General features: G+C 39.5%; 5 protein-coding genes across 6 annotated transcripts in view; 3 read left to right on the top strand and 2 right to left on the bottom strand.

Annotated features, from left to right (window-relative positions):
* The first annotated feature begins 12,288 nt into the window (after positions 1-12,288).
* ccdc150 (coiled-coil domain containing 150) lies at positions 12,289-84,423 on the top strand. Its single transcript, XM_052018618.1, has 26 exons — positions 12,289-12,648; positions 18,142-18,150; positions 19,885-20,054; positions 24,113-24,181; positions 27,666-27,782; positions 29,849-29,978; positions 34,331-34,374; positions 34,451-34,543; positions 34,693-34,800; positions 36,682-36,806; positions 39,875-40,052; positions 41,389-41,457; positions 48,001-48,093; positions 50,398-50,481; positions 51,715-51,822; positions 58,173-58,301; positions 59,057-59,226; positions 61,198-61,291; positions 62,198-62,367; positions 65,975-66,101; positions 68,373-68,567; positions 72,241-72,309; positions 75,946-76,107; positions 77,240-77,326; positions 82,542-82,708; positions 84,298-84,423. The coding sequence occupies exons 1-26, from the start codon at positions 12,291-12,293 to the stop codon at positions 84,305-84,307; spliced, it is 3,135 nt and encodes a 1,044-aa protein (XP_051874578.1). The 5' UTR covers positions 12,289-12,290; the 3' UTR covers positions 84,308-84,423.
* A 19,422-nt stretch (positions 84,424-103,845) lies between these two features.
* Positions 103,846-120,829, bottom strand: LOC127571783 (neutral cholesterol ester hydrolase 1-like). The gene is made up of 5 exons (XM_052018488.1): positions 120,638-120,829; positions 110,034-110,262; positions 108,451-108,520; positions 106,947-107,118; positions 103,846-105,550 (listed from the first exon to the last, which is right to left on the bottom strand). Exons 1-5 carry the CDS (start codon positions 120,773-120,775, stop codon positions 104,933-104,935), a joined length of 1,227 nt encoding a protein of 408 aa, XP_051874448.1. The 5' UTR covers positions 120,776-120,829; the 3' UTR covers positions 103,846-104,932.
* A 280-nt stretch (positions 120,830-121,109) lies between these two features.
* Positions 121,110-132,505, top strand: LOC127571785 (THAP domain-containing protein 1-like). Its single transcript, XM_052018491.1, has 3 exons — positions 121,110-121,452; positions 131,516-131,705; positions 132,364-132,505. The coding sequence occupies exons 1-3, from the start codon at positions 121,382-121,384 to the stop codon at positions 132,502-132,504; spliced, it is 402 nt and encodes a 133-aa protein (XP_051874451.1). The 5' UTR covers positions 121,110-121,381; the 3' UTR covers position 132,505.
* Positions 132,506-152,897: 20,392 nt separating this feature from the next.
* Positions 152,898-202,860, top strand: ect2 (epithelial cell transforming 2). 2 transcript variants are annotated; one of them, XM_052018485.1, is made up of 25 exons: positions 152,898-153,324; positions 155,868-155,944; positions 156,829-156,924; positions 157,674-157,853; positions 160,370-160,456; positions 161,396-161,503; positions 162,095-162,168; positions 165,242-165,372; positions 165,705-165,817; positions 166,305-166,367; positions 166,457-166,673; positions 169,247-169,383; positions 171,370-171,489; positions 171,972-172,040; positions 173,255-173,365; positions 176,221-176,317; positions 177,056-177,137; positions 181,270-181,348; positions 181,787-181,906; positions 184,124-184,262; positions 186,756-186,910; positions 187,435-187,542; positions 195,387-195,536; positions 197,045-197,210; positions 200,691-202,822. In XM_052018485.1, exons 1-25 carry the CDS (start codon positions 153,195-153,197, stop codon positions 200,732-200,734), a joined length of 2,853 nt encoding a protein of 950 aa, XP_051874445.1. In that variant the 5' UTR covers positions 152,898-153,194; the 3' UTR covers positions 200,735-202,822. The 2 variants fall into 2 exon arrangements, with proteins under 2 accessions (XP_051874445.1, XP_051874447.1); XM_052018487.1 differs by lacking the exon at positions 197,045-197,210 and having other exon boundaries at positions 200,691-202,860.
* Positions 202,861-202,977: 117 nt separating this feature from the next.
* Positions 202,978-288,358, bottom strand: part of LOC127571873 (spermatogenesis-associated protein 16-like) — an 89,609-nt gene continuing 4,228 nt past the window's right edge. The window contains exons 2-11 of the mRNA XM_052018619.1: positions 284,498-285,131; positions 271,548-271,693; positions 265,555-265,644; positions 252,879-252,963; positions 244,410-244,557; positions 236,771-236,917; positions 229,817-229,929; positions 211,634-211,798; positions 209,891-209,974; positions 202,978-203,166 (exon numbers count right to left, since the gene is read on the bottom strand). Of these exons, the coding sequence (XP_051874579.1) occupies positions 202,978-203,166; positions 209,891-209,974; positions 211,634-211,798; positions 229,817-229,929; positions 236,771-236,917; positions 244,410-244,557; positions 252,879-252,963; positions 265,555-265,644; positions 271,548-271,693; positions 284,498-285,131 (1,801 nt within the window). The remainder of the gene's footprint in view (positions 203,167-209,890; positions 209,975-211,633; positions 211,799-229,816; positions 229,930-236,770; positions 236,918-244,409; positions 244,558-252,878; positions 252,964-265,554; positions 265,645-271,547; positions 271,694-284,497; positions 285,132-288,358) is intronic.

Genomic DNA, 288,358 nt, shown 5'->3' on the forward strand with positions numbered 1-288,358 from the left:
GCACAACCCTCCCCACCGAGGACATCTTCAGGAGGTGGTGCCTCAAGAAGGCGGCATCCACCATTAGGAACCCTCAGTGATGGACCCTCACCATCCGGGACATGCCCTCTGGGGAAGAGGCACAGGAGCCTGAAGACCCACACAACGTTTTAGGAACAGCTTCTTCCCCTCCACCATCAGATTTCTGAATGGTCCATTAGCCTATAAACACTACCTCATTATTCCTCTTTTGCACTATTTATTTAATTTTGTAACTTATAATAACTTCTATGTCTTGCACTGTACTGCTGCCGCAAAACAACAAATTTCACGACATATGTCAGTGATAATAAACCTGCTTCTGATTCTGAGGTTAGACATTTGTGGAAAGAGAAACCGTGTTAATGTGTCAGATTGAAGACGCATGGTCAGAAGTGGGGAACAGAGAAAATAAGTTAGTTTGAAGTTGCAGAGAGGGTGGGAGAGGACTGGATAGGAAAATAAGGATCTCTCTCCTCAGGTGAGGCCAGGGTTTCCAGAGTTGCTGTGGAGATAAGTTGTACAGGTCACCTGTTGATGGATTAAATGGAGCAGTTAGAAAGAAAGAAAATGAAAAAAAATGATGAAACGAGGGCAGTTCAAGATTGAGAACACAAAGGAATGTAGAAGTTGCAAAATGTAGGGCCGTGGGACATAACTAGCAGGTCCAGCTGTGCTAATGGAGAGAGGAAAACTGAGCCAACATCACAGATGGATGACTTACAGCAGAAAATGGTCAGTTCTGATACAGACTAAGAAAGCAAGTTGTGGAGTTTGATATTGAGTCCAGTCCTGATGACTGCAATATACCTAAAGAGAAGATGACATGCTGTCCCACAGCTTACATTGAGCCTCACAATAAGGTTACATAAATAGGAACCTATTTCCTATGTAGTATTTGTGTCACACATGGTAGTGTAGCGGTTAGCGTAACGCTATTACAGCACCAGCAACCTGGGTACAATTCTGGCTGCTGTCTGTAAGGAGTTTGTACATTCTCCCAGTGTTTGTGTGGGTTTCCTCCAGGTGCTCTGGTTTCCTCCCACATTCCAAAAAACGTACAGGTTAGGAAGTTGTGGGCATGCTACGTTGGTGCCGGAAGTGTGGCGACACTTGCGGGCTGCCCCCAGAACACTCTACGCAAAAGATTTATTTCACTGTGTGTTTCAATGTACATGTAACTAATAAAAATACCTTAAATCACAGATATTGTTGCAGAAGTATCTTTGATTCATGAAAATACTCACATTGTTAGGCTAAGTTGTACTCAGCTCTATGGGACTGGATGATCCCAGATCTGCAGAAAGTGTACAGTGATAATGCTTCTGGCTGACAGCATATCAGAATCCATGAGGAAGGGCATCATCACCCTCATCTACAAGCTGAAGGGGGAGAGGACGTCAGGAATTGGTGACCCATCTTGGTGTTGAATGTGGATTACAAAATCCTGTCTAAGGTCATCGCCAAGCCTATCCTGGGACTAAGGATCCACCCTGATCAAATGTGTGTTGTACCTGGCAGGAAAATGTCTGACAGCCTTGTGCTGTTCAGGGATACCATTGCCTATATGTGGGATAGAGGGGCGACATTTGTTCCAAGGTGACAATACATCACACAGTGCTTTTCATACTGTGCAAATTCAGCCTGAATTGGGAGAAGGCCTTTGACAAGATATCGCACATGCACTGAATATAGAACAGTACAGCACAGGTTGTGCCAAATTAATTAAACTAGTAATTAAGTGCCTACACAATGTCCCTATCCCTCCATTCTTTGCACATTCATTTGCCCATCTATGAGAAAGACAAAATGATCTATGTGTTCTCCAAAATGGGCCTTGGGGAAGGAATCAGGAATTGGATCTTACTGCTCCACAGACTGTCAGTAATGCAGTCCATATTAACAGGTGGGAAACAGATATCTTCCCCATCAAGTCTGGAGTCACGCAAGGCTGCCCACTTTCCTCTGCCTTGTTTGTGTGTTGCATAAAACCCTTTGCCAAATCCATCAGGAAGGACATAGGCTTAAGCGGGGTGATGATGCCAGGGATTGGGGGAACTCAGATCAAAGCAACGCCGTACATGGACAATATCATTGTCTTTGCTTGAATCCATGAATGGTCTGTAGATTGATTGGCATCTGCAACCAGTTTGAGCTGGCCTCAGGGGCCAAAGTCAACTGCAGGAGGAGCAAGGCTATGTTCTCTGGCAACTGGCCCAACCGATCATTCATTCCCTTCACCATCAAGTCAGACTACTTGAAGGTGCTGAACATCTGGTTCAGAGGAGGTGGGTATGCAGCAAGAATTGGCTGGAATGGATAGGCAAGGTCCAACAGAAAATGGGATTATGGGACCAGTGCTCCCTCTTGATGGCAGGCAAGAACCAGGTCACCAGGTACGAAGTGCTCTTGATGTTACTGTGTGTGGCGCAAGTGTGGCCCATACCCTGCTCCTGCCCTGTGACAGTTACCTAAGCCATCTTCTATTTTACCTGAACAATTTTACCACACGCCTCCAAAGAACTGGGAGAAACATTACCCTCATCCCGATGGCCATTTTTACGTATGGCTGCATCAAGCTATGCCTAGGATGCAAGTATGCAAACGCCAAATGTCACCATGTGCTGAGGTTCTACCTGCCTCAGTCTTGTGAAAGATGTGTGAAAGTCGACCCACGCTGTAATAAATCAGAGAACAGCAGAACCAAGGAACGTACAACTAGTGCTTTATTATTTTAATGCTAGTGGGAGTGAGGGATACAGAGAAAGAGTAAACAGTGTAAACCGAGCTCTGTACTGATCCCCACTCAGAGATTTACTGGTTAGTGTCCCTACTTTTATACTTAATCCGTGGGAAGTTGCACATACTAAGGCAGTTGCTTACAACAAGTTTTCAGCAAAACAAGATATGTCTTAAGAACTTCTTTGTTTCTCACCAGCACCTGTACATTTTACAGTCAAAACTATAGTCACCCCATGGTTGAGGTAATATCACGCCATAGGAAGAATAGCTGCACACCATTAATCTTTACATTTCCAGGTTAACTCTTACATTTCCAGTTACCTTTTACAGACGGACCTGACTTACTTGCTGTAAAATATTCCATTCAGTTGGACTTTGTCATGTTACCTGTCCTTCATAGAGAGGTTTCTCCAGAAAAACACCCTTTACAAGTTCATCAGGCAGTAGTCAGCACAAAATGTCCTGTAAGTCCTGCAGGTGAAGGACATGATGGACCCTGTGGGATGGTTCCCTGAGAAGAGTGTCAAAATCAAATGGCAGAATGGCTCATTGCCAGGACTCACCAAGAAGCACCAAGACCTTGCTTGGCTGGCAGTGAGAGGGCTCCTCCTGCCAGATTCTTCCTGTGTGGTCAGAGTCTCACTCACAATGCATTCTGCCCTTGAGACAGCTGCAATGAGGATCAATCAATCATCCACCTCTTTGCGGAGTGTGCATTTGCAAAGAAGGTTTGGAAGAGGATGAAAGTGTTCTTGTCAAAATTCCTTCCAAGCAGCCACATAATGGAGGATTATCTGATCTACAGGGATGCATATCAAGATAAACATTAAGTGCTGTGAGAAGATCATCAATTCGGTAAAAGAAATCTATTGGTCATCCAATACAACAAGCTGTCCGTAAATGAATGCTGCCACCTGGCACATTCCAGGGTGAAGAGTACATGCTAAGGGACCTGTTGAAGCTTAGTGTAACCAACACAATGTCTTTGTGGGGAAGAAATGCAATCTAAGGTCCTGCCGCCACTGGACTCTGAGGGGTTGGGTCCTGTGTAACAGCCTCGCAAGCACTTGAAGGATATATTGTTCAAAGAGGCCACATGAGTGTATTGGTGCTTTGTACTTAGACACATAACTTGATGACACTACAAATGTATTTACTTTACAATACTATGAATGTATAGATTGGACAACAGTGGAAATGTAAAGAAAGCCATGTATTGTTTTGTATTTCTTATAGATGTTTTTTATGAATAAAGATTATTTTTGAAATTAAAAAAAAGACATTCTGGGACACCTTATCAGAACATCACCAAAACTCTAGTCACAAGAATTCAATAAAATTCTGAGGATTTCAGATAAAAAAGATAGGCAAAGTGCATTTCAACTTCACAAAAGTTATAAAAATTAGAAGTGTGCTTGGTTGCAGACAAAGAATGAAAGGGGAAATGCTGGTTAGACCAGCATATTTTGAGAAAGGGGAACAGGAAGGCAAGTTGGCACCCTACCTCAGGAGAGTACAGTCTTCTGGACTTCTACCAGGACCTCTGACTTTATCAATGAAATTGTATAGCCTTTCACTCAATTTCTCAACCATCTGTGAGTGTCAACTATTGTTCAGGTGATCAGAGTCAGAAGTTTTCAGACTCATTTTCCATCCCAGAGATCTGAGCATAAAAATCTCAGCTGGTACTCCAGTCTGGAGGTAAGGTGCACTGACTTTTGGATGGGATGTTAAAACAGGAAAGCGTCTGCTTTCTCAAGTGATGTAAAAGACACCGTGGCACTTATTCAAAGAATGGCTGAAGAATATAATCAGATACCTGAGCTAATATTTATATCTCAATCAACAACACAAGAAAATTATCTCATCATTGTTACATTTATGTTTGTGGGTCTTGCTATGTGCAAATTGGTTCCCTTATCATACCAGTGACAATTCAAAAAATACCTTGTCAGCTGCAAAGATCTTTGGGAAGTCCTAACTAATGAATTACGTCATACAAGTGCAAGTTTTTTTGTATCATGTCACTAGATGGAGCACTCCAGGTCGCTAAAGGAACTAGGCACGTGAAACCAACAAAGAAACTCCATTAAAAAAATGCATATAAATAGCGTTTGATTGCAAATCTCCAGCCAAATTCAAATGATGATAATCAGCAAATAAGGCCAAAATTATGTGCTAAATATAGACTTGCAACCAGAAGCCAACATAGTTATCGAGCCTAGATTCAGAAGAACACAATGTTCACTCAACACAATTTAGAGATCATTATTCTAAAAGAGTTCTCTGAGGTATCTTTGCTAATCAGGGCACAATATTACTATAACTTGGTTACCTTATATTTTATCTACAAATTATGCCTGTGGCATAAAAGTATTTAATAAGATGTTAGTTAATTCACAATTTTATTGTTCAATTACTTAATGACACTAAAATTAATTATTAATCTTTTTGTTATAATTAATACACAATGTTAACAAGCATGCTGAATGATAAAATAATATGTAAGTTAATGAAGATTAATTTGCTAATGCGTGTTCATCAGTTAAAGTAATATTTCTTGACTCATGGGACCAACTAAATTTCTCCAGGTCCCGTGTGGCAGACTAGTCAAAATAGTAAAGACCCTAGGGACAAAAGCAAAGTTAGATCAGAGATAGAAAGGAGAGGACGATGATTAAGAGGAGATTTTGTGACAAGGATGTGTGCTTCGCCCACTGGTCTACTCTCTCTACACTCATGACTGTGTGGCTAGGCACAAACGCCATCAATAAATTTGCCAATGACACCACTGTTGTTGGCAGAATCTCAGATGGCAACAAGGAGGCATACAGGAGTGAGGTAGATCAGCTGGTTGAGTGGCGTCACAACAACAACCTCACACTCGATGTCAGCAAGACCAAGCAATTGATAGTGGACTTCAGGAAGGGGAAGTCAGGAGAACATGCACCAGTCCTCACTGAGGGGTCAGCAGTGGAAAGGGTGAGCAGCTTCACGTTCTTGGGCATCAACATCTCAGAGGATCTATCCTGGGCCCAACAATTGATGCAATCACGAAGAAGGTGTGCCAGCAGCTCTATTTCATTAGGAGTTTGACGAGATTTGGTATGTCACCAAAGACTCTTGCAAGTTTCTATAGATGTACAGTGGAGAGCATTCTAACTGGTTGCATCACCACCTGGTGTAGAGGCTCCAATGTGCAGGATCACAAGAGGCTGCAGAGGCTGTAGACTCAACCAGCTCCATCACGGGCACAACCTTCCCCACCATCAAGGACATCTTCAAGAGGCAGTGCCTCAAGAAGGTGGCATCCGTCATTAAGGACCCTCTCCATTCAGGACATGCCCTCTTCTCATTGCTAATATTTGGGAGGAGGAACAGGAGTCTGAAGTCCCACACTCAATATTTTAGGAATAGGTTCTTCCCCTCCGCCATCAGATTTCTGAATGGTCCATGAACCCATGAATTCTACCTCGTTATTCCTCTTTTGCATTTTTTTATTTACATTTTGGTAACATAGTAATTTTTATGTCTTGTAATGTACTGCTGCCACAAAACAACAAATTTCACAACATATGTTGGTGATAATAAACCTGATTCTGATTTAGATAGTGGAGTTCCACAAGGCTCATCGCTCAGTTGACTAATTTTTGTTATATATTTTAATGACTTAGACATAAATGTAGAGGGCATTATTAAAAAGAAGTTTGATGATCTATAAATTGCTGTGTGGCTGGCATGAAGGAGAAAAGCTTTTAACTTCAGGAGGACTTCGATGTTTGATAAGTTGGGCAGAAAAATGGCAAATGGAATTTAATCCAGAGAAGTGTGAGGTAATGCATTTGGGGAGGTTTACCAAGGCAAAGGAATACATAATAAATGGTAAATTGAGTAAAGGAAGAGAGGGTCTTTGGAGTGTATGCCTATAGATGGTTAAAGGTGGGGGAACAAGTCAACCAGGTAGTGTACTAAAGGACAGACAGGTTGCTTTCCTTTTTAGCTGATGCATAAAATATAAGGGCAGTGATGTATTCCAGAACTGTATACAATGCTTGCAGGACACAGCTTGTTTATTGTGTACAGTTCTGGTCACCACGATAGAGGAAAGATGTGATTGCACTGGAAAGTGTGCAGAGATTTGAGGATGTTGCCAATAATAAAAAAATTAGCTGATAACCTAGTGATATTGATATCAAGGAAGAGGAGGTGTTGGGGCTCTTGAAAAACATTAAGCTGGGTAAGTCCCAAGGGCCTGATGGGATCTATCCCAGGTTATTGAGAGAGGCAAGAGAGGAGATTGCTGGGGTCTTGACAGAGATCTTTGTACCCTCTTTAGCCTCAGGCAAAATCCTGGAGGATTGGAGAATTGCCAATATGTTCCTCTGCTTAAGAGACAAACCGGGAAATTATAGGCTGGGAGCCTTACATCAGTGGTAGGGAAATTATTTCTCAACCCATTTTCCTTTTGCCACATGTTAAAAACAAGGTGTTAAACCCATTTTCCTTCAGCTGTGTAATAAAAAACAGGTGTTAAACCCATTTTCCTTCAGCTGTGTGATAAAAAACAGGTGTTAAACCCATTTTCCTTCAGCTGTGTGTTAAAAACCAGGTGTTAAACCCATTTTCCTTCAGCTGTGTGTTAAAAACCAGGTGTTAAACCCATTTTCCTTTCGCTGTGTGATAAAAACCAGGTGTTAAACCCATTTTCCTTTAACTGTGTGATAAAAACCAGGTGTTAAACCCGTTTTCCTTTAGCTGTGTGATAAAAACCAGGTGTTAAACCCGTTTTCCTTTAGCTGTGTGATAAAAACCAGGTGTTAAACCCATTTTCCTTTAGCTGTGTGATAAAAACCAGGTGTTAAACCCATTTTCCTTTAGCTGTGTGATAAAAACCAGGTGTTAAACCCGTTTTCCTTTAGCTGTGTGTGTTAAAACCCAGGTGGTGTTAAACTGTTGATGAAGCTAAGTGGTTGATAGATTAATAAGGGAGGTTAGACAGAGAAAAAACTAACTCAGGAACATGTAAAAAGCTTTGAACTGAAGATCAGACATGCAGGAAATACCTAGCAGGTCAGGCAGTGTTAGTGGAGACAGGAAAACTGATTTAATACTGCAAATGGACCATCTACAGCAGATCTTGCCAGTTTTGTAATAGAATAAAAGCAAATTACCTGAAATTCTTGAATTTGATATTGAATCTGGAAGGCTGCAACATGCCCAGAAGGAAGATGAGGTGCTGTTCCTCAAATTTACTTTAGGCATCATGGGAACAGTACAAAAAGCTTCAGAAAGAAAGTCAGAATGGAAGTGGGATGCAGAATTAAATGAATAGACCGATCCACTCCAATATTCTTGATGAATTTCTTCCTAGGTCTTGATATCTTACACCTGTTCTGCAAGAAGGAGAACAGCTGTTAAATGCAGAGCTATCATTCACAATTTAGGTAACTTGCATACTGAGCTTTACATGAGCATAAAAATGTTACATTCTTTCATTGCTCAGGGTCACTTTGCAACAAATGATCACAAGTCCAAGGAGTCTAAGTTTATATCTAACTCAAGGAATGAAAACCTAGTTTTTCTGGTTGAGATCTTGATCCTCCACTCAAATTTACAATGAGAACTTTCCCATAATTCAAGCACCAAGCTTTTATGTCACTGATGTGTGAAATTAGAAGTCAGACCTGTGTAGATGAACCTCCTATGAGATTTAGGTTATAACATATTGTTACTACAGAAAAGAGGGAATTGAGGCTACAATCACAAGCCATTCTAAAATCTCTCCAGTTCCAATTTTGCTTTAAATCTACAGAATCTGATGTCGTTCGTAACAATATAGTAGTTATCCTTGCTTACATTTCATCAGTGTTCAAAACATTTATTCGTTTTCTAGTTTTATTCATTCTTTTTATTATCCAATGCAACAATATAGGTAGACTGCCTTTGATAGGGACTTTCAAAAACGACTTATTTCCTTTCTGGTTTCAAGAAGACCTTTTCCCATCTCTCCAAAAACAGTGCAGTGTTCTTTCTCAAATATGGCTTACAAGCTCAGTGTCATCTCTATGGGAATTGTACAATTAATACTCAGTGATATTCTTTATGCAGCCAAAGCCCCAGCTGAACACTGTGGAAAGAAAATTCTAAAGTAGGGATTTATTTTTGCTACACCTTCTGTTAAGTCTACTGTTGTTGGTAAAATCCTAGATGGTGACAAGGAGGTGTGAAGGAGTGAGATAGGATCAGCTGGTTGAGTGGTGTTGCAACAACAACCTCACACTCAACATCAGCAAGACCAAGGAATTGATTGTGGACTCCAGGAAGGGGAAGTCGGGAGAACATGCACCAGTCTTCACTGAGGGGTCAGCAGTGGAAAGGGTGAACAGCTTCAAGTTCCTGGGTATCAACGTCTCAGAGGATCTATCCTGGGCCCAACAATTGATGCAATCACAAAGAAGGCCCACCAGCAGCTCTATTTCATTAGGAGTTTGAGGAGATTTGGTATTTCACCAAAAACTCTTGCGAATTTCTATAACTGTACAGTGGAGAGCATTCTGACTGGTTCTAGCACAGCCTGGTATGGAGGTTCCAATGCACAGGATCGAAAGAGACTGCAGAGGGTTGGAGACTCAGCCAGGTCCATCATCGGCACAACCCTCCCCACCATGGAGGACATTTTCAAGAGGTGATGCCTCAAGAAGGCAGCATCCGTCATTAAGAACCCTCACCATCCAAGATATGCCCTCTTCTCGTTACTGCTGTCAGGGAGAAGGTACAGGAGCCTGAAGACCCCCACTCAATGATTCAGGAACAGCTTCTTCCCCTCCACCATCAGCTTTCTGAACAGTCCATGAAAACCACCTTGCTATTCCTTTTTTTTGCACTATTTATTTATTTTGTAATTTATTGCAATTTTTTGTCTTTGCACTGTACTACTGCCGCAAAACAACAAATTTCACGTCATATAAGTCAGTGATAATAAACCTGATTCTGATACTTCACTGCTGTATCAATGAATTAGAGACTTCTCTTCAAGAGGTGGCTCAACCACAATTTTGATTTGGCCAGGGCATCTACCTGCACATGCAACTGCTTGAAAAACCACAGTAGCTCAACTGTCCACATGCTGCCTGACTTGCTAAGTGTTCCCAGCAGTTGCAGTTTTAATTCCAAATTTCTCTTTTGATTTTCACCACTCACATCTTCCTTCCCCTTTCTCGCCTTGTCACTGAGATTTCACGATGATTTGCTCAGTCGCTTGATTCCATTGATAAAAGCCACGCCCAGCTCCTCACTGCTGCTGAGGACGATGGTTGGAACAAGTTTGAAAATACATTATCCCAGCATGCTTCGGAGCCGGCTGTGTCTGCGCATGCGCGTGATGGACAGCTTTGGCTGCGGCGAGCGGCGAGCGGCAGTTTGCGTCTCCATGGTAACGGGTGGCTGGGCCCAGCCGCTGATGGTCGTGTGCTGCCGTCTCCCACCAGGCAAGTTACTACGCTGATATAAAATAAAAAAAAGGAATTGCTTCTTTATTGATCTGCCATTCGCTAAGAAGTAGAAACTGCTCTGTCTGGGTCAGCGATCACAGGTGCTGAAATTTGAGGTCCGTTCAACGTTTCCAAATCTAAAGGCAGTGTCTCCAAGGGAGAAGGTCTTAAATTTCGGAGTGCGGATGGTTGCATCGTGTCACTTTGTCCGGTCAAAGCTAATTTAGATGCAGTCCAGCTCAATCTCTTTCTGTAATGAGGTCGGGCAGTACTAAGGTGCTAAGGCACCTTGTCTCTCGTTATCTGCACCTGGATACGCTCCACCATCTCTTTAGCAGCCTTCAGCTGCAAAGCATGAACTCTGCATATTCGACGTGCACATGTGCCGTCAAATGTTTTTAGTGGGAAGATCCAAAAAGATATTGTAGATGTCCGAGGCGCGAATTGAATAGGTTGTTTCACACTCCTGTTAACTGTGAACTTTAACAGTGGGTATCAACCAGTGTTTTACCTCTTTGTGTGGCTTTTTTTTTGTACTCAATGGATTGGAGTTTTGTGTCACAACTAAAATTGGCGTATTGCAAAACTGGGTACTGGACACAGTCTAAGGAGAGGTCGCAGGAGTTGGTCATCTCCCCCTCGTGCCTAGTCTGCCATTCAGTAAGATGTTGGCCGATCTTTTAACTCGGGGACATTTTCCCTGCACTAACTCCATATCCCTTGATCCCCTTACTATCTGAACATATATCGTTTTCTGCATTGAATGTGCTCAGCGACTGAGCCTCCACAGTCTTCATGGGTAGTGAATTCCAAAGCTTTAGCTTAACCGTGATGAAATTTCTTCTCCGCTGTAGTGAATGGCTGACCCCTTATTTTGAGACTTTAACCGCTCATTCTAGACATCTTGGTCAGAGGAAACATCAACTTAGCACTTTCCCTGACAAACCCAAACATTTGAGAATACAATGGGAATTTTAATTGGGAAACTGGGTGGAATAAACTGGGTTTTCGAGGAACAAGTCAATTTCCTGACATTTAACTACAAGGTTTCATCACTACTATTTTCTCTAGTACCATATATAGCCACAAAGGGCATCTTATATTTGAAAGAATCTTATCCTGGTTATGTGGTTCTTTTGAAAACCTTTGATTTAAGCAAACAAAGTGAGGTCTTAACCCTCAGATGGGTCACAGAATGTTTAAAAAAAAGTCAGCAAAATGGATCATGCCATGGTCAGTAGTGTCGTGGGAGAGGCCATATGCAAATTGGAAGAACGGCATATCATTTTCTGCTTGGTAGCTTGAAACCCAATGGTATGAATATTGAATTTTCCATACCTTGGGCAGCATACAACCCAACACTATGAATATTGAACCTCACCTGTCCACCTAGTTTTCCTCTCCCTTTGTTTATCCCTCCCATCTGCCCATCACTTCCATCTGCCCATCATCCCCTTCCCATCTGGTTCCACCTATCACCTACCAGCCCCTGTTCCATCCCCATATGTACTGCTATATACTGGATTCCTGATCCCCATCACTCCTGATGCAGGGTCTTATCCCAAACTGTTGACGTACAACATTTACATGTACAGATACTGCTTGACCCACTGAGTTCTTCCAACATTATGTTTTTGTCAGTAGTGTAGTCCCAAGGAGTCTAGGTAACAACAATTGGGAGGAGTGCAGGGGAGAGAGTGATGGAAACTTGGGGGAGCTTTGGAGAGAGAAAGAGAGTGCTTGGGGTGAGGGCAGAAGAGAGAATACTAGGGGAGCCCAGGGTAATGAGTGCTAGGGAACTTGGCAGGAGAGAGGGAAAGCTTGGGAGAAGTAGGGAAGAGAGAGGGCAGGGCAGTGCAGGTTCAGACCAATGATGCTAACATATGCTAACAGGGAACTATACATAAAATATCATTTTCTTATGTCATTGCCATTAAGGGCTTAACCAAAATGGTTTGATTGCACCTAATTCTAATTAGGTGGACAGAATTGTTTTAATTATGTGTTTTATTTTTACAGATGGCTACTGATGTTTTAAATATGTCACATGCACCAATACCTCCAATACATGTCGGTGCTACAGTACCTGAGTCATATACTGTGCTTCAGCATCGAATCGTTGCAGCTGAGGAGCAAACAGATGCTTTAATTCAAGAATTAGAGAACCTGGGATTTGGTATTGAGGACTCTGGAGCACCTAAAATTGGTGATTATGACAGCTGTAGGCCTGTCAGTCCTCTCCATGCCAGAAAAGCATTTGGCAGTGAAAGTGATGTACTGTGGAAAAACTATGAATTTCTAGTGAGCCGTGTATGCCGGCTGGAAAGTGTTATACAAACAATGAAATTGAACGTATTTCGAATACAGACAGCAAAGGAGCTCAACCCTGAGTATTCAGGTAATGAATAATTATACCCTTAAGTAATTAATTGCTCTTCTTTCTTGGGGTTCATAGATATTTAAATAATAAAGTAATGAACAATGCAGATAGATCTTGGAATGAGATTCTGTTGAGAGCGTTTGAGGAGCTAACGGCCAAATTGATACACAATGATCATATTTTTTTTCCTGAAACGTGCAAATTGACATTGATTTGAATAAATCACAGAATTGTATATATAAAAATAGAAGAAGGAAGAAACCATTCAGTCCTTCGGGCCTGCTCCACTATTCAACATGATAATGGCCGATTGTCCACAGCAGTACCCTTTTCCTGCCTTCTCTGCATATCTCTTGATCCTTTTAGCATGAAGAAATATATCTGCCTCCTTGAACATATTTAGTGACTTGGTTCTCACTGTCAAGTGGTGAAGAATTCCCCAGGTTCACCAACCTCTGGGTGAAAACATTTCTTCTAAACTCAGTTCTAAATGGTTTATCTCATATACGGAGGCTGTGATCCTTGATTCTGGACTCTCCAGTCATCAGGAACATCCTCCCTGCTGCATCTGATCTGTTTAGTCCTGTTGAAATTTTATAGGTTTTTGTGATCCACCTCATTCTTCTATCCTGCATAGAATATAGATCTAACCGACCCAATCTCTCCTCATACATCAGTCCTGCTATCCCAGGAATCAGTCCAGTGCAGAACATCCTTTCTCAGATAAAGAGACCAAAACTACATACAATATATAGAAGAAAGTCTGGAATTAGTACTGGACAAGTTATGCTTAAAAGAAAGATAGAAAATAGGAGCAAGGGTAGGTCATTTAGCCCATTGACCCTGCTTCACCATTCAACCTGATCTTGACCACTCAAGTAAGCTTTTCCTACCTTCTCCCATATTCCTTTATCACTTTGACATTAAGAAATACTTCTACCTCCTTCTTGAATATATTTAATGACATGCCTCTGCTGCCTTCTGTGGTAGAGAATTCCACATTCACAACCCTCTCGGTGAAGATTTTTCCTGATCTTGGTTCTAAGTGGCATACCATGTATCCTGAGGCTGTGACCTCTGTTTCTTGTTTGCTCCAGATATTGGGAATGTCCTCCCTGAACTGAGAAAAGGACTCCGAATCTACAAAGGGATATAAGCAAGTTAATTAAATGGATATAAAATTGATGGAGTGTGAGGTTATGCTTTTTCACAGCAATGATAGAAAAAAAATACTTAAATGATAAGAACTAGTAAATGTTGGTGCTCAGAAGGATTTTGGTATGCTGGTTCATCAATCTTACAGGTACAATAAGCATTTGAAAAGGTAACTGGTATGTTGGCCTTTTTTGGAAGGTAGTTGGGGTCCAAAGATAGAAGAATTTTGCAGACTTGGTTCAGGGCTTTGGTGATACCTTGTTTGGAATATTGTGTGCAGTTTTGTTTATCATTCCTGGAATCACTGGAGTTGGTGCAGCAAAGATTCCTGTGAAGGAGGTTGATTAAGTTTGGTCTATACTCAATGAGAGGTGGCAACCGAGATTCTGAGAGGGACTGATAAGATTGAAACTAAGAGGCTAATTCATCTAGCTAGAGATTCTAGGACCATGTCTGAGTAAGGGAATAATCATTTATGACTAAGCTAAGGACACATCTTTACTCAGAGAGCTGTAAATTTTTGTAATTCTGTGCCTCGGAGGACTGTGGATACTCAGTCATTGAGTACGTTCAAAGCTAAGATAGGTTTTTGGATATTGTGGGAACTAGGGATATGGGAATTGGACAGGAGAGTGGACTTGAGACATAGGATCAGCAATGATCTTAAATGGAAAACAGGTTTGAAAGGGTTGCTTCTGGATCGGGAGCAAGAGGCGAGCGAGCGGAATCAGCCAAGGAGTTCCAAACAGATACGTTTTTTCTCCTAACGGTTCGGGGATAGCAGGGAGTAACTGCGCAGGTGCGTGACGTCAGTTGGTAGCGCGAACAGTTTAAAAAGAAGACTGCCATATCCAGCGGGCAGCGTCGGAGCGGGCAGCTGAGTGAGAGGGAGCAGAGACGCCTCAGTGAGGGAGCAGAGTGATTGGGCTTTGGCTCAAGGGGCTTAGGCGTAAAGGAGCGAGGCGGGTGAGTAGCGGGTAGGTAAAGGTACCTGTTACTGTTATAAATTTTAAGTAGGATAGAACTAGGTAGGGAAAGAATTAGTTCAGATGGAGGACATGGTGGTGTGCTGCAGCTGCTTGATGTGGGAGCTAGTGGACCCTGCTGTGGTGCACGGTGACCGTATCTGCAGTAAGTGCTTGAGGCTGGAGGAACTTCGGCTCAGAATTGATGAGCTGGAGTCGCAGCTTCAAACACTGTGAAGCATCAGGGAGGGAGAGAGTTATGTGGATGCTGTGCATCGGGAGACAGTCACCCCCCTTAGAGCAGGTACTTCTAGGGTCCAGGAAGTAGATAGAAGGGTGACTGTCAGGGGAGAGAAAAAGAAAGGGAACAGGCCGATAGTGCAGAGGACCCTAGAGGCTGTTGCCATCAATAACAGGTTTTCCGCTTTGGAAGCTGTTGAGGGGGATGACCTGCAGGGATCAAGCAGCAGTAGCCAGTTCTCTGGCACTGGGACCAGTCCTGCTGCTCAGAAGGGAAGGGAGGAGAAGAGGAGGGCAGTAGTGTTAGGGGACTTGATAGTCAGGGAAACAGATAGGAGGTTCTGTGGATGTGAGCGAGAATCCCGGATGGTATGTTGCCTCCCAGGTGCCAGGGTCCGGGATGTCTCTGATTCGGTCCACAGTATTCTTGAGCGGGAGGGCGAACAGCCAGAAGTCGTGGTACATGTTGGTACCAACAACATACGTAGGAAGAGGGATGAGGTCCTGAAAAGTGAGTTTAGGGAGCTAGGCAGAAGGCTGAAGAACAGGACCTCAAGGGTAGCAATCTCAGGATTGCTGCCAGTGCCACGTGATAGTGAAGGTAGGACTAGGAGGAGATGGCAGATGAATGCGTGGCTGAGGAGTTGGTGCAGGAGGGAAGGTTTTAGATTTTTGGAACCTTGGGATCTCTTCTGGGGAAGGTGGGACCTGTACAGAGAGGACGGGTTACACCTGAACCCAAGGGGGGCCAATATCCTTGCAGGCAGGTTTGCTAGGGTGGTTTGGGAGGGTTTAAACTAGTTTGTGAGGGGGATGGGAACCAGGGGGGTAGGTCAGAGGAAGAAGTGAATATGGAAAAGTCAGATCTAACATGTAGAGAGGCTTTGAGGAAGGAGAAGCAGAGTACAGGGTATAAAAGTAGAAAGGTGGATGGGCTAAAGTGCATTTACTTAAATGCAAGAAGTATCAGGAATAAGGGTGCTGAGAGCTTGGATAAGTACATGGGACTATGATATTGTGGCTCTTGCAGAGACTTGGCTGTCACCAGGGCAGGAATGGATATTGAATATTCCTGGATTTCAGTGTTTTAAAAGGGATAGGGAGGGGGGGAAGAGAGAAGGAGGGGTGGCGATACTGGTCAGGGATACTATTACAGCTGCAGAAAGGGTGGATAATGTAGAAGGATCCTCTCTAGAGTCAGTATGGGTGAAAGTTAGGAACAAGAAAGGAGCAGTTACTCTATTGGGAGTATTCTATAGGCTCCCCGGTAGCAGCAGGGATACTGAGGAGCAGATTGGGAGGCAGATTTTGGAAAGGTGCAAGAATAACAGGGTTGTTATCATGGGAGACTTCAACTTCCTAAATATTGATTGGCACCTGCTTAGTGCCAAAGGTTTAGACGGGGCAGAGTTTGTTAAGTGTGTCCAGGACGGATTCCTGTCACAGTATGTTGACAGGCTGACTAGAGGGAATGCCATATTAGATCTAGTAATAGGTAATGAACCAGGTCAGGTGACAGATCTCTCAGTGGGTGAGCATTTGGGGGACAGTGGCCACCGCTCCATAACCTTTAGCATTGTCATGGACAAGGATAGCAAAGAGGATGGGAAGATGTTTAATTGGGGAAGGGCAAATTATGAGGCTATTAGGCTAGAACTTGCGAGTGTAAATTGGGATGACATTTTTGAAGGGAAATGTACTATGGATATGTGGTCAATGTTCAGGGATCTCTTGCAGGATGTTAGGGATAAATTTGTCCCAGTGAGGCAGAGAAAGAATGGCAGGGTGAAGGAACCATGGGTGACGAGAGGTGGAACAACTAGTTAGGAAGAAGGCGGCAGCATACATAAGGTGTAAGCAGCAAAGATCAGACAGGGCTCATGAGGAATATAGAGTAGCAAGGAAGGAACTTAAGAAGGGGCTGAGGAGAGCAAGAAGGGGACATGAAAAGGCTTTGGTGAGTAGGGTTAAGGAGAATCCCAAGGCTTTTTTTTGGACATGAAGAGCAGAAGGATGACGAGAGTAAAGGTAGGACCAATTAGATGTGCTTGGAAGCTGTGCAAGTGGGTGAGGTTCTCAATGAATACTTCTCTTCAATATTCACCGAAGAGAGGGGCCTTGATGACAATGAGGACAGTGTTGGTAAGGTATTGTAGATATCAAGAGAGAGGATGTGTTGGAGCTGTTAGAAAATATTAGGACAGATAAGTCCCCAGGGCCTGACAGAATATTCCCCAGGCTGCTTGGCGAGGCGAGGGAGGAGATTGCTGAACCGTTGGCTAGGATCTTTGAGTCCTCGTTGGCCATGGGAATGGTACCGGAGGATTGGAGGGTGGCAGATGTTGTCCCCTTATTCAAAAAAGGTAGTAGGAATAGTCCAAGAAATTACAGACCAGTGATCCTTATTTCTGTATTGGGCAAGCGGTTGGAAAGGATTCTAAGAGATAGGATCTATGAGCATTTAGAGAATCATTGACTGATTAGGGACATCCAGCATGGCTTTGTGAAGGGGAGATCATGTCTCACAAGCCTGATAGGGTTCTTTGAGGAGGTGACCAGGCAGATTGATGAGGGTAATGCAGTAGATGTGGTCTACATGGATTTTAGTAAGGCATTTGACAAGGTTCCACATGGTAGGCTTCTTCAGAAGGTCAGAGGGCATGGGATCCAGGGAGGCTTGGCCGTGTGGATTCAGAATTGGCTTGCCTGTAGAAAGCAGAGGGTTGTGGTGGAGGAGTGCATTCAGATTGGAGGGCTGTGACTAGTGGTGTCCCACAAGGATCGGTTCTGGGACTTCTACTTTTCATGATATTTATTAATGACTTGGATGAGGGGGTAGAAGGGTGGGTTAGCAAGTTTGCAGACAACACAAAGGTTGGTGGTGTTGTGGATAGTGTGGAAGACTGTCGAAGCTTGCAGAGGGATATTGATAGGATGCAGATCTGGGCTGAAAAATGGCAGATGGAGTTGAATCCGGAGAAGTGTGAGGTGGTACACTTTGGAAGGACAAACTCCAAGACGGAGTACAAGGTTAATGGCAGGATACTGGGTAGCGTGGAGGAGCAGAGGGATCTGGGGGTTCATATGCACAGATCACTGAAAGTTGCCTCACAGGTGGATAGGGTAGTTAAGAAAGCTTATGGGATGTTAGCTTTCATAAGTCGTGGGATCGATTTTAAGAGCCGCGAGGTAATGTTGCAGCTCTACAAAACTCTGGTTAGACCACACTTGGAGTACTGTGTCCGGTTCTAGTCGCCTCATTATAGGAAGGATGTGGAAGCGTTGGAAAGGGTGCAGAGGAGATTTACCAGGATGCTGCCTGCATTGGAGAGTATGGATTATGAGGAGAGACTAAAGGAGCTAGGGCTTTACTCATTGGAGAGAAGGCAGATGAGGGGAGACATGATATGTATACAAAATATTAAGCGGAATAGATAGAGTAAACAGCCAGCACCTCTTTCCCAGGGCACCAATGCTCAATACAAAAGGGCATGGCTTTAAAGTAATAGGTGGGAAGTTCAAGGGAGATATCAGAGGGAGGTTTTTCACCCAGAGGGTGGTTGATGCATGGAATGCGCTGCCTGGTATGGTGGTGGAGGCAGATACATTGGTCAAGTTCAAGAGATTGTTAGATAAGCATATGGAGGAATTTAAAATAGAGGGATATGTGGGAGGAAGGGGTTAGATAGTCTTAAGCGTGGTTTAATGGTCGGCACAACATGGTGGGCCGAAGGGCCTGTATTGTGCTGTATTGTTCTATGGTTCTATCTCTTATATTTTTGTTAAATCTTAATAATTTGTAACAGCATTTAGAATCTCAGTGAGGAGTATTTGTTTTCTCTGATCTATTTTCCTCATACATCCCCTAGAGATTACATAAATTAAGATTGTTTTCATTGGAGTACTGAAGTTACTGGGTGATATTATTGAAATTTTCAAGATACTCTAAGTAAATGAAATCATTGATAAAGGGAAACTGTTTCTGATAGCTGAGGTGTCGGACTAGGGATTTAAAATTTAGAGATCTTTCACAAATGAAGTTAAGAAACACTTCTATAAGCAGAGGATGGTAAAAGTTTTGAACTCTGCTCTGCAAGTGGCAATTGACCACTAGATCAATTATTTACTTTAAATTTTGTTAACAGTTTATTTTGTCAGAGATCAGGGAAAAATGTGAATGTGTGGAATTAAGTCACAGATAATCCATGATCTCATTGAATGGCAAAACAAGTTTGAGGGGCTACATGGCCTACTCCTGTTCTTATTTTTCTATAGTATTTTTCCCAAAACCTAAATATTGTTGAAAAAGTGTAATTATTTTTGATACAATATGATGGCTACATTCAAATTGCCATCTAAATATTTGAGCTCTGACAGTTACTATGTTCAGTTTGTTGATTTGTTTTCTATGGATATAGCTTCTAACATCTTATTTTGAGTTCTGAAGGCCATTGCACAGCATCTGGTGATATTCCATGGATTCCTATAGTGTCCCATGTACAAGAGTCCTTGGGATGATTTTGATGAATTGAATGAATGCCTTTGCATTTAGGGCTGTTCTTCATCTTTCATTTATGCAGGCCAAATGAACAAAATAAATGTTCTGCACTAAGTTCAATCATTCAGTAGATGTTTTATAATTCAGAAGACAAATCTTCCTACTCTATTAATCTGTTGGAACCAATGAAAACAATATTATTCCTAATACTATATTCCTAATGAACCACAATGGTTGTGAGTCTGCAGATAATGAAGTCTGAGCTACTCTGCATCAGTAAAAATTGGCTGATGAACTTTTATCTAGAATATCTATTAACAGGATAGCAATTTTAAAATGAATACAAAAATTCTAAGTACAAAGTTAACTGCTATCTTCATTTCATCATTGTTGTAGTGGACCACTTGGCTGTAATGCAGGAAGAACATGTTCAGGAAATAAAGAAAATACAGCGGGAGATCATGCGTTTCAGACAGCAGCTGAATGAAGTTAGTGAAGAAAAAGAGGCAGCTCAAGAAGAAATAGAAAGGCTGAGTGCTGCTCTGGAAATAACCACAACAACTAAGGTACACAGCAGATGTATACAATCTGTAAAAAAAAACATTACAACCTTAGAGGGCTGTTATGAAGAATCTTTATTTAATTGTTTGCATTATATTCAACTATAGATAAAAAAAATAATGCAATTATACATATAGGTATAGAATTAGATTGCTAGAATATCTCTTGTAACAGTATTTTAAAAAAATGTTAGTTTGGCACCACAAGTCTCACAGAGCCCTTGACCAGCAATTTATTGCAACGGCCACTTTGAGATTTTTCACTAAAGTGGACTGAAATGGGGAAATACTGCAGTACTTCACATATAGTTCAAATAAAATTGAAGTTAAATTTCCACAGGAATTGACTCCATCATTCACACCAACTTTAGGAAAATATCTGTGAAAAATTTAGAAACATGGCACAGATGCCATTTGTTTTCTTATCCTTGGCATTTTCTACTCCTGGGCATACATCTGTGCAGCAGTTTTGTCCATAAAGCTGGCTCTTTGGCTGTAATAACTAAGTCATATCCCAAGCTTGCCAACTGTCAAAATTGTCGAACAGTCAAAATGTCTCATAAACATCCAAACACTCGCAAAATTGTCCATACTAGTTGTTGAATTCCAAAGATTTACTGCCCTCTATGTGAAGACATTTTTTTTTCTCATCTCATTCTTTAATAGTGTCCCCCATTTTGTCAAAATGTACACCTAGTCTTAGATTCCTCACTCAGGGGAAACATCCTTCCTGCATGTAGTCTGTTAAGAATTTTGTCAGTTTCAATGAGATTGCCTCTCATTCTTCTGAACTCTTTAAAAAAAAAAGTATATAGCCCTTGTCCATTCAGTCTCTTCTCATGGCAAACCTGCCACAACTTGAACCAATCTAATGAATCTTCTGTTCTCCCTCTATGACTAGTACATTGTTTCTTAGGTAAAGAGGACAAATAAGCCCCAATACAGACTAATTTACTGTTTGCCCTCCTGATGGCTTATTGCACTTGCACGTTGGCCTTCAGTGATAGTGTGCAAATATACCTTTGTCCCTTTGAACATCAATGCTACCTAAAGTTTCACCAGTTAGCAAATACTCTGCTTTTCTATACTGTGCACCAAAGTGGATGACCTCACATTTTTCTACATTATAATTCATTTGCCAAATTCTCACCCGCTAATTCAATACCCCTATTCCCTTGAAGTCTCTTTACTAACTAGAATTGTGAGTAAAGTATTGCCAGAAAACTTAGAAATATAATATTTTGTATCCTCAGCCAAATGGTTAACATAGAGCATGAATAGCTAGGGCCTAAGCACCAATTGCTGCAGTACCCCACTATTCACCTGAGAAGGGTTCATTTGTTCCTAATCTTTGCTTTCTGTCCAATATCCAATTCTTTATCCATCCATGTGTTCTGACATATTAACCAATGTCCTGTGCAGGACCTTACAAAAGCTTTCCAGAAATCAAATACATTGCATCTATTGGTTCTCCCTCATCTTTTCCACTAGTCTCATCCTCAAAGAACTCCATCAGATTAGACAAACATGACTTTCTTTTCATAAATCCATTAAGCCTCTGCTCAATCAATCCTATTATTCTTTTGAATGTGCACAACTATATTACATCCTTCATTATATATTCCAGCATTTTCCCTAGCTCTGATGTTAGGATAACAGGTTGGTAGTTACCTGTTTTCTCTCTCCCTCTTCTTAAATAGTAGAGACACATTTTACTATACTCTAATCCATAGAGACAAGTCAACAATCTGTGGGATCTTGGAAGATGATTACCAGACCATCCATTACCTCTAAAACTACCTATTTCAAAACTCTGGGATACAGATCATCAGATCCTTGGGATTTGTCAGTCTTCAAGTTCACTAACTTCTCTAGTAGAGTTTTTCTCTAATATTTAGTTTCTTCAGTTCCTTGTTCTTGCTAGATTCTCTAATACATCTGGCAGGTTTCTTTCATGCAGACAGATGAACGGTAATTCCTCTGCTATTTTCCTATTCCCTATTATAATTTTTTTCTGAACTATCTGTGAAAAATCTACATTTGCCTTTACAGGAAAAGTTTGTTTTGTTTTGTGTACCTATAAATGCTCACAGGACACTTTTTATGTTTCATGTCAGTCTACACACAAGAACCCCAAAAACAATGCTAAAGCCAGAAGTGCTAAGTGGGGTGATCTATCTTGGCTACCTTCTGATATCCCAACCATTCCAACCACTCTCCATTTGAGGTCAATCAGCTCAGCACCTGGATGTGTGGCAGAAGTCTGTCAGGGCAAGGCCCAAGGCCCAACCACCTTCAGATGATTTATCAATGATCTTCCTCCTATGGTAGAGTCAGGACAGGGAATGTTTTGCTAATAATTGCATACTGTTCAATTCTCTTCACAGTTACTCAAAAAATGAAACAGTCAATGCTGACATTTAGCAAGCCTGCTGATATTTAGGCATGGGTTAATAGGTAGCAAGTAACATTCACAACTGCCAGCTCCAACAAAAAGGAGTTTAATCACACACCTTGTCATTCAACACCTTTACCATCATTGAGTCCCCACTCTGGGGGCCACATTTGACTACAAACTTGACTGGACCAACTACGTACATCTCAGAAGAGCAGTTCAAAGCCACCTGACTAATTTCCTGACTTACCAGATCCTTTCTACCATTTAAAAGCCACAAATCAGCTGTGTAATTGAAAACTGTTCAATTTTGTTTTGGAGTACAGACTCAACACAATCAAGGCAAAACAGTCCACTTGATTGACACACTGTTCATACTCTAAATATTCACTCACTCCACTACTGATGCATGAGGCCTAAGTAAAAAGTGCACCTCAGTTACTCACTAATGTTATTTCAACAACACCTCTCAATCTGGCAATCTCTTGCCATGTATAAGGACAGGGGTAGGAGGTAATAATAGGAATACATTTAAATATGCTGTGTTTAATGTAGGAAAATACTGGGCAGGCATGGTAGTGTAGCGGTTAGCATTATGCTATTACAGCACCAGCGATCCGGGTTCAATTCTGGCCACTGACTGTAAGGAGTTTGTATGTTCTCCCTGTGTCTGAGTGGATTTCCTCCAGGTGCTCTGGTTTCCTCCCACTTTCCAAAGACGTACAGGTCAGGAAGTTGTGGACATGCTATGTTGGCGCTGGAAACGTGGCGACACTTGCGGGCTGCCCCCAGCACATTCTATGCAAAGAGGCATTTCACTGTGTGTTTCGATGTACGTGTGACTAATAAAGATATCTGAAAATCTTAAATCTTAAATCTTAAATTCAATCCAAAGGAGATTCCTCAGCTGAGTGGGTTGTCCTATCATAAGCAGGTAAAAAAATAAGATTAATATATTTTGGAGTTTCGAAGAGATGGGTGGTCTTATTGAAACATATAAGATTATGAGGTGGCATGACAGGGTAGATGTTGGGAGGTTTCCACTGTTTGGAGAATCTTGAATAAGGGGACGTAGTTACAAGATTAGGGGGCAGTCATTTAAAACTGAAGTATGTAGGAACTTCCTATGCCAAATCAGCCATGATCATATTTAATGCTGGAACAGGTTTTTTGGGGAGGGTGTTGAGTGAACTACCAGTGCACCTATTTTCCTGTGTTCTTATTTGATCTATTGTTTCTAATCTTTAAAATTAGCTCAGAAGATAGACAAACAAGGTGAACATACTGTTTCAGGTCCTTGAATTGTAAAGGTACTTTAATTATGCTTAGAAATAAAACATATTTTAAATGTTCGTAAAAAATGTTCATAAGTCTGTTTCAAGTCATGTCCAAAGATGAATTAGCTGAAGGAGAAACCAAAACTAAATATAATTATTTTGATATAACATTATGTTCTGCAGCCTTTTATCAAGTTCATGGTTGTAAAAAATTTTAATGTACATTTAAAAACTTGACCAGGTCTCATCTGTCCATCCCCTGTAAACAAGGTTTATTTAATGCATACACTGATCTGATCATTCATTGGCTTCCAAGAGATTTTAGCATTGATGCCTCTTCAAACAGCATGTCTGATTTAATATTTGCTCATGGTAGGTTTTCTTTATTCTAGACAAATGTGGCAATGGCAGCAGAGGAACTGAAAGCAACAAACACCAGAATGAGCCGAAAAATGCAAGAGGTTAGGACACAAAATTCATCGAAGTGGTGGAATTCTTTGTCTGTTCCATAAGTTATGATGGTATAATAAAACTATAAAGTAACAAGGATACATTTTGCAACTTAAGTAAATTCTGCATTGTATAGTAATTGAAGCAAAAAACTGCAGACGCTGCGCCTCCAAAATAAAAACAGAAAATGCTGGAAATACTCAGCAGGTCAAGAAAAGGCCCTTAAACATAAACTTCAACTCTGTTTCTCTCACCATGAGTGCTGTGTGACCTGCTGAGTTTCCCTCTGAGCATTTTGTTTATATTAATTACAATTAAAATTGCTAGGAACTTTACATACAGAAGGTATTTTAGTGTCCCCTTCAGCCTTATAATACAACTGAATGCAAAATGATGGCCTTCTACAATAAAAATAAGAGTCAATTTTTAACTTCATTTAAAATGGATACAAAGCTAGTGGTGTGCCTGTGGTAATCCATTGGCTTCGGCTGCACTGGCTTAAGCAGCACGTCAAAGCTATTTTTTTAAGTCTACTGCACTTTAGAATACAGTGCTCTGTGCTACCAGTTTGAACACACCAAGTTTGAAATTCTCAGTAAAGGAGGATGGGAACACCACTGGATTGGATTGGCCGTTGGTCACAGTATTTTTTGGGGCCAAGAGGAGCATTCTACTTAGCTGAGTGTAAGTACAGGAAGGAGATAGAGAGTTTAGTGGAATGATGTCATGACAACAACCTTTCCCTCAATGTTAACAAAACAAAAGAGCTGGTCATTGACTTCAGGAAAGGGGGCAGTGTACATGCACCTGTCTACATCAATGGTGCTGAGGTCGAGAGGGTTGAGAGCTTCAAGTTCCTGGGAATGAACATCACCAACATCCTGTCCTGGTCAAATCACGTAGATGCCACGGCCGAGAAAGCTCACCAGCGCCTCTACTTCCTCAGGAGGCTAAAGAAATTCGGTTTGTCCTCTTTGACTTTCACCAACTTTTACTGATGCACCATAGAAAGCATCCTATCTGGATGTATCACGGCTTGGTATGGCAACTGCTCTGCCCAGGACCGCAAGAAACTGCAGAGAGTTGTGGACACAGCCCAGTGCATCACGGCCACCAGCCTCCCCTCCTTGGACTCTGCCTTTACCTCTCGTTGTCTTGGTGAAGCAGCCAGAATAATCAAAGGCCCCACCCACCCGCGTCATTCTCTCTTCTCTCCTCTCCCATCGGGTAGAAGATACAGGTGCCTGAGGGCACGTACTGCCAGACTTAAGGACAGCTTCTACCCCACTGTGATAAGACTATTGAATGGTTCCCTTATACAATGAGACGGATTATGACATCATGATCTACCTTGTTGTGACCTTGCACCTTATTGCACTGCACTTTCTCTGTAGCTGTGACACCTTACTCTGTACTGTTATTGTTTTACCTGTACTACGTCAATGGACTCTGTACTAACTCAATGTAACTGCACTGTGTAATGAATTGACCTGTACGACTGGTATGCAAGGCAAGTTTTTCATTGTACCTTGGTGCAAGTGACAATAATAAACCAATACCAATAAAGGTGTTATGTCTCTTCACTGCATGCACTACTTTTCTTTCTTTCTTTTTCAATCTTTTTATTAATTTTCAAGTTAGTACAAAATAATATATATAACATCAGTAATTATACATATGGTGCAAAGAGATCAGGATAGCAATCATAACAGTTAATATATATAATCACAAGCAGTTAAAAAAAAGTAATCTAGACCTTCTGTTCTCTTACTAAGTGAACAAGTACAACAGGAAAGATTGAGAAGAAATGAAATTTAATTATATGAAAGAAGAACCCCCAAATCAAAAAAAATATTGATAATAAACAAAAAAAACCAAGAACTTCAAAAAAAACTGGACTGATATTTCTTCAACTAAAAAGCAAAAAAACATCATTATGTCGTCAACTCCGCTCCTCTGTATTCAAGGGTTATTGAAAGGGATCTGAAAAAGGTCAGCTTATATCATATGGAAATAGTGAATAAATGGACTCTAAACTTCCTCAAATTTAAGCAAAGGATCAACAGTACCACTCCTAATTTTTTCTAAGTTTCAACATGCTATAGTTTGAGGAAACCACTGAAAAGTGGTGGGAGGTATTGGATCCTTCCATTTGAACAAAATGGATCGCTTGGCCATTAATGTGACAAAGGCGATCATACGACAAGCAGAAGCAGATAAATGGCGAGATTCCATCATTCGCAACCCAAAAATTGCAGTAATAGGATGAGGTTGTAAATCAAAGGGCCTGATAGCAATAATTTATGATCGGATTATGAAAATACATTCAGAGGAACTTGATAAAATTAAGAATGAATGGGAAAGAGAACTCCAGATACTTTTACCTGCAGAGACATGGAAGAAAATTCTTCAATTAGTTAATACATCTATGTGTGCTAGACACTCTTTGATATAGTTTAAGGTGGTTCAAAGGACCCCTATGTCGAAGGACAGGTTAGCCCATTTTTATAAATCCTATATGTGACAGACGTAATTCGAAGGTGGCTTCCCTGACACATATGTTTTGGTCCTGTCCCCTTTTGGAAAAATATTGGAAAGACATTTTTAACATTATTTCATCTGTATTGAACACTACTTTTATTAGAATAATGCAAACTGAATCCTATAACAACATTGCAGACAGAAGTGCTGAGTATCCACTTTTAAACTTCCTTGAAAGTCTTATTGATGCTTGGCCTTGCTTACTAATGCTAGATTTCATTAATGCTAATCCTTACTTGGTCAGGGCTGGTTGCTGATAGTTTCATAGAGGAATATAGCACATAAATGAGCTCTTTGGCTCACTGAATCCACATCAACCATCAAGCACTCATTCACATTAATCCTACGTTAATCCCATTATTTATTCTTAACAACTCCCCCAGATTCTACTACTTACTGTGGGGCAATTTACAATGGCCAATTAACCTACCAACTGCATGTCTTTGGGATGTGAGAGGAAAGCAGACCACTCGGAGGAAACCCACACTGGCACAGGGAGCATGTGTAAACTCCACACAGATAGTATCTAGGTTGCAGCTCTACTAGCTGTGACACTATGCCATCCCTGACATTTTTACCAGGCCTAGTAAGAGATGCAGCATTCTAGTTCCTGATAGGGAACTCGCGAAATTTTTTTTTAGGGATTATTGAAGATGATGCTAGATTGCTTCAGAGTAAAAGATACCCAAGTATGTCTTGTACACTTTAGTTATGCTATGCTTACTCTTGCACTTTTGAATAACACTTTGACAATATTTATAATGAAAAAAATACTTTCTCAGTATTTATAATGGAATATTATAATATTTCAATATTTTATCAATTATGGTGTAAAGGTAACCCTTCTGCCACTGGATAATGTTGCAGATGTTCTCTTGCTTTTTCTATCAACCCTCAGATGCACACCAAGGATATAAATTGTGTTGTCCATTAATAATATGTACTGTTTTTCAGGTGATGCAAGAGCTGGTCCAGGAAATAAGTCTCCGAAAGGCTTTGGAAGAATCTCATGTTCATCTGTTACAACGAGTGCAGGAATTGGATAAAGTAGTGGAGGTTGAAAGAAAACAGGTGCAGAACTTGCTGCTAGTTTAAAGACCTGTTGATAAAATTGAATTTTGTTTCATTCAATTCTCGTTTTTTTTTATTTCTTTAATTATTGTGTTATTTAAACTTTGGGACTTAAGTAACAAAGGATTTATTCAAAGTTCTGTGTCAAATCTTAAGGGTAAAGCTTCTTTCTCATTCAGAAGTATGGTATTTACTAAAACTGATCCCTAACACCCCTCCCCACCCCTTGCTTTTTCAAAACCCACATATACCTGTCGGCATACTACCCATTGTGTTATATTGCGTTGACTACATAACTCAGCATCTGTGCTTCAATACAGACATTCACAATGAAATTTACCACCTACTTCAGCCACAAGTGCCACTTTATAGCATGGCAAAGATTGGATTGACAATGCTGTCAAGTCAACAATGGCAATTTATTCTTATGTCTGTGGTTCCATCCAGGCTAGAACTGGGGATGTTTCCAAATCTCGTTCTTTCCAATTCACTGTTGCTTAAGGTAGGCCACAGAACTTTTTATTATATGAGAGCTCACTATGTTTCCCCCTCTTATGATAAAGCAGCTGGGAGAATGGGTGCAGTTTCACAAGGATTGTGCACTTCTCCATGCCATTGACTGCATATATATCATTTTGCAGTTCCACATTATCAATTCTAAAATTTACTGTAATGGAAAGGCATACTACTCCCTCATTGCCCAGCTGGTATCTGACCATACATAGTATTCATGGTATCCAGACAGCAACCCCAGTTGCGACCCAGTAGTTTAACCACTAGGATAGTATACAGCTTCCTGGATGAACCAGGGACGAAGTTCAAATCCCACCATGGTGGATGTGGAATTTAAATTCAGTTAATAATCAGGGAATTGGAAAAACAACAACTAATCTTCGTAAAGATGACCACAAAAGCTCCCAATTGTTGTTAAAAACCCATATGTGTCACTAAAGATGCAAAAACCTGCCATCCTTACCCAATCTGACCAATACGTCATGTAAAATACACAATCCATTTGGTTGACTATTAAATGTCCCTGAATGGCCTAACAAGCCAGTTCCATTGTACCATTATGGAAACTGCAGGTGCTGGAATCTGGAGCAAAAAACAAATTGCTGGAGGACCTCAGCGGACCAAGCAGCATCTGTAGGGGAGAAGGAATTGTTGAGACCCTGCGTCAGGACTGAGAATGGGGAGGGAAGATTTTCGCTATAAGGAGGAGAGGGGGAGGGGTAAGATGGGCTGGTAGGTGATAGGTGCACTGAGGAGGAGTGAGGGTAGGGGTGGAGTGGGGAGGCAGAGGCAGGTGGGTGATAGGTGGAAGCAAACAAGGGAAAAAACAAGAAAGGGGCAGATGAAATTGATGGTACATTATGCAGTGACTGAGGCTAGTTGTGCAGTTGGTGGGATCTGGTATTAAGATGCATTTAATGACCTTGAAAATGCATGTGAAGTCATTGAACTTATTTCTGCACCACATCCAGTTGGTTAGACCTTGATTCCTGACATTGACTGTGATTTCCATCTGCTCACAGTCTTTATATTCTTTTTTTCTGTCAGACTTTCTGGCCCCTAGTGGATACTGAGCTCCTGTTTTTATTTTGCACCTCCTTAAATAAGATCTCCTGTCCAGAGATGGAAAACTGTAAAGCCATTCTTTCCTGTGTTTTGTCATTCTTCAGTGTCTTCCAGGTTATACGTTGTAGAATATCCAACAGTGCCTGATGCAGCTGTTGCACTCTCTGTGCCTGTTCTCAGGAGCTATCCAATTTTGCACACCTATTTTTCTTTGAGTCACTCTACTTTATATTCACAGGGCCTTCTACAGGTGCTAATGCCTTCAGAATGGCCATTCAAATTTTCTGCCTGTGCAGTAAACTGAAGTAGGGGATCAATTGCCTATCGTAGCACTCATTTGATTTTTATTGTATTTGTTACAAAGATTGAATGGGTTCTACAAGTGACTGCTCCAGATTACTACCCAGCCAGGCAAGATAAAGCTTTTCTTCATTGTTTGTAATACGTGCAAGATGTATGGTTGCTGATTTTAGTGTGTCCTCACTTAGGTCAAGGTGCTACAACAGGATAGCCTTGCACTCAGAAAGAATGAGCAGTTGACTCAGGAGAGATTGCAACAAGAGCAGCAGAAAACAAGTGATTTGGAGAAAATTCAAAAACAGCTAAAAATAGAATCAGGTATTGAGAACCAATGTTACACTTTTAGAGTCATAGTTTATGATATTGTTGTGTTATGTAAATTGACTGCCATGTCTGACTAAATAACAGTAACTGGAATTTAAAAAAATTCTCCATTGGTTGTAGCATATTTTAGAATGACCTGAAAATGCACAAAGGTGTTTTATTTCTTTTAAGTAGCATGGTACTAGCAATATGTTTTTGAGAAAATGAGCCTTGGATCAATCCTGCTACTGAGAAAATTACAATTTTAAATCCCATTCCAGACAGATTCATCAAGTGGAGATGAGGATTCTAGTTTCTGAATCTTAGGTTTGCACAGAACCAGCCATTCATATCCATTCTCTCGGTAGAGTACTTTTGACTTGCCCATATAAAGAACGTTGTTATGTGAAAAATCCAAATCACAATCATTTGGATGTTATAAAACAGAAAAATTGTGTTGCCAACTGTGTTTAAACAAGAAAGACTGAAAACAAATTCACTTTTTAGTAAACCTGACCTTTGTTTTACAGCATGCAAGGTGAATAATGCTTCTGTCTTGATTGCCACTTATAAGTGTTTATGTTTCAAAGATCATCTTCATAGAACATAGAACATAGAACATTACAGCACAGTACAGGCCCTTTGGCCTACGATGTTGTGCCAACCTTTTAACCTACTCTAAGATCAATCTAACCATTCCGTCCAACATAGCCCTCCATTTTTCTATCATCCATGTGCCTATCTAAGAGTCTCTTAAATGTCCCTAATGTATCTGCCTCTACCAACACCCCTGGCAGCGCGTTCCACGCACCCACCACTCTGTGTGTAAAAAAAAATTTACCTCTGATATCCCCCCATAGTTTCCCCCAATCACCTTAAAATTATACCCCCTTGTGTTAGCCACTTTGGCCCTGGGAAGAAGTCTCTGACTGTCCACTCGATCTATGCTTCTTATCATCATGTACACCTCTATCGGGTCATCTCTCATTCTCCCTTACTCCAAAGTGAAAAGCCCCAGCTCGCTCAATCCATCCTCATAAGACATGCTCTTCAATCCAAGTAGCACCCGGTAAATCTCTGCACTCTTTCTAAAGCTTCCACATATTTCATCTAGTGAGGCGACCAGAACTGAACACAATATTCTAAGTGTGGTCTAACCAGGGTTTTATAGAGCTGCAACATTACCTCGTGGCTCATGAACTCAATCTCTGACTAATGAAGGCCAACACACTATATGCCTCCTTAACAACCCTATCAACTTACGCAGCAACTTTGAGGGATCTATGAACTTGGACCCGAAGGTCCCTCTGTTTCTCCACACTGCTAAGAATCCTGCCATTAACCCTGTATTTTGCCTTCAAATTCGACCTTCCAAAATGAATCACTTCATACTTTCCCAGGTTGAACTCCATCTGCCACTTCTCAGTTCAGCATTGCATCCTATCAATGTCCCATTGTAACCCTCGACAGCCTTCTACACTATCCACAACACCACCAACTTTTGTGTCATCTGCAAACTTACTAACCCACCCTTGCACTTCCTCACCCAAGTCATTTATAAAAATCACAAAGAGCAGGGTCCCAGGGCAGATCCCTGTGGAACACTGGTCACTGACCTCCAGGCAGAATATGCTCCATCTACAACCACCCTTTGCCTTCTATTCTGAATCCACACAGCCAAATTTTCCCTGGATCCCATACCTCCCGACCTTCTGAATGAGCCTATCATGGGGAACCTTATCAAATGCTTTATTAAAGTCCATGTACACCACATCCACTGCTCTGCTCTCATAAATGCGTTTTGTCACATCCTCAAAGAATTCAATCAGGCTCATGAGGCACGACCTGCCCCTCACAAAGCTATGCTGATTATCCCTAATCAGCCTATGCTTCTCCAAATGCTCATAAATCTTGTCCTTAAGAATCTTTTCCAATAATTTGCTCACCACTGAAGTCTATAATTCCCAGGGTTATTCCTACTCCCTTCCTTGAATAAAGGAATAACATTTGCCTCCCTTGAATCATCTGGTACTACTCCTGTGGCCAGTGAGGATGCAAAGATCATCGCCAAGGTTTCAGAAATCTCTTCCTTTGTTTCCTGTAGTATCCTGGGATATATCCCCTCTGGTACCGGGGACTTATCTATCCTAATGTTTTTCAAAAGTTCAAGCACATCCTCCTTCTTAACATCAACATGTTCTAGCTTATTGGCCTGTTTTACGCTGTCCTCGCAAACGTCAATGTCTCTCTCACAGGTGAATACTGAAGCAAAGTATTCATTTCCCCTACCTCCTCCGACCCCAGGCACATGTTTCCTCCTCTATCCTTAATCGGTCCTAGTCATCCTCCTGTTCTTCATATACAAGTAGAATGCCTTGGGGTTTTCCTTAATCCTGCAAGTGATCTCTAGACAACCTTCATATTTCCATTGTGCATTTCCCTGAGTACATCTGCTCCCAATTTACACTCCCAAGTACCTGCCTAGAAGCATCATAATTCCCCCTCCCCCAATTAAATACTTGCCCATACCGTCTGCTTCTATCCGTCTCCAAAGCAAGGGTAAAGGTCGGGGAGTTGTGGTCACTGTCTCGAAATGCTCACCCACTGAAAGATCTGACACCTGACCAGGTTCATTGCCTAGTACCAGATCCAGAATGGCCTCTACTCCAGTCGGCCTGTCTACATATTGTGTCAGGAATCCTTCCTGGACACACCTAATAAATTCCGCCCCATCCAAACATTTTGCACTAAGGAGGTGCCAATCGATATTAGGGAAGTTGAAATCATTCATGATAACAACCCTGTTATTTCTGCACCATTCCAAAATGTGCCTCCTAATTTGTTCCTCAGTGTCTCTGTTGCTATTGGGGGGTCTATAGAATGTTTTCAATGGAGTGATTGCTCCCTTCCTGTTTCTGACCTCCACCCACACTGACTTAGTAGATGATCCCTCCAGGACATCTTCCCTTTCTGCAGCTGTGATATTATCCCTGATCAGCAATGCCACTGTCCCACCTCTTTTACCTCGCTCCCTGTCCCTTTTGAAAAATCTAAACCTCGGAACATCCAGCAGCCATTCCTGCCCTTGTGACAGCCAAGTCTTTGTAAAGGCCACAACGTCATAGTTCCATGTACTGACCCATGCTCTAAGTTCGTCACCCACGTTCCTGATACTTCTTGCATTAAAATAGGAACACTTCAACCCATCCAACTAACTCCAGTTTTGCCCTATCAACTGCCTATCATTCCACACTGTCTCTCTACACACTGCATCAACCTGTACACCAATTGCCCCATCCTCTGACCTATCACTTGGGTTCCCATTCCCCTGCCAAATTAGTTTAAACCCTCCCCAACAGCTCTAGCGGAGGGTTCATATTTATTTTTAATGAGCAAAGCACACTCAAACTTGGTTGTAACTGAAGAGTGTTGAATGTGCACATGAAGTAATTGTCATTTTGTGATTCTGTAGGAAGAAAAATGGTTAATGTTTCAGGTCAGGGACCCTTCATCAGAACTGAGGAAAAGAGAAACAAGTTAGCCTAGATAGCAGAGAAAGTGGATGCGGGCCACTGCACTTTTATTCCTTTAATTTTTGTAAATTATTGGCAAACAATCTCTCTCTAATCTATCCAGGAGACATTGATTTCCTTTTTCCCTAATGTTGGTGATAATGATTTACCTCTGTGCCTTCAATATTCATGCCTCATAGCTGGAGTGTCTTTCTGCAAACCATCTTAGGAGACATTGGTACATTTAATGCATTATTTAAATAAAGTTGTATTATAACTTATTTAAATCCTACTACTTCCCTTTCCTCCTCAAAACTCAGTTGATTAACGGGAATATAAATTCTAATGATATCCATTAAACCTAACACATTTCTTCTTCACCAAATAACTTAATCTTTAAAACATCTTCTGAAAATTTATGTATACTGCGCTTAAATTCCATTTATGTTTACCGTGGATATTATGGACAACAGTAATGACAATAAGCAGTATGGTACTATAGAGAAGAACACCATGTTGAAGATCCAATTCTTAGCTGATGCCAATTAGGAGCGTTTGCAGGTCTAAGTAACATTCAAGAGGAGAGTTTTGGATGTCTTACCCATCCTCAGACAGAGCTATCAGAATGGCTTTGGTTAAATTCTTCCTTTTAAAACAAAGCACAGTAGATTATATTGTCAACAATCTTATGCAAATCTTTCTAGATTGTTTCCCAAATGCTGTGCTATTTCAAATAAGCAGTGTCATAGTGTGTGAATTTTTAGAAAAGGCCAGTGATGGTGGTGTTGCTTTTAAAATGCTTAGTCAAAATGTCAATCTTTTAGCATTTAATAGTCTTTCTCTGACAATTTCTAGATGCTAAAGAGTCCATTATTTCCCAGTTGGCTGATGAAGGCAAGGTAAGTTTTCAAAAAAACATCTTGTGCATTTGTTTGTCTCAGTCATAGCTATTCTGATTTGTGTGTATTCCTTCAGAAAACACAACTGATGTTAAAGAACCAACAGGAAGAAAATGCCAACCTTCAAAGTGAGATTGCATTACTGAAGGATGTAGTAGAAAAATTGCAGGTTAGGATGTCTTTCATAATGGAAATTCTTACTTTTTTTCCACATCTCCCTGTATTTTTCTACTTGGATCATTCAAACACATCTCAACTTTCATTAAGTATATGTGACATGAACTAGTGTGCAATAGGATTTTATGTTTCTTATCACAGGCTTTGAATGACCAGCTAGATGCACAGTGTACTGAACTGAGTGGCACACTGCGCTCTTTATCTGTGGAGAATGCCAAGCTTTTAACAGAACATCAAGCATCTTTAAAGGTTAGAAATTTTAGAATTAGAGGTTGTTTCAACTCTAAGTCTACTGTTGTATCACTACTGTGCTGTGCTGACTTTGTTTTCTAAATTTGTTCATATATTACAATAAATATTTTTATCTGAAATTTGAAAAATGCAATAGAATAGAAATTCTTGAAGAGATGAACAGTTAGATAGGTAACACACACAAAGTGCTGGAGGAACTCAGCAGGTCAGGCAGCATCTATGGAGGGAAATAAACAGTCGACATTTCGGGTCCAGACCCTTCATCAGGACAGTTACATAGATAAATATATTTTTAATAAATGTAGTGAACACAAGTTTTCATAAAGTGTTTGGTGAGTCACCACAAAGACTTCTTACAATAATTTAGGCACATAAGATAAAACTTAACAGCAATATATATAACGTGGATTAGGTTTAATGAATATTATTTAGGTTTCTTTTGTTCTTATATTCTTTTTAGTCATCTGAGTTTTGAGGAAAGGGAAGAAGTAGAGGGGTTTAAGAGTATATATGTACAATAACATAGCAACTTGCGCATCTGATGGAACATTTGAAGTGTTTTAAGACATCTTGAAGGAGGATGCTCCAGATGTGGGGCATAAGTGCTGAAAGCGCAGTTATCAGTTTTGCCAAGAGGCCAGAATTGGAGGAGTAAGCAACTTGTAGAGGGGTTATAGAACTGTTCAAAAATAGGGACCTTCTTGGCCAGGGTAGGACTTAAACAATAAGAGAGAGACAGCCAAATGGGACAGTATGAGATAGAATGTGGGTAGCACTGTTTGGAAGCACCCAGGGAATAAGAAACCACATCAGGAGTGTATTAGAGTAATCATGTTTGGTGATGACATTGTTATCAATGGAGCCAAGTAATTATTATATAGGTGGAAGTAGGCAGTCTTGGCAAAGGTGTGGAGCTGGGTTTCAAATCAGTTTCGTTCAGCTTACAATGAAGAAAGAAAGGTTTAACATTATGGAGAGGCTATACGGTTGTTTATAGGACAGAAAGATGTTGCTTCAGTCTTTTTAATATTTAGCCAGAGGAATTGTAGCTCATCTAATAATGTTGGACAAGCAGGCATCCAATCTTGTAGCGGTGTACAGGTCAATTAAAATAGAATCAGTTATCAACATATGTGAAATCTAAGGATAATATTGCAAGGGGGCAGCACTTTGATGCTTAACAGGTGGCGTCCTGTGGTCCCTCACAGGACTTCAGAAGTGATGAAGCAAAAGTAGCAAAAGTCGTAGGTTCATTTGTAGAATTGCTTTCCCTATAATCAGACCGTAAGGGCAGAATGAAACGATGTGGTTCTGTCAACCTGCTCTGTGATATATGGAAGATTATGGTGTGTTGACCTATTGAAAACTGCAGAGGGCTCTTAAAGGACTAAAATAGTTTCAGTTTGATCTGTGTTTAGATTTACAAGAATTTCTATATTACTAAACTTGGCTCTACTTTTGTAATTTATTTGTAAAATAAAAACTATTTGTAGGTAGAAGGTGTTGCAGAATGGTCAGTCACAAAAATTGTGTATTCTGTTTTCTCTATATTATGATATTTAAAGATTTTTAAAAAATTTACAGCAAGGTAACAGGCCCTTCCGGCCCAACGAGTCCGCGCTGCCTATTTTAAACCCAAATTAACCTACCCATACATTTTTTTGCAATGTGGGAGGAAACCGGAGCACCCGGAGGAAACCCACGCAGACACGGGAGAATGTACAAACTCCTTACAGACAGTGACGGGAATCAAACCCCGATCGCTGGCGCTGTAATAGCGTCACTCTAACCGCTGTTATTGTTTAATGTTATGACTCAACAAATTTAAATTGATAATGTTGCCAATCGGTAAATTTTCTTTGTTTCTTCCAATAAAAGGGTGAACAGGAAAAAATGAAAGAAAAGTTGTATGAACAGGAACTATTACTGGATGCAGCTAGAGCAAGTTTTTCAGCAGAGCTACAGTGTGCAGTAAATGAAAAGCAACAGTTAAAAAAAGAGTTGTGAGTAGTAGATCTTTGATCTATCGTCATGATCTCAATCTGAACCACTGTATCCAGAAGACTTACAAAGCTCTACTTACAAACTATCCATATCAGGCAAAGAAGATGAGAAAGAACAAAATTAAATGAAATAATTTAAAAGTGCAAAAAAAAGTTGCAAATTCAGGGAATTAAGAAAGATACAAAACAACAAAAGAATACAAAAGAAACATGAAATTAAACTTACAAGTGATATCAAGTTTAATACAATGTTTTTACAGTTATTTTGAAAGAAAGGGATAGTTTTGCATAACATGCTCTTTAAAACTAGACATGGGATATAGGCAGATAACGATAAAGAAATAGCATATATGATTTTGATCTTCATAGTAGGTGATGAAGATAATATATTTGACTTTCTTGGAAAATGAAACAACAACAACTTAAATTTGTATAATGTGTTCACTGATATATTATGTCCCAAGGCTCTTTACAGGATGATTATTGAACAAAATTTCTTACTAAGTCATGTAAGATGATATTAGGACCAATGATCAAATACTTTGTCAAAGGAATGGGTGTTAAGGAGTCTGCATAGAAAGAAAGCAAAGAGATGGAGAAATTTAGAGGGCTCAGAGCCTTGGTAGCTGAAGGCTGTGCTGACAAAGGTGGAGGGATTAAGTTCTGGGATTATCAAGAGGACAGACACTGGAGAACCTCCGATATATTGAAGAGCTATGGGGTTGGATGAAAGTAAGATACTGTATAAAGAGGTGGGGGTCATGAGAGGAGTTTTAAAATAGAAGCATTGAATATATAGGACCTATTGTAGTTTAGTAAGCATGGGTTATGGGTAAGAGGGATGGTGGTATGTATGAGGGCAGACCCACTAAAGTTAACATAAGCAAGGACACAGCAATAGCATAATGCTAAAAACTTCTGAAGAATCTGATTCTTTTAACCCCAGGGTTTAAAAAAACAGTGCTTGAAAGGAGTTTTGCAAAAATTCTCAGTGCTGTTCCTGAGCTCCCAAGGATTAGATTATGAGGAAGAATTACATAAACACTTTTTCCAGTAGTGGGGAGTGAGAACAAGGGGACATGACTTGCCAACCAGATCCAGAGCATTCAGGAGAGAGGGTGGAAACAATTTTGACAAAAGGTGATGTAAGTGTGGAGCAACAATCTGCTGGAGGAAGTCAGTTGGTTGACCAGCATCTGTGGGAGGAAAAGAATTGTCAACGTTTCTGTAGAATTTCACTAAACTTAAAGTATATTGAGGTTTTATACTTCTTAAGCTCAAAGATAACAGCAGATGATTAAATGCAATTTCAATGGTCATAATTACATCGTTTACCTCAACATTTTGGCTGTAGACAAGCAACTTTATAGAATTACATATTTGTATTAAGAGCACGCCTCAGCTGATAAGACACCTTTGAATATTCAAACACCTGTGGATGGTTGGAAGCGTTCTGAGCATAAAACCACAGACACTCAAAACATAGTTCTTTTATCACAGCATTATAGATGGCTCCCTGGATATACAAACACCCCAGATAATGATTGACAGAATTTTGTTTTATTTAATGATGCTTTAAGTGACAGGAAAATGCCTTATATTATGTATTAAGTGACACAACTTAATATCTTCCCTGATCTTATCCTGAGAGTTTCAATTTGAGCTAATTAACATAAATATTCATCTCCCGTGCAAAACCAGCATTAACCCTGAGACATGGCAAAACCAGCATGTCTCACGGTCAATGCTGGCTTCAGTATCAAAGTATCAATGGATGTAACATTGTGAACAGTTTTGTTTTGAAGGCTGGTTCTCATTTGTGTTAATGGCTGCTTTCCACATAATTCTTGATGGATGTCCTATGTCAAACAATCCCTTTAACACTTCCAGGAATACTGGAGAGGATGATTTGAGAATACCAATGCAGTCTGATGCTGGAGGAACTCAGCAGGCCAGTCAGCATCCATGGAGAAAAGCAGGCGGTCAACGCTTCGGGTCAGAGGCCTTCCTCAGGACTAAAGATAGGAAAAGGGGAAGCCCAATATATAGGAGGGAAAAGCAGAGCAGTGATAGGTGGACAAAAGAGGGGAGACGGGGTGGGCACAAGGTGGTGATAGGTAGATGCAGGTAAGAGATATTGATAGGCAGGTATGGGGTAGGAGGTGAGAGCAGATCTACTGGGGAATGGGTCAAAGGTAAAGAGAGAAAGGAAAAAGAGGGGAGGAAAAAAGAGAGAGGCTAGGAAAGGGAATTCTCCCACTTTAAGTAATCCCCCCCCTTCCTCAAACATCCCCCCCCACCATGCTTCTTCTCTTCTTCCCTTTCCTAGCCTAACTCTTTTTTTTCTCCCCTTTTTTTCCTTTCTCTCTTTACCTTTGACCCATCCCCCAGTGGATCTGCTCTCTCCTCCTCCCCCGCACCTGCCCATCACTATCTCTTACCTGCATCACCACCTTGTGCCCACCCCACCTCCCCTCTTTTGTCCACCTGTCACTGCTCTGCTTTTCTCTCCTATGTATTGGGCTTCCCCTTTTCCTATCTTCAGTCCTGAGGAAGGGTCCTGACCCGAAGCATTGACCGCCTGCTTTTCTCCACGGATGCTGCCTGGCCTGCTGAGTTCCTTCAGCATCATAGTGTTTTTCAGTCTTCTAATTTCGTGGTTTTAGAAGATGGATCTCTAAAGTTTTGGAGTGGCATTAGAAACATCAACATTGGGCATATTGGGTATACTTCCTATGCATATTAGAGCATTGAGGAATCCCTGTCATTTGGGTAGGAGGGGGATTGATTGGAAGAATCCAAAAAACCTTGGCTGGAGGTGTTTGAATATTGAGAGAGGTAACTTGGCAATAATGGGATATGACATTTTGTGTGGAAAGCTTCGTATTTAATTGTGCCAAGAAGCATAGATTTATTTGTTGATCTAGTGGCTGTAGGTGAGGGATACCTTTACTTTATCTGTAAGCATGTTACAATAGATCCACTAGTGTAATTTAAAGAAATACAGTTTTACTATTTATCTGTATCTTATAAGATGTTTTTGTTTTTTCTTTTTTATTGCAATATAGAGAAGCTCTAAGAGTAGAGTATATGGAGGCACAGCAGAAATTTGAAACAGTGGAAAAAAAGACAATAACACAACAGAAGCTTCTTGAGTCTGAAATTACCAATCTGAAAGAGAATTTAAAGACTTCTGTTAATGAATGTGAACACATTAAACAGGAAAAAGAAACCCAAATAGACCAGGTATGCTATAAGACAGGAGTCAACAGCAGAGTGGAGATAAATCCTTCTAGTGGTAGATATTGTTAATACTGATGCTGTAATTTGCCAAGATTGTGAAATTTATTTTAATGTTAAAAATATTTATATTATTCCCAAGGAAGTTAACTAACTGAAAAGAATTTTTTTTGAGTTCTAGATGGAACAGGTTTCTCCATTCAAAATTATGGCATCACTCTGCTCTTCAATAAGATCAAACTCCATAGCTTTTTGAATACTCATAGGATTTCAGCCTTGACCATATCCTGTGACTGAGCATCCATAACTTAGAGGTGGAGGGTTCCAAAGATTTACAACCCTTTGAGTAAAGAAATTTCTCTTCATCTCAGTTCTAAGTGGCCAATCTTTGTCTCCTGAGACAATTATCCACAAATTAGATCTAACAGAATGTACTCAGATAATCCCTCTCAAAATTATGTGTATCCAATGAGATCACCTCTTATTGTTCTAAATTCTAGTTACTTTAGGCCAATATTACTAAATCTTTCCTCAACCTCTTCATCTGAGAAATTAATTTAGTGACTCCAAGAACTATTTCCTTCCTTATAAACAATTTCAACAGGGAAACATTGTACTCCATATGAGGTCTCAACAAAGCTTTGAGCGATTTCAGCAATTCTTCGTTTTGTACTCTAACCCCTTTGCAGTGAAGACTAATATACTATTTGCTTTCTTAATTGTTTACTGTTGTGCCATGTGCACGTTCTGTGTCTCATGAAGCATCATATCAGGGTCCCTCCATATCCTAAACTTAAGTTTCTCTCTGTTTGAAATCTGTTTTATTTTTACAGTTTTCCTCCCATAGTGTATAATTTCACACTTTATACTTAATTTCTACCTTCTTGTACATTCAACCAATCATCTGAAACCCTTTTGCATCTTGCTCATTGCTGACTTTCCAATGTAGCTTTGTATTATCAGAAAACATGGATATGCTACACTCTTGCTTTTCATTTAAGCCATTAATATACATTGTAAATAGCTGAGGGACCAGAACTAGTCCATGTGGCACCCAGCTAGTAACAGTCTGCCAACCTAAACATGACCAGTAATATTGTGGTTTTGTTGAAGTATAAACAGCTGAGATTTTACCCCTCAAAATAGATGAGTTTTGGTTTGCTGACAAATTAAAAGTTACAAATCTGAAATATAAACCTGGCTTGTCTTGAACTCAACCATTTTGATTTTAATGAATGTATAAACGTGACTATTCCTTTGTGGAACCTGTTATCTTCATTTAAATATTGCATATCCTCTGCTGTGGTATGCCAAAATTAATCTTTGTTTGGTTTCCCACCAGGCAAATAACATAATTGATAATATTACAAAGGAGAAGAAGATACTTCAGAAACAAGTGACTGAGAACCAGGTACAGTATTGATAGATTACTTGGTATCAATCTTGTACATCTTGAAATACACTGGCCTGGAAACTGGTGTTTTGCAGAGGCCATTGCAAATTTTCTGCATCAGACCTAGGAGGACGATTGAGAAAGGGAATGTGCAGGGAAGGTTGCAGTCATTGCTGGTGAAGCAGTCAAGGGCAGAATCAGGTGGATGAATGGTTGTCAAAACTGATGTGCTGGTGGACATATTTAGGGTTGCGATCAAGCTGTGATACAGTGGCGGGAGGCTTGACAGAGGGCTGTGGTGTGGGGCATGTCCTTTATTTTTATGGCATCCACTTGTTGCCGTTTCAGAATGCTGACAGGCTGGTACCCAATCCTGTAGGTTTCCTATAAGTATTGTCAAAGCAGTGTTTGTATTTATTGTGAAGGCCAAAATATGTACAAGTAGCCCACTACATACATGATGGAATTTTTCGGGAGCATTGCATGATATTGGTTGGCAGTGTGGTTGTCTAGGTGCCTCTGTCCTTTGGCATGTTATATGACAGGAGGATCCAGAAATAGTTTTGCTACCCTTGAGAACTATGGAGCAAGTTGATATGCCGCAATAAAATTCTATTAGGTAGCACACAAGGCATTGAAATTACCTATTAGGTTAGTGCTGAGAGTTTGTGGGAAATTGGACAAAGTTATGGTAAAAAATTTACTATAATAGTAAGGAATTACTGGAATTTGTCAAGGTATCCATTCATTTGGCATCAGCAGCAATTTACAATTTATATTATTGGTAAATTGGTTTATTATTGTCAGATGTACCAAGATACAGTGAACAACTTGACTTGCTTACCATCCATAACAGATCATTTCATTACAACAATGGATTGAGGTAGTACAAGGTAAAACAATAACAGAATGCAGAATAAAGTGTTACAGTCACAGAGAAAGTATAGTGTGGGTCAACAATAAGGTGCAAGGCCATAACGATGTAGATTGTGAGGTCAAGGGACCATCTTATCATACGAGGGAGCCATTCAATAGTCCTATAACAGCAGGATAGAAGCTGATCTTGAGCCTGGTGGTATGTGCTTTCAGGCTTTTGTATCTTCTGCCCGATGGGAGGGGGGAGAAGAGGGAATGTCTGGGGTGGGTGGGGTATTATCTTCCTGAGAACTTGAAATTTGCTGCTTCAAATTTTCAAGAGACATTCAGAAAATATGATTTGAACTTTGTAGTGGTGCTTTACTCAGTAAAAATGAAATTCATGATTTTTAATATTCATTTTTGGGACCTGGGCATTACTGGCAAGGCCAGCATTTATTACCATCCCTAGTTGCTCTTCAGAGCATGGTTTAGATCTGGATTTAGATCCAGCAACAGTAGAGGAACTGTGATATATTCCAAGTTAGGATTGTGTGTGACTGGGAGTAGAACCTACATGGACCCATGCACTTCCTGTCTAGTCCTTCTTCATGGTAGAGACTGCAGATTTGGGAGGTTGTGTCAGAGTAGCCTGGGTGAGTAACTGCAGTGTATTTTGCAGATGGTACACACTGTAGCCACTGTGTACTGCATTTAGACTAGTTGATAGGGTGCCTATCAAGCAGGCAGCTTTGTCTGGATACTGTCAAGAATGCAGTTATTGGCACTGCATTTATCCAGGTAAATGGACAGTGTTTCATCATCCTCCATACTTGTGCCCTGTAGAAAGCCTTTCAGTATCAGGTGCGAGTCACTCACCAGAGGGTACCCAGCTTCTGACCTGATCTTGTGGCCGTGGTAGTTATGTGGCTGGTCCACTTGTGTTTCTGGTTAATGCTGTCCCTGAGGATATTGATGATGAGGAACTCGGCAATGCTAATGACATTGAATCCCAGAGTAGATGATAAGATTCTGTCTGGCACTTTTCTGGTATGAATGTTACTTGCCACCTATCAACTCATGCCTGAATGTAATCTAGATCTTGCTGTATGCAAGCATGGGCTGTTTCTGAGGAGTGGCAAATGGAATTCAACTTTATGCAGTCACCAACAAACATCCTATTTCTGATCTTATCATGGTAGGGAGATAATTGATGAAACAACTGAAGATGGTTGGGTTTAGGACCCTGTGCTGAGGAATGCCTGCAGTGGTATCCTAGAGCTGGGCTGAATGATTTCCAACAACCACAACTATCTTCTTTTGTGAGAGGTTTAACTCCAACCATTGGAGAGTTTTCCCTTTGATGCCCATTTTTATCAGGCTACCTTGATGCTGCACTCAGTCAAATACTGCCTTGATATTAAGGGCAGTCTCTCTCACCACTTCCCTAGAATTCACTTCTTTGGTCCATGTTTGGTTTGGTCTAAGTGGTCCAAAGCTCAGTGAGCAGGTTATTGGTGAGTAGGTGCTTCTGGATGGTACTGTTGACAATAGCTTCTATCACTTTGATGATTGAGAGTAGACTGGTTGAGTGGCAGTTAGCCAGATTGGATTTGTCCTGCTTTTAGTGAATGGGCCATACATAACTGGAGAATTCTCCACATTGTCGGGTAGATGCCAAAACTAACTTACAACTACTGGAACACTTGGCTGTAGATGTAGGTAGTTCAGGAATGCAGGTCTTCACACACTCGCCAGGATGTTGTTTAGCTCCACAGTTTTTACTACATCCAGTGCTCCCAGCCTTTTCTTGATATCTCATAGAGTAAGTCAAATTAGCTAGAAGTTGAGTGCTATGATGGGGGAAATCTCAGGAGCAAGCCGAGATAAATCATCTCTTCGGCACTTCTCACTGAATATGGTACAGCCTTTTCTTTCATACTCACACATATGGTCCAGCCTCTGATGAGGATGTGGATATTCTTTGAATTTCCTTTTCCCATTAGTTGTTTATTTGTCCACCACCACACATAGAACATAGAAAAGGACACCACAGGAACAGGCCCTTTGGTCCACCATGTCTGTGCCAACCATGATGCCAAATTAAACTGATCCCATTTGCCTGCATATAGTCCATATCCCTCTATTCCCTGCCTGTTCATGTGTCTGTCTAAATGCCTCTTAAACATTGCTATCATATCTGCTTTTACCACCTCCCCTGACAGCGTGTTCTAGGAACCTACCACTCACTGTGTAAAAAGCTTGCCTCGCAAATCTCTTCTAAACTTTCCCCCCCTCAACTTAAACCTATCCCTCTGGTATTTGACATTTCCACCCTGAGAAAAAGGCTTTGACTTTACATACCCTATCTATGCCTTTCATAATTTTATATACTATTAAGTCATGTCTCAGCTTCTGAAGTTCTAGAGAAAACAATCCAAATTTGTCCAACCTCTCCTTAAAGCCAATACACTCCAATCCAGCCAACATACTGGTGAATACTTCTGCACCCTCTTTATGACTAAATGTGGTAGGTTTGCAGAAGATTTAATCCATTGGTTGTGAGATCACTTATCTCTGTGTATTACATGCTGTTTAGCACACAAGTAGTCCTGTACTACAGTTTCACTAGGCTGGCACCTCACCATTTTTAGGTACGCATCATGTTGCTTGCAGCAAGACCCTTTGCACTCCTCATGGAACCTAGGTTGATCACTTGTCTTTATAGTAATGGTAGAAAGGAATATGCTGGGTCATGAGGTTGTACGTTGTGGCAGCACATATTTCTGCTGCTGTCCACAATGCCTCACGGATGTTCAGTTTGTTGAGTTTATTTATATAGCAAGTAACAGCACATCTTACTTGTAAGAACTAAGATTAAGATTTAAGATATCTTTATTAGTCACATGTACATCAAAACACACAGTGAAATGCATCTTTTGTGTAGAGTGTTCTGGGGGCAACCCGCAAGTGTCGGCATGCTTCCGGTGCCAACATAGCATGCCCACAACTTCCTAACCCGTATGCACACTAAAACTCTAAAGTAGTTACACAGGGCACAAAAGAAAACCATCATTTTTAGTATTCCCATTGAGGAAATCTTACTTTTTGTCAGTCAATGTTGATGGCTTCAAGTCTTATTCCAAACCCAAAGCATAAATTAGAAGCTGTATTTCTGATGAAGAGCTGTATTTTGGGAGTTGCCATCTTTTAGATGAAAAAAGACCCAATCACTGAATCATACAGGATAGAAGGAACCATTCAGCCTGTTGAGCTTTGGCCTACTGTTGCTTGTTTAAGTTGTTAAAGATCCATTGGCAGCATTTCTCTCAACATTTCTCTTTCAACAATATCACCAAACTAAAGATTTATTGGTCATTCAACTCACTAAGGTCAGTGAATTGTCTCAAATGCTATTTTCCTATATAATTCCAATCATTAAATTCAAAAGTGATTCAATGGGCTTGAAGCTTTCTTATAAAGATATTTCCTTGCTCCATACTCATGCTGAATTAGCAAATAAAAAATATGTATTCTGTTGAAGGAAAAATAAATTTACTGAGGCACATCGGGAGTGTGAAATTGTACAGAATGTATTCTGTATCATTTGTGGTAAAACTACTTGAGGCAACCAGAGGCAGATATTTCATATTCATATTTCCTGAAAGCATAGGCAGTTGCCGTTAGGCCTGTCAAGTCTATGTCAGTTCTCAGAAAATCCCATTCCTCAACTATTGCTTTGTACCCTTTCAGAGTCATAGAAGCCATACAACACAGAATCAGGCCTTTTGGCTTACCATCTCCTTGCTTACCATCAAATATATATCTGCACTAATCCCATTTACTAGCACATGGTTATACCTATTATGCCTTGACGATGCAAATGCTGGTCCAGGTGTTTTTTTAAAATGTTGTGAGAGTACCTGTCTCCACCACCTTCTCATACATTGTGTTCCAGATTGCAACTATCTTCTGAATGAAAATATTCTTCTTCAGATCCCTTTTAAACTACTTACTCCTCACCCAACACCTGTGCCCTCCAGTCTTAGATACCTCTGCCATGGGAAAAGTGTCTTCCTATCTATCCTAACTTTGTCTCTCAAAATTTTGTATACCTCTATCAGATACCTCATCAGCCTCTGTTTCATCAAAAACAAATCCAGACTTTCCAGTCTCTCCTCGTAACAGAAACATTCTATTGTAGGCATCATCCAGCAATCTCCTCTGCATCCTTTTCTTTCACATGCCCTTCAACTCCACCCTGCTTCTGTTACTATCCACCTATACTGGGGGTAATTTACCGTATCCAATTAACTCATGAACCAACACATCTTTTGGGATGCAAGAAGAAACTGGAGCACCTGGGAGAAACCCATACAGTCACAGGGAAAAAGTGCAAACTCCACACAGACGGCACCTAAGGTCAGGATTGAATGTGGTTGCTGGAGCTGAGACAACAGAACTAACTGCAGTAACACTGTCCACCCGTCGCTGTTGACCTTAAAATTCACCTTGCATATATCAAGGAGTAAAGGAGGAAGTATGGAAAATTGGTGGAGCACAAACACAATGCTAAGGTATTCTTAAGCAATCCTTGTTCAGCAAAAGATGGCTGACTTTAAGCATGCTACATTGGGCTTACTAAATGTTGGAATGCAGCAGCAATAGAAGCAGCAATTGATGCCCATAGAAACAACAAAAAAGTCTGCTTTAAATGCTGTTCCATGGTGCTACTTAAGTTTTAGGAGGATCACTAGCTCAATAAGGGAGCAATGGTTAATCCATCCTCATCAGTTCCAACTGGTTCCATGGCTTAGAATATCATACAAGTTCTTTGTTTGCTGTCAATGTTTCAAAAAAGGGTTACAACATCTCTGAAAGGATTTAGACCAAATAGAACATTGAAATAGCTAACACAGATATGTACCACACAGCATGCTTGAGATTGCCACTGTTCCAATTTTTCTTTTGTTTATCTTACTGAAGAAGACTGTTAGATTTTGCTGTCTGGACATTAAGTTTGCATCGTTACAAAAGCTACATGATTATTCATTGCCATTAACATTTGAAAAACTTATGTGACAAGCATTTGAATGATTGTCACAGAAGTAAACTTGCAAACTTTGTAGAGAGCTATTTCATTGTCTTTTAAACAGTGCGGCTAGTTTGCCATTTGCTGATTATCTATCTTTAAAAATATGTTAAAAACTTAAACTAGTCATTCACATGGTGTTCCCTATTTTCACTAATGAGCTGACGGTGGAATAGCAGTTATTAATCACCAGTTTATTTCAGGTGTTTGTTTTCTCTCTTGAGGTTCAGGGCTACCCTCCAAGGTGCTATCCCATCAGCATTCCAAGTATGTCATCCTCACAGACTCCTCAGCCTACCTCTTCCCACCCTACCAAGTGGCCATCACTTTCTACCCTGAACTGCAACTGGCTGTGGGGTTACCATCTGACATCTGTGATCCAGAAAATATTCAACCACCTTGATGGCCTGCATTGAACCTAAAAACTCCATGCAGCTGGACTCTCATGTTTTCAACTAATTATGATGATCTTAAAGGTGTAAAATACAGTTCAGTTGAGAGATTTGAGTTTTGCTGGATGCAGAATTAGGAATAAGAAATCAGTTATTTAATAAGGTCAACATTTGCATGTTAATTATTTTGGTATTATGGAAAGAGAAACCATTTTTATCCAGTTTAAGGTGGATGCATTGACTGCTGCATTGAAGAAACAAGAGACAGAAAATGGGCATCTCGTTGAGTGTCTAGCAGCTCTGGAACATCAGCAGGTAGGCAGTAAAATTTGCAAAATAAATTGTATATTGTGGATGTTCTGCCTAAACATTAATTTCTTCTCATCTACTGGTTTTCCAACATAATATTAAAGTTAAATATTTACTGATAAGTGGGTCGCAATACTTTCAAGGAAGGAGTGGAGTGATGAGGTGCAGTTTGGAATTGGGAAACATGAAGGAGAAGCAGGACTTGATTAATAATATTTTTCTTTCCCGGCTATAGGCGGCCAATTTGAGAGGCTAGCAGAATGTCAGGTGGAAAAGCCTTCACCAGATTGTAACCAGGAAGCGGAAAACAGAAGGAAATTGGAGGAGATCGGAGGCCAATGTCAAAGGCACAGGGGTGGTGGTGGAGTAAGATATGGGGAGATAGGAAAGGTCAATGGATACAAAATCAGAAGGTAGATTTGAAGAGTTAATAGCAGAGATATCTTATATTTCTTACTGTTGCAGTTGTGTACACTTTCTGCAATATTTTACCCATTTGTACTGAATGCTTGGGCACCTTCTTACTATATGTGACACCAACCTTCACTGACTTAGTTTCACCTCTGACTGATGGTAGATTGGAAGTATCTGATGAAAATCTGAAGAGTTGAGAGGACAGGGAGAAAAGACTTGGTGAGATTGGAGGCCACATCTGGGAACCACATTAGCAGGAGGGAAGATAAGAAAAAATGGAGCATTTAGAAGTGGAGATCATGAAGGCAAAGTCTGCTGGAATTGGGGCTCAGGGAAAATACCCTACTGCTCTCAAGATTGTTAACAGCCCCTTATGAAATGATTTACCCCATGTCTAAATGGGAAATTGACTGCCCATTTTTAAGGATGCCCTATTTCTTGTATGATTTTAGCAGCCTAGAGACCTGCATTTTAAAGATTTGAGTCCCAACCAGTCCTGAATCAAAGAACTCCGACACAGTATTTGTCCTGGAGTTACTGAAAGACAATTGTTAGTACTTTGTGGTTAGAGGTGAGCCTACATCAGAGTAATCCTGGCAAGCTTGAACAAGTCAGTAGACAACTTTGACAGCTGGCTAAGCCATACCTTGACCTAATCAAATTCCGCTTGTTAGCTGCTGCTGCTGCAGCACAAGGAGGAGGTAGGGAAGATGTGAAGGTGGAGATAGTAGGGTGGAGAGTGTGAGGGGGAGAGAGAAGAGAGTGAGGAGGCAAGACAGAATGGAGGGCATGGGACAGGAGGGGAAGAGAGGGAGGAGAGCGAAAAAGAGGAGGGACCAGAGGGAAAGAGAGGAACACGAAAGGGAGTTTGATAGAGTGGAGTGGGGGGGGGGGAAGAGGAAGATAGAGGGGAGGACAGGATAGGAGGGAGCAGCAGGAGGGCAATGACAATGTGGGACAGCAAGAGGGCGACAGGGTCAGATGAGAGTGTGAGAGAGAGAGAGAAAGAGAAAGAGCGGGCCCTGTTGTGACCTAACCGCAGCTACCTCCTTCACGCAGTACCCAATTGCACTTCTCTTTGGTCAATGGAAAGTGAAATTAGTAGGTAATAAGTTGCTCTACAGAGGTCAGTTTCCCATCAGTATAAACTTATCCCCAAATAATTAAAAAATGAGAATTAGGTTGTTTACATTGTGAGTGAAGCCTTTAGATTTCACTTCTCGTGAGCTGATCAAATAGTAAATATACGCAACCCCTGCAATACAGCTGTTGAGGTTACTGAAATTTGTTCTCACAGAATTCACAAAAATCCAAGATATGGAATAAAATTCGCTCTTACAGAAATGGAATCTATGTGGGGGGTGAGAGAGAGAGAGACAGAGGGGGGGAATAATTAAATAAACAGAAAATGTGAAAGAAACAAAAGGTTTTGTCTATATTTATGCTTTTCAACTTGCATTTCCTGATGCATGCACAGATAATGTGGCTCTGTTTGGTGCATTAGATTCATTTTGCTATCAGTTTTTTTAAAGAGTTTTCTGTATTACTTCTAAAGAAAATTTCTTAAGTAACCCCCCCACCCCAGCCATGAACTACCAGCTGTAGTACTCATCATTACTGTTGAGAGAAGAACATCACATAGGAACACTTCTCCACTTACAGAGGGATTCAACGGGAAATAGGGTTTCACGTTATGGAAAATCGCTGTTTGGCCAGTTTTCTAGGAATGCAACCCCTGTGTAACATGGAGGTCACCTGTAGTGTTGTTATGTATTGAATTGTGAGAATATTATGCATAAAAAAACTGGTTTGGGGAATAATAGCTTACTTTGTTTGCTTATTGTTTTTAAAATAACACCAGTATTTTTTAAAAGAATGTCATATCCTTTTCCCCAGCAAACGCAGCAGCAGCTCAAGCAAGTCCTTGATGAAATGTCAGAGAGTAAAAACAAATTAGCATATGATAAGGGAAGGCTACAGGTAATGTACATTATCAACATAGTTTTTCAAACTACTGTGGAAACTGGGGTGATTAAAATGATATAATCAGTGGAGTCAGTATAAGTAGTGCTAACTTTCTGTCTTCACAGCTTTGGTCACAATTTGGTACAATGGATCAGTCATGAGTTGTTGAATCTGACTTTTTTGTTAAATTGAAATCAATGAAATGAAAATTGGTGGACTTGACAGTAGTTGGGTGGTCCCTGTCAGGCTATTGTTGAAGTGGTGATGGTTAAAATTTATCCCTAGGTTTCTGATGAAACTTGATGCTACTTTTGAGCTATAGTTTATAATAACTGTATTTTTTATCAACAAAACTCATGTTAATCAGTAGAAATCTCATGGAAGCATAAAGGTAACTACTGGGCCACTTTTGAAATAATTTTTGAACATTATTTTTCTTTTCATTTGTTCTTTCTTACAGTGACCAATTGGGGGTTTTCACTCCATAGAATACTTGTAATGCAGATCTGGCATGCCCAATTTTATTTTTCTAAACAATGACTAATTTTATAATGCAGAACTGCCAACATCAGACGTATTAGCTATCTTAACTGATATTAATAAGGGAAATAGAGAGACTATTGTATGAGGTAAATAATGACTAGCCAGTTAAAAGTAAGCAATGTTGTACATTTAGGGTATTGTTAAAACAGTTTTAATTAGGCACTTAATTAGATGTATATTTGACTTGCAGATTCAACTGCAACATGGAAAATTGCAAATACATGATTTGATACTTGTACACCTCAATTGACTCTTATCATTTTCTGTGTAACTGGTACATCTTTTAATTATTTGAGATTGCTAGGTATCTACTAATATACTGAAAGCTGTATGATGAATTAACTCCCTTGTTAGAATTTGCAGAGTTCCAGTTTATGAATTATATGTGAATTGTTAAAATGACCTCAAAGAAATATTATGGGATATCCAGTAAAGGAATGAAATTACATTGATGGCAGAAGTGTATCTCAATGTAAAGTTAGGTCTTCTTTCATTTATCGTGAATGGATCAGTACATTAGATACCATTTTTTCTACAAAGGAACTAAAGTTTCTAAAATTCATTTATGTGCATTCTTCATAGTCCTGTGACATTTTAACAGATTTCCTCAAACTACAGTTTCATATAGTATTTTTGCAAATGATATCTCAACTTTATGGGAATAGACCATTGTTATAGACTTCACTATTTTGTTGCTGTTTGTAGTCCAGAGTGCAACAGTTACAGGAAGAACTGCAGCACCGATCTGATGCCAGCTCTGAAAATGTTCAGTTACGGAAAGTTAACGCATTGCTTGAGACTAAATATTCTCAGGTGAGACACTTTGGAATAGTTGTGAAGCAAGTACACAAGATAAGCAATGATTTTTTTGTAATTTATACATACAAAATGTTGGTAGTGTTTCACAGATCCTGCGCCTGTTTAGCAGAACTCTTGCCCTATTACATTGTGGCAAATTTCTTAGTTACCTCTGATTTATTTTCAATAATACAACCCACAATTAGTGAAACTTTTGAAGGTTTGCCCCTTCTGGTATAGAAGTTCAAACTGCAACCTTGAAGTAATCATTCAGAATGCATGTTCCTTGGTTTACCAGTTTACTTGAGCATATGCAAGGAAGCCACCCAGATAGAGAGTTCCAGAATGATTTTAGAATCATAACTCATACACTGATTAATATCCTCTAAGCATAATTAAATGTCATCTGTTTCAGCTAATTTTCAGATTACAAATCATAGATGAGCATTTTCTTGACTAATGACCAACCAAAGATGAGACCCCTGGCCCTGGTCAATAACCAATAAATAATGTCACATCCCTTCAAAGGTTATTTGTACACACCAGGCTTGTTACTAGTAGCCACATTTCCTGAGCTGACTATTTATATTCCCAAAGCTGTCACCACTGCCTGCAATCCCTCAGAAATTAATTACTTTGGGAACAAACATGTGGCTCTGTTATACCTTTATACCCCCGCTGTTGTCCCATAGCTTGCCCATTTGGAGCTAATTTATATAGCTTGTATATCTCAATCTGTTTTTATTTGTATAAAGCCTGCTAGCTCAATTACAAAGAATTGGTCTGATCAGTTTAATAGGACAGGTACATTTGTTCTGTTACAATATGTTTTATCAGCTGCATCAGCTAACTCAGAGCACAAACTCAAGTGTGCTACTGCCCATGATATTCATGAATTTCTCTCACTTCTTTGCTGTTTCATTCATTTATATGCAAATTCTTTATCGCTTGCACATAAGGTTTATGATCATGAATTATTCTTTCTTTGATAACTGGACCCCTAAGCTCCTTCCTTGTGGGCAGTTCTTTCTTCTTGCTTCTCACGATATTCTCCCTTTTCCCGCCTGAACACTTATTACTTCCTAGTACTCAGTGAACCACTTGAGCTGGTTATTTGGGCAGATACATTTCTACAGTAAGTTAGTGAAGATGTGCCATGAATGAGACTTATGATGAGATGAACTATGCATTTGGCCTCTTGCTCCAAGTCATCCTTGGAATTTCAACAGCAAAGAATCTTCTTCATTTTGTAAACACATGTATAACTGCTTGAATAAATGCCAGCTAAGTGTATGACCAATGCTGAACTTAAAAAATCATCAGAAATTTGCACTTAGCCTGCCTTTACCAAAGTGATCTTGGCTCTACCACACTCCATCTTACTCATCTGTTTATCTTACTCCAACCCAAAAAGCTACCAGCACATGCAGAATTAACATTTTTAATATTATTGTTTTCTCTGTGGCAAAGTTACATTGACACTAATATTTTTTATTTACTCATATATGCATTGTGGCCAGTGCTGGTAAGGTCACATTTATTACTCGCTCTTTATTACTTCTGAGAAGATGGTAGTGAGTATTTTCCTTCCTACAATCTTTTCCTTTGAAAGATCATTGCAGAATTAATTGAAAATAACAAAAAAAAGAAATAAAGGCACAGCGTTGGAAATACTCAGCAAGTCAGGCAGTTTTGCACAGAGATAGAAACTTCTGAGCATTTCCAGCACTTTGTTTTCTATATAGGATTATTGTTAGACATTATATCCATATTTATGCCATAAAATACCCTTTAAAAGACCTTTAAGATTTGCACTTCTTCTTAAACAGTTCCTTGGGATCGAGAATTGCTTGCTCCCACTCTGGTTGTATGGTTCTGAGATGGCGAATGAGGCCAATGTAGGAAACACAAACTCTTCCACTAATGGGGCAAGAGGTGGCTGATGAAGCAGCAGGAGAGTAATTTTGGAGGTGGTGTGCTCCTTCTGCCATTTACATAGTGCTTCTGTGTGCTCCCAATGTATGGCCTTGAGCTTGTCCACGCCATTCCAAATACTCTATTTTGAGTGATCATGAGCCAGGAATCTGTGTGGACTTTGCGCTATGAACACCTCCTTGGATCTTTTACTTTGCTTGGTAATCTCCTCTCATGATAGGGCAGGTGATAGAGTGTCAGTTTCAGAAATTCCTTGAGATGCTTCTAGGAATCCATATTTCAGGAGAATTATAGGAGGGCATGGATCACTGCTGCTGGTAGGTCATGAGTAATGTGCTGGTCTGAGGGCTTGATCTTCAAATACCCTTTTTCTCAATAAACCAAAGACTGTACTGGCATTTTGATGACAGTGGTGAGTTTTATCACCAATGTCTGCCTTCACTATGAAGTAGCTCTGAAACATGAGAAGGGGTCCACATTTTCTGGGGTCTCACTTATTGTTGGTGAGTACTGTGGTGTTGTGGGGAGAGATTGGTAGATGATTTTGATTTTGCTGATATTGAGTTCAAGGCCCATTCTCTCTCTCGTAAACGAGTGAACTATGTCTTAGAGGTCAGCCTCCAATCATGCACAAACACAAATGTCATCGACATCCTGCAGCTCACTGGTTAGGTTCAGGTAACCTTGGTTCTAGAATGTTATTGCCGTAGGTTGAATAGTTTCCCACTAGCTCTAAAGAACTGAACAGCTCCACTCCTACAGGAAGTTTGTTGGAGGTGAGGTGCAATGCTGTGGTGAGAAAGACTGCAAAAAGTGTTGGGACAATGATGTGGATTTGTTTGACACCAGTCTTCCCTGAGATTTGTTTTGTTCTAGACCATTAGCATAAGTGTAATAGGGAGATGAATTTCTGAGGGTAGCCGAATTTGAGAGGGTGTTTGACAATCCTTCCCAATTGATAGACATAAGATTTTAACAAAGTTGAAGAAGGCCACATATAGTAGCTGCTGCTGCTTTCTGCATTTTCTTGGACTAGAAGCATGGCGAAGATCTTGTCCACTGTGCTTCTAGATGGACAGAACCTGCATTGTGATTTGGGGAACAGCTCCTCGGCCACAAGGAGGAGGATGACCCTAACTATGATGTTTCCTGTGGCAAACAGCAGGAAGACACCTCTGTGGTTATTGTAGCTAAATTTGTTTCCGATCTTGAAGACAGTCAAGATTACAGATCTCTGAGGTCCCCTGGTGTATCATATCTTTCCAAGCTTCAGCAGAACTGACGAACGCATTCAGGTCATGGCTGTCAGCAGGTTATAGAGTCATAGAATCATACAGCATGAAAACAGGCCCTTTGGCCCAATTGGTCCATGCCGACCAAGATGCCTATCCAAGTTAGTCCCATTTGCCGCATTTAGCCCATAACCTTCAAAGCCTTTCCTATTCATGTACCTGTCCAACTTTCTTTTTAAAGTTGTTATTGTACCTGCCTCAACCGCTTCCATTGGCAGCTCATTCCACATAATTATCACCCTCTGTGAAAGAAAAAAGAATTGCCCCACAACTGCACTATAACCTTTCAACTTCTATACTCAATGCCCTGACTAATGAAGGGCAGCATGCCAACAACCTTCTTCACCACCCTGTCTGCCTGTGACTCCACTTTCAGGGAACCACGTACCTGAACTCCAAGGTCCATCCATTCTACAACACTCCCCAGGGCCCTACTGTTCACTGTGAAAGCGCTACCTTGATTTGGCTTTCCAAAATGTAACACCTCACACTTATCTGAGTTAAACTCCATTTGCCATTCCTCGGCCCACTTACCCAGCTGATCCACCTGTAATTTTTGATAATCTTACTGTCGACAATACCAACTATTTTAGTGTCATCTGCAACCTTACTAACAATGCCTTGTACATTCTCATTCAAGTTGTTGATACAGATGACAAGCAACAATGGGCCCAGCAATGACCCTTAAGGCTCACCACTAGTCACAGGCCTCCAGTCTGAGAAACAACCTTCCACCGTCACCCTCTGCTTCCTACCATCAAGCCCATTTAGCCAGCTCTCCCTGGATTCCATGCGATCTAACCTTGCAGAGCAGCCTCCCGTCTGGGACCTTTTCAAAGGCCTTACTGAAGTCCATATAGACCATGTCTACCGGCCTGCCCTTATCATCAAAAAACTCAATCAAGTTCGTAAGACATGATCTCCCACACACAAAGCCATGCTGACTACCTCTAATCAACCCCTGTCTTTCCAGATGTATGTGCTTCTTATCCCTCAGAATCCCCTCCAGTAACTTACCTGCCACAGATGTTAGGCTTACTGGTCTATAGTTCCCAGGTTTTTCTTTGCAGCCTTTCTTACATAAAGACCTAACATTCGCTACTCTCCAATCTACCGGCATCTCATCTGTGGCTAATGATGATCTAACTATCTCAGCCAGGGCTCCAGCAATTTCTTCTCTAGCTTCCCAGAGTGTTCTTGGATATACCTGATTAGGCCCTGGAGATTTGTCTACCTTCGTACATTTTAAGATATCCAGCACCTCTACTGTACTGTGGACTATCCCCAAGACCTCCCCATTAACTTTCTCGAGTTCCAAAGTCTTCATATCTTTCTCCATGGTAAAAACAGAGGAGAAATATTCATTGAGGACCTTGCCCATCTCCTGAGGCTCCACACATAGATGACCACTTTGGTCTTTGAGGGGCCCTATTCGCTCTCTAGTTACTCTTTTTCCCTTAATATACCTAAAATCTCTTTGTATTCTCCATAATCTTCTCTGCTAAAGCTATTTAATGCTGCCTTTTTGCCCTCCTGATTTCCTTCTTGAGTACACCCCTGCATCCCCTATACTCCTCCAGGGATTCACTTGATCCTGGCTGTCTGTACCTACCTGATCCATGCCTACTTTTTCTTGGCCACTGCCTCAACTTCTCTTGTCATCCAGGGTTCCCTACTCCTACCAGCCTTGCCCTTCACTCTAACAGGAACATGCAGATTTTGAGCTCTTACTATCTCACTTTTAAAAGCCTCCCACTTGCCAGAGGTCCCTTTGCCCACAAGTAATCTGCTCCAATCAACCTTTGCAAGCTCCTGTCTCATACCATCAAAATTTGCCTTGTCTCAACTTAGAACTTGAACCTGTAGACCAGTTCCGTCTTTTTTCATAACTATTTTAAAACTAATGGAATTATGGTCACTGGTTCCAAAGTGCTTCCCCACTGTCACCTCAGTCACTTGCCTTGCCCTGTTACCTCAGTAAGTTGAGTTTTGCCCTCTCCCTAGTAGGACTCTCTATATATTGCCTGAAAAAACTGTCCTGAACACACTTAACGAATTCTACCCCATCTAAGCCCTTAACAGTATGGCAGTCCCAGTCTATGTTAGGGAAGTTAAAATCCCCTACTATGACAACCCTATTATTCTTGCAGCTCTGCACAATCTCCCTGCATATTCTTCTAATTCCTGTTGACTATTTGGGGGCCTATAGTATAGTTCTAACAAGGTGATCATTCCCTTCTTATTTCTCAGCTACATCCATGAGGCTTCGCTGGATGATCCTTCTGACTACTGCTGTGATGTTCCCTTGATCAAAAATGCAACTCCTCCTCCTCCTCTCTTTCATCCACCTCTATCCTGCCTAAGGCACCTGTATCCTGGAACATTAATCTGCCAGATTTGTTGAGCCTCCTGCACTCTCTCCATCCACCTGTTCTTTAAATCACCATTGTTAGAGGCCACAGTTCTTGCAGTAGATTGGTGTTTTATTATTGCATAAACTGTGTGTGTCAGGAAGGTCATGAAAATCATAGAATGTGAGAAGTAAAGGTTTAGAATGCTTCTATCATTCAAGCAAGGTACACAAGAGAAATATTGTTATTTCTCACCATGACTAATTTTATGAGGTCAGAACTTCTCCAAGTGTCATGTTTCATGAGCTTTTACTGCTTTCTTCCTTAGAGTCTGGATGACTATCTTATGGACGTTTTTAACTTCACACTTCAGGAGCCATTCTCTTCTTAAGCTATGTGCTGGAAGATCATCTACAGGAATATCACTAAATCTGAGAGTATTTTCACTCATGGCACCACTATTTTGATTCCAGTGACACTTACTGCTGCACTGTTTTGCTGATTCCTGCCAAAATAATTGTGTGCCTCTTTAATCAGCTACAGTATTTTAATTGCTGAGGGATGATTGCACTTTATTCCTTCCCAGTGGAAATAAATGAATTAGACCGGTTTCTCTGCTCCATTCTACCCTATATAACCAAGATTTGTTGGAAGATACATTAGGTTAGCAGCAAGAATAGACTAAATGTGGCTCACACTAAGAACCTAGCCCTGTGTTATTATTATTACCATGCTTGCATTTTGAATGTTCTTATTGTTAGTATATGTTAACTTCTGTACTGACTAGGTACAGTTGGTATTGGAACAAAAGGAGAAAGACTTTGCCTTGACCATAAAATCTCGTGATGAAGCCCTTTGTGAAGCACAAAAACTGAAGGAACATATCGAGGTGATGGAAAAAAAAGAAACAAAGAAGGTGAAAACAACAGTAAAATGGTTAACGCCTTTGCTGGAGTACTAACTTTTTAAATGTAAATAGTAGTTCCATGGTTTTCGTTTCATCCAGTACTTTGGTAGTTTATAAAAAGATTTGCTATTAGTCAAGATGGAACCGGAGGCCATTTTGTGAACTAAAGGATGCTACTTCCATAAATCTCAATACTAGAGCAAGGTACAGCACTTGTTTTCTTTTAAACATGCTGAGAGAAAATGGGTATGTGACTTCAATAGTTAAATCCCAAGTGTTTAAGGTGGTGTTTCAAATGATTCTCAATTTTTCACCCAGAATCAGCTCAGAACTGCTGCTGCAGATTCATCTTCTGAAACTATAATTTTGCTGTGATTTATGAAACCCACTTAAGATGTTACTGAAGAAATCTAAATAAAATGTATGACGATTTTTAAAAAAACACTAATTACTGCTTCTTGTACTAATGCACTTCAAGTTTGCTTGAGAAGAGATTTTTGTATGGTTGATAAGCTAAATTATCACTATCAGTTTCCTATAGTTTACATCTTTGGCTTGTGATTGAGAAACAAGTTGCAAGACGCACTGGATACAAAACTGTCAGCATAAGTTTGGAATTGGTTTAAGTGCTAAGATTGTCACTTGAACTTGAAAATGTCTGAGGTAACTGTCCAAACCTGTACCATCAAGGACTATTTGGTTCAATGGTTTTTAGTAATTCACAGCTCTGCCTGAACTGAATGAGAATTCCAATCATTTTTCAGATTGCAAGTCTTCAACAACATGTAACATACTCTAAGCAAGATAATGGTCAAATGGCAGCAACTCTAGAGAATGTGTTAATGTCACACAGAAAACTCCAGCAAATAACAGAGAAACTACAAATAGAACTTGGACAAAGAATCGTGGAAATACATAGCTTGCAACAGGACAAGTATGGGGTTGCCATTTTACATGTATATTGGTTTTACATATTTTTAGAATGTGTAATTTTCCATTTTTTATTATTTATGCAGCAAAATAACTATCCATCATATGTAGATTTTCTTATGTAACAAATATCACAATACTTTAAAAGATGTATGAAGTACAACTGTCAGTTAGTGTTAAGGGATATGATTAATATCGTAAATTAACACATTAATTATAGCCCTCAATTTTTGAGTGGAAACCAGTAGGTAGACCAGCAGGCATTGCATGCATATAGATTGGTAGGATTGTGGGTTTTATGGAGTTTCAGGGAGTGATAAACTGCACATAAGTGACAATCCAGGCTCTTTGTGTGAACCATCATTTCTCATTGAATTTCAAAGACTAATGCTTCCTGACTACAGCTACATTCTGAACAGAAATTCCTCACAATGAATCCAGACATATGAATCTTTCATCTTCAGGCAATATTTGATGCCCACCATATTTCAGTTCAGTATAGCGAAGGGTTGGCTCTTGATGAGGAATTTTCCCCTTTTTTGGCTGCTCAACCAACCTGGGCTCCAAGTTATGTTCCAATCAAGAGATCATCAAGAGCTGATTTACAATCTTGCCATTCTGAGAGAATAGCCCAACTCTGCTATGTGGCAGCAGAAGCAACAATGATAGGAGAAACAGCAGTAAAAGCAGGAGAAAGAGGAGGATAATGGCTTCAAAGCGAAGCCTGGATATGCTATCTGGGTGCATATACCATCAGACCTTCCAATTTTATGGATTTGGAATTCAAAATAACAACTTAAATGGTGACACAGCAGTATTTGGCTTTGATAATCAACATCAAGTGGACACTACACCAATTCCACTTAATATTCAAAGACATCACCTTGCCACTCTACATCCCTTGCTCCAAGACTGAAGTGTTCAATGCAGGAGAAATCTTTTTCAATATTCAAGAATGCTGAGGAGAGCTTTGTGAGTATGAGAATGGGAATTGGTTTCTTAGAGCCAGGGTGGGAGCTATTCAAGCAGGTCTCCTAATAGTTATTCTGAAGCGGTTTTCATAAGTGCTTGTACGAATAAACCACAGATGATGCAAATGTCAATTGTATGTGAAGATGAATGTTATGGAAGTGCCTTCCACAGCTGCATTACATGTTGTTGGTTTGGTTCCTCCCTGTACTAGTATATCATAGGCATGGATAACTCAGTGGAAAAATCATGAATCACAATTCATGCAGTAGATCACTAATTTTTCAACTCCGTTATTTTTTTCATAGAAACTGAATTGAACAGTGCATGGACTGTGTGGAACCAGACAGTCTAATTTTTAGGCATCTTTTTGTTTCAAATTTGATATATAGGTCATGATTGATTTCCATTTTCTGTTGACATTTTTTCTCTGGTGTCTACCAATTTGGTTGTTTCTGGCAATTTTTTTCCATTGTAAGATTATTTTTCTTGCTGTCATTTTGCAAGTTGTAGCTGAAAGAATAGGAAAATAAGCCCTCAGAATTTATTTAATGCTCTGAGTTTTATGAAGGCTTTCCATCTATAAAAAATCCATGAAAAATAACTGTTTTAACTGTCTTAAATCGTGCTGTTGCTGTTTGTTATTCTGATGAAGATCCTTTCAGCCATAAGAAAAAACTTGAGTCTGCTGCAAGGTGATTCCCTCAAAGCTCAGCACAACTTTAGCGCAAAATGTAATTAATCACTAATTGTATATTAAAAAAATATGCAAAAATAACAGGGTGGCCATCTGAGTAAGAGGTCCCATTTGGTTTTTTTTCTGGAGATTCTTCTCCAATGGACTCCTTGCAGTTGATCAATCACCATCTGTCCAAAGAACACTCAGTTATATTTCACTTTAGTATTCCAAGACTTCAGCAAAGAACCATGCCAGAATGTGTTAACTTTGGATGCACACTGAATAATAACATTAATTACATGTGTTAAGTGTTCTATTTTTGTCCAGATCTCATGCCCAAATAGTTCTACAGAGGCTGCATTCTGAGCTGGAAGATTTACAGGGTAAGCTGGCTAACATGGAAGCACAGCACAGTATTCAAGTAAGCATTATATTTTAATAGTTAACTTTTCAGAAACAGTTTATTCTGAACCATATATCTTGCATAAACTGCAGAACAAATGTACTCCAGGCTCCTGGTAGGGAGATTGATCTGTTATCATTGGTAAATTGTTGGTGATATCCTGTGTAACAACTTTTTCATATCCTAAGCTACAATACCTGGCTGATGGTTTTTGATATGTTCAATTCACTTGACAGATCAATTGATTAAACCTTTTCCATTCCATCTCAGGCTGCACATCAAACACTGGATTTAGTGTGTCTAAGTTTCTGAAACAATTGTGTACATAACATATATTTGTAAGTGCCTGGTTGCATTCCACTGTCACCCTTTATGTCCATTTAAACAATACCTAATCAGGTACATCTACTATAGAAGTAAAGCTCCTTGGATGATCACCTGATTAACTATGTCTTATACCCTCAAAACCAATGTTCATATGTTTTACCAACTTCTTTATTCCAAACAATCAGTACAGCAATAACCCTTTGAAATGTTTGCTCTGAGAAAATTCTCCCCCACTCAAGTATTGCAGAGTTTGCTCAGTTGTTTCAAGCTGAGCATTCTTCTGCTCAGAGAGTACAACTTTTGTATACTACATGCAGATATATTTACTATTTTCTGTTATTTTATTATTTGTCCCATAGTATTTTTAAAAACTTTGGATGCTTTATGCTCTTCATGTTTTACGATATGATCCATGTGATAACCAGTTAATTAAAAAATTAGCTGAGGTAGGAAATTTCTTCTCCATGGAATAATTTTTTTTTTGGTAAGGCTGGAATTTAAACACAAACCTCTCATTCAGTAGCATATAAAATAGCTATTTAGTAAATAACTTAATTGTTAAAATAATTACAAAATTATTTTTTATTGTTGATATAGGAGATGCCTCTCCATAAAGGACTAGAGGTTGCTAGACAAGATAATAAGAAACTAGCACACAACTTGGAACAGACTTTGCAGGCAAGCAATGATTTACAGATCAAATTAAATCGTCTCCAAGATGATTTGGACAATAAAGAGAATCAACAACGGCAACTTCTTCACAACAGGTCAGGATCACATGGTTAAAAGTAGATAATTACAGTAAAACTCTGACAAATCACTCTCCCAGGCCCTGGTTTGCACGTTCCCTTTCCACTCACCTGGGCCCTGATGACCTCTCTCCCTGTCCACTTGTCAGGGCCCAGTTCTCACACTGCCCTTCAATTCGTTGGGGCCCTGGTTCTCTTGTTCTCTTTCAATTTACCACAGTCCTGCTTCCCACAGTCCCTTTCAACTTACTAGACCATTTATTATCATAGCGTGCAACATTTTTTAAAAAGTGTATTGAGAAAGCATTGAGGTATTGCTGCTGAACCAGCACCATCAAAGTCCTGAGCATGCTGGATTATAGGACCTTTACTGTGCACAAAAATATTCTTCAATTAAAAACTTGTAAAGTACAAAGGAACTTAAATTCAGTATTAAGAGACATTCGGTTGTTCCGGTTTCATTATTGATTCCCATCTTAGTTTGTACAAAACGAAGATAACAAAGTCTTTGTTTTCTGTTATGCCATGAACAGGACTTCATGATGTGTTAAACTGAAGGTAAGATTTCTAGTTAAGAATGAGAGAAAAATACAAGGGGAAGACCATTACATCAAAAGGTGTTCTTGTATTTCCAAATAGAGTGGATATAACCCGATGTAAATGTAATTTCTGCCTTGAGCACATAACTTCCCTTTTCTGTCAGCCTCCTGAGCATCTGGATATTTCTAGTCTGGAAGAACTGTGTGGGTTCTCCAAGAAACTTGTGGATTAAAAATAGTACTTTGCTACAGCTATTTTCTGTCTTTATTGCCTTCAAATAGTTAATGGCTTGTTTCAGAAAACCCCTGTGCCATCACTAAGGAGTGTGACTGCAGGATTCTTATACCCGAACAATTCCTGGACAAAGTGAAATGCCCAATCAAATATAAGGAAATTTGTTCACACAGTTCCAAAATAAACAGTGCTGTGCTATTGAAAATTGGGTTAACTTGGAATTGAGCAAACGGTAGTTTGCAGGCTTTTCCAAAGCATAAGCATTCAAAGGCTACGCTTATATCCTAACAAAGACCTCCCTGGCAGCTTACTTCCAGAAGCATCTGGCTGTAGCCCTGTAGGGTCTCTGTGGCCCCCTTGTAAAAGAATATGCCCCTTACAAACACTGTTCTTCCCCAGCCTGTCCAGTTACCCCTGACTGCTACCTCCATCCCGGGGAGCTCTCTCCTGTTCCCCTCCTCCCATTATTGCAGCATCAATTCAATGTCAGTTTCAGCACCTTGTTAGATAAGGAAACCCAACAAAATGATCTGATACTGTCACAATTTAAGATCTTGCTCTTTGTGCAATTTTCAGTCTTGGGGTGACTGTTTTTATGCCAAAAAAGTGGTACTGAGCACTTTCTAAACCACAGTATTTTGGCTGCTCAGCAGGAACTCTGAGAAACTAATAGTTAAATAAATAAAGACTTTAACCAAAAACTCTGTTTTGAATAACATAATACCTACCTCTTTTTTGAAAATATTAGAATTCTGATCAATAAATATTAACTATTTAAAATCCTCATTTTCATTATTACATCTGTCCTTGCCCTCCTCCTACCTTAATCCTAATTTTGTCCGGCCTTTTGATGTCAATATCTTTCAATTGTCTGACTTGACTCCAGCATTTTGTGAAACACTATGGAGTTGGGCACTGCTGATGATCGAGCTTTCAGTCATTTTGGTCTTCATCTCTGAAATTCAAAGATTCTACCTCTTTCCATACCATTTAATGTTGTCTTCAAAACCCAGTACAGGTCTTCAGCAGGTTACAGCAGGGTTCCATTCCTGTGAACTATTCATAACTCGAACAGTTCACAAGTTGGAAATGCGGCTGTGAACCGAGTTCCCGCACGGCAGAAATTACCTGCAGCTCCGCAGCAGCCGGCAAATCCATCCCGCCGGTCTCCCAAATACTTGTTTGTATGTACGGGCTATACATGTTGGGCGTTTGTAATTTGGGAAGGATTTATATTGAGCATGCTTTTGTTCACTGGCTCATCTCTTATGTCATGACTGAATTCCTGATTTTTATCCCTTTTAATTTTCCCTCCTCTTCCCACATTGTAAAAAGATGTGAGATATCTTCTGTTACAATTGCTATATTTGTTGATCTGGTTGCTGTTCTTTAACTGTTCTCATTCACTACAGGTAACCAAACTATTCACCATTACGCAATGCTCAGGAGATTTTTTTAAGGAAAAGTTTCATTTCCCTGATCATCTTCATAATTCTTAAATAGAAATAATTATTAAATTACAGCCTCTTACTGTTTTTGTTGATCTTCTACCAGTGATAATTCCCAGGATATTTTTGCAGGGGATTAGTGATAGTATTGCCTTTGGATGGACCTGTACTTTTTTGGAAATGTTTGTTGTGTGGAATTTATGTAGCATGTTATCTATCTGCCATTCTTCAGCTGAAGTCTGGAAGCCATCCATCTCCTGCTGTAAATTGGCTGTGGACTACCTCATTGATCATGAATGGGATCATCAGAAAAGAACCTAACACCTGACTTAATGACAGAGGTTCAAACAGCTGAAAGTGTTTTACATGATAATACTGCCCTGAGAAACACCTGCTGTAATGTTTTGCAGCAACACACAAAATGCTGGAGAAACTCAGCGGGTCAGGCAGCATCAGTGGAGGGAAATGGACAGTCAACGTTTTGGGTCGAGACCCTTCATCAGGACTGGAAAGAAAGAGAGGAGAAGCCCCCTTTGTCTCCCCTTTGTTTTCCTTCATTTCATCGGCTCCCTTCTCCTTTCCCCTCCCTCACCTTCTCGATCTCCCCATCACCCACACATTCCTCCCTCCGGTTCCCCTCCTCACCTCTTTCTCTTTATTCCATGGTCCACAGTGCTCTCCTATTAGATTCCATCTTCTTCAGACCTTTGTTACTTCCACCTATCACCTCCGAGGTTCTTACATCATCTGTATCTCCCCCTCCTCCACCTGCCTATCTTCCCCCTCTCACCAATCACCCATTGGCTCTTGCTCCACCCCTTCCCCCCACCCTTTTGTACTGGCTTCTTCCCTCTTTCCAGTCCTGATGAAGGGTCTCAACGCGAAGCATCGGCTGTCCATTTCCCTCCATAGATGCTGCCCGACCAGCTGAGTTCCTCCAGCACTTTGTTGTTGCTCCAGATTTCCAGCATCTGCAGTCATTTGTGTCTGCAGTAATATTTTGGAGTTATGCAAATTGGCATCCACTCTATTGAACTATGAATCCAGTCATTAGAGGGATATCCGTCCTTGAGCTTCATTGATCTTGGTTTTGCTTGACCACTTTCGTACAATCAAATGGCATTGAAGATAGGTTTGGTAAGACCAGTTGTTTCACTGAGACCTGCTGAGTTCCTCCAGCATTTTGTGTGTGTTGCTCCAGATTCCAGCATCTGCAGAATCTCTTGTGTCTCTGTGTGTCAGTTGTTTAACCTGACCTCTACCAGCTGTCTGGGCCTAGATGAAGGCATATGTTGGTTATAGCTGCTACAATTTTGAACTGTATGGTGATGATAACTATACATTACACCCAACAATATTTTAATCTTTTATTGCTCCTTCTTCCTAACATAAAAATTCTGCAGAGAACAAGAAGTTGAGAGTGCAAAAATGGAGTCCAAAATTTTCAATGAACGAATTGAAACTTTGAAAAAACAATTCCAAAGTGAGAGAGAGGTTGCACGGAAAGCCAGTCAGAAAGAAATAATAGAAGTAAGATAATCACCATTCTATCTTTCTTAAAAAAAAAGCTAAAGATACTGGAACTGAGTAAATGAGTGCATAAAGTCTTCAGAAACAAAGTAATAGTAATAAGGTACTTTTTGGTTTCCTTCAAATATATTTATAATTGTCTGATTCAAAACTTCTGGTGGAAAATAGTACTCACGTTCAAGTATCCAATAAGTTACACAGCTGTGGGTAAGACATGTTTGAGTTACGTCATAAACTAGACTTTAAGGGAAAGAAAATTTAAGAACTATGTAAATGTATATTACTTAATTGTCTGAGTAATTATTATTCTGACAGAATATTTTACAAAACGAGACAACTTTTGAAAATTGATCTCTAAGCAGTAGGTTTTTGGAAGGCAAAATTCCGTGAATGTTTTGCTGAGGTTGAGAATCCATCAGAATCTAGGGCAAAACCTCAAAGTGGATAAATTTCCACTCCAATTAAGCTAAACCCAAGCTTAAATTTCTTGAGTGCTTAGAAATGTGCATTAAGCATGTGGTGTGAAATGGGCCAACAGATGTTTTCATCAAATTGGTAAATTGATAAATCCATCTTATTGTACTCGGGAGCTGTTCAATAGTCTTATAACAAAGGTCTGCTGCTGCAGAATTCTCTTGTACCTGAGACCCCAGGCAAGTTAGGAGAAAGGCTGATACATATGCACAATGAAAAGCTCAATCCTTTGTGAAACCTGCCAAAAATCCTCTATTCAGAAACAAAGAGCATGGAGAAATCTGAAACCAACTTGGCTGATCGCTTTGCTCAGAACTTTTCTTATCCAGAATCTGATCAGAATCTTATCCATCATAGATCTGTTGCCAATTTCTTCTGTACACTTTTAGGTTCAGCCATGATGTAACACTTAATTACTGAAGTTGCAGCACAAGAATATCAGGCTCCTTTAGTTTGTACCCTTTACCAGTAAGATATTGAGGGAGTGGAATCTCTTTTGTTTGTGGTAAATGACTGATCTGATATCTAGTATTAGCAAGGAAATATGTATGTTTTTGCTGGGATCCTGCACTGTTGCATACCTTTCAATCCCAGAAATATGGATACTCTCATCAGCTGGTCTCTCACAGGAGGAAATGCAATGTAATTAGCTACTTCTGGAAGGAAGCCTCACCAACCTTGCTCAAAGGGAGAATATTTGATTTAACCATTTGGAATTCAGGTATCAAGGCTGTTAATTTATATTCTTCCACCTATCACCTCCCAGCTTCTCACATCATTCCCACTCCCCCCCCCCCCCTTCCCCACCTGCCTACCTTTCCCCCTCACCTGGATTCACCTATCACCTGCCAGCTCATGCTCCTTCCTCTCACTCCACCCTTTTATTCTGGCTTCGGCCCTCTTTCTTCCCAGCCCTGATGAAGGGTCTCAGCCCAAAATGTCGACTGTTCATTTCTCTCTGTAGATGCTGCCTGACCTGCTGAGTTTCTCCAGCATTTTGTGAGTGTTGCTCCAGATTTCCAGCATCTGCACTCTCTCTTGTGTTACTTTATATTGCACTCCTTCAAAATGAAATATATTCTTTCTAACTTGTAGTGGCCAGAAATGTTCTCAGTACTCCAGCTTTGGTCTAACTAGAGCTTGCTATAACTGTGGCACAGCTGCTATTTGCTTGTCCCAGTCTCTCCAATATAAAAGCAGTCTTCATGATTATTTTCTAAAACATCCACAACGCTTCAGTGATCCATGTATGTGCATTGCCCCTTCCACCTCTCATCACCAGCCCACCTTTCCCCACCTCTACTTTCCTTCCATGCACCCTCCTCCCTTTCCCTCTCCCTCTCCCCCTTTTAGGTGATCCAGCTGAAGGAGTTTAAATAGAGAGAGATGAATAGTACAGTTAGAGAAATAAACACAAACAACATGCAGGAATTGTGAGCCGCAGAACACCGTAGTTGCTGGAAATCTGAAATAAAAGAAAATGCTAGAACTCAAAATGCTTGATTAAGATTAGGACCCACCAGCTGCATGTAATTCTGGAATACATATACCCTCAGTAAAATATCAAATGGCATGGTTATCCCAGAAACAAGTACTCTCACAACACCCTTTTGGAATTTGAAGGAGCCCATGTTATTCTGAGTGCCCATGTGATTTTAATCCACCTTGAGCAGGAAAGTTAAATAGTACCTTTGGGTGTAACACAACCCCAGACACAATTAAAATATGAATCTATTGAATAAATGTAACTGCAAAATCTATCAGTCACATTAACTTGTAAATATTTTTTAACTTCAGCTTAGAAAAGCCCTTGATGAAACCACATCCAAATCTGCAGAACTGTCACGAGCTAATAGAGAATTACGACTGAAAGTTACTGAATCTGAGAAGAACATAAAATGTTTGAAGGCAAAGATCAAAGATCAGAAAACACAGCTGAAACACCATCTGGAGACCAAAAAAGCTGCTGTTCAAAATACAGAAAGAATCAAGGTATGTCTCATAATATTTGTTACCTATGTGCAAATGTATTAAAAAAAGATTAGGTTATTCAAATTTGGCCTCTCTCCAAAATATTCATGTTTCTAACAATGAAAATGCTAGTTCCATAAACTCACTCCTTTATTATCTGAAACGTATCATATTTTTAATGTATTCATTTTTCAGGGTTTGCAATTGCTGGCAAGTACAGGCTTTATTGCCCTTCCCTCATTGCCCTTGAGAAGGTGGTGGTGAACCACGTTGAACCACTGCAATTCTTTTGGTGAAGAAGCTCTCACACTGCTATTGAAATTCCTCTCCCCTTCTCTCAACATCTTCCCATGCAACCACAGGAAATGCAGCACATGTCCTATTACCCCTTCTCACCATCCAGGGACACAAACATACTTTTCAATTGAAGCAAGTTTTAGTGTAGATGGGCTAAAAGTTCAGCATGAACGTGGTGGGCTGAAGAGCCCATTTCTGTACCATACGGCTCTATGACTCCATGAAGCACTGTACTTTTTCCAATTTAGTGTATTGAATTTGGTGATTACAATATGTTCTATTCTACATTGGAGAAACCAAACGCAAATGAGGTCACTGCAGAACACCTCCATTCAGTTTGTCAGGGTGACTCTGTAAGCTTCCAGTTGCCTGGCACTTTAATTCTCTATCCCACTTTCACTTTGGCCTCTCTGGCTTTGTCTTCTTACACTGTTCCAACAAAGCCCAGCATTAGCTCAAGCAACTGGATTTCAACCTCTGATTAGGCATGTTACAGCATCAAAACCTGGCATGGAAATCGACAATTTCAGGTAAACAGCCTTCCAAATTTGCAATAGTTAGTTCCGATAACATGTGATTAACTTGTTTTTGTCTGTCCTCAAATACCCCCTAGCTTGCTGGGTATTTCCAGCATTCTGTTTCATTTCAGATTTCCAGCATTGTTTTTTCCTCTCTCTCCTCATTTATCTTCTTTACATCTCTTCTGGACAGATCAGTTGTGACTAAGCAAGTCTTCATGCCTCTATCTGGACCTGCGCTGCCACCATTTGTGTCATTCAGTGTCCTTTGGTCTTCAACCTGTTTTAAACATTGAGGTGTGATGAACAGTAGTGCTTTGGAAAGGTTGCCGAATCTAGGACCAGAGTGCATAGACTCACATTCAGGAGTAATGTCAGGAAAAATTTCCATGAAGCAGAAGACTGGCAGGCCTGAAAACAATATGGTTTCTGGAAAGTACGTTAAATGTACAGAGCATGAGAAGCCAACTATTGTATTGTTTACAACCTACTGCTGTAACATTACATACCTCACAAGCCTCGAGTCAACTACACTTTTCTGTTCAAATTGCTTTCCTAAGTTTCAAGTCCCGGGAAGAGAGGTTCTGTGGAGGGTAGTGGAAAAGTTTAAGGAAGGAGTTGAAATATTGGGACCTTAAGGAAAAGATCATTAGGGTTGGAGGGCAGACACTATGAACTTTGAGCAGGAGATAGAGATAGGGGAGGATGACAAGAATCAAACTGGAGGTTGGCATGGAGGGATCAGGCTGGAGATCATTGTGCTGGGTGTTGGGCTTGCATTCTTAGAGTGGGTTAAGGGTGACAACAAGTGAAGAATGGTGGACCCAAGGAAGAGCCATTCTGTTGGGTTAGTATTTACCTAAAGAGAACCTTCCTGAGTGCGTTCTCAGCTGAACTCCAGGGCCAGGGACCTTCCTTTAAGTAATAGTGAAGAAAGTCTCCCAAGTTTTGTGAAGGCTGGCTTCTGCATGAAAGGTCTGCACAGTCCACAAGCTACATATACATGGGTCAAAATCACAGGGTGCGCATTGTGTTGTGTGTGTGACAAATAGAGGACCCAAAGGTAAATCACAGACTTTGTGAAAGAATTGTTTTTGTTCTAAAAATACTTGAATCACAACAATGAAATGCAATTCCTGATCCAATTTCTCTTTGTAAAAGTTAATGGTGCTGGATCAGTTGTAAATTTTAAAAGTGGGAATTTTAACCAATATTAATGAGAGATACGTGGCAGAGGCAAAAAAATATGGGTGTATGGTGCTAGGTCATTTACCAGCCTTGATTTCACTGCACACCGCAATAGGTTTGAGGGCATAAATATCCTATTATTGTTTCTACATTTTGGATGAGCTGAAATTTAAGGCCAGGAGAGCATTGGAATAGCCAATTCTAAAGATGACAGAGGCAAAAGTGGAGTCTTGGCAGCAGATGGGTTCAGTGGAGGGTGTATATAATCCTCCCCATTATAGGAAGGATGTGGAGGCTTTGGAGAGGTTGCAGAAGAGGTTTACCAGGATGTTGCCTGGATTGGAGGGTGTGGCTATTAGGAAAGGTTCAACAAACTTGGGTTGTTTTCTCTGGAGTGGCAGAGGCTGAAGGGAGACCTGATAGAAGTTGGAGAGGCAGAGATAGAGTAGACAGCTGGTATCTTTTTTCCCAGGGTCGAAATGTCTAATACTAGAGGGCATGCATTTGAAGTGAGAGAGGGTAAATTCAAAGATGTGCAGGGCAAATTTTTTTATACAGAGAGTTGTGGGTGCCTGTATTGCACTTCCAGGTGTGGTAGTGGAGGCAAAGATAATAGAGGTGTTTAAGACACTCTTAGATCGCCACATGAATGTGTAGAGAATGGAAGGATATGGACCTTGTGCAGGCAGAAGGGATTAGTTTAGTTAGGTGTTTAATTAATTTGGCACAACATCATGGGCCGAGGGGCCTGTTCCTTTACTGTACTGTTTTATGTTCTATGAATGTGGGTGATATTGCAGTGGTGGAAATAGAGTGGTTATTGGATTGGAACCTAAGTTTAGGTTCATATGGGACACTTGGCTTTGACCAAAGATAGTGGGCAAGGAAAGAAGGATCAGTGAGATCTTGTAGTGGGTGAAAGATAAGACTTTTCCTCAATATTTAATGTAGTTCTGAGAAGGCAGACATAGCTTTGTTTTGACATTTTATCTGAAAGACAGCATCTTAATCAAAACAGGTCAAAACATCCTGTTTCTCTTCCTCAACCCACGCTGCCACACCACAAACCAACTCCTGTAACTTATAATAGCACCATCTTGCTTTTCCACCAAGCAATAAACGCAGTGACCATTCCATAAAATATCATTACAGTTGCTGCTGCACACAAATTGGCTACTGTGTTCCTATATTACCACACACCAAAACACCCACACAGGATTGAGGGTAGATTCCCCAGTGTGAAAACTGCAGGATTCTCACCAAATCCAACTCTACCACTGGATTCCATTGGCTGACAGTTTGGTTAATGCAAAAAGGACTATAATGGATAATTTTTCCAAAAATTACTGCTAATAAATTATTGTTTGGCAATTTACTGTTTTTTTTTTAATTCCCTGAATCCTGAGGTAAGTAATATTTCGACTGTGAATGTGTTGCAATGTCACACACTTCAAATTAGTTGTTCTATAGATTATGTATTTTGTTTGTGTAAATAAGGTAATGTTTCTCTGAATTATTATAAGATACAGTCAACCTGGAGTGCACAGTGTTTGGATTTGATTGAAGGGTTAAGGTGAAATGAATGTGTTTGATTATAAAGTTATTAAATAATAATTTATCAATAGTCCCTAAACAGCAAAAAAAAACTAATTGTCATTTGCTTCTACTAATAAGTTGTATTTTTTGCTCAGGAATTTGAAGCTGACTTGAAGCAGATGGAGATAATAAAAGACCAATATCAGAAAAAGAACAATGAGCAGGTTTGTACATAGACATCAGGGGCCTTATTTATCTGCATTGTTACCTTTAATGTCTCGTAATTTACTAAATTGTTCAGAATAGAAGTTTTTTTTATGTCTGTGTGGGCATAAACAAAGGATCCAGAAATACTTAAAGGGACCTTTAAAGAATCAGAATCAGGTTTATCATCACTGACATATGTCATGAAATTTGTTGTTTTGCGGCAGCAATACAGTGCAAGACATAAAAATTACTATAAGTTACCAAAAAACAAATAAAGAAAATAGTGCAAATGAGGAATAACGAGGTAGAGTTCGTGGGTTCATGGACCGTTCAGAAACCTGATAACGGAGGGGAAGAACTTGTTCCTGAAACGTTGAGTGTGGGTCTTCAGGCTCCTGTACCTCCTCCCTGAAGGTTGTAACGAGAAGAGGGCATGTCTAGCTTCTAGATCTAGCTTCTTAACCTCTTTCCTAACCCTTAAATCTACCTATAGGATCTCATCTGTTTTTCTGCTCATGCCTTTTGTACCATGGACCAGGATTTCTAGCTGTTTATCTTCCCCTCCAGAACTTTCTGCAGTCGATCAGTGATATCCTTGACCCTGGTACCAGGAAGGCAACATGAATCCTGGAATCATTTCACTGCTAAGTGATGAACTATAAATGGACTTCCAAAAGATATTTGATAAAATGCACTTAATAAGTTTGTCATCGAGACTGAAGGCCATGGAATAAAAGGGGATGTAGCAGAATGAGTAGACAATTGACTAAGTTACAGGAAACAGAGTAGTGGTGGAAGGTTGTTTATTGGACTGGAGGGATGTACGTAGTGGACTTTCCAAGGGCTACTGCTATTTTAATATCAGAATTATATCAGAACTGCTGCTATTTTAATTATATATTTTAATGATGTGGACTTTGGTGTACAGGACACAAAATTTACAAATTTCTGATGGCACAAAACTTGGAGGAAACAAAGAAATGGTGAAATGGACAGATGGAATTTAATGCTGACAATTATGAAATGTTACATTTCTGAAGGAAGAATGAGAAGAGATAATGTAAACTAGAAGATGCAATTCCAAAAAAAATGCAGAAACAGATATCTGGGGTATATGTACATTGTTTGTTGAAAGTGCCAAGGCAGATTGAAAAAATGCTTTAAACAAAAGATCCTGGGCCTTATAAAAGGGTGCACAGTGCAAGGAAGTCATGAATAATCTTAATAAAACATTTATGGGCACCACATTCTAAATGAGATGTAAAGTTTCTCGAGAGGTTGTGGAAGATGTATGCTAAAATGATTACTAGGATTAGGGACTTTAATTACGTGGATAGACTTGAGAAGCTGAGGTTATTCTTCATGGAACAGAGAAACTTGCAAAGAGAACTCAAAGAAGTATTTAAAATTATGAAGGGTGTAGACAGAGTGGATGGGTAAAAGCTGTCTCTATTGGCAGTAGGGTCAAGAGCCAGGGGACACAGAATGAAGCTAATTGGCAAAATAATTAAAAGTCACATGATGGAAACCTTTATTTATGGTCTGAAATGCAGTGTCTGGCTAGTTGGAAAGGCAGATTCAATCATAGGGTTCGAAAGGGAGCTGGATAAGTATCTGAAATAAAGGGCTGTGGGGAGAGAACAGGGGAGTTGTACTACCTAGATTTCTCTTTCATAGAGCTTGGCAAGACTTGATCGGCCAAATGGCTGCCTGTGGTAACCATCCCACTGCAGTATGTGGAATCAGGTGTAGTTTCATCACTACAGTGTCAGTAGTGGGTGCTCAACCTGCTAAAAGTACAAATGATACATGTCATAAAGTAGGCTAATAATTCTTAATAAGGGAGATTACTCTTTGATGATGGTGGCAGGGAAGCACCAGAGGGCTTACATAAACAGTGGAAGGAGTCAACCATCTCACAAACTACTTTCCCACCCATCCCATTAACTATTACCTGTCCCATCTTTGGAAGTGTCTGCAGTTCCCATATTGGCTTTGTTAGTCACCTTAGAACCCGCAGAAATGGCATGGAAGTAAGTCATCCTCAGTTCCAAGAGACTGCCTAGGAAGAAGTAGATTCAAGTTTAAGTAGTGTGTGAGGACTTGGGGTGGGATTTCCAGACATTGCTACACTTGACCTTCTCAGAAGAGAGAAGTGTCATCAAAATGAGTTAAAGGCCCAAGGTATTGGAGGAAGTGTGTTAACATGAATTGAAAATTGGCTGTCACATAGAAAACAAAGAGTTGGAGTAAATGGGTCCTTTTCAGGCTGGAGGGATGTATCTAATGAGTACCCCAGGGATTGGTTGTTGGCCCTCACTTGTCTACAATTTACATTAATGACCTGGAGGAAAGAACGAAAGTAAGCCTTCTAAATTTGCTGATAATACCAAATATGTGGAAGGGCATTGTAATTCTGCAATGGGATATGGATAGATTGAGTGATTAGGCAAAAACCTGGCAAATAGATTTTAATGTGAGGTTGTGTGAGGTTATGCACTTCAGTAAAAGGAATCAAAAGACAGGTTATTACCCTAGTGGAGAGAGACTGCAGTGAGTGAAGTTCAGAGAGATCTAAGTGCTCTATTACATGAATCCTAAAAGTTAGCAGGCAGATCCAACAAGTAGTAAAGAAGGCAAATGCCATGTTGGCCATCATTGCAAAAGGGTTGGGATTTAAGAATAGGGAGGTTTTGTCACAGTTGTACAGGTGTTAGTGAGGTCACACCTAGAATACTGTTCACAATTTTGGTCCCCTAACCTAAAAAAGGATATAGTAACATTGGAGCAGTCCAAAGCAGACTTACCAAGCTATTTCCTGAGATGAGAGAGTTGCCCTATCAAGAGAAGCTAGATAGTTTGGGTCTGTATTCCTTGGAGTTTAGAGGAACATAAAATGTATTTATTTATATAAACATAAAATCTAAAGGGGGCTTGGCAGGGTAGATGTTGAGATGTTTTCTCTAGTAGGAGAGTCATGAACAAGATGATATGGTTACAAAATAAGGGGTCAGTCATTTAAAACTAAGGTGCATAGAAATTTCTTCCCTTAGAGGGTGGTGAATCTCTGGAATGCTCTGATATTAAGTGTGCTGGAGGCCAGACTATTAGATATATTTTCAGGTGGAGGTAGATAAATATTTGAAAGATCGAGGAACTGAGGGTTATGGAGAACTGGCACAAAAGAGGAATTGAGGCCAGCCTAATCAGTCATGATCATATTGAATGGCAGGGCAGGTTTGAGGGGCCTGCTAGCCTACTTCTGCTCCTATTTTCTTGTGCTCTTGTGAGTTGCTGCAGTGCACACTGAAGGCTATACAGACTAAAGCCACAGATGGCGATGTAGAATAGAAAGTAAAAATTGTAGGAATGTTTAATAAGTCAGGCAGCATCTATTTGTGATGTGGCTATTAGATTCAAAAGCAGAAATGTTGTCCATGCGTACTGCTCTGTTCAAGATATTATCAAGCTTCTTTGGTTCTTTTGGTTGTACCCAAGCAGGAAAGTGTTGATTGTTCTATCACAACTCTTCATTTCAGTCTTGTCTTTGACAGGTAATATTTAAGTATTTTCAGTTTTCCTGATGGAAATTTTTTATTATTCTGTTCATCATTTATATTCTACTTTATTGTTGGTGTTTTTTTCTCCCGCAGTCTCAAATGATTTTAAAGTTTAAGGCAGAGATGCAGATTTTACAAGAGGAACTTCAGAATGTGGCAAAAAGTCAAAATGAGGCAGTGTCTCTCCACCGACAACAAGAAATACAGCTAAAGAAAGAACGTGAGCTTAGTCAAGAGCTGAGGAGAAAATGTCAGGTGGGATATCTCCTTTTTCCATATTTTTATTTACAAAATTTACAAGTGTTAAATGTTTTTGTCAAATTCAGTATTTGGATTGATAAAGAACAACATTTATACAGCGGATGACTTGAAGATGAAATGAAATTGGGTGGAATGAGTTTCGGAACATTCAGTTCAGTATCGTTCAGAGTAAATTTCAGCAGTGCCCAGTCTCATTTGCAGACTATTTGGCAATTGAATTTTGGAAGAAAGGAGTGGCCACCTGTTGGTGCCCGGACCAGTTTGACAATTTCCATGTAGGCCTTTGATCGAAGTCTCAACACATTCACACAGTCAAGGGGAAGCTAGTACAAATGGGGAACCTTGGACCAATAATACAACTCCAATTGTAATTTGTACAGAATGAGTGAACCTTGCACATTCAGACTCCATCTATTTGTACCAACTGGTGAGCTGCCTTGCTAGGGATTGTTATCATGAGGCTAGAAAGAGCAGGAATACTTTTTCTGACCCTACAAAAATTATGATAACTCACTATCAGTGACTGAATTGACCTTCTTATTAGTGCTGACCTCCATTAGAGGTAATTGTGAAACTACCAGTTTTTCTGTCTTCAGGTTCAGTGAGATACCCAGTTGGCATTAATTAAGTTGTAACCTAATGACTTCTAAAACTGAAAACTGTTTGGTTAAGATTGTGTAGTTTATGCTTTGAGCTCAGAGTTAGATTGAGTACTTTCTGCCTTTTCTTTCTGAGTTAGTAGTGACCATTATGAGTTAGTTAAGAAAAGTATCTTAACAGGTTTCTGAAATTATTTTTTTGCATATGGCTCTGGTTATTAATCTCATAATTAGATGAATAACCAGTTCCTTTAGTTTTGATGGTACAATTTGATAGCAAGATATTGCCAAATACATCAAAAGATCATCCTGGTCTCTAATGCCTAAATGGCTGGAACAGTGAGATTAGGCCTCAGTTTAATGTATGATCCAGTTCTGTTCTACCTTTAAATTCTTTCGCCATTAATTATCTTATAGAATTTGATTCAAGAGATTGGCATTGCCATGCTTTTGTTAAGTTAGTTTGCATAGAACAATCATAAACTTCTGAATTTTAAAGAACCCCAAATATTTACTTTTGTTTCTAGGGTCTTGAGGAGAAGGTAAGAAATCTACAAAATTACAGAGAAGAAACTGAGCACAAACTGAAGGAAGCCAGTTTGGAATCACAGCAGGTGGGAGGATGCTTTACAGTTTTGCAGATGAATAAGGCCTGGAATCATTATATGATTCTGTACTACAATAACGCTGCATACCAATAGTATGAGTCACATAGGATTATAGGAAAATGTTAAATAATTGATGTAAAGATAATTGAACTAAAGAATCAAATAATATTTCAGTAAAGCTCCGTTAATCCAGCATGCTCAGGACATTTGTGGTTACAGACGTGTAGATTTTCCAGGCTAATGGATGTTATTCGTATTAATACTCCAATAGACTTTTAATTCACTTTTTTTTAGATGCTGCAGAGTAGAGTAATAAATTTTCCATTCAAACTGGTAAGTTAAAGGGAACATGGAAAACAAGGACTGGGTAAGTTTCAAGGGAGGGTGAGAAACAGAACAAGGTAAGTTTCAAGGCAGAGTGGGAACCAGGACCACAGTGAATGAAAGGGAGCATGGGAACTGGGGCCCTGATGTTTGAAAGGAAGCATGGGAGCTGTTGCCCCACTGTGCGAAAGGGAGTGCAGCAACTAGGGCTGGGAGATGCGAAACTGGGCTCCGGTAAATGAAAGAGAGCATAGGAACTGTGGGACATCAGTGAGTGAAAGAGAGAGCGGGAACTTGGGGCCCTGGTGTGTGAAAAGGAGTGCGGCAGCTATGTCACTAGTGTGTGAAAGCAAGCATGAAACCAGAGCCCCGGCATGTGAAAGGGAACGCAGGAAATAAGGCTCCATTGTGTGAAAGGGAGTGCAGAATCAGCCCTGGTATGTGAAAGGGAGCATAGTAATGGGGCCCTGGTGTGTGAAAGGGAGTGGGGAGTGGGAACTGGGACCCCTGATATGTAAAAGGGCAGGTGGGAACTGCTGCCACAGTGCGTGAGAGGGAACATGGGAACTGGGGCCCTGATGTGTGAAAGGGAGTGCAGAACTGGGACCCTGGTATGTCAATCAAATAATGGATTATCAAAGTTTTGTTGTAAATCCATGGCATTGACAATTAAAACACTGCAAATTACTATAAATAGCAATCTAATTATGGCTTTAATATTTGTTTGATCAGAGCTTTTAATCATAAAATACTGCGAATGCTGGAAATTTGAAATAAAATTGAAGATGCTTTAAATGTTCAGTTGGTTGGGCATTGTTGGTGGAAATGAAAAGTTAAATATTTTAGTTTAATTAATTTTCTTCAGTACTCTACTTCTTTCTCTGGCCCTGTTGCCTGACCAGCTGAGTATTTCTAGCATTTTTCTGTTTTATTTCAGATTTTTTCAGTTCATTATACAAATGTCTGTAAATATCATGACTTAATTGAGTTACTCCTTAAGTCAGTGTTATCACACAGACCTTGATTTGAGTAGAAACCCAAAATGATGGCTATTCAAGGGTGAGAAAGTAACAATGATTGAAGCTTTGTACTTCAAAATACATCTATGTTAACACTACAGTAGAATAATACCGAGGAACTGCTGTAATCTGAGTTGATATCGTTCAGATGAGATGCTAAACCAAATGTGTCTATTCTCTGAGGTAGGCATAAAAGATCCTGTTGTACTGTTTTGAAGATGATGAGGAGCGTTTACTGCCTCAGGCAAAATTACTATTTAAAACCAGATTGGCCCAGAATTTCTGAATCCAAACCAACATTAATGCCATGATTTATCTGCTTAAAGTCCCAGTTTCCAGCAGTGGTGTGGGCCTAAGCTGACAGCAGTTACTTCCACCCACCAGTACAACACAAACTTTCACAGGCTTAGCAGCTCTCAGGAATCTTGCCAGCTGAATAACTATAGAAATCCCCTTTGAAATAAATGATAGTCATCAATTAAAAACATAGAAAATAGGAAAACAAGTAGGTTATATGCCCCTTCAAGCTTACTGCACCATTCAATTGAACCATGGCTGATTCGCTATCTCAATAGTTTTGTTGTATTTCTCCTTAATAGTTGCCAGGAGAAATACAGCTATAAGTATTTTCTATTATTTAACTCAGGTTAGTTTCAATATTTTAAATTGTTTTTATAGAGTTTTAAAAGTAAAAACAACATAAATATACATGTTTTAACAATATTTTTAGTTTATAATAGGTCCTAAGTGATAAGATAAGATAAGATAAGATATCTTCATTGAGTGTTTGAATGTCAAAGACATCACAAACATTTTGTATCCCGACTACAGTGACAGATTTATCAGGCCCTGAGTTTGGTGCCAGTAATTCATTGGCTGTCAAAGCCACTGACTCTGTATAATGTATTTCAAGATCAAAAATCTGTCACCTAATTATCTTATAATGGCCCAGAATTGGCTGACATTGATGAAACAACAGTGTTCACCACTGACTTTGAGATAGTTCCCATAAAGATGTAATGATCTCTATGGTGATGGTATCAGATGTTAGCCCTCACTTCCAGCAACTGTGATCTCATCAAGGTGGCTGAATGCAAGTCATAAAAACTCTCACAAATGGCATACAAGAAGCAAAGCATAATTTTTAATTGATGTTTTAAACATTACACTGAGCTCTAAATAAAGGTTTATATATTCACGTATGATTAAGGCAACTGCAATAAATAACTTTAAAATATGAATAATATTTAAAGATCATGTATGTTTTAAAATATTCATGGGAAGAAATTGTAAGGTACAAAAAATTATATTAGTAGATCCAGAAAACTTGGTAAGCAGTGATTATGGCTTATTAAAAACATGTTTAAAACCAATGTAACAAAGTATAAAACTTTTATGTTATTCTATAATGAGAGTAAGCTTTGTAACAGCCCAAATTCACATCATTTCAAGTGATTTCCCTTGATTGAGCTGGTGGAGGTTGCCAACAATGCACTCTGCAGAGGAGTGCAGAATAACTGACAAATGCTAAATGATTTCCATGTTACATTACATATGTATGCGATTCCCAAGATTGCTGACAGGTTCACAGAGTAATCCTGTTGAATGCTAATGGTTTCACCATTACTATTTCTTCAAAATTTTAGCCATAGTTTATTTCTTTCTTTTATCAATTGTATTCAAAAATAAGAGTGTGCAATGTTAAACCCTGTTTTTTTTTGTGTTACAATGAAAATTTAGAGTGTTGTTACAGGGTTGCTGAAACTCCACCTTTTTAGCTGAATTTAATACGTTAAAATGTTTTATACTGCATTAATTGGAATTCTTCTCCAGTAAACATTTAATCAATATTTCCTCAAACTCAAGAGATTTGTTTTTAAGTACTGGTGGAAGTCTTAATAACTGGAGCCAGCAAAATTGAATTTTTATTAGAAACATTAAAACCTGTTCAACACTTTGAAGGCCTATTTAGTCTTGATTCCATCAAAGGTTATTTTTGCATTTAGTTTCCCTATTTTTCAGAAGCTCTTTTTATTCAAAAGAAATTTTAATATTTCCGAATAATGAACACAAACATTTAAGAAAAATATATAGCTCAACCATCTTGATTGCTGAACAAAATTGATTATGGGCTGCAGTACTGAAGACATATCTTAAATCAAGCTTTAATATATGGCATATTTTACCAAATATGTTTATATTCATTTATGGGATGTAGGCATCCTGGTAAGGCTGCTGTATATTGCCCATCTCTAATTGCCACTGAGAAGGCATTGATGAGTTGCTTTCATGAACCATTGAACTCTTTCTGTTAGTCTCCCGCAGTTGTTTGATTATGGATTTCCAGGATTTAGCAACAATGAAGTAATGGTGGTTTACTTCCAGTTTAAGGTGGTGCATGACTTAGTGATATTCCCATCCATCAGCTACCCTTCTCTTGGTGATTAGGTCATGGGTTTGAAAGGTGTTAAGATAAGCTTAGGTGACTACAGTGCACAATGTAGATGATACAAAGCAAACAGGGTACATTTGGTGCGGGAAGTGAATGTTTAGGGTCACGAATTTGATGCTAATCAGTTAGATTGTTTTTTCATGGATGGTGTTAAATTGTTTTGAGTCTTGGAGCCGTGCCCATGCAGTGCAGCTCCAACACTCAACAAGTAACTCTCCTGACTTGGAAAGGGTTTGGGTAACCAGAAGGTGAGTCACTGTCTACAGGTTATCAAGCCTCTGACTTGCTCTTGTGGCTGGGCAGTTCAGTTTCTGATCAATAGTGTCCCCTCAAGATGTTAGTGTAGGGGACCACTATCCTTGACATTCAATGACATTATTAAGGGTAATGCAATTGAACGTCAAAGTAGGTGGTTAGACTTTCATTTGATGATAGTCATTGCCTGTGTGGCACAGATTGAATGCATGGCACAAATATCACTTGTCACGTCACCCTATGCCTCCACATAATCTCAGTCTTGCTGCAAGCAGGCACAGATTTCTTGAATTTTTGAGGAGTTGCAATTGTATAATCAACAGTTAGCATTTCACTTCTGGCTATATTATAGAAGGAAGACCATTAATGATGCAGTTGAAGATGGATGGTCCTGTGAAACTCTGGCAGAAATGTTTTAGGGCTGGGATGATTTAATTCACCAGAAACCATAAATCTTACTCCTTTGTGCAAGATGTGATGCCAACTGAAGAAGCCCATTGACTTCAGTTTTTTCCCAGGGCTTCTTTATCTCACACTTGATTAAATGCTGCCTTGATGTCAAGGGCAGCCACGCTTGCCTCATTTCTAGAATGCAGTTCTTTGATCAACAAACTGAATATTGGAAAGCAGATTACTGGTGAGTAAGTAACATTTGATAGCACCATTGATAATACCTTCCATCATTTTGATTTACAGTGGACTGATGGAGTGGTAATAGAATGGTTTGGATGTGCTCTCCTTTTCGTGTCAGAGTGTTTTCCTTATTCAAATATACTGAAATTGATTGAGAAATAATCCTGGTATTGCCAATGGTTCTTCAAACGTTTGAACAAGTGACCATTATTAATATGCCCAGTTAGATGGTGAGTATTGAGAAGCTATTTTGACTGTGTCAGGTTTCATCTCTTATCCAAAATCTTTGTTCACCACTTCTTGACATGCAACTTTGAGTATTTTGATACTGATCTGAAGGAGGAGGTGTGGCAAGCCCTCACCGTCCACAGCATGGGAACAGTCACAAAAGTTGCAGGGAGCAGTCACAGAAGTTGCAGGGAGCTCTACACATATAGAGTACTGAATGAAGTTACCTGGAAAAATGTACCCCACATTAAGGCATGTCTTTAATGTGAAGTAATATTTGAGATAATGTTGTCACTTGTGATGTTTTCAGATCAGTGCCAACCTGGAGGAAGCACGTCAGTGGTTTAAGTCCAAGTTTGACAGTCTGCAAGCAGAACTGATAAAGACCCATGGAATGGATACATCAAAAAAACAATTGTCCAATGGAGAAAATCTCATGAAGACTGGTGGAGATTTAAATTTGAGATCAGGTCAAAGGTTAGTCTCATCTTTTTAAACATTTTTCCATAAGTTTTGAATTGAGCATTGGAGATAAGAGAATCATCTCTAATTTGTGGATAAACATCAATTACACTTTCTAATAACATAAAATGGGCTTCCCATGCAACAAGTAGTACAATATTTTGCTCTTAATTATTTGCCAATGAAAGGTGCCTTCCCCATAAACCAGATCTAAATACCGCTGAAATGTTTTGTAAACTTAAATTTGGATTCAAGTGATGTCAGATAAAGACCACAGAGTTATCAGTTACCCAGATTACTATAATGCATAGTGCCCATTAATAATTCCCAGATTATTTGTCAATTTATATAACTTGGACCAAGTAATTTAAAAAAAAGGTGCATTTGCAAGATTGCATTACAGAAAATTGTGATACAGTTTCTAGGAATGCAACCCCTCTATGTGGGGGCTGCCTGTATTCATTTTTACAGTAACAAGTATGGAGAATACTTGATTTATATGACAAGATTGTTAATGGAATTTACAGAAAAATGAAACTAAATTGCAGTGAGCCTGATGTAATAATAGGGCAACATTGACCCCATGTGTTAAAGGCATGATGCATCTTGAATTTCAGAACTCACTTTTGCATGTTAAATGTAAACAGATAGTAAGCTTTGAAGGATATTATCCATGCCTTAATTTCAGAAAATCATCACAAATCATTCAATTTGATATCTTGATGATTCCCCTCACAAAGTTAAGTTACTGATTTGCACTTAATGTGAATGTATACCCACACATGATGGAAACCTAGAATGATATAGCACGGGAAAATGCTTGCAATTATTCCCATTCCTGCTCTTGACCCCTAGCCCAGCAATTTGTTTCGTTTTCAAGTACTTAATTAATTTCTTTTTGAAAACAATGATTAAGCTTAATCTCCTATCCTTTCATGCATAACATTCCAATATCGTGCATTATATTTTTCTTTATACTCCAGCTCAGGCAAAACCAGTGCCATCTATAGGTATAGTATAACTTCTTCATTATGGATCTCATAAGTCTTTTCAATAAACATCTGATTCTTCCTGCTGCTTTCAAAGGAAGAAAGATTTGCATTCATCAAGTATCTTTCATGGTATTCCAAAGTACTTTTATCAGTCAAGTACTTTTTGAAATGTAATCACAGTTTGAAGAACTGCAGCCAATTTACACTTCGTAATGTTCTACAAATTACAATGTGATAATGTTTTGGGGTCATTTCAGTTGTGAGTTACATATTATCCAGGATATTGGAAGCAATCCCCTGTCCTGCTTCAGAAAAGTTTCACAATTATTGACATATGAAAGGTCATGATGCCTATGAACTATTTTTAAAAATAGTTAGTACTTGAGCTGTGCATTATGATAGAAGAAAGATATTCTTATATTTAAATTTCCATTTTTTAAATGTTATACAAGATGTGTACCTTTGTTCACTTTATTTTCTTTATCTAAGGTTAACCTTGTAATAGGTATACCATGATAAAGCCATCTTTATTAATATGTTCAGTATCATCCTTTAGGGAAAATTTAGCACTGCACTTCAAAAGGAAAATAAACACTACACTGTATTTTGCAGCTTGTGGTAAATTCAAGCTATTTTTGGAAAGGGCATGAAGATTTCAACAATTGAAATTCCAAGCCAATCCAGCCTCAGTTGTTGGGAAACTAATCAGAAATTTAAATTTATCTTCATAAAATATCAGTCTGATTTGCCTAAGTGATCAAACAAAAGAAAAGAAGCAAATCTGAAGCCGAATGGAATGCAGACATTGAGCCATTTCCATCTTCATGAAAAATTAGCCACTGGCATGTCATAAGGTCTGTTTTTCTGGAGATGCATTGGATGAAGAAAGCCAGCTGGAATGGGTCACTGAAGAAAAGAGATTTTGAACTTGTTATATGTGTATAAATAAGTGTCAAATGTCAGCTGCTGAATTATGCTAAATTCACACATGATGTTGTAATACATTTCTTTCCTTAATTCACCATTGATGCAACCAGAAATGAAAATTTATTGTTCCACATAACATAACATTTCCAGTAATCTTTCTAAGCAGAAGATCCCAAATGCTGTAACTCTGGTGGGGGGAAACTGAAAATGTTTAAATGCACACCTGTCAGTCAAAATCTAAGTGAAAGGCATGATCACACTTCTGACAGAACCTTTCATTAAAAGTCACATGGCAAAGAGGGAACTGTATTTTGCTCTAACATAGCATCATGATTGATCAACATACAGCACAATTTATTTCAAAAAACAAAAAACTACAGATGCTGGACATCTGAAATAAACATAGAATATGCTGGAAATACTTGGCCGGTCAGGAAGTGTAGAGAGAATTTTTCAGGTCAATTGTCTTTCATCAGAACTTTTCATATACTGTTTATTTCCATTTTCCAAACGATATATTAACAACTAAATTGGCAGAAGCTTACTTCATTTATACATTCTGCAGTAGATATTAATTTTTCTGGCAAAGTGATTTGTCTGCCTGATTTTGAATTGTTATTTCAGCATAATGTTGCTTGTGACCATGGTTTTGCACTGCAAGCAAAGTGGAAACTTCCTTTATTAATGATAAACTGGCTTTTTCAAAGTGACACTCTAAATTACTTCTTTCTATCTCCTGCCAAATGTTGATTACAAAAATAAGTTTCTAATCTAGAATCTCTCTTTTAGTTCTGATTAAGCTTAATCATTGGATGGGAAAAATACATTAGTTGCAAAACACTTGGTTCGACCCTGTAGAGAAAATTATTTATCCATGAGTTCTGATATTGAATTAGAACATATTTTAAACACTTGCACTACTGTTTTTCATATACTTATGTAAATATTATTCGATGAAAATGTGCTACTTAGATTAAAAATGAAAACTCTAATGATTGCCTTGTAAAGGCAAAGAGTTAACTTTAATTAAAATTCTTAAACAGCCTTGAGCAATTTTGAGGCTGGAGTAGATGTTTACAATTATCCTGCATTTGAGCAATCTAAGATGTCTTTTGTATGGATGTTTAAATAAATTTCTTGTGAAATTCTTTAAGGACCATAATGAAAAAGGCTTGAGCACTGCCTTCAAGAGGATTACTTCAAGAGTGTACAGATGTACCGTTAACCTTTTCTTAATTTTGTATTCCATAATTATCCATTCCTGAATAATGAATTTCCATGGATAATTAAGAATGCAGAGGAAACAGAATTTTATTGAGATTTTAAAACCATAACTGAAAGGTCTTTTCAGCTCTCAGATTTACCTTCCTGAAGTTAAAGAAAAGCAAGGGCTCATTTGCTGGCTATCCTTCTTACAGCAACTAATGTAAGCTGAGTTATTTAATTAAATACAAGTTACAGGTCCTCCCACATTACAAATGCCTGACTAACATAGGAGAAAATGTTTGGGAGATCTGCGGGATGGATGGGGATGGATTTGCTGGGTGCTGTGGGGTTGCAGGCATCTTCTGCTGGGTAGGAACGGGGCATTTCTGTGTACCTTCTCTGCCCCCACCCCTCAAGCTGTAACAATCAGGGGCTGGGTCAAGTTGAGCAGAACTGGGAATGCCGAGCAGACTCACTCACTCGCTGAGTTAGTGAGGCCAGCTGGTGGTCTCTCTTCCTGTGCCTGTTTCCTCTCCCATCACTGCTTTTTCTGTGACTGTCTTCCCAACACTATTATTGTTCATTTCCAACTAATGAACAGTTTGGGTTATGAACAGTTCCCAGGAACAGAACCCAGTCGTAACCTGGGTACTGCCTGTAAAAGGAAACATTGTTTACATTTTAGTAATTATTAAACTATGCAGTTTTTTTTTTACTAAAATAGGTTCAGACTATTAGATTAAACATGGTCCAACATATGACCGCCAGAAATGTGGTAAAAACGCATATAAAAGAAGTTAGTTTCACTTTTGGTCACTTCACAGATATCATCTGTCACTTCTATGCTCGATTACTCTAATATTCTTCTGGCTGACCTTCCATCCTCCATTAATTCATACAAATTCAGCTGCCCATCTCTTACCCTGTATCAAGACACAGAAATTTCTCTTCTAATCTGGATTATCCTCAGATTTTAAATTCTTATCCATTGTGTTTAATTTCCTTTACTGCTTCATCTTTCAATAACTCTATGAATTCCACTGTTCTTACAATCCTTCCTGCTACTCCCCAAATTTTATGTTATACTGACTCTCACTTATTTTGCAGCTTTTCTGTTTTACTCAACCAGTCAGGTCCTGTTCTCTGATATCTCTTGCATCGATCCTTGTACTCCATAACTGTGAAACAACTGGAATTTCTAAGCTGCTGGTGTTTCTCTTTGCCTATATGTTCCCTTGAACATTTACGCTATTTAATGTGAATAATTTTACTCCAGTTTCACTGCTGGTGTGATAAGGCTTCCCACCAAGGCAGCAAACTACTAGGGTACAGATGTATTGGTTATAAGCCCAGCAGATCGATTAAGTAAGTTTCATCCAATACAAAGAAGCAATGCTTCATAAAAAAGATAATTATAGAATGTTCCTCAAAACCCTAGAGGCTTGCCATTGGTGGGGAGAGTGGCACGGGTCTCTTTTCCTTCTGCTTTGGCCTGTTGACCGCAGATTCTCTTCCTTCTGGTTGCTTCTCTCTCTCTAACAGCATACTTTATACATTTTTTCTCTTACATCTTAATTGCTATCAATTTCTAAAGCTCTCTTACCATTGTTCCTTTCAAAAATATTTTTGACTTAACCGCCTGCCATGTTTTGCTTTGCAATATTTTAATACAGACTTGATATATTTTGCATTTGTAATAACAACCTTTACAGCATTGTCCATTGTGGCAACAATATTAAAACACCAAGGCACAGCAGGAATAATTTAAAGTAAACTTATACATTTAAAATATTTTTTGTTTATTTAAGCTGCCTCATATGCAGGAGATGCCAAGCAGGTCATGCTGCACAGGAATTTGACCTAACTTTATGAAGTACTATGCTGGGAAAGTCATCCTTTTCCTAGTGGGAGATGAACAGCAGATCTGCAAAATTAGCATGAAAAAATGTTGCCCATAATATTGGATAACTTTTCAGTATGTCTTATCTTTATTAGCATAGCATCAAAGAGTGCATACCAGGATAATCAACAATTTATTAAGCATGATTGGTCATACTGACCAAGATGTCACCAATCATCATTTGTTAACCCTGACACATTGATAGCCTGTGGCATCCAGAAGGGATCATTGTGCTGTTTTCTATAACCATGCAGTTGGCAACAGGAGCCAGAGTTTACTGCGCGAAGAGCGAGGCCATGCTCTTCGGCAACTGGCCCGACCGATCCAATGTCCCCTTCACCGTCAGGCTTGACTATCTGAAGGTGCTGGGGATCTGGTTTGGAGGAGCTGGGGCGTGCAAAAAAATTGGTGGGAGCGGATTGGGAAGGTGGAGCAGAAACTGGGACTTTGGGAACGGTGCTCCCTATTGATAACTGGGAAGAACTTGGTCATCAGGTGTGAGGTGCTCTCAGGGCTGTTGTACTTGGCGCAGGTGTGGCCTGTTCCTCGCCCCTCTGGCTTGGAAATCACCCGTGCCATCTTCCGGTTCATCTGGGGATCCAAGATGGAGCAGGTCCAACGGGTCACCATGCACAAGTCCCTTGTCAATGGGGTAAAGGTGTCTCCAATGTCACCCTCCTCCTGATGACCACCTTCGTCTGTGGCTGCATCAGGTTCTGCATGGAACCCAAGTACGTGGGCACCAAATGTCACTACGTTCTGAGGTTCTACCTGTCCCAGCTGTTGCGAAGGATAGGCCTGGCCCCGTGGCCACACAACGTCCCAGTCAGCTGGACGCTGCCGCACTACCTGTCCTTCGTGGAAAAATTCTTCCAGACCAACACCTTTGACCACAAGTCCATCAGGCAGTGGTCAGCACGGAACATCCTGCAGACACTGCAGGAGAAGGACTCAATGGATACTGTGGGGTGGTTCCCTGAGCAGACTGTCCAGACCATCTGGTAGGATGCCTCATCGCCAGAACTCACCAACAAGCACCAAGACCTCGCTTGGCTGGAGGTGAGAGGGGCCCTCCCAGTCAGATCCTTCCTACATGGTCAGAACCTCACTCCCAGCGCGTGCTGTCCCCAGGAGGACTGCGCTGGGGATGAGATGGTCGCCCACCTCTTTGCGGGCTGTGGGTTTGTGAGGAGGGTGTGGCGAAAGATGCAAGGGTCCTTGTCACGGTTCACCCCCAGCAATTGTGTAACAGAGGATTCTCTGATCTACGAGCTGTTCTCGGGGACACACACAGAGATGGACATCAACTGCTGCTGGAAGGTCATCACCTCGGTGAAAGACGCCCTTTGGTCTGCCCGAAACTTGTTGGTCTCCCAGCACTGCGAGATGTCCGTAGGGGAATGCTGCCGACTGGCACATTCCAGGCTGCAGGAGTACGTGCTGAGGGACACACTGAAGCTGCGTACAGCCAACGCAAAGGCTCGGTGGGGAAGGACTACAGTTTAGGATTCTTCTGCCACTGGAGAGGGAGGGGTGGGGTCAGGTGAGAAAGCCCCTAAATATTGTAAATGTGGAACTGGGTATCCCCCAGGGAGCCACACATGTGGCGTTGGTGCTGTTTTTTTATATAAAAAGGTAACACTAAGGAATGATCTGTACAAGAATGTAAAGGCTTGCACTGTTTTATAATTGTATATAGTTTGTCTTTTATTATGAATATAGTTTATTTTGGAATTAAAAAATGCAGTGTAAGCCTGGCACATTAGGTGATAGTGGTCAGCTGTGGTCTCAAACTGATTGCACCTCTGCAGGCATGAAGCAATGCTGACTTTATAAGATGGTGCTCTTTTTACAAGATTCACATAAACTTCAAATTCAGCAGCCACAATGAAGAATTCTGTGTAAGTTTGAAGTGCTACATCTCTTCCAAGTTTTTGCCAGCATTTAAGATTTCTCTTTCCCTTCATTTTTAATGTACTGTTCCTTTTATTTTGGAAAAAAAATTGTTAATGGGTCAAGATGCCTTCTGAGGCCCTTAAAAGTTTACTACAATTTCATTTTTGTGTAGCCACTTTGCCTTTATTTGCCTCTGTTACTTTAAATGTGACTTAATGCAGTTTCACCAGTCATTAGTCTACTATTTAGCCATGCCCATTATCACAGTTGAAGTTGTACTAACTTGCTGACCGAGGAAAAATGAGTATAAGTTGCCCACTTCCATATCAGGTTGTCTAAGAAATGTAAATTGCTGTTCAGGTAGTAATGACACCAAAAGTGGAAAATTTAACTTTTGATGATGATAGAATGCTTCATCCCAAATTTTTGAAGAACTGTTGTGAGTTCTGCAAACACACAATTTCAATCAATATTGTACATGAGCAATGTAAATGCTGCAGGTTTGACTTTTTTATTTACATAATACTTCATATTAAGTTTGTTGGTGAGAATACATTTGGAATAAATTTATTTTGAAATCATTAAATTATTTTGTTAAATCAAAAATGTGTAAAATACATAATCTTTGCTAATTACTTAAAGCTCAAACCCTTTTCAGTCAGTTGAAAAGATATTAAGGACTTAGCTGAATTCATAGGGCAGTGTACTTTTTTCCAATTTTGCAGAAGTGTTTGAATTTCTAGCAGATGGTTATGCAAATATGTAATGTGCTACTAATGGTGTTCATGTGTCAGTCTAGTACATTAACATAAAATGTTGTTCCAGTTTGTATGTTAGCTTCTCTAAAGTCTTGTTTGTTAAAGCATAAATGTTACCTAATCAATATGTTTTAAAAATGTAAGTTCAATGTAGGGTAAACCATGACATTATATGCATTTTATGGAACACTGTGAATTCATTCAAATTTAATTGTCTTAATTTGATAAGTAAGATTTCTGTGATATTGTTTTGTTAACTTGCATTGAAACAAATTGCAATAATTTATTGAACTAAATTTACCTTTAAGCATCTTTACAATATCAATGTGAAATGGATAATGTAAAAAAAGTTCAATAAATAGTTATGTGTAAATAATATATTTTCAATTATTATTTGTGGTGTGAACTACCCTACTCCTACAGGATTGTTTCTAGGAATACCTATACAAGCAATCTTAAAATGTGAACTGTGGAAATTCCAAATAAAGAACCCATTTTTTGATCTGTTTTTGATGTTGATCGAGGAAACTTACAGTATTTACTAAAGGTATGTTTTATCATGATCTGGATAAACTACGCTTACAACCACCACATTTTTCTTAAATTGTTAATTTCTGCTTTCATATCTAGCAGTTATTTTGGAAAAAAGCTTTTCCCCCAATTTTTTTTTCATGAATGCTTTATCAGAACAAAGCTATACACAATCACACCAGCAAAAATGCAACTACCCAGATTGTTCTGCATTATCCCTGTACACTACTTGTTTGCTAAAGATTGGGTTCAAACTCAGCTCAGTTTTGACCTGCAGGAGCAGAATTCCTCCCCATGGGTAATTCCAACCCAGTTTCCTACAGATGATTTGCACAAATTAATGTAAATTACAAATTGACAGTTTCTGGGAGAGAGATTATATTGTGTTTAAGAACTGGCAATTCTCATTGGTGAAATGACCATTGTCCTTTTGAGCTTAGACTTTTTTTTTGACTAGAGGATAGAAAAGACACTGCACTATTCTTGATCAAAAAACTTTTTATTTATATTTAGAACAGAAAAATAAGCTATTACAGGGCCAGTGACCCGGGTTCAATTCCAGCCACTGTCTGTAAGGAGTATATATGTTCTCTGTGACTGCGTGGGTTTTGTCCGGGTGCTCCAGTTTCCTCCCACATTTCAAAAATGCACAGGTTAGGAGTTGTAGGCATGCTGTGTTGGTGCCGGAAGCATGATGACACTTGCAGGCTGCCCCCAGAACACTCTACGCAAAGATGCATTTCACATGTAACTAATAAAGAAATCTTATCTTAAACAATTAAAAACATTTAAACAATTTAATTCAAAAAAAGTGTAAATCACCTGAAACTTACCTTTCTCTCTGCAGCTGTACCACTCCTTTCAAATGAATGGAGTTGCTGAAACTCTACCAGGTCTACTCTGGCATGGTTTAAGCAGGCAGATTCACCAGTGCAGGAAATGAGAAACTGTTGGAAGTTGATTCTCTGCCTCTGGCACACAAGTCTGAAGCATCTTGATACTTGGGAAATGCTGGCAAGTACTCTTGTCATTTCTCAGGGATATCTGGTCTGATGTAGTTAATGACAGGATATTAGCAAAAGATGGAACAATACCAGAAAAGTGCAAAGGGAGATAATGTATATTTTAAGTGACTTGCTTGTGTATAATTGTTTCTGTAAAATTAGTACATTGTACAATTTTGATCCAAATCTGTTGCCTCTGGGTTCAATCCTGAGCTCTGGTGACATCTGTGGAGTTTGCATATTCTCTTGTGACTGTGTAAGTTTCTTCTTGCTGCTCTGGTTTCCTCCCATATCTCATGGTATGTGTATTGGTAGGTTAATTATCAACTGTAAATTGCCATTAAGGTGAATGGTAGTATCTGGGGTGGTGGGGTGGGGGGTGTGTGTAGGGGAAGGAGTGAAGTTGATGGGAATGTGGGGAGAAGAAAATGAGATAATCATAGGATTAGTGTAAGTGGCAGCCTGTTGGTTGACATGGATCTTATGTAACCATTAAGGAACTACTTTTGAGATTTAGTGCAGTCAATTTTTAAAAATTATTTGACAAGTAACCCCTGAGCTTTGCTAAAACCCAGCTTACTGTAGTTTCTCAGAATGAGTTTATCTTTATTCCCTTTATTGGTATTGGTATTGGTTTATTATTGTCACTTGTACCGAGGTACAGTGAAAAGATTGTCCTACAAACCGATCATACAGGTCAATTCATTATACGGTGCAGTTACATTGAGTTAGTACAGGTAAAAACAGTAACAGTACAGAGTAAAGTGTCACAGCTACAGTGAAAGTGCAGTGCAATAAGGTGCAAGGTCACAACAAGTGACGTGACGTCCATCTCATTGTATAAGGGAACCGTTCAATAGTCTTATTACAGTGGGGTAGAAGCTGTCCTGAAGTCTGGTGGTACGTGCCCTCAGGCACCTGTATCTTCTACCCGATGGAAGAGGAGAGAAGAGAGAAGGTCCCGGGTGGGGGGGGGGGGGGGTCTTTGATTATGCTGGCTGCTACACCAAGACAACGAGAGGTAAAGACAGAGTCCAAGGAGGGGAGGCTGGTGTCCGTGATGCGCTGGGCTGTGTCCACAACTCTCTGCAGCTTCTTGCGGTCCTGGGCAAAGCAGTTGCCGTACCAAGGCGTGGTACATCCAGATAGTATGCTTTCTATGGTGCATCAGTAAAAGTTGGTGAGAGTCAAAGGGGACAAACCAAATTTCTTTAGCCTCCTGAAGAAGTAGAGGCACTGGTGAGCTTTCTTGGCTGTGGCATCTACGTCTTGGCTGTGGCATCACTCCCAGGAACTTGAAGCTCTCAACCCTCTCGACCTCAGCACCATTGATGTAGACAGGTGCATGTACACTGCCCCCTTTCCTGAAGTCAATGACCAGCTATTTTGTTTTGTTGACATTGAGGGAAAGGTTGTTGTCATGACACCATTCCACTAAGCTCTCTATCTCCTCCCTGTACTCCGACTCATCGCTGTTTGAGATATGGCCTACAACGGTGGTATTATCTGCAAACTTGTAGATGGAGTTAGAGCAGAATCTGGCCACACAGTCGTGAGTGTATAGGGAGTAGAGGGCTGAGGACGCAGCCTTGTGGGGCACCAGTGTTGAGAATAATCGTGCCGGAGGTATTGCCTGCCTATCTCACTGATTGCAGTCTGTTTGTTAGAAAATCAAGGATCCAGTTACAGAGGGAGGTGTTGAGTCCTAGGTCTCGGAGTTTGGTGACAAGCTTGCTTGGAATTATTGTGTTGAAGGCAGAGCTGTAGTCAATAAACAATAGTCTAACGTATGTGTCTTTACTGTCCAGATGCTCCAGAGCTGAGTGTAGGGCCAGGGAGATGGCATCCGCTGTAGACCTGTTTCAATGGGTCCAGGTTGTCTGGTAGGCTGGAGTTGATGCGTGCCATGACCAACCTCTCAAAGCACTTCGTGATGGTGGATATCAGAGCCACTGGTCGGTAGTCATTGAGGCATGTTACCTTGCTTTTCTTTGGTACCAGGATGATATTGAACATGTGTTGATTATTTGTAGTTCTCCATCCATTTTTTTCCTAAGGATTATGGCCAGTAATTCCGCAATTTCCTTCCTTGCCTCGCAACAATGACCTTTACTAGTTTCAAAATTGGAAGACCTAACTTCAAACACCAAGATCTTGGCATGGACTGGCTGGCTCTCAGGTACTGGTAAGGGTAAAGTCACAAAAATGCAGATTAGTTGTGTCATCCTGAGATGGGACATCAGGTTTGTGTTCCACAGGGCTAATGCTACTTTCTAAGCAGACCTAGTAATCTGTTGAAGAACACTTTGCTATAACATCATGTGAGTTTGCTTGACCATTGGTATTGACAGGCATGAGGACTTAGATTGCAAGGCAATAAACTGATGATGGATAGGAGATCTAAGTTTCACTGCAGCACCCAGATGCTTATGCTGCAATGATATATTTATTGTCTACAAATGCTCCATCAACCATTGCATCAGCAAGTGTGAATAGCTGTTCTGATGAAGAATTGTTAACTCTGTTCCTCTTCATACAACTGCTGCCTGACCTGCTGCATTTTCTGCATTTTACATTTTTATTTCAGATTTCCAGCATTTGCAGTTGTTTTGCATTTTGATTTCAATGCAAGAACGGTTGAGTTCCAAGCTCTAAGTAAGGTTGGAGCTAAATTCCCCTATGATCTTTAACAATGGATGCAGGCTGTCTGTACTGTCAGTGCACTAAGCATTATCTTTGTGCATAACCATCAAGTTTCTTCTGCAGCCTTCTGATTACTCACCAGGGTACTCTAATGTACAGCGTGCTTTCTGGGATGCTCACACCCTCTTTTAATTGTGCTACCCTGGCTTGAAGCTATTTTTACTTTCTATCTCATCACAATAGGTAATGGGTTTATTATTGTCACATTTACCAAGATACAGTGAAAAACTTTGTTTTGCATGCCAGCCATACAGATAATTTCAAAACATATACATTGAGGTAGTACAAAGGGAAAAGCAATAACAGAATGTAGAATATAGTGTTACAGTTACAGAGAAAGTTCAGTGCAGATAGACAATATGGTGCAAGAGCCACAGTGAGGTAGATTGAGAGATCAAGAGTTCAACTATATCATACAAGAGGTCCATTCAAGAGTCTTACAACAGCATGATAGCAATAGTCTGTGATGAGACTATTGAACAGTTCCCTTATACAATGAGATGGACTATGACCTCATGATCTACCTTGTTTTGACCTTGCACCTTATCACACTGCACTTTCTTTGTAGCTGAGACACTTTACTGTTATTGTTTTTACCTGTACTACATCAATGGACTCTGTACTAACTCAATGTAACTGCACTGTGTAATGAATTGACCTGTACGATCGGTATGCAAGACAAGTTTTTCACTGTACCTCGGTACAAGTGACAATAATAAACCAATACCAATACAGCGGGATAGAAGGTGTCCTTGAGCCCAATGATGCGTGTTTTCAAGCTTTTGTATCTTCTACCCGATGGAAAGAAGGAGATGAGAGAATGACCGGGGTGGGAGAGTTCTTTGATTATGTTGGCTGCTTTCCTGAGGGAAGTGTAGACAGAGTAGTCAATAGAGGGAAGTGTAGACAGAGTAGTCAGTAGAGGGGAGGTTGGTTTTCATGATGGACTGAGCTGTGTCCACAGCTCTCTGCAAGTCCACTTTTAAGGCCACGTGTCAATTTAAAAAACAACAGCCCTCAGAAGCAGATGTATCCCTGCTGAAGTTCTAAACCTCAGGGTGGGGATCACATATGTTGGTGGGGATGTTAATTTTTTTTCAAGGAGACTTGGATAGGTTTCTGTCCTAGCAGATCTTGCCTCAGTAGAACTCAGAGTGGAGTGCCTGTTTTAGGAGTCTTTTATCAGGCATGCAAACAATGTGGCCTGCTCATTGGAGACAGCTGAGTATAATTAGATCCTTGAAGTTGGGGATATTGGCATGGGAGGGAATGTTGATGTTAGTTCATTTATCTTTCCTGTAGATTTGGAGGAAAGTGTGAGAGATGAGCTAGAGTGCCCCAGATGCCATAATCGTGACTTTTATAATAGAAGTAAAAATGATAGTTATGGTAAGGGTCCTTCTCAAGCACCTCTTCTCAATGGATAAAGAGTTGCGCCCCGATTTGCAGTGAGGATTCCATAAATCCAGATGCACAATGAACGTGAACTTCACTGTGCAACACCAAGAGAAATTAACCACCATGCATGGCTTTTGACCTCTCAAAGCCTTTGACTCTATCATTCAAGAGGGTCTGTGGTCAATCCTTCTCAAATTTGGCTACCCTTAAAAATTAGTCTCCAGCCTACATCTGTGGCATCATGACATGCAAGCTGTGTTTCTCATCAATGGGTGCAAAACAGACGCAATCACAGTGCACACTGGAATCTAGCAAAGCTGTGCCATCTTTTCAATGTTTCTTGCTAGAATATTGCACTTCCCCTCCAAAATGGTTCCTGGTGGAGTCAAACTAATCCTTTCTACTGTGAGCTGTGCAGTCTTAAAATTTTGGAGATCAATTTCTCACATGTTCTGCCATTCTTCAATATTTCCCAGGTCAGAATATATTCTGGAATGACTCCAAGTATCATACACTTCTCCTTTAAGACATAAGGAACAGTTGGCTCTGTCTTTAAAGGCACTGTGACTCCATATGCTGGGTTAGTGCTGCTGCATATTGCAATCACAGTACATAGAAAGCATGAAGTTGGTCTGCAAAATGCGTCAGAAACATCCCGTTATCTTCAGGGTGCTATATAGATGAGGCCCACTTTATCTACAGTGGATCTGGATCATTAGACCATGATGGTGAGAAAACAAATACGTCAAATCTAATAGCAAAAGTAATAAAGTGAGACAAGAGAGACTGCAGATCCTGGAAATCTGGAGCAACACACACAAAATGCTGGAGGAACTGAGTAGGTCAAGCAGCATCAATGGAGGGAAATGAACAGTCGACATTTCGGGCTGAGACCCTTCATCAGGACTGGAAAAGAAGAGGGCAGAAGCTAGAATAAAAGGGTGGGGGGGCAGGTGATAGGTGAATTTAGGTGAGAGGAGTAAGGTAGGAAGGTGGAGGAGGGAGGGGAAGTGGGAATGATGTGAGAAGCTGGGAGTGATAGGTGAAAGAGGCAAAGGGCTGAAGATGATGGAATCTGATAGGAGAGGACAGTAGACCATGGAATAAAGGGAAGGAGGTGGGGAAACAGAGGGAGGAAGGTGTGGGTGATGGGCAGGTTGTGAGCATGGGGGAAGAGAAGGTGTAAAGGGGCCAGAGGGATAAGGGAAAACCAAAGGTGGGGGAGGGTGGAAATAGGGGGAAACATGGGGAGTGTTTACCAGAAGTTAGAGAAATCATAGAACGTAGAAAAATTACAGCACAATTCAGGCCCTTCAGCCCACAAAGCTGTGCTGAACATGTCCCTACCCTAGAAATTACTAGGCTTACCCATAGCCCTCTATTTTACTCAGCTCCATGTACCTATTTAACAGTCTCTTGAAAGACCCTATCGTATCAGCCTCCACCACCGTTTCCGGCAGCCCATTCCACACACTCACCACTCTGAGTAAAAAACTTACCCCTGACATCTCCTCTATATCTACTCCCCAGCACCTTAAGCCTATGTCCTCTTGTGGCCACCAATTCAGCCCTGGGGAAAAGCCTCTGACTATCTACCCTATCAATACCTCTCATCATCTTATACACCTCAATCAGGTCCCCCCTCATCCTCCGTCTCTCCAAGGAGAAAAGGCCAAGTTCCCTCAACCTGCTTTCATAAGGCATGCTCCGCATTCCAGGCAGCATCCTTGTAAATCTCCTCTGTACCCTCTCTATGGCGTCCACATCTTTCCTGTAGTGAGGCGACCAGAACTGAGCATAATACTCCAAGTGGGGTCTGACCAGGGACCTATATAGCTGCAACAATACCTCACGGCTCCCAAATTCAATTCCCCAATTGATGAAGGACAATACACCATATGCCTTCTTAACCACAGAGTCAACCTGCACAGCCGCTTTGAGTGTCCTATGGACTTGGACCCCAAGATCCCTCTGATCCTCCACACTGCCAAGAATCCTACCATTAATACTATATTCCGCCAACATATTTGACCTACCAAAATGAACCACTTCACACTTATCTGGGTTGAACTGCATCTGCCACTTCTCAGCCCAACTCTGCATCCTATCTATGTCCCTATGTAACCTCTGACAGTCCTCCAAACTATCCACAACACCCCCTTCGTGTCATCCGCAAACTTACTAACCCACCCCTCCACTTCCTCATCCATGTCGTTTATAAAAATCACAAAGAGTAAGGGTCCCAGAACAGATCCCTGAGGTACACCACTGGTCACCGACGTCCACTCAGAATACGACCTTTCAACGGCCACTCTTTGCCTTCTGTGGGCCAGCCAGTTCTGGATCCACACTGCAATGTCCCCTTGGATCCCATGTCTCCTCACCTTCTCCATAAGCCTCGCATGGGCTACCTTATCAAATGCCTTGCTGAAATCCATATACACTACACCTACTGCTCTCCCTTCATCGATGTGCTTAGTCACAACCTCAAAAAATTCAATCAGGCTCATAAGGCAGGACCTGCCCTTAACAAAGCCATGCTGACTATTCCTAATCATATTATACCTCTCCAAATGTTCATAAATCTTGCCTCTCAGGATCTTCTCCATCAGCTTACCAAGCACTGAGGTAAGACTCACTGGTCTATAATTTCCTGGGCTATCCCTACTCCCCTTCTTGAATAAGGGAACAATATCCTCAACCCTCCAATCTTCCGGAACCTCTCCCATCTCCATGGACGACACAAGGATTATCATCAGAGGCTCCGCAATCTCCTCCCTCACCTCCCACAGCAACCTGGGGTACATCTCATCCAGTCCTGGTGACTTATCTAACTTGATGCTTTCCAAAAGTTTCAGCACCACCTCTTTTCTAATATCTACATGCTCAAGCTTTTCAGGCCGCTGCAAGTCCCCACTACAATCCCCCAGATCTTTTTACGTGGTGAATACTGACGTAAAGTATTCATTAAGTACCTCCGCTATTTCTTCTGGATCCATACACACTTTCCCACTGCTGCACTTGATAGGCCCTATCCTTTCGCATTTCATCCTCTTACTCTTCACATACTTGTCGACCGCCTTGGGGTTTTCCTTGATCCCGCCCGCCAAGGCCTTCTCATGTCCCCTTCTGGCTCTCCTAATCTCTTTCTTAAGTTCCTTCCTTTTAGCCTTGTACTCCTCCAGATCTCTAACATTACCTAGCTCTCTGTACCTTTTGTATGCTTTTCTTTTCCTTTTGACTAGATTTATTATAGCCTTTGTACACCACGGTTCCTGTATCCTATCATGACTTCCCTGTCTCATCGTAACGTGTCTATGCAGAGGTCCACACTAATATCCCCTGAATATTTGCCACATATCTTCCATACTTTTCCCAGAGAACATCTGTTCCCAATTTAATCTTCCAATTTCCTGCCTGAGAGCCTCATAATTCCCTTTACTCCAAGTAAACATCTTTCTAGCCTGTCTGTTCCTATCCCTCTCCAGTGCTAATGTAAAGGAGATAGAATTATGATCACTATCACCAAAATGTTCACCCACTGAGAGATCTGACACCTGACCAGGTTCATTTCCCATATCAAATCAAGCACAGCCTCTCCTCTTGTAGGTCTCATACTGTGTCAAGAACCCTTCCTGAACACACCTAACAAACTCCACTGCATCTAAACCCCTCACTGTCTGGAGATGCCAATCGATGTTTGGGAAATCAATGTGAATGCCATCAGGTTCGAGACTACCAGGACGGTATATGAGGTTCTTCTAATCTGCATCTAGCCTCAACTTGACAGTAGAGGAGGCCGTGGATGGACATGTCAGTGTGGGAATGGGAAGTGGAATTAAAATGACTGGCCCCCAGGAGATTCTGGCGGTTACGGCGGATGGAGCAGAGGTGCTCGACGAAGCAATCCCCCAATCTGCATCGGGTCTCACCAATGTGGAGGAGGCCGCACTGGGAGCTCCAGATGCAATAAATGACTCTAATCAATTCACATGTGAAGTGCTGCCTCACCAAGAATAGTGGTGAGGGAGGAGGTGTAGGGGCAGGTGTAGCACTTAAAAATTTGAAAACCCAGATCATTTCATTTTAATTATTCCAGGAGAAATCAATAATTTGAAACACAGTCTTCATTAAATAACTGGTTTCTGAATTGTTATCTACAAGTTATCAGTATTAGTTTTTATTTGCCTTGCATGTTTTAAAGCATACTTCACATAGTATACAGCCATATTACAGTGGAACAGCTGAAATGTTTAAATTTTAATATAATAACACAAAAGTTGCATACAAGGTTTTCCATATGACTTTGTAATCATAATTACATCATTTCAAGACTTACATTTGATCCACTTGGGATAAATACTGTCTTTGGGGAAAAAAGTAAACTGTATTTTATCTATTATCCAGCTATATTTCCCCTACCTGATGACCAGTAAGTTGAGTGGTGCTATTGCTTTTATAACTTGAAACACTTTATGAATGCCCTTTCCTTAAACCATAATTTTAAATACAGTTTTAAGAGCTTGTATACTGGATTAGCAGACTTCTCTCTTAATTTAATATGGTTTGTTTTAACATCACAAGTTATTTCATCACTTCAATTCTTCTTCAAGAAACTCAAATCACCTATGTTTTTTTTATTTTTGGTAGATATCTACCATTTAGTCTAGGTTTCTTTGGCAAGAAAAAACTTTATTTGATGTTATCTTATGAGCTCTTGAATTAACTGCAAAGTGAATTACACAATTATAGTCTGCCTATTTATGTAGGAAGGCAGGTTCCTGTTGATTTAAAAGGTGGTGACATGCCAAAATTGGAATTCGTTATTTTCACACAGTTCTTCTAGCAAATTGTAATTGCACCTGTGTATGCTTTTAGCTAAACTACATTCTATTTAAGAATTTACAGTGATTTACCCCTTCCTTGATTTACCCCTTCCATCAACTTCAAATACATACTTCAAACAAATATAATTTTTTTCTGGTTATTACACTGAACAATATCTTGAATTCCATTGCAACGTACAAGCAGTACCATTTTGAATATTACCATCACAGGCACTGGATACAAGCATAAACAATACATCCTAAGCAGATAATAAATGAGAACTTATAGTGAGAAATCAACACTCTTTAAAAGAAATCGTTCCTGCTAACATTTTTTATCCTCCACACCAATTTACCAAACTATTTTTGATCAACAATTTTCAAATGATGGTCACTCAATTTGACTGGATAATTGTTATAGGCACAACTGTCTAATACAGTGCAATGTTTTCAAAATCCAAACCCATCTTAAAAAGGAAATATAAGGAATTCTTGACAAAGTGTCAGCTGATTTCAGTGCATTCGTACAGCAATAGCTATTGCAGCAGAAGACTAAATACTAAAGCAACAACACCAGTTTGTTTCCATATATGGATTTGTATTTACAATTTTGTTTCAATCAGAATTCTCACAGCTTCCATTTACTCAGTGAGTAATTCATTTTGTGGTTCTCATTTGAGGAAGGCACCTCTATCAGGATTTAGAATTCTCACTCCTGAATACATACAAGCAACTGTTGAGGAGAAAAATCAAGTTTGGCAACAACAGAATAGCCAGGATCTGAGTTCATGTGAAAAAGAACTTTTAAGTTATCCAGCGAGCTTTAGAAACCACAGCCTATAATGAGTCATTACTTCAGGAGATGAGGCAAGGAATTGCTTTGAAAATAGCTTGCACATTTAAACAGTGTTAAAACAAGTTAATCATAGACATCTTTAAGATAAGATCTTTATTAGTCACATGTACATCGAAACACACAGTGAAATACATCTTTTTGCGTAGTGTTCTGGGGGCAGCCCGCAAGTGTCGCCACGTTTCCGGCGCCAACATAGCATGCCCACAACTTCCTAACCTGTACGTCTTTGGAATGTGGGAGGAAACCTGAGCACCTGGAGGAAACCCACACAGACACGGGGAGAACGTACAAACTCCTTATCTTTATATGGTATATTAAAGTGACAATCTTCAATCTACAGTCTTTTCAGTAAAAGATAATTGCATCATTGATATTGATTATTCCATTGTCTTATTTGCAAATTAATTGCCTAAAATTAGTTCTAAGATGTGAGCTGCAAGGTGGTGAATAATGTAATGGAGTCAATTAGTTTTTCCAGTTAAATATGAATGTTACTGTTTGCATAATTACACATAAATTAAAAATACCAATTGAGTTGACTTATCCTTTCAATTTACAAAATGACCCAAAGGTGTTAAAGTCAACTGAATTTCAATTTATAATTATTTCACAATCAATTTGGGTGCCTTTGTACATCAAATTAATGTTTTGAATTGTGAGATTAGTCTTTGAATCTTTTAAAAAATTATTTGCATATCTCCAACTCCTCTTCATTTCCATTATGTGCATATCTTATAAATGTGAGCAATTGAAGGCATACATGTGTAATGTGCCCTACAGTCCAATTTTATATTACTTACGAAGTCAGTAATATACTGATTAGGTGTAGCAGTTTTGCCTACAGCCTGACTAAAATTAGACAATATCAAAGCTGAAATCCACAGGAATCTTCATTCCTCTCCTCTGGTACTACATAATTTTATATCAACCTAATGTTGGCATGCATCATAACAAACAGTAATTAGTCAAGAGTCAACAGCAAGTAGTCAACAATAGATTAATGTTCCAAAGCATCAAATTAGTTAATTATTTTTTTGGTCCAGCATTTCAGAATGATCAGGAAAATAATGCTAATAAATTGAAAGTAAAAGCAGCAAAAGAAAAATACAAAGTTAAGATTCTTAAATATGTGAAATGGGTTTGAATATTGATATAATTTTTTTTATATTGTTCCTACCAGACCAAACGCCATTACAATTTCAATCTTCCCAACAAAGCAAAGAATTTTGAATGTGAAGTTAAAATAAAAAATAATGAACATGCATTCAATTTAATCAAGGAGGTCTGATGAAAAGAAATAAAGGCTTCGAGCAGTTTTTAAACAGTCTATTGAAAGCAATAAAAAATTAATGTTTTAAAGTTAGTTTGGAGGAAGGTTCTTCTTTAACTCTCAAGAATCTGTTTAAAAAGATTAAGAACATACTGTCATTCAAATTTTGTGGTGATTCAAAACCAATCAGTTGGTCAGATGATTAAAATATATTTCTTCCAGAGATCTGGGTCCTTTGAATATATACTTTGTAGAAGAGATGCTCGTGTTAATTAAAATAAAATCATTGTAAAATTATTTGAAATCCATAACTTTTATGAGTAACAATTCAGTTTCATTGGTGGTCTTGGTATACAAAAAAAAATTAACATGCAACTGGAATACCAAAAATCAGTGCCTTTCACTTTTCACAATCTATAACAATTACTTAGATGAAGGAGGTAGGTGTAATGTTATAAAGCTTGGCATAAAATAAACAGCGAGGAAGCAACATAGACTTCAGATGGAAATGGCTTAAATGAATAGACATGAACACAGTGCATGGGAACTATTAATGGAAAAAAGGTGGTGTTAATCCAGATTTTAATTGAAAAATACAAAGCAGTATCATTTTATTTTTCATAAAAGACAAGAGACTGCTTAAAAATGCAGGTGTTCAGAGGTGTCCTTGTACCCAATCACAAAGTTAAAATGTAGGAACACAAGCAATTGGTAAAATCTATTGCAGAGGGATTGGTATTTAAAAGTAGTCTTGCTGCAATTATATGGGAACAATTAACAAAAAATGCAAATGCTGGGAATCTGAAATAAGAATGGAAAATGTTGGAAACATTCAGCAGATTAGGCAACATCTATGGAAGGAGGAAAAAGAGTTAATGTTCTCCGGTCCGAGGCTCTTTATCAGAACCGAAGTCTGATGAAGGGTCTTGGACCTGAGACATGAACTCTGTTTCTCTGTCCACAGATGCTGTTGACAAGCTGAGTGCTTTCAGTATTTTCTACAATAATGTAGGGTTTGGTGAAAAAACAGATATAGAACATTATTTTGGTTTCTAAAGAAATATAGTTTTAGTGGATGTGCACTGAATGTTCACCAGATTGATTTCTGGGTTGAGGGTACTAAGTCTCTATTCCCTACATGTAAAGGAATAAGTGTAATCTCACTGAAATATTCAGATTTCTGGATGAGGCATAAACATGTTCGCCCTAGTTGGCACTCAGTCTGGCCATTTAGATATATGATTAAAAAATTATGTTGTAAATATTCCAGGCAGGGATGGGTTTGGGAATACTATGAGAACCAAAAATTATGAAAATAATAAAGGAAGTTGAGCGCTAGGCAGAAAATCAGTTATGACATTATTTAATTGACAACTCTTGCTCCTATTACCTATGTACTTATGGAAATTATTTTTTATTCTTCTAGGTATCAAGTAAGTAGAATCAACTTGGAACTCAATAGTTCTTTGATTCCACCAAAACTATTCTTGTGGGGGTTGTCCTAGGCATTCTGCTTAACTGCATACAGTTCTGTTTCATATTCAATCAAGTCTACAAAGATAAATCTGTACAATATCACTGACCATTATGTAGTTAAAATGACACTTAAGTTTACAAAAAAGGCAATTTCCATCAGTGACATAGTCATCACACACCTTTTTTGAACTAATGATATTTTCTTCAAAAACATGTTTATTTTAGAATTATGGTTAGGCCAAAATCACTTTTAGCCCTCATCAAAACATTGCCAAAAATTATCACAACTACTTCTTTCCAAATTATGCTTTGTCCTGATACAGATTTGCTGCAGTACAAAAAACACACATTACACCCAGATCAAGCCCAACAAGGCAGATTCAGTTTTCTCAATAAAACTTTGCATTGGATTGTTGCATTGCACAAATATGAAGGTCTTTTTCAAAAGAACTTGCAGTAATACTACCTATTGAACTTCCCAACTCTGACCAAATGTTCACAAATTTTTGTCTAGCCAGTTTATATAGTTGTTCATGATCTTGTTTCCCACATCAAAACTGGTAGGGGGCAGTGCAAATATCATAGCACCATGAAATCCATCTTCATAATGATCTAAAGTCACTTCTATTCCAGCATCTTCTAACCGTTTTGCATACATTATTCCATCATCTCTCAGAATATCATGCTCACAGGTCAGAATGTAAGCCCTTGGTAAGAGTTGCAGAATTTCTTTATCTGCAATTAGTGGAGCTGCTCTTGGGTCTAGCAATGCTGGCAACTCCTTGATAACTTGTGGACTTCCCATTACCTGGACAACAGGTTTGAAGTTTTTTTTAAATGACTGTGGTAATAGCTTTGTCCAGTTTAAACGAGCTCGAATGGAAGTCAGCTGACTTTGGTCTGAAGCTGTATGATTGTTGACCAACATTGCCTGGACAAATCTTGGGTCACCATTTAGATACTCCAACCAAAAACGGGCCATGACTTGTTTGTACAAGATGGGTGCAGCCATGTTTTGTTGATAAGAAGGAGTATTGAAGTCAAAAGCCTGAAGTACTGGATAGATAAGAGCTTGAAGCTTGAGTTGGATGGTGATGCTTCTGTCTAGAACAAGCTACAAGCACAGAAAACAAAATATTTTATTAAAAATAAAATTGGGATTGGGACTGGAGGGCCTGAGTTATAAGGAGAGAATGGATAGGAAGGGACTATTTTCCCTGGAGTGAACGAGGCTGATGGGAGAATTTATAGAGCTTTATAAAATCATGAGGGGCATAGATAAGATAGTTTGTCACAGTCTTTTTCCCAGGATAGGGAAGTCTTACACTAGAGGGCATCGGTTTGAGATGGGAGGAAAAGATTTAAAGAAGAACCTGAAAGGCAAGTTTTTCCATACAGAGGGTGGGGGGTCTATGGAACGAGCTGCCACAGGAAGTGCTAGACGGAGGTAAAATTACAATGTTTAAAGATACTTGAACAGTTACATGGATAGGAAAGGTTAAGAGATATATGGGCCAAATGCACGCAAATGGGGCAAGCTCAGGAAGTCACCTTGGTCGATATGGATGAGTTGGGCCATAGGCCTGCCTTCCTTGCTGTATAACTATACGACTTAAAGTGAAATGCTTCAAAGACCAGGCAGGCAATGATTGTGAAGAGGGATAACATTTCATGTCAATGATATTAATTCAGAACAGCCCTACTACTTTTGTATTAAGGATTTTTCTTGACATATTGAAAATACATTTCAGGGAAATACTAAAAAAATTTGAAACAATGTTCCCAAGTTCTGATGATATTAAACATGCTGAAAGTACACATTCTTTTAGAAACTACTAATAATTCACCTTTACAGTTTGATAATTATTTTTCTTAACATACTTTGGAAAATAAGTTTGGTGGCCTTCCATCCTTAAGAATGATGGTTTGTGCCTTGGTGATCAACTGTGTGTTGAACATCATCTGGTATAGCTCTGGAGCCCACCCTGGCATGGCAATCTCTAATAATAAGGCAGTGAGCGGAGAAAGTACAAAATTTGCCAGCTTCTGTTTTTCTCTGAGCCCTCTTCTCACCCAATTGAGTTTTCCATTTCTCCTTGTCTTTTCCAATACCTTCTCAAGCAGTTAGCCTCTAGGGGTCTTCACCATCGGTAGCCATCTCACAGTTGTTTTTGATGGTGCCTGCCATCCTAAGTCATTTACAGTTGTCCTTGTAGAGGAAGGAGGGATGTCCAGCAGGTCAGGATTCAGCAGCCAGCTCATTGTAGCGAATACCCTTGGGGACACAGGCACCATCCATCTGATAAACCTGGCCAGTCCACCGCAAGGGTTGTTGGCTTAGTCAAATTGAGTACAATGGTATCAAGTACCAGGGCACATTCCACAAAAATATTCTAACTTATTCTAAATTTTAAAACATTACAGTGGGAGATATCATGCTTATTAATGGTAGAAGGTCAACTAATATTTACATGAAAGAAACGCTGTTGTTTGTATAATACACAACTTACCTGCTGGCTTACAGCAGCAGCTAAGTTTCCTCCAGCACTGTCTCCAGAAATTGCAATTCGATTTGGATCCACTGAATACTGTGACAAGATCTCAGGCTGTAGAAAATATCTAGTAGCACTGTAAACATCATTAATCTGCTCAGGAAAATGAGCCTCTGGAACAAGACGGTATCTAAATTTAAGAACGCACAATGCAATTTTAATTAGCCTCAATTTGTAATGTTTTGACAATAGCATGATTCCATAGAACTAGTAACAAATTTCACTTTGTATTTGTTACATGAAGAAATTTCAGATATTTGAAATTGTTATACATGTCCTCATTATTTGTGAGGGATAGGACATAAACTTCCCACAGATACAAAAAACATTGATACCACCAATACCCCTCTCCTTTGTACCAATACATTGATGTGCTCTATAATGCACTAAAAGCGTGAACATGCATCAATAATTCATTAAAATATTTTACATGTCTAATAGGAAATGATATTAGCTAATAAACTACTTCCATTGAAGGTATTGAAGCAGTGATCAGTTTTGAAATCTGAGGTAGAGAGTGCATACAGAGGCTGTTCTCTATTAGAACCACTCACAGAAGGAAGCAACTCTAACACAAGTGGTCTGGAAAACTGATCACTGTTTTTATACAGACAATGATTGGTTCCTCAATGTGTACTTGTATACAGATCTATTTGTTCAAACAAAATTCAAGATGGGCTTGGGGCTGAAGTTGCAAGCATGCAGATCCATGGATAGCAAATTGGCAGATGACAAGAATTGAATGTAAAAACATTTGTGACTACAGTCAACATTAGTCAAGTCAAATCATAAGTACCAATTTTTTTCTTTAGCTATTAGTTTCTTTACTTCCTCAATGTTTGTGGAAAACCTCATTACACTACTCTCAATGGATGTGGTATGGGGACAAATGAAAGAAGACCAAATTCATTGGGCCTGAAATTGGTGTTAGTCCCTTTGCATACAAGTGCTTAATGCCTACTTAAGAAATCCAGTTAGTATTTGATCACTAACGGCCGGTTTCATTCAGGGTTTCCTATTCTTGCAGCTGACAAGAAGTTCTTAAAAGATTGAAATTACTTGCTGAAGTACTTTTTTGTGTTAACAATTAAGTTTTTGTAAGAGACCCTAGTCAAATGCCTTCTAGAAGTCCAGATACAATACATCTATTGCTTCCCTTCTCTCCACTCTGGTTAAGAATTCCTCAAAAAATTCAAATAAATTTGCCAGACATGATTTCCCCTTCCTGAGGCCATGCTCTCTATATTGTATTTGTATTTTTGTCACAGATAGCAGATTCCCTTTCTTAAGATAAGAATACTGAAGTGGAAGTTAAAAGAAATCTGAATCTCAATATATATTTTGAAATTTGGATTTTGAACAATAATTTTAAACATATCTAGCCATGTTTTTGACCAAAATAAAACATAATCCTAAAGTACATCATCCAGGAAAATTATCCTGTTATTTTGCATATACTTACTCAATAGAGACAAGAACAGCATTCATAACATTAGTTATCTTCCGACAAAGGTGGTCATATGATCGCATTCCTGCATTAACAACACAAAAATAAAAAAAAGGGGGAACCATACTTAAGTTAAATTTATTTTCATGCTGATGACAAATCTTCCAATTGATACTTGTTAATGAATGAGTAAGTCATTGTGGCCTTGGATTTCTACTTCCTTTGTACAGTTTCTTTGGTAGGGCAGAGATATGTCCCTGACTTGGATAGTTGCTCATGACAAGCTTCAGGGATCTTCTAGAGCAGAAGAAGACAACCATTGTTTTAGTTTCTTAAATTCAAATCATTTTTCTTACTGATAAGGATTGCATGCATAGCCCTGTTTATAGAAGAAGCTCCATATTCTTCCAACAAGCCTCAAGGTCTCTCATCTATGTTAAAATATTGGATATCAAAACGAAAACTATAGACCTTCCAGAGAGTTTTTATTTCCCCTGGGCATCAACAGCAGCAACTCTCCTCTAGTCCAATGTAGGTTCCATATTTCACCTGCAAGAAGGATAGATTTAGCACCACCAGGAAGTAGGGTGAGAGAAAGCAGGCATGGCAGTGTAGCGGTTAGCATAACGCTCTACAGTGCCAGTGACCTGGGTTCAATTCTGGCCACTGTCTGTAAGGAGTTTTTATGTTCTCCCTGTGTCCGCGTGGGTTTTCTCTGGGTCCCTGGTTTCCTCCCACATTCCAAAGACATATGGGTTAGGAAGTTGTGGGCATGCTATGTTGGCGCCAGACGCGTGGCGACACTTGCGGGCTGCCCCCAGAACACTCTACGCGAAAGATGCATTTCACTGTGTGTTTCGATGTACATGCGACTAATAAAGATATCTTATGACTGTAGTTCGTATTGTGCCAGTTCTCTGACTGGCTGCAAACTATACTGCCCATTTCTGTCATGTTTTGTTCAGGAAGTGGATGAAAAGTTTCAGACCATCTGCAGGCCAGGTAGGTCAAACACATCCTCCCATTTATATGCATTGGATTATTACTATCTATTCTGCAATGCACATCAGCAAAAACTATATACCTTCTTCAGCAAAAAAAATGTACTATATAATGAGGATGCAGACCTGCTTGTAAGGCACTACAACAATCAAAATAAAAGTATTTTCTTTAAATTTGGTTTGAAACTAAACACTTAAAATTAAACCGAATCTATTTTTTTTAATATAACCTGCAGAAGCTGTTTAAATTAATATCCCCACCACCACTTCCACTGCCGCTCTCAGTTTATACTCCTAAAGAACAAAAGAACAGACATATTAAACACTTGTCAAAAAAATTAGGAACTCTTTTCTGCAAAAGCCGGTTGCTGATGGTCAATTCTTAATTTTAAATCTGAAATTATTGTCATAGATATTAAATGATATTGAGCAAGCACAAATATATAAATGTAGTCTCAGTGAATAGCAAAACAACTGAACAAGTTCAAGGTCTAAATGGTACACTCCTGTTAAAGTGTCTCTATAGATGAAGACAGGTGATATGGATAATTAAAGGAAGGTTAAGTGACTTATTACTTCCTGTTCTTGTTCACTTACGTGCACTTCCCAAAGCCCAGCCTCCACCATGTATGTAAATAATGCTTCGTTTCAATTCACCATTCAGCCTCTTCTTGGGTTCAAACACTCTGACTTGTACTCCATCAAATGTTGTGTCTGTCACTTCAACCATTTCATTTGATTGTGGGGCAAACATCTCAAATGTATTAATGACAAAATTCAGCGCCTTCAGGTGGTGGCCAAGTCCTAGCTGCTGCACCAGATGACACTGAGAAACAAAAGTGTTATTAATAGTACCCGTACTTTTGAAACCAAACTTCACAAAACAAAATACTTAATTTATTAATTGATTACAAATGTAAGTTTTGAATGCAATTTTGGTACATGGTTGAAATTTGTGGCAGGCTTTTCCAGAGTATAGTACCTAAACTTGACTTATTAATAACCTCCCATAATGCATCTGAATTCAATAGTTAAATCGAGAAGTCAGTTCAAGGAATCCCCAGAATAAACAAATGCCAAGCAATGACCATCTTCAACTAGAGTCCAACCATCCATCACTAACATTCAATAATATTACTAATACCAAGTCCTTACCATCAACATCCAGAAACTCAATTGCATAAATAATGTGGCTACACGAGCAGATCAGAGGCTGGGTATCCAAAGCTTTTTGAGATTATGTTTAGTGTTTTTATAAAGATATTCATTATTATTAATAATAAAACACCAACACCAAAACGAATCTATTTGAATTCCTTTCCAAAACATTGCTTAGTTAAATAAATAATGGAGCATTTAAACAAGTTTTCCTCGGCAGTCTCATGGGGAAAAGGATGACTTACTGTAACTAAAGTTCTGTGGATTCTGAAGTGGCTGATGAGGCTAATATGGAATCCACAGACTGTGCCACAGCTGGGGCAGGAGATGCTTGATGTAGAGGGTAGACATTTTGTTTGGGAGGTTATGAGCTCTCTCTGCCATTTTTACAGGGCTTCCTCTGTTGACCACTATTTTTTTTCCTTGATGCATGGCATTTTCAATCCAAGAAAGCCTTGTGTTTTACTGTTAACTAACTCCTGGATCACCTCATAAACCAATCCAGGTATTTTCTGATGGCAAAGCCGAGTCTCTTCACAGGTGTTAGTTGTTAAAATACTGATTGTCTTAACAGAACTACTACCAATCATACAGTAAACTTGTGTGAAATAATACAGTATACCAGTGTTACGGAGGGTTTGTGTTCCTGGGGAACTGTCCACATCATGATTTTCCATAAATTGAACCCTTGACGAAAATTAATATTTGTTGTTCCTTTCACATTTTGCCCCCTCACATAAATTCCATCAGAGTCCATTTTTGTTCTGTATTGCAAAAATTTTTTGGTCGTGATTTGTGAATTCCATTCGGGTAAACTTCCATTATCCAAACTGCTGTAATGTGGAGGCACATTGTACAACTAAAAACAGTGATATTCTATACTCTGAGACTGTGAATTGGGTGTTCTTTATTTGCAGATGTCCTCAATTCATAATTAGCTAATTATTGCATGATTGGCTGCAGTTCCTGCTGCATACATTTTTTTCTCACCTAATTCCTGAGCCAATCTCTGGTGAATGATTTCAGTATTTGTGTTTGGTATCCTAGTCCATGATCATCTTGACATCCTTTACCATTGAGAGTGGCATGTCCTGATTATGAGACTTGACTTCTTTCAATCTGTTGTGCATCTAATTCCAAGAAGTGGAGAGCTACCACTTACAGGCAAAAAAGGGCAATCATAAAATTGCAATACATAAAAGATTGTCTACGATGCTCTCCTGTTCACCCTTGGATCTATTACGTCCTATGGTCATTCAGCATTAATCTCCATCAAATAATCAGATGGTGAAAAGCTCGAACACTAAAAGCTCCCATTTTTAATGGTCTATATATTTAATGTTAAATCTTAATCTAATAGCTCACCTCAACCTTTATTTCGCTCTTGTAAAATGGCTAAAATTTAGTACCTATTACTTCCCAGTTTGCCGTGAAAGTGACTACTTGAGGAACAATGATGACATCACTGCTTCTGTATACCACAGATCGGCTTTGGCTGACACCCACCAGCCAAATAGCATCCAGTAAAATAATGTGTTGCTTTGCTGCTAACTACAAAATTATAGCTCAGTCTATTGCAAATTATTTGGGACTGGCAGTAAGTGCCCTTTTTCCCCCCAGATATCTATTTGTACAACTTTGCAGCATTCCACAAAGTAGTTGTTTATGCAAAATGTAAAAATGTTCAAAAACCCCAACAACTTTAGTTCATTTATTTGGGATTTCAGAAAAGCAGATGTAACAGAAAGAACATATGGATTTCATTCCTGTAATTCCAGATCTAATTATTTGCCAATGCAAGATGAAGTGGGGTTCTTTGCACTGTGCAAGTTTACCTGGGTTTTCGTAACACAAAAATATATTTGAATGGTAAATAATATTGCACCAAGAACTTGGAACAATATTCATATACAACAGTTTATGCTGTATTAACCATAAATACCATTATACTAGGTTGCTAGGTAGGAAATATGCAATCATTGAAGTCCCTTTCCCTGATTGATGAACAAATATTCAAAAATGAGACATACTGAACCAAAGCAATTGTTCAGCTGCCACAAAAGTCAGCTGACTACTGCTGAATATAGAGGAAAGTTTACCAACATGTTGTGCAAACTTAAAGCCATGAGATTACACAAGGATATGGGCAAAAGGTCAGTCCACTGTCCCTTTTAAATTATAAACATAACAAAACAAAAAGAGAAATTAGAAAAATACAAGAGTCTAATTTAAATGAATTGTTTCTTAAATTGCCAAAATCTGTCAAAATCCTTTCCCCATAAAGTTTCTCTAAGGATGCATAAAAATTTCCCAACATAGTCACAAGGATGACACACTTAAGGGGAACAGATATAGAAGCTGTGATTATTCTCTGTACAGCAGAGGAAGTCAAGAGAAGATTGACAGAGCTGTTTAATGTAAAGAGGGGTCTAGACATTATAGATAGAGAGGTGGGAAGGGTGAGAACCAGAGAACTTGGAGTTTGGATGATCGACAATAGAAGCAAAAGGTGACTTGAGGAGAAACTTACTTAAAACAAAATGAAGTGTGCATTTAATATCTGGAATGCATACCCTGGCAGGGTGGTTTCAAAAGGGGATAGGATCAGTACTTAAAAGAAGAATTGCAGGGCTATGGGGAAATGAGCAATGAAACAGACAGCTGGCATGGTGTCAAGGGCTGAATGGCTAGCTTTTAAGATTTTAGCATTTTACGATTCTCAGATTTCTGGGTCATAATTCTAGTACAAATAGATTTTCCCCAATTGTTCGTGTCCAGTACTCAATAATTTGCCAAATCTCATTCAAAAATCAGGTGTCTTCTCAATTCCAATTATATTTGTACTCAAGCTGAAATCTTCCATTAAATCCATTGTTTTGCAGGTTTAATAGGCTGTGGAACAGTTCTGAATTAAAATTTTATGTACTGAACAATTAATTCAAACACATACCTTGGTAATCCAGTTGGATGGTTATGAAGGTTAAAATAATATTCTATTGCATGTGAATGCATTACATGCAGTACAACCAAATCTTGGACAAATTTCACTCGTGGACCTATTGTCACTATTCCTTCTGCAGATGATGCAAATGGATTGCAATGAAAAGGAAAATAGTACTGTTAGGATGACACCCTAACCTGACCAAATTCCTCCTATTCTGTGACTAATATACCTGCGGACTTGATTACAAGGTTAATGTTAGAAGTGTTGCTTTTGACTTGAAGAATGTTCTCCCCAAAGACTTGCTGATCTCTGTGGTGTGGACATGCTATTTTTCTGAAATCAGTTGCTGTTAGCTATCAGTTCCAAGACATAACACTGATGCATTGTACTTAATAGATCAAAGTTTTCTTTCAATATTGCAAATAAAACGCTTCAGAAATCAGTAAAATTACTGTAGCGTTCTAACCAACAATGTTACTTGTGTTAATGACTGGTTCAGTAGCTAAGATCAAGGTTACTGAGTAAATTGCAAATGTTTGACATTTCCTCTTCAAGAAAGGCCATTTTGAGTCTTGCAAGGCTTGTGGCAAGAACCATATCTAAGTAGCATCATTAAATTAATATTGAAGTAAACCACATTCTTATTTATTTTCACTGAACTATCATGTGCTTTCAAAGTTTTTATAAAAAAGGTGTTTTTCTAAATTAGTATGCTGTATCCAAATAAATAAATCAATCTGCTTTACCCAAGACATAATTAACTGAATCCTATTTCTTAGAAACTAGGAAAGAACAGTAGGTTGCCAATATAAATTACCAGACTCATATTTGTATAATACAAAGAAAATGGTTGGTGACACTGTATCCAAATATATTTTAAGGTAACATACAGTGGTACAAAACATTAATGCCGCAGACTTTGGACTTGGTTCAATCACAACTACATCAACAACAGTGACAAAAAGTGTCATGTAGATCTATGAAACAATATTTAAACAACAGAAGAGTGTTATGAACCAGCAACAAAAGAAACACACTGAGTCATGTATCAGTGTTAAAAACTACTTTATTAATAACTACTTATGATAATAGGAAAAATAAAAAGTAAAGATGTTAGAATGTTAGAAGTAAAAATGTTAAATCTTAAACATTAACCCCAAAAACTAAACTCGTAGTGTGTGTGTGTGTGGCAAACTGCCAAACTCCACGTCCAGGAATAGTTTTCAAAGTTCAGTTCAGCAAGCCATAAGGTGAAACGTGAGCAAAGGCTTCTTCAAAACCACCATTGACTGAAGAGAAAATGTAGATGTAGAGAGAAGAGAGAGAGTAATTACAAAATCCAAATGTTCACAATGGAACCCATACGACACCTCAGTGTCTACTCAGCAGTGACTACTCCACCGCATCTTCCTCATCCCAAAAGGCTCTCGAATTGTGGCCATCCACACAAATACCTGTTTCCTTCTAGAGGTCAACAACAAAGTGAACTCCACTGCTTTGTCCCGAAGTATCTGCCACCCCGAAAGGCATCCGAGACGTGGCCGTCCACACAAATACCTGGTTCCCTCCACGGGCGAACGACAGAGTGGGCTCCACTGGATTACTCCGAAAACCCACGTGTGGATTGTGGTGACGGACACAGTCACTGTTTCTCATCCATCGATAGAGAAACTAGCAGGCTTCTCTCTCTCTCCCCTGACTGTTTCAAAAACGTCATTATGTCCTTTATCTTCTGTTGTCGTAACCATGCTACACACACACACACACACACACACACACACACACACACACACACACACACACCACACACACACACACACACACACACAAACTATGCTCTATCTTAAAGGGACATTCACCAATAGTAACCTAGTCCATAACAAGAGTATATCCCAGGTTTCTTCTTTGAACAAGCTGTCGTCGTGGCTATCCCTCGAGGTCAAGGATGATGGTACTTCATTCCATTGATCTATTTATGGGCTCTCAAGTGGCTTATGAGTCCAATCTTGGCTCTGAAAGTTCTTCCGCATTCAGGACAGGTAGTTCCAGATGGCAGATTGGGCCTTGGTTGTTGCTGAGAAGTAGCCCACAGAGCGAAGATGCCTGTGTGTGTATTTGTTTAACGTGTATTTGATGTTGCACTACAAAAAGCACACGATACTTCACAAACCAACCAACTGATTCCAATAGCATGGAAACCACGACGATTGGAGCTGATGGATTTGCTGCAGCCTTCATCCGCCTTGACAGCCATTGAGTTCGAAGTAACTTCGTCCGCCTGTTCCACCATTGAGGTCTTGGTTGGATTGTTCTGTCAGGGACCTCACCATTGACCTTACCGCCATGGGTAACCCTACCAGGAGCATAGCTCCAGACGGCATCGCTCTCGGGATCTCAGGACCACACAAGCTTCTCCACCACGACAAGGTGACAATCCATGGAGAAGTTTGAACAAGCAGATACTCAAGTAATTGTTAAATCACTAAATTTAGAACATTTAAAGAACTTTTTTTTGGCTCCACCCTTCTCCACAACTGGTCTGAAGAAGTGCATAAACACTTCTTCAATTTATACACACCTCAGAAAGCTTATATTTATTCTAAGAAGGAATGTATTCTGGAAAAGTCTTTTGCAATGTTACATTGCTATTTTTCTCTGTTTACCTCTTTTCTCTGGCTCTATAATGCTCAAATTGATGGCCTCCACACTTCCTTCTCCAGTACGGAGAAAATGCTTGGTGACTATGTTGAATGTTGACAAAGCAGCATAGGGTAAGCAAATCTGAAAGACAGACTTTGTTTCTAACAAATTGTGGATCTGTCATGAATTTTAATTCCCTGGTACCGTAACCCTGTTTGTGCAAGGTTACATCTCCAGTATTGGAGACAAGATGTCACCACCTGCAATGCCACCATTACTGAATCCTAACATTTTCTGTAAAAATTGATCATACTGTATTAGAAATAATTTAACAGTTTTTATATTATTTGCACTTTAGGCTAAAAGAAAATTGTAACTTGTTATTGACCAATTGAATATAAATTTTTAAAACATTAATTTTAGCTGGGGTGTTCCAAATATAACATCAATATTCAAACAATGAGTGCATGAATTATCAGGAATAACATTAATAAGGAAGTGTCACTGATGTTATGATTTCTAAGATTAAAGTTGGATTTGAGAAATGAGGAAGAACAAAAGGAAATAAATGATATTAAAGTTAATAAAAATGTTCAAGCAAAAATATTCAATCATTGAAGTGGTATTCATACATTAGCTCCCAAAATCTGAGAGAAAAAGAAAAGAAAGATTGGGTATGCTGACAAAAAAACATTCAAGCAGTAAAAGCTGTAAAGTGAAATTAGAAAACACTGGAAATGTTCAGCAGGTCAGAAAGCTTCAAGAGGAGAACAAATCAGGTATTTTGGGTACGGAGCAACCACACACAGAAAGCTGAAGAAAGTCAGTACATCAGGCAGCATCTATGGAGGGAAATAAACAGTTGACATTTCAGGTCAAGACCCTTCATCAGGACTGCGTACCTAACACAGATAGATATTGCTGAACATCCTACATTTGTAATCATCTTCAGCCCACAAGATCATGCTCCTCTTGTTAAATTTCTGTCAATGATTTCTGTCATTTTTTTTCCAGTTGCATTACAGAAACATAAAATAAAAAATAAAACTACTGACTCCATGCCTGCCAAAATGTAATATGCAGCTTAAACCTACTTATGAACCCTTGCTTCTTAGTTTTGCAGTTTAGGGCATATCAATGCTCATTTTCAACAGTGATGAGCTTTTGGTTCTACCACTCTTTGTGGAGGTGAATTCTTGACCTCTATTTTTCTCAAATCCTCCGAGTAAAATACTGTTAATCTCTTCCCCTGGCTATTGGCCTCTCTGCTAAAGGAAATAAATATTTTCTGGCTCCCTGTTCCAAATAAAAAGCCTGCAGATAACCTTTCCTCATAATTAATATACTCCAATTCTCGCAACATTTTTGGAAATCTTTCTGTATCCTCTCGAATGCTATCACAATCTATTGGTAATGTAACTGCATGTTGTACTCTAATTGTGGCCCAATTAGGGTTTTATAGAGCTCAAACATGACTTCCTGCCTCGTATATTCTCCCTTGGCAATAAAGGTAAGCATCCTATTTGCCTGCTCAACCTTATCTACCTGTTTTGCTGCATTTGTGATGGAAACTGCTTACATAAATGTCAAACAAAGAGTACCCTTTTCCTCACCTTTCACTCTACTAGCCTCTGCATCCAGCACATCATCCTTTGTCATTTCCACCAGCTGCAATGAGATCCCACCACTATATACCATCCCCACCCCTTTCCGCCTTCCATGGAGACCACTCCCTCAGTGACTCCTTGATCGGTTCATCCAACCCCTCCCTGACACTTTCCCTGCAGTCACAGGAGGGGCAACACTTGTACATCTCCCTCACCACCGTCCAGGGACCTAAATAGCTCTTCCAGGTGAGGCACAGATTTACGTGCATCTCCTCCAACCTCATCTACTGCATTCAATGCTCCCAATGTGGACTCCTCTATATTGGCAAGGCCAAGGACAAACTAAGTGTCCACTTTGCAGAGCACCTATGCTCTGTCCGCAATGGCCATCCTGAGTTCCTGGTTACATGCCATTTCAACTCCTCTTCCCACACCGACCTGTCCTTCCTCAGCCTTCTCCACTGCTAGGGAGAGCCCCATCACAAACTAGTGGAACGACACCTCATATTGCACCTAGATAGTCTCCACTCAATGGTATGAACGTTGAACAATGAAACCCCTAATGGTTTCCATTATTACTTTACTTATCAGATTCCAGCTCTGGTAGCCTTTGTGTTGCTGCTATTCACTTTCCCCTCCCCCCACATGGCTCCATCTGCCTTTTTTGTCTGCCTCCATCTATAATTCACCTGTCTCTGTCCCAACTCCACCCCCCCCCCCCCCCCCCCAAAGCTGGCTCCATCTGCTCATCATCGCTCCTCCTTGGGCCACTAATCACCAAATGACCCCTCTCCTCTTTATACTGGCTATCTTGCCTCCCTACTCTCAGTTTTGATGCAAGGTTTCCACCTGAAATGTCAACAATTCCTTTCCCCCCACAGATGCTGCTCGACCTGCTAAGTTCCGCCAGCAGTGTTTGTTGCTCCAGATTCCAACATCTGTAGTCTCTTGTGTCAAAATAAATGTCATGCTTCAGTAGGTGCACCTGACAGCAGTATTGAAGCCTTTCATTTTTGCTTGTATCAGCTCACCACTTTCCCCAGAAAACATTGGAAAGGACAATGTTTTAGTTACAAAAAGGGTTTTAAAAAGCAAGCAAGAACTGATAACATGAATCAGGTTCACTTAACCTTTTAAGAGAAACTGGGTTATATGTGTTTCTTAAATTCACCTTTCTTAATTTCATCCTATTCCCATTTCATTTTTTCCTTCTAAAATCTCTACACTTATGATCTATTCCTAACTGAAAAATGAACAAGCCACTCCAAGATGTCTCTATCTAACTGCTAGAAATGATGAAAGACATGATGGGCTGGTTCAATTTGTCATCTCTTCTTCTGGAAGAGACACATTTACAAAACAATACATCCAAGATTTGGAATTCCTCATTCACAAAAGTAGATCTGCAAAACCAACATCAAATACCATTACATGGTATTTTCTACAGTTTGTTCACTAGGATTTCCTATCTATTTTGATTTTTTTCCAACAGAATTATAATTCATGATTAAAAAAGAGCATTGCTATAATTCAGTAAAGGCTGATGGTTTTAATACAGACTAAAAATGCTTCGGAGTCCGTTTTTTTTCTGCAGCTCCGTTAACTGAGTTAAATAGCGAGATAGCTATATAAACGTCTGGTAGTTCCTGTTAGGCACAAAGCTCCGCTACGTTGGTCAAAACAAATCAGCGATAGCTGAACTATCACCGTAGCAATATTAGCCCTCCCCACTGAAGAGGAACCCTCCTGGAGGTGAGGCTTGGACATTCTATGAAATCACCGCACGCAGAGAGCAGTGACTGGGATGGAAGGGAGTTGGGCCAAGAAGTAGTTGGAAGTGGAATTGCTGAAGAGTGGTAAGGAATCAACAGGTGATTTTCAGGGATGGGGACTGGCCTGATCTGTGACGGAAGGGGTTATGGTAAAATTGAGGGTGAACATCATCAGATTTTCCAGGTAGGGTGCAGTCCATTAAATAATTTTAAAGCAGGCTTCAATACTTTGGTTTAGACCTGCTTCAGGCCTCAAATGCGCAATAGAATTTTGTGCAAGTTGACATAAATATTGTATCACTGTCATACGCCAAGTCTCCTTGGAAAAGCGTGTCACGTTAAATACCAAATCAAATCCATCTTTTCAAGAGGGCATTAAAGATCCCCCGCACCTATTCAAAAAATAATTCTCGGACGGTTCAAACCTTCTCCCTCATTCAACATTACCGGAAAATAGATTAAATGGGTCATTCATTTCATTGGCCATTCATGTAATTCTGGTTTGTGCAGAGTAACAACCCGGTTTGCCGAGGAAGCAAAACCATAGAACAATGTATCGGTTGTCAGGTGATGCGGGGCATCCTCCAGGCGAAATTAAGGGTTTCTGGGCAAATTCTTATATTGTAAAAAAAATGTGTAAAGGCAGGAAAAACAAAAGTTCTGAGCAGGCGAGAATTATAACTGGACTTTAAAAAAAAGAACGATACTAATTGACGCACTGTGCATTTCTAGCACTGACGTATACCAGAGCAGACACACCGCCTGCCGCTCCTAGTTTGATCATCATCACGGAGGCCCTACGTGGATTTATTTTCGAAAAATGATACAATTCACAGTAACATTCCGAAAGAGTTAACGGGAAAGGACGGTGTACATATAGTTCTACAATAAAACATGAGAGAAACACAAATGAATAACCCAATTACAATATGTTAGCCTGAGATACTTTTGAAATCTTGAACATATAAACAATAAATGTAAACTAATTTCCTTCAGTCCTGAAAATGGTCCTTCTAAACTTTGGTTTCAAATTCTCCGCAACCTGTTCGGAAAGTAGTATGGTAGAAAGAGAAACTATACCATATCCTGCACTCCTCTGAACGTTGCATCCAGCAGCATCAATTTCCAGGGTTCGGAGACCGTATTCGGAAGTGGGATATACACATAATAAGCTGTCAAAGAAGCAACAATTAGGATCACCGTGACTGTTGCTCGCATTGTTGCAGAACCCGAGGAAAGGGGTAAATATTCAGACGAATACAGTCACTCATTTCTTCCGTTCCTATCGCTCAACACCGGCAGGACAGTCACCAATCAGATCGATGTGGATTTGTCAGTTGGCCTATCAGGCGAAGAGGGTGGAAATAGGGAGTTGTAGTTTTATTGTAACAACGAGCAGTGGGTGCTACCGGAAGGGAATAGTTACGCAAGTAATACAGAATGCAACAATAAAATCTGGATAATGAAAACATATTCAAATTTAGTTTTCATTAATGTGATTTTTGAAAGCTGCGTAATTGCAGATTAGTATAGCGAAGACAGTCTTCGGGCATAACAAAGAATCCTCTTGGGTCGGTTAAACTAAGGGCGGTTATAAATTCATCCTGAAAGGATTTGTTTTCTCTCGATGTAAAGTAAGACGATGAGATCTACGGCTGAACTTTGAAGCACTGGTGGGGAATTAAGGAACATTTTGTATTCTTTCTCCAGAGTTCCAATCCAGGGCCCGCATTCCAAGTGACGTCATTGTCCATCGGCCCGCCATCTTTCTTGCAGGCAGAGGGGCGTTGAGTGCTCGGGGCTGGCGTTTGGTTCGCCTGGAAGATGCCAGTCTCATGCAGCGCACTGGATTGTAAGAACCGCTTCAAGAAAGGAAGCGGCATAACTTTTCACAGGTATGAGAGTGCTAGAATGCTGCTTTGCGGGGTTGTTCTTCCTCTAGGCCTCTTTAAAACTGCTCTGATAAAATCACGGCTTTATTCCCTTGCCTGTGAATCCCAGTTTTCTTCAGTGTGGTTCGGGAAGTCGGGGTGTCGATTTTAGATAGATAGAGTACTACAGCACAGAAACAGGCCCTTCGGCCCATCTAGTCCATGCCGCCTGATCTTATGCCTGGTCCCATCTACTTGCCCCCAGACATATCCCTCCGGACCCATCCAAACTTCTCCTAAATGTTACAATTGAACCTGCATCCACCACTTTTGCTGGCAGCTCGTTCCACACTCGCACCACCCTCTGAGTGAAGAAGTTCCCCCTCAGATACCCCTTATATATTTCACCCTTCACCCTAAAGCTATGTCCTCTAGTTCCAGTCTCAACCAACCTTACGGGAAAAAGACTGCATGCATTCACCGTATCTATATCCCTCATACTTTTGTATATCTCTATAAGATATCCCCTCATTCTCCTGTGCTCCAGGGAATAAAGTCCCAACCTATTCAACCCCTCCCCACAACCCAGGTCCCCAAGTCCCGGTAACATCCCTGTAAATCCTCTCCACACTCTTTCAAGCTTATTGATATCTTTCCTGTAGGTAGGTGACCAGAACTGCACACAATACTCTAAATTTGGCCTTGCTAACATCTTGTACAACTTCTTCATAAGGTTTCCCAGGGTAAGGGAGTCTAAAACTAGAGGGTGTACATTTAAAGTGAGAGGGGAAAGATTTAAAGGGGACTTAAGCAGCAAGTTTTTCACATTTCGCTGTGTGTTTCGATGTACATGTGACTAATGAAGATATCTTATTGTCACAAAACCGAGGTACTGTGAAAAACTTTGTTTTGCATGCCATCCATACGGATCTTTTCATTACACAACGCATTTGAGGTAGTACAAGGCAAAACAATAATAGAATGCAGAATAAAGTGTCACAGTTAAAGGGTGGTGGGTAAATGGAACGAGCTGCCAGAGGAACAATTACAATGTTTAAAAGACATTTAGACAGTAATGGACAGGGAAAGTCTAGAGGGACATGGGCCAAACGCAGGCAAATGGGGCCAGCTCAGGAAGGCCAAATTGCCTGGACGAGTTGGGCCAAAGGCCTGCCCCCATGCTGTACCACTCTAAAACCGTAAGGTTTATTATTATCATTTTAGCCAGAACTGGGCATGCTTCTTGGACGCCAGGGCCAATTTGCGTTCTCCAGTGGTGGGGCTCTCTTACAGATATGCAGCAGTTGCAGCTATAGCTACCCCGTCACTGTTTACTATAATTACGTTAAGATAAAGGGTCGAGAGTTACATCCACTGCATTTGAGGCCTGTGTGGAGGTAATAGACAAAGACAGTGTAAAGGTAATGGCCATGGTATTTTAATCATACATCTCAGAGATAAAACAAATTTCCTCAGCTCCTGAAAATAGAGCCTCTCCAAAGTGATCTCTACAATGGATATGCTGTAACTGTCGAGTTTTCCGCATTGTGTTGAATATTTTGTATTCTCTGTTAAATTAACTTGTTGGGATTGTATTTAGCCGTAGTTCTACCGTTTCTGCTAGGAATGTAATATTTCTGAAATCTATAAAAGTGTTTTCAAAGGATTTCGATAAATTACCTTTTCATACAAAAAATGCATTTACACCCTGTTACTACTGATTTTGCCAGATATGAAATTATTTTATTAGGGAAGGTGGGGAGATGCCATGTTACAATAATCTCCCTAGCAAAAATTCTGTCACTGGATTGCAAATTTTAAATGAATGTCTTTCTCCTATCACTTTGAAGAAGGGTTGTGGTGGATTGTGGAATGTTTTGCCCATTACAGCTGTGAATCTAACGATGCTTGTAACAATTTAACATGGCCTTGTGCTGTAACAGCCTACTTTGGTAAAAATATGATTCTACGTCCAGTCATTTGGCACCTCCAGGCCCCGGCAGCTTGGCTTGGGGAACCACTGCTGAAGAGATACAGATCAGGCTCCATTTATCTCAATCTTTTCCCAGTAAAACATTTTTTACAATGGAAAACTTGTCTGTTGACACCACTCAGTACTTTGAAACAAAAGTTGTACAAATTGGGCCAGATAAGACCATAGAGCTAAATGTGTGGCTCAAATATTGGTGTGGGAGAAATCAGTTTTTTTCTTCTTGTTCTGGGGGAAAGGGGACCTGTTATGTTGGGATGGACTTCTATTTGAAGTATGCTGGGACAAGTGTCCTTGTGAATGGAATAACTAGGAATGTCGATAAGGCGCAAATGAAATAGAATGGGAGAGGGTTCACAAGGTGATAGTGCAGGGTAATGATAACCAGAGTCTGTCACAAAAGGGACAGAACGAACCTCCAATTAAGTCAGAGCAGAGAAAATGATAAAAAGTCAAAATTAAAGGCATTTTATCTAAATGCGCATGGAATCTGTAACAAGCAAAATGAATTCATGGCACAAATGGAAAATGGATAGTGTAAATGGTGACTGGTAGTGCAGGTGGTACAATTGCTGCCTCTCAGCTCCAGTGACCTGGGTTCAATCCTGACTTCCAATGCTGTCTGGAGTTTGTAGTTTCTCCCTGTGGCCCCATGGGGTATCCTCTGGGTGCTCTGGTTTCCTCCCACATCCCAAAAGTGTGCAGGTTGATTGACCACTATACATTCTCCTTATTGTATGGGTGAGTAGTTTAATCTAGAGGGGTTGATGAGAATGTGGGGAAGATCAATCATGGTATTACTGAATGGGATACAGGGTTCAATGGCAATCTCCTGCTTTTTCTGATGTTCTTAAAGTCATAAAGTTGTGCAGCATAGAAATGGGCCTTTTGGTCCACTGTATCTATGCCACCATCATGCTGATCTATACTAATCCACTTGCCTGCATGTCCCATATCCCTCTATTCCTTGCTCATTCAAGTACTTGTCCAGGTGCCTTTTAAACATTGTTATTGTTCCTGCCTCCACTACCACCTCTGGCAGCTCATTCTAGATACCAGCTATAATTTGTGTAAACAACTTACCCCTCAGATACCCTTTAAACCTCCTCCCTTTCACCTTAAGCCCATGCCCTCTAGTTTCAGACACCCTACCATGGGAAATAGACTCTGGTTATATACTTCATCTATGCCTCTCAAACTTTATGTACTTCTATCATGTCATCTCTTAGCCTCTTCTCATAGCCCAAGTTCTCCAATCCAGGCAACATCCTTTTGAATTCTTTTCTGTGCCCTCCCTACAGCATGGTGACCAGAACTGCACACGATACTCTAAATGCAGCTTAACCAACGTTTTGTACAACTGTAACATAATGTCCAATTCTTGTTCTCAATGTCTCATCCAATGAAGGCAAGCACTTGGTATGCCTTCTTCACCACCCTGTCCAGCCATGGGTGTCACTTTCAGGGAATGATGCACTTGTACTGCAAGTTCTCTCTACTTAACAACACTCCCCAGAGTCTGCCATTCACTATGCAAGTCCTGCTCTGGTTTTTCCCATTTGATCAATATCCTGTCATGACCTTAGAAAACCTTGTTCACTATCTACTCTAACCACCAATTTTGGTGTTATCTGCAGCCTTGCTAATCATGGCCACCTACATTTTCATCCAGGGTATTATATATGACAAACAACAGAGGACGCAGCACTGATCCCTGAGAACCATTGGTCACAGGCCTCCAATCTGAAAAACAGCCCTCCACTACCACCTTGCCAATTTTGTATCTACTTGGCTTGCTCACCCTGGATCCCAAGTGTTCTAACCTTCCAGACCTGCCTACCAAGCGGGACCTTGTCAAAGGCCTTGTTAAAGTCTTACGAATCCATTAGTCCTCGTTATATCTGCACTTTCATGGATGTATGGAACATTCTTTATTCCAGCCCCACTAAGGTCACAGATATTGCCTATCTTTCCTGTGCATCCATATCTGCTTATGTGCTTTTTCCTGTTCTCATCCCACACTGGAAAATTTCATCCTTTGCTTCTAATTTCTACCTTCCCTTATCTTCACATGGTCCTTCTTGGAGAATTACTCTTTCCTTTTCAATTTATCTCCATTTTGGGAAATGGCTGTTGACTGTTCACGTGCAAGCGTGACTCCTGAGATAACTTGATTGCACTTTTCATCTTCAACTTTCTTAAGGACCCTCTGCCAGTTTTTTTACCCGTATATCTGTCATGATGCCACTATTCATTTCAGTGTTTCCAATAGTTCCTTATTCTTCCTGGTTGACGTTGCCTTCAACCATTTCTGTCCCATTTCCACAACTATGCTTTCACCTCCTTCCTCTTTTTCCCCAAACCAACTGGCTGAAGTGTTTCAAGGACACCTCCAACCTCTCACTGCTGCAGTTGGAGGTTTGCACCTGCTTCAAAAGGACATCAATCATACTGGTGCCCAAGAAGAGCAGGTGAGCTGCTCAATGACTTTCGCCCAGTAGCATTCGCATCTGCTGTGATGAGTGCTTTGAGAGGTTGGTCATGGCTAGAATTAACTCCTGCCTGAGCAAGGACCTGGACCTGCTGCAATTTGCCTACTGCCACAACAGTCTACAGCGGATGCAATCTCACTGGCTCTCCACTTGGCTTTGGAGCACCTAGACAACAGCAAAATGTACGTCAGGTTGCTGTTTATTGATTATACCTTGGTGTTCAACACAATTGTCCCCTCAGTACTAATCAAAAAGCTTCAAAAACCTGAGCCCCTGTACCTCTCTCTGCAACTGGATTCCCAACTTCCTTATTGGGAGACCACATTCAGTGCAGACCGGTAGTGATAGCTCCTCCTCACTGATAATCAACGCAGGCACACTTCAAGGATGTGTGCTTAGCCCCTGCTTTACTCTCCTACACTCGTGACTGTGGTGGCTAGGCACAGCTCAAATGCCATTTATAATTTGCCAATGACACCACTGTTGTAGGCAGAGTCTCAGATTGTGATGAGGAGGCGTACAGGAGTGAGATAGATCTGCTGGTTGAGTGGTGTCACAACAACACCTCGCACTCAACGTCAGCAAGACCAAGGAATTGATAGTGGACTTCAGGAAGGGGAAGTCGGGAGAACACAGACCAGTTTTCATTGAGGGGTCAGCGGTGGAAAGGGTGAGCATCTTCAAGTTCCTGGGCGTCAGCATCTCAGAGGATCTATCTTAGGCCCAACACGTTGATGCAATCACAAAGAAGGCACACCAGCAGCTCTACTTCATTAGGAGTTTGAGGAGATTTGGTATGTCACCAAAAACTCTTGTAAATTTTTACAGATCTACAGTGGAGAGCATTTTGACTGGTTGCATCACTACCTGGTATGGAGGCTCCGATGCACAGGATCAAAAGAGGCTGCAGAGGGCTGCAGACTCAACCAGCTCCATCACTGGCACAACCCTCCCCGCCATTGAGGACATCTTCAAGAGGCGGTGCCTCAAGAAGGCGGCATCCATTATTAATGACCCTCACCACCCAGGACATGCCCTCTTCATGTTACTACCATCTTGTAGTAGGTACAGGAGCCTGAAGGACCACACTCAACCTTTCAGGAACAGCTTCTTCTCCCCCACCATCAGATTTCTGATGGTCCATGAACAATACCTCATTATTCCTCTTGCACTATTTATTTATTTTTTGTAACTTATAGTAATTTTTATGTCTTTATGTCTTGCACTGTACTGCTGCTGCAAAACAACAAATTTCATGACATATGTCAGTGATAATAAACCTGATTCTGACTATGGTAGAGTTTCCCTTGGCTTTAGCTCCACCCCATGGTCTGCACACTCAACAAGTTACTTGTGCAATTTCTGCCAACTCCAGCATGAATCCAATAGATCTTCAGTGCTGTGCAGGTACAATTCCTACTGCAACTTTCCTACCTACTTTTCAGTTGCACTCAGTGATCCCATCCCCTGCATGTTTTTGAGAGGAAATAGTTGCTGTTTTTACCACCACCCATCACAAATTTCATGGAGCAAAGCAAAGCATTCCACGTCCTAGACACTGATGTATTTTGTATTTCAATTTGGAACTGTATGATGGGGAGTCCAATTGCAGTTTGGTTTGTGGACAACTGCATTCAGTTCACAAGTGATTCTCAAGCTTTTAGTTACCTTTCCCTTTCATCCTCCCCAGTCCCACTTTGACCTCTCCAGTTGGACCTCCTGTACTATTCCAGTGAAGGTAAACGTTAGCTTGAGAAACAGCATCTCATCTTTCGGTTTCTGATTATGGGGACAGCTTTCAGTAAAAATTCTGTTATTCCCATTTAAATCTCCTGTGCCCAATTTATATTCTACTTTTACCATTATCCTCCCTATTTGCCTAACACAATCATTCTTTTTGTGTATTTCACCACCCCGTATACCAGTGTTGTCCACTTTTGGGAATGATGCACTTCTAACGCAATTGCAGATATTCAGGAGAACTCTTGATGGAAATTCAGATTCCAATTGCATCTGATAAATCTTACAAGCTGCCTTAAAATCCTAATACAGTAAAACTAAATTGGAAAAAGGCATATTTAGAGGGCTTCTCATTATGCTTTTCCACTCAATTCAATATAAATTTTACTGATGTGTCTCCTACAAATTAGTGGACCTAAATGTTTCTGCTCTTGTGATCGATCCCCACTGATAGAAAACAATAATTCTTGTAGGATGACTCACATTGGGATATCTATAGAATACATTTTATAGATTTTCAGCTGCATCAGATTGCTTTTGCATTAAAAAATATATGAATCTTGCACCATTGATCATGTGGAAGTTTGTTTCGGGTTGATTACAGAAGGCAATTAACTGTCAGCTTTGTTTCCCACTATTAGAGAAAGGCTGTAAAAACAACTTTCTATGCCACCTTTTGTTGTTGTGGTATAAAATCCAGGTACTTGAGGGATGGGATTTGATGTTCCAGGAAAGTGACAAAGGGGTAGAAAGAAAATTAGGTGATTCAAAATGTAAAATAAAATGAATTTCCAATTCATATTGTGCATGAATGACATATTATGACTGTCTAGAAATCCATGGACAAAGTAAAAGCTAATCAGACTGATGAAGGTGTTCTCTAGTCTTCCATGCATTATTTTGTGTGGAGAATTGTTTGGAATTCTGAGATTCATCTTTGTGCTGAGCGAGTAAACAGAAACTTCTGAGGTTAAGGCAATTTGATCAACTCTCTGTCTTTGTATGAATCTTCATTGTGGAGTTTCCAGTCAGTTGGAAAGAGCAAGGGAGATGTCCTGTATTATATCTGATGCATTAATAGGCAAATGTATTCATGTAGACATGAGACTGCAGATGCTGGAGTCTGAAGCAACAGCTGGAGGAACTCAGCGGCCGAGCAGCATCTGTGGGGGAAGAGGAATTTTTGACATTTCAGTCTATTTATGTGTTCGTTATACTTGTGTAATTTGTATACAGATGTCAGTTTACAAGAAATTATTATAAAATTCTGTTATACAAGAGTAAAATACACCAGGGTACAGACCAAATTATAGCCATTGCACTACATAAAATTATATTTCAATGTGTTGTAAAATGTTTCTTTGTATAACGGTTTCACTATCTGTTTACACAAGTATAAAGTATTATGACTGTGTTTGAAAATCATAAAGTATGGTCCTACTTTAAAGTTACCTTATTTATTGCGGTCAAATTTAACCAAAAATACACTGCAGAAATTTTGCTTTCTATTTTTCATTCATTTGTGGTATTTTTGCATTTCCTGAAACATTACAGCTAATAACATTTAATTTTCCTTATTGAGGTGTTTGCATAATTAACCACCTGGAGGCTTTTGTATCTCAATAAGAACATAGTAAATAGGCGTGGGGCAAGGACATTTCACCCTCTGTGCCTGCTCTGCACCAGGTTCCTGCATTAACCCTACATCACTTGATTGCCTAAAAAGACAAAAGTCTTTCAGTCTCATGCCTGCAATTAACTTGGTAACTAAGCCTTCATGACCTTTTTGGATAGAGAATTACAAAGATTCACTGCACTGTGATTAAATATATCTCTTGAATGTCATAAAACTGCAGATGCTGGAAGTCTGAAATAATAGCAGAAAATGTTGGGAAAACTCAGCAGGTCAGGCAGCATCATGTGGAAAGAGGAGCAAAGTTAATGTTTCAGGTCACGGATGCCATGTCAGATTTGAAATTTCAACTCATTCTAGTACTGAATGGCTGAACCTTTATTTTGAAACTGTGATCCTGCTTCCTCAGCCAAGCGATGCATCATCCCCGGATCTATCCTGTCAAAACTCCATAGGAATGTTGTACATTTTAAAGAGAGTAATTCTCATTCTTCTAAGCTTAAGTTTATGCCCATCTGCTTAATAGGACAAACCTCTCAGCTCAGCAATTGATCTTCATTGTGCTTCCTCAATTGCAAAGATATACTTTCTTGGATGTCGAAGGGGCAGACTTATACACAGTATTTTGGGTATAATCTCATCTCCTTGCTCTTGTACAGCTTTTCACTGTACCTCGGTACAGTGACATAATAAAACAATACAAATACCATCAGGTAGAAGATACAGGGAGCCTGAGGGCACGTACCACCAGGCTTAAGGACAGCTTCTATCCCACTGTGATAAGACTATCGAACGGTTCCCTTATATGATGAGATGAACTCTGGACTCACGATCTACCTTGTTGTGACCTTGCACCTTATTGCACTGCACTTTCTCTGTAGCTGTCTTTAACTCTGTACGGTTATTGTTTTTACCTGTAGCTACCTCAATACACTACTAACTCAATGTAACTGCACTATGTAATGAATTGACCTGTACGATCAGTATGCAAGACAGTTTTTCACTGTACCTTGGTACAAGTGACAATAATAAACCAATACCAAATCCTCTAGCATTAAAGGCTAACATATGTTTGCCTTACCAGTTGCTTGCTGTACTTACATGTTAACTGTTAGTGATTCATGTGCAAGGACTCCTAACATAGTGAACACCATATTTCAATATCTCACTGTTTAAAAATAAACTTTTCTATTTTTTTTCCTAGCAAAGTGGATGATCTTGCATTTTTTCACATCCTATTCCATCTGCCATGGCCTAGCCATATCACATAGCCAGTCTATAACTCATGAAGCCTCTTTCTACCATGACATCTAGCTGTGTTTCATCAGTAAAGTTTATATGCTTGGTTCCCACATCCAAATCATTCATATAGATTGTGAACAACTTGGTCCCCAACACCAAACCCTCACTAGCTACAACCTCCCAAGCTGAAAATAATCCCTTTATTCCTACTGTTTATTATCAAGAAACAATGCTCAACCCTATGCACTCCAATTTTTTTCTGTAGCATCTTATCAAAGGCCATCTGAAAGTCCAAATATACCACTTCCACTGGTTCCTCTTCTATACTGCTAATTGCAACCTCAAAAAAAAGCTCTAACAGATTTGTCAAACATGACTTCTGTTTTGTAAATCTATATTGACTCTTCCAGTCCTGTAAATTTTTTTCAAAGTGCCCAGCTACCACTTGCTTGATAGATTCCAGGATTTTATCTAAAATCGATGTCAGGCTAACAGGACCATAGTTCCCCATTATCTCTTTCTTAAATCCATAACCTGCACTCTTTGATTTTAGTTTGGAGGTATTCCTATTAATATTTAATGAGAGAGAGGTGCTGGTATTTACAGTGCTATGTTCACACACAGTGCTGCTGTTTTAGATCAACATTATAAAGATTTCACAGATTTGGGAATTTTGACATTCTTACTAAAATCTACTTTCTCACCTATCAATTTTCTGACTTATCAATATGTTTATTTTCATATGTAATGATTGGTAATTAAGTGATTGTGATTTGAATCTCACTATTAAGACTCTTGAACTGACCAAACTCATTTAATTATGAAATGAGTTTAAGATATCTCACCAGAATAGAGCATTTGCTGATAGGCAGCTATAAGCATAGCAGAGGTGTTGACTGATAGATATAGCAATTCAGAACAATACAAATCTAAAAATCCGGTTTCAGTAAATTGCATTCATCTGGCTTATTTTGGGTTGTCTTGACGTAGATTTCCTATTTCAAGACCTGACCTCATGGCAAAATGGTTAAAAGCTGTAGCACGAGAAAACTGGGTGCCATCACCAAGAGCAACTCTCTGCAGTGATCACTTCATTAAAGAGTGCTTTGAAGAACGGAATGATAGAAGGCATTTAAAATTTTCTTCTGTACCAACCATATTTCCACCTCCTAAAAATAAGGTACTGTGTCTGACATTTATTTTGGTAAACCATTTTTGGTAATGTTGATTGTCTAAATTTTCTCTATAAATATTTCCAAGTGATTGCAAGTATGTCATTTATTTGCAGTAATAATCACATACTTATTTAAGGACTTTTTAGGTTTCTGTGTATATTTAAAATCAAATTTTGATTAATTTTCTGGCAATTTATGATAGAATTGGTTAAGTAGCAAACTCCTGGATTGTTGGTAGAACAACTAAGAAGCTGCCCTCAAAAGCTAGATTCCTATGGTATACCAAAACCTGGTGCATTATCATTAACTATTGGTGTCCCAAAAAAACCTCAGACCATAAGTTCAATGGGAGTGCTGAATTGCTATATTCTAATTGGCTGTAGATGCAAAGAATGTAAATGAGGGAGTTGGTTCTTTTAAATGATATAGAAATGCACTAAGGTACATGTTTGCATGCGGTTTGAGTTTGAAAATGAAGAGGAGGGCAGGATTGTTGATTCTTGTTTGCATTCTTTTAAAATTGATCATACTGATTTCTCCAAGTTTTGCATATGAGGAATATTTGGAGAGTTTATGTTATCTCAAAGGAGGAATGATGTAGTGCAAAATCTATTGAAGTTTTACTTTAGAATTAACAATTCAAACATTTTCACTAATTTGCAGACTACAGGCTCCAGAAAGTCAAATAAAGTAAAGGCTTATAGTGGACACCATAAGGAATCTTCAGACGTGGAGATGTCGCTTTTGCCATCGCAACCTGATTTAGTTGATGAAACATTAAGTCAAGCAATCAGGCCAAACTAAGGTAACAGATGAACAGTCTACATTAACAACAGATACTCTCAACTCAGGACGGCTAGCTCAGCTAGCAGCAGCAGCTGTCTTGAATTTAGCAGAATTCTCTCAAGTATTGGAAGTGCCTTTAAAACCTGAAGCAGAGTCTTCAGAGGTTCTTGCAGTCTTTAACTGCAGTGCACAAACTGAAACATCTGCAACAGAGGGAAAGATGGAATCAGTTTCAGATGAAGTAATTGTAAGTCATTCAGAGGAAGCGTCTCAAGATTCAGCTGCCGTTCTGTGTTCAGACGCCCTCCATTGGACAGCCAATATATTATCAAGACCTGAAGTACAATCGGATACATGTACCGCACTTGTGGGTTCAGTGGATGTATCTGCTGTGTCTGCTGATGTTTTGCCATGTTTATTCACGTCATCTGCTGATCCAGCATCTGACAGAGTAATAATACCAGAAGAAACAACTTGGATATCTACAGAAGTACTTATCCCAGAAACACAGACTCATCTCTCCACCCCAGTTCAGCCTTCAGAAGAATTGCAGTGTTCCTCTGAGAATGTGCTTTCTTCTCAGGATGACCAAGATTTGTCAGGAATGACATTTCCTCAGGATCACAGTTACTTTATGAGTCCTTGTCCAGATATCATCAGGCGAACATTAGAAAAGAAGCTTGCTTGGGAAAGAAAGAAGAATGAAGAACATCGGCAAAGGTTTAGAGTACTACAACAAAAATTGAAGAGAAAAGAGCAGAAAATTGACAGTCTTACCAAAATTATCAATGAGCTGAGAGAAAATAAGACTGATGATCTGTGGAATAGTAATGTATTGTAATAAATGGGGGGAAGCTTTTTGAATATCATGACCAGTTGCAAAAGAAATTATGCTCTTTGGAAGCCAAATGGGTGAAAATTTCTATCTTAAATTCTTCAGTGAGTGGAAGTTTGATGAAATATTTCAGTAATGTTAAGTCAGAGTAGCTTCTAAAGTTGGGGTTGGTGTGTGTGTGTGTATGTATGCTGCAACATGTTGCTGTGAAATGAAATGAAAGCTGCAATGTAATGCTGCTGCCAGGGTTTGATTATTCTCTTTTAAGATATATCACAAGACACTATGTAAAAGATAACTGGGAATGCAAGGGTTAACAACTGGCAATGTAAGGGTTAATAGTGTGCAGCTGTTCTTCCCATGGTGTGATAATGCCTCAACCATGGGGTGACTATAGTTATGGCTGTAAAAATGTCCAGGTGCGGGTGAGAAAGAAGTTTTTTTTTAGACGTATCTTGTTTTGCTGAAAGCTTGCTGTAAGCAACAGCCTTAGTAAGTGCAACTTCCCACAAAGGTTTCCCACGAAGTGGGTATAAAAATAGGGACACTGACCGGTTGATCTCCAAGTGGGATTAGTACAGAGTTCGGGTTACACTGTTTACTCTTTCTCTGTATCCCTCACTCCCACTAACATTAAACTAATAAAGCATTAATCGTATGTTCTTTGGTTCTGCTGTTGTCTTATTTATTACAGTGCGGTTCGACTTTTACATTGGTGTAGTCAGCAGGATCTCGCTGGGATATCTGGATACCTCCAGACTGAGTAAGTGGCAGGCGGCGTTTGGAAGGTCAAAGGGGGAAATAAAGGCACCTTCAGACCCCTTGCGTCTGACTCCTACATTGACCTCCGGGAACACTGTGGTCCCTCATCCGAGGTAGATCTGGTTCCCTGCCGAGACCCAAAAAGAACCAGGAAAGAGAACAAAGAGATTCACAGGTAGGAGCATGTTATCTTTAAGAAATAGCCATATGGTATAAAAATAAGTACTTAAAGTTCGTATGGTATAAGTTCGTTCGGAATTAAAGTTCGTTTGGAATTAGAGTTCGAAAAGAACAAATAAGTTTGGTATAAATAAGGTCGTATGGAGTAAATTCGGTTGGTAAAAATAAGTTCGTCTGGGATAAGTTCGTTTGGAAAACTAAAGTAGTACTACAGAGTTCGTTTGGAAATACTGTTCGTTTGGAAACATAGTCTGGGACAAATTGTAATTCAATCCGAGGCAGTGAGCCCAGGATAAATTGTAATTTGGACATCAGACATTTAGTAGAATGGGACAGAACCTAGATAAAACTGATGGGGGTGCCCCGGTGCAACAGTTGTGTTATTTGCACCCAGAACATCGAAAACAGTATCGACAATTGTCAGCAGCCTTAACTAAAAAATTAGGTAATGAAGAGTGGCTGAAGGGTGGCACGTGGTCAGTAAAGGCAGAACAATCATTATGGGAAAGGAATGTAGGGAAAAAGTGGAAAAAACAACTTAAGAAATGGAAAGAACAAGGTTTAAAAGAGTGGCAGAAGACAAAAGAGAGTAGTTGGAGGGATAATGCATGTCGAAGAGGGATTGAGTTATGTACTAAGCAGGGTGCACCCAAAGATTGGGAGGTGTTAAAGGCTGAATGTGAATGGTATGATAACCAAGAAAAGAAACGTAGAGATAAATGAAGTCCAGGCACAGTGCCAATTGATTAATAAAATGGCCAAAGGTAATAAGATCGATAATGACCCCGGGGACCCATTGTCAGGCATGGCAACCCTATTCTTGCAGAATGATGAGGATGAGGAATTGGAAGATTCCTTGTGGGTGAGACCAGCCCCGTATGCCCCCCCAGGGACCTCAAGTTCATCAAGCTCCAGCACTGCCGGCACTGGCACAAGCACCCCGTGGTGCAGAGTAAATACCCCAAGCCCAGCCTCCCATCAGAGATGAGCAAGCAGTAGAAGGCGTAGGTGAACGTGTGAAAACAGACCCCCGAGCAAAGAGGGAGAAAAACCCTGATGCGAGAATGCACCCTGTTCGAGTACTCCCCAATCCCCGAGCGGGTGCTCAGGGCCAAGAGGATACTATGCAGATTTATACACCGTGGAAACCCCAAGAGATGTTACTAATAGCCCATCATGCCCCAGATAGAAACAAAGATCTAGTTGGATTCGTAAATTATATACGATCTACTCAGACCATGTACGGGGCACAACCCCAAGATCTCTTTTCCCTCTGTCATGCCATATTAAGTGGAAGGCAGCAATGCTGCCTCCTGGAGGACTAGGAGGTCCTATTGCTATGTATGAAGATTTAAATCGGCATAATAATGATCTGAATCAACAAGTGAATATTATGTTGACAGCCTTCTCAGAGTCTGAAAAGACCCATTGACGTGAGTAAGGTTCTGGAATGTAAACCTACTTCTAAAGAGACAGCTCAGGAACTTTGGGAACGCTTCACTACAGCATATCAGACGTATGCTGGAGATCAGGCATATAATAATGGACAGCCGTCCACCCAATTTAATGCCATTCTGATGCAGTGTCTCCCAGAGAAAACAGCATCATTAGTAAAGACCAACTTGGACTGGTGCGATAATACAAGTGAACAATCCTGCAGGGCAGTACTGGCTTTTTGGCCCAACAATGTAGAGGAAATTAGACCATCAACCAAGCCCAGTATGAAGTATGAGTTTCCCCTGCGTGCACCGATGGGAGTTGATGACTAGGACAATTGGCTGTATCCCAGCAGTGATGATCCCCCAGGAGGACCCTTTGCCACCAACGACCCCTTCAGAAAGTGACCCGAGGTCGCAGGAAGGGCTCTGCCACTTATAGCAAAAGGGGGAAGTGAAGAGCCCATTGTGATGATGGTGCAGGGAGTCTCTCTTCCAATTTTGATAGATACAGGGGCAACCTTATCCACCCTGGATCAGGAACTCGTGGAGGAATATGGGTTCCCAGTAGCCACTCGTACTGTTGGAATGTCTGGACTGGAAGGTAATCTCAGAGACTATCCGACCACGGCACTCTTACAAGTGACTTAAGATTACGCTACCCATACGTCACCCTTCACCATTACATCGAATCTGAGTTGCAATTTCGCTGGAAGGAACTTGCTCAGAGGACTTGGAGTGGAAATATTGTGTACTGATAGTGGGCTCCATGTGAGTTTACCCTCTGTGAAGTGCCAGATATGTTGTGGAAGCAAACAGGATTAATCCATCCACATGTTACACTCACTGTTAATAAGGGACATATGGCTAAGGAACTCGGTGTCTTGACACAATGCTTGGTGAATCTTGCTGATCCTAATTTGACTACTAAACAGGAGTTCCCTCAAGGTGTGTTGATGTATTGAGCGACAGCTCAGGAGGTTTTCGGTATATTGAAACATCATCGGCCACAGGATAAGACGGAAATTCCCGATGAGGTCTGGTCTGCGTCTCCGTATGAGGTAGGAAAAACCACCTGTGTGCTGGTACACATATCGGTAAAACCCAACGTCCAGCTACCGTCCACACCATAGTACCCTTGCCACAGCTGTACTTACCCAATATCATGGTAATATCCGGAGACCTGTTGCCTATTTTTCTGTTAAACTAAATCCTGTGGCACAAGGAATGCCACCGTGTACACAGATTTTGCCAGCTTTACATGATATCGTTTCTGCAGCTGCTGATACTACCCTACACCAACTGGTTCAGGTTTACATGCAGCATTCAGTCGCTGCCCTCTTGACATCAGAGCAGACCCACCACATGACTCAAGCACGACTGGGTAGATATGAGGTCTCCCTGTTGGCCAGTCCATACCTGACTTTCCACAATTGTACAACTGTTAATCCAGCCTCTTTTCTGACGCAGCCACCTTCTGAGATTTCGGAGCCTGATCATGACCGTTTGCAGAGAAATCATTTCCTAACTTCGGCTCGTGAGGATTTAAAGGACCGTCCGATTAATGGAGGCACAACCTGGTTTGTGGATGGCTCAGCCTTTGTAGATGACCAAGGCCAGCAACAATCTGATTATTCAATCGTACAGGGTACTGATACAGTGATAAAGGCTGCAGCCTTCCATCATCCTCTCTCCACACAACAAACTGAACTTTTTGCATTGATGCATGCTTGCATCAAAGGAAAGAATATTTCCCTTAACGTTTACACGGACTCACAATATGCATTTGGGGTTGCCCATGACTTTGGTGCATTGCGGCAGCATCGTGGATTTTTGACCTCCTCAGGCACTCCTATTAAGAATGCTCTGTTTGTTTCTAACCTCCTAACATCTCTGTCCCAACCCTCCCACCTAGCAATAATTAAGTGTGTTGCACACACTGAAGTCCAAGACCCCATTTCCCTAGGAAATGCCTACGTGGTTGCAATCACGAAGGCTGCTGCTATCCAGGGACCCCTTACCGCCTATTCAGACAGAGACAAACAACTTTTGAATAGAACGGCACTGCCTGACATGGAAAGTGTAGTGAAACTTCAGGGGGACGCCCCTGCAAATCAAATTGAATTGTGGAAACACCAGGGGTGCACCAGAGGTCCTGAAACATGGTTATGGACCACCCTGCTTGACAAGTTTGTGTACCAGATGGATTTTTACCTATGTTACTTAACTATATACATGCCCTTAGTGAGAGAATGATTAGTTATGTACAAAAACTAACCGAAGTTATTGAGACTCTACATTCACAGGTACATAACACTCAGAAAAAAAGAGGAGGACAACACCCACGGCAGTAAAAGTTAAAGGACAACCACGGTAGATACATCACTCCGACTGTATATTTAAAAAAAAATATTGACCTTGGGAAACGACAGCATGGCGTGGCGAGAATGGACAACTATAGTATCTATAAGTATTTTGTGATCTGGGCATCCTTGTAATGAATATACTCATGCAGAAGGGAAAGGATTTAAACCATGTAGCTAGACGGGAATGGCATGACAATACTTATCTACCTCAATCCTTAATGTATAGGTGCAACATTCCTGTCTTATGTTAACTTCACTATAAGTTGTTATCATGGAATGATAAAAGGAGTGAATGTGAAAGATGGCTGCAAATGTAAGGGTTAATGGCTGGCAGTGTAAGGGCTCATGGTGTGCAGCTATTCTTTCCATGTAGAATGGAGGGAATGTGAAAGAGGTGATTGGTTCAGAAGTCTGATAGCATTGGGGAAGAAGCTGCTCTCAAGTCTGGGCTTCTGGGTTTCAAGCTCCTATTTCTTCTCCTAGAAGGTAGAAGAGAGAAATGGGACTGTTGGAGCTGTTAGAAAATATTAGGACAGATAAGTCCCCAGGCCTGACCGAATATTTCCCAGGCTGCTTCGCAAGGCGAGGGAGGAGATTGCTGAACTGTTGGCTAGGATCTTTGAGTCCTCATTGTGCACGGGAATGGTACCGGAGGATTGGAGGGTGGCAGATGTTGTCCCCTTATTCAAAAAAGGTAGTAGAGATAGTCCAGGGAATTACAGACCAGTGAGCCTTGCGTCTGTGGTGGACAAGCTGTTGGAAAGGATTCTGAGAGATAGGATCTTTGGGCATTTGGAGAATCATGGACTGATTAGGGACAGCCAGCATGGCTTTGTGAAGGGAAGATCTTGCCTCACAAGCCTGATAGGGTTCTTTGAGGAGGTGACCAGGAAGATTGATGAGGGTAGTGTAGTAGATGTGGTCTACATGGATTTTAGTAGGGCATTTGACAAGGTTCCACATGGTAGGCTTCTTCAGAAGGTCAGATACCAAGGGATCCAGGGAGGCTTGGCCGTGTGGATTCAGAATTGGCATGCCTGTGGAAAGCAGAGGGTTGTGATGGAGGGAGTGCATTCAGATTGGAGGGCTATGACTCATGGTGTCCCACAAGGATCGGCTCTGGGACCTCTACTTTTCATGATATTTATTAATGACTTGGATGAGGAGGTGGAAGGGTGGGTTAGCCAGTTTGCAGATGACACAAAGGTCGATGGTGTTGTGGATAGTGTGGAGGGCTGTCGAAGCTTACAGAAGGATATTGATAGGATGCAGAGCTGGGCTGAGAAGTGGCAGATGGAGTTCAATCCGGAGAAGTGTGAGGTGGTACACTTTGGAAGGACAAACTCCAAGGTGGAGTACAATGTTAGTGGCAGGATTCTGGGTAGTGTGGAGGAGCAGAGGGATCTGGGGCTTCATATCCACAGATCCCTGAAAGTTACCTCACAGGTGGATAGGGTAGTTAAGAAAGCTTATGGGATGTTAGCTTTCATAAGTCGTGGGATCAAGTTTAAGAGCCGCGATGTAATGATGCAGCTCTACAAAACTCTGGTTAGACCACACTTGGAGTACTGTGTCCGGTTCTGGTCGCCACATTGTAGGAAGGATGTGGAAGCATTGGAAAGGGTGCAGAGGAGATTTACCAGGATGCTGCCTGGATTGGAGAGTATGGATTATGAGTAGAGACTAAGGGAGCTAGGGCTTTACTCATTGGAGAGGAGGAGGATGAGGGGAGACATGATAGAGGTATACAAAATATTAAGAGGAATAGATAGAGTAGACAGCCAGCACCTCTTTCCCAGGGCACCAATGCTCAATACAAGAGGGCATGGCTTTAAGGTAATGGGTGGGAAGTTCAAGGGAGATATCAGAGGGAGGTTTTTTACCCAGAGAGTGGTTGGGGCATGGAATGCGCTGTCTGGGGTGGTGGTGGAGGCAGGTACGTTGGTCAAGTTCAAGAGATTGTTAGATAAGCATATGGAGGAATTTGAAATAAGGGGGTATGTGGGAGGAAGGGGTTAGATAGTCTTAGGTGTGGTTTAGTGGTCAGCACAACATGGTGGGCTGAAGGGCCTGTATTGTACTGTATTGTTCTATGGGACTGGCCAGGTTGGCAGGGCATTTTTGATGAAACTATTAGCCTTCCTGAAGCAACCCACCATAAAGTTGTGTGAGATCTATTCATGGCTAATCCCGATAAATTTCCTTCTTTTAGTCTTGTGAAGGAAGTCATTCTAGAACTGTTGGTACACTCGTTCATAAGCTGTTGTCCACCGTTACTATCATTTGCATTTTTAACCACAGATCTGGATAGAGGCTCCAACTGTGCCCTGGAGCTAAGACTATTCTCTGGCTCTCCAAAAATTCGAAATCCAGGCAGAATTCCAGAAGATCTTTGTTTATCATCTCTCTTTGCTACCGATAGTGAAGCACGATGTTGGGACTGTTGCAGCACAGCATCTGTGAAACTCGAGGTCATGACTGTTCCAACACAGGTGCTCAAAGATAAATTTTGCTTAGTTCCTTCCTTTCTGTCCATTTCTTTTGGTAAAGTAGTCCCTAAAGACTGTGTATCAGACTTGGTGGGTAATGGTGAAGGTGCAGTTGCCAGCTCCAAAGCAATTTGATCTGAGGCAGTGAGGCCAGGATAAGTTGTAATTCGGACATCAGACATTTAGTAGAATGGGACAGAACCAAAATAAAGCTGATGCGGGTGCCCCGGTGCAGCAGATGTGTTATTTGCACCCAGAACATTGAAAACAGTATCGACAATTGTCAGCAGCTTTAACTAAAAAATTAGGTAATGAAGAGTGGCTGATTGGTGGCACGTGGTCAGTAAAGATTTTAGAAGGCAAGAACAATCATTATGGGAAAGGAATGTAGGGGAGAAGTGGAAAAAACGACTTAAGGAATGGAAAAAAACAAGGTTGAAAAGAGTGGCAAAAGACAAAAGAGAATAGTTGGAGGGATAATGCATGTTGAAGAGGGATTGAGTTATGTACTAAGCAGGGTGCACCCAAAGATTGGGAGGTATTAAGGGCTGAATGTGAATGGTATGATAACCAAGAAGTGTAGAGATAATGAAGTCCAGGTGCAGTGCCAATTGATTAATGGCCAAAGGTAATAAGATCGATAATGACCCCGGGGACCCATTGTCAGGCATGGCGACCCTATTCTTGCAGAATGATGAGGATGAGGAATTGGAAGATTCCTTGTGGGTGAGACCAGCCCCGTATGCCACCCAGGCACCTCGAGCTCATCAAGCTCCAGCACTGCCGGCACTGGCACAAACACCCCGTGGTGTGGAGCAAATACCCCAAGCCCAGGCTCCCATCAGAGATGAGCAAGCAGTAGGAGGGGTAGGTGAATGTGTGAAAACAGCTTCTAAAGTTGGGGTTGGTGTGTGTGTATGTATGCTGCAACATGTTGCTGTGAAATGAAATGAAAGCTGCAGTGTAATTCTGTCAGGGCTTGATTATTCTCTTTCAAGATATGTCACAAGACACTACATAAAATACTAATTCAATGAATTGTTCAACCTGGTTTTCAAAAATGCTCATCAGGTTGTGGGGAGTGGAGAAGTGGTTGGGGGGGATGGTTGTTGAGAATTGGAATGTGCAGAGGGTAGTGAATTTATGGAATTCTTTGCCACGTACAGCAGTGGAGGCCCGATCATTGGAGGCGTTTAAGGGGGAGATACATAGTTATCTAATTAGTCAAGGTATCAAGGGATATGGGGATAAGGCCGGAAATTGAGGTTAGAAAGGAATAGTTTTGTTTTTCTTTTCCTCATAGACATTCCCCCATTTTTCATTTCTCTTTTTCTTTTTCCCTTTCTTTTCTTTGGAGCAGACTCGATGGGCCAAATGGCCTACTTCTGCTCCCTTGTCTTGTGATCTTGTGATTTCATTTCGAATGAATCTGTTGGATCCTCGGGCTACTTTTCAAGCTTGCCTGGAGTGTAATTGTATGTTAAGAGTGCAGTCATTCAAATTGGTGAGCTAGAAACATCCAAAATTTAATTACTGGCAGCTGAACTTTCATATTGTTAGAACTCTTCTCGTTATGAGCAGGGAGTGGTTTGGCTAGAACTGTTGTACATCAAGTGGTCTCCGATTGTATCTCTCATTTATTCTCAAAAATTGTTGGTGTTTCAACCCCAATACCAAAAAAGCCTGACTTTGTAGATAAAAATTATTGATAACCTTCAGTAAATCAGAAATGAAATGCCAGCATCTGTTACAGCATATTACTGCTGTTATTCTGATTGGCCCAATGATGGTGGTTCTTCTATTTTGGAGAGAAAAAAATGTTGTTAAGCATTTTAGTTAAAAAAAAAACCCATGAGGCTGCCTTTTTTTCCCATAGATCTATTCAAAATTCTCCAGTTTTTATATCGATTAGCCTTCTTTGCTAACTCCCTATGGTATGCCCTGCTTAATCTTTAATTTGAGTTCCAGGGTTGTGAATTTTTCACAAGAATAATTAATTTGTTTGGGTCTGTTTTCATCAATTCCCTTTGAATGTGTTCAATCATGAAGTATCATTTCCAAAAAAAATGTCACTTTAAAAAAAATCTTTTTATGATGGTTTGTATTGTCTTCATAGCTCAGACCTGTACCTCTTCAAGAACAATAAAGCCTTTCCTGCTTTTACAAGGGAAAGAAAGGTTAGATCCTATCTGGACAATTGTCCACCATTCTTGTAAAGATATTCTAATGCAATATCTAAAATAGGGCAATAACAGCTGTTTGTGTTGCCTTTTAGAATAGGGGAATGTACATTCCATAATTTCCTTGCTGTAAATTAGGAATGCCATGTTCCAGCTTTAAAATATAAATTTACATTTTTTTTAATTTTAAAATTTTACTTACAGCGTGGTAACAGGCCCGTCCGCGCTGCCCATTTTAAACCCAAATTAAGCTACCCGTATATCTTTGCAATGTGGGAGGAAACTGGAGCACCCAGAGGAAACCCACGCAGACACGGGAGAGCGTACAAACTCCTTACAGACAGCGATGGGAATCGAACCCCGATCGCTGGCGCTGTAATAGCGTCGCACTAACTGCTACGCTACCGTGCCGCCATTGTTTAGTCACATTACAATACATATAATACATATAAATATAGTTACAATACATTGCTTAGTTAGGAGTTTTCACTGATAATGATTGAATTCCAAAAATATATCAATGCTCCTTGCACATAGAAATTGGAAACATGGTATTAGTTTCAAATTCTTGCATGCTACCTGTAAAGGTTTTAATACACTGGAATATTCAGACTTGGAATTTTTAGTTCATCTAATGAACCATTAGGCTACCCAGATTTGATTAGTTGTGCACATTTTGGTTTATCACTACATGCATGACTTTCGATTGAACTGTATGTTATCCAGCCTGTATCACCTATCTGTCTAACTTTCCAAGAACAGAACTGATTGCAGCTGGCAATTTTGGACTAAAGACTGGTATTGCCTGAATTAGCAGATTAGGGAAATGTTTATAGGGATTGTAACTCAGCACAAATGTTTGAAGTACCCTTCTTATTGGGGGGAGAAAAAGGTCTTTTTTTTCTGAGAGGTATTTGTGTCAGGGGAATAGTAAATTTGAACTGTAATATCCTTTTAAGTTTTGTTGCCGCTTCACTATTGTAGTTCCAAATGAGTTGCAAAAAAAGGTCTCCTTTTTATCATTGCAGTATAAATGGAAGATCTTACATGTTCATGACATTTGATCTCAATTCAGAAGTAACAACCGGAGCAATTCATCTCACCTCGTGAGCAGAACAAATCAGTGAACACAAACTGTTTCACATCGACAGTGGATTGTGGCTGGATTGCGGCTGGATTGCAATTTGATCTGTGAATTTTAGTTGAGTGCCAGAGTTGGATTTTTAATTAGCAGTATTTTGTGTATTGTTCTTGTGTGTTGATTGATGCTGCTGCTCAGCTATGCCAATGGTTCTAATATGAATATCTGAATTTAATGTTATTTTCAAACATGACTTTGCAAACATATTATCTTGATAGGCATGATTAAAGTTGATAAGGTTAACTCTAAGCAGATTCTGTGAAATCAGATAGTCCTGTTGTAAACAGAAAATGTTGCACTCCTGTTAAAATTATTGGTTGGCTTTTTTAAGATTTAACAGCCGCAGTCTCTACTGTCAAGTTGTCTGCGCATCATGCTTTTTATGGGAGTTGGTTTACACTGTCCTCTATGTGCTGAACTGGATATTTATCTTTTGCATGTTTTCTTTGATCTCTCTGAACATGGATCTAACCAGCACTTGGTGAGATGAAGTCAGAGGTGAATCATTAAGCTAATTCATTTAACATGAAAGGATGATGCTGTCCACTAATTATGATCACACTCATTTGATTCAATCCATACAAATTTCTAGTGTAAAATAAGAAGCAGCAAAGTCTTCCCAGAACACTGAATGCCTTGTATACAACACACAACATGGTAGAGGAACTCGGTGGGTCAGGCAACATCTATGGAGGGAAATGGACAGTTGATGTTTTGGGTTGAGACCCTCCATCAGGACTGGAAAGGAAGAGGGGAGATAGCCAGGATGAAAGGGAAGGGGATGGAGCAGGAGCTGGCAGGTGATAGGTGAATCCAGGTGAGGGGGTCGATGGGGAGGGGGAGAGTGGGAATGATTTAAGATGCTGGGAGGTGATAGGTGGAAGTGACTGAAGAAGATGGAATCTGATAGGAGAGGATACAGGACTTTATGGAATAAAGGGAAGGAGATGAGGGGAACTGAAGGGAGGAATGTATGAGTGATGAGCAGGTCTTGAGGGTGGGGGAAGGGGTAAAGGGGCCAGAGGGATAAGGGGGACTGAGGGGAGTGGTTACAGAAGCTAGAGAAATTGATGTTCATGCCGTCAGTTTGGAGACTACCAAAGCGGAATATGAGGTGCCGTTCCTCTAATCTGTGTCTAGCTTCAACTTGGTAGGAGAGGAGGCCGTGGACAGACATGTCGGTATGCGAATAGGAAGTGGAATTAAAATGATTGGCCACTGGGAGATCCTGGCTGTTACGGCGGATGGAGCGGAGGTGCTCAACGAAGCGATTCCATCAATCTGCGTCAGGTCTCACTGATAGAGAGGGGGCTGCACCAGGAGCATTGGATGCAATAAATGGCACCGATGGATTCGCATGGGGAGGACTGCCTCACCTGGAAGGACTGTTTAGGGCCCTGAATGGTGGTGAGGGAGGAGGTGCAGGGACAAGTGTAACACTTAGCGCGGTCGCAGGGATAAGTGCCTGGAGGGGAATCAGTGCAGAGGAACGAGCAGACAAGGGAGTCACAGAGAGCACGATCCCTGTGAAAATCGGAGAGGGGAGGGGAAGATGTGTCTGGTGGTGGGATCCCATTGAAGATGGTAGAAGTTGTGGAGTAGTTATGGAATATGTTGGATTCGGAGGCTCATGGGCTGGTAGTTGAAGACAAGGGAAACACTATCCCTGTTATGTTGGGGGGGGGGTGATGGGGCAAGGGCAGACGTGCGGGAAATAGAAGAGGTGTAGGTGAGGGCTGCATTGATAGTAGTGGGGGAGGAACCCTGTTTTTCTGAAGAAAGAGGACATCTCCTGGAATGGAAAGCTTCATCATGAGAACAGATGCAGTGGAGGCAGAGGAACTGAGAGAAGGGAATAGCATCCTTGCATGTGACAGGGTGGGAAAAGGTGCAGTCAAGGTAACTGTGGGAGTCAGTGGGATTGTAGAAGATGTTGGTGGATAATCTGTCTCCCTAGATGGAGACATCAAGAAAGGGGAGAGAGGTGTCGGAAATGGTTTAAGTGAATTTGAGGGCAGGGTGGAAGTTGAAGAAATTGACAAGCTCCACATAGGTGCAGGAAGTGGCATCATGTAGCAGAGAAAGAGTTGGGGAGCATTGCTGGTGTAGGTTTCTATGCCTTGTATACAATGACATTCAGTATTACTGAATTGTTTCTACAAAAGCCATTGCAACTTTCTCCACATTTGCCTGCCCAGCATCATGTCTCAAGAGGCAAAAAAAACTAATATCATTGTTTGAGGCAAACTAATTAACTGCTAATTATAGCTTGAGAAAACATCAAAGTTAACTCATTCATACTTTCTTGAATTTATTTTGTGGGGAAAATGGCCAAAGCAAAGTGAAATGTAGCTGCCTCTTGTTAATAGGAACTTGACATATTCTTTGAGTACTTAGAAAATGATGAATCTGATTAGCAGCTTAGCAAAACAAATTTGGCTGTTGGTTTTTGAGATATATTTTATCTAATATATCAGATACGTGAAATTTTAGTGCAAAGCTAAAGACCGTTGTTATGAATAGCTTTTTCCATCAAAAAGGGAGAAACATTTCCAAGGTGAGGTTTCTTCACCCTGTATTTGACAATGCACTCTTACTAGAATTTGGTACCAATAAGTGCAGGTCAGAAAAGCAGCTAGTAAGTCCTCCTTGGCAATCTCGCAGTTGTTGTACATCCTGCACATTTCCAGTTCCAGCCATTCTGTGAAAATCTTGTTGGAGGAAATTTTGTAAATTGAAAAGGTTGGATGAACTATATTATGGGGATTATATTTGTACTATTCATTATAGCAAAAAGTACATTAACTCTTAGGGATATATAGGAGTTACAATGGTACTCTAGTGAAAATTCAAAATTGAACACACAGTAGCACAGCCAGTTGAGCTGCTGTCTTGCTGCTCCAGTGACCCAGATTCAGTCCTGACCATTGGTGCTCTGTGTGGAGTTTTGCCCATTCTCCCAGTGGTCACATTGATTTCTTCTGTGTGCTCCAATTTCCTCCCAGGTCACAAAGGTGTGTGGGTTGGGTTGTTTTTGGCCACTGTGAATTGTCCCTGGTGAGTGGTAGAATCTGGGGAGTGTTGATGGGAATCTGGGGAGAAGGGTAATGGTATTAGTATAGGAATGATATAAGTGGGTGCTTGATGGTTGGTGTGGAATGGGTGGGCTGAAGGGCCTGTTCCTGTGTTGTATGGCTCTGAGCATTTGCAAATTGAGAAACATCTGTATGTGAACCTAGTGAAAAGGACTTGAGTTTTTACAGCCAGGAAGAACGCTGTTTCCACTGGTTTCTCATCTTTTGCAGATGCTGGTGCAAGAGAGAATGGTGGGTGATTGAAGTAAATACTTGACATATTTTATTCCCTGTGTATTTTTTTAAAGATATAAATTGTCTCAAGCTCAGAGTTGTTGACAGTATTTCAGCTTTGCATAGACTAAAACAGAACTGATTTTAAACTTTAGAAATTCCCAATGTAGCAGTTATATCATTTGGGATATTTTTGTTTAATTAAACTGAAAAGAGTAGGGCACCTACTTGAAAACTTCCACTGGCAGGCCTGGATACAAAACCAACACATCTATGAACACACAAGAAAGAGAAGCAGATTTAGACCTTGTGATGTCTTCAGATTGTTCAGCTGTTCGATAAAACCAAGGCTGATCTTTATTTCAAGTTCATCTTTCTGCCTGGACCCCAAAGGGGTCAATATGCTTAACTGTTAAATGAAACTTGGTGCCCTGTTCAGACTATAATTTCTGATATTTACTTCAGTGCTGCTTCAATCTAAGTGGAATAGTTGTTTAAGAAGGCTACCTTTACTAAGAAAAAAGGCATATGCAATTAAAGTGATAGAGTGAAACGTGCCCCCAATATAAAAAAAAATCTCCAGCACTCTTTACTGATTCTACTAACTTTGAACACTGAGTTTGAATGATATGCAAGCCCAGAAAAATGACAAGAACCAGTAGAACAGAATAGGGAAAGTAGTTAATGAAAGCCTTGTGGAAACTGGCAAGATCGATAGTGAGAGACGACCTGTGTGGAATATCTTCAAAATGAAAGACGCTTACCATTAAAGCAGTTGGGCTTCATGGCAGGGGGTCTTTGAGAGTTGTAAAGTTTAAGAAAGCAAAATGAACAAAAGTAGAAAAATTCAAAAAGGAATAAGCCATTCAGTGCTTTGAGCCTACTCCACATGGTTGATCTTCCAAATTCAGCCCATATCTCTTTCCATAAGAACCATATCTAACTTGTATATAAGTTTGTGATTTTTGCCTCAAATGCCTTCTGTGGTTGAGAATTATGTGGTTCATTCTTTGTTGAAGGAAATTCTAAACATCTCAATCCTAATAGGCTGAGTCCATATCCTTTGGCTTCAATTCCTAGTTCTGGACTTATTTGCCATTAGGGTAGTGGAACACAGTAGGAGTAGATGAGGGGGGGGGGGTGCGGGGGGTGGTGGTGGTGAGGAACAGACAAATGTTGAAGGAAACTGAGTCTTCAGACCTAATAGTATCTATTTAACACAAGGAGACTGACCAGTAAGGCTGATAAACTGAAGGTAGCTAAAATAAAGGAAATGTATTGTTACTATTATGGAGACATGGTTGAATGATGAGCAAGACTCCATGTTTTGGGTATAGAATCTTCAGGTGGGACAGGGAGGGATATAAAAGAGGAGGTGGAATGGCATTATTAATCAAGGAGCCCATTACCGCAGTAAGGAGGAAGGATATTCCTGGAAGGTTCTTCAAATGAGGCAGTAAGGAGAAAAGTTTGAAATGAACACTGTGGTAAAGGATGATGTAATTGGAGAATTCAGAAGGGTGGAATTTTAGAATAAATTATCATTGAAAAGGAGGAGGCATTATTTGTCTTAGTGGCCTTGAATGTGGCTAGATATCCAAGGCAAGATGAAATGTTTTCCGGGCTGCTGTAGGAGGGAAGGGAGGAGATTGCTGGGGCTTTGACAGAAATTTTCAAATCTCTGGCCACAGAAGAGGTGCTTGCTGACTGGGGCACTGTAAGTGTTGTACTTATTTCAAGAAGAGTAACAGGGATAAGTCTGGTAATTACAAGCCTAAATCTAACATCAGTAGCAGGGAAATTATTGGTGGGGGGGGGGAGCGAGGAGCAGGATTAATCTGCACATGGGAGGCAAGCATTGATCAGGAATAGCACAGCTTTGTTAAGGGAAGTTTCTGTCTCACTAATTTGTTGAAATTTTCAATGAAATGACTTAAGTTTATCAATGAGTACATGATTGATGTTGTCTATATGGCCTTCAGTAAAACCTTTGACAAGATTGGTCCAAAAGGTAAGAGCGCATGGGATCCTGGGCATTTTGGCAAATTGAATCCAAAATTGTCTTGATCCTTGGAGGAAGAGGATGTTTTTAGCAATTGAAAGTGGAACACTCCAAGCTGGAACCTTCGCTGTTTGTTTATATGCATTAATGTTCTGGATGTGAATGTAGTAGGCATGATTAGCAAGTTCACAAATGTCATGAAAATTGGTAGTGTTGCTGATATTGAGGAGGGTAGTCTTCAGGGGGATTCATGAGGCTAAGATTAACACAATTAATGGTAGGATCCCAGGAAGTACTGAGGAATAGAGGGACATTGGTGTATATGTCCAAGAATCCCCAAAGGCAACAGCACAGCTAGACAAGGTGATTAAGAAGGCATATGGGATACCTGCCTTCATTAGCTGGGCCATGGAACGTCAGAGCTGGAAGGTTATGGTGCAACTACACAAGTCATTAGTTACGTCGCAGTTGGAGTATTTTATGTGGTTCTGGTCACCACATTATAGGAAGGATGTGATTGCATTGAAATGGATGCAGAGGAAATTCACCAAGATGTTGCCTGGGATGGGGCATTTCAGCTTTGGGGATAGACTAGAAAAGCTGGATTTGTTTTATTTGGAGTGGAGAAGGCTGAGGGGGACCTGATTGGGGTATACAAAATAGAAGGGCACAGATGGGGCAGATAGCAAAAAAAACTTTATCCTTAGCAGAAGGATGTACATGGCCAGATGGCATAGGTTTAAGGTAAGGGGTAGATTTATCAGGGCTTTAAGAAAGTTTTTTTAAACCAAGGTGGTGGTTAAAATCTGGAACACACTACCTGATGGTAGAAGCAAATATCTCGAAACAGGCAGTATTTCAATGAGCACTTGAATCACCACTACATAGGACTACAGGTGGAGAGCTAAGAAATGGATGAGTGTAGATGTGTACTTGATAGCTACTACTAACATCGAAAGAGGTCATTACAGTCCACTGTGCTGTATGACTCTTAAGAACATCCTTCCTCCGTCTAGTCTATCCAATTTTGTCAGGATTTTAAAAGTTTGAAGTTTTCTCTGATTCTTCTGAACACTAGTGAATATAAGCCCAATCACCCCAGTCTCTCTCAATATTGTAAGTCCTGCCATACCAGAAATCAATCTGGTGAACCTCTGCTATACTCCCTCTATTGCAAGAATATCCCACCTCCAGATAAGGACATCAAAACTGCACACAATGCACAAAGGTCTCTCAAAGCCCTGTATAATCACAGTAAGATGTATCTTTATGTACTCTAATCCTCCAGCTATAAAAGCCAATTTACCATTTTCTTTAAATGCTGCACTTGTATGCTTACTTTCATCAACTGGTGTGCACAAACACTTGGGTCTTGTTATACTTCCCTTTTCCTAATCTGTGTTTGTTCAGGTGATTTGCCTTCCTGTTTTTTCCACCTCATTTATTCACACTGCACTGTTTACTCACTCCTATCCACATACAGTGCTTCTCATCTATTCACTCTACTGGTTATATCCTCAAAAAAAAATCCAGTTTATTTATCAAGCATGATTTTCCTTTCATAAATCCATGCTGACTGACTAATCCTATCAGTGTTTTCCAAATATTATGTTGTTATGTCTTCATTAATGCACTCTGGCATTTTCCCGCACTACCAATGACAGGCTAACTCCAGCTTATTTTCTTTTATTTAAATTGTGGAGTAGCATTAGCCACCCTCTAATCAGAAGGAACTGAGGTCAAAAAAAAGTATTGGCAAATGACCACAAAGCATCCACTATTTCCAGGTCCATCTCCTTAAATTCTTTGTGATGCAGATTATTGGGCTCTGAGTATTTATTGACTTTCAATGCCATGAATTTCCTTAACACAGTTTCTGAACTAATACTGATTTTCTTCAGTTCTTTCCCCCTCAATAGATCTCAGATTCCCTAATATTTTTGGGAGGTTTGTGTGTCCTTATGGAGAAAGCAAAGTATTTGTTCAATCTGTTTGCCTTTTCTTTGTTCCCCATTTTAAATTCACCTATTTCTGGCTGCATTTGTATTACCAATATTTTTTTCATTTTTTTTTACAATCAGTTTTTACCTGCAAATTTGTACTGTTTTCACTAAATTAATCCCTTGGTACTCATTTCCTGAGTTCTAAACTGTTCCCTCTCCTCAGGGTTTCTGCTTTTTCAGGCCAATTCTCTCCCTTGGTTCCCATTCTATCTCTAGTTTTCCTATTAGCCACCATTGAACCACATTTCTTTATTTTCTGACCGACATGAATGAACAATTGATGATGTTCATCCTTGCTCTCCTTAAATGTTTGCCATTGCCAATCCACACCAATCCCACAAGTAATGTTTCTCTACCTATCTTAGCTAACTCTTGCCTCTTACCATGGTGGTTTCTTTTTAGATTCAAGACCCTAGTCTCAGAATCAACTACATTACTCTCCATCTTAATGAAGAATTTTATTGTATTATGATCATTTCTCCCCAATAAGCCTCGGGCAACAAGACTGTTAGTTCTTCCTTCCTCATTGAGCAAAACCCAGTTCAAATTGACCTGCCCTCTGGTTGGCTCCTGGATGTACTGGTCCAGAAAACGATTCTATGTACACTCCAGAAATTCCTCTTCTATATTGTTACTAATGTGGTTAGCCTGACCTATGTGTAGACTAAAGTCACCCATGATTACAATTGTATTCTTATTGACCCATCTTTAATTTCCTGTTCAATTCTTTTTCTGACTTTGCTGCTGCTAGGGCTTTGTCAACAAATGTTTTCTGGTCAGTGGTATTTCTTAGCTATGCCCATATAGATTTTGCAATATCTGATCAAATGTCCTTCACTGTTTCATCAATCTTTTTAACTAGCAATGCTACTCCACTTCCTTTTTCATTACTGACCAGCCTAAATATTCATACCCCTTGATAGTTAGTTCTCATCCTTGGTCTTTCTGTAGCCTTGCCTCTGTAATCCCAAATATATTGCAATAACCAGCCTGCTGGATAAACTCAGCAGGTCAAGAAGGTCAAGAAGTCGGTGGGGTGGTGGGGTGTTGATGTTTCTTATCAAAACCCTGGATCAGGATTGAGCGTGGAGAGGCAAGACAGCTGGTATAAAGAGAAGGGGAGTGTGAGACAAGTCCAAGCTGCTGCAAGGTTTCGACCCAAAACATCAACAATTCCTTTCCTCCCACAGATGCTGCTTAACCTGCTGCATTCATCCAGCAGATTGTCGCTCCAGATTCCAGCATCTGCAGGCTCATGTGCCCCCAATTATATTGCACCTGTTAGATCTCAACACAAATATTTCATTAAAAAAAACTATGAATAAGAAATATTCAAGAAATACAAAAAAATGTGCATGGTTTCCTTTACAGCCATAGTGCTATTCAGTTCATACATTCATTGTGTTAGGAGGACCTGAGACCACCTTCCTCCTCCACAAAGCCCTGCACCAAGCTTCAGTGCCACATTTAGCACGTACTCCTGCAACCTGGAATCTGTCAGTCAACAGCATTCCCTTGCGAGTATCTAGTTGTACCAGAAGACCAACGACTTTCAGGCAGACCACCGTAAATACTACTGAATCTGTAGTGTTTTCTGCGGATTTCCACTATCCGCTGCCTTCCTTACCCTGCACTTCGCTTAAATGATAATCCTTACCACCGGAGGGCAGTGATTCGCTGATCAGTCAGACAGATTAGCCATCATCATACCCAATCACAGACTGGCGTTTGTAGGCGGGCCCAGAACCAACCAATCAGGAGAGGCCACTCGCTTCTCGATAGGATATTAGCGGGGACCAATGAGACGGATGTTTCCGAGGTTGGTTGGGATTTTGAATTTTGTCGTTGGCGACGCTGTGGGAGCCAAGTTTCCAAACGGCTTGTGGAGCCGCTGCAGCGCTAGCGCTGAGGTGGGCTGTTGATCAATCACCGGCAGGTAGCGAGCCGCGCCTTGTGCCGGGGTCTGGGACGGAGCCTGTGCGCGGCGCGGCGCGGTTGGACCGAGGATGGCGGAGTGGGGTGCAGCGGCCGCTGGCGCCAGGAGTCTGCTGGGCGACTCGTCTGCGGGCGACTCCCGCTTCGGCGACGTTTCCAAGGACGGCTTGTTCGCCGAGGCCGCGTCCGACGATGCCGAAGGTGAGGGGTGTCGGCTTCTGAATGTGGTGACGGGGCGGTCATTCTGTCGCCCATTATCGCCACTACCGGCTGCAAATCCTAACGGCAGCAACAGCCGAGGCTTATCGCCGGTCTGCACTTGACTCAAAAGAAATGTATCATTAAAGAAATCATAATACCACGTTTCTCTTGCTGCAATTACAAATTTCATCTATGTAGGGCTGATGTTGACTTGTTCAAAGTTATCAGCATTTTATTGTTTTTGTTTGTGTAATTTGTGTACCTTAATTGATTTCACAGCAACAAACAAACAATCACTGTATTCGGGGCAATGTGAAATTGAATTCTGTTGATGCAGGTTGTACAATTTCAAGTACGTTTCCTTTTTTTAAAAAAAAATCTGCGCATCGTGAAACACCCATCATAGGATAAAAAGAATCGATAAGTCTGATCGCGGTGTGCCTAGGGGTATTTGTAACTGAGAGTCGCAAATGAGGGGGCAGTCACCTGTAGTAATATCTGGAATGCTTTTGCAAGGACTAAGGAATGTGTAACGTTGAGACAGTTGGCTCTGTTCCAGGGTTTCTCAACCAACAGGCTCATTCTCAGTACCATGGAATTCTTTTGTCTTCTGTACTGATAACTTGTGCACGGACAATTCCTTTCAGTCTGGTTTACTTCGTTCGCATTGAGCCGACGCGTTCTTAAACTGTTAAGGCACGATGAAGGAGTGGATTCAATATTGAATTTGGGGGTTATCAACATATTGGGGAACCTATCTTTCTCCCACCCACACTCGACTCCTTCACTAAAAAGAAACATCAGCGCCTTTGCATTGACTTCAGTTTGTTATTGGAGGCGAAAATAAAACAGAATTTAAAAAAAAGAGTGAACACTGAGAATCTGAAATAAAATAGTGGAAATAAGCATTTAACTAAATATCTGAAGGCAGCTTTTTGAGAAGAAGCTTTATCTCCAGTCATTTTGATTTTTAGCAACTGAGACGCATTAAAATACAGTGGTTGTGGGTTTGAGTGAGAAGGTGAGGACTTTGTTTTCAGCATTTTCTACTTTTTTCAGATTTTCAGTATCTGTAGTTTTGTGATTTTTGGTTTTGAGCCAGAAAGTTGTGGGTACATCAGATGCTTGAGTACTGAACTCCAGATTAATTCTCCAGTGCATCCCTTTGAAATAAAATTCGTTTCCTGTCTCTTGAATAAAAATTTAAAATGCACCCAAATCTGATCGCTCGGGTGGATGTAATTGAGCCTATGGCACCATTTTGTTGAGGGCAGGAGTGTAAATCTTATGCTAAATAATTTATTCTTCAATCAGTTTTGCAAAGCATATAATTTGACCGTTGTCATTTTGTTGCAAAGGGGAGCTTTTCATGTACAATTTCACTGTTTTCACCAGCTCTTCTCCCCCCACCCCCACCAGTGTCATCACTGCAAGTTTCCCTCCTGAGCTGAACACCATCGTGACTTGGAAATATGTTGCCTTCTCTTTAGCATCAATGGGTCTAAATTATGGGACTCCCTCGCAACAGCATTTTGGGAGTACCTTCGCCAGCAGGACTGTCATGATTCAATGCAGTGGTTCACGATCATCTGGCCCATTTAGAGATGGGCAATAAATGCTGGTCTTGTCAGTGATGCCATTTCCCAAAAAATGAATAAATATAAAAAATAAAATTAGAATATACTAAAGTAATTTATTGGAGGGTATGGATCCACCTGTCGCTTGCTAGCTCTTGCTCCACCCCTTCTTTTCACCCTTTTATACTGGCTATCTACCCTTTATCTTACAGTCCAGATAAAGGGTCTCTACCCAAAGCATCAACTGTCCTTTCCCTTCACAGATGCTGCCTGAACCTGAGTTCCTCAGCATCTTGTTTGTTATGTCATTCGAGAAAACTTTGAGATATTTTGAAAGATGTTGTCTCAATGCAAGTCACTTTCTGTCAACATGTGGAATTTATTCTTTTCCTTACCCATATCTCCCACAACTTCTCTCCAACTAATCAAGTAAGAATTTATAAACATACATTCATAATTTGTTTCTGGAATGTCATTTATCAATATTGTTATTTTCCTTTCTATCTGATTATGTCCCTTCTGTATAGCATAAAGCCTAGAATATTAAGATTCCACTTGATCCATGTAATAGATGTGTCCCAGTGAGATTTTCAGATGGAGCACATTGCCTCCCATTCACCTCATTCATTTGCCCAATAAAGCACTGCTTGCTCCATCTGTGGCAGAGTGTGCAGATCTCACATTGGCTCTGCTTTGGAACCCATAGAAGTGGAAGCGAGTCATCCTTGACTCTAAAAGACTGCTGTAGGTGGTGGTCCTCACACACTGAGCCATGTGAAATTTTCCTTCTGGTTTCCTAGGAAGTTAAAATATCAATTCTTTGAAGGCAATATGCATACATTTGAATAAATGCTAAATGATGTTTACTTTGGTTCAATTCTCTGAGCATCCTTTATCTAAAGACTGGATTTACTCAATGGTATGTTAGATCAGCTGATATTTGTTTTTTTTTTCCCTGTTTTATAGACGTGCCTCAGATTCGAACAAAAGTTGTGCTAATAGGCAAGGTTGGGGATAGTGAAGAGGTTATGAAAGCTTTGGAGGTAATAACTTCAGTCATTGATCTTGTTCATTATGATGGTAGTCTATTCCATTAGCAAAACAGCTATTGCTAAAATGGCCATACCAAACAATTTTGTTTAAAGTTTGGACAATTTATCTTTCAAAAAAAATTCTAATGGCCTTAATTTTCTAGACTTTTTTTTGTTCTGTCTGAGGATTGCTGACCTATTAAATCTGATTGTTGTAGATTTCTATTAATAACAATTCTTTGTAAAACTCAATACTTGTTTTATTTTGGATGGCAATTGATGTTGTTATTGTTAGGAAGCCTATGAAATGTGTTGGGGGGGGGAGGAAATTGACATTTTTGATCCAGGTATCATCTGGAGCAGTATTTTAATTACATCTTTCTTGAAAATAGCAAGTTTGGTCAGTTATTTTCAGCTAAATGGTGCAGCTTTTTGTTATTGGCTCAAATTAAAGGTCTGAGCAAGCAATGGCTAAAACAGAAATATTAATATGCCCTATATTAGTACATTTCAACAAGTAGCTGTAATAAAATCCCACTTGCACAATGTACCTATTTGGGTCCTGCTTTTTAACATTTGGAAGTATGGTGGTTTACTTTGAGTTTTGGTCATCAGAAAAGTTCCTCTCTTCTTCATCTCCAACCTCCCCTCCCCCAATTATGTCTCCCTTTGTTCTGTGTCTTCCCGGGGAGAAAGCTTTAGTTAAGAGGTTAAATGAGTCATGACCTAGTGCCTATTTCTAATGCGTGTTTGGATTGTGAGCTTTATTGGGCTGTGTAACCATAGAGGGCAAGGGATAATCTTTCCAAATCAGCTATTGTTTTGCAGCTTTGTGCATTGTGCAATAATGTTTTGGCTTCCAAATCTAGTGTTTTACTATGTTAATTATTTAACAGGCAATTAAAGAAATGGAAGTTCTTTTGATGAAGACAAAGGAAAGCACACCAAATAGCAAACTGGGACATCAGTTTGTAAAATCTGTTAGAAATATGGTTAGTATCGATGTCCTTGTCTGTGAATTACTGAAAGTTAACTTGCAGGTTCAGCAAGCAATACAAAGGCAAATGAAGTTTGGTCCAAGAGTAAAGATTTCTTCTCCAATTATATTAAATCCTGGTGATATTAAACCTGGAATATGTTGTACAGGTTTTTTCTCCCTAATGAGGGATGTACTTGGAATAGTGGGAATGCAGTGAAGGTTTGCCAAACTGATTCTTGCAATGGCAGATTTGTCATATGAGTGGCAATTAAGCAAGCTGGGCCTGTACTATATTGAGTTGAGAAGAATGACGGGCAATCTCATTGAAACATACAAAATTCTTGCAGGGTTTGACGGTATATATTTGGAACTGATGTTTCCTCTATCTAAGGTGTCTAGAACCAGGGGTCACAGACTCAAAACAAAAGGTTGACCATTCAGGACAGTTGACAAGAATTTTCCTCATCTAGAGGATACTGAATCTTTGGAATTCTCTACTGAAGCAAGCTGTGGAGGGTGGTGTTAAGTAGATTTGAGATGCATCAGCAGAATCTTGTATATTAAGGAAATTGAAGGATGTTGGTTTAGTGTAAGAAAGTGGCGCTGAGGTGAAGTTCAGCCATGATATATAATGGTGCAAACACAAGGGGCCAAATGGCATACTCGTGCCTCTTTCTTATGCTTTCATTTTTGCAAAACCACTGCACAAAATTTTTCTGTTTCATTCTTTATTTTTTTTTGACTTCCACATTCACAATCTAGGAAATTGAACTGCCATTTATTAAGTCCGAAACAGTGGATGATCTTGAAAACAGAAATCCTGAATTTGAGACTGTTGTTGTATTGGAAGAATTTGATGGCCAGCCTTATGACACCTTGCGTAAGATGGGCACTAGAATCTTGGGACCACCTGTTGTACTTCGCTGTGCAAGGAAAGGAGAGGTATGGATTAACATAATTATACGAGTGTAAGATAAAAATGATTTCAAAATTTTTAGTGGGATAGTTAGTAAGTAAAAAGAGAAACCTTAGTGATTTTGTTAACCCACAAATTGCAAGAAGCCATCACTTTTTGTGCAATTTAATTTTGATCTAGGTAAGCTAAATTGTTCGCGCAATCTCTTTTGGACAACTTGTTCTCCTCTTCCCTTCCCTTCGTTATCTAAAGTTGTTCTGATTCTGAATAAAAATAAGAAACTATTTTAGGTGCTTTGGAGTGCTTGTTGACCAGGATGCCTTTGGTAACAATTGGGGGCAGGCAGATGCACAGCCATTATGAGTTTCAGTCCCCTTGAAATTTTGGCATGCTCGTCATACTCTCTGGATATCAGTCAGTTGTTTCTCATTGTCCAGTAAATTGGTTCTAAAACTACACCTGTGAAGTTCTTTAATTGCCTCACCGGGCCACATTCTAACAGGCTGTTGAGCCGATCAATCTTCTGATTTGTTTTTCCCCATATTTATTGCATCACATCTTTTAAGAGTTGTGTCTGAACCTTATTTTCTTGGTATTTCATTTTCTTTCTTTCCTTCACATGATATTTCTCTCCCACTTCATCTCCATTCACAACTCATCAGCAAAGACTAGATAACAGTTAGGCATGGATGAATGAGTGGCAAGTAAAATTGGTGCCATGAAAGTACCATGCAATTAACATCTTCAATCAACTACCTACCTCTGACATTCAGTAGCAATCCCATTACTGAATCATTTTCTTCCCACCACCTTCTCTAAGACATCAACATCCATGATCACCATTGAGCAAAAACTCATTTGGGCCATTAATATTGTGGCAACAAGATTAAATGAAAGGCTGGACATCCTGCAGTAAATGATTTACCTTCTGATATCCCAAAGTCTTTCCCTCATCTGCAAAACACAAGTCAAGAGCATGATGGAACTCTCTCCACCTATCTAGATGAGTGCAGCTTCAATTACATCTTCCAGGACAAAGCAGACTGCTGACTTGGCATCCTATCCACAAGTATAAGCATTCGTTCCCTCCACTACTGGCTTACTGTGCTGCACTGTATACAACCTATGAAATTTACTGTTGTTCTCAACCAGGCCACACCGACAGCACTTACTAAGCTTGAATTTTTTATCACTGTGAAGGGCAGGGGCAGGAAGTGTAGGGGGATGTCACCATTTGCAGGGCCCCTCCAAGCCTCTGATGTGGAAATGTCAGCATTCCTCCTTGAAGACAATTAAGGGTGAGCACTATATGCTGGTCTTGCTATTGATGCCCATATCCAGAAAAATGAATTTTTTTTTTCAAAGAAGCTAATTTTATCCAAGCTACTGTTTATCTTCCAGTAAAATACATGGTTGCTGCTCTGATTCCTTCTACTAAAATTGTTTCCTCATATATGGCTACCTCGTGTTACTGTATAAACTGTTTGTATGCTTCCAGTTTGATGCTTGTGTTTAATGTAGAGCTGTGTCTGTAACTTTTTGAAGTGGTTACCTATAATGCTGATCTCCCCCTGATGTTAGCCCTTGGTTAATGAAAAAAAATATAAACAAACAATCCAAATCAAAGTCAAGTTTATTGTTATATGCACAAGTGCACATATGCACAGGTGCAATAAAAAGCTTACTTGCAGCAGCATCACAGGTGCAGCATCATACAAGCAGCATTAACAAGGTAAACACGTACATAATTTTTACAAGAAATAACACAATTAGTACAAACAAAAGCAACGTCCATTTTAGTGCAAAGTGATCAAAGTGGTCATAGTGTTGCTAAACTGTGGTGATTAGGGTTTTGCCGATTGGTTCAAAAACAGAATGTCACATTTGTGGTGTTGCAGATGGTGTGGATTGGAAAGTACAGTGAATGCACACAATTCCGAAACAGCACTGTTTCTAGCAATATAAATATCTGGTATCAGAGGTGCATACGCTTTCCAGTCACAGGGAAGACAATATACACTGGAAAAAGTGCAAGGGCCAAATGACTTCAATGGGAGTTTTCCCAAGTGCCTCCATGAATAGTACTTGCCTTTATCCACAAGAACCCTGAATGATCTTGAGCTGTTCAGAGGAACTTACCTTCTCTTGAATGCCTGTGCCCTCTTTATGAAGAATCTTGAATGGAGTCGGTTGTTCAAATGTGACTCGTGCTGTACAATGCACAGTTTCAGGACTTTTAGATATAAATGTAGTATTATTAGCATAAATATGTTTGAAACATAAATGCAACATTAAAAATGATATTAAATGTAATAGTTCAAATTCTGAGGATTTTGCCACAATTGTAGGAAACTGTTATGAAACTTTACGGTAAAAAGAAATGTTCATTTTGACCTCTGCCTGCTTTGCAGCAAGTTTTATAATGTTGCAACTTATGTACCACGTCTATTCAATATTTTAACTTTTCTAATTTGAAAACCACTTCACTACCCAAATGCTCCAAAGTTATTTTAATGAAGGTTGTGTTATTTGTTCCATAAAGCCTCTGCCTTTCACATCACGGCCACTGTACTGTACATGCATGTTGGATCTCGTTTTGTGTTTCACAGGATTCAAGAAAGAGAAATTGGTAAGAGGTTACTCTTTAATTAAAGTTGTTGTAATGACTGACTTATAATGCAAAAAGCAATGATTTACAAAGATTTTGATGGTGTGAATTATTGCTTTGTTCAAAATGTGAAATGCCACTTCAACGCAAGATATTTTTCCTGTTTTGAGTTATGCATATAGAATTTGGGGAAACTTTCATTCTCAATCCATACATCAATGAAGTGTAGCTAAGGAATTAATTGAGTTGCATTTTTTTGACAATGTTTCAATTCATCCCCAATAATAATAATCCAAAACATTAGCTTCCTAGAAAAATAGTTGGATTAAATTGTTTTGAAGTTTGATTAAATCTTCTGCTTTTATTGGGTCTTTGCTGTCTACTGTTGACAGCATCACCAATATGTTTTGCACCTGTAATTGTTCTGCCTGCAGATGCCTTTAATGGTAGAGTATTATTTCCAGTTTAAAAAAAAGTTTTGCTTTCCATTGTACACTTGGTGTTTTTGATTTGTAGCAGAATGCCCTTAACAGGAAATTATATCTACTCCATTTAAGGATGTGATGAAGCTTTAAGACAGTTGGTTTCCAGCATTTGTTGTTGCGTAGAGTTTTATGATGATGAATAACCTATTTTAATTTTTGAATTTCAACTGCATTTATTTTTGAGGGAAGCCTGGTGGCAAGAACATGCTGTTTATTGTGGCAGCCTTTGCCTAATTGAAAAGTGTAAATAAGAATATAAAATGTGCTATATCAATTGAAAAATGTAACTTGATGGGGAAAGATAATTATTGAACTCTTGCTGATGAATGGATTTAAGTAAAATAGAGCTTTTTTTTTGTTTTAAGAAGCAAAAAAAAATGGAGAACCTTTTTGTTAATATCTTTACGAAAATAGCATGCCTTGACTATAACTATATGAATGATATGAAAATTACTTCACTGTCCTTCTGCTGCAGCTTATTCTTGTTGCTCTGGCACATCATATGGGAGCAACCATTCGAAAAGAATACACTGGCAAAATAACACATCTTGTGGCACATTCTACCCAAAGTGACAAGTTCAGGGTATGGAACATTTTTAATTTGAAGTACTTTGTAAATTGTGGTAATTATTGCAAACATGGATTGTATTTTGGATAAAGTCTGGATATAGTTTAAAAATGGTTATCGGCTAGAAAGTGATGAAGTTTATTTTGAACAAGGAATTACATCAGGGTGGAGGTAAATGCACTGAATGGGCTACCTTGGAAGTGGGTGTGATTGGACAAACTGATTAAGAATGGACAGCTGGTATACCTTGTAGCCAAAGGAAGTAAACTTCTTTGCCATCTTGCTGATTCTGAGTAACATGCATGATTTCATTATGGTACTGTGTTCTGCTTGCTCTTTCTACCAAAATTCCAGCTTGTGGTTGCTATGACGCCTGTGTATGGTGTGCATGTTAAGATGGGAGATAAAGAAAAGATATTTGATGTTGCACTGAGCCTCCTTGCTCTGTGCAGTTGTACAGCTCACTGACACTTGATACAATCCAAAGTGAAGGGCCTAAGATAGTGGTCAAAAGCAATCGGCATCTTTGGACGTGCTGTAGTAGGAGCAGAAGTGATGGGGCAAATATTAACAAGTTTTTTTAAAATTATGTAATATTAATTGCAGGCTGCTGTAAGCATGGGGACTCCAATTATGAAAGCAGAATGGATTTTCAAGGCTTGGGAAAAAAGAAATGAAATGTGAGTTTTCAAATATGTTGGCAGAAAAATTATTGCACCTATTTTGGTTTTAAATGTATGTGTGATATATACAGGAAGTCCCCGGGTTACGAACGGGTTCCGTTTTTGAGACTATTCGTAACTCAATCTTTGTGCGTAACTTGGAATAGTGTTCGCGCATGTGCACTTGGCCCGGGGATCACGGCCGCGCATGCGCACTTGGTCCGGGGATCGCGGCCGCACCTGGCCCCGGCCGCACATGTGCACTTCGTCCGGGGACCACAAAGGTCGGTTCGTAAGTCGGGGACTTCCTGTATTCTCTTTATCTTTCGAATTTTTTTTTTAAATGAAGATTTGGGAATGGTAAATAAGAAATCAACTGGAGAATCCATTTGAGCATTTTCAGAAGTTTGGAGCAATGTAAAGTGCTGTTTGACACTTCATTTTCTACTCACTGGTACCTCTCTGAGCGCACAGGATGTTTTCCCAGGAATGAGAATGCCAATGGAGTTACTGCTAAAAGGAGTGATTATGGCATCATGTATGGAGAGGTGAAGTATGGAGGATGCTGCTTTGCTGCGAACCTGGCGTGAAATTTTGCTCTCCACGTTGCTGGGTTGAGAACCTTGGCATCAATCCAGCAATGAATTGGACGCAGCTCAGTCTGGAGCGGCTACCTGTGAAGGCTATGGTGAGCGGTGCAGCCATTTGGTGCTGAGAAGTGCAGCATCTTGGCTAGCATAGTGAGTGCAGGCCATTGCTAGAGACTAGCAGTACCTATTCCATGAGTTGACAGACTGCCTGCAGTCTCTCACGTTGGATGAAACTGCTGTGTTCTCTCCGTTTTGCTTCACAGTTCTCCTCAGCCCAGAAATTTCTATATGATAACAAACTGAATGGTCAGTGACCACTATTGTGCTGTTATCATGGAGAACTCTCTGGACTGTAGGAGAGCAAGCAAAGATGGGGAGATTTCAGCTTCCATCATGTCCAATGGATGATTATGTGAGAAACCATAGGATCCGGGCAGTCTGTCTATATGTGAAGCAACCACTACTTGTCTCCAGCAATGGCTGGCACTCACCCTGCCAGCTGCACGCTTGAGCCCACATCTCAGCGTTGAGGAGCTGCAGTGCTAGCTCCTGCCTGCCCAACACCAAACCTCGGAACCTGCCTCTCTGCAACAAGTCATGGGATGGTTTTCATTGCTGGGGGAGGCCAACCGCGAGCACCCAACTTCCCAGCACAGAAGCGTGCCTTAGCAGGGAGGGTAGGGGTTTGTGCCAGGTTCTGGCATTACAAGATACAGTCTGAGCTGATTTGTATTTTGTTTAAAGGAAATGTATGGTGGCTACGTAACGATGAATGTTGTGAATGGAAGGCCAAGGGTCTTGGTATGAATTAATGATCTGTGGCTCAACCAAATTTTATTTTGCACTAATGAATGTTTTACAATGGAGTATTTGTAAATAGAAAAGATGAAAGAGAGTGGAATAGGAGCCAGTCAGTTAATTCCTGTCAAAGAGGAAGATGTGGAAGTTGCCTGATATATAAAGTGTAACCTGAAAATTCATTAATAGCTTAAGGTAGCAAAATCAAACAACTGCCTGAGATCAGGTTGGGGAGTTTATGTTGAGAGAGAGATCAAGGCAGGGTAGGGCAAAGAATTCAAAAGGCCAGAGTAAGGCACATGGAGGAACGTATAGTTTGGCGAGAGGTTTAATTTTTGGGGGTTGGGTTTTGGGTGGGGAAAGTGGTGCCATCCATATTTAAGTTGCATTCATGTTAACAAAAAATTGCAGTGATCTCCATGGGTCACTATGGCTGTTTTTGTCAAATGAATGGACATTTTGGAATAAGACGTGGAGCGAAATGGTGATATCTAGCCCACTGGGTCAGATTTTTGGATGTGTTAGTGGGTGATATGGAAATTGGCACGACTATTAGGAAATGCACATCTTGAAAAAGTGCACTTGTTTAGTGAATGTAAGAGGAAATTCAGCTGTAGGGTCAGAAGTTCTAGTTAGGGTGGAATCCACATGGGGAAAATCAACAAATCAAATTTTGGATCAATGTAACAAGTATAGGTGGTTTCAAGACTATACAACTGGAAGTAATCTTCAACCAGTCTGGCTGAATTTGAACCCCTTTCCAGTGTCAAGTACATTAGTAATGTTTGTAAGCTCATTCAAAGCTACTTTAAAATGATAGTAGTTAAGCAGGAGAAGAGGCTTAATGCAGCTGAGACCGTGTTCAATGCAGAAATTTTGAAATCCACTGCTCATTTAAAACTTGTTTGGTATAACTTTGCTTTAATACAATTCTTAACATGGTTAGACCACCTCTGTAATCTCAATGTCAGAGGAATCAAGAGTTGGAAGATCAAATTTGAGTGGATGCTTTTTGTTTTGAAAAGATATGAAGAAGCACTGAACAAGCAAGATAAGAGTACTAGGCTGTATGCTGTGCCCAAGAGTACTAAACTTGCAGCTCACACTTGTTCAGGTTAAAATGAAGCAGATCAGATTCAAAGAATCTTAAGCAATGGATGATATTAGATGTGAAAGGGCAAACAATATTTTCATTTGTTGGTTGTGGGTGACTCTGGCAAGGCCATTAATTTTTTTCAAATCTTTAATTGCTCTTGAGGGTGTGGTGAGCTGCCTCTTAAACTGCTGCAATCCATTTGGTGAAACTACTAACATAGGATAGGAAATTTCAGGATGTGATCCCCTTGTTGAGAGAACAATGATATATTTCCAAGTCAAAATGATTTAGGTGAGAACTTGCAGGTGTTGTTGTCGAGCATTTGCTTAATGTTGGTTGGAATACACTCAACTAGACATGTGTAATGTACTCTATTTGCATTCCTGACATGTAAACAATGGAAAGGATTTGGGGAATTGAGCATTGGGTTGCTCACTGCGGATGATGGTCTCTGATCTGCTCTTTTATAGCCATGCTATTTTGCAGCTGATCTAAAGAGTATCAGAGCAACCCTTGCCAGTTCATGAAAGTCTGAGGTTCAGCCAAGTTCAGAATTGGCTTTTTCAAAGATCATTGTTCAGAACTAACAGTTAGTTTTGTCCCATAGTGATTTCCATGTTGCTGATGAAGGTTTTCGAAATGAATTTAAAGTGCCTCCATTTCAAGACTGTGTCCTAACGTTTCTGGGATTTTCAAGTGAAGAACTCCGAAGTATGGAAGAAATGACAGAAATGCAAGGTTTGTAAATTGGTTGTTGTTTTCAGATGTAATACTTTAAATGCAATCCTGGTTGTTGGTGCGATATCAATTTAATTCAAAACTCTTTTTGCTCCAATACAAGCTACTTCCAAGTATTCATCCTTGCTGCTAATATATGCATGTCATTAATGCCAGTTGACTTTTTTTGAATGTTGGTGTATTTTTAAGACATTAAGCATTGCAGGAGGATGTTTGGATTATAAACTTCCAGTAGGGGGCGGCATGAAAGTTAGTAAATGTATTCGATTGATCAATGCATTGGAAGATTTAATATCATTTAAGTGATTTTGCAACCTACTTTTCCTTTGCAGGAGGAAAATACTCAGATCTTGTTGATGAAACCTGCACTCATCTTGTGGTAGAGAATTCAATAAAACAGCTGCCATTTGAACCATCAAAAAAACTTTTTGTTGTAAAACAGGAGGTGAGAGACGTCATATTAGTCAAAATCTCAGTTCATTGAATGGAGATTTTTAATGAGAGACATTGAGGGATTTGATACCTTTAATTTAAAGATACATCGTTCCTCCTTTATTTTCTCCTTATTCGGGTCTCTTAGTCATTTTATCTCTTTCCACTTTTAAGCATGGAAATGGTACCTGCGTTTTTTCTCTTGGTACTATATTCATGAGAAAATATTTTTTAGAATGTTTCAATGACCTTTTATATCAATAATAGTTCCTGCTGTCTTTTCACCTTTATTCAAGTGCTTCCCCTGCAGAATATATGCCTTTTTGATAACTGAGCATTAAGTGATGCTCCAAAATTTTGTGGTTCAGAATTCCATTTTTCAAAATAAACATTTATCTGGAAATTGTCTTACTTGTCATTGATCTGTTATACTGATTACTGTTAACATGTTCTGAACTGTTTTCAAGTGTCAATAGCTTTTAAAAGTATTTTCTTTCTAGTGGTTCTGGGGAAGCATACAGATGGATGCCAGAGCTGGAGAGTCCATGTACTTGTTTGAAGAGGTATATCAATTCTTCTTAAATCCATGTTAGTGCACATTTACCTTTGGAGATGCATTACCTGAAAAATCATTTTTATTTTCTGATTGCAGTCAGGAAGTCCAGCGTTGAAGACATCTGTGTCTTTGCTTTCATTGAGCACACCAAATAGCACACGCAAGAGACGTCGCTTGCGAGATACACTTGCACAGTTTACAAGAGAGACTGACAACTTTTCGCCTTTCCCCCCATGCAAAAGGCCATCAGCAGAAGCTTCGGTTTCACTGGGATCTTTGTTGGATGTATCTAATACACCAGACTCCTGTGGAGGTGGGTTTGATAGATTATCTTCCTCCTGCAAAGGATTATTCTACTAATATGAATGCAATAATACAGCTCAGAAGGAGGTCTTTGGCACCATTGAGCAAGTGCTGAATTTGAGAGGGCTAACCCAATTGGCCCCTCTTCAATTTTTCTATATCCCAGGATTTTGATTTTGCTCCCAAATATCCATTTCCTTTTGAAAATTACTACTAAGTCTGCTTCTATCATCTTTAAACATTTTCTGTTTTTCCCTGGTAGTAGGTTCACATTCTTTTGCTAATCACTTTGTTCTTTGTACCTTTTCATCAAATCTCCTCTTGCTCTTCCTGTTTAAAGGGCTAACAACTGTTTTCTGGTCTCTTGTACCACCCCAATCTTTTCTACATCAGAAGGAAACAGTCAGTGCTGGCTCTCAGACCAATCTTATCTCCCTATACAATAGGGTTGGTTTACAATAGCCAATTAATTACCAGCCAGCATGTCTTTAGGATGTAGGAAGAAACTGTAGTATGAGAAGGAAAACCACATAGTCACAGGAAGAATGTGCAATGCTCACATGGAAGTTTGGATTGCACCTGGGTCTCTAGCGCTATGAGACAGCAGCACCACCTGCTGCACTTCTGTGCCATTGTCCCTGGGCATTTAAATTGGTGCCAAGAAGCAAATGCAATGCTGCAACTGAGGACTTGCCTGTGAAAGGTTGAGCATAATTTTCTTTTATAATTTACTCATCCCTCTTTATAGATCCCAAATGATGTCATGGTCCTGCCACCTTCAGGAAAAAAATCTGTACTGACAATTTCCAGCCTTTTACAACTGCACCACTTTTAAAATTGTACTAATAAATAAATCAGTTCACACTTAATTACATTATATTTTGTTTGCCATATCCCCTTTCACTAGATTTTGTTGTCCTGGTGTTTGTCACTTTCTTATTGCTTATGATGGTTTTGAGCTTATGTTATCACCTGATGTTGAACCTAAGTTCAGTGTATCCAAGTACAGTTTATTAACATGAATTGCTGAATATTGCCCCAAGTCACCCCATCTGATAAGCAACCATACACCACTGTGCTTTGTTTTCTGTTACTAATTGTTTAACCCAAGATCAACTTTTTCTTTTAAACCTGGGTGCTTAGCTTTACTTGTATATTACTTGATTAAATGCCTTTAGAAAGACCAGGTACTTAGAATTGCACTATCCATGTCACCCTTTCTGTTATTTTATCATTAATTAGGTTCTATTGAGAAAGCAGCAATGTGTATTGATTGAAGATGTGAAAGAATGAATTATTAATAACATTTAAAACTAAATGTCTGTAATATTAAGGTAGAAGCAGTCAGTGTGGTATTGTCAGTTACTTACTTACTTTTCTTTCAGAATATTCAGAGAACAGGATAGTAAAGTGGCATAGAAAAAATGATAGACAGCAGGGCGCGTTTATGCAAATTCGCAAGCCAGTCTCTAACTGGAGATCCCAGAAACAGCAGAGAAGTGGAAAAAAATCTGGCAAGCTTATTGGTAATAGAAACTCAGAAATAAAGCAGCATGCAAAATTTCTAGAATTTCTTCAGCAAAAGGAAGAAAGATCTAAGTGCTATACTGTTGATTCTGCGATTAGCACTCCAGAGGTAAAATTAGTTTTTGAGTTTGAAGATGCATCTGAGATTAGAAATGAAACAGGAACAGGAGTGACCTTTCCTCAAAAGCAGTGTTTTGGAGAATTTCCTGGAGTAACTGAGCAAAATGTACTTTGTGACAGCACGGTTATTGAGAGAGAGACTTCCTTTTCCATTACACAAAATGTTATTATAGCTTTGCCTCAGAAGAATAATGCAGAGAATGATATACCAAACTTTAGGAAAGCTACTTGCCCATCACAAGTGATTGATAGTAAATTTACAAAATTTGAACAGAGTTGCTCTGCCAAAAATGTGGATGTTGGATTATGTGATCAGGAGACAAGGCTTCCAATATGTGACAGTCCAGATAAAGATGGCGAAATTGGCAAATTACAGAAACACAATAGTGGTGCATTTTCCAATATGGTTGAATCAGAATATCAAGAATTGAAGATGTTACCTGATGAACAAATGCAGCAATACTTCCAGAAAAGCAGTAGTGATGAATTCCAGCAAAATACTATCTTCGAAACCCTGTTTTCAGTGGAGGATGTAGAAATGTCCTCAGAATCTGAATGTGCTATAACTCGAAGCTTTACTTTTTGGGATGTCAGTGCACTTTTTACTGAAGGTACAAATGTTTCTCAATGTAGGATGTCACTTTTTTCCTAAGAAAAGGTTTTTATAGTGATCTCTCATAATATCTTTTGTCTATGTTCTTAAAAAAAAGTCATCTTTTTGAATTAAAGAATTTATCTTTTTAAAACCTTTGTTAATGTCCTTTTCTGTTTAGTACTTAATGCAGGATCATTTTTAATTTAAGCTCGTGTTTAGACAAGTGAAATTTCTGTTTTACCTGATTTTCTACCCCCCCCCCCCACAGGAAGATATTTGAGTATGAATTTGTGATTGTTTGAGTTTAAACAGATTTAAAGCCTCTTTTCCCCTTTCAATAGAAACACCTAAGTCCAGCATAAAAACATCAAAATGTTATGCGGCTGTTCCTGCAAAGCCATCTGCTAGGTGGCAGGTTGCAATGGAGCTATACCAGACGGAAAGCAATTATGTAGATATTTTAACTACAATACTTCAGGTAAGTACATGAATTTATGTTGTTGAGAGTAAAATGCCTCTAATGCAACACAAAAAAGCAAAAGTTTTCTTCCTTTAACTTCTGCTTGGATTTGCATGATTCAAGAGCACAATTTTACTTTGCTACACACTATTTAAATATTACTAGCCCATGATACCATACATACTTTATGCAATGTAAATAGATTAGATTTCAGGTTCCGTGAATCAAGGAAGGAATTTTTTTTAAATGGGCATGAAAAATATCAGCTATGTTGAGTTTTGGCAGAATGCAAGCATTCGCTCTCTACCTTATCTGAAGAGTGTTATCAATCACAGAACTTGATGGTTTCTCTGAAATTTGAAACTTGGCATCAGTGCCTTTTGGTACTTACAAGAAGCAATGCAGTTTCTCAATAGACAAAAATAATCTATAATGACACCCTTGGTTATAGCACTCTTGATATGAATTGGAGAGTCTCTTGTGCAGAAGTTAAGCATGTATTCTATTTGATGCTTCTGTGTGGATTTGAGTGAGCCCTGTGAGATTTGCTTCTGTAGCTGTTTGGGCATAGAAAACTCCATAGCAGAACTGCAGGAGTGCTTTAGTGTCCTAACTGAAAATGCAACCCTCCAGTCAACAAGATTAAAATGAATTGGACAATTTACTCTTGTATTTCACCTCCTTGTATCTCGGCTCAAATTGCCAGCTGTTTCCCTGCAATCCAGTGGTCTGTGTGTAAGTTCTTTATTGGCTGTATAGTACTTCAAGACATCGAGGTCAAGAAATGTGGTTTAAAAATTTTTTTTTTCCTTTGCTGCTTAAATTTTTATCTTTCCTAAACACTTGCTAGTTTTTGATGACATTTTGTTTGCTTCTGGGATTACTGTGAAGCAGGGTCTGCATTCATAGCGTGCATAATTTATTGTCTGCTAAACTTAATATTCAAAGGGAGGTTTAGGTAACAGACTTAATTGTGGAGGCAAAAGTGGCTTTTGATTACATTTTTCAATGAGACTAAAAGATGACATTTAAAATAAAACACGTGGAAAATACTCAAATCTGCATCTGTTGAGAGAATAGTTTACATTTAAAGTCTGAATTTTCATTAAAAACCATGAGAAGTTAGAAATGGGTTTTAACATGAACGGAATGGGGGGAGGTCTGTCATAGGGTGAATGGCCAGAAAATATTAAATGATAAGGGGTGAAAGTGCAAAGGGAAAGAAGATTGGAAAGGAAATGAGCTCAGTCTAGACAAAGTGTAATGATGAAGCAGAATCATTATCTAATTTATTCATAATACTGTCAGTCAGTCGGCTGGAGCTGGGTTGATTCTGACTCTCAACAAAATCTATCGTTCAGTAATGGCCTGTTTAAGAAGCAAAGGGAAGCAAAAGTTGCAGTAACCCCTCCCAATATAATGATGATATTTCTATTAAAAACCTTGAGTGGAGAGAATTTATATCCAGTGATGTGGATAACATAATGCACAGACTATTTGGTTACTGGGCTTGATTGAGAAAACAGTTGTCATCATTTTCTGACTTGTGGCATTGTCACCAAAAGAAGCCTTAAATAGCAAAGGGAAAATATTGTAGTTGTTGGAAATCTGAAATTAAAAAGAGAAAATGCTAAAAGCACATTGAGTTCAGCAATTTCAGACAATCCCGAAGACTGGAAATGTGCCCAGATGTGCCCAGTGAGAAGATGACTAGTTTTTCTTTTGTTGTTACCTATATTGGAAAACTAAGAGGCAGAGTCAACATAGGAGTGAGATGAGTTGAATGGAAGGCCACCATATGCTCAGAATTGCAGTAATTGGTGCTCTGCAAAATGATCTTCTGATCTGGTTTTAGTTTCCCAAAGCATAGATAAGGCTGCATCATAATTATCAACTATGGAATGTTTTTTATCCCCCAACCTCTACACATGAATATGTAAATAATGAATTTATATTCATTCTTGTTTTTAGTTGTCATTGTTAATCATATTGAAATGCCTTCAGTTATTTAAGGTTCCATTGGAGAAAGAGGGTCAACTTGGAGGGCCTATTCTTGCACAAGAAGAAATAAAAACAATTTTTGGCAGTATTCCAGATATTTTGGATGTGCATACAAAAATTAAGGTAAGCTCTATTTCTATTAGAAATACTGAGTGTAATTGTGAATAGCAACGCATTAAAGGCACTTTATTACATTCTATCAAAATATGAACAGATATTTAAAATCAGCTAATAACTTCAGTTCCACTACTTACTAAAGACTAATCATTTAATTTTAATGGTGAGTGTAGGGAAATGGTTTAAGACACAGTTGCAGTACACGATGAGGGGGAATCCAACCAATTTGAGGAACATTGTCATTTTATTAACAGAAGATGGATATAATTTGTAGAAGTGAAGGTGGATGCAAATTTAATCAAAACAAAACCCAGTCTCTTGTTCATCAGCTGTGTAAGAATACTGTATACTGTGTGGTGACATGGCATACTTGGACACTTTAATGCTGAAGGGCAATTTTTTTATCTTGAGGATATATGGTGCCCTGTGAGATATTAAATGTAACATTAACTTATCTATCTTATTGTAACCTATTGTTTTCCTCATAGTCTGATCTTGAAGAAATTATTCTGAACTGGTCAGAAAACCACAGTATAGGTGGCATAATCCAAAATTATGTAAGTATTTTTAAAGCAACCATCATTCATCCCTTAGTGCAGTAGGTGCAGGTCATCTGAAACCAATAGTGACCAGAAATCTCTGTTTTAATTCTTCTGTTATTTAGTAAGGATTGCTGTACTGCCTGGGCTGGGGTGGGGTGGGATGGGAAGGGTGGGGTCATTATTCTAGGGGAGATAATAGTTGCGCAGCTTCAGACTGGAATCCAGTTGTCAGATTAAGATGGGATCAGACTTGGTATAGTTAAATAGTCAATGAGTTGCGAGCTAGTAAGCCTCCCATTGTGGGAAATGGCAGGTTGTTTGTGATTTGTGGGATACAAGTCCCCTCCAGATTGCAGTAGGGTTCTGTTCCTGCAAACTGTTCGTAACCCAAACAGTTTGCAAATCAGAAATGCAGCTGTGAACCAACTTCCCAGGTGGCAGAGTATGCCTCTAGCCCCACAGCAGCTGGCAAATCCATCCTGCTGGTCTCCCAAATGCTCATTCGTATGTACCAGATGTACATAAGTTGGGTGTTTGTAACCCAGGGTGGGTCTGTACTTGCATGATTGCTGCTTTGGAGAGGGCAAAATGGGATGTGTTTATATATTTTAAAAAAACTTTGTTTTACTTCAAAGTTTTGGGCATCCACATTCATTTTTTGCCTCCAGCACCTTTGATGTAATTTGATTTATAGTTTTATACTCATAATTTGGAGCAGAATAGATTTCCATTTTAATTTCATTAAAAAGATTATATGTTACTAATTGCTCCCTTCACTGCTACCAAATTCATTTTTAAGAGTACAGTATACTTGTCCTGTAGAAGACAATTGTTTAGTCATGATTTATGGAATTGTTAAAACCTTTCTCATCATGTAAACTAGGCTGGGGCAGAGATGTTAAAATCAATTGATATCCATGATGATACAAGACTATTAGGTTTTTCTCTTAAAACTCTTGACTGTTTAAGTAGATGTTTTGGGGAACATCCTTGGCATCCTGAATGTTTTCTCTCGGCAATCTGTAAGCCGAGTTTACAAATAATGTAAAATAGACTCTCAAGGATTCATTAGCCCAATAATCTCCAGAGATTTTAATCATTTTGGAAGTGTGAAGTGTTTAATTACAAAATTTTCAAATGATCTTTGAAAATATCTTAACTGCTTGAGGAAACAGGAGTCACAGTGAATTGAATTGATAGAATGGAAAGCAATTGATTATTTCTTTTAGTCTAAGGACTTGATGAAGACTTATCCACCATTTGTAAACTTCTTTGAAATGAGCAAGGACACTATTGGGAAGTGTGCCAAACAAAAACCAAGATTTCATGCTTTCTTGAAGGTAGGTTTTATTGAAGCAATGTTAAATCTTTGTCTTCTAATTATCTTGTGTGAAGAACACAAGTGTCCTTGAGACCACTGATTTTAATTTTAAAATTGTTTCTGTGGAATGTGCCTGAGATGGAAGGTTGTATCTAAAAATTCAACGAGCCAGGATTATAATTGTGATTATAGTGCTGGAAACCTGACAGCAATTTCTGGAGTCCATGTGCAGTTAACAGAAGAAATCCAGTAGTTGCTGAAAGTGACTCCCTAATTTTACTCCACATGATGAATTGTTTTGCAGCATTGTCCAGAATAATCTTCAGAAATCAATGAACTGGTTCAGGCATTTGCATACTATTTCACTTTTTTTGCAAGGGGTGTATCATAGAATCAAAAGAAAAGTTTGGATACCTGAGAAGGTCATTAAGTCACTGTGCCAATTTCTGAAGAACTACTCAACCTATTCCCACCTTCCAACACTAGCTCTGTATTCCTGCAGTTCATAGCTGTTCAAGTAAGGTATGCAGCCAGGTACTGAAATGTAATGAGTGTTTCTGCGTCTGCTACCAGCAGTGAGTTCTAGATCCTTGCCACCCTCTGAGTGAGAAAAAAAATCCTCTAACCCTCCCATAAATTACTTTAAATCTGTGCAGTCTTTTTTTAAACCGATCTCCTAAGAGAAATACATCCTTCCCATTTGCTCAATCAAAGCCCTTCATAATTTTATACACCCATAATTAAGTATTCCCTTGGCTTCCTCTGTTCCAAAGAAAGCAATTGTAGTTTATTGAATTTTCCCTCACTGCTACAATTTTCCAGTTTTGCCAACATCCTCATCTCATAAATCTCCTCTACCCTCTCCAGACTTGCATGGTGCACTCTTGTACTGGCCTAACGAGTGCTGTATACAGTTCTAGCATAACCTCTCTGCTCTTGAATTCCATGCCTCTTTTAATAAAGGGGAAGTATCTTGCATGACTTTTTAAACTACATAATTCGCTTGTCTTCCTATCTGCATATATGTGGACATACACTCCAAGGTCCCTTTTGTTAATCCATACGGTAAACGGCAGAATGTTGAGTTGTATGTTTCCATGCCTTGATGCTCCTCTGCAAATGCATTGAACCATATTTCTCTGGATGAAATTTCATTTGCCACTTTCCTGCCCAACTATTTTCATTTGAGAGTTTTCTTCCTCTCTCTCATGCAGTCACTTTTTCTATCGTCTACAGACTTTTGGTTAGGCCTCCTATATTTAAGTCGTAACTTTCAGTAAATTTTACAAGTATGGGACCAATGACTGTGGGACTCCTCTGATAACAGTTTCCAGTCAACCATTATGTTTTTGCATCCTGCTACAGCGCAAGTGTTCCAATGAAACATCATCAACGTGAAACATTAACTCTGTTTCTCTCTCCACAGATGCTGTCTGATCTGAATGTTTCCAACACTTTCTCCATTTTATTTCAGGTGTCCAGCATCTGCAGATTTTATTTTTCAAGCCAATTTTGGACCCAATTTGCCACTCTTCATTGCATCCCATAGATGTTGAAATTTTTGAGCATTGGGCATGTGGGGCCTTGTCAAAACCCAAGTTAAGATCTATTAAGACACTTTCAGATGGCCCACATTAACCATCCTTATTATCACCTCAAAAAAAATTGTTTGCATAACTTTCCCTTTTATATATCAGTAATGAACTGACTAATCTGTGCCCTTTTCAAACTGAAGGTTTATACTGTCCTTTAGAATCTATGCCAAAAATGTGCTCACCACTGGTTTAATTGTCTACCTGCAATGCACTTCCCTGTAGCTGTGACACTTTATTCTGTAGTCTGTTATTATTTTTTATCCTGTACTATCTCAATGCACTCTTTATTACCTCAATGCACTGTGTAATGAATTGATCTGTACGAGCAGTATGCAAGACAAGTTCTTCACTATACCTCGGTACAGGTGACAATAATAAACTAATACCAATAATTGGCCTGTAATTATTTGGTTTATCCCTTCCTTTTTTCAACAATGGTTTAGCATTAGCAGTCTACGACTCCTGTAGTTGTCAATAATTGGAAAAACTTCAATGCAAGGTTTCACAATTTACTTTTCCCTTGTTTCTTTTAACGACCAGGATATATTTTATCCAGACACAAGAAAGACTGCAGATGCTGGAAATCTGGAGTAACGAACACAAAATGCTGGAGGAACTCAGTAGGTCAGGCAGCATCTATGGAGGGAAATGAACAGTCAATGTTTTGGGCTGAGAGTAACAGTATAGGCCCGTTGGTCCTTCAATAATTTTGCAGAAATTCATTCTTCTGAAATAATACAAAATTTTATGAAGATTTATTTTACATTTTTTAAAGTTTATTTTTTCAACTTCTGCCTTGATCTTGAATATTATTTCCGGACTTCATTCTCTTTAAAATATTTTTACAAATGGTAAGTTTTCAAATCTCTTGCTTTATCTGAGAATATTTAGTATGATTGGCTGCTAGCCTTTGTTTTAGTGACATTATAGGTGTGAGATTTTCATCGCAGAAACAATAAGGATTGATTTCACGTTTGCTCCTATCTGTCAAATCTTAATTAGCTACATTTTCCTCCTCTGTTGATGAAATATGTCCTCATCAAAATCCAACCCCCGCATCTCCATATTAACATAACTTTTGGCAAATTTGTGCAGTGCATCTGAGAAGATGAACTCTGAACCATGGCACCTAGTCTGTGTCATTTTGTGAACTGGTTGAAAATGATTTTTATGTGCATTTTTTTTTTAGCTTCTCAACTGTCAATTTTGTTTTTATTTTGTCAAGTTAATGAGGAAATTTAATATTGACAGTATTTCATTCTGTTTTTGTTTTGGCCAGATTAATCAAGCTAAACCTGAATGTGGTCGTCAGAGCCTAGCAGAGCTGCTTATTCGTCCTGTGCAGAGGTTGCCAAGTGTTGTTTTACTACTGAACGGTACTGAGAACCTTCAGAATTATTTGTAGAATATTTGGGAATAGAGGCTTTAAGATAGAATTATTGATATGTTTAGATCAAGCAAGATCTTTAATATTATCTAATATGTGTTTCTTTTGTTTCCTTTTGCAAATTTTGGAAAGGTGATCAACATTTTAAGAACTGGCTGAATTATTGCAGAAACTGATGTGCAGAAGTTGCATAAACTGCTAGTGGGTATAGATGGGTTTAATGAAAAGAAAAAGTATCAGATGCCAATAAAATGTAAGGTTACGCCTTTTCAAGTGGTGGGTAATAAGTAAGTGTTAGTGTACAGCAGGATCTTGAAGCTCTGGTCTGAAAAGCAGATATGTGGGTATGGCAGCAAGTTGAGAATATTTTGCCTTGAGTCTTTTTAACCATGTGGTTAGTATACATTTCCTTTTTTTTAAAGGAATATGGAATAAGTCATTATGTTGCTCTATTCTCAGTATGTTAGAAGACTGGGGGTGATTTTAACGGGATATGAAAGATTGTGATGTTTTCTACAGCTGGGAGGATTAGAACCAGAGAGGAATGTTGCATGATAAATGGGATTGCCCATGAGAAATGGAGTATCGTTGTAGATTTTTGAGGTTTTCTATCTCAGGGTTGTGCATGGTCAGTTGATGAGTGTATGATGATTTTGCAAATTGGCTAACTTTTTTTGTTTTTAATTGCACATGACAATGTTGTTCAATTCAAGTTTTATCTCTTTAGACCTTTGGAAGCACACTGCAGATGACAATCCTGACAAAGTCAGTTTGGAAAATGCTATTGAAATACTCAAAGAAGTCATGACGTAAGTTCTTAACTTCAATTTTCAGTTTGAGAACTTAATGTAAAATAGTCAATTGATTTATGTGATATTCCCCACAAATTTCGGTGTAGTTTTGCTCATCAATTGGCTATCTTTTGAAAATTTTAAACAAGAGATGAGGCTATCTTACCTTTCTGCCTTTACTCCAAATAGATGTCAAATATTTTTGCTCTTGTGCTTGTACTCTTGCATTATTTCTTAGTGCACCTTTATTCTCAAATACAATTCCTCTTCTGCACAGGCTTGCTCTTTCTGTTTTGCTTTGCACATGCATGTTTTAGTTTTAACTGATGTGCACGTTTGCTGCCTATGTCCCACACCTGTGTGCTTGCTCTCTGAATCAAACCAGTAGATAGTAAGGCTGTCTAGTCCTTGTTATTAGGCTTTATCCTTTTAATAGCTGATCAGACATGAAAAAATGATATTTGAAAACTGATAATTATTTAAAAGATCTGTAGACTTGCAATGTATTTTTATATCCTCCAGATATCAGAAACCCTTATTCAATCAAATATTACTCTTGAAATGTAATCACTTTTAAATGGGCTTAGGTAATTTGTACACAGGACATGCTGCCACCATCAGAGAGATGAATAACTGGTTGTTTTGTTGAGGTAGTATTGATACTGCAGGTCTATTCTTTGAGCAACTTCAAAAGATTTACATCAATCCAAATACTGAAGTGAAGTCTTAATATATTGGTATTGTTTATTATTGTCACTTATACCAAGGTACAGTGGAAAAACTTGTCTTGCATACCGATCGTACAGGTCAGTTCATTACACAGTGCAGTTACATTGAGTTAGTACAGGGTGCATTGATGTAGTACAGGTAAAAACAATAACAGTACAGAGTAAAGTGTCACAGCTACAGAGAAAGTGCAGTGCAATAAGGTGCAAGGTCACAACAAGGTAGATCGTGAGGTCATAGTCCATCTCATTGTATAAGGGAACCATTCAATAGTCTTTTCACAGTGGGGTAGAAGCTGTCCTTGGTGGTGTGTGCCCTCAGGCTCCTGTATCTTCTACCTGATGGAAGAGGAGAGAAGAGAGAATGTCCCGGGTGGGTGGGGTCTTTGATCATGCTGGCTGCTTCACCAAGACAGCGAGAGGTAAAGACAGAGTCCAAGGAGGGGAGGCTGGTGTCTGTGATGCACTGGGCTGTGTCCACGACTCTCTGCAGTTTCTTGCGGTCCTGGGCAGAGCAGTTGCCGTACCAAGCCGTGATACATCCAGATAGGATGCTTTCTATGGTGCATCGGTAAAAGTTGGTGAGAGTCAAAGGGGACAAACCAAATTTCTTTAGCCTCCTGAGGAAGTAGAGGCACTGGTGAGCTTTCTTGGTCATGGCATCTCCATGATCTGAAGGATAATGGCAGTATTAATGTTGGTATAGGTTATGGACTTAATATTGCACCCTGAAGGGAAAGTGCTGCCTCTTAACAAACCAGTTTAAAGAATGATTAGATAAAACATTGAAACTTATTGTGCATTCTCAGAATTGCAGTGTGTACTGTGAAACAAGAATGCTGATTAATATGGATAGAGAATGAGGAGCTTCCTGCACAAAAGGGATGTTAAGGAAGGTAGGGAAAGCAGGAAAGAACTCGGGGAATCAGGAGGCCAAAAGGAGCTGTGAAATGTCCTTGGCGAGTAGGATTAAGGAAAATTCCAAGCAACTCTAAACACGAGGGGAGCGAGGAGGTGGGTGGGACTACTCAAGGACAAAGGAGAGAATTTTGGGACAAAGGAGCCTGGAGCCAGAGGAGGTGGGCAAGGTACAAAATGAGTACTTTTCATTAGTATCCACCAAGGAGAAGGACATGGAGGACAGTGAGAATATTCTGGGGTATGTTAATATTCTGGGGTATGTTAATATTCTGGGGCATCTTGATATCAAGAGGGAGGTTGTGTTGGGTCTCTTGAGGAACATTAAGATGGTTAAGTCCCTGGGGCTTGATGGGATCTATCCCAGGTTATTTGAGAGAGGCAAGAGAGGAGATTGCTGTGGCTTTGACAGAGATCTTTGTATCCTCTAGATACAGGTGAGCTCATAAAGGACTGGAGAGGAGCCAATGATGTTCCTTTAAGGGCAATAGGGATAGTACAGCAAATTATAGGCTGGTGAGCTATACATCAGTGGTAGGGAAGCTATCAGAGAAGATTCTTGGGGATAGATTTACTCACATTTGGATAAGCATGGGCTTATTAGGGATAGTGTGGCTTTGTGTGGGGCAGGTCATGTCTTACGAACTTGATGGGATTTTTGAGGTGACAAAGATGATTGATGAGGATGGGGCAGTGGATGTTGTCTACATGGACTTTAGTAAGGCATTTGACATGGTAAGCTGATCCAGAAGACTAAGACACTTGGGATCCATGGTGACTTGGTAGGTTAGATTCAAAATTTGTTTGGCTGTAGAAATCAGGGCAGTGCTGGAGGGGTGTTTCTCTGACTGGAGGTCTGTGACCGGAGGTTTTCCACAGGGATCAGTGCTGTTGCTTGTGATATATTTGGACAAAAATATAGATGGGCTAATGAGTAAGTGTGTAGATTGGTGGAGTTATGGAAAGTGAAGAATGTTGTTAAAGGATACGGCAGGATATAGATCAGTTACAGATATGGGCAGTGAAATGACAGGTGGAGTTTAATCCTGACAAGTGTGAAACGTTGCACTTTGGGAGGTCACGTATAAGTGGAAAGTATACTGTAAATGACAGGATCCTTGGGAGCATTGATGTACAGAGGGATCTTGGCGTGCAAGTCTTATCTTCCTGAAAGTGGCCATGCAAGTAGATAGGGTGGTAAAGATGGCATATGGCATGCGTGCCTTCATCGGTTGGGGCACTGAGTATAAAGTTATGGAAGTCATGTTGCAGCTGTATAAAATTTTGATTAGGCCACATTTGAAGAATTGTGTACAGTTCTGGTCTCTGCATTACAGGAATGATGTGGAGACTTTGGAGAGGACAGAAGAGGTTCATCAGAATGTTGGCTCAGTTAGAGAATATTAGCTATAGGGAGAGGTTGGACAAACTTGGACTGTTTTCCCTCTGTCTTTGGAGGCTAAGGGGAGGCGTGATGGAAGTTATTTAACAAAAAAAATGAGGCATATACAGGGTAGATATTCAGAGTCTTGTTCCCAGGGTGGAAATGCCAAATACTGGAGGGCATAGATTTAAAGTCAGTGAGGGGAATGTCTGAATGTCAAATATTTTTACACAGAAAGTGGTAAGTGGCTGGAACATGGTGGGGGGGGGGGTGGTGGAAGCAGATACGATAGTGATGTTAAGAGGCATTTAGACAGCCACATGAACATGTAGGGAATAGACAGATATGGATCATGTACAGGCAGATGGGATTAGTTTAATTTGGTGTCATGGGTTGAAGGGCCTGTTCTGTGCTGTATTGTTCTATGTTGAAATAAAGCTGGCTTTATGAAGTGATTCTGCTTTATGGAATTTTCTAGATAAAATAAGTATTAGGTTAGCTAAGGGATGGCACTCTTGTATTCTGAATTCACTATTAATTCAATTACGTAACAAAATAGCACTGTTCAATTTGACTAGTCTGCTAATGTTTCTCACTTTTCTGTTACATTAGACTTAGTTTTCTCATAGTTACTTCTTTTCCACTAGTTCAATCGCTTTTAGCCTATTTATAAATTATTAGTCATAGTCATGCAGCACAGAAACAGGCCCTTGGGCCCAACTCATCCGTGCCACCCAAGGTGCCTTCTTGAGCTCGTCCCATTTACCTGCATTCTGCTCATATCCCTCTGTACCTGTCCAGATGTCTTTTAAACATTGTAATTGTACCCACCTCTACCACTTCTGGCAGCTTGTTCCATATATCTACCGGTCTCTGTATGGAAAAACTTGCCTCTCAGTTCTCCTTTAAATTTTTCCCCTCTGACAAATCTATACCCTCTAGTTATAGACTTCTTACCCTGGGGGGTAGAAAGACTGACCATTCATCTTATCTATGCCCCTCATGATTTTAATAACCTATATTTATAAAATAGGTTTCATGGAGAAAATGGTCCCAGCATTCCAGTCTCTTGCCTCTTGCTTTATTTTGTTTTGCACAAGGCATTATTGTCGCTTCTTTTTAGGCATATCAACGAAGATAAAAGAAAAACTGAAGGTCAACGACAAATCTTTGATGTTGTCTATGAAGTCGATGGTTGTCCTGTAAGTATGTATGAAGTGCAAATAAATAAGACTGCATCTTGTTTTGTAATCTCTGGAAGTATTTGAGATTTCATAATTACTTTACTGATTTTGCATAACTTGTGTAGTACATCAAATACATATCTCCAATTTTCAAACATTTTCTTTTTGATTTGGAATATAAAAATGATAGATCTGCCTGCAAGGATCATGAACAATGATCATGGGAATGATTCAATATATGTCACCTGCAAATTTTGTGCATCTATGTCAGCCATTTCAAACTCAAGTTCATGATGTGCGAAATCATGATTTGGGAAGTTTGTATGCCAATTCTGTTCTCTGTCTGGAGTGAAATGGTTATTTATTGTTTTGAATCTGCCCAGTTCAAAATTCACTGTAAAGTTTTGAAGACTAGTCATGTTTGCCATACTGAATCTTTACTTGTCTTTTATGCAGGCCAACTTACTATCATCTCACCGCAACCTTGTCCAGCGAGTGGAAACAATTGCTCTGGATAATGAGTTGTGTGACCGAGGGGAACAAGTCACTTTATTCCTATTTAATGACTGCCTGGAGGTAAGAGCACATTTAGGTTTTTAAAAGACAGATTAGTTGATGGTTGCAAGTAGAACACCTGTTTTATTGGTTGTTTGATGAGTACTTAAATGTGCAGACTTAATTACAAAATAAATATATGGGTTGTACGATAAATTTAGTGTGTCACAAAGTCTGGGTATTAACTTGTAGCCCATTCAAAAACTTAAAAGGAAAGTTTAAAAAAATTGATCTAAAAACATATGGTAATATTGTTTGCATCAGATTTAATAGATTCCACAATTTCATGCAGCTGAAAACTCTTTATTTGCTACATTTCTTTTTCAGAAGAGTCAGTTTAGAGATTCAGAAATAAAGCCAGAAAATGCTGGAACTCATCAGGTCAGAAAATGCTGCAAACTATTTCTGTTTGAGCTCTCTGTGGAAAGAGGAGCAGTTTCCAGCATTTTCTGTTTTTAATCTCAGATTTGTAGTATCTGCAGGTTTTGTTTGGTTTTCATTAAAAATTCAGAAGATCATCATTGATTGCCAGTATCATCATTGCAGTCATACACTTGAAACGGTTCTTCCTGAGTCTCCAGTAAGTACAGTGGAGTGAATTTACGAATGAGAATACTAAACATTAGTATAATGTGCATCCAGTTATTGCTACTAGTTAAGTTTAAGTTTACTACATGTCCATAAACCATCAGCAGAGTATTGACAAGATAAAAGGTGATCAGAGCTGGGACCCTTGCTGTGACCCATGATGTGAATGTAGGAAGTATGACCATTAAGTTCACAGATGACTCTATAATTGTAAGAAGGATAGTCTTTGGCTGCAGAACAATTTTGATCAGCTGGTAAATTGGACAAAACAAGGCAGATGGAATTTAATCCTGGAAAATGTAAGGTGATGCATTTTAAGAGTACTAATGTTAGGATATACACAACCCCAGGAAGCTGAGGAACAGAGGGACCTTGGTGTACGTGTCCAAGAATCCCTCAAGGCAGACAGCTAGAAATGATGATTAAAAAGGCACACAGGATACTTGTCTCCATTAGCCAGGGAATTGAATACAAGAGCAGGGAGGCTATGGTGCAACTAAATAAATACATTGGTTGGACCGTAGCTGGAGTATTCTGTGTGGTTTTGGTCACCATGTGATAGGAAGGATATATTTATAACGGAAGGGGTGCAGAGGAGATTCCCCAGGAAGTTGCCTGAGATGGAGCATTTCAACTATGAGGAGAGACTGGATAAGCTGGGCTTGGATTTTTTTGCCATGGAGAAGGCTTAGTGGTGACCTGATTAAGGTAAACAAAATTAGATAGGGTAGATGGTGAGAAACTTTTCCCCTTGGCAGAGGTCTGTGACCAGAAGGTTTATGCTCAAGATGAGGAACAGGAGATTTGAAAGTTTTTTTTCCATCCAGGGGATGTTTGAAATTTTGAACACACTGCCTGAGGGGGACATGTACTCTCACAAGGTACTGTATTTAGTGAGCACGTGAAATGCCAGGGCATAGAAGGCTATGCGCTGAGTGCCTAGAAATAGGATTAGTATAGAGTAGTACTTGATGGCTGGCATGAATATGATGGGCTAAAGAGCTTGTTTATACTTTGCACACCTCTCCATTCCTTGTATTTCCAGCATTTTGTGATTAATTCCATTTCAAGTGTCCTTTCTTCCATCTGTATAAATAGGTTTAATTGAAAATAACCAGGGGTAGGGTGCTGAGGCCAATTAAAACTAATACTGATGCATTTGATAATTCCACCTGTGCATGCTCATCAATTTATGGTGAATTAATACTTTATGACAAGAAAATAGTTTTACTATGCCTACTAGTAAATGTGAACCCAAGCACAATTTTTAAAAAAAACAGCATTTTTACAACAATCTCATAATTTTGACCTGTGCATATAGATTTGGAGATATGTTCTGATGAAGGTGCAGTATAAAAGATCATGGAAAACATGAACATAAGTAATTTTGAGTATAACTAGCAAGGATTTAAAATTATCAGTGCTTTTGATATTTCCTGATATTTCTGATGTAAATGAGTGTAAACTTGACCTTAATGTTGTTGGTTGCAAATTTTTCAAACTAGAAAAGTTACTTATGTTTTCATAAGAAAATATGCAGATTTTTATTTCAAGATGATTATTGTTTGCACCCATCAGACTTTATGTAAGTTAAGGAAATAATGATCATTTTTGTTGCTACTTATTTGTTATTGGCAATTTTATTTACAGATAGCAAGAAAGCGCCATAAAGTAATTACTTCTTTCAAGAGTCCTCATGGTCAAACACGACCTCCTGCATCCCTCAAACACATTGTGCTGATGCCTCTTTCCCAGATAAAGAAAGTATTGGATATTAAGGAGACTGAAGGTCAGTGCAAAAAGATTGCTTTGAAAAGGTACCTAATAAGAATTTATCAGGTAGGCTCTTCAAATTGATGCAAGTATTTTAATAAATTTGTATAAAAATGTTTTGTCTGTAGGTTAACTTGTTAGTTACCATATTATGTATTTCCTTTAGCACTGTTCTTGTCATTGGTGCTTCTTATCTACAATAAAATTTTTTGTTCCCTTTTTAAAAAAAATATTCTGGTGGCTTTGTGATGTAATGCTAAATCATTCCACAGATGATGACGGAAAACATCATGGTAGAAGAAGACCATAATGTGTTTTTATGCTCTTGGGTGTAGAAAAGGAAAAATCAGGCTACCATTGCAGTAGGTGCACCCACATAAATCCTTTTTTTATGGTACACAGCAAGATTAGGCTTGGCTGCATCAATCCTCAAATAATCCACCAACATTTGCAGTCTATGCTCGATTTGCACATGCTTGCATATGACTAGACATGCACACAGCTCGATGCTGCTTATTTTTTCCTTTGGATTGTCTCATGGTGATCCTGTCCATTGTAAATCTTGACAGGTGAAATTCATGCTGCAATTCAGAATAATACTTTGGCCACTGAAGGGAGGGAATTGAGGAGGGCCTTTGCAATGACTTTTCCTGTGACAGACCCCTCAATAGTTGCTGTAATCAATTGTGTTTTTGCCATTGATTTGAGGCCAAGCTGATGAAAATAGTGCTAAAGTGGTAGTCACTTTAGCAGTCATTGGCATTTTCATGATTGGGTGTTGTGGATATCCTTGCGGTCTCTCTAGCAGGTACCAGTATCTTGATTGGGGTTGGTGCCATAAAGTCATGAACTTGTATCTGTGATTAAGCATGGTGTGTGTTTTGATGAAGTCATGTTCTCAGCATTTTGTCAGGTGGATAAGTTCGCTTTTTCTACTGCTTCCTTGCCAATCACGCCTTCTGAGTTTTCCATCCTTTCTGACCCTGGAACTGAAGTCACCTGGGGGAATTAGTTTGTCTTCTCCAGGACACACCAAGGTTTTCTCAAGGTTGGAATAGAAATCCTTGTCCTTAACCATCATTAACAAGGTCACGGCATGCATGCTGATCCTCACAGACTTGTAAGAATCCCTGGCTTGTGTTTAATCAAAATTGAGCAATAGCATTTGGGAATGTACTAAACATAAAGTCTCTTTGAAAGCGCACAGAAGCTTGGCCAAAAGACAAAGGGCATATGGCCACCATCTTAACCCATCTTTCTATCCCATCAAGCATCTGAGGCCTCACCAATGGCAATTTGCGGATAGCATCTTGCCTTTGGACACGTCAGAACTGTGACACTGAAGTGGTTATCCTTGACCATAAAGGATCACCTAAGAGTGATAACTAAAATTTATGAAGCCATTTCAGTAGGACCCATTACCAGGACAGCTGGGATGCAGAAAGAAAATATTAACTTTAACTTCGTTGAAATTGTGGGGAAAATGCAGCTTTGAAGCCTTGCTGTGACCCTTTTCACTTGTTTGTAAATCCCTCACGGCACTTCAAATGATGGCTAGTAGATCTTACAAACTGTCCCGGCGTGAAACCTATTAATCTTAATAAATTAAAGTGTGAATCAAGGTTTAATTGTTGAGTACTAATGACAAAGTTTAAATTATAGGTCATTTGTATTCCTCAAAGTCCAGTGATCAAAGAATCTTTTTGGAGAACATGGTATACTTGATGACCTAACAAAAAAAAGAGGTGCCAGCTGAGTGAAGCCACATGCATGATATACAGCAAAAGCAACATGCAACAGATAGCTAAGTGAACTTAACCAATAGAACACATTTGAAACTGTACCACAACGTCATGGCGGGTGATTTTAAAAAAAAACTAACAGGAGGAAGAAACTCCAGGTCTATCCCTATCCTTGAAGATGGTGGGATCCAGTACGACAGTGTTAAAGGCAAGACTGAGGCATTCGCAACCATGTTCAGCCAGAAGTGCCAAATAGATGATCCATCTATTTGTTGAACTGCAGTTGATTTCTAAAGTCTCTTGTATAAGGCTGGCATCTCTTAAATTTGTCATAGTAATGGTCTCTGCAATCTCATCGTAGCTTTTCATTCCTGTTAGGGTTTATAAATTAATTTGATAAATTGCTAATGAAATACATGGATTTGTTAGCAATTTCTTAGTATCTGGATGTATCTCCGACTTTACAGCAAGTACGATACTAATTCTGTAAATGTCCTGATTACTTATGCACTTTATTACAACAAGCCAGCAAATAATGTCCTTTCCATGAACTTGCAGACAAAGCATTCATTTTGCATTGGCAGGAAATCAAATCAGAAAATAACAAATAAAGTTTATAAAAACATACTAATTTTAAGTTTAAATTATGTTTAATTTCTGCCCTCCATTGCATGAGTTCCAGGAGTAGTTTACACCATTAATTGAAGATCATCCTTTTGTTTACTTTTTCTTGTATTTGTGATACAAGACTCATGATTGTATTACAGATTGTCGCAGTGCCTTTGCCCTGCTGGTACGACCTCCAACAGAACAATCAAATCTTCTGTTCAGTTTCCAATTAATTGTGGAGGAGCCCAAGAAAGATGACTGGTTGAAACTGCTTTGTCGACATGTGGCTAACACCATTTGCAAAGCAGATGCAGTAAGTTGTGGAAGATTTTGAATAATAACTTTGAGTGAGGGAGGGAAGAAGATTTGTAAATCTTTTGCGTTGGCCAGACTAACTTGCCCACATGGAAGATTACCATTGATTGATCTTCAAACAATTTGCTATTAATCCTGATCATTTTACTTTCACTACTCCATCATCTATTTCTTCAAGGTACTTGTTTTTTTTTCTCTAAACATCTGCATAAGCATTTGTTCTATTTGTCCCTGATTGCAATCCTGTTAGCTGCTTTTGTTCTTTTCATATGCTTTGTGATATGTGTACCCTTTATTTATAATCTCTTCTACTTGTTGATGGTCATACTCTGAACCTTGCCATTTCCCATGGCCATTTTACTAGTGTAGGCTTGATCAGTTCTTCAGTTCCACACTTTTCCTCATGATTCCCCAAACACATTCCTTAATCTGCACATTACTAATCTCCTTTACAACATTCACTCACATTGCAGCATTAATTAGTTGCAGGCCTGCTTTAATCTGAGTTTTTTTTCCTCCTAGGAAAATATTATTTTTAACACTGACCCAGAATTTTTAGAAGTTAACACAAAAGATATGGATAGCACATTAAGCAAAGCATCAAGAGCATTTAAAAAGACTTCAAAGAAGGTATGTCATTGATTTGACCTGTTTTAACACTGGCAGAATTATGCAAGATTGAAAGCTTTGAATCTCAAGTTTAAAAAACGAACATTGGTTATTGTGAAGTCTTCTGCTGAGTTACTGATTTGAAATGGGTCCCTTTCAGTTGATATTAAGTTAACCCAATTGCATTTTAATAGAAAATAACCAAGTTATTATACTGATACTGGATTAGTCAGTTTTTGAAAAGGTAGTTTAACATATTGGGCGTAAGACTGCAAATGTGCTACATTCATAAATTTATAGTAAACCAGGTACTGAGGAATTACCATTCAAATCCTTTCAAATAAGTTATTTTCTTGTAAGTTTGTCTTAAGTTTATTTTTTGATTATTTTGTGTACTATCCCACTTGAGCCATTTTCCCTTGCTCCAAAAAAAATGTATTTCATAACTTGATTATCTGCATATGTGAACTTAACTCCTGTATTATTGATTAAAGATGATGCCTGCAACTGGATCACAGGCACAAGCTAAGACTTCAGTTTATACTTTAAGATTCACTATTGGAAATCATGATCTATCCTTTAAACATGTTATTCCTTGGAGGTTGTTTAGAATCCAGCATTCATGTTTATTGACAGAAGGCATTTGTAAGATTTAACTATTTGTTTTGGGGTACATGGTTTGCATGATTAGTATTGAATATCATAATATAAATAGAACCAGAATTCCCGCAAAATAAAGTCCTGATGCAGGGTCTTGACCTGTAATGTCAACAATTCATTACCCCTCCCACAGATGTTGCTCGACCCACTGAGTTCCTCCAGCAGTTTGTCTTTTTGCTCTGGATTCTAGCATCTCCAGTCTCTTGTGTCACCAGAATTCTCATGTTTGTGCCTAATTTTAATTAAAATTGGTATTATAAGGAGGTAGGAGTATATATTTGAACTGCTTAACTAGGAAATAATGTTGTATTTCCACACTGCCTTTAACCATCTAGCTGTATGGCTGGATAATATTAATTGTGTTTTAAAGTTGATAGTTCTAACTTAAAGTACTTATAACCAATGTGCAGAAATTGAAACTTATTAAGATTTTTTTTTAGATAGATTGTACAATTGAACAAGTGTTTAAGTAGTTTGTGTGTATCATAAATTCTATTGAAGTTCAGCTACCCTTTCAATAGTTTTTATTTTAAGCTACTGATCAAGTCTCAACTGAACTTGGAACAATGGAAGACGCGAACGGCTCTATCTTTTATAGAGTCATAGAGCAATACAGCATGGATACAGGGCCTTCAGCCCAACGAGTCCATGCTGACCATGTCGTCCATCAAACTAGTCCCAATTTCCTGCGTTCGGCCCATATCCCTCCAGCACCACCCCCCCCCCCCCCCCCCCCCCACCCTCCATGTACCTTTCCAAATGCTTCTTAAATGATACTCTTGTATCTGCCTCAACCACTTCCTCTGGCAGCTCGTTCCATATACTCACCACACTCTGCATGAAAAAGGTGCCCCTCAGATCTGTTTTAAATCTTTCCACTCTCACCCTAAATCTATGCCCCCTAGTTTTGGACTCCCCCGCCCTGGGGAAAGGACTGTTACCGTCAACCTTGTCTATGCCTCATAATTTTAAACACTTCTTCTATAAAGTCGCCCCTCATTCTCCTACGGTCCAAGGAATAAAGACCTAGCCTGGCCAATGATGAAGCAAATATCTTTGCAAGGGCCTCCGCAGTTTCTCCTTTAGCCTCCCACAAAGTCCAAGGATGCACTCAGTCAGGCCCTGGGGATTTATCCACCTTAATGTGCTGTAAGGCTGCAAATACCTTCTCCCTGGTAATAACATCACCTCTTGTTTCCCTTGTCTCTTGAGCAACCATGATTTTCTCCTCAGTAAACACTGAGGAGAGAAATTTGTTAAAAATCCCACCCATCTCCTATGGCTAGGCAGCCCACTGATCTTTAAGGAGACCTACTCTCTCCCTAGCCACCCTTTCACTCTTAATATATCTAAAGAATTCCCTCAATATTAGCCCTGCTGCAGTTTAGGACCCTAACCTATGGACCTCTCCTATCCTTTTCCATCGCTATCTTAAAACCAATAGAAATATGGTTGCTAGAGCCAAAGTGCTCCCTGACTGCCAGCTTTATTACTTGTCATGCCTCATTTCCTAAGAGGAGGTCCCTCTATGTATTGACTCGGGAAAATCCTGGACACATTTCACAAATTCCACCCCGTCCAGCACCAGTGAATACTAGGGAAATTAAAATCTCCTACAAATACAACCCTGTTATTCTTTCAACTATGAGCAATTTCTCTACACACTTATTCCTCAAGTTCCTGCTGACGATTGGGGGTGTCTCTAATATAGCCCCACTGGAGTGCTCCTCCCCTTCTTGTTCCTAAGTTCTACCCATATGGCCTCACTGGACAATCCTCCAAGGATGTCGTCTCTAAGCACTGCTGTTATGTCCTCCCTTAGCAAAAAGGCAACACCCCTTCCTCACTTACCTGTACCTTTGTCATGCCTGTAGCATTTTTTGTCCTGGAACATTGAGCTGCCAGACCTGCCCTTCTCTCAGCCATGTTTCTGTTATGGTGATAACATCCCAGTCCCCAGAGTCAATCCACTCTCTGAGATCATCTGCTTTACCTGTTAATCGTCATGCACTGAAATAAATGCATGTTTAACTGGGTATTCCTTTCCCTCTCTTTATGGTGCCCCGACTATCCTGCTCTTGCTGGCTACTGCTTTATCCCCTGACTTGCTCCTGTTCAGGGTCCCACACACCGCCAATCTTGTTTAAATCCTCCCATGTAGCACTAGCAAACTTCCAATGCAAGGATATTGGTCTCTCTTGTACAGGTCACATCTACCTCAGAAGAAATCCCAATGGTCCAAGAACCTGAATCCTTTCTGCCCACACAGTGGGGACATAATGGAGTCTCATCCTCTGAGTCTATATGGGTAGAACCCAAAAATAAAAGAAAGGTGCAATCACTGATGGCATTAGACTACAGACCCCCCCGTCCCCCAAATAGCCACCAGGACATTGAGGAACAGATATCAGGCAGGTTAGGGAAAGGTGCAAAAACAACAGGTTGCTGTCATGGGTGACTTCAACTGCTCCAATATAGACTGGGACCTCCTTAGTACAAGAATTTTAGATGGTGCAGTATTTGTTAGATGCATCCAAGAGGGTTTCTTAAATCAGTATGTAGATGATCCAACTAGAGGAGGGGCAATACTGGACCTGATATTGGGAAATGAGCTTGGCCAGGTGACTGACCTTTCAGTGGGAGAACATTTAGGAAACAGTGATAACAGCTCCATTAGTTTTAAGATGGCTATGAATAAGGAGAAGTATGGACCTTGTGGGAGAGTATTAAATTGAGCAGGGCAAACTACGAGAGTATTAGGCAGGAACTAGGGAGAGTTAATTGAGAACAATGCACACAAAATGCTGGAGGAACTCGGCAGGTCAGGCAGCATCTACTGGAGAGAAATAAACAGTCGACGTTTCGGGTTGAGACCCTTCATCAGGATTGGTGAAGGGTCTCGACCCGAAACATCGACTGTTTATTTCTCTCCATAGATGCTGCCTGACCAGAGAACACTACAGCACAGAAAACAGGCCATTCGGCCCTTCTAGTCTGTGCCGAAACGTTATCCCGCTAGTCCCATTTACCTGCACCCAGTCCATAACCCTCCAGACCTCTCCCGTCCATGTATCTATCCAATTTATTCTTAAAACTCAAGAGTGAGCCCGCATTTACTACATCAGATGGCAGCCCATTCCATACTCCCACCACTCTTTGAGTGAAGAAGTTCCCCCTAATGTTCCCCCTAATGTTCCCCCTAAACCTTTCCCCTTTCACCCTAAAGCCATGTCCTCTCGTACTTATCTCTCCTAATCTAGGTGGAAAGAACCTACTCGCATTAACTCTGTCTATCTCCCTCATAATTTTGTAAACCTCTATCAAATCTCCCCTCATTCTTCTGTGCTCCAAAGAATAAAGTCCTAACCTGTTCAATCTTTCCCTGTAACTCAACTCCTGAAGACCCGGCAACATTCTAGTAAATCTCCTCTGCACTCTTTCAATCTTACTGATATCCTTCCTATAGTTAGGTGACCAAAACTGCACGCAATACTCCAAATTTGGCCTCACCAATGTCTTATACAACCTCACCATAACATCCCAACTCCTGTACTCAATACTGTGATTTATGAATGCCAGGATGCCAAAAGCCTTCTTTACAACCCTGTCTATCTGCAACACCACTTTCAGGGAATTATGTATCTGAACTCCCAGATCCCTTTGTTCCTCCGCACTCAGTGCCCTCCCATTTACTGTGTATGTCCTACCTTGATTTGTCCTTCCAAAATGCAACACCACACACTTGTCTGCATTAAATTCCATCTGCCGTTTTCTGGCCTCTTCTTCCATTTGGTTCAGATCCCTCTGCAAGCTTTGAAAGCCTTCCTCGCTGTCCACAATGCCTCCAATCTTAGTGTCATCAGCAAACTTGCTGATCCAATTTACTACATTATCATCTAGATCATTGATATAGACAACAAACAACAATGGCCCCAGCACAGATCCCTGAGGCACACCACTAGTCACAGGCTTCGAGTCTGAGAAACAATCGTCCACTACCACTCTGTCTTCTCCCACACAGCCAATTTCGAATCCAGTTTACAACCTCTCCATACCTAGTGTCTGAACCTTCTGAACTAACCTCCCATGTGGGACCTTGTCAAAGGCCTTACTAAAGTCCATGTAGACAACATCCACGGCCTTTCCTTCATCTACTTTCTTGGTAATCTCCTCGAAAAGCTCTACAAGATTCGTTAAACATGATCTACCACACACAAAGCCATGCTGACTATTCTTAATCAGCCCTTGGTTGTCCAAATACTTGTATATCTGATCTCTCAGAACACCTTCCAATAATTTACCCACTACTGATGTCAGGCTCACCAGCCTGTAATTACCTGGCTTACTTTTAGATCCTTTTTTAAACAATGAAACAACATGAGCTTCCCTCCAGTCCTCTGGCACCATACCTGTGGCTAAGGACATTTTAAATATATCTGCCAGGGCCCCTGCAATTTCAACACTAGTCTCCCTCAATGTCTGAAGAAACATCTTATCTGGCCCAGGGGATTTATCTACCTTTATTCGCTGTAAGGCAGCAAGACCTCCTCCTCTTTAATCTCTACATCTTCCATGACTCTATTGCTTGTTTCCCTTCCTTCCATTTGCGTAAATACTGATGCAAAAAAATTGTTTAAGATCTCCCCCATCTCCTGAGGCTCCACACATAGACGACCACTCTGATCTTCTAGGGGACCAATTTTGTCTCTTATTATCCTTTTATTCTTCATATACTTGTAGAAACCCTTCGGATTTACCTTCACATTATCTGCCAAAGCAACCTCATGTCTTTTTGCCTTCCTGATTTCCTTTTTTAGTATTTTCTTACTTTTTCTATACTCTTCAAGTACCTCATTTGTTCCTAGTTGCCTATACCTGCTATGCACCTCTCTCTTTTTCTTAAGCAGATCGCCAATATCCCTTGAAAACCAAGGTTCCCTGTGCTTTTTAACTTTGCCTTTAATCCTGGCAGGAACATGCAAACTCTGTACTCTCAAAATTTCGCCTTTGAAGGCATTCCACTTACTGACACATCCTTGCCGGAAAACAACTCATCCCAATCCACTCTTCCTAGATCCTTTCTCATTTCCACAAAATTGGCCTTTCTCCAATTTAGAACCTCCACTCGAGGACCAGACCTGTCCTTATCCATAAGTAACTTGAAACTAATGACATTATGGTCACTGGACCCAAAATGCTCCCCTACACATACTTGTCACCTGACCTGTCTGGTTCCCGAACAGGAGATCCAGTATTGCATTCTCTCTCGTTGGTACCTCTATATATTGATTTTGAAAACTTTCCTGAACACATTTGACAAATTCCAAGCCATCCAGCCCTTTCACAGTGTAAGAGTCCCAGTCAATATGTGGAAAGTTAACATCCCCTACTATCACAATTTTCTGTTTCTTACATCTGTCTGCTATCTCACTGCAGATTTGTTCCTCCAATTCTCTCTGACTATTGGGCGGTCTATAATACCCTATTAGTGTGGCCACACCTTTTCTGTTCCTCAGCTTCACCCATATGGTCTCTGTAGACGAGCCCTCCGGGCTGTCCTGTCTCCGCACAGCTGTGATACTTTCCCTGACTAGTAATGCCACTCCTTCCCCTTTCATCCCTCCCCCTCTATCACGTCTGAAACAACGGAACCCCGGGACATTAAGCTGCTAGTCCTGCCCTTTCAGCATCCAAGTCTCACTAATAGCAATAATGTCATAATTCCACGTGTCAATCCATGCCCTAAACTCATCTGCCTTGCCTACAATACTCCTTGCATTGAAATAGATGCACCTGAGAACATTTCTATCACGTACAAACCTTTGATTTCTGTTTATACCTGCAGTCCTCACATGACCTTTTTCCTCCTCCACCTCACTATCTGTTCTAACACTCTGGTTCCCCTCCCCCTGCAAATCTAGTTCCTCCAGCATTTTGTGTGTATTGCTCCAGATTCCAGCATTTACAGAACTCTTGTTTCTCCGTTAATTGGGAACCGCTGTTTTTTGGGCAAATCCACATCTGACATGTGGAAGCTGTTTAAAGACCAACTGCTCAGGACAGGTATGTTCCAGTAAGAAGGAAAGCTAAGGATGGCAAGGTAAGAGATCCTTGGATTAAGGGAGAGGTGGTGAATTTAATCAAGAAGGTAAAGGAAGTGTACTGAGTAGTTGAGGTACTGAGTTCAAGAGTCAGGAAGTTATGTTGCAGCTTTATAAAACTCTGGCAAGGCCGCATCTGGAGTATTGCATTCAATTCTGGTTGCCCCATTATAGGAGGGATGTGGAGGCTTTGGAGAGGGTGCAGAAGAGGATTACCAGGACGCTGCCTGGATTAGAGGGCATGTGCTATGAAGAGAGGTTGGACAAACTTGGGTTGTTTTCTCTGGAGTGATGGAGGCTGAGGAGAGACCTGACTGAAGTTTAGGAGATTATAAGGGGCAAAGATAGAGTAGACAGCCAGTATCTTTTTCCCAGGCTCTAATACCAGAGGGCATGCATTTAAGGTGAGAGGGGGTAAGTTCAAAGGAGATGTGTGGGGTAAGTTTATTTTTACACAGAGTAGTGGGTGCCTGGGATGGTAGTAGAGGCAAATATGATAAAGGTGTTTAAGAGACTCTTAGATTGGCACATGAATATGCAGAGAAAGGAGGGATATGGACTTGTGTAGGCAAAAGGGACTAGTTTAGTAAGCTTTTAATTACTAACTAGTTCAGCATAATATCGAGGGCCAAAGGGCCTGTTCCTGTGCTGCACTGTTCTATGTTCCATGTTAAGTCCATATCTCTTCATTCTCTGCATATTCATGTGCCTATCTAAGAGCCTCTTAAATGCCTGTATTACATTTTCCTCCATTACCACCCCTGGTGGTGCATTCCAGGCATCCACCACTCTCTATAACAAAAAAAAACAAAATTGCCCGGCACATCTCCTTTTGAACTTGCCCCTCTCACCTGAAATGCATGCCCTCTATTTCCACCTTCCTAAGCTGCCTTTTTATTTTCTGTGGTGTCCTTCCGTCTTTTCCTATTCTCAACGTCCATCCAGACAGCTGTGATCGTCTCCCTTAGAGCTTTCCTTTCCAGCTAAGCAGTCATTTCTTTACCACTACTTAGTGACTATTTTCCTAACAATTAATTTCATTGAAATGCATATAAGTATAAGCATCTGTATGGATAATGGTGTAAAATCGTTTTTTTTGTCTAGGTTACAAGAGCATTCTCATTTACTAAAACGCCCAGGAGAGTTTTGCAGCGAGCTCTAATGGCTCACAGTACGCCAGATACAAAGAGCCCAAAAAGAAATGGAACACATTTGGGTAGTCGATTAGCAAGCACCAGCACCACTTCATTAGCGGTAAGCACAAGTGCACATTTTTATAGTTTTTTGGGTCATAATTTCGGGCTCCTTTTTTACATTTTAATTGTGTTGTGAAAACATTTTTTTCTCAGCTGCTTTATAACAATTAACAGGCAGTTGCTCAAATTGATGCAAATTAGTTTCACTCTTATTTTCGGATTCAGCACCTTTGTTTATCGTCTGCAGGTGTTCTTGCCTTTTATTTTAAGAATGAATCAAATCATTAAAATCGAAACCCATTAAAACTAGTATATGAGTGGAATTTTTAGTAAATTTGTTTAAAAATTCTTTAAGAGCCCAAAAATCATCCTTGGTTTAAAGTACTGAACAATGTGTTGGGTGAGCACCTTTTCCATATAGCATTACCCTGTTGTAATTTTTCTTTCCAAGTAAAACTAATCTGTATTTAAAATCTCCATTGCATTCTAATGTCTTCAATTTTGTGATTAAATTCGTACCTTCTATTTGCCAGTGGAAATAGTATTTTAAACTTATCTAGATAAAACCAGTTGTAATTTTGACCATATTGCTTGGATCAAACTTTATTTTTAACAGCTTTTGCTATAGAGTGCGAGGATACTCTGTTTAGCACATCTAGTGAACCCAATATTACCCTTTTGCTGTTTATCTCTTATCCCACCCACCAGCTGTGATTACTATATACTTGCCAACAGATCAGAACTGCAAGCAGTTTTCTGACATCATTTCCAAATGTAAAATTAAATGCACTAAAGCCGCTCATTCATAACAAAAGTAATCCAGTTGTTGAATTTGGACCCTGAACCAGTAATGCCAGACTACCATGCAATGAAAATAGAATTAAAATTGAATTACTGTAAATCAGTGGCTCCGCTAAACAATAGTGCATGATAAATACTTGGCATTTGCTTGTGATTTGGAAATTGGCACCCTTATTTATAAAGTACAAACTGGTTGCCTATCCAAAAAGAATTTCCCTTCATACTTAGCACAACTGATTTCCATACTTTGAAGTAATCTCTCTTTGCTGTCTTTATTTCTCATCCCAGCAATTTTGAGTATTTGTCTTTTTGGTGTTTCCCTGTGGGATCAACATTTCTATTTTAGTTCTTTTAATTAAGCCTTTCTGCTTTGTGGCCCTTTTTTTCTGGACCCCTTTTTCACTCCTACATATGTTCTTGCTCCATTTGTTCATTTCCATAAACTTTCAACAGTAATCAATTGCCTCCTTCAATCCATCTTGTTTCCCAGCTGATAGGCTATCATAGCATTTTACTGAAAAGTTCCATAGCCATAGTTTCTGGTAATAGTGGTTGCCAATATGATCTATTAATTTTTTTAACTATCAATTAATTATCTGAACTATCAGATCTTTTGGGATAGAAAATACGACTATATATACAATATAGACTAAGTGCTTATTTCCCACGTGATTTTTTTTCAGTTGGAGCATCTATATTTTTGAAAGTTACATTTTTTTTGCCTCTTACCCACTTACTGTAATTTAGTGGTCTTCCTATATCTAGATTTCTTGTTCTTCATCCACATTTGGTCTGAATGACACAGTGATGTCAGAAAACAATGTAACTGTGCAACGCTCTAACTCCCTGGATAGTGCACCTGTTGGCCTCAGACCTCGAAATATTCTACATCCACCCTTACCAAGTCAACCCCATATCTATCTTGTGGACAGTGAGTCTTGCTGTAGTTTTAATATTTTATTAACCTCCACAATACACTCTATTTTGTCACTTCTAGCATGATGAACCATTTGGTGCTTGTCTGATTTAATATAAGTAGCTTATGTTTAAAGCGGTACCAAGGCCAATTTTATTTCCCCTTTTTATTTTGTGTTTACTGTCTGTGAACTGGGAATTGACAGGTTCAAAGTGACACAGAGGTTCCGAGTTTGAGCTCTTGCTAATGTGGGCAGGAAGAAATTTTATCACAATTACTAACATTTTCACTTTTGGGTGTTGCTAATTTGGGCTGGCAGAAACAATTTTATAACATTTTAATTCTTGGTGTTAATGGAACTGTAATCAGTTTTCAACATGATTACCTTGCAACTGCATAACAAATGTATTAGAAAAACTGTATGCTGCAAACAGCAAAATATTTAATGTAAATTTCTTTGCTATTGAATACTTAAATGCAGAAACAGAAAACAGAAACAGAAAAACTACAGCACAATTCAGGCCCTTCAGCCCACAAAGCTGTGCCGAACATGTCCCTACCCTAGAAATTACTAGGCTTACCCATAGCCTTCTATTTTACTCAGCTCCATATACCTATTTAACAGTCTCTTGAAAGACCCTATTGTATCCGCCTCCTCCACTGTTTCCGGCAGCCCATTCCACACACTCACCACTCTGAGTAACAAAACTTACCCCTGACATCTCCTCTATATCTACTCCCCAGCACCTTAAACCTATGTCCTCTTGTGGCCACCATCTCAGCCCTGGGGAAAAGCCTCTGACTATCTACCCAATCAATACCTCTCATCATCTTATACACCTCTATCAGGTTACCCCCTCATCCTCCGTCTCTCCAAGGAGAAAAGGCCAAGTTCCTTCAACCTGCTTTCATAAGGCATGCTCCGCATTCCAGGCAGCATCCTTGTAAATCTCCTCTGCACTCCCTCCTATGGCTTCCACATCTTTCCTGTAGTGAGGCGACCAGAACTGAACACATTACTCCAAGTGGGGTCTGACCAGGGACCTATTTCGCTGCAACAATACCTCTCGGCTCCTAAATTCAATTCCCCGACTGATGAAGGACAATACACCATATGCCTTCTTAACCACAGTCAACCTGCGCAGCCGCTTTGAGCGTCCTATGGACTCGGACCCCAAGATCCCTCTGATCCTCCACACTGCCAAGAGTCCTACCATTAATACTATATTCCGCCAACATATTTGACCTACCAAAATGAACCACTTCACACTTATCTGGGTTGAACTGCATCTGCCACTTCTCAGCCCAACTTTGCATCCTATCTATGTCCCTCTGTAACCTCTGATAGCCCTCCAAACTATCCACAACACCTCAAACCTTTGTGTCATCTGCAAACTTACTAACCCACCCTTCCACTTCCTCATCCAGGTCGTTTATAAAAATCACAAAGAGTAAGGGTCCCAGTACAGATCCCTGAGGTACACCACTGGTCACCGACCTCCACTCAGAATACGACCTTCCAATGACCACTCTTTGCCTTCTGTGGGCCAGCCAGTTCTGGATCCACACTGCAATGTCCCCTTGGATCCCATGTCTCCTCACCTTCTCCGTAAGCCTCGCATGGGCTACCTTATCAAACGCCTTGCTGAAATCCATATACACTACATCTACTACTCTCCCTTCATCGATGTGCTTAGTCACATCCTCAAAAAATTCAATCAGGCTCGTAAGACAGGACCTGCCCTTGACAAAGCCATGCTGACTATTCCTAATCATATTATACCTCTCCAAATGTTCATAAATCCTGCCTCAGGATCTTCTCCATCAGCTTACCAACCACTGAGGTAAGACTCACTGGTCTATAACTCCCTGGGCTATCCCTACTCCCCTTCTTGAATAAGGGAACAACATCCGCAACCCTCCAATCTTCCGGAACCTCTCCCGTCTCCATCGACGGCGCAAAGATCATCGTCAGAGGCTCTGCAATCTCCATTTTTAGTAAAGGTCTTAATTTCTTTGAATACCCCTTCTATACACATTGTGGTCAGGAAAGTCTGATTACCTGTGTGTTTTAATTTGGTCTGATTTTTATTTTGAGTGGAGTTCATTTTTGCTGTTTGTGGTCCATGAAGCTGCTTTGATCTGGGGTTCTTGGGAATTTCCGCGTATGTGGCATTCACTTTCTTATTGCTCCCTTGAACAAAATTAATGAACACCCAGAAATTTCATCCCTGCTTGATTTTATTCAGAAATGTTTATGCTTGGTCTATACCTTGGTGTACATGGGATGCAACACCTTGATTCAGATTAATCATGTCTGAGTTTGAAACAGTAGATTTTTATTAAAGCCTTTGGTTCCTTGTTAACTTTTGTTTTGTATCTATAAATGTAAAAGCTTCAACATTAGTGTCTGGGAATTTTGGGTAGATTCTGAGCTCAGGTACTTTCCAATGAAGCAGTGAGGAAGGGCTGCACAAAATATTCTTTACGGAGCACTGCAAACCCTCTTCAGAGGAGATTAACTCCAAAATATGATTGCAACTTGGCTTGTTTCATTACCATCGTCCAAATTTATACGTGGTTAAAACTATATATGGGAATAGATTCTGTTATTCTGCCACCTTCAGAAGATAGAAGACCTTGGCAAGCACATGACAAAATAGCCAAAATAAAGTTGTTGATGGAGGGTGTTCGTTCCATTTCTTAAATAAACTTTATAAACTATCCAGTGATTTGGGTGTATCTAGAATATTATATGCAACAGTCAAAAATACTTTTTCATATATTTTTAGTGTCACATGATGATTTCATATTGCCAAAACAGACAAGTAGAAAAATCCGCAGAATTAATCTACTAAAACCCTATCATTGTAGAATATTAATTGACAAAAACTTCAATGTTGTGCTATGTAATCAAAATAGCAATATATTAATGTAATCCACTAATATGTGTGGTGATCGATGCTGAATGCCACATGTGTTTCTGGAACATGAAATGTACATGATATTTGAGGAGAATCATTAATTTATTCCTATAATGCAGAAAAATCCTGAGTAATTTAATTTAAAATAGAACTGCAATACCTTACATGATTTATGATCCAGAATATAATACATAAAATTAAACTATGTTTATCGAACTAGGTGACCTGATAAAATTAATATTTGGAAAATGTAGTATTGATTTAAAGGAAGTTCTTCACAGCAGGATCACCAGGTGGAATTGACTTCCAACGGGTGGAGTGAAAAGCCCTGGAGTTGTGGAAGAAACATTTTAGATGCCATGATTGGGGGAATATGGCAATCCTCAGTTTGAGCAAATAATTCTACCATGTAAAATATGGAAGAAAATTGTAGGTTACATTTATTTACATTAATTGCAAGAGTTAGTGTTGCCACTTGAGGGGGGTGGGTGGGAAGAGGGGAGAGAGCCCTTCTTGACCTTTGAGTCATAATATTAGAGAAACGTGAACTGACTTTTTTTCTTTTGTCCAGGGCATGCAGTCACCTTCGTTGGTGAGTCTTCCAGCGATGTTTGAAAAAAGGTACCATACCTTCAGTCGGTCAACAACTCATCTGATATAGAATTTGTATTTTGTTGGGTAAATCCAGGAAAGAGATTTCTGATCAATTGCAATCCAGTGAAATGATACAGTATCAAATAGAACTTCAAGTTTGAAGGCTACATGGTTTTAAAAGAAGATGGCAGTCATAATTCTATGGATTTTTTTCTTGAATTTTGTTTACAGTGAATCTGGATATTTGTTTACCTGGCTGAATGCTGTAATTGAAGGATTATTGTTATTTTTCCTACTTCAGTTTGTACATTTTTGTACAAGTTTATTATTTATTACTTGGCTTTGGTTGCCTTTTCAACAAAATGTGCAAGTCTTTTTATGCACTGATTTAAACTGACATGTTCCTTCTTTTGGGAGGAGAGGCCATTTTAAACCAACTTGTAGGGTGGGAAACAGAAGGATTGGATGGAAAACTGACCAAAATAATTTCTATTGGACAGGATATAAAATAAGCATGAAACCTGATCCCCTGAGTTTTCTAACTTGCATTCTCTGTTGTTGCTGGGCAATTAATTGAAATTTAACCTCTAGGACACAGTATTTTTTTCTGAACTTCAGTGTTTTCAATCCTAAAGAACAGCTTATTTTAACGGTTATGATATCTGCAAAATGATTTTCTTCATTAAACTGGAATATTTCAAATTTAACAGGAAAGAAAATTAACACTTTTTGGCCAATATTAAGATTGTCATCGTCTTCAGCAATTAAAAAGACAATCATTTGGGTTTTCTCAAAGCTTAACAACTGAGTTAAACTGAGGTTGTGATTTTATTTTGTGTAATTATATAAAACATTATTTAGTTTATAATAAGGGATGATTCCAAGGCTATAATCATACCTGTCTTGGCATGTCCCATTTATTAAAAAATAAGCTGCATTTCTAAAGTATCATCTTGCATCTGTTAAACAATGATCTTTTATGTAAAGTTAAGTGCTATGGTGTTTTTGTATATGTGGATGTTTCTCTACCTTGAATATATTGTTAATTAGATATCCAATATGTGGAATTGCTCATTGGGGGCATTTTCCTTTGTACTAATACTTTTTCCTCTTTCTTTGGGATTGGGGTGAATGTCTTGTTTATTCTATATGTCTACATGGACTGTTTCTTAAGTATTCTCTACAGTACAAAATAATCTAAGCTGCTAAATGAAGGATATATTGAATTTTTATGTGGACAACTTTTAGACTGTATAGTTTCATTTAAACACGATAGATGCAAATAAACTTGTTTTGGGAAAAGAGTTGTTTGTTTAATGGTGAATTATTATTAGAGATTGATGATCTTGAGTCTCGTTTAGCATTAATTTTCTGGAAACCACCCATGTGCATGATCGATCCATTGGTCTAATTTAAGGTAGGAATGTCATTTTTGGATTAAAATTTAAAGAAATACTGAGGGATGGATGAGGAGAATACATATCTCATTTTATTTATACTGTATATTCCTTGATCATTTCCTCTATCAATTTGTACACACAGATGTGAAACTTGCAATTCTAGAAAACATGTTTAAATGTTTTTTGAAAATGGAAATCATTTTTATTTGTTTGAAGGACAATGCAAGTATTTTTTTCAAATGGTTTTTTCAATTTGAATGTCAGCCCTAGGAAATATTATCAATATGATAAATGCTGGTTGCATCCTCTGCCCAAATGCATTTTTTTTTGGAGGAACATGGATATTTTCACACTTTTATAGATTTTCATGTTTAACTGTACATGTATAGATGCCAGAAGTTGTTGATTATATAGAGCTTTGGAATGAGTACTGCCATTTCATTGGCACAGTATTGGTTGTGTAATGACAATGCTAATCCATAATAGGATAGGGAAAACCTCTTTGGAAAATTGAGAGTATGGAATTGGATTGCACATTTATTGGGGAGAAATACAATGTTAAGAGATGGGAATGAGAAGATGCAGGAATAAGGTGGGTAAATGTGATTAGAATTTTATTGGAGCAGTACTTGGTGTGCAATGTAATAGCACAGGAAAACATTTTTTTCAAAAATTGAGACCATGGAATTGGTATTCTTGATTTAAATTGTATTTAAATGAACAACTAATAAAGCAATCATGAATGTCAATTAGTCTTTCAATCTGTTTTATCTTCAATTTATGTCACATTCCAATACAATTATTCAAGCTCCTTTGGCACAACAGTGAAAAATGGAGGAAGGGAAGGTGATTACATCTTTCAGTCTATGACTGTATTGTTGTCTTTCCCACAGACTTTGTGTCCCTGGATTGCTTCAGATCACCAGCCAATGGAACAAGTTTTTGGCTTTTCAGCTTCTTTACTTCTCTTCTTTGTTTTCGAGCTGTTTTCAGAGCTTTTGATTTCAGAAAATTATCTTCTAATTGATAGATAAGGTCTTCAATTAGCCCAACCTGCAATCAGTCAGCTATTACTTTAAAACTCTGTAATGTTATTGAAAAGTACATCCTAAATTTTAAATAGCTTTTAAATTATTCTAACATTTGATAATTTTATCTATTCACTTTTAGGAAATCTTTACCTCAAAGATTTGTTGAAACAGTATTGCACAATGGCAGTAAAAGTTTACATGAGAAATTGCAACCAATTCTTTAAAAAAAAATGACGTTAAAGTGGGTATTCCTGGCTGTGATTTTTTTTTCCCCCCTTTTTCCATGGCAAGCAATTAACTTTGACTTGCATATTGGTCGCAATAGTTGCCACAGGAATGGAAATGGACACTAACACAACGGACAATCGCAAAACTAGCTTGGAGTATTATAATATCCAAAACAGAAGAAATCCAAAACTATTGGATTTCTTTTTGTATACATGCCTATTTGCATGAAATTCTTCTCTGGTGAGTTGAAACACATAGAGCTTATTATTTCTGGCTTTAGTGTTGAGCATCAAATTACTTCTGTTTAAAGGGCCATTTGGGATTGCTGGGTGTAAGGGAATGTTTACGGAAACAAAGACCTACAGTTAGATTAATTTGAGCTGAATTTATGAAACTTTCTTTTTCCTTTTGCTAGAATTTGGAATCTCACCAACCTTTGTACCAACTGCTTTTTTTTTCCTTCGAGTTTTCCAGTGGGAATCCCCCTGTTCTGAGGTGCTTTGGTGAAAAGACCAAATGAATAACACAAAACTTAAATATTGTACTAATTAAGTCTAATTAGTATCCAGAGATATTCCTGATACGAGATAACTCATGGGGGTGTTTTGATGTCAGAAATACTGTCATGTCTGACTTCAAAAGGAGGCTCTATCCAGCATGCCCATCAAATATTAAGAGTAAATGTCCAGATAATCAATGGTGAAAATGTTCTTAATTTGGAAAGTATACTTGCTGGTTGCAATTACTTGAGTATTCTGGTCTCAAGTTGCAACTTTTGCAAAGCAGCTGTGAGTTAGAGTGCAACATTGTGAGAAATGGTTCCCTATTCTTTGACATGGTGATGATGTACATTGTTGCTTTGCTCTAAGGTGAACAACAACTACCCTGCCCACCCACCACCCCCCCCCCCCCACCCCCATCCCATACCATTCCAAGTAAATCTTTACTCCAATCTCTAGAACATGTCCTCAATCTGCAGTGACAAGAATGGGACTCATCATATGACCTATCCAGCGTTTTATAGAAAACAACCTATCTGCTTTTTATGCTGTTTATGAAATAGAGGATTCTACACACTTTTTAGACTGATTTCTCAATGCATCCTGCCATTTTAAGAGTTATGCACATTAAACCCTGGCTCACTATTTGTATTCTTTAAGAATTCTGTCACTAAATATATATTGTCTCTGCCAAAATGAATCACTTTACACTTCTCTAGTAAATTTCATCACTTGAGTATTAAGGGAATGCAGGAATGTGTAGTTGGTATTGGAAAGTAGCACTATAAGGTAAAAGATGAGCTATGACTATCTTGAATGGCAAACCTCAATGCACTCTGTATTAACTCAATGTAACTGCACTGTGTAATGAATTGACCTGTGCAATAGGTATGCAAGACAAGTTTTTCACTGTACCTCAGTACAAGTGACAATAATAAACCAATACCAGGTTCAAATGGTCATGTGGCCAACTTCTGGGAACACTTATTATACACTCTCTCAGTCTAAGCATAAATCGATTTTTGTCCCTATTTGTTCATGTCCCTCTTCTTACTGATAACTGACTGCTTAAACCAGGCGCTTGGATTTTCTTTTGCTATTCTGTTATAGAGTCAGAGAGCAATACAGCATGGATACAGTCCCTACAGCCCAACGAGTCCATGCTGACTATGATGCCCACCCAGCTAGTCCTAATTTCTTGTGTTATCCCTCAAGGCCCTGCCCCTCCATATACCTATCCAAGTGCTTCTTAAATGACACTATTGGACCTGCCTCAACCACTTCCTCTGGAAACTTGTTCCATATACTCATCACCCTCTGCGTGGAAAAAGTTGCCCCTCAAGTCTCTTTTAGATCTTTCCCCTCACCCCAAATCTATGCCTCCTAGTTTTGGACTCCACTAACCTGGGAAAAAGACAGTTATCATCCACCTGATCTATGCCTCTCATAATGCCCCTCATTCTAAGTTCCAAGGAATAAAGACCTAGTCTGGCCAACCTCGCTCTATAACTCAGGGCCCTCTAGTCCTGGCAACATCCTCGTAAATTTTTTCTGCACTCTTTCCAGTAACAGTGTGACCAAAATGGTACATGGTACTCCAAGTGTGGCATCACCAGTGACTTGTACAACTGCAACATAATGTCCCAGCTCTGACTGCTGAAACTCTGTGTGCTAAACATCATTCTCATCTACACGTGATGCTGCTTACAATGAACTATGGCCTTGTACTCCTTGGTCCCTCTGTTCCATTTACATTCCCCATTGCCCATTCATAGTATTAGTCCTAGGCTGGTTTGACTTTCCAAAATGCATCACCTCACACTTGTCTATATTGAAATCCATTTGCCATTCCTGAGCCCACTTCCCTAACTGATCAAGATCCCCCTGTAATCTACAATAACCTTCTTCACTATCAACAACACCTAATTTTCTGTCATCTGCAAACTTTGATCAAGCCTTGTGCATTTGCATCCAAATCATTTATATAAGTAACAAGAGTCCCAACACCTGCCCCTGCAGCACACCACTCATCACCGGCCTCCATTCCAGGAAACAACCTTCAACCATTACCCTCTGCTTCCTACCTCCAAGTCAATTTTGAATTCACCCAACTAGCTCTTCCTGCATTCCATGGGACTTATTCTTCCAGACCAGTCTGCCATGTGGGACCTTGTCAAAGGTCTTGCTAAAGTCCAAATAGGCAACATCCACTGCCCTACCCTCATCTACTTTTTTTGGTTACCTCTTCAAAAAAAAACTCAAAGGTTTGTCAAACACAACTTTCATGCACAAAGCCACGCTGACTCCTCCTGATCAGACTGTTTCCAAATGCTGGTAGATCCTGTCCCTCAGAATTCCCTCCAGTAACTTCCCCACTGCTCACATCAGGCTGACCAACCTCTAGTTCCCTGGCTTATCCTTGCTTCCCTTAAACAACAGAACATCATCAACCACCTTCCAGTCTTTGGGAACTTCACCAATGGCTAATGATGAAGCAAATATCTCTACAAGGACCCCTGCAATTTCTTCTCTAGCCTCCCACAAAAATCCATGTATACTCTCTGTTAGGCCTTGGGGATTTATCCACCTTAATGCACTGCAAGGCTGCAAATACCTCCTCTTGATAATACAAATGTCCTCCAAAACATCTCCACTAGTTTCCCTCATCTCTTGAGCAACCATGATTTTTCTCCTCAGTAAACAAGGAGAAATATCCATTTAAAAATCCCACCCATCTCCTGCGGCTCAGGCCATAGGTGGCCTGCTGATCTCTAAAGGGACCTACTCTCTCCCTGGCCACCTTTTACTCTGAATATAGTGATAGAAACCTCTTGGGATTTTCTTTAACCTTGCCTGCCAGATCCATCTCATAGCCCTCCTGATTTCTCACTCAGGAGTATTCTTAATCTTTTTATAGTCATCAAGGGATTCACTTGTACCTGATCTCCTAAATCTTATGTATGCTTCCTCCTTTTTCTTGACCGGGGCCATGATATCCCTGGTTAGCCAAGGTTCCCTAAATTTGCCAGATTTACCCTTCACCCTAACAGGAACATGCTGCTCCTGGACTATTGATATCCTCCCACTTGCTATTCATTCCTTTTCCTTCAAACAGGCTCACCCAATTGACCTCTGCTGGATCTTGCCTAATTCCCCCAAAATTAGTCTTGCTCCAGTTTAGGACCCTAACCTGTGGACCTGTCCTACATTTTCTATCACTATCTTAAAATTAATAGAATTATGGTCAATAGAGCCAAAGTGCTCCCTCACTGCCATTTCTGTTACTTGCCCTACCTTGTTCCCTATATATATTGACTCAGGAAGCTTTCCTGGACCCATATCACAAATTCCGCCCCATCCAAGCCCTTAACGCTCTGGGTAGTCCAGTTAATACTGGGGAAATTAAAATTTCCCACTAATATTACCCGATTATTACAACCGTGATCAATTTCTCTGCACACCTGCTCCTCAAGTTCCTTCTGACTACTGGGGGTCTATGATACAGCCACACTAGAGTGACCCTCCCCTTCTTGTTTCTATTCTACCCATATGGCAACACTGGATGATTCCCCAAGAACATCATCTCTAAGTACTGCTGTTATTTTCTCCCTTATCAAAAAGGCAACAACCCCTCCTCGCTCACCTGTACCTCTGTCACACCTGTAGCATCTGTATCCAGGAATATTGAGCTGCCAATCCTGCCCTTCTCTCAGCCATGTTTCTGCTATGGCTATAACATCCCAGTCCTCAGAGCCAATCCATGCTCTGAATTCGTCTGCCTTGTATGTTAAACCTCTTGCACTGAAATAAATACAGTTTAACTGGGTATTCCTTTCCCTGCCTTTACTGTGTCCCTGGCTATCTTGATTACTAAACTTGCTCTCGCTGGCTACTGCTTTATCCCATGACTTGCTCCTGCTCAGAGTCCCCCGTCCCCACCCCTGCACAATTTAGATTAAACCCTCTTGTGTAGCATTAGCAAATTTCCCTGCAAGGATATTGGTCCCTCTCTGGTTCAAGTACAACCCATCCCTCTTGTACAGGTCTCTACCCCAGAAGAGATCCCAGTGGGCCAAGAACCTGAGTCCCTGCACCAGCTCCTCAGCCACAAATTCATCTGCCCTTCTATTTCTGACCTCACTAGCACGTGGCCCTGGGGGTAATCCAGAGATCATTACCCTGCTTCTTAACTTCCTACCTAACTCATTCTGCAGGACCTCATCCCTTGTTCTACCTACCGTATGCCATTTGTACCAAAATGTACAACGATTTCTGGTTGTCTGCCCTCCCCTTTGAGCATTTTCTACAGCCGCTCAGAGACATCTTTGACCCTGGCACCCGGGAGGCAACAGACCATCTTGGCATCTCTTCTGCCCCCCCCCCCCCTCACTATCACTATCTCCCTGTCTGACTGCATCCTTTCCCTCCGAGTCTCAGAGCCAGTCACAGTGCCCTCACTCAACATTATTCCAATCAATATTGAGATAACTGTAGTCCCCAACGTGTATTCTTACACATCTAATTTCCCTGTAGGTTTGCTCCTCTTGCACTCCCTTGCTATTTTGTGGCAATATGGAATACTACCAGTAGCATACTAAAATCATTCTTGCTTGTTGGCTTTAAGTGGATTGTGTCCTTGAGGTCATGATAAAATCCTCAAACAGTAATGTCTCCCATCCCATATGTTTTTTGAATACAGTGTATTCTTGTACTTTGCAGCATTTTTCAGCTTTTGCTACTGTACCATAATCCCACATGGCAACTTGTGCCTGCAGCTTTCCAATCTTACTAGCTAAATTTTTGTTCACACAAGCACTTTAAATCAGCCTTTGTCCTTCCTATATTCATAGTTTGTTCCCATCAAATACTGTCCAACATTCCCATTTCTTTTTGCATCTTTTCCACTGCTACATGATGCCCTTTATCTTATCTGCTGCTCCAGTGAACCTCCGTGTGAGATTGAAGTGCAACGTGTTAATCTTGAATTGGCCCAGATATAGTCCCAATGCCCAGAGAATCTAAAACCATCTCTCCTGGATCACAGCTCCAGTCACATTAATCTGCCTTACTTTCTTCTCTAGTTGGCTGAATACAACTGGAAGTAATTGAAAGGGTGCTGCCTTTTGAAGTCCTATTTTTCATTTGCTCCTGAAAGATTAACTGCAGGTCCAAACCTGTCTTCTGGCTCTTCAGTGATCAAAAGGCAACAGCCATTATGTTGCTGACCTATCAATATTGTGTCAGCTTTTAGACTGGTTCCAAAAAAAATTGAAGTGACAGAGAAGGTGAACTGTCTTTTTCCTTTCTGTCCAACTGAGCTAAACACTACATCCTCTAGTTTAAAAATCACTGTTTATTAACAGAAATTTATTCAGTTAATAATCAGTGAATTCCAGTGCATCTGAGAAATGAAACCAAAATGAGAAGTATTGTGCAACTGTAAAATGTCTCAAAGAGAAGCTGGTTCTTAATGGGTGAAATTTTAACGTGTAATTATCTCAGTTTAGGAATCAGAGTATGAAATCGCACGTTAAAATCTTGGCTTGAGTAAATGAGAAAAATCTAATAAGCAGCTCAAGATTATTACAAACAAATGTACTGCAACTTTTCAAAAATTAGAGGAGGAAATTAATGTCTCACAATGGTTTCTGTGAGAACAATGGCAGCTGAGTTAATTTAATGAATAAGATTTGCAGTTACCTCGCATAATCAAAACTGAGCTTAAAGATGAACTCATTTCCTAGTGTTAATAATTCCATATTACCTACACTCTCCATCAAAGTATCACTAGTCACAAACCAGTGGTAATACAAAAGCAACAATCATGAAAAATTACTTACTGGCAGTATAATACTCTAGTTCAATAAATTAGTTGAACCATTATATTTGTACATGTCCATGGAAGTGATAATAATTTTATATAAAAATCTAAGAGGCTAGATCGGGCAATAAATACTTATAAAGCAATTTAATCAAACCTAAATATAACTATGTATTGTTTTACAGTGAAACTTCTACCTTTTCAGTTTTGCTCCAAATGCATTCTCCACTGGTCCTGTTTCCTTCAAGAGTGTCAACAGCATCGGTCATTAATGAATGCAGCTGGGTTACAAACATAAATTTTATCAGGAAACTACAAGGAAACAACTTCATTAAATATAAAAAAGATATTTTTATGTCATTAGAGATTAAATCATAGTTCTCTCACACTGCTGGCAATGGAATTATATATTGCACTATCCCATAATAAAACTACAGAACTTGAAAAAAACAGTTCTAGTAGAATAATTAGTTCCAAAGGCATTAATCTTGGAAAATTTATATAATTTGTCTTTAGGTTATGGAGGCTTAGTGAAATAGTGGTCACTTTGTAAAATGAAACAGCCAAAGATCATTTTCTTTGACTTTTGTGGAGACAGAAAAGCCAGGAATGGCTCAGAGAAATATAACTAAAATCTGGCCATATTGAACCTTACTCCCAGCTGGATTTGAGCTGGCAAAGAGAAGTTGGTCAATGTTTCTCTTTTGCACATTACACAAGATACAGTCGGGCATCCATTTGGTGTTCCCAGTTGTCTGGTGTATTTAAGTGAACATAAGCCATTTTCCCAAAATAAATTCTGGGGGGATGTTGCAGCTTATTTGACCCCATGATGGCATCTTACTAGAGAGGAAAAAAAAACAATTTTAATATTGTCAAATGTACTGTAATATGAGTGACTGACTGTAACTTGAATTTTTTATTACATAGGTAGTCTGATACTGTTGTGTTAAACTGGAAGTGAATTCTTCTTCTTCACTCTCTACAGTAAAAACTGGTAATCCAGTATCCGATTGTTTGGAAATACCAAAAGTTCAGCAATCTGGTACAATCATTACTCTGGAATCTGTGTGGCACTGTCTGGCCAGGGACAGGGACAAGAAATATGGGTAGGTTTGCAACCAGAGTGCTTTGTTTTAACAAAGTTACTGAATCTGAAACTCCCTGGTTCAGTAAAGCAAAAAATCATTTTACTACTCTTTATCATGTATATAATGAAATATGTGTGTTGGGGTATTAATAGGAATAACAGCCAATGGTCCTTAAAAGATCTGCTTGTTCAGCACCACCAAAGTTGAGGGTGCTGGATCATTGGGGTAGTAACTTTGATTTGTAAATTCATAATCCTTCATCTAAATTCTAAGCTTATCCATTTAAGATACAGCTGGAACTACACTTGCCAATAAAAAAGTTTTGATTTGGTCTGTAACTGATCAAGTAAAAAATGATTCTCAGATAGGTGAAGTTTCCCTGTCATTTCAGTGGTAGAACATGGATGAAAGACTTGACGGATCCAATTCTCCTGCTGGTGAAACCTAGATAGTATTTCCATTGTGGGAAATAGGTCTTTGGATAAAATGGGAGTGGAACTGGTGTATTATCAACCTAAATCTGAAAGAAACAGATTTGATTACAGGCCAGATAAAAGGTAAAGCTTAAAAGTGGCCAGAAAACATACAAGGATACAAATATTCTCATAAAATAAATTGAGCTTTTGATTAAAATGCCCATATGCACATGGTATCAAAAAAAAAACAGGAGAGTTGGAGATGAAGGAGATGCTGTAGGGACAACAGAAATGGACAAAGAATGGAGGATAATAACATTTAAAATGTTTGGAGGAAGGAAAAAGATGTATCACCATGCAGTTTGACATTGTTTCATCATTATAGAATGTTAACATGTAAATAATGCAGAAAAAGATGTGCAAAATATTTTACCAGTTCAATTTCATGTTGACTCATTTCATGCAAATAGGGCATGGTGGCTAATTCTGCAATAGTTTGGTTAATCACTTGTGCTTGCTCCTTCATTCGTTTTAGCTGACTCAGGTAACTGGCATACTGTAGTTTCTCAAGCACACCTGCACCTGGACAAATCCCCCCCTAAACCTCATCAAAGAAATGCATGTTAGAAAGATGATATCAAAATATTTCTGATCAGTATAAAATATTTAAGAAGGCAGTTACCTTTAACTAAGCATGTTATATTTAAAATTATAACTTCAAAGTTTAAAAAAAACATTACGTTTGGCCTCACTGTTTCAAAGGGCCGTTAGGCAAAGTGAATTTTTTTGTTATTTCAAAAGTAACTGTTACCAATAGATTTTTCAAATTGGTATAAACCACAGGGACATTTTTAACAATTGTAAAACTTAAGATTCCATAACATTCCATTGGCTTTGTACTGGAAATATATCTCCAAAGCCTTGATGGCGCAATGGAGCGAGTAGCTAGTTTTGCATCTATACTGTAATGTTTTCTCTGATGAGCTTAAGCATTTTCAAACTGGGCAGTTGCACAGATTGTAAAAAAGGGAATGTGATCAAATGAAGCACCTGACCGGATAAATATCTGGCAAATGCTTGGGTGAAATAAAAGGCTGTGGCTTCCTGCATTGCAGGGGTTCTTGTGAGTAATGATTTAAACCAATTGTGCCTCTGTTCCCATGGACCAGATTCTCTAATGGCCCATCAGCAGTTGCATCCATAACTGCTGGTACATTTGGTCTTTTCTAACCAGATGTTGTTTGGCTGGCCATTGGTGCTTGCCTGTGCCATTCCTCTCAGCTCTTGTTGCTCCACTGAGCTGCCCACAGTGCTCAGGGGACAATGGTATCTCCTGCCCCTAGCATTGGCAGATGATCCCCACAATCACAGATTTAAGTAACACGGACAATGAGTCTGGTCCGCTTAATGGCGAGAAGCTAATCCTTGCCTTAAGGTACAAGCACAGTTGATATCTCCCCAACCATTCCAGGCTCCAGCCTGTACTTAGTTTTTCATCCTGCCCTGGGCAGGGTCAATCCCATTATCAGGGGACAGCTAAAGTAAGGCAGGCCAATTTGGCAAGAGGAGCATGGACAGAGAGATTTACAGGTCAAGGTTTACAGTCAAGTAACCTCCAGGTTGATAAGGCTGTAATAATGATAAAGTAATAATTAAGGAGCCTGAGACACCTACCTCTGGTCTGCGATCATCACTTCACTCCAGATAAATAATCCTGGTGACTATATGGTGCAGGACATCTAAGTTCACAAACTCTGTGATTACCATTGCCAGATACTCCTACAACAGAATTTAAGCTGGTGTGGGGATTGCCAACCTTAATACTCCTGCCCAGTATCTTTGTTGGTTCTCCAGGAACAATGTATCAAAATCAAAAAGGAAAGCCAAGTTGTTTTCCAGATCCAGGAAATCCAGTACATTATGGGTGTGTGGCCAACACTAACAAAAGGGTGCTGTAACCAAACTAGCAGCTGACAGTACAGGGTGAATAGAGTTTATCTACACTGGAGGCAGTCAAGAAATTCTGGAAAATGGTCCTTTCAATGTGCAAGTAGGGATATAATGCACAAAGACCATTGATAATCAATTTGTGATACAGGTATGCAAGGTATAGCAGGAGAGGACAATTAAGGTAGGTTTATAATTATCTTTATGGAGCCAGAAGAGAGAGAAAAATGGAGAGCAATAGTCATATGAGCTGCCTGAAGCAATCTCTACCCTTCAATTTACAAGCTACCAGTTCAGAGGACCTTCAGGTTGTCCAGTGTCAATCTCCCCTCGCAACCCTCCTCCAATTACTCATTCTTCTCCACGTTCCATTATTGCAATGCTATCCCCACCATTCATCATCTTCCAGCCCTTGCCTACCCAATCATTTCCTCATTCTCATTACTACTCCTGCTTCATTTTTATCATCATTTTCCACAATCATTATTTCACAGATTAATACAGCACAGAAACAGCCCCTTTAGCCCAACTTGCCCATTTTATCTATCCTCTTTATTTCACCAAAATCAGTAGTTTCCTCAGCCCGTCACTCCAAACTCTCCCTACTTACTTCTGTCAAATTTTCACTGTACCAACCTTGCTTGCCTAGGTTCTGGTTCCTTTATCAATACCCTGATCCCAACACAAGATGCTAATTTCATCAGTCCATGACAACACCAGCAACCACTACAGTTTACATTCCATGCTCTCTCTAGTCCTCATCAGGTTCCCAAACTCTGGCTAGCTACATCTCTCCACCTCCATCAGACTAGCCCAGGCCCTTGCAACCAGCCCTAGTCTAGTCCTGAACATCTTGTTTTAGTTTGCATGCTGTGTACGAGGTAAAGTGTGCAACAACAGGATCAATAGTGCCCAATACCTATATTTTATTAAAGAAAAGCACTCAATGTAACCAATTATGAAATTTAAATTTATCTTGCAATTTCAGATTATTTTGAAAGATAAGTAAATAGAAATAGCAAGTAGCAAAAAAAAATTCACTTTTGAAGTCACAGTGGAATTGAAATATCTTAATTAGGTTGTTAGCACCTCACTCTTGACAGTCCAACAGTACTTTGGCTGTTACTGAAAAGACTGGACCAACTGACTTGCTACCACCACAGCAGTATTATTGAGGGAAGCAGATACTAAAAGATGAGTTAACCTCCCAATGTGTATTACTTACGTTGTTCTACTGCACATTGGGGATGAGCTTCATTGACTTCACTGTATCTTCATAACTGTGGTCTACCAATATTTTCAGAGTTTGGCTGGCAACTGTAAAAGCTTCCATTAAAGCCACAAAGGCTTGTAGCAAAGACTTTTGCAAGAACCAATTACAATTTCCTTGAAGGTGCCCACCTCACCAAGGTAGAGTTTTGAAGTGATGGTGCTGTATGAGATGACAGCAAACAAATAAAGTAGTAAAGTCAGCCCTTAGCTATCTTTGTTCCAGTGAGAATAATCACAGCCTATTAAATCTCCGCTTATAATTATAGCTCTCCATTCCAGGCAGCATCGTGGTGAATCTCTTATGCATTCCCTCTGTTGCTACAACATCCTTCTTATAGTGTGGCAAGATATGATGCATGTTATTTTTAATGGAAGAGTGGTAACAGCAGGTTTGAAAGAGGCGATAACACTGCCGGAATAGATCAGAACATTAACAACAGCCAAACAAATTGGCCAAGACAGAAATTTCTGTAGACATGTGTTTAATGGGAATAAGACCAAAAGGAGATGAAGGTGAAAGGGATAACACGTCTACACGTTTTTTTTCAAAAAATATTCTTTTATCTCTGAAATATTTTGACTGTATAAATGTTTTTTTAAGAAAAATGCTGCACATTCTAGAGTCTAGTATCACTGATCAATCCCATAATGAGATCTAGAGAAATTATTTCAAAGAATAAAGATTGGATGCTTTAACTGTAATCGTTTTCCAAATCACATTGAGGTATGATATCAGTTACAACTTCAATTCTTATGAAATGAAAGTATGCTCAGAAAGGAAAGCAATATCAAGAGGATTAAATTTCTACAAAGTTTCTCCATATCACAATAAGTGAAAATTGTTTTATAGTATAGAAACTGTAATGAAAATTCACATTAATCCACCTTTATGTTCTATTGCATTCAACTTAATTGTTGTGTATGTATTTTAAAAATTTTAAGATTTGAATAAATTTGATCCCACACAAATCCGTGGACAGAACTAATTTCTAACAATGCAGAGATACCTAGGTACACCTAAAGCTTTGAAAAAAGTATGAATGAAGAGTTGTTTAACAATGGAAATTCTAAGAGATTAATAATGCATTCACAAAGAGCTAAGGTAACACTGTGCTCCTGCTTCTGAAACACATAATGCTAAATAGTACAGAAAATGGACCATCATGCAGATAGCAAGCGGTGACTGGAAACATTCATCATGGAGATTAAAGTTGTCAAGTTTCCTGAACATGAGATTTTATTCAGGGTAAATGAAGGGGTATTAAGTAATAGGTAGATGCCCTGTTCAGAAGAACAATTTGTTTCACCTTCCTTGATGCCTATTGCTTTTGCTGGACTACTTGTATAATGAGCTTCAGGTTCTATTTGGGTGAAAGTTATGACATGAGATATTCTTTCCCTTGCATTGAAGGCAGAGTTAACAAGGTGCTACTGAGCAGAAAAGCTATCACAGGTTGGGCTCCTGCACATAGATGCTGCTGAAGAAATATTGCGACTTGGAGCTGATGCGTCAAAATTGAAGTACTTAGAAAATGTGAAATGCTGTTCTGAGATGAAATGTTACTTCAGCAATTGGCACATTTGGACTTGCCTTGCCTGACTCTGCCGAAACCAAACCACTGTAGAAATGAGAATTTATAAATTTTTGACAAAAATAGAAATTCTTCAAAACACTCAGCAGATCAAGCAGCATCAGTTGCAAGAGAAATAAAGTCAATATTTCTGGTCATGGACCCGTCATCAGAATTGGAAAAGTAAATTAAAAAAAAATCAAGTCTATTTTAAGTTGCAGAGAATGGGCAGGGTGGAGTGAGCAGAGGGAATGTTTGTGACAAGGTCCAACCCAAAGCTGTCAAGGTAACAATTACTTTGTAAACCAGCAGTTGGAAACAGAAGAAAAATAAAATAAATTTGAACAGAAAGGTGCAGCTATTTTTGTAGAGGGTAGAAAGGAGCAATCTCCTGAAATTGTTCAATTCAGTATTAAGTCATGAGGGATTCAACATAGCAGACAGAAGATGAGATGCTATTCCTCAAGCTTACATTGGACATGGTTGGATCAATATAAGAGTTTGAAGACTAAGGGGTCAGAGTGGGAGTGGGGCAGAAATTTAGTGACAGGCAAACAAAAGTTCTGGCTTTTGCAGACTGAACATGGATATCCTGCAGAATGGTCACCCAATCTACATTTGTTTCCCTAATGTAGAAGATAGCACATTGTGACCACCAAATGCAATACACTAAATTGGAAGAAATCCAATTTCTGCCCCACCTGGAAAGACTATTTGGGTCTCTGGTGGGAATGGAAGAAGTAAAACAGCAAATGTTGCATTTCCTGTGATTGCCAAGAAAACGCCATGAGGAGAGGAGTGGTTGACAATGATGGAGAGATGACCAGCAAATCACAAAGGAAAAAGTCCATCAGAAGGGTAAGAGGGAAAGTGGGGTGGATGGAAATCTGGTGGTGGAATACCACTGGCAGAAATTATGAAGAATGATCTGTTAAATGTGGAGGCAAATTTTCTATTCATCAAACATGACCTCAAATTGTTTTGTTTTCTGACTGGATATGTAGACAGTAAGATTATGCTTGCTAATTATAGTCTCACCCATAAATAAATACTAGCTATCATCTTGTTTTCTTTATTCTATTTCCCCAATTTCTGTATGCTCACTGGATAAACTGGTTCCTGCATCCACATTGTGCCTTTCAGTCAAAAGAAAAGCTTGTCCACAAATACACACTGGCACATACACATGCATTAGACCATCCATTGAGAGATACATTTAGAATGGAGGGACTGCAACCATATTAGAGAGATGAGTTATAATTAATCATTAGGGACTCAGATCAGGTTAAACAGTAATCTTGGTCAAACAATATGGAAAAAAGTATTCAGTAAAAAACTTAATGGACATCAGTTCTTTTGCACACACCTTTATCTAAAGATGGATTCACATACCTAACTACAACAGTATTGAAACATCAGTATTGAGATTTCAATTCCTGGTTTCCAACTGATGAACAGAGAAGAAATCAAGAAAGGAAGTTTATAAGAGCTAAGATTATACAACAATGTAGTTGGTATTTATGCATTTTCCATATTCATTTTCATTGATTATTTGCTAATATCAACCTCTAAAATAAAGGCAGCAAACATGGAGCAAACAAAAAATGTGATTGATGATTAAAGTTTAATTATTTTTCTAAAAGACCATTTAAAAGGCCATTCTCAAATAACATAGGTTTATGTGATTAATTTCTCCCACAACCAGCTTATAAGATTCCCAGAGAATTTATAAAGGAGTGAAATAGATCAGAAGTCTACGTCTTTCTGTGTCAGTGTCCTGATCAGATAGCTGATCTTGTTGGCCTTCTGCAAATAGAGTTGGGCATGAGTTGACTCATCTTCATGGAGTCACAGAGTTATACAGCATGGAGATAGACCCTTTAGCTCAACTCACCCAGGCTGATCAAGGTGCCTACCTTAATCCCATTTGCCTGCGCTTGGCCCATAAACCTTGCCTATCCATGAACCTGTCCATACGTCTTCTAAATGTTGCAGTTGGACTCGCCTCTCCCACTACCTCTGGCAGCTTGTTCCATATACCCACCACCTTCTATGTGGAAAAACATGCCCCTTAGGCCCCCTTTATATCTTTCTCCTCTCACCTTTAACCTAAGTCCTCTAGTTTGAGACTTTGCTACCTTGGTAAAAAGGCTGTGACCATTTGCCTCATCTATCCCCTCCATAACTTTGTAAACCTTCATAAGGTCACCCCCCCAGTCTCCTATACTCCAGGGAAAATAATCCCAGTCTATTAGTCTCTTCTTAACACTCAAGCCTTCCAGTCCCGGTTACACCTTTACAAATCTTTTCTGCACCCATCTCGAGCTTAATGACATCCTTCCTATAGCATGGCAACCAGAAGTGCACACAATAGTCCAAATTTGATCTCCCCAATGTCTTGAACAGCTGTAACATGACATCTCAACTCTTGTACTCAATGAGTGAACTGCTGGGGAACTACCCCAAAACAACCTGACCAGCTTTGACAGAGGGCAAAGCAGGGAGCCAAGCTTGGCTTCTGTCGAAACCTGTAGCTGAATAGTTTTAAATGTTTCTGACATTCAGAGACATTTAAAAACTATTAAAATTGATGGAAGTAATTAAGTAAAAAAGGTTTATACCTGCAAATGATTAAAATATTCAAAAGAATACAAAAATTATTCACACACACAAAACGCTGGAGGAACTCAGCAGGTCAGGCAGCATCTATGGAGGAAAATAAACAGTTGACGTTTTGGGTCAAGACCCTTCATCAGAAATTATTTCCCTTGCTTTGTAATCTGCAGGCCAAGAATCATCATTGAAATGAATAGGTTCTCTGATCATAGGCCAGGTCTGACCTGGCGTAGGATCAAAGAAGCAATTTCCCAGTGTAAGGCACAGTCCAACAATGGGGTGAACTGACAGATGCAGCACTATCTGTCACACAGTAAGTCCTCAATTAAGAGGGGCTGTGCAACTTAAGAGCTTATTTCCTTCAGAACAGCTAAACACTCCTGTTGAACTACAGACCATAGCCACAAAGATTTACTCCACAGTTTTACAAATGCATGCATACAAAAACTGTTTTTAAACATTAAGCACTTTTTCTCCCACCCATTTAGGGGTTCATTGCCAAATATGCTGCGGGCCACTTTGTTCATTCTGGAGGCTACGTAATTTTCAATTAAAGCACTGCTCTCTGAATATTCCCTATAAACTAAGCACTTTGGTATCTCTGTCATTCTGACATTATAGCTGATATACTATGTGATCTAACCATGCAAACCCATCTCTGTCCCATTAAACAATTTTGGTTAACCTAAACTTTAAATCTGAAATTGTTAAGTTAATAACTGAATTAACAGTACTTGCATTTGGGGAAGAAAGTTGCAAACCAATACCAAATTTTGGAGGCCTGCTTCCTATTTTTAAACAGCAATCTCTAGCCTTAATTCCTCAACTAATGTTAAGTTTTTTAAACCCTTCAGTTCTCCTTAATATCTTGAAAGATATTCCTTAAAATGCATTTTTTTGAATTTCCAATTGGCCCTATGTGTATATTGTTATTTGATGTTATCTGCCAATCTTTCTTCTTTCCTTCTCTTAGCCTTTCCATTCCTTTTATGTACACTACAGCCAATAAATTGGTTTGCAGTGGTGAAAAATAAAGTGTGCAGTTGAAAACACCATATTCTAAGCCTAAAGAATAGACGTACAATTTCTAAGACCTCTCAAAAACCCCTTGTAATAGATCTCACTTGAACTTGTGTACCTTTGCTCTTGCAAAGAACTCCAGTTTTTGCTGCTGATATTTATTTCTTATCAAAATATATGATTTAAATAATTAATGTCATGAGCTTGTTTCCCATTGTCTTTCCTTATCCCCATCTCATTATTTGTTCCCTTTAAATTCTGTTTAGCTTTTATTTCAAGATTTTTGGTCCCTCACTCTTCTATTTCAGGATTTTTTTTCATTTATTGAAGCTAATTTTCTTGATAGTCACCTACCCTGACACGACCTACTTGCATTATTTCAATTTCTAAAATTAGTTCTCATACTTTTACTCCATGTTGGAATGAAATCACACCAAGGTAGAAAACAGATTTCAAAATATCACTCTTCATTATTTGCACTTGTGTCATCGAAGAAACCATGCAATTTTTCATTTGTTAATAGCTACAAAATTGTAGTGCATAATGTGATTGAAAAATCATTTCTATAAATGCTACATGATGATGGCGGCAAGAAAAATCTAGGGAGTGGTTGAGATGAACCATATCACCAGTTCTGAGTGCAGCAAAACTCTGATAATCTGCAATCCCATTATTTGTAAATCTCTATGTTTCGGTATCTGGCTCACTGGGTTGTTTCCCACACTCCCTTTAAACTCACCAGAACCCATTTCCACACTCCTTCGAAACTCACCAGGGCTCTATTCTCACACTCCTTATAAACACATTGGGCCTCTTTTCCATGCACCTTATAAACTTACTGGAGCCCCGTTCCTTTGCTTCTTGTAAACTCATTGGGTTTCAATACCCATGCTCTCTTTCAACTACCTGGTTCACTGAAAGATGTATTATACTACTGTGTAACATCCAACAAAGGTACATTAAAAGGGGGTTGGGGTATTAATAGGAGTAACAGCCAATAGTCTGGAAAATCCGTCAGTTTCGCACCCCCAAAGTCCCAGGGGTGCCAGAATATTAGAATTTTTCTGTATATTGATAAAGAATGCACTTGCCAAGCAAAGTCAGTTCTGTGGAAAGAACACCTGGTAATGTATCTCTACCAAGATGTTAGTGCAGGGATATCTAGTAACACTTCATCTTGACTTTGAACCAACATGCAAGGTCCTTCTGAAATAAACCATCAATCTTGAGAAGAGTAAACTTAAGCCTGTTGGGAGGTACTCTCTGAAGGTGGTGAACCCAAAGAATCAAGAAAGAGAAAATGTGAATTTCATCACTGTAAACCAGAATGAATTATTACAGTACAGCACATGGGAATGATGAAGGTTCACAGGACAGGATCACAAAAATTACTTCCAAATTAGCAATCACTTCAGTCATGCAACTCATAGATGAATATACAGATGCCTCTCATGGAACAGGGAAATTACAGGCATCAAAAATGAGGGCACAGGCGAGAGGAAAAAGTTTTGAAGGGGAACTGAGGAGAAAGATTTTTTGTTAAAACACAGAACGGTTGATATCTGGAACTCGCTGCCAGAGGATGTGGCGGAATCGGATACAGTCACTACAGTCAAGTGACGTTTAGACAGGCACTTAAACAGGCAAGGCATAGAATGATACAAACCTAATGTGGACAAATGGAATTAGTTTAAATGGGCAAAAAGGTCAGCATGAATGTAGTGGGCTGAAGGGCCCATTTCTAATGCTGTACAACACAATGACTCCAGAAGACAAGATGAGAGAAAGCATCTGGTAGTTCACCCTCCAAGACATCTATTTGTGGCTTTCAAGGAGAAACTTGAAGCCTAGTTGAAGAGATTGACAAAAGCAAAGATAGTAGCTCCTGTATGTGAACCAACCCACTGGGTATCCTGTTTGCTGTGTTCAGAACTCAATTAGCAAGCTTAGAATATCTAGATGAATGAGATCATAATTGTGCTCTGAAGAAGAGCCACTGCCTAATAAAGATGATAGAAAATGCTTTATCAGTCCTGAGTAGAGCAGATGTTTCAGTGTGTTTGGTTCAAAGAATGGGTTCTGTCAAGTAGAAAAATGAAAGCTAATATTTAAATTGTTTCATTGCACCATTCAGTAGATATCATTGGAGGAGAATGCCATTTGGAATAAACACAGCACTGAGGAACTTAGGCAAAGACTAATTGCTGCACTTATAGGTCTCAATGTCGTTAGGACCAAAGCAGATGACATATTGTTGGAGAAGAAACTAACACTGCAGGCAGAAGCCTCAGAAATGGGTCTTGCAGCAACGATCTTGTAGGTGGATCAGCCAATAACACACACAGAAATCTGACTGACATGGGGAAGCATTACACAAAAATTGAGAAGTTACTTGCTGAGTTCCTTCCTCTGGAGAAGCTCCATAGTGATGCAGCATGGAAACAGGCCCTTTGGCCCAACTCATTCATGCTGATCAAGTTGCCTACCTGACTGAGTAAGTCCCATTTGCCTGTGTTTGGTCTATATCCCTCTAAACCTTTCCTATTAATGTATCTGTCCAAATTGCACCCACCTCTACCACTTTCTCTGGCAGCTCATTCCGTATGCCTACCTCCTCCTTTGTTGAAAAAGTTACCTCTCGGGTCTCCTTTATATCTTTATCCGCTCACTTTTAACCCAAGTCCTCCAGTTTCAGACTCCCCTATCCTGGGAAAAAGACTTTGACCATCCACCTTTTCTATTCCTCATCCCCCCATGATTTTATAAACCTCTGTAAGATGACCTTTCAACCTCGCTTGCTCTGGGGAAAAAGGCCCAGCCTATCTAGTCTCCCCTTATAACTCAAGCCTCCAATCCAAGTAGTATCCTAATGAATCTTTTCTGCACCATTTCCAGCTTAAAGACATCCTTCCTATAGCTAGGTGACCAGAAATGCATATAATACTCCAAATCAGGTCTCACCAACATCTTGGACAGTTCCATCTTGGGCATGACGTTCCAACTCTTGCACTCAATGCCCTGACTGATGAAGGCAAGCATGTCAAATGCCTCCTTCACCACCTTGTCTACTGTCAGGGAACTATGTACTTGTATCCCTCGGTTTCTCTGTTCTACAACACTCTCCACAGCCCTGCCATTTACTGTGTAAGCCTGACCTGGCTTAACTTCCCCAAAATGCCACACATCACACTTGTCAAAGTTAAATTCCATCTGCAATTCCTTGGCCCACTTTCCCAGTTGATCTCGATCCTTTTGTAAACCCTCCCAAATAGCTCTAGCAAATTTCCCCATCAGGATATTGGTCCCCCTCGAATTTAGATGAAACCCATCCTCTCTGGTCACCTCTGCCCTAAGAAGAGATCCCAATGATCCAAGAATCAGAATCCCTCCCTCCTGCACCAGCTCCTCAGCCATGCATTCATCTACCATATCCCCCTACTCCTACACTCACTAGAGTGTGGCACTGGCAGTTATCCAGAGATTACAACTTTTATGGTCCTGCTTTTTCATCTTCTAACTCCATATATTCACTTTGCAGTACCTCATTCCTCCTTCTACCTCTGTCATTGGTACCAATGTGTACAACAAACTCTGGCTACTCACCCTCTCCCTTGAGAATATTGGCAACCACTCGGAGACAAACTTGACCCTGGCACCAAGACAGGCAACATACTATCCTGGAGTCTTGCTCGTGAAGATGGAATCTCCTGTCCTTCCCCCTAACTATCGATTCTCCTTTCACTAGAGCTCTCCTCATCTTCACCATCCCCTGCTGTGCATCAGAGCCAGTCATTGTACCACAGACCCGGCTGCTACTACTGCCCATTTGCAACCCAACCCCCTCCCCCAGCAGTATCTGAAACAACAGAGTGAGGGGAATGGCAACACGGGGACTCTGCACACTCTGCCTTACCCCTTTGCCTTTCCTGGTGGTCAATCAACAACCTGTTGTCTGCATATTGGGTGTGACCACCTCACTAAAGCTCCTGTCAATGATTCTGTCAACATCATGGATGCTCCTGAACAAATCTAACTGCAGCTCCAGCCACTCAATGCGGTCAGTCAGGAGCTGCAGTTAGACATACTTCCCACAGGTGTAGTCATGAGGAACACTGGAAGTTTCCCTGATTTCCCACATCCTGCAGGTGGAGCATACGATTGCCTTAACTGCTATCTCAAGACCACCAAGACTACAGAGAAAATAAAATATCTTGCTTTACTTACCACTGCTCAGCCTCCTCATTGAAGCCTTTGGAGACAAAGTCTCAGCACTTACACCTCAAACACAGCACATCCACCTCAACAACAGCCGCCCTCCAAAATAAGAATATACAACTGGGAGAAATGTAAATGTGACCAGTGAGCTTGAACCACACATTGCAATTTTGCCCCTTCACAGAGCATCAAAGAGGTTGCAATGAATGCTTGTGAGGATGCAAGCATATGACACAGCTCTCTGAGAGTGGCAAAACAGGTGCATTGTGCAGTCAAAAAGGTATTTGGTGTGCTTGCCTTCATAGGCTGAGGCACTAAGTATTAAGAGTTGGGATATCATGATGCAGTTGAATAAAACATTGGTTAGACTGTCCTTTGAACATTGTGTACAGTTCTGGTTGTCACACTATAGAAAGGATGAGGTAGCAATAGAGAGAGTGCAGGAGTGATTCACCAGGAGGTCACCTGGGATGGAGGACTGTAATTATAGGGGAAGATTGGATAGGTTGGGTTTATTGTCATTGGAATGTAGGAAGCCAAGGGCTGACCTTATAAGACATTTATAAAATTATGAGGGGCATAGACAGAATAGATAGAATCTTTTTCCCAGTGCAATGGAGTCTGGAACTAGAGGGCACAGGTTTAAAGTGTGAGGGGAGAAATTTAAAGGAGATCTGTGAGGTATGTTTTTCCACACAGGGGGTGATGAATATCTGGAATGAAGTGCCAAAGAAGGTAGTGGAGGTAGATACAATTATAGCATTTAAAAAGTGTTTTGACAGGTAATTGGATAGGAAAGGTACGGAGGGGTACAGGCAAATGGGATTAGTGTAGATAGGCATCACAGTCAGCATGGACAAGGTGGGCTGAAAGGGCCCATTTTTGTACTGGTTATGATTCTATGAACTCTCAGGCCTTAACAATGAGTTCAGCAATTCAAGGTAAATCCCTTTCTCCCACCCTCTCAGATGTGGCTGTACCTTGATTTCAACTTGATTTCAATTTGTTGTTTTGCAATTTGTCTCTGTATCATTTTGATCCAATTGCCAGTTTTTAAAGTAAATGTTACCTTGACAACTTTGGTCTGCAGTCTATTAGACATCCCCTCTGTTCCCTCCATCTTTCTCTCTCCACCCAACTTAAAACATGTTTGTCTTTCAGCTTTTCCAGTTCCATTGAAGGTTCCTTGATGTGTGTTTCAGATTGCTCATACTTTGTCTCATTTCTGGGAGATCTTGGGATCCAATAAGAAATGATTTATTTCCACAACATGGATTTAAGAGTGGAAACTGAGAGTTCATCTGCCTTACAGCCTGACTACAGCAGCAGGACCAAATCTCCTGGCATAATGTGGCCAAGAATAACACAAGGGGAGTTCTTTAACAATGGTCGTTGTTAGAGAGGACATGCCCTACTATTTGCTCTGCAAGGAATTACAGGGTGGATTTTGCACATATCCTTAGGCCATAAACAGTCATTGCAAATTGTGCTGTATATTACAAAGATAGCCTAATTTCCATTGGCACTGATGGAATGGTTTGTTCTGCAATAACTGCTTTATAGCTGGACAGAAAAGTTAAAATTCATACCTATGATTTCCTTATTGAACAGGAACAAGAACAATCTTAGCAGGAAACCCAGAGCATCTGAAAATAAATCAACTCAGACTTCAAGTATTAATACAAATTGAAACAAATCTTGCAGATCCTAGAAATCTGAAATTAGGATGACTAAAGCCAGAAATGGTCAGCAGGCCAGGCAGCATCTGAGAGGGAAGCAGAATTAATGTTTCAGGTCAATGACCTTTCATCTTCGTCAACCTGAAAAGTTAACTGTGTTTCCTTCTCCTCATAATATTTCCAGCATATTGAGCTTTAATTACAATATCTTCTAGTTTTTTTATAAAACATCTTACACAGAATGAATTAATCTCACGTGAAGTGACTGCCCGTAAATAAGCAAAATGGAATCTTCTACAAGATTCTACAAGTATGATCATATGATTAAGCAACTCATCTACTCTTATATGGTTGAGGGACAAATGTTAGTCAGAATATCAGAGGTTTATAATGTTTTATGAAATATTAGAACATAAAACATTAAAATGAAGCATCTGGAAGAGGTACCTCAGTTTACACAATACATAATACACTCTCATTAATATGGTAGGATCAAGTTATACTGTGCTTTCAGACACTTTAGTACATCTGAATTTGGTCTTACAAGTCAAAATGGAACAAACTGAAATGTTTCACATTAAGTAAGAGTGTCCAGAAGTTGGATATCATGGATTGAGCATGCCAAAACCAGACCAACCACAAACGTTAACAGTGATCTGAAGAAAGAAGATTTAGATTTATATAGAAATAATTTATTATATTGGACTTGATGAAAGTCTGGAGGATTTAGAAATTTTCAGAAAATGAGAAGCAAGGTTTGTCTCACTAAAAAAATTAATGCAAATGGATAATGGAACACTGGAACAGCTAAAAGATCTACATAATTAGGATAGGGTTAGCTGTAAATTAAGGAAATATTTCAGATATTCTAGTTTGAAAGATAGCACAAGAAATAGGATTAATTCAGTGACTATAATCCAATCTTTTGCATTCAGCATTACAAGTATAAATGTCAGATGACTTAAGTGAACCACCCAGTGAAGTCACTATTTTTTCTCAACAGTGGGCTCATAAACAAGAAAATGGCTGGGTCCTGGTGTAGATCTGCAGATATTACAACACTAGAATATTTAAGAAACAAGGGAAGTGATCTTGTTCTCTTAAAATAAGTTGCACAGAGTCCAAACATATAGTTTTGGGCAATGATGTTTTTAAGAAATATCAGCAATGGAAAGGATATAGCATTGCATCACTTGAATTATATCAGGACTTGAATGTTAAAGTACGAGGACAAGTTGTTCATAGAAGGTGATGGATTACCTAGCTAAGGGATCTAAAACAATTAAGAGATTCTGTAGATTGGGTATGGGGAAACAATTTCTGTTGATAGAGAAATCCAAAACAAGAATCTTCAAATTAGAGCTGAGCCACAGTTAAATCAGAAAGCATCTTTTCACAAATAATGAATTTTCACCCTCAAATGGCTACGATATGAAACCAATAAAAAATTTCAAGACTAAGAATGATAATGTATGCAGAAATATGAATCAAATACAAAAAAAAGAGTTGAGGTGTAAAATCAGTCATAATTTAATTGGAAGGACACATGGCTTATTCTTTTTTCAATAGTCCCATGTGAATCTGAAAACCTGAACAGGAGACCTATTCCATTTTCTAAGTTATCCAAATTTTCACGCCACAGAAGATCTGCCAGCTCAAAAATGCTTTGTCATGGATAGTCTTCTGATAAAAAACTGGAGTTAAGCTTTACAACAGATTCTTATGAGCACAAAGCCATTCAAAGGTGCATTTCTTGGTGGCTAAAGGAATGAAGCAACATTATGTACTTTCAGAAAAGTCCTGGAGACAAGAGGAGTTCCAAAGGATCCCAGACTCCTAAGAAAAGAGACTTAAAGCCCTCTCAAGGCTGTGCATCTGGGTGTTCATTATAAGCCTTTCAAGAAACTTCAACAAGTGAGAACGTCAGTCCATTGAGGGTGCAAACTTGTTGTGGCTATTGTTGCAACTGACAAGCTAACTTTCCCACTTGTTGAAGCTTCTCTGTGAATACTCGACAAAAGCCTTATTTCCTTATCAATGTAGATTAAGAAGTATGACAGTTTTGCACTATGGTGAAAATATGAAAATAAATGTTCCCATATTTATATAAGCCAACAAAATTACAACAGTTCAACATCTTCCTGCAATAATCTCCAAAAGATGAATAACATTGTTAAATAATGCACAGACACTGTTGTAAGTAGGGTGAAGTGAGAGTAGCACATGACAATCTTGTTAATGTAGGGGTTCTTAGATTATTCATTTGTAGGTTGTTCAAATGGCTGAAGTTGAGACTTACTGGCTGCAGTTAATTGGTGGCTCACTCCTATTTCTTAGTTCCCTTTCACATTGTTAGGGCTCCCTTGGACAAGTGATCGGGGAATAGATTGCTCATGCAATATAAAAGCATTTTGGCAGGAATGTCTACACCAAATTGCGTAATGTGGCACAAGCTAATTCTATACCATATGAATTGAATGATTCAAGATGGTGAATGTGTGGGACTGAAGAAGCTTGTTGGGTGACATGGGCAGAAAATGATGAATCAGAGTCCCATCCTGTTTCCTTTGGATGGCCATGAGAAAGTAATGAATTTTCACAAATTGTAACAAAAAAAGAAATTAGTCAGCTTAGTAGAAGCAAAAATTACAGACTGATTGATGTTTTCCCTGTTGTAGTCTGGAGGAATTGGAAGCAAGGAAATATATGGATCTTGTCACCCTGATAGAGCAGCAGCATTTGGCTGTAGATCTTCTAAAATATAACTTAATTCTGTTATTGCCATCTTTGAGCATTGACATCTGTCTCAATGAAGCTCACTACAAGTGTCATCCAAAGGGAATATCAATTCATCAAAACTGAGACAAAGCAGCAAATTTGGTACAGCAAAAAGGATGCATGAGGTTCAAAGGGACAGTTTGATATTCATGATCTTAAATTACAGTGCCATAAGCAGCCCATGATCAATGCCAATATAAAAAGGTAAATGTACACCATCTAGAATATAAAGAACCAAATGTTAATGGGTCACTCTAACTCATAATACAGTTACCACAAATTACACCCTCTGCATTTAACACAGGATCCTGCCTAAAATGGACAAATGGGATTAAATACAAATCAATTAAAATGGTGCTGCTTCGAATATATTAAGTGCACTCATTACTTCAGGCAATTCAGTATGTATACATACAGTACTTACCAATTTAAAAGGCTCTACTGACTTCATTGAAAGTCAAGCAGTTTCAATCAGCTGTTCACACCTCAGTAATCTCCTGCATTATATTTACTCATCTAAAAGGTTGTGTTGATTTCAGGCAAAGTCAGGTCTTCAGGCAGTTTTAATCAACTATTTGCAGTTTTACCTTAGTGAAAGGTTTCCTTAGTGAAATTAGCTTAGTGAAAAGTTTCTGGGGGCAATTGATAACAGTTAGGAAATATACAAGTGAAATTGACAGTCTTTTTTAAAAAAAACAGTATATTCTTATTCACATTTTGGTTTTACTGTCCATCCTGTATCCCAGTTAAATTGTATCAACACCACCACAGTCATGAGACACTGCAGATGAATACCTGGATTTGGTCCTTGATAAAAAATTCTATCCTTATGGGTCAGATGATAAGTTATTACAAACTTTAGCAAAACTAACGGAAGGCATCTTAGAAAAGGTTAACACCAATTCAAATGTATATTTTTATATAAAGTAAGAAATATTCAGAGTGAGCCAATTATATTGCAGAAAAGTTGCAGTTCTATTATGTGTTTAAATTTTTAAAGTTTTTTTTTCATCCCGTTATGGTAACTTTGGCTGAATCCCCATGCATGGATATAAGCAGAGCTACTCTAAGATATTCCAGTGAGTGGAAGAAGAAAATTCCTGATAATATTAAATTAATCTTGCCATTACTTTTGATCTTCCTCAATGCCACTTTATCCAACAGCTAATTTGTTTAATTGTTTGTTCAATGTTACAATTTCTACAAACCAGTGATAAGACAAATTATATTGTTAATAATACTAACCTTTTTTCTCTAAATAATTAGGAAGTCTGCACATTGAAAACTACATTATTTAATGTTTTGTGCATTTGTTAAAATAGTATATATTGGAGGGTTTGTTATATGCATTTGATAACTGAAATATTCAATGGCTGGAGGCAGAATAATAAAAGGGAAAATTGTCATAATCAGTAGTCATTGCAAATCCATCTTTCTGTTGTAAATCTTCAATACCAACAAAAGGTTTCAGTTGTTCCAAGGGTCCATGTGTCAATTTAATAAAATTAATATACCCACAGCTAGTTTAGTGCACAGTGTGAAATCTAAAACTGGCAGGATCCTCCTCCCAAGGATATCCATGTTCTTCTCAACTTCTTTTACAGTAAGTGACCAAAATGGAGTTTTACATTCTAGAAAATATTAAGAAACATTTATGGTTTTTCTATCTGTCTTTAGTAAGGGGCTTAATATGCTTTAGATACAATCATAAATAAAGCAGTATTTTTTTTAAAGAAAATTACTCTCACATTTTGGAACGTTTGATCATTCTCTTTATGGAAAAAAATTGGAACTGATAGGTTTTAAAAACATGTTGAATTCACGGTTTTAAAAAACCGCAGCCACCAAGAGGTTAATGTGTCAAGAATTCAAGATATAAATTAAAGCTGGGTGAGCCATTTTCTGAAACATTGCAACTCATCGTCTACTTCAAAGTTTAAAATTGATTAACTGACTCATCCTGGGTTGAGTAAACCAGGATAAACTGTATCCATTTTGAGCTTGGCAACAATGACCTCTTCAGGTCCATTCCCAAAAGAGGAGGGTGAGAGAGGCAAATAATTTATTGATAAATTCACTGGAAAATCAAAGCAAAGAACATGCCTTTCCATTTACAGTAAAACTCCAATTATCCAGCATCCTCAGGACTTTGGTCATGCCAAACTGGCAGATTTTCCAGACTATAAGATGCTATTCCTATGAATACCTTAACACACATTTAATTCACAATTTTTCTAAGATGTTACATGGTAGTATAATATATTTTTCAGTGAACCAGGTATTTAAAAGGAGCTCAGGAAATGGGGCCCAGCTAATTTTAAAAAGAGCACAGGAAACTGGGCCCCAGGTGAATTTAAAGGGAGTGTGGGAAACAGGACTCCAGTGAGTTTACATGGAGCACAGGAAATGGGGCTCTAGTGAATGGGGGTCCCATGGGAAATGAGAGAGGTAAACTGAAATTTTAACCTAATCCATTTCTGTCATTGGAAAACTGTCATCAATGGTGTTCCACAGGGACAGTCACTGTTTGTCATATGCATCAATGATTTCGGTATAAATGTAGAAGGTACGATTAGCATATTGATGATACACAAACTGATCCTGTTGTTGATTGTCTTAGGTTGCAGAACAGTATTGATCAGTTAGTAAATTGGGCAGAGCAATAGCAGGTGGAATTTAATCCCAATTAGTGTGAGATGATACATTTTAGGAAGTCAAATAAATAGATAGGGTAGATAGTGAAAAACTTTTTAGAGGTCTCTGAAATCAGAGGGTGTTGAATTAAGGTGAGCAGTAAGAGGTTTAGTGGTGTGGGGGAATATGAGGACTTTTTTTTAACCCAAAAAAAAAGGTAATTGCAATCTGGAATGCACTGCCTGAGAGGCTGGTGGAGGCAGCTACTCTCACAATATTTAAAAAGCATCTAGACAAGCACCTGAATCACCAAGATAATAGAATCCTGTGGACCAAGTGGTTGGAAATGGGATTAGTATAAATGGGGACTCAATGGTTGCCATGGATCTCAAGGGCCCAAGGGCCTGTTTCTGTGCTGTATGTCTTTAAGTCTAGTGGGAATGGATTCACCATCTATTTTAATTTCTACCTGATATTAATTTTCAAGTTAATTTTCAGGCAGAATCCTTTCAGTTGCCTATTAAAATAGAGTAGGTTAAAATTTCTTCCAAATGTGAGAAAGTTATCTCATGGGCTTTACTTTGAGAGAACTGAATATTGAGGTGTGAGGCTTATCTATAGCTGCGTCCAATGTTTTTTTGCAAAATGAAGTAGATAGATTCATATCTGATCTTGTTTCATTAAATTATGTTTTTGTCAACCTACTGAAAGATTGGCGAAGTGCATGTGGGAAAGGTGCAATAATCACCTCAGATCACAATGGGATCCTGGAATTATTCCACTGGGTCATTATGGTATAATTAGATACCAGACAGTACAGGAACACTCTGAAGTCCTGACAGATAGTTTTACAAGGATTTATACCCCAGCAATCCAGGTTCAAACCTGAGTTCAGCTGCTGTCTGTGTGGAGTTTGCATGCTTTCCCTGTGAACACTTCACTTTCCCCTGGGTGGCCTGGTTTTCTACTACATCCCTAATAGGTGCTAGTTGTTAAGTTAACTGGCTACTGTAAATTACCCCGAGCGGGTGGTGGGAGAACCAGCATGAAGTTGATGGGCACATGAATTACCAGGAAATAAGTGGGGGAAATGGGATTGATGGGATTACTCTGACAACCAGTATATACTCGATGGGTCAAAATGGCTTCCTTCTGTCATAAGAAAATAATGGAAAAAGTATTCAAGAAAATGTATGTTCTGAATTGTAATTAAAATAATATCAATAACTGTCCAACAGATTATTCAGACCATCAAATTGTAGAAATAGAAACTACTATCCTTTCAATCACTCAGCAAAACTCAATACCTGGTTCACTAATTAATCAATTATTTTCCAGTGATAGGTGTTGACCAAAGCATCTTTGCTCCAGATGAAAGTAACATAATACCCCCTTAACATCTTTAAGGTAAGCAGAATTTAAATCCACACTAAGCTGTTTAATGCAAGTATGCACCACTGGGTCAAGTATAAATCACTAGCACATTTCAACATACTTCTAATTACTACTCAAACAAGTCTGAAGTTGACCTGTCCATGTTACTGTGACAATTTTCTCTGATCCTCTGCTGATGTAATAAGTTGCATTTTGAACAGTTGTAATCATGACAATTACTTGAACACAGAATTGGATGTAGGTTCTTTCCCTTCCCCCCTCCCCCAGAGTGAATAGCAGAATGGAAGCTGAGAAATTGGTAATTTAGTAGTAGAAACTCTGAAGAGGAGGGAGGTGATCTTCATGCTAACTTAAAGGGAATAGTTGAGTCACCATGGTCAAGAATTATAAAGCAAAAATTAGGTTAACTATCTAGAGAAAGAGTGGTGGAGTAAAGCAGAATGCACAGATGCAATAGTAACTGGTTGGTCAATTGGTAGGATAGTGGAATAGATTCAGATGTAGCTTTCAAAGGGGAGTTGATAAATGCTTGAAGGCAAAAAATAATGCAGAATACAGTAGAACCGGGGGAGTACTACTAAATGGATTGCTATGGGCAATTTACCTATTTTTGTGTTGTACTTTACTAGAATTTTATGCCAACAATGAATCTTTTGACCAATTATCTATTCATATTGAGACTGAATATTGAAAGAATTATTTAATCACAAGGGGCAATACATCATAGTAAATCCTGTGACCAAATATCCAAAGGAGTATACTTTACAGTTTGAATGATTTGACTGTAATCAGGAGTGGAAAATATTGTTGATTTTTCCCATTCCCACCAACTCACGGACAATGGGGCCATTAAGTAAGATTCTTTAGCACAGTACAGACCTTTGGATAAAGTCAAGGACCTTGTTGACACAGCATCACACTTGACAGTGCTGCTGCATCTTTGAACCATAGTTTTTAGATCAGCAGTTCAGTCAAATGCAAATCTTTATTTTGGCATTGACCCATGTAATTAGCACCACTTAACATTCATATTTGGGACAGATTTAGTTCTAGAAATTTGCATTCTCTTTCTGCCATTGAAAATAAGATTTTCATTTTAATCATTTGTATCCACCTATGATTCAGTGGGAAAATTATTCATGGTACCAACAGCAATATAACTGTCCAAAGTGCAACTTCATAAGAGTGAAATGAACCACAGTATGACAGGATGCATGATGTTTTACACCCTCATGTTGTTGAATATTAGAGAAGTAGTTATGAGAATTTTTTTCCATAACAAAAGTGAAGGTAGTCACCAGGCAATGCTTCCGCTGTGAGGTTTGGTCTTTTTATAGTATCTTTAATGCAGAAAAATGTACCAAGGTGTTTCACAGCAGCACATTCAACTAAAAATAGAGACTTAGCCAAAGGGGTGACCAAAATCTGAAATAGAAAGGTTGATTTTAAATAAGGTATTAAATGAATAGAGATGAATAGGAAGGCAGAGAGAGAAGGAATTCCAGATTGTACAACCTATGTGGTTGAAGGCAACATCATATCTGTTTAAATGGGGGCAACTATGGCTGCTCCGGTCCTGACAACATGGAGGAAATGGAAGATCAAGAGAAGTATTGGTGAAGCAGCACTAGAAATCAGCAGCATATGGGGGGTACTTCTAGGAAACCACACCGTGTTCCCTGAAAATATTATGGCCAGGGTGTTCAACTGATGGCCATCAGATTGAGAAGGAAATGAGCAGGTCAAAGAATACCCAATAATTGAAGAAAACTTGGAAGCTCCAGGGCATAATCATTTTATTTTTGCATTTTATCAGCACATCTAACACTAGAATTCACTCCAGGGACATAGCTGTCTTTGAAAGTAAATGACCAAAGATGTAATCTGTTTCTACATGCCCTTCTTTTCCCAGCTGCAATTTTTATGTCCATGACATACATTTGTACCATTTAACACTAAATTATGCTACCCATCTTCCAATTTTTTTTAGTTTTATCTTTCCCTACTCAAGTTACTGTGGCTCTTAGTCATATACTATCTGTAAAGTCTGGGCAATAATTTATTGAGAATGGCTATTACATGATGACTGTCTATGTTTAGATTTTGTTTTAGCTATTTGGAATTCAGTCATTGTGCTCAAGGCATGTTAGGACTGAAAACAACACCGAACCAAACTGCAGTGATGGAAAACATCAGCTAAGATAATGATGTGCAAATAACTGTTTCCCTCTGACATGGTATTCATCCCCTAACCTCACTTTGTTGTTTATTGCCTTAATACATATCCACAAGGCCCAATTTCTTGAAAGGCCAGGACGAGCTGTACTTTTGTAGCTTCTTTGTTGCTGCAACCAATGGTGGATGTCATTCCACAGGTTTTGGAAGCTTATTGAATGGCATGGCAGATCATGGTCAAGTGTGAGAACCCTATTTTCAAACACGCTTCTTTTTTTGATAAGGTGAATAGGAGAGAAATCTTCTTCCCACGGGGGCAAAATAGTCTTACAGGCACATTGTCAAGGTATTGAGGGAGGATTTCACAAGCAGGATTAATATGAGGAGCAAAGCCCAAACAACATGAATGCTGAAAGAATTTAAAAACTTCACCTGCAATGGTCAAGGTCAACAACAGCAGACTGGCTAAATGACTGGCTCAGATTTCTTAAGTAGACCACTGAAGATAAAGTCACAGAACAACTGCAAATTTAGAGAGCAAGATCCAGTGGGGTTGCTTTACATTTTCAGATCTTTACATGGAGGCCTTAAGCCAATATTAATGCAGTTAATGACACCATAGGCATGGCTGGGAACACCTGAATTTGCATGGCCTATTGCTGCTCTCTGTTAAAGGAAAAGATGTGGATTCTCTTCTCAAGTAGACAGTGACTATAACTTTCCTATAGTGATAAGTGCTCCCAGCACTATTCTGGAAAGATCCAGAACTGAAGAAATTTAAGGGCAGTTGTAAAGAGATCCTCACAAGATTGCACCTCAATGAGGAATAAATAATAGAATTGCTCCTTGAACACCCAGTATTGCTAGGACCTCCTGCCCATTTCTTTAACTCCCTTCTTCATTTGTCGGATTTCCCTAGTCTATGGACACTTTCTCCCAATCTTAATGCCCAGAGGAAGAGTCACCAAATGCACCCACATCAGGTCTTAAAAGGATTTGGCTACAAATAATTGCTGAAGATAGAATTCACACCTTAGTTCATAAGTCTTCCTGAAGACTTATTATTTGCAGAAGTGCTACTCTGCATTAATCCCACTTGTGTAGCTAAACATATGGTACCATGTTCATCAATTTGCTGCAAAGCTTGCTTCATGCTAAAAGTGCAAATCCATGATGTGCCCAAGAATGAGCACCATGGAGAAAGTGTTACCAATGGAGCTGTGCAGGGAGCACTTCAACACTTCTCCTACATTCAATTCAACCATAATAACTTCCCAATTTTCACCAAGTAGTACCAAGAAGCATTCCTTTTCCTACCTACTGACTTTCTTATCATCTTCATGGGGTTTGGGAGGGAGTCTGTTCTGAAATTGATTATGATTCTTGAGAGCTAATTCTTGTGCATCAAGCACTCTGTGCAAAGAACCTGCACCACCACACTACCAGAAAATCTGGTTTAAATACATTATAGATTGTTGTTAGAAGGATTATCACCAATTAACTGCTATCATTGAACATAATTTTTTGCAGTTCCACACGAGTAGCAGTTGTTTAATTTCTGCAAATAAATTTAGCAGGTAGTTCAGAATCCAAGCCCAGATGAGGTGTGCATTGTTCTTCTGGAGTAGCTTGGAGAGAGAAAAAAAGTGCAATAGATGCTAATGAGCTGGTCTAGTATTAGTGGTAAAAGACATCAGGTATCTGCAGCACAGAATTGGAGATTCCATGTCCATAAGGAATACAAAGTTCACTTTAGAAAGTATTGCAAGATACTTTTAAGGCAAACAGCTTTTCAAATAAAGTTATTCATGATAATGACTCTGACTTCTAATTTTAAAAATAATTAAACATTTTTTTTATTGTCCACCCCAATCAAATATGTCATTTACATCTCTTTATACCATACTTTGGCTTTTGTTTGAGCATAACTAATATTAAGCACTGGAAATACTGGGGTTGATCTTTGGTCAGACTTCCCCAGTTAACTGCCATAACCCCAGCCCATTTGTGTTCTTTTTTTTGTGCTTTCACCATTCATCAGTTGAAGTTGCAACAATCAGAAAAATCCCTGCTGAAATTTTATGTAGCATTTACAAAGGTAACTTATTGTACCTGTGAATGTTGGTGACCTTCTACTTATTTAACTGCCATAACCCCAGCCCATTTGTGTTTTTTTTGTGCTTTCACCAATCATCAGTTGAAGTTGCAACAATCAGAAAAATCCCTGCTGAAATTTTATGTAGCATTTACAAAGGTAACTTATTGTACCTGTGAATGTTGGTGACCTTCTACTTATGATCTTTTCCAAAAAGTTTCCATCCTCTGGATTCTTGAAACCGAGTAACAGCATGTAATGCTGTGTAAAGGCTTCAGACCAGTCGACAGTCTGAGGCAGGATATGATTTGTACCAGGATCTGAAAATTACCACATGTCTCAATGTTGTATCACTTGGCACAAGATCTATAAATTTTTTTCACTGAAATTAATTGTGCTCTGCATTTCTGAGGCAATGAATATAATTTAAGATAAACAAATCTAAATAATACCATAAGTAGCAATTTAAACAATATTTTAAAAAACTTTATCTGTACAACTTACAAACACATCTTTTTCCTTTGTACTTTACACTGTAGAACTATTTTAAATGATGTTTTTGATAACAATTAGATGGATATAAACTTCCCTAGTTTAAAAATCTTCCTGCATGTTTATCATTCAGTTAACTTAGATGGAACATATTACATTTTTGCACCATATTATGAGATGCAATTCAGTTGTACAATCTCTGTCAAATTAATTTATATTATTTTTGTATAATTCAATGCAATACAGATTTGAAACTAGAACTACTGTTCAAGGTATGAAAAGCAGTTTGTCATTTTTTTAAAAAATCCTGTTAACAGTACAGCATGACCCAAACTGTGTCTCCTCTTTAAAATAAACAGTACCATATTTTGAATGGGCATGTTCAGAACCTGGGGCAGGCAAGTCTTGGTTATTTCAGTTTGTTTGTCCTTTAATGTTGTATGATATATTTCTTGAAAATTGTTCCCTATCACCATTGAACTCAAAATATGTCTGTTACTGCAGGGACTCTTTGCAGTCCAGGATTCTAGAATGCTTGGAAGCATTTAACATTCATAAAGCTGGTTTCTCTGCTTTTAAGTTTAACTGCTACAAATTTCGGTGTGCACTAACAATTCTTTTCAAATCAGAATAACTGATTATTCTCCCAATCAGACATTCTTTTTTAATTTTGATAAGTCATCCTTACTTATCCTTATGATAAGTAATCCTGATCTTATTGCTGTAATCCTTAGGTTTGTGCTATTGATATTAAGCCGTAAAGCTTAATATCAATAGCACAAACCTAAGGATTACAGCAATAAGACTCTTCACGTGTATGGGACTCAGTTATTTAACCCTGACCAATGAGGGAACTCCCTTAACCTTTCACAAAATGGACTTAAAGCATTCTAGTGAGAAAAGATAAATTGAAAATTAATTCATTTTATGTGAAATATACAAATGAATAGATCAGATCAATAATTTCTCTGTTATGAAAAATAAAATAATTTTTTCTTGCAATTGAGTGAATCTAATTTACAAACAATTTAGCTGTGTCTAAGCTACCCACACTAATCTTGGCAATTAAGTATACCAACATATGAATTGGTTGCAAAAGCAAGCCAGTTATCCCCTCAAGCCTTCTCTGGTGATTCACGACCCTCTAAGAGAATAAATATGACCTCATCTACATCTTAAATGGGCTCTCCCTTATTTATAAACATTTGCCCTAGTTCTAGATTCTCCCACAAGAGGAAACATTCTTTCCATATCCACCCTGTCAAGACCCTTCAGTATCTTATGTGTTTCATACTTCTAAACTTCAGCCTTTCATCGTAATAGAATCTGTCCATTCCAGATATTAGAGAAGGTTTACTAGACTGAACTGCTTCTAATGCATTAACATCCTTCCTCAATTAAGGAGACCAATATTGTACATAATACTTCAGATATGGGCTTACCAATGCCCCACGTAACTGAGGTATAACCTCCCTACTTTTGAATTTATTTCCCATGGGGATAAATTATAACATTGTTAACTTTCCTAACAACTGAGTATACCTGTGTACTAGCATTCTGCAACTCATGCACCTGGCCACCTAGATCCCTCTGCATCTCAGAGCTCTGCAGTCTGTTACCTTTGAGATGCTTTTTTTAATGAAATTCAACACTAGTACATGGTTTAGCCTTAAGTCTAATGGTTTCTTTCATTGGACAGAGCACAAATAAGACACTGGTATTGCTGCCAGTTCAAAGCATCAAAGCACCAAAACACCAAACAAACAAACAAACAAACCCTCCCTCCCTCCGGCATGTCATCTATTGGCAATTACTTGGACTTTGCAGTTGTAATATGGCAAAACTATGGTGATCACTAGACTTCCCACCATCTGTAGTTTAATGAGAAAATTCCAAAGTTGCTGCCAGTGACTTGCTCCTCCCCCATAGGCCATGCTAGTTACACCCTTCTCCAATGGAATTAATGAAAATCAGTTGAATTGATGTGACCTTGAGGTAATTTTAAGCTAAGATCTATTTAATAACTCATAAAATGTTATGCTTGGTTGCCCAAGGTTTAAGCCAGTTTCTAAATAACACATAAACCATAGTTACTTTTATTTACAAACTCGGCCAGCATTTATTGCCTACTCCTTATTTCCCTTCAAAAGCGTAGTGAAGTACCATTTTAAACTGCTGAAGTCCACGTAATAAAAGCTCTCCACAATGCTGTTGAATAACCAATTTCAATATTTTGATCAGTGACAATGACAGTTACAATATATTTTCAAGTTAGGAAAGTGTGCGCCTTCTTTTTTTATTAATTCAGGGGGATATTGGTGTCACTGTCATCCCTAATCTCCCCTTGCACTAAGTGACTTGCCAGCAATTTCAGAGCAGACTCTACATTTTGTGGGCCTGGAAGCACTTTTAGGTCAGATCGCATGTACTCTTTTGGCTTTTAACTGCATAATGATGGAAAAAGTGTTATACAATTACATTTTCGGGCAAAAGTGTTCTTCTCTTACGTAGTCACTCAAGGGCAAGTATGTTTTCACTCTGAGTTCTTTGGGTAGAGTTGGTTGATGAAGCTAATGTAGGACAAGCAGACTCTGGGATAGAAGCAGCTTGAAGGGCATGGTGGGTAGGTTATTTGGGAGATGGTGCACTTATTCTATTTTCACTAGTCTGTGTGCCGCTAACCAATGAACTCAAGGTTCTCAGTTTCATCCCAAATACTCCTTCATTTTAAGTAGTCATGAGCCAGGGATTCTCACAAGCTGATGAAGATTACAATTTCTCAGAGTTTTTAAGAACGTCCTTTAATCAGAAAAGAGTATCTGTTTAGTGTCCTGTTTAGTCTAGTGTTTAGTCTAGACTGTTTAGTCTAGTGTCCTGCTTACGAATAAGGTGATCTTCCTATTGGAGCTGACTGAATGTATCAATGCAGAGTTTATTGGATTGGGACGAAACATTAGTTTACTTATTTTGCCATGGACTTGTGTATTGGTGGTACCTCTCCAGTGCATTATGGTGCTTGTTGCAGCTAATCCATATTTGGTGGGCACACAGGAGGACAGGGATCACTGCTGCCCTATAGACATTGAGCTGTGTGCAAGGGTTGAAGTCTTGATCTCAGGCAAATGTATCAATGCTTTCACTGCCTATGAAAGAATGAAACACTACCCATTTTTTCATCAAAGAATGAAAAATTCTTTCAAGTTACCAATCTGTTGCTTACTAATTACATTTTTGCTCATTTTTATAGCAACTGCTATCACCATCCAAATCCATCACCCATTTTGTGGTTTGTTACTAAATATGTGGATACCAAGTGGGCCATGTGAGCATCTGTAAACACACCAACTTTCAATTAAATGCTGCACTATTAGCTGGGACAGCAGCTTCACACTGGGAGATGTCCAAGATCTTAATTTTATGAAGTGTTGTTTCTCAGAGACTATTGCCATATTTCTGTTCAGCTTGACCCAGGTTTCTCTGTCATAATCAATGGGGTTCGTTTGGTGTTGTAATGAATTATAGGTTCCAGTTTTTCCAGCAATCATCCCACTCCAATGATACTCATAAGATTTGCTTCACCATCCTCAGTCACTTCCTTGAACTTCTGTGTAAATGGTCTGTATCTTTTAAGGCCCTGAAGTCTTCAGTTATCAATTGATGAAGTCATCATCTCTTCCCTTCATTGGCAGGAGTAGTGCAAGGATACGTCAACTGGTTTGAAGCCCAAGAGAACAGAATGAACATATGCACATAAATTGCACAGTTGGTGATGGTACTCAATGTAATGTCAAATGTCTGAGTGTGACAAATTCTGGACTAGCCAAGAGTATATTTTTCTGGAGAATATATTACAGCAAGTCTAGCTGTTCCGAGTGCTAGAACTGGATCGGCATTAAATGGCACCTATCCATGTGGAGACCCCTCTACCGATTTTCTGAATGTGACAGAGGGAATGATCTAATTTAACAAGTAGGTTAGGGTATGCTCATTGGGATGGGTATGCTTCCCTGCTCTAAAATTCAGTGCACTTCTGAGGAATTATTGATACATAGATATTTAATAATGTTAAACTGTAGGTACCATTTTATGGAGACAAGTAATCAGCAATGAGTTCACATCATTTCCCTGCATCTTTTCCAGTTTTCTTGTATTTCTTGGGTTACTATGCATTAGCACATGTGTGTCACTTGGGTGTTGCATGTGATATGTTAATGCTATATACTGTATATATTAAAGTGCTGATTATAATCCTGAGCTTTGAGGAACTCCATTCTTTTGGGTTCATACTCTGCTATTTTCTCTATGATGGGTCATAATTTTTGAAGTATGCTGTCAGGTACCAAAGAGCTCAATTTATATTTGAGAACTTTATGCCAAATAGCGTCATAGATGTCTGTAAGCTCAACAGAGACCAAACTTATTTTCTGACTCATTTGAAATCCATTCTCCATTTCAGATATTTCCGGAAACCAGCTTGTTCCATTGAGAGCTGGGATGTCAACATGTTTTATACTTATTCAATATTATGACCACCATGAATCTGTACGTAATATAGAGTAGCATCCTGGGCTGATAACATTATGGATTTTCTAAAGGTCTGTTGGATTTCAGGATAGCAATGACATCAGTTATTCTCCAGATTTTTGGGAATCTGTGACTTTCTACACATTTAGACATAAAGTCACAACTAATGCAACTGTCCAGTTTTGAGTAATTATGCTATTAGACCAGCATTTGAGGTAGCTAGAGTTAGGATAAAGAACAGTACAGCATGGGAACAGGTCCTTTGGCCTACAATGTCTGTGTCGACCATGATGCCAATTTAAACTGCACATTTGCCTGCATGTGGTCAAATCCCTCAATTCTCAGCTTGTATATGTGCCTGTCTAAATGCCTCTTAAACGTTGCTGTTGTATCTGCTTCCACTATCTCCCCGGCAGTGCATTCCAGGCATCTACCAATCTTTGTGTAAATTACTTGCCACATAAATCTCCTTTAAACTTTCCCCCTTTCACCTTAAAGCTATGTGCTCCAGTATTTGATATTTCCATCCTGGGAAAAAGACTGACAATCTACCATGTCTTCGATCAACTCGCCCCTCAGCCTCTGAAGCTCCAGAGAAAACAATCCAAGTTTGTCCACCCTTTCTTTATAGCTGATTCTCTCTAATCCAGGCAACATCTTGGTCAATCTCTACTGCATGCTCTCCAAAGCTTCCACATCCTTCCTGTAATGTGGTGACCAGAACTGTACATAATACTCCAAATGAGGCCTGACCAAAGTTTTATGAAGCTCCAACGTGACTTCCTGAATTTTATACTCAACCCTGTTACCGATGAAGACACCTTTATTATGACCCTGTCTACTTGTGTTGCCACTTCAGTGAGCTTATGGACTTGTACCTCAAGATCCCTCTGTACATCAATGTTCCCAAGGGTCTTACCATCTACTGTATACTTTGCTCTTACACTTGACCTGCCAAAGTGCAAAAACTCACTCTTGTCTGAATTAAACTCCATCTGCTATTCCTCTGCCCACTTTTCCAAATGATCTATATCCTGCTAAATCTTTTGACAACCTTCCTCACTATTTACAACGCCACCAATTGTCTGCAAGCTTACAAATCAGCCCATCGACATTTCCATTCAAATATAGGTATTATATCATGAGCAATAAATATCACAATTGTACATTTTGAAATTGGTTGCAAAATTGGGAAGGGCTCCATCATATTTCGGGACCAAAAAGATGTCCAATGATTGTGCATAATTTTGTTGTGAATCACAACACCCATACTATATTGGTAAATGTGTCAGTGTGTGCACAGTTAATATCTGCTGGAAATATAACTGCATTTTACTTTCTTTTGCCAGAGACCAACAAACGGATCAAAGTGTTTGCAATGCCAGGATAACAGGCTTTGTTACATTACAGCAAATCACTGACATAAGTAGCATTGTGGCCAGTGCATGTCAGCACAGCCCTGCATCAGAACTAAAAGAGATTTCACTCCCTCAGTTTCCAGATGGCATACAACCAAAGGTAGACAATCTTTGTGGTCATTGTTTGATATCCTGGCTGCATCATGATGCTTTAATTCTGGAACATTCCACCTTGCAATTGCACTTTAGTTATCCCAGCAAAGTAAGAATGACCAATGGGTGACAAGGTCAAATATCTGACAATAAATCTGATAACCCTGGTACCCACAGGCATAGCATGCAAATAACAAAAGCCATGCTGCCACATACTATCTATCAGAGCAAGTTGCTGGTGTGAAGAAATTTGACTTTGCTTCTGTTTTGGAAGAATCCTACACCTCAGTGCAGCCTGCTAGTGCATGCTGCATAACTTCACAAGTCCTCTTTAACAGCTCTTTTGCAATCAGTTGATGAACAAAAGCATGAGAGAAAAAAAATGATGCTGAACAGCAGGAAGAGGAAGGAAGGAGACAATCAAAATAGTTCCCTTTTGCCCAGATTGTCCATTAAGAATTCAGTAGTATACCATTAACTTCAAATCTTAATCTTCATTCATCAACATTAACTTTATTCTAACTGAATATTAGTTTGTATACTTAACCACAATGGCAAAATAAATGCCATCACAAAATATTGTTATTCCAATATTTAAGCGAAATAGTGCCATATTACTTAAAACAAAAACTTCTGTTTGCTGTTATTAAAATATTCTCTATTTCCAGGCACCAGAGAACAGTGAAATGACGACCATACCATTAAAAGACTGGGCAAAACCCTGAATTGTAGTGAATAAATTTACATGACTAACAGAAGCAGAAGCAACTAAAGTACTAGCAGACTAATGGCTTCTACTAAAACACAGGGCATGACAAATTTTATAAAATACCCACTATACAACTAAGCGTCAATTTCATTTTTAAATAGAAAGGACTATTACTCCATCAAATTGTAAACACAATACAGTCCCTGCCAGATAACTATGCATTTCAAGGAATATGCTTGATTATCAGTCTAAAAGAAATGTCACATAATTGCATGAAAGAGAATTCTAATTGCCTAAGAGCAAAAAAACGCATTAGAATTTTGTACAGTGTTCCTTTTTCAACCAATCCATTCTTATGATGGTATAAATGGGAAATAACATGATTGCTTACAATAAATACAAGAGATAGAAATTTATGTCAGGAGTTGGCACAAAACGGATGACCTTTGCTCATCTTTTTATTATTCATAGCAGTTTTGTACAACAAGTAGCTGATCCAATACCTGCTCATTTTGCACAAATCAAATTTCTACCATCTGTTGTTTAAAGGGTAGAGATTAAATTTTATTTAATTACCTGCATAAAGGTAGCTGGCATAAGAGGGATGTTTATTCCTGAAAACCTCTTTTATTTTTTCAATTTGTGCCGCAGTTGGTTTCACTGCAAATGGTGTGTACATAACTGAAAATGTTTCAGCTTGTGTGATACCCTCTTCCAACATTGCCTAGTTTCATAAAGAAATGTGAACATGTAAAACACTAAAGGAAAATTCATCATGCACATCAGCAACTTGCATTTCTACAATATCCAGTGCATACCATCACTACTATGAGAGCAAAGAGAATCTCAAGGAAAGTATAACGCAATGGACACCTTAAAAAAACATCATCAAATTCTGTATGATTAAGGAAGAAAGCATTGAATCATGGCAAATTACAATGTAATCCAAGTATAAAATTTCAATCTTAATTGTAATGACCCCTATTCATAGTCACTAATTCTTAATGAAATTGAATCATTTTGTTAGATTAACAGAGGAATGAAAAGTCTTTTACAGTCTCAGCCACTTCTTTCCAGAAGCCTTGAAAGTTCAAAATATACTTGCATAGACAAAAGAATCAGAAATTATCCCTTTCTTTTATACAAGAGAAGGAAGCATATAATCATCAGTAGCACCAAACTGGAAAGGGACAGGTGCAGCACCAATTGCTACCCACACCGGAGAAACGCCAATGCAGGGGAGAGTTCATTGAAAATAACAGGATATTCATACTTGATCCTCCTCACCATATTTCAATTCCCTCCTATCTGCTGGAAAAGCTGCAGATAGAGTATAACTATTGGTCATGTACAGGTCCTCTCCAAGTTATGGCAGGATTCCATTCACATGAACTGTTTGTAACCCAGATAGTTCGCAAGTCGGAAACGTGGCTGCCAACCAAGTTCCCAGGCAGCAGAAGATGCCTGCAGCCCTGCAGCAGTTGGCAAATCCATACAGCCAGTCTACCAGACACTCATTTGTATGTACAGGCTGTAAATAAGTTGGGCATTCGTAACCTGGAAAGGACCTGTAATTATTTTTTTAAAATGGACCCCATTTGTTATTTCAATATTTTGTTTGCACACTCTGGGAAGTCAGAAGGTGAATTGTATTGGTATTGGTTTATTATTGTCACTTGTACCAAGGTACAGTCAAAAGCTTGTCTTACAAACCATTGTACAGGTCAATCTAAAGATAGAATACCATCCTCTGGCCTGCTCTTGAGCCAAAATAATTGTTCGAGTTTAGTCTCTGTCAGCAGGGATTCTCATTACATTGATGGTGCAAGATTGACATTATTATTTACATTTGTTGGAATAAATGAAGTATTTTGCAATCAGGGAGATCGGTTATGAAACATTGTCAGTCAAGTTTCAAACCAGACTTTCATTAATTAGGTTACAACTAACAAGACTCTGTTCATTGGTACTGGACCAATACTTTTTTTTTCAAATTTTAGAAGGTTTTAAAAAGGGTTAAGATGGTTTCCAGAATGCTACAGGAAAAAGATAAAGGAACAGTAGAGACAATATGTGGGGTAAAGATAACCTAATCAAGTCAGGATGGTTGAATTACTGATAGGTGAAGAGGATGGATGGAATGAGACAAAAGACTGAAAAAATTCTTAGTTTTTCAAACAAGCAATGCTGGGGAATAAATCACTGTTTGTGGAGAAAAAAAAATCACTATTTTGGAGAAACTACTGCTTTGAAATTGGACCATTTGAATACGTTCGTTATGCATGATATACATACAAAAAGTACTTTGCAGACCTTACATCATACTAATGTTCATGAACAAGTTGATTAACAGCCACAGGGAAGTTGGTCCAAGCACTTCCAAGAGTTATCCTATGCTGTATGCCTCTATGACCCCGATGTATCCAATATTTACCTGACATCATGTACATATCTAATGACATTGCCCCATAGGCAACATCCATTTTTGTGTTTGGAGACAGAAACTGTTCAATAAAGTTGCAAACTATCACCTGCATTTTACATTGACAATTAAACAAGCAATTGTCCCACAGCAGGTCACTAATGAGATGAGAATTAAAGCACAGACCTTGGGATGTCAATGTTTTGCCTATAACCTCTTCCAGAGTCATTTTTCTGTCCCAACATTCATTTTATTTTTGTCAAAGGTCACAGCATTTCAACATGTACTTCAGTGCAAGATCACATGCAGCTTGATGAGCCTGTTCCTTGCATTTGGTATAAAGGCACTTGCATCACAGGGATGGACTGAGCCACACAATTGCATACAGGGATGCCCAGGAATAAAGGGATATCAGTTCTCACTGGTCATCATGGTAATGACAAGACAGCTGCAACCTCTGCAGGTAGCTGCTATTGGGAACCAGACAGATAAAATGTTACCACAGGATTCAGGTTCAACAATTTTCACATTATTTTTGGGTCACCCATTTGGGGAAAATGCAGTAGCTGAATTTCTAATTTCCAGCTGTATTTAAAAATCTCTGTCCCACTCTATCATGTCTATTCCTTTGCTTCTTTTAGCAGAAATTCTCTTTTTTATCTATAAACTACATTGTGACTTTTTCTACGTTACAGACATTGTATGTCTGTGATATAAAATATTTTTTGATCTGTGTTCTACAATAGACTTGTGTTCTCATTAAGTTAAATCCACTTATTCTTGACCTGCCTAATTGACTTCATTTGCAATGTCCAATTCATCAAAATGTCTCATGTTTTTTCCTCCTGGCCCAAGTGCAAATATCAGACTTTCCAACAACACTGAATTCTTTTTTTTCTTTATTTAATAGTTTATGTTAAAGTATTTTAAAACTGATATCCTTTGCAATTTTTTTATACCATGAACAGAGTCAAAGTCACACATAAGACATTCTTTATTTGAGTCAAGATTCTCTATTCTTTCATGTCTAATTATGATGTTATATGGAATGAAAGTAATATTCAAAGCACTTTTGTTCTGGAGGAGCAGAGTTAAAAATAGTTATTGTGATGCATTTCCTTTACTCATAAAATTTATCAACAGCTGTTTGAATATCAATATCCAGGCACAGGTAAATTTTGACAGAATAGTGCCAGAAATGAGGACTTCAGTGTTCAGGAGTGAGAAGAAAACTGTTTCATTCTGTTGCTAAATAGCCTGACAAGGAGTTACCATATAATGGAGAAGTTAAATTTAAGCCTGAAGGACATTACCTTAATTCTCTAAACTAGAGAATGTGGCCAATTTCAGAATATAGAAAATTCCCTAGACAATCATGGTCAATGACCAAAGACTTTGCATCTTGCTTGAAGTGTAAACAGCTGCCATGTAAATTCTTCATTGGGTTTTGGAAAGGACATGTTGCCACCAGAGACAGCTCAGTTAATTGTACAGATAAAGATATTCATGGAGTCATTCATCTTTTGCAGTTTACTCTCATGTTGATTGGTGAAATTGATGAATGAGGGCCAGTGGAAGTGGCAGTGACTTTGTGAGCAAGAAATTTACCTTCCTTTGCTTATCTATTGAGCTACTCCTGTATTCAAATCCTTTTAGATAAAGAGGCTTAGATAGTTTAGAAGAATGGGCAAAGAAATGGCAGATGAGATTCAATGTTGAGAAATGTGCCACTGTACGCTTTGGAAAAAGAAATAAACAGGTAGATTATTATCTAGATGGGGAGAAAATTCAAAGTACAGAAGTACAAAGGGACTTGGGGGTACTTGTGCAGGATACCCTAAAGGTTAACCACCAGGTCGGATTGGCAGTAAAGAAAGCGAATGCTATGTTGGCATTCATTTTGAGAGATAAAGTGTATAAAAGTAGGGAAGTGTTGATGAGGCTCTATGGAGCACTGGTGAGGCCTCATTTGGAATACTGTGTGCAGTTTTGGGCCCCATATCTTAGGAAGGATGTAATGATGCTGGAGAGGGTTCAGAAGAGATTTACAAGGATGATTCCCGGAAATGAAAGGGCTTACTCATGATGAGCGTTTGTCGGCTCTTGGACTGTACTCATTGGAGTACAGAAGAACGAGAGGGGACCTCATAGAAACATTTAGAATGTTGAAAGGACTGGACAGAGTAGATGTGGTTAAGCTGTTTCCCTTGGTGGATGAGTCCAGGACTAGAGGGCACAATCTTAGAATTAGAGGGTACCAGTTTAAAACAGAAATGAGGAGAAATTTCTTTAGCCAGAGGGTAGTGAAATTTTTGCCACATACAGCTGTGAAACTTTGCCATGTACAGCTGTGGAGGCCCAATCATTGGGGGAGTTTAAGGAGGAGATAGATAAGTATCTAATTAGTCATGGTATCAAGGGATATGAGGATAAGACTGGAATTTGGGGCTAGATAGGAATAGTTTTTAGTTTAGCTCATGGAGCAGACTCAATGGGCCGAATGGCCTATTTCTGCTCCTTTGTCTTGTGATCTTGTAAATAAAATCTAACATATCATTTGCCCTCTTGGTTGCTTGCTCACCTGCATGTTACCTTCAAAGAATTGCATACAAGCACACCTAGGCCTGTAGGCCACTTTGAACATCAATACTAGCTAAGCTTTCACCATTTAACAAAATATCTGTTTTTTTGTTTTGTGCACCAAAGTCGATTTCACATATTTCTCACACTATATTCCATCTTCCATATTTTCTCACTCACTCATTCAGCTTGTGCACGTTCCTTTGAAGTCACAATTCATCTCCCTCCGAACTCACAATCCTAGCTGGTTTAGTACTATATGTTAACTTGGAAGTACTTGTAAATTTGTTGATAATTGATTATGAAAAGCTGGGGTCCAATACAGTTCACTGCAGTCTCTACTAGTCATAGCCTGTCAACCCAAGAATGATCCATTTATTCACGCTCTTTGACTTCTGTCCGATACCCAGTCCTCAACCTCTGTCAATGCATTACCAATTCCATGTACTCTAACTTTCTTAATCAATTTCCTGTGCGGGACATTACTGAATGCCTCCCGAAAATCCAAATATGGCACATCCTTGAAGAACTGAACAAGATTAGTCAAACATGATTTTCCTTTCATAAGTCCATGGTGGCTCTGCTGAATTCTATTATTCTTTTCAAGCTGCTCTGTTACTATGTCCTTCATTATAGATTCTAATATTTTTCCTACCACTGACCTTATACTAACAGGTTGGAAGTTCCCTGTTTACTCTCTCCTTCGTTTCTAAAATTGCTGCACTCCAACCTACAGGAACAGTTCCAGTATTCGTAGAACTTTATAATTCATCTTCCTTGACATTTCATAGTCTGTATTAGTCAGTACACCAATTGTTGAAACAACCAAATGTTTCTTAATGCAGAATCTAGAGTGTGGTTAAAGGAAAAAGGGCCTTTTTGTTGTTCCCTACATAAGGGCATCGGGTAAATCAGCAAAGGCACTGCTCCAGCAGCTGCTTGGTATCCACGGGCATACTGTGTTTTGTTGGCCTTCCTGTCTGCTTCTTCCATGCTTAATGAAGTGTCTTCTTTACACTTCCCCTAAATCCAATATGACTTGTATTGCAAGGCTGTGTATAATAGACATTACAAAAATAGATTTGAGACAGCCCCACAGTGATCAAGGCTCTTGAACCCATGCTTCAAAATGCCAATGCCTTAGAATATTTATTTTGTTGATATTCTCAAGGTCCTGACTGTACCAATGCTGTTCAGGCATGGTAGGGTCGAAGAGGAGTGTCACATGATCTGAAACAGCCTTCTTCTGATATTAATATCCAGGTGGAAATGTTGTGGGGATTGACTAGGTGGAAATGTGAGTAGTGAGGAGGCTCTGTAGAGGCTTCAGGAGGATACAAACAAGCTAAGTAAATGGCTGATGAAATGCAAGGTCATCCACTTTTTGTGGACAAAACAGCTTGTCCCCATGTGTTCTACCTCAGCCCATTTTGGATAGCTATCATTTTGCACCAAAATTCATGCCATTTTCACAATCTCCATGGACATGTTGGAAATGGTATTGAAGGCCATTTCCACAATTGAAATGGAGCTCTTGATAGTTGTGCTCCGCAGTTGTGGCAGACTGTACATCTAAATGACAGATGACGCTAAAATAGGTGGTAAAGTGGACAACGAAGGTTATCAAAAATTACAGGGGTGTCTTGATCAGCTAAGTAAGTGGGCCGAGCGATGGCAAATGGAACTTAATTCCGTTAAGTGTGAGGTGTTGCATTTTGGAAAGTCAAATCCAGGTAAGACTTCCATAGTAAATGGTAGGGCCCTGGGGAGTGCTGCAGAGCAGAGGGACCTTAGAATACAAGTACATGGTTCCCTGAAAGTGGAGTCACATGTAGATGGTGAAGAAGGCAGCTTTTGGCACGTTGGCCTTCATAAATCAAGGCATTGAGTATAAAAGTTGGGAGATCAAGGTGCGTTTGTACAGGACGCTGGTGAGGTCGCACCTGGAGTATTGTGTTCAGTTTTGGTCACCCTGCTATAGGAAAGACGTCATTAAATTGGAAAGAGTACAGAAAAGATTTACAAGGATGTTGCCAGTACTTGAGGGACTGAGTTACAGGAGAGGTTGGACGGGCTAGGATTTTACCCTTGGAGCATAGGAGACTGAGAGGTGATCTTATAGAGGTGTATAAAATCATGAGGGGCACAGACAGGGTGAATGCACTCAGTCTTTATCCTAGCACTGGGGAATGAAGAGGGCATAGTTTTAAGGTGAGAGGGGAAAGATTTTCTTTTTCAATCTTTTTATTAATTTTCAAATTAATACAGATTAATACATAGAACATCAGTGATTATACACGTGATACAAAGAGATCGGGATGACAATCATGACATATATAATCATAAAGAATAAGAAATATGTTCTAGGCCCCACGGTCTCTTAGTAAGCGAATATATTACAAAAAAAAAATCAAAAAGGGAAAGAAAAAGATTTATTGTATAAAAAACCCCAAATCAAAAAAATAAGTAATAAATCAAAACAAACTAAAAAAAAATGTCAAAAAAACAAACTAAAAAAAAAATACTGGACTGATATTTCTCGATGAACAAACAGCATTATTATGTCGTCAAATCCACTCCTCTAAGTTCAAAGCTTATTAAAAAGGGATCTATATCATATGAAAATATTGAATGAATGGTCTCCAAACTTCCTTAAATTTAAGCGAAGAATCAACAGTGCCATTCCTAATTTTTTCTAAGTTTAAACATGATATAGTTTGAGGAAACCATTGAAAAGTAGTGGGAGGTATTGGATCCTTCCATTTAAACAAAATGGATCGCTTGGCCATTAATGTAACAAAGGCAATCATACGACAAGCAGAGGCAGATAAGTGGCCAGATTCCATCATTAGTAGCCCAAAAATTGCAGTGATTGGGTGAGGTTGTAAATCAATATTCAATACAGTTGAAATAATGTTAAAAATGTCTTTCCAATATTTTTTCCAAAAGAGGACAGGACCAAAACACACGTCAGGGAAGCCACCTTTGACTTACATTTGTCACATATAGGATTTATATGGTGATAAAAACGGGTTAGCTTATCCTTAGACATATGGGTCCTGTGAACCACCTTAAATTGTATCAAAGAGTGTCTGGCACACATTGAAGATGTATTAACTAATTGAAGAATTTTTTTCCATGTCTCTGTGGGTAAAAGTATCTGGAGTTCTCTTTCCCATTCATTCTTAATTTGATCAAGTGTCTCTGGATGTATTTTCATAATTAGATCATAAATTATTGCTATCAAACCCTTCTGATAAGGATTAAAACCTAAAATTTTTTCCCATAATTTCAATTTTATATGGAGTAGGAAAAGAAGGCATAGTAACTTTTAAAAACTTTCTAATCTGTGAGTATCGAAAAAAGTGTGACCTAGGCAAATTGTATTTAATAGACAGCTGTTCAAAAGATAAAAAACAGTTATCAATGAATAAATCACGGAAACATGTTATTCTCTTCATTTTCCATAAAGAAAAAGCTGAGTCGATTCTGGATGGTTGAAAAAAAAATTAGATTGAATGGGGCTTGATAAGTTAAATTTATTCAATCCAAAGAATTTACTGAATTGAAACCATATTCGTATTGTATCTTTAACTATTGGGTTAGTCGAGGGAAAAGATTTAATCGGAATTTGACAGGCAACTTTTTTTTGTTACAGAAAGCATGATATCCATGTGGAATAAGCTGCCAGAGGAAGTGGTTGAGACAGGTACAATAACAACTTTTAAAAGACAGTTGGACAGGTACATGGATAGAAAAGGTTTAAGAAGGTTAAGGGCCAAATACCGGCAAATGAGACTAGCTTGGATGGGGCATCTTGGTTGGCATGGACTGTTGGGCCGAAGGGCCTGTTTCAGTACTTTATGACTATGAACATAAAAGATATATTATGCATTTTGAAGTGATGATGATAATATCAACTATCAAAGGGGTTTTTAGGGAGCTTACAATACTATCATTTCCTACACTGTGGCTGAGTTTTGCAACATCAAGCCTGTACTCCAATAATTTAGGTCATTCCTCTTTCACTTACTTCTCCTCACCTGCCAATATAGCTTGACATGTTTGCTGATATTCTGTTCCTTTGCTCCATGTAGCCAATAAATATAATCAGCAATCATAGCACTTCTAGTGGTAAAACAGAACACACAAAGTAATATTATACATGATACTCAAACCTGTTAATACTGCAGACTCTCTACTGTTGTTTTCAGGACACGTAGTTTGTGAAGAATCTTTAACCTTAAGCTGCTCTCTACACATACACATGTATATATATATTTAAAACAGACACCATTAGAAAGATCAGCAATCTTCTGTCAGTACAGCATAAACAATTGTGAGCAGACCACAAGTGTAATTTTCAGACAAAAGTTTAGTCAATAAAATTTTAACGGCAACCAGGGTATACATTTATACTTTTTACACCACACTTGAACATTACCAGGACCATTCTGTGCATTTAAAAGAAAATTAGCATTAACTTAAGATGTATTTAGCAGCTTTCCAGAGTTGATTTTTGTAAGAGAGACAGAAAAGACTGCAGATGCTGGAATCTGGAGCAAAAAAACAAGCTGCTGGAGGAACTCAGAGGGTCAGGCAGCATCTGTGAAGGCAAGCTTATCCCTCTGCCTCCACAAATGCTGCCTAACTTGCTGAGTTTCTCCTGCAGCTGGTTTTTTGATTTTTGTAATAATCCTTTTTATGACCGAGCCATCTCGGATCTCATGTCTTGGACCTCATTGTAGTGACCTCAGAGTGTTGTGAACTGCGAAAGAAACCAAGATTGGGCTGTAGTCCCCAAGTGGGCTGGAAATCAGAAGGTATGAGCTGGGAAGGTGGGTTCAAGGCAAAATAGGGACTATCACCACTCAGTGACAAGAGGAGTAATTATAGCACATTCTTTGTATCTGGAGGAACAGCCCATAGCCCTGCTCCACATTCAGGTACACACATTTCAAAATTTTACCTTTAGGTATGAGGCAGTCTCAATATTTAGTTTTCACTCAGCACAACTTCTGCTACAGTAGCTCCTCAGGACAAACTTTGTAAAAGCTGCCCTGGTCAGCTGTTAGAACATCAGATGCAGATGCTATGAATCAAACACTAACTTAAGGTGTGGATCCTGGACGTTTATTTATTTGTTTTTACTAATTTGGCTTAGAAATGTGCGAGCTTCCCATATGTTATGCTGAAAGCTTAATAGACCAATGCATGATTGAAATATGAGAACAAGCCATTTAAATTTATGTACTTAATACACTCATATTCCAATCAACATGAGAAGAATATTTTCATATCCTGTTTTGCATTTCTGTAACAATTTTTCCCCCAGCATAAACAGACAGCTTTCCTTATTGAGTTATGAAGTTTAATTGTTAGTTTTTTCATCTTGCCATTATGTTCTGTTCTAATGCTAATGCAAAACAAAACAGCTCAGTATCTTTATTAGTATCTTTATTTAGTTTCTTTATTAGAAAAATATAAAGTTAAATCAATTACACCAACATTATTATTATACAAGTTTTATACCAGTATTAAGCCTGCATGATCCCTTCCTCCAGACAGGGCATTTCCAGGCTACCTTAAGAATTTTGCCAAAATACTTTCTGATAGGGGTTTTCAGTTTGTATCTCCTGATTTCCAAAATTAAAAAGATGCAAGGTACCTTAAGACAGTCGTCCTGATATTTCTTGTGTGAATTATGTGCATGAAATCTTTGGCCTGAAGCATCTCAAGGTGCCACCTTGAAGAAGCAGGATGACCCCCCCCCCCACCTCCCCCCCAATTCGTCAGAAAATGATTGGGGTATGTACTACTGTAACACCTCTACAGAAACAAACTATCCAACTTGAAATATTAAAATGTCCCAATTTTCAGATATTGGACAATATAACAGCTTTACAAATCATGGAATTATGTTATTCTGGCAGTGTAACAGAAATGCTGCCATTTTGAGTCAAATAGAACATACAGTTCCAAATTGATCCCCAAAAGTGAAATATCTCCAATGCTAGAAATCTAAAATAATAAAAGATAATATTAGAAACACTTAGGTCAGGAAGGACCTGAGCAGAGAGAAACAGAATTAACATTTCAGGTCATAATCTTTCATCAGAACTGGGAAAACTGTGAGGTAAATGAAGAGTAAGGAGGAGGGAGCACAGTTCACAAAAGGTCTGTGATGGTGCTGAAGGGAGTAGAGGCAAAACAACAGCAAAGAGGGTGGTACAGGAATTCGTGAATAACAAAAGGTGTGTGTGCGCACATGTGCACGTGCGCGGTGGGAAAGTGTAAAAACGAAAAACCTGACAATTATCTGATATTACCAGAAGGAAAAGAAACCTATGCATGCTGGAAGTATGAAATGCAAAGGCTGGATCTGCTGATTATTTTCAATATTGGGTTCTGAAGGCTGCAATATGATTAGCCAAAAGAGCCAATGGTGTTGTGTGTGTAGCGGTTAGCGTAACGCTATTACAGCACCAGCGACCCGGGTTCAATTCCGGCCACTGTCTGTAAGGAGTTTGTATGTTCTCCCCTAGCATCTGCTGGGTTTCCTCCCACATTCCAAAGATGTACGGGTTATGCAGTTGTGGGCATGCTAAGTTGGCGCCGTAAGCATAGTGACACTTGCGGGCTGCCCCCAGAACACTCTACGCAAAGATGCATTTCAGTGTGTTTTGATGTACATGTGACTAATAAAGATATCTTATCCTGGAGATAAGATTGGACTTTCTTCAAACAAAATAGGAGGTAGACACAGAGTTAAGTGTAGGAGTGATAAGCAAAAGAGATCACAAAACCTGTATTTAGCTTCCTCAATGTGAAAGAATCCACCTTACGAGCAGTGGATACAATATACTAAATTAAAATAATCAAAGTAAATCACTGTTTCACCAGGAATGAGTATTTGGTCACTGGATGATGGGAAGGGAGATGTAAAAAGGCAGATATTGCATCTCCTGCAATTGCATGAGAAGATATTTTAAGAAGGGGAGTGGGGTATTGATAGAGATAGGTGGACCGTGATGCCACAATGGCAATAGTCCCTTCAGAATGCTGAAAGTGGAGGGAAAGATGTGCCTTTTGTTGTCGTCACACTGAGATGTTGTAATTTATGGATAATGATCAGTTGAAATGTTGAGTCTAGCTGATTGGTAAGTGAGGGAAACCCTCTTCTTGATACAAGTAGAGGAGAAGGAATGATAGCAGAAGGACAAGAAATGGTAAGGGCACCGCGAAGGGCCCTGTTAACAATGGTGGAGAAGAACCCGTTGTTCAAGGAAAAGGAAGCAGCAATGGTGTAGAGACACAAGAGACTGCAGATGCTAGAATCTGGAGCTACAAACAATCTGCCGGTGGAACTCAGTGGGTCGAGCAGCATCTGTGGGAGGAAAGGAATTGTCAACATTTCGGGTCGAAACCCTGCTTCAGTCCTGAGACTATTATCTTGGAGACTGTGGAGGAAACATCTCAAGAATAAATGAGGTTCACAATTGTCTGGAAAACAATGGCCTGATGTAATGTGGGTTCATGATCCAGAGTACAAGGTGATTATAGCACAGAAACAGACCCTTTGTTCTACCATAATCATGCCAACCATAAAGTACCTATCTATACAAATCCCATTTACCAGCATATGGTCTGCAGCCTACTGTGCCTTGGTGATTCAAGCACTAAATATTATTAAATGTTGTGACAGTACCTGCCTTCAGCATTGACTCAGGCAGTGTCTTCCAGATTCCAATCACCCTCTAAGTTAAAAGGTTCTTTCTCAGATCCCTTCAAAACCTAAGCCTTCTGGTTCCGGATTCATCTGCTGTGGGAAAAAGTTTCCAACTATATAACATAGCTCCTCATAATTTTGTATACCTCTTTCAGGTCCCTCTTCAGTCTTCTCCACTCCAAGGAAAATAAACCCATCCTATTCATTCTCTCCTCATGTAAAACAGTCCATCTGGGCACAATCCACTGGTGAATCTCTTCTGCACCCTCTGTGGTATAATTATGTCCTTCCTATAATGTAGCAACCAGGTGTCAGCAAGGTATCAGACAGCTGGCATTCCTCCACTGCAAAGAATGTTAAACAGGAGCAGCACTGTCCTTGTTCATACGTTTAATGACAACATTATGGATCCTTAGGGAATGGTGAAGTTCAGGATCCTTAGTAGTACAGGAGTAGTTTAGAGAGAGCAAAAGTATAATGGAAAAATTGAGGTGTTAAATGTCATGGCGGCAGTTTGCAAGGAAAAGATGGTGAGGAGGGACAGGATCCAAGTGGATTGGGAATTCTGAAGAGAAGAGAAAGGGTCCACTGGCTGGGTGAAGACTACTTGCAAAAAGGCTTAGTTAATGAATCCATCTCTAATCTACTCAAAAAACACAATGCAATCCAGGACAAAACAACCTTCTTGATTGGGACCCCATCCATCACCCTAAATGTTTATTCCCTCCGTCACCGCACAGTGGCTGCATTGTGTACCATTTAGAAAATGGGCTCACCTAGACTTTATTCACCTCCCAAAGCACAATCTCTACCACAAGTACAGGAGCAGCATGCTCAGGGAAGGACAACAAACTGCAGGTTCCCCTGCAAGTTTACACCATATATTGTACTCTCATCATTGGCAGGTCTTAATACCAGAAACCTCCAGCTAACAGCATTGTGGGAAGCCTTCACCAGAAGGATTACAACAGTTCAAGATGGCAGCTCAGCATCACCTTTTCAAAATCAATTAAAAGGCAATAAATGCTGGCCTTGCTACTGAGGCCCACAACATAAAAATGAATTATTAAAAAAAATGGGCATGAAGGCAACGCTGGGGGAACAGCTCAACATCATGTCAGTCAAGGAATTCAATGAGATGGTGATGCAAAGCGATGAAACTGAGACCTCTGCCGAGGACTGATTATTTGAGGTCAGCAAGGGGAGCATCACAAGGAGTAACAAAAACAAAGCAAAGTGTCAGTCTGGGAGAAGAGGGGAGTTCAGAAGAAAGTGAAGGGGAAAAAGGATCTGGAAATGCCTACGAATTCAACAACATAGAACAGTACAGCACAGGTACAGGCCCTTGCCTCACACATCTCCTTTAAACTTTCCCCCCTCACCTTAATGCCCTCCAGTATTAAACATTTCCACCTTGGGAAAAAGGCTTGACTATCTATGCCTCTCATAATTTTATATACTTCTATCAAGTCACCCCTCAACCTCCAGTGGTCCAGCAAAAACAACCCAAGTTTGTCCAATCTCTCCTTAGCTAATACACTCCAAACCAGGCAACATCCTAGTGTAAGAAAATCGCACTTAGGGAGAAGATCAGCCATGATCTTGATGAATGGCAGAATAGATTCAAAGGCCCAAATGGCCAACTCCTCCACCTATTTCTTTTGTATGTCCACTCAACCACCTTTTTTTCCAGCTATATGTACAATTAAATGATTGTATTATTATTCAAAAGTTTTGCAATTTCCACTCACATCTCATTTTCATATAATCAATGACTGACTATTCACTTCCCTTTATCTTCACCTCAGTGGATAGGTGACTGGCCATTATCCATTGCAAGTCAATGGATGGTTACAGCAATCTTCACAACACTTCCTTTCAGTCTGCTTCCTGAAAGGGTTGCTCAGTTTCTCTCCCTTTGCTGTGTTCTGATTAAGCCACCTTGGACACCAGTGCTACTGTGAAAGGCAACTGTTCCCTTTATCATAGCTAACGTGGCCCTCAATCAGCAATTTCCCACACTTCTGCTCTTCTTGTAACCTGCCTTATAGCTTACTAGATTCCATATTCAACTGACTATTCAGCACAATTTTCTTCACCTCCAGTGTGATACCACCACCAGACACCCTTCCCCTTCCATTCCTTCCCTCTTCTCTAATATTAAGGGATTGCTCTAGTGTCATGGGACTGTTCTCGCTGCAAACCTCAGTACTACTCTTCCATCACAACTATTTATTCACCTTTTCACACCATCTTCCTATTCAGTCACAAGAGATACAACACCTACCCTTCCCACGATCCAGGGACCCAAATATCCTTTCCGTGTGAAGCAACAGTTCACTTGTACTTCCAATTTAATGTGAACTTCAGTGAAGGGCTTTTGTTAGGCAAGGACAACAGTGAGGCTTTATATTTAAAGATAATAAGTTGAATAAAGCAAGTTAAAACAGAAATGGCAGGACAGAAGACGTGTTGCAGATGTCGTATGTGGGAAGTGATAGAAGCCCCTGTAATCCATGGCAAGCACACTTGCATTTTGAGGAACTTCAGCTCAGAGATTTGGACACTGATGCATCAGGGAAGGTGAAGGTTACCTGGACATTTTCTGGTTAGAAACAGTCACATCCCTTAGATTAACTATTGCAAAACTGATAGTCAAGAAGGACAGTAGAGTGCGACTAGGAGTGAGGCAAGCATGAGAATCCAGAAAATAGACTTGAAGAAGCCTCCAAATGGTATCCAATTTTGGCAGCTCGTGCTGATGAAAGTAGAAATTACAAGGTATACATGGTATTACATGGTATAGGGACTATTCAAGTTGGGAGTAGTGGAAAGGAATGTAGTAAGAGGAAAAACTATTAATGGGGGCAAATCCTGTTTTCTGTAGCCACAAGCATGAGTCCTAAAAGCTGTGTTCCTTGTTCTTTTGTCAGTGTTAAGGACATCTCTTCAGGATGGAGAGGAAGTTGAAGTGTGGTGTGAAAGGTTCATTTGTCATAGTCCTCATGGGAAACAATGGCATAGGCAGGGCCATGAAAAATGTTCTTCATAAAATGTATGAGCAGCCAGGGCTCAAATTAAAAAAAAACAGAACTGTAAAGGCAATATCCTCTGGATTTCAAGTGAGCCCCATGCGAGTTGCCATTGGGTCAAAAAGCTCAGAGAGCAGGCACATGGCTTAAAGATTGGTTGGAAGAAACAGGTTTCAATTTTTTAACCACTGGCAACAGTATTGGAGAAAAAAGGAATCTGTCCCATTGGGGTAAAGTTCACTTGAATCAGGCTCAGAACAGTGTCCTAGCCAACAGAATAACTATGGTTGTAAAGAGTTGGCAGTCAATTCTGAGGAGGGATAATTTGGAAAGCTAAAGTATGAAGACAAGATGAAAGTACCAAGTAGTAAAATGGGTAATGATAACCAGAGTCAGTCTGTCAGAGAGGATCAGAGCTACTCAACATGACAGAATATCTCCAATGAGAGTCAGAGTAGGGAAAATTGGTAAAAAGACAAATCTGAAATCTAAATGCACACAACATGCATTATAAGTTAGGTTAATTATTGACACAATTAGAAACTAATGAGTACAGCCTAATATCCACTGCAGTCATTTTACATAGCAAAATGACTAAGGCTGGGAATTCTAGGATGCTTAACTTTTAAATTTAGAGGTGCATGCAAAAAGGCCAATAAGATAGTCATGGAAGAACTTTCATCTACAAATAGATGGGGCAAATTAAGTGAGCAGTAACAATGTCAAGGAAGCATTCATGGAATATACAAGATGTGGTTTTCTAGATCATATGATCGGAAACCAACAGGAGGACAGACATTTTTTTTTAAAAAGATCTTGTCTTGTGCAATGGGAAAAGAATAATTAGTAATCTTATAGTTAAGGGGACTTTTGGGAAGAATGATCATGATATGGTTAATTTTAAATAAAAAGTGGAAGTGGTTGTTTGATCTGAAAGCAGGTACTTAAATCTAAAAGCCAACTATGAAGGTCTGAGCTATGAATTGGCTATGGTAGATTGGGAAATTGCATTAATAATATGATAGGAAATGACCAAGATCTTGAATTTTATTGCTATGAGCAGATCTTCCAAAATTTCACAGATTCAAGAATGGTTCTCATAGAAGGTAGCAAATGTAACCCATGACAGAGAAAATGACAAACTAGAGACAAATCTGTGAATTTCCCAATCTACCATAGCCAATTCATACCTCAGACCTTCATAATTTGCTCTGTTTAGATTTATCAAAGCCTGTTTTCTTGATTCTTCATCACAATAATTTAGAAAACAATAATAGGATTTGGCAGTTAACATGAATGAATGAATGAAAGGGTAATTATGTTTGACAAATCTGTTAGAGTTTATGAGGTTGTAACTGAAAGAGGACATAACAGCAGCTCAGCTGATGTGGTCAATGTAGCCTTTAAATTAGCCTTTGAAAAGGTGGCACTGAAGAGATTACAATACAGTATTAAGGCGCATGGTATTAGGGGTAATATTAGCATTAATTATGGGTTAGGTAGCAGACAGAGAACAGAGATTTGAAATAAATGCATTATTATTGGGGTAGGTCAACTGAGACAAGTGGGGTGGTGCAGTGATGGTTCCTGGGCCCCTAGTTGTTTCACAATCTACATCAATAATTTGGATGAAGGGCTCAAGTATAATATTTCCAAATCTGCTCATGATATAAAGCTAGGTGGTAATGTGAGCTGAGAGAAAATGCACAGAGACCTCTGGGCTATACAGACAGGTGAGGTGAATGGGTAACGCATGGCAGATGGAAGATAACGCAAAAAAAAAGAAAGAGGTCATCCACTTTGGTAGTATAAATAGAAAGCTGACGTTTCATTTTCAATCTCTCACCATTTGAAGGCATTGCCATTCAGAGGGATCTGGGTGTCCTTGTATGTAAATCACTGGAAGTTAACATCCACATATAGCAAAGCTATTAGGAAGACAAAGAGTATGTTGGCCTTTATAAAAAGATTTGACCACAAAAGTAGAGGCACCTTGTTCCAGTCCATAAGGCCCTAATGATTCTGCAATCATAGTATTATGTATAGGTTGTAAAAGAAATGGAAGTGTAAGAAAGTTAAAGAGGATATACTTGTCATGGAGGAAGTGTAGCAAAGGTTCACCGGACTGATTTTTGAGATGGCAAGATTATTGTCTGAGAAAAGATTAAGCAAACTGGGCCGACATTCTCAAGTTTAGAAGAATGAGAGGTGATATTCTTGAAACATACAATACTCTAATGGTATTTGATGGGGCAGATACAGAATTGAAATTTCCCCTGGTTAGAACCAGAGTCACATTTGAATTTTTGGTTGTGGAGGTTCAGTCACTGAGTATATTCAAGACAGAGATCAACAGATTTTTGCATATAATGGGGAAACAAGGGATATAGGGTTAGTGCAGGTTAGGGGAGCTGAGGTAAAAGATGTATCATGATCTCACTGAATTATGGAGCCGAGTGACCTAATCCTGCTTCTGCTTATGTTCTTATGCACTGCGTATTCATAATGTGATCTCCTCGATATTTGAAGAAACCAATTTCAGATTGAGTAACCAGATGCAAAATACCTCAATTCAGTCTGCAAGGGTGACTCCGCTTACCGTTGCCTATTGTTTGAATTCTCCATCTGACACTCACTCTATGACCTCTTTATTACTGTGCTATTCCAACAAAGCCCAGTTAAATACTTCTTTCAGCCCATGGATAACCAAGCCTTCACTGTTTGCATCAGAATGAAAAGCTCATTAACTTATCAATCTGCAACATTATTAGTAGTGGATGTGAAATGAAAAGCAAAATAAATGCAGATGCAGGATTCCAGCAAATATTTAGTAGATTAGGCAGCATCTGTGGATTCAGGAAGAGTAAACATTTCAGGTCAACATCTACAGGTATGAGAATGGTGGGGCATAGCTTTCAAATTAACAGACTAATAATTCTAAGGCCTAGGCTAAAAATCCAGAGTTTAAACTCCACTCTGGGAGCAGTGGAATTTAAATTCAGTTAAAAAGCTTGAATTTAAAATAAACCAATCATTGGTAACAACAATCATAAAAATACCAGATTACTTTAAAAACCCACTCTGTTACATCATTCAAAGGAGAAAAGCAACCATCATTATGCAGTTTAGACTATAACTGACTTCAATGTGATTGACTTTTAAATGGCTTTACAAGCCACTCTACTGTGATGGGCAATAAAGGGTAGACATTGTCACCGATACACTGATCCTGACAAATAAGTGAGTATTTCCAGCAATCTGTTTTTATTTCAAATTTCAAGCATCTGCAGGATTTTGCTTTGCATCTTACGGTCCCAGCAATGTTTGTTTACTTTTTGTTTTCATTCTCCCTAGTTTTTAGTGACTTCCTTTAGGTGGACCAACTGCGATTAAAAAGTCACTACTACAATTAATGCCACCTTATTTCTCTCCTGGTTTCCTTCCAATTGCAGACATTCCCTTTGTTCTCTTCACTTTTCACCCTTTTCTACAATCTGAAAAATTTTACAGAGCTGACTTAAATCCACAAATAATTTTGTTAAGAAGGAAGAGGCAAGATTTTCCACATAGAGCAGAAAGGAATACCTGCTAGAATGCTTAATGAAAATTGGTAAACCAGGCTAAAGGGGTGAATGGCCAATTCATGTTTCTACATACCCATCCAAGTCCTTTCAGCTGACAGAAGCTGATCTTAGATTATTTAGATAACTAACAAAACTGTTCAATATTCTTTGGCATCAATACAAACATATGTGGAGGATGCAAATTAGATTTATGATTTCTTTCTCAAACCAGTCGTTATCATTTTTGACAGTCTGATTTTGCATTCCATGGATAAAATTTAGCAGGTGCATAGGAGAGAAGACATGCCTAACCCTTTGATTGCTTATCAGGTTGGAACTTTACTTTCCCCTACCTGAAAACATTCTTCTGGATTTTTTTAAACAAAATGTGTAAATATATAACAGGCTTCTTGACTGTGTGCAATCAATTGGCTAAATTGATATAACTTCAATGAATACTAATAAGACATTTCTGCCATATACTGAAGGGCCCTATGAAGTAGCAACAGTCTTGCTTTTGATTTTTGCTGACACAGACCATGGGCTGCAGAACTGCAGCAGCTGCTACATCTAGAAGGCATGCATTTATAAAGCACCTTTCAAGGACTCAGATCACCCCAAAGCACTTCATAGCCAATGAAATACTTTTAAAGTGTTATCACTGTTGTAGTGTAAAATATACACCAACCAAATTGCATGCAGCAAGATCCCATGCTTGATGACATTGACTAAGTAATCTACATTATGATTTGATTGAGAAATAAGTATTAACCAGGACATTTGAAAAATACCCATGCTTTTCACTTGAAATAGTGAAATTGGATCTTTACAACCATCCAAGGTGGCAGACAGCAACTTAGGATCTCATTGCAAAGGCAGGATCTTTGACAGCACAGTGCTCCCTTGATATTGCACTAAACTATCAATTTAGATTTTTGCAGTCAAGTCTTCGGCATAGGACTTGAACCCACACCCTTCTGACACAGAAGCAAACTGTGCTATCAATTGTCCTATGGTTTACAATCTCTTCATGAGAAGCACAATCATGACAACTTCAGATGGATGTAGAAGGATCAGTAAACCTGAGATAGTGGGTATCTACAGATGGTGATAACCAGTGCCTGATCCTACATGATCCTTTCTTCTCCTCATAATAGAAATATAGAAGGCAAGTAGAAGTACGGGAAAAGGGATGATGAATTCTAAATTAGATGCTTTATTTCAACCACTCCCACCACATCCACACCACCAGCCCTATAATCAGCCCAGAAAACATCAGACAAGACACAGCTCTCAGAAATCACAATTGTATTAAAATGGCCATACTTAGATGTGCCAGTTTCTTACTTCCACAAACAATGAGAAAATATTTGTTTTACTTTGTGGAAATTTACTCAGGTAGTAAGGGAGGCAAATAAAAGTACTGCACAGTTTACACTGGTATTGAATGTTAGACATTTGAGAACCTGTATTGGAGCTGGAATAAACACTGTGGTTAAATAGTTTAACATCTTGGAATGAGACTCTGACTGAAGCACCAAAAGAGAAAGGAGTGGAATCACAGGGATAGGCTAACAAGAGAAATTCAGACAGATAGGTGACCAAAAGAGCCATGACATAGATAAACAACACAGTAGTATTGTCTAAAAATAACTGAGAGCATTTGACTTGGGGAACAGAAACAAATATATCAAAAAGATTAAGGATGTGAGCAATCTTAATTCTTCAATTCCAGTCCTTTTCAAGGGGATGCATGCTTTGGATTTCTTCATTAACAGCCCACTCCTCCAGAACAAGAATACAAGTGCACAGGTCAACATAAAGAATTTACTGCAAAGGTGTATTTCCTGAGCTAGCAACAGGTCAACAATACAATCCCTACATCTAAATTTACCCTAGTAACCATGTGCAAGTTGTTAGGTGTTGCAATGATCAAGCTAGTGCCAAAATGAAAAGAAGAATGTTTGTGATTTAGCAAAATTTCAACACACTCACATAAAATACAATTAAAGTTGGATGGTTAGAATGGTACATTCAAAACCCCAAGCCAATACTAAAAAGCTCTGAGAAATGCAAATTTAAAAATCCATAAATGAGGATTAGAATTGACTGAACGTAACACACAACCCAGGCCTATTTTTGCAGAAATGAGCCCTTAAATTTCTAGGTGACATCATGTCAATCTTTAAAATGTTGAACTTGCGCTCACCTCAGATGCAAGCCAGTTGAAAACTGAAATACCATTAAAAGAACCTGTTACTAAAAAGCAACATTGACAAATTTAACCTTCCAACATCGTTGTTTCTGACTAGCATTAAAAGAAATGCTTATAGTCCCCTTTCAAGACTTCACTCCAAAGCCTATCACTATTTTACATTTCCAGAATTTCACTGACCTTGCAGCTTCAGTATATCGCTCCAAACAACGGAAGACTGTGGCTTGACGAAGGTGATTACGGAAGTTAATTGGATTCAGTAAAATGCTCCTTAGAAAAGTCAGAAAATTGTAAATTAGCCTGACCAATAAACTACTTATAAATTTCACTAAGTCAGTCAGTTTTATAGCAAAAGTGAAATATTTAAATTTCATTGTGCCCAAAGCCTCTGTATATGAACACATCTTAACTTTCATCTGCCCAAGATGGGTTCATACAGTTAATTGATACAATGGTAATATTATGCCCTTCTTTTATTTGTTGGTGGAAAATTGTAATAGTATTGATTTGAACGTCATTACTTTCCCTTAGAAAATAAAGCTTAAGGTTAGAACTAAGTAAATGTTCAAAGAGCATGATGCATTTCTGTCTGTCTGGTCAGAGACTTTCTGCATCATGCAACTAAAAGCAATCTATCTGGATCTTTTCCATTTGTTTAAGTTTGCTTACAATCACAACTGGTTTTACTAATTAATGCGAAATTTAGAGGAAACTTCAAATTGTACAGTGTTATACTTACATATAACATACCATCACTATTGGAATTTGGTAGATATGTAGTACTTGCCACATTGTCTCAGGTGGGAAAGCACCCTTTAAACTGCTCTTGATAGCTCTTTCCCACATTAGTGGGCAATTCCTTTCTCACCAGTGGCAAGTTACAGAGTACGAGCCACAATATCACTATTCTGAACCTAATTTGGTTAATACTAGATAATTAGTTGAAATCAGGAAAAACCACATCCACTACTATATTAAAAACAGGTAGTGCTGAAAATACTTAGCAGGTCAGGCAGTATCAGTGGAGGGAGAAACAAAGTTAACATTTCAGGTTAATGACCTTTCATCAGTTTTCTAACCACTGGGTCAGATGAAAAGTAATTAACCTGGAATGCATCTGTGGGGAGAGAACTCTCCCCACAGATGCTGCCTGACCTGCTGAGCACTTCTAGTATTTTTTTCATCTGCTACTAATTATGTTAAGAAGGAAGAGGCTACATTTTACACATAGTACTTGGAAGAACAGATTACCTGGCTAGAACATCTTAATGAAAAGTTAGACAGGGAGAACCATAAGCTCACAGAAGTCTTATTTTTCATTCATTAATTTCAATAGAAAGAAAATGATGAGTCTGGCTTGTTTAATTTTTCTCAGTATGGTTTACACAGAATGATTCTTTAAATCCAGGCAATTGCAAATTAAATCCTGTCCTACCATGGCATGCAACACTCTTTTCACTGAGAAGATCCCTCATTGAACAATCACAGTCGAGATTCAAGCGGAGACAAATTCGAATGCTTTACTTTCAAAGCTATAAAAGCACTTCTCAATTGATTTAAAATTTAATAAACAGAAAATTAATCACTCCACTTCTCAATTATATATAGTCAATCATTTTACAGTTCAGGCATAAACAGAAATAAAATTACTAATATTCTTATAATATTTGAACATATCTGAGAAATAGTTTATTTTTAAAGAAAACAACAGTGTATTTTATTACATTTGATAAAATCAAACAAAATCTTAAGTACCACCTTTCTGTCAGCTATCAAATCAGATATTTGAATAGTTCCTCTCCGGGAATGTACAACCATTCATTTTTTTTATGATTAAAAATTCATGAGCATATACCCCAAATGCTGAATTCTACTCTCAAAATGAGCAAAGTTTTCTGCCAAGAGCAGGAGTTGCAACACTACATTTGAAATATAACCCTGTGGTGCATTTCTGGTATATTCTGGTTTTAGATCAGATTACTTGCAATTGTGCTCAACTTTTTACCATTACTATGTTGACTCCTTCAGGTACAATTGTTTGGGGTATTCCAGTATTCCATCATAGATTTGCTATAACGTCACTTAAAGTGACAAAAATTTGGAAAATGCTTGAAATGTGACAAATTTATTAGTCAAACCGCAAAGCTCTTCAATTTCTGTTATTTGTAATTTTCTTCGCTGTTATCTGTAGTTTTCTTTGGCAGTCAGGGCAGAAGTATGCTCCTCCTGTAGGATGTGGGAAATCAGGGAGACCTCCAGTGTCCCTGATAACTTTACCTGCAGGAAGTGCATCCAGCTTCAGCTCCTTACAGACTGTGTTAGGGAGCTGGAGCTGGATGAACTCCGCATCATTTGGGAAGCTGAGGAGATGATAGATAGGAGTTACCAGGAGGCAGTTACATCTAGGGTCCAGGATATAGGTAGTTGGGTGACTGTTAGGGGAGGGAAAAGGAATAGCCAGTTGATACAGCATACCCCAGTGACCTCTTCCCTTGATAACAAGTGTATTGTTTTGGATGCTGTTGGGGGGGGGGGGGGGAGGGGGGTTGGGGAATGAGTCACCAGTGGAGAGCCACATCAGCTGGGTTTCTGGCGCAGATTCTGGCTCCTGTGGCTCAGAAAGGAAGGGGGGCAGGGGGAAAAAAGAGGAGTGTGATAGTGATAGGGGATTCATTGGTTAGGGGGACAGACAGCAGATTCTGTGGACATGAACAAGACCCCCGGATCGTGTGTTGCCTCCCAGGTGCCAGGGTCAGGGAAGTCTCAGGTCGAGTGCACAGCATTCTTAAGGGGGAGGGGGAGGAGCCAGAAGTTGTGGTGCACATTGGCACCAATTACATAGGTAAGATAAGGGATGAGGTTCTGAAGAGCGAGTATTGAGAGTTAGGGAGGAAGGTAAAAAGCAGAACCTCAAGGGTAGTAATCTCTGGATTGCTGCTTGTGCCGCGCACCAGAGAGGGAAAGAATAGAAAGATATGGAAGGCTAAAGAGTTGATGCAGGGGGCAGGGGTTCAGATTTGTGGATCATTGGGATCTATTCTGGAGTCGGTATGACCTGTACAAAAGGGACAGATTACACCTGAACTGGAGAGGGACTAATGTCCTTGCGGGCAGGTTTGCTAGAGCTTTTGGGGAGGGTTTAAATTAGCTTGACAGGGGGATGGGAACCGGAGTGTCAGATTAGAGGATGGATCAGTTGGTGTAGAAATAGATGCAATGTGTACAGAGAAGGTGAGGAAGGATAGGCAGGGGATGGGGCATAAATACAATCAATTAGATGGGTTGAAATGTGTTTACCTCAAATGTGAGAAGTGTTAAGAATAAGAGTGGTGAACTTAGAGCATGGATCAGTACATGAAATTACGACATTGTGGCCATTACAGAGACTTGGTTGCTGCAAAGGCAGGAGTGGCTGCTTGAGGTTCCAGGGTTTAGATGTTTCAAAAGGGATAGGGAAAAAGGGTAGTGGGGGGGGGGGGGTGGATTGTTAATCAGAGATAATATCACAGCTATAGGAAGGGAGGACATCATAGAAGGATTGTCTACTGAGTCAGTGTAGGTGGAAGTCAGAAACAGGAAGGGAGCGATCACTCTATTTGGAGTATTCTATAGGCCCCCAAATAGCCATCGGGACACTGAGGAGCAGATGTCGGCAGCTTTTGGAAAGGTGCAAAAATAACAGAGTTGTCGTCATGGGTGAATTCAACTTCCCTAATATTGAATGGCATCTCCTTAGTGAAAAAGGTTTAGGTAGGGCAGAATTTCTTTGGTGTGTACAGGAAGGATCCCTGACATAATATGTAGACAGGCCGACTAGGAGAGCCCATGCTGGATTTGGTATAGGCAATGAAACTGGTTTGGTGAAAGACCTCTCAGTGGGCGAGCATCTTGGCGATAGTGACCACAACTCCCTGACCTTTAGCATATCTATGGACAAAGATAGGAGCAGACACTATGGGAAAGTATTTAATTAGGTGAGGGCAAATTACAATGATACTAGGCAAGAACTTGGGAGTGTAAACTGGGAACAGATGTTCTCTGGTAAATGCACTGCAGAAATGTGGAGGTTGTTTGGGGACCACTTGCATGGGGTTCTAGATAGGTTTGTCCCGCTGAGACAAGGATGGTAGGGTGAAGGAACCATGGTTAACAAGAGAGGTGGAAGGTTTAGTCAAAAGGAAGGAGGAAGCATATTTAAGATTTAGGAAGCAAAAATTAGATAGGGCTCTTGAGAATTATAAGGCAGCCAGGAAGGAGCTTAAGAAGAGACTTAGGAGAGCTAGAAGGGGACATGAGAAGGCCTTGGCAAGTAGGGTTAAGGAAAACCGTAAGGCGTTGTAACCACGTGAGGAACAAGAGGATGACTAAGGTGAGGGTAGGACTGCTCAAGAATAAGGGGGGAAATGTGTCTGGAGGCAAAGGAGGTAGGGGAGGTCTTAAATTAATATTTTGCTTCAGTGTTCGCCAGTGAGAGGGATTTAGACAAATGTGAGGTTAGCGCAAAACAGGCAAATGTGTTGGAGCACGTCAAGGTTAAGAAAGAAGCAGTGCTGGAGCTACTAAAAAGCATTAGGATAGATAAGTCCCCAGGGTCGTACAGGGTATACCCCAGGTTACTGTGGGAAGGGAAGAGATTGCTGGAGCATTAACGATGATCCTTGACCTCCCTGGCCACAGGAGTGACACCAGAGGATTGGAGGATGGCAAACATTGTTCCATTGTTCAAGAAAGGTAAAAGGGATAATCATGGGAATTACAGACCAATGAGTCTTACATCAGTGGTGGGCAAACTATTGGAGAGGATTCTTAGGAACAGGACTTGAGCATTTGGAGAAGCATAGCCTTATTAGGGATAGTCAATATGGCTTTGTGAAGGGCAGGTCATGCCTCACGAGCTTAATAGAGTTTTTTGAGGAAGTGACAAGACAAATTGACGAAGGTACTGTGGTGGATGTGGTATATATGGATTTTAGCAAGGCGTTTGACAAGGTTCCCCATGGTTGGCTCATTCAGAAAGTCATGAGGTAAAGGATCCATGGAAAATTGGCTGTGTGGATTCGAAATTGGCTTGCCCACATAAGGCCAGGGGTGGTTGTAGAAGGAGAGTATTCGACCTGGAGGTCGGTGACTAGTGGTGTTCCACAGGGATCTGTTCCGGGACCCCTGCTCTTTGTGATTTTTATAAATGATTTGGATGAAGAAGTGGCAGGATGGGTTGGTAAGTTTGCAGATGACACGAAGGTTGGTGGTTTAGTAGATAGTGAAGGAGGCTGTCGTAGGTTGCAATGGGATTTATACAGGATGCAGAGGTGGGCAGAGAAGTGGCAGATGGAGTTCAATCCAGAGAAATGTGAGATGATACACTTTGGAAGAACGAACTTGAAGGCAGAGTACATGATTAATGGCAGGATTCTTAGCAATGTGGAGGAACAGAGTGATCTTGGGGTCCAAGTACATTGATCCCTCAAAGTTGCATCACGTGGATAGGGCAGTTGAGAAGGCGCATGGTGTGCTGGCCTTCATTAACTGGAGGATTAAGTTCACGAGCTAAGAGGTAGTGTTGCAGCTCTATAAGACTCTGGTTAGACCACACTTGGAATATTGTGTTCAGTTCCGGTCACCAAATGAGAGGAAGAATGTGGAAGCTTTGGAGAGGGTGCAGAGAAGATTTACAAGGATGCTACCTGTGTTGGAGAGCAAGTCTTATGAGGAGAGGTTGAGTGAGTTAAGGCTTTTCTCTTTGGAGTGACGGAGGATGAGAGGAGACTTGATAGAGGAATATAAGATTCTGAGAGGCATAGACAGAGTGCACAGCCAGCATCTTTTCCCCAGGGTGTCAATGGCCAATACTAGAGGTATTGGTGTGTGGAGTAAAGTTCAGGGGAGATGTCAGAGGTAGGTTTTTATCTTACACAGAGAGTGGTGGAATGCACTAACGGGGGTGGTGATAGGGGCCGATACGATAGGGTCATTTAAGAGACTATTAGATAGGCATTGGACGAAAGAAAAATGGAGGGTTATGGGAGGTGAAGTATAGAGGGGGATAGATTGAATGGAGATGTTTACATTGGTCGGCACAACATCATGGGCCAAAGGGCCTGTACTGTGCTGTATTGCTCTATGTTCTATGTTTAGGCAGGATGGCAATAATTATATCAACCGAAAACGATTACCTGTGAGCATGATTAAGAGCTAGGTCTGGTCTCCTCATACGCAGATAACAAGTTACAAGTTTGGTTTCAATAAAACTGGCAATGCTTGAAATCTTTTCATAAGATGCATAAAACGGGTTTCCCAGAACTGCTCCTTTGCTACAAAGCTAAACAAAGTAAAATAAATGTTATAAGATTATGCCATCAACTACAAAATAGGAAACAAAACAGTAATTACTATAAATCTACAAACTACTCAAAATCACTGAATCTTTTCCATTCAGGACTGTAGCCAGCAGATTATAATCAAGAGAAATTATGAGGTGACTATACAGTGCTCAGGCAAGATGTACTTCAAATATTATGTCTGGTTTCAAGAGATAGAATCAGTAACAACAATAATCCTTTACTTCGCACCTTGACTGTACTAAAACCCAAGGTACTACCAATGAATATTTGTCAAAATACAACACTAGATCCAAAGATTTTAGGGCAGGTGAGCAGTCCCTTAGTCAAAGTGCATCTTAAAAGCTTAGATCTGAGCAGTTGAAGATATTCTCAATAAACAGTGATGATCTGATTTTTGGCAAGACTGAGTGAGAGGTAAATAATGGACAGATCACAGGAGCTAACTCTCCCCATCACTTCAAAATTGGAGGGTCGAATTTCTTGCATCCACTTGAGATGGGATTTAGGTTCAACATTTCAATCTGCAGACAAATATCCACAACATCATGGCACTTCCTCAATATTAAAATAGTTTGTAAATCTAGACTTTTGTGTTCAAAGCCATGGAGTATAATTTGAATCTGCAACTTTTTGATTCAAAGGCAAGAGTGGTACGAACTGAAAATACTCTTGGGGTATAGCTCTTTCTCCACCCCTTCACACCTTTTTATATTGACTATCTCCCCCCTATCTTTCAGTCCAGATGAAGGGCCTCAACCTGAAACGTGGATTGTTCATTTCCCTCCATAGCTGCTGCCTGACCTGCTGAGTTCCTCCAGCCAGTTGTGCGTTGTAACTGAAGATACTGATCCTTTGATCAGAGGATTGTCTATGAAAAAGGATTAGTAACACAATATTTTCAGAATTGAAAGCAGGCAATTGCAAAGAGACAATATTAAACTGCATTAACAAGAGTTAACAATGAATAAAAGGAACATAAAGATTCAACTTTAGGAGAGAGAACTTTGAACTAGGTTTTGGTGAGGACACATCTGGAGTGGAATGTGTTAGTTCCATCTTCCTACTCATGAAAGGGTACACTTACCCAGGGGTCAGTACAGCATGCATTCATTGGATAAGATAGTTTTCCTGTGATGAGAAACTGAGAAAGATTGGCCTGCACTTGTTGGGGCTTAGAAGAATGATAGATGATTTCACTGAGAAATAGATTGTGAAAGGGACTGACATAGAAGAAACGTCATCTACGGTCTATCAATTGTAAAACTGGAGGGTCATAAAGACAATTATCCTAATCTTAACTCTTTATCCCATCCATGACCCCTAGTTTGACTAATGCTAAAATGGGATTGAAAATTATCCCTTTGATGCTGCAAGATGATTCAGTTTGGATTTCATTGAGCTCACCCATTAACTTTAAGAATGTAAGAAACAAGAGCAGGAATGAACTATATTGCCACTCATACCTGCTGCAACATTCAATAAGATCATGGCTTCTACTCCATTTTTCTAGCTGTTTTCCAAAATTATTGACTTCCCTGAGGTCTAAAATTCTGTAGGTCTCAGCCTTGAATACATTCAATAACCTGTGGCTTTATCTACTCGCCATCTTTCACCCCACCTCGTCACATACTGGCTCCTGTCTTGCCGCTCCTCCTCTCCTCTTTATATTGGCCATCTTCCCTCTCCACTCTCAGTCCTGATGCAGGGTATCAACCTAAATTGTCGACAGTTTCTTTCCCTCCCACAGATGCTGCTCGACTCGCTGAGTTCCTCTAGCAAATTGTTTGTTGCACTAAGTTTCAGTGCCTGGGCATTGTGCCTTCTTTATTGCCCTCATGTGCTGAGCTGCTATCATCTGATCAGGTGGGAGGGAGTTTTTGACCATCCAAAGGGAAAAAGACACACAGAAGTTTTCTTGAGCAGGGATAAGGCAAACAATGGAAGAAATTGTGGGATTCGGAGGGAGTGGGGCATGAGAAGAAAGATTAGGTGTGAGTATGCCACTGTCTACAATCACCTTTGCACTGCTATTGGGTACACACCATGATGGCTCTTTGCTCTAGTGAGATGGGGTTTAGAATATCCTTATCTGCTGCCAGTTTGTTGCTGCTGACATCGTGTCTTGCAATACAAAGAGCAGCATCAGTGAATGCTACACAATATATTTGGGTAAAGTGCTACCATAGTTGATCAGCTGGCAGCATGTACAAGCTGCAAGATTTAGGTACGAGGCTTGGATTATTAAGAAGTGTGTGATGATTTGGCAGGGAATTTGAATATTATGTTGCAGACCTGATTGATAGAGATGGTTGGTAGATGGATAATGGGACTTTATTGTCTGGTTTAATGTTTCAGACCATTGATGCTGTCAGTGGAAGATGGGATTAACAATATATTTACTGACATTAACCAAATGAGATTATTGCACTTCTTGTGGCACTGCATCTGTGTCATGGGGGCCGATTCCACTCACTCTTTCCTTCATTGTGTGATTGAAGGGCTTTCTGATTCTTCCCCAGCAGAGGAGTTCTCTCTCATCTTCAACACATCTCTGTACTGTCCTCATCCACATTCAGCATTGCCTCCAACAAACTCTAAATTTCCTTGGAATAGCTATGACCACTGGATGCAACAACAATGCAAGTCCCTTTCAAGAGGGGAATAAAAAAACTGGAATTTATTGTTTTTACTTCAGATTTACTGGAAATCTGAAATAAAAAAACAGAAAATGCTTAAAACACTCAGCAGGTCTTTGACTTGAAATGTTAAGTCTATTTCTCTTTCCAGTGATGCTGCCCAACCCGCTGAGTGTTCCCAGTATTGTCAATTTTTATTCCTCTTTAAGAGGTCCAAGCTCACTTTAATCAGTTAAGAAGCTGCAGTTGGTGTTAACCACTCACAGCAACAGCGCACTGTTATATACTAAAAGCAATTAACAGCACTTTTTGAATGGCTGATTGTCGGAGTCGTTTTAAGGCTGCGGGACATATTCTGTATCAAATGAAATGGGGATTAGCAGACCATGCATTTCAATCCCAGTGCTCATTTTCCAACCCCATATACTTCAACATTTTGTGTTTTAAAATAATGAACATAAACATAGGAACATTATGAAGTGCTAAGTCATCCATTGATGATAGGAATTATGATAAAGATATTTCATGTAGATATTACAAAATAAATAACTTAGGGTGAGAAACACAATAGGAAACTTACTGAAGTGAAAAGAGTTAACGTTCAGATAAGGGCACAATATACAGCATTCTTCAAATAAAGATCTTCCAGTTTACTGATAGCAGTATTATGAGAGAATGAAGACAATTTAAAAAAAAAGACTGGACAGTCAAAGAGGGACAATGAATTTAGACTGCTGGGAACATAGTAAATGCTTCCACAAGCCCATCGAATGAAGAGTCAAGGAAGCAAAACATTTTTTTTGGAACTGTCTTTATTTAAGTGAATATATTAGGCAAACATGAAATAGTGGATACCCTGAATAATTTATCTATTACAAAAGAAAGAAAAAAATTACTTCCATGAATGTTGATGGAAGAAATTTTTTCTTTTGTAATAGATAAATTGTTCAACATTCACAGCAATAGCTATGAACTCTCCTGAAATTAATAACTTTCTGTGAAATCCTCATTATGATTTGAAGTTTTAAAAGAATAACTCTACACAGATATACTTATTTCCAATAACTGGGATTGGAGAAGGGATAAACATCTACTAATTAACAACGGACATAACAAGTACAAGGATAATCTGGGATCTGAGATATTCTAGATTCATAAAAGGTACTGAGAAGTTATTTAGAACTATGTAGAGTATACAATATGAAGAAAGCCCAGCCAAACCAATTATGATGGCATCGGTGCTCAACTCAAGCCTCCTTCCACCTTATCAGAATTAGTGTTCCATGCTTTATTTTATAATCAATCCACCTTTCCTTTCCCAAGACAGTCCTGATACAGGGTCTCAACCCTTTGCCTCCACAGATGCTGCCCATCTCACAAAGGTTCTCCAGCAGCTTGTTTTTTTTGCTCCAGATTCCACCATGTGCAGTCCCTTGTGTTTCTATCTTTACTTTATGGTACTTGGCTTAAATGCATTTAAACTTGCACCTCAAGTACTCCTTGGAGTAGCAAGTTCCACATTCTTATTGACAGTTTTTTAAAAATCAATTCCCTACTTATTTCTTTGTGACAATAATTTACTGGTGACATCCCTTCAAGTAAAAGCACTTGTGGAAACCATAGTTGAATCTTGAGAAATTACTTGCCTCATCGTCAATAACAACAACTAGTGCTGTGGTCAGAAAAGGAAAGGTAGATTGACAGAGCAGCTGTAGGTATTTTGCACAGATAGGGATGAATAATTATAACAAGATAATTAGAAAAAGAGCTGCAAGAAGAGAGTGATGAGGAAATTTATCTTATTATGATCTGCAATGTTTGATGCAAGGTTGGAAAATGTTCAACAGTAACTTTCAAAAGGGAATTGAATATAAACTTGAAAAACTTGTAGGGCTATGGGAAAAGAGCAGGGGAGTGGGATGAATTTAAAAAGGGAATTGAATATAAACTTGAAAAACTTGTAGGGCTATGGGAAAAGAGCAGGGGAGTGGGATGAATTAGGTAGCTTTTCCAGAACCAGCAAAGGCATTTTCCAAATGACCAATTTCTGTGAATACTTGCCAATTTGCTATGGTGGTGATAAAGGCTGACAGCAGCAGTAATTTTAAAGGAAAGTTAGATAGGAATTTGGTAAGGCAATCAAATCACAAAATACAAATACTGTATTGTGTAGAAATCCATTAGCCTTTAAATATGTGCTTTTCAATAGCATACTGTCTCAAAAATTGCATTTTCAATAATGTTATTTAATGCATCCAGTGCTCCTGGTGTGGCCTCCTCTACATTGGTGAGACTCAACGTAGATTTGGGGACTGCTTCGTCGAGTACCTTCGCTCAGTCTGCTGTACCAGCCAGGATCCCCCAGTGGCCAGCCATTTTAACTCCACTTCCCATTCCCACACCAACACGTCTGTCCATGGCATCCTCCACTGCCGAGCTGAGGCTAGACGCAGATTAGAGGAACAGCACCTCATATTCTGCCCTAGTGGTCTCCAACTTGACAGCATGAACATTGACTCTCTGACTTCCTGTAACCACTCTCCTCTGTCCCTTCCCTTTTTTCTCCTGACCCCACTGGCCCCCATCACCCTACCTCATTCACCTCCCCCACCCTCTCCATCTGTCCATTATCCACACATTCCTCCCACTGATTGCCCTCCCCATCTCCTTCCCTTTATTCCACGGTCCATTGTCATCTCCTATCCGATCTCATTTTCTTCAGCCCTTTGTCACTTCCACCTATCAACTCCCAGCCTCTGATATCATTCCCACTCTCCTCCCTCCCTCACTCACCTGCCTATCACTCCCTCAGCTGGATCCACCTATCGTCTGCCAGCGCTTGCTCCACCCCTTCCCCCCACTTGTTTATATTGGCTATCTCCCCTCTTTCCAGTTCTGATCAAGGGTCTTAACCTGAAATGTCAACTATTGATTTCCCTCCATAGGTGCTGCCTGACACACTGAGTTCCTCCAGCTCCTTTGTGTGTTGCTCCAGATTTCCAGCAACTGCAGTCTCTTGTATCTTCATTTTTCAACAATATTTATTTTTAAATGTTATATCAAGTTTAGTTAGTTTTCCCACCAGAGGTTGTGGGTTGAAATCAAGTAGCACAGCTGAATGAATGAGAGAACAAAACTGTTCTTTTCACCCCTACAAAAATCACTGAAAGATCTGCTGTCCACTCACTCTATAGTATAATGAACTAAGCCTCATGAGCAACCTTCCTAATAGTGCACCAATTGCTCCCTTAGGAACCTTTGAGAGAGAACTCAAAAATAGTGACCAGTAATACAAGGACCCAGCACGTGAAATACCACATCAGAAATTCCAAATGGCAGCACAAACACGACCATGGTAAGCATCATGGTCTGCCACTTCACCGTGAGCATCATCAATATTGCTTCTCATTCCTGTGGTTTCAAACCTGGCACCCAGCTTATCATCAACGCCATTCCTGAGGGGAGCCCCAAGTGTACTGTAACAATGCATGATGATGAAAATGGGATCAATGTTCTTTTTTATAGCGCATTCTCATTTTACAAACTTGATATTTTCTTTGCACTGCATCAACACTTCCTGCATATATAACTTAAAAATGCTACTTCTAGCTGTGTGTTTTGGATTTGAATTTTGAAGGCAAACACATGATCATCTGTAGTTCTGCACCAAATTTATGCTTCTGTGGATCAGGTATCTCATAGAGTCATCAAAACAGCCCTTCAGCCCAACTCATCCAAACCGACTAAGTTGTCTAACTTAGCTAGTCCTATTTGGCTGTGGTTGGCCCACATTCCTCTAAACCTTTCCTATCCATGTAACTGTCCAAATGCCTTTTAAATGTCATAACTGTACCTGCCTCTACCATTTCCTCTGGCAGCAAGTTACATACATTCACCATCTTCTGTGTGCAAAAGTTGCCTCTCAGGTCTCTTTCAAATCTTTCCCCACTCACTTTAAACATACGTCCTTTAGTTTTAGACTCCCTGACCCCAGGCTGAAAGACTTTGGCTATTCACCTTATCTATGCCCTTATGACCCTCAGCTTCCTATGCTCCAGGGAAGAAAGTCCTAATCTATCCAGCATCTCCTTATTATGCAAGCCCTCCGGTCCTAGTAACATCCTCGTAAATCTTTTTTGCACCCTCTCCAGCTTAATGACATCCTCCCTATGGAAGGGCGACCTGAACTGTATGCAGTACTCAAAATGTGGCCTTTGCCAACGTCTTGTACCACTTTAAAGGAGCTATGTGCCTGCACCCCTAGGTATTTCTGTTCTACAACACTCCCCAGGGCCCTACCATTTACTGTGCAAGTTGTGCCTTGGTTTGTCTTACCAAAAAGCAACACCTCACATTTATCGGTATTAAAATCCATCTGCCATTCCTCAGCCCACTAGCCCAGTTGATCAAGATCCTGTTGTAATCTCAGATAACGTCCTTTACTGTCCACTATACCATCAATTTTAGTGTCATTTGCAAACGTACGAACCTTGCCACCAACATTTTCATCCAAATCATTAATATAAACAAACAGTGGAACCAGCACCAATCCCTGAGGCTCACTACTGGTCACAGGCCTCTAGTCTGAAAAACAACCTTCCATTACAACCCTGTCTCCTACCATCAAACCAATTTTGTATCCCAATGACTAGCTCACCCTGGATCCCACGTGATCTTTCTGGACCAGCCCACCATGCTGTATTTCATCAAAGGCCTTGCCAAAGTTCATGTAGGCAATGTCTACTGCACTTTCCTCATCTATCTTCTTGGTCACATCTTCAAAAAAAACTCAACCAAATTTGTGAGCCACGATTTCCCACACATGATGTCACACTGACTATCCCTAATCAGTCCTTGCCTTTCCAAATGCATGTAGATCCCATCTCGCAGAATCCCCTCCCCATAACTTACCCACCACGACATTAGGCTCACCAGTGTGTAGTTCTTAACTTGCAACCTTACTTCAATAAAGGCACAACATTAGCTACCTTCCAGTCATCCAGCACCTCACCTGTGGCTATCAATGATACAAATATCTTTGCAAGGGGCTGTGCAATTTCTTCCCTAACTTCTCACAATGTCCTAGGATACACTTGATTTATTTACCATTATGTGTTTTAAGATCTCTAGCACCTCCTCTTCTGTAATGTGGACTCTCTTCAAGACATCACTGTTAACTTCCCCGAGTTCCCTTGCATCCATGTCTTTCTCCATGGTTTCTCTTTAGATTCTCCTTTACCTTTTCTGCCAAGGCTTTCTTTTCATATATATATATATAATTTATTTTATTATAGGTATATACTTTTATTGTTTATATATATTACCTATAAAATGTTATATCTATATATATAATACCAAAGACATACCAAAGTCATGTCCCCTTTTACCCTCTTAATTTTCCTGTTATGTACTCCTACACCCCCTATACTTCTCAAGGGATTAGTTTAATCCCAGTTTACTGTACATGACATATGCCTCCTTTTTCTTCATTTCTCAATATCTCTTGTCATCCAGGGTTCCCTACTCCTGCCAGCCTTGCCCTTCACTCTAACAGGAACATGCTGTCCCTGAACTCTTGCAAGCCTCCTACTTGCCAGGCATCCCTTTACCTAGAAACAGCCTCCCCAATTAACTTTTGAAAGTTCCTGTCTAATACCATCTAAATTGGCCTTGCCCCAATATTGGACTTTGAGGACTTCCAACGAAGCTGATGATCTTGTGTAACAGAATATATTTTACCGATCATTGTCATGCACTAAACATGCATCAATCATTAAATATCATGTGGAACTCATTCTAAAGTGAGCAGAACCAGAATCAGGTTTATTATCACTGACATATGTCGTGAAATTTGTTGTTTTGTGGCAGCAGTACAGTCCAAGACTTAAAAATTTTAAATAAATAAATACTGCAAAAGAGGAATAACAAGGTAATGTTCATAGGTTCATGGGCTGTTCAGAAATCTGATGGCAGAGGGGAAGTAGCTGTTCCTGAAACATTGAGTGTGGGTCTTCAGGCTCCTGTACCTCCTCCCCGAGGGTAGTAACGTGAAGAGGGCATGTCCTGGATGGTGAGCATGTTATATAAAATATCCAATATCCATTGATGTCAGACATATTTGATTGAATGTGGTTGAGCCCTGTTACAGAAAAAGGTCTCACTAACTTGGTAACATCAATATGAAGTGAACCACAAGAAACCCTCTGCCTCTAAATCTACAAAAGGGCCAAGATTGAAAAGCATGTTTTACAGAAAGATCAAATTTTCTGAAACATATAACTCTCTTTAATAAGCATACAAAGAAAACAATTTGTCTACCTAGTTTGTTTATAACTCGTTCAAATTATATTTTAGGTGATGTTAGAGAGCTTCCAGAATATAGCACAAAAACTTTTGATGTGGAAATTAGTATTTATATCCTAATACTTGTTTTATGTTGGTAATCATAAGCAACCATTCAAATAAATATCACTTGGTGACATCCATTCATATAATGGAGGACTTAAAATATCAGCAGGGTTGGTCATCTCTTTAATTTAAAATTCCCAAATGAATTAATTATAATACAAATTTGTTAGACAGCAATTGAAAAGAACTGATTTAAGACCGAGATGAGAAAGAATTTCTTCTCTCAGATGGTTGCAAGTTTTTAGAACTGCTTGTCACAGAAAGCTTTGTGGATAGTCCTTGGGTATATTTAAGACTGACATAAATTTCTAAGCAAGGAGGAAAACAAAGGTTATAAGGAAAGGCCAGGAAAGTGGACTTCAGGAATGTTATGTAATTTCTTAAGGGTTCCAAAGAGATTACCAAAAATGTTGCAAGGCAGAATGCTATTTATGAGAAGAGATTAGTGAGGCTGAGATTGTTTTTTTCTGAAATACAGGAGGTTGAGTGGAGAGTTAACCAAAACAAATAAGATTTAGAGACCTGGACAGCTGGATCTACTTCACTCAGGAGAGAGGTTGACAACAGGTACGAAGACTTAAGGCAATGGGTGGAAGGATACAAAATGAGTTGGAAGAAAAGATTTTTACCTGTAGGATGAACTTGCTGCTTGAAAGCATATTTAAATGTATGAAAACTTAAACCTACAGGCCTATGAATCATATACTTATATGTAGCAGTGCCCTAAATAGATTTTCTTTGGTCATCATGAAACATGAACCTTTGAGCATTTTGCTTTTGTTGAGCATACATGACACTGAGCTTCTGGTTGCCTATCACTTCAATTCTCCATCCCACTTCCCCCTATCCACCTTTGGCCTTTTGCACTGTTCCAATGAAGCCCTATGTTAGCTGGAGGTACAGTATCTCATCTTACAACTTGGCAGAAATAAAACTTCATGATTTGTCAAAGAATTTGATAATTTCAGATAATCAACCATTCAAGCCTTTATTTCGTTTTCAGAATTCAGTTTTCCTCCCCCTCTTCTTTTCTGCTGGTTCAGATTTAATTCATCTTTTCCTCTCTGCGCCTCTCCAGACATGGCTTTTAATGTTCATTAGCCTTTAATCATCTGCTTTCAAATGGTGCTATCGCAACATGCATCATTTTGTTTCTCCATTTCATCACAGACCTTCCCATTAATTCTCTACCCCCTTTCTCCCCAAAAGCCATTTTATTTCTACTACTCCCAGTTTTCATGAAAGGTCATTAATCTAAAATGTTGACTTTGTTACTCTCCCCATAAATGCTGCCTGACTTTCTGTGTATTCTTGCACTTTCTATTTCTACACATTTTTATATTTCCTCAGCAGTGTTCATTGTACTTACTTAAAACAACCTAAAACAATGCAGGATTTATTTCCTGATGGCGAGTTGTACTAGTGGCTGCAGAGCTACTCACACAAAAGATTCCTGGATGAGCTTATTTGCATACTGATTTAAATAATTACAGGCAATGATCTCATTTCAAAGGATGTAATTAGCAGTGGTGCATAGAAACTGGAATGCAAGCATACCAACATGCAACTAGGGGATCATGCACTAAGTACTTATTCACTGGCTCCTCAGATAACCATGCTGAATTCATGCTGATAAATCTTTCATCGTACTTTTCTCGCCTGATATCAGGAAGAATTTACCAAGCTGACAAAACAATTAGACCATGACAAAGTTTAGAACCATACATTCTTACAATGGAAGAGGCAACCATTGTGCCAGTGAATGCTTTTGAAGTATGAGAAAAACACATAGCTTTATGTGAAACCTCTAAGGCACTCTGTGTGAAATTTAGGCCAGGTAACTCCTGGATATACATGCTAGCAAACCATAAGAAATATTACGCATGCCATCTAGAGGCAGAATTCATTGTGTCACTCCTGTCATTCAGCAGAATACCACACTGGTGTTGAAAGATTGCAGGCAGTACCTTCAAGCAGATATGTATATAATTCCTGATTCTCCATAATTTGACAAAAGTCCTATCCAGCATGCTACAAGAAAGCAGGAAACCTTGTTGATGGGGCAGAAAGCGTTGCAGTTATAGGTGCTGCTGCCTCAGAGCTTCAGAGATCTGGGTCCAATCCTACCTAACCTTGGACAGGGTTTGCACGTTCTCTCTATAATGGTTTACCTCTGGGTGTTATGGTTTCCTCCCACATACCAAGGACGTGCTGGAAAGGTTAATTGGCTACTGCAGGTGGGTGACAGGAGAATCAGAAGAGAGGAGATAGTTGATGGCAATGCAAGAGAAAAAAATTAAGGTTAATGTAGAAAGGTACTTGATTGCTGGCATGCAGTGGGCAAAAGGACTCGTTTCCATGCTGTATGACTACAAACGCTGAAAGGAAAGTTTTCTTTCGCAAACTAGATTAACCCACAGGAACAATTTACATTAACCGTTTTCTCCATAGCTTAATTGTTTGTGAAATGTCAGTAAAATAAGATCTTTCCAAGGTGACCTTCTCCATCAAAATAATATTTCAGTGAAAAGTGATGAAACAGGGCTAATTAGGATCGACAGCCTTATAAGGAATGAACTGGGCACAGAAGCAACAATCACCAAGGGAGGTATTTGTGTCAATCAATTGTCACAAGCGAGTTTCTTCTATATATAAGAAAATGCAAACCTGAGCAACTGGCAATGAAGCCAAGTACAGATATAATCAAGATGAATGAAAATTTAAAAACTGTAGATGCTTGAAATCTCAAATAAAAACAGAAAATGCTGGAAATACTGTAAGATGGTGGGGGAGGAAAGCCATAACTTTCTTTGATCAAAGTGATGTCTCTACTCTCTTAAAACAAACATACAGTAATTTCACAAAAGGCAAATGACCATTGACGACTCCTAATACAGAAATAATAGAAATTCTAGTGACATTCTGTAAGCGTCTCTACAAATTGTACACTTAGCTATCAACTTTATTCCTTCTTGCATTTTATTTTTTTCTCCCCCTCTTAACTTCTCAATTATGATAAAGACTATTGAAAAATAAATCAAGACTATTCCAGAATTAAAACATTAAAAAAAAACACAGCAGCAGAAAGTGAGGGCAAAGGAAATATAAGGGACATGAAAGACCTGATCAGATGCTCAGTGATGAGGACCAGGGCAGGATGTTAATGGAAACACATGGATGAGAGTCCAGTACAAGCCATGGCCAAAAAAAACAGGACTAAACTATTAAAAGTTGTCAAAAAGTTTGAATGTATCAGACATTCAGAAACATTCTAAAACTATTATTTTTTAAATCAAGAAAATTAAAATATTTGAAAACATTGATATAAACTCAAAATATTTAAACAAATCTAAATGTACTAAAACATTATTACCTCACAACCATTCTTTTCCATTAAAATCTATGGGAAAAAATTCCTCAGTTGCAGGTGGTTCAAGGGGATTCCCACTTTAAGGAGCACCATTATAACTTTGTGGTTCCATGCTCAATTCCAATGTCAGAGTTCAGCCTATGAAACAATGGCAATCATCTGACAGCAAGTTTGGGACTTGCGTGTTTATATATAAATGAATTAAAATCCTGACCCAGCTGTGTGAAATGCAGGGAAGTGTCATTTGTAATGCAGGAAATACTAGTATTTTCACCAAAAAGTGGCACATTATTTCCCTTGCTACCATGAGCATTGAAAACAAATGATAAAAAAAAATGAAATGTTAATAAGTGAATAGCGGCAAATACCTCTAATGCTGTTCTGAATCGTCCTGCTGCTACTGAATACTTCTTCTGGTGATAGTAAAAGCTTGCATCCTTTAAAGCTTTAGCAAGCCATTTATCCATCTGAGGTGCCAGATTTAAAGCACAGGAATTCATAGATTCTCCTGATTTGGTGACTTCACAGGCTGATTGAGCACTTCTGCATTCTTGCGATTCTATAAACTCATACATTATTTGTTGTTCATCAACATAAACCAATTTCATTTCGACATCCATTACACTTTTTAAGGGTACGCGACTGAGAGATTGAATGACTGGTGAATCCTGATGTTCAACTATTTTCAGTTCTTTTTTGCTGGTGCATCTTTCCTCGTTTTCTAATTTTCTTTTGATTCCTAAACTGTCCAATGTACTCTTTCTCTTTAGCTTGACTTTTCTTGTATGTGTTATCCTCTGATTTAAATAGGATTCTGGTTTCTTGTTATAAACTTTGTCATTCCCATTAGAAGGTCTTGGAAGATCCCCTGCATCACCCAATGTACTACTTTGAGATAAATTAATAGTGTCTGGTTCTTTCACAATTTTAGCGTTGAGAACCACATTCTGTTTTCCATCTGAACTTTTCAGATTTGTAGAAGCCATATCCAAACATTGATACCTGAACAGTTTACAAATTTTGAACGATTAGAATTTACTCAGAAATGCATACAATTTTCAATCACAGCATTGTTTCTTAAACCTAATCAAGAATCCGTGGATGTTGCAATAACAACTTATACTAAAATACACTGATGACAAGAAAAATCAGAAATTTAGATCAACATTGGGAAAATGGACAATGAATCAAATGAATGACAAATAAAGGCCAAAGATCTCCATTGAGTAAGTCTTAAAACAAAGGAAATCTGTGGAAGCAGCAAAAATTCCTACAAAGGAGCACAAGGAGTCCAAGCATGAAGGAGTCCAGCACCAAGTTTGCACAGGATTGTGCACAGCATGGAGCTCATTCTATCAAGTGTGGAAGCAGTGGCCAAATCTGTGCACGCAAATATAAACTAACCAGGATGCAATGAGTATTGGCCAATGCTGCAGATTCCATTACAAAATGAGCACCTGTGTTTGCAACTGTAATTCAGATGGCTGAAAGCATGGCTTTGATTACTGTGTAAGAAAAGGGACACCCATGTCAACAGGGGGATTACCACACTCAGGATTTTAGGGATCGGAGCTACTCGAGTCTTATGGTGTCACCCAGTAATCTCAAGTACCCATCTAATGAGAACGTGACAGTCATTCATCAGTTGCTAGACCCAATGGAAGAACAGTACCACACACTAGACTAATAATTAACACACAGAGGACTACCTTGATTATCAGTAGATCAGCAGTAAGCACCAAGCAGATGATCTCTTAAGAGAGTTAAAAGAGCAGCAGAAGCTTGAAACAGCCAAAGCTAGACAGGAAACATTTAGGGTAACATACAAGCGACCTCAAGTGCAGCAACAAAATATTGGTCACGTGCAGAGAGAAAGAAAAATTGAGGCTTTAGAAAGTGAGCTACAAACACAGAGGAAAAGTGTGGGCTCATACTTCCTGAATATCCTGGACACTTGGGGAAGGGATAGACTTGCATTAATTAGTTGGAAGGGTCACAGGAAAGAGCATCATAAAAGGGGAGCCAAACCCTTTCCAACAACACCTATGACCAGTTGGGGAATCTATGGCACCCAAATGCATCAAAAATTCAAACCCCTGAATCAAATGAAGAGTTTTGCAAAATAAACACAAGGGTGCATGCACTACATAAGGTCTTGGGAAAATGAAGAAGGAGCTGGAAGAGTTATGGCAGAGAGATAATCACGTAAATACTTCATAGACACAGAACAGCTAAGTTTGATGGAAGGGTTAGATGAGGAGGAGAACAAACTTCTACTTATGTCACACTTGAGTTGGAACAATTTGCAAGATTACCGCAATACCTGAAGGCAGTGAATAGATAAATAACACAACAGATAAAAGAACATGTTGTTAGAAACTAGATCCATTTATGTTTTAGCAAAAATAGCCCAGGAGTTCAATAAAAATGCAGAAGCATTTGCTAATAGAACACGGTCCACACATAATGGCGCAACGGAGAGCAACTTAGTCTAGAATACATTGGCAACAGGCTATCAATGCAATCATTGGTTGAAGATAGTAATTACAATTTTCTTGCCTCCAAGTATGAACAATTCTGAGACCAAGGTATTGAGGACAATGTGTTTTATAATTCACATTTTAAATTTTAACATTCAAAGCGTGATAAGTTTGTCCATCAGCAATGAAACCAGAAATAATCAAATCTAAGATGAAAGGTGCAGGAAAATCATCCAAGTCTAGCAGAGATTAAAGAATAAGACAGCAGCGTGGAGGGTTCTGATAAAATAGAATGGGGGGGCAGGGATCAGAGGAGAAAGAAAGTTTTAAGCACCAGCAGTGATAAAGCTTTTAAGTCAGGAGAACGGTTGGGGCCTGTATAAACATTTGCAAATTTGCTCAACCCATTAAAACACTAAGAGCTAGTGTTGGAAGGACTAAAGAAAAGCAAGGAAGACAGAGCTGTAGAGAGACACACAAGACTCAGATGCTGGGATCTGGAGCAAGAAACAAACCGCTGGAGAAACTCAGCAGGTCAAGCAGCATCTGTGGAGGCAAAGGGATAGCTGCTGTTTTGGATGGAAACCCTGTATCAGAACCAGGAGTGTAAAGGGGAGATAGCCAGTGTAAAGAGATGAGGCAGGAGCTGCCAAGCAATAGGTGGATTGAGGTCAGGAGGGGTTGATGGGCAGATGGAGCCAGGTGGGGCAGGGAGGGATGGAGATAACGACAGAGGCTGGGAGGTGATAGTGGAGACAAAGGACTGCAGATTAAGGAATCTGATAAGAAGGTTGTGATTGGAACCAGATAAGGGAGGGTTTCTAGGCAAAAGGGGAACAGTGGGGGAAGGGGAGGGAATAGAATAGGAGACTAAGTGGATAGAGCATTTGGGTGACAGGCAGACCACGTGAAGGAGGGGAAAGAAACTGAGAAACTGGGAAACTCGGGGGGGGGGGGAGCGGAGGTAGTCTGAAAAGAAGGGGATGTGCAAAAGGACGGGTAGATCAGGGGAAGAGAGAAAGGAACAGAGGGGGTAGAGGTTACCTGAAATTGGAGAAATCAATGTTCATGCCATTGGGGTGAACACTACCCAAGTGAAATACGAGGTGCTGTTCCTCTAGTTTGCATTTGGCCTCACCCTGACAGTGCAGGAGGCTGAGAACAGACAGGTTGGTGTGGGAATGTCGGGGGGTGGGGGTTGGAGTTGAAATGGCTTGCAACTAGAGCTCAGGATGGCCACTGCGGTGCTCAACAAAGTGGTTGCCCTGTCTGTGCTTGGTCTGGTCTCACCAATGTGGAGGAGGCCACATTGAGAGCACCAAATGCAAGAGACAAGGTTGGCAGAGGTGCATATGAATCTTTGCCTCACCTGGAAGAGATGTTTAGATCCTTGAATAGTGCTGAGGGAGGAAGTGTAGGGACAGGTGTTGCACCTCCTGCAGTAAGTACAGTAGTTGTTAAGATGTTAGAGTCCATTATTAAGGATAAGGGTTCGGGGTACTTGGAAGCTCATAATAAAATAGGCTGAAGTCAGCATGGTTTCCTGAAGGGGAAATCTTGCCTGACAAACCTGTTGGAATTCTTTAAAAAGTAACAAGCAGGCTAGACAAAGAAGAGTCATTGGGTGTTGTTTACTTGGATCTTCAGAAGGCCTTTGACAAGATACCGCACATGAGGCTGCTAAACAAGATAGGATCCCATGGTATTACAGTAAAGGTACTAGCATGAATAGAAGATTGGCTGAAGGCA

This window comes from Pristis pectinata, chromosome 6 (genome assembly GCF_009764475.1).
Source record: "Pristis pectinata isolate sPriPec2 chromosome 6, sPriPec2.1.pri, whole genome shotgun sequence".
NCBI classification, from domain to species: domain Eukaryota; kingdom Metazoa; phylum Chordata; class Chondrichthyes; order Rhinopristiformes; family Pristidae; genus Pristis; species Pristis pectinata.

Bases quoted from the DNA above. Each gene is read 5' to 3' on its own strand.
- ect2 (XM_052018485.1), top strand. From the start codon at position 153,195: ATGGCGGAGTGGGGTGCAGCGGCCGCTGGCGCCAGGAGTCTGCTGGGC. The intron at 157,854-160,369 runs GTATGGATTAAC...TGTTCCATAAAG, and splicing joins GCTGTGCAAGGAAAGGAGAG to CCTCTGCCTTTCACATCACG. The intron at 166,368-166,456 runs GTATATCAATTC...TTCTGATTGCAG, and splicing joins CCATGTACTTGTTTGAAGAG to TCAGGAAGTCCAGCGTTGAA.
- LOC127571783 (XM_052018488.1), bottom strand. From the start codon at position 120,775: ATGCGAGCAACAGTCACGGTGATCCTAATTGTTGCTTCTTTGACAGCT. The intron at 110,263-120,637 runs GTATAGTTTCTC...TTTGTTTCTCAG, and splicing joins TCAGAGGAGTGCAGGATATG to TGTCATCTGGTGCAGCAGCT. The intron at 108,521-110,033 runs GTAAGTGAACAA...TTGTTAATGCAG, and splicing joins CTGGGCTTTGGGAAGTGCAC to GAATGCGATCATATGACCAC.
- ccdc150 (XM_052018618.1), top strand. From the start codon at position 12,291: ATGTCACATGCACCAATACCTCCAATACATGTCGGTGCTACAGTACCT. The intron at 51,823-58,172 runs GTGAGACACTTT...TGTACTGACTAG, and splicing joins TTGAGACTAAATATTCTCAG to GTACAGTTGGTATTGGAACA. The intron at 66,102-68,372 runs GTAAGATAATCA...TTTTAACTTCAG, and splicing joins GTCAGAAAGAAATAATAGAA to CTTAGAAAAGCCCTTGATGA.
- LOC127571785 (XM_052018491.1), top strand. From the start codon at position 121,382: ATGCCAGTCTCATGCAGCGCACTGGATTGTAAGAACCGCTTCAAGAAA. The intron at 121,453-131,515 runs GTATGAGAGTGC...GTCTTGACGTAG, and splicing joins AGCGGCATAACTTTTCACAG to ATTTCCTATTTCAAGACCTG. The intron at 131,706-132,363 runs GTACTGTGTCTG...ACTAATTTGCAG, and splicing joins TTCCACCTCCTAAAAATAAG to ACTACAGGCTCCAGAAAGTC.